The 263,496-nt window shown below is 48.7% G+C and overlaps 4 protein-coding genes, 1 long non-coding RNA gene and 1 pseudogene across 27 annotated transcripts; 2 read left to right on the top strand and 4 right to left on the bottom strand.

Annotated features, from left to right (window-relative positions):
- Positions 1-2,059: 2,059 nt before the first annotated feature.
- Positions 2,060-28,764, bottom strand: TTC4 (tetratricopeptide repeat domain 4). 3 transcript variants are annotated; one of them, XM_055349777.2, is made up of 10 exons: positions 28,676-28,764; positions 27,568-27,685; positions 26,633-26,794; positions 23,046-23,123; positions 21,488-21,612; positions 15,853-15,939; positions 12,589-12,803; positions 10,607-10,688; positions 6,712-6,794; positions 2,060-2,956 (listed from the first exon to the last, which is right to left on the bottom strand). In XM_055349777.2, exons 2-10 carry the CDS (start codon positions 27,659-27,661, stop codon positions 2,854-2,856), a joined length of 1,029 nt encoding a protein of 342 aa, XP_055205752.2. In that variant the 5' UTR covers positions 27,662-27,685; positions 28,676-28,764; the 3' UTR covers positions 2,060-2,853. The 3 variants fall into 3 exon arrangements, with proteins under 3 accessions (XP_055205752.2, XP_004025900.5, XP_055205751.2); XM_004025851.5 differs by lacking the exon at positions 28,676-28,764 and adding an exon at positions 28,267-28,521; XM_055349776.2 differs by lacking the exons at positions 2,060-2,956; positions 28,676-28,764 and adding exons at positions 4,913-5,092; positions 28,267-28,447.
- A 3,454-nt stretch (positions 28,765-32,218) lies between these two features.
- On the bottom strand, positions 32,219-112,226 carry MROH7 (maestro heat like repeat family member 7). Of its 14 annotated transcripts, XR_010130899.1 has the most exons (26): positions 105,432-112,226; positions 95,418-95,452; positions 93,245-94,549; positions 79,659-79,732; positions 75,969-76,052; positions 74,323-74,402; positions 73,970-74,099; positions 71,384-71,479; positions 70,765-70,869; positions 70,419-70,554; positions 65,684-65,796; positions 65,099-65,275; positions 64,493-64,647; positions 62,628-62,708; positions 61,750-61,888; positions 58,089-58,279; positions 52,000-52,137; positions 48,764-48,878; positions 43,808-43,948; positions 42,947-43,126; positions 42,022-42,177; positions 41,522-41,644; positions 37,732-37,834; positions 36,214-36,398; positions 35,184-35,246; positions 34,264-34,316 (listed from the first exon to the last, which is right to left on the bottom strand). XR_010130899.1 is itself a non-coding variant. In XM_055349744.2 (25 exons), exons 3-25 carry the CDS (start codon positions 94,473-94,475, stop codon positions 34,075-34,077), a joined length of 4,053 nt encoding a protein of 1,350 aa, XP_055205719.2. In that variant the 5' UTR covers positions 94,476-94,549; positions 95,418-95,452; positions 105,530-112,226; the 3' UTR covers positions 32,219-34,074. The 14 variants fall into 14 exon arrangements, 12 of the variants coding, with proteins under 12 accessions (XP_055205719.2, XP_063554428.1, XP_063554429.1 ...); XM_055349744.2 differs by lacking the exon at positions 36,214-36,398 and having other exon boundaries at positions 32,219-34,316; positions 105,530-112,226; XM_063698358.1 differs by lacking the exon at positions 36,214-36,398 and having other exon boundaries at positions 32,219-34,316.
- Positions 112,227-112,306: 80 nt separating this feature from the next.
- Positions 112,307-204,044, bottom strand: ACOT11 (acyl-CoA thioesterase 11). 8 transcript variants are annotated; one of them, XM_063698371.1, is made up of 17 exons: positions 203,749-204,024; positions 162,478-162,685; positions 161,440-161,509; positions 154,728-154,788; positions 153,297-153,395; positions 152,644-152,779; positions 149,919-150,075; positions 147,913-148,032; positions 145,912-146,056; positions 144,601-144,656; positions 143,382-143,448; positions 142,890-142,973; positions 142,110-142,243; positions 140,053-140,184; positions 139,250-139,376; positions 116,510-116,662; positions 112,307-112,736 (listed from the first exon to the last, which is right to left on the bottom strand). In XM_063698371.1, the coding sequence occupies exons 2-17, from the start codon at positions 162,614-162,616 to the stop codon at positions 112,659-112,661; spliced, it is 1,758 nt and encodes a 585-aa protein (XP_063554441.1). In that variant the 5' UTR covers positions 162,617-162,685; positions 203,749-204,024; the 3' UTR covers positions 112,307-112,658. The 8 variants fall into 8 exon arrangements, with proteins under 8 accessions (XP_063554441.1, XP_063554442.1, XP_030864372.3 ...); XM_063698372.1 differs by having other exon boundaries at positions 112,307-112,713; positions 203,749-204,022; XM_031008512.3 differs by lacking the exon at positions 203,749-204,024 and adding an exon at positions 196,878-197,025 and having other exon boundaries at positions 112,307-112,713.
- On the top strand, positions 123,899-138,133 carry FAM151A (family with sequence similarity 151 member A). Its single transcript, XM_004025850.5, has 8 exons — positions 123,899-124,146; positions 127,283-127,426; positions 131,110-131,262; positions 132,459-132,618; positions 134,612-134,836; positions 135,577-135,716; positions 136,761-136,904; positions 137,377-138,133. The coding sequence occupies exons 1-8, from the start codon at positions 124,029-124,031 to the stop codon at positions 138,048-138,050; spliced, it is 1,758 nt and encodes a 585-aa protein (XP_004025899.4). The 5' UTR covers positions 123,899-124,028; the 3' UTR covers positions 138,051-138,133.
- A 4,370-nt stretch (positions 204,045-208,414) lies between the features above and the next one.
- Positions 208,415-209,377, bottom strand: LOC101128275 (heterogeneous nuclear ribonucleoprotein A1-like; annotated as a pseudogene).
- Positions 209,378-217,377: 8,000 nt separating this feature from the next.
- On the top strand, positions 217,378-229,717 carry LOC129524343 (uncharacterized). Its single transcript, XR_008668131.1, has 3 exons — positions 217,378-217,623; positions 228,798-228,849; positions 229,015-229,717. It is a non-coding gene; the product is annotated as an uncharacterized lncRNA (long non-coding RNA).
- Positions 229,718-263,496: the final 33,779 nt, after the last annotated feature.

The following is a 263,496-nucleotide window of genomic DNA, read 5'->3' on the forward strand; positions in this document are numbered from 1 at the left end:
CTGGGGCTCAGAGAGGTTACAAAACTCACCTGAGGTGCCTGTCATGGTGGGAGACCATAGCAGGAGGGTCGTGCCCTAACCTTTTCTCTCCTGTCATGCTTTCGCCGATCATCTTGTGTGTGTGTGTGTGTGTGTGTGTGGCCATGGCCATGTTGAATGCCCAGTGGTTTGGGCAGATAACATTGGACATCATGGGTGACATGCATCTCAATGAATAGAGCTGTGGCCTAGGCCACAACATCGGCCCCTTCTCCAGGAAGTCCTACACTCATTACCAAGTCTTGCTACCAGGAACTCTGCAGCTAGCTCCCACTACCATCGCCTCTCACCTCTGCAACCTGGGCTGCACCTGCAATGGCCTGAGCCTGTACTACCTGGCCATGCACCTCTCCACACTCTGGTCCCACGTGGCTTTCTCCCAAGTGAGCCTCTGGCCCTGCTGGGGGAGGGGCTCCCTTGGCAAGCCTCCTGTGCTGAAAAGGTCCCAAATCCACATTCAAGGTTCCTAAACCCAGAATGTAGAACTGCAGGAGGTCTTAGGGATCTCTCCAACCCTCTCTATAACACATAGCAAGTAGATGCGCATGTGACAGAGCTTGCTCCAGGCCACACAGCTGGGCCATGTAAACTGCTTCTGTCTACTTGAGGTCAGTGAGGAGGCTGACATCCACTTTCCCAATTGACCTAGGGTTCACGGTAGGCCCATTTCTAGCCACAAAGGCTTCTCCCCAGCTGCAGACACACCATGGACCTTACATGTCCACAACACAGTGGTGTCCCGGGCCCCATTCCCTCTGGCTTTTCTGCAAGGACTGCCCACTAGGTTTTGGCCATAAGGGGCCAGGCTCTGTTTCCCGTGTCAGGGATGGGGATGAAAAAGGGCTGCAGAAAGAACACAGCAAACATTCAGTCCTTCATTTCCCCTCTCCATTTGACAGATGTTCAGAGAGAAGGAATGTCATGTGACCCACATGATGGGTCAGGGCAGGGTCAAGACTCCAGCTTCCCATGTGGCTAATAGTACTTGAATACAGGATCAGGTCTCAGCAGGGGCAGAGCTCTCTCCTTTTCCCATCCCTATGTGCTAACAATCCCTAAAGTTACTTTCTCAGTCTCTCCTAGGTGTAACAGCAGAGAGTGCACAAAGGACCTCATGTCCATCAGCCTCCTGGTCCTCAGGCCCTTAAGTTACCAAAACCAGGCCCCCAAGTGGTCCTCAGGTCCTTAAGTGGCCAAAACCAGGAGTAGGAAGGAGGCTGAACTTCAGCTTCCTGGCCACAAGCCACAGACAGGGACCGGCACCTGGAAGCTGCATGGTTCTTTGTAAATATTCCACAGCCAATTTCCTTTCAAAGACAGTGAGGCACAGTACACAAAACTCTAAATTAGTCTACTTTTTTTTTGGTTTGTGTTTGAGACAGAGTTTTGCTCTTGTTGCCCAGGCTGGAGTGCAATGGCACGATCTTGGCTCACTGCAACCTCCGCCTCCCGGGTTCAAGTGATTCTCCTGCCTCAGCCTCCCGAGTAGCTGGGATTACAGATGCCTGCCACCACGCCTGGCTAATTTTTGTATTTTTAGTAGACACGGGGTTTGCTATGTTGGTCAGGCTGGTCTCGAACTCCTGACCTCAGGTGATCCACCCACCTCCGCCTCCCAAAGTGTCGGGATTACAGGCATGAGCCACCACACCCAGCCTCAAATTAGTCCACTTTTAAGGACAGCAGCTGGCTTCAGTTTACTGATGTATTAGCTCTGCTATAGTAACAACCAACCCCTAAATCTCACTGCTTACTACAGCAAACATTGCTCTCTCATTGCTGTGACACTCAGTGGCTGCAGGCCAGCTGCTGTAGCTCGGCTCCATGGAACGGCTCCTCTGTGGGAAATGTGTTCTCACAGCAGAGGGAAGAGCACAGGCCAACCACACATGACTCTTCAGGCTTCTGTCAGACGCAGGACAGCTCATGCCTGCGCATATCCCTCTGCATCGGGAGCAGGGAAGTACACTCTCCCGGGGGGATGGGGTGGGGGCACTGCAAGAAGTCACACAGCTACAGGTCAGGATGGATAAACTCCTCTTAGGAACGGGGTAACAAACAGCTGCAGACAAAAATATACTCTATAACAACCCAACATGCTAGAAGATTTTCCAGTTTAAAAGACACAAAATCCTAAATGTCAAAACTGCAGAGGAACTCAAGAGGCCACTGTCCAAGTCTGTCACAGTCTTCCATATGGCAAAGATGAAGAAAATTGGCAATCTTTTTAGGGGTACCAAGGATCTCAGTTTGTACGGTCTTTATAAATGCAGAGCAAGATGTGGCTTTCCTGCCCCCATTTCACCTCAAGGCATCTGCAGCAACCCCACATGGCTTCCCTCTGTGCGCATGAAATAACTTGAGGCCAGGGTCTCTCAGCTTTAAAGCCTTGGAATCCTATGCATTGTTTGTTTGTGTGTAGATGTGCAGTTTGAGGGGTAGCTTCTCTAAGGTGTCAAACTCCACAGAAGTTCAGAATCATGTCACTGGATCCTGAGTCCATCTCCACAGACCAGGGTGCCGCTCAGGTCAGTTGCTGTGGTAACTGCAGCAGATGGTCCCTTTAGCAATGGAGTCCAAGGACATCATGGCCAAGGCCCAGAGTTTTATATCAACTGAGGAAAGTGAAGACCAGCCAGAGAGGCTGCAGTTTAGGGAAGCCAGAGGCTCCTCCCCAACCACGAAGCCAGGAAGGACTATCCCCAGGGTGACGGAAAGAAAGCACTGGACTCCAGCAGTATGTCCAGCTGATTCAGGTGTGCTAGGTTCCCAGCAGAGGAGGGTGAGGGAGGAGATCCAGGGGCCCTGGCTTAGTCATCGTATCTGGTACACCTTTCTCCCCTGGAGATAATTCTTGCAAAAAGGAGAGGATCCTACACAGACCAAAAATGCTGGTGTCAGGGCTTTTACAAAGTACCTGCCGTGAATACAACAAAAGAGAGGGTGTTAATTTAATTACAATCTTAACCATCCATGCACCTTCCTAACAACATGCAAGGTGAGCCTCTGGATGGGAGTCAACATGAAAATGCAGGTTTAGCACAGTTATGTGGTTGTTCATAAATCTGGCAAATTAGCATGACATTCTCATCCTTACAACCTAGCCAGAACCTTTAGGCCAGTCCTCTGGCATCATGCATGTCTGTGGCTAAATATGAAATAAAAATATAAAGCATGGTTTTATTCATTCATTCAACATTCAGTGGTAAGCGAGGCCCTGTGCTGAAAACACAGAGATTAAAAAACCAACACCCCCACACCATCATCTTTGTTCTCAAATTCAGTCCTGGAGGGGAGGGAGATGAGGAACCAATTAATGACAGCAAGGCACAACTGCAGAAGCATCTGTGAGGCGCAGCATTATCCCAAGGAGGCACGATTCCCTCTATGAGGAAGGGAATCAAAAAAGGCTTCCTGGAAGATGCCATGTCTGAACTTGGCTTTAATTTGGGGAAGGGGTGGTGATGGGGGTTGGGGAGCAAAAGCCAGGAGGTGCAAGTAACCAGAACGTTTGCTGTGGCTAGGGCACAAAGCAAAAGGAGTCAGGCAGGCTAGAGAGGCAGGGAGGGCTTTGGCCTCCCAGGGATAGGGGTGTTGTATTACTCAGTGGGCCTGCTTTGGGACAGAGGGCCTATTTCGTGGCTCCACCCAGTTTAGGGTCTGAAGTTGCCAGAAACCAGTCCTGGGTAGGCTCTTGCCTATGGTAATAATTTTAACGGTAGTAACTTCCAACAGCATTTACATTTTCTGAGAAGCATGAAACTGGTTTCCTCCAAGCATCGGTCTGCTTTCTATTTAGATTTCTCCTCTGGGGTAGGGCAGAACTCAGGCCTTTAAAGAATTCTGGGTAATTTGCTAACAACTGAGAAAATGAGCAGCTAAAAATGTGTCCAAAAACTAGAAGAAGCGAGATTTGGGACCAGAGCAAAACACCACCAAAGGTATCAGTCAGATCTGGAAAAACCTTTCCTTCCTGCCTACCAAGCCAAAGCATTAAGCCTAGCTGGACACCCCTATCACATCACTCAACACTACACCAGCTCCCATCCAATCTACCTCCTAAACCTCTAATCCACCTCCTCCTACTTCAGGCCTCGCCACTGAACAGTACACTTCAAATCTTTACATACTCTGTAATTTTTTTGGGTGGTGGGAGGATGGGGTCTCACTCTCACCTAGGCTGGAGTGCAGTGGTGTGATCATAGCTCACTGCAGCCTTGAAATGCTGGGCTCAAGCAATCTTCCTGCCTCAGCCTCCCAAATAGCGAGGACTACAGGTGCACAATACCATAAAAAAAATTTCTGTAGAGACGGGATCTCGCTGTGTTTCTCAGGATGATCTCTAACTTCTGAGCTCAGGTGATCCTCATGCCTTAGCCTCCCAAAATGCTGGAATTATAGGTATGAGCCACTGTACCCGGCCTATTCTGTACATCTTTTAAAATCTTTTTAATTTTTAAAAATCAACCCTGGTGTACACCACAATCAGGATAAAGTTTACGCTCCTTAGCAGGGCATTCAGGCCTTCCTGTATGGCCCTAACTTAGCTTTCTAGCCTCATTTCCTACCACATCCAACCACTCTCTTTACACTAATACATTGGGCTCTTTTAGCTTAAGTGCAAAAGCATCTGCTTTTCTCTTCTTTGCTTTGCTCAAAGCTTAAGGAAAAGTAGTCCAAGAATCAATTTGCAAATCTGCTGAGGGCTTTCCCTTATAGTCCAAGAACACCTCACAGCTTCTCTGAGACAACTGCCAAATCCAACTTGCTGCCACTGCTAATGACAAAGATGCCCTCCTACAGCAGGACTGCCCTGTGCAGTTTACAACAGCACTTCAACTCCTATCCTGTCATTGGCTCTCAAATACCTGAGAAATGTGTAGGCATGTATTACTCCCGTTCCAGAGATGAGGCGGCAGTCCCAGAGAGGCAGCGTGTGCTTAGAGTCACACAGCCAGTAAATGATGATGGGTCTGACTTCAAGAGCCAATGCTTTCTTCATATGACAGTATCAGGAGCCGGGTCACTGGCATGCACTTGATATTCCAGCTACCTGGGAGGGTGAGGCAGGAGGACTGCTTGAGCCCAGTTCAAGACCAGCCTGGAGAAGATACCCTGTCTCTATTATAAAAATAATTTTTAAAAAAATTTTAGGGGCTGGGTGTGGTGGCTCACATCTATAATCTCAGCACTTTCGGAGGCTGAGGTGGGTGGATTGCTTGAGCCCAGGAGTTCAAGACCAGCCTGGCCAACATGGTAAAACCCCGTCTCTATTTAAAAAAAAAAAAAAATTCAAAATAAGAAAAAGCAAACAAAAGAAAGAGCATCAGGAGACAGAGGTATAGGTACGATTAGGAAAAGGAAGGCTGGCCGGGTGCAGTGGCTCGCCTGTAATCCCAGCACTTTGGAAGACCGAGGTGAGTGGATCACCTGAGGTCAGGAGTTTGAGACCAGCCTGGACAACATGGTGAAACCCCATCTCTATTAAAAATACAAAAATTAGCCAGGCATGGTGGCAGGCGCCTGTAATCCCAGCTACTCAGGAAGCTGAGGCAGGAGAATCACTTCAACCTGGGGGGTGAGGTAGAGGTTGCAGTGAGCCAAGATCGCACCACTGCACTCCAGCCTGGGTGACAGAGCGAGATGTCGTCTCAAAAAAAAAAAAAAAAAAAAAAGGCCATCCTAGCAGCCTTCATGTACAAAAAGCCAGGCAGCTTTTCCCTTCTCAGACCAGTCCTATTTATCTCCCCTGGTCTGGAGTGTTATGGCTGTAGTGCAGTGGGCTATCATCACACTACAGCCTGTTTGACCAATGGCTAAGTTTAATGGGCCCGGCCAGTCTCCATGGCTGCTGTCTCACACAGCTCTGTGCTCAGGGCAGAAGGGAGGGGAGTATGAGGCAATCAATCAGCAGTGGAATGAGAACCTGGCTCTACTCCTCGGATGGTGCCTGAGTGATATGGTTTGGCTCTGTATCCCCAACCAAATCTCATCTTGTAGCTCCCATGATTCCCATGTGTTGTGGGAGGGACCCGGTGGGAGATGACTGAATCATGGGGGTATGTCTTGCCTGTGCTGTTCTCGTGATAGCGACTAAGTCTCACGAGATCTGATGCTTTTAAAAATGGGAGTTTTTGACCGGGAGTGGTGGCTCATGCCTGTAATCCCAGCACTTTGGAAGGCCAAGGCAGGTGGATTACCTGAGGTCAGGAGTTCAAGACCAGCCTGGTCAACATGGTGAAACCCCGTCTCTACTAAAAATACAAAAGTTAGCCGGGCGTGGTGGCAGGTGCCTATAATCCCAACTATTCAGGAGGCTGAGGCAGGAGAATTGCTTGAACCTGGGAGGTGGAGGTTGCAGTGAGCCGAGATCACACCATTGCACTCCAGCCTGGGCAACAAGAGCAAAACTCCATCTCAAAAAAAAAGGGAGTTTTCCTGCACAAGCTCTCTCTTTTTGCCTTCCGCCATCCACATAAGAGGTGACTTGCTCCTCCTTGCCTTCTGCCATGATTGTGAGGCTTCCCCAGCCACGTGGAACTGTGAGTTCTCCACTAAACCTCTTTTCTTTATAAACTGCCCAGTCTCAGGTATGTCTTTATCAGCAGTGTGAAAATGGACTAATACACTGAGCATCTTCCCCAATCTACTCAGCGCCATGAGATGACTCACCTCTGGTGCTGTAGAACCTGTAGCAAGGTGCTCTTGGCAGGCACCTGGTATAGTTCTGCCCTGTCCTCATCCTCAAAGTAGACCTGCAAGATTAACAGAAGGGCAAGAGTCAGAGATAAAGCACTTCGGCAGCCTTAGTTGAGGCTAAGCCCAGGGAAAATTAAAAAGATGGCAACGGTTAGCAGTTGAATGCCTCCTTTATATGGTTGTGTAGCTGGGTGCTTTGCATTTAGTACCCCCCCATGCCACTGTAAAAGAGGCTATTATCAGTTCCATCTTCCAAAGACAGAATCAAGGCTCAGAGAAGGAGAACAACTTGCCAACATTACCCTGCTGGTAAACAGAAGAGTCAAGACTCAAGGCCAGGCCTATGTAGCCCTCCTTTCCCTAACAATTCAGACTAAAGCCATCAGGTATGTGGAGGAGAAAGCTATGGTGGCTCAGAGAAGGAAAGAGCCTGAGGAAGGAGAGAAGGATGTCTGTGCAGGGTGTCAAAGCCCAAGCAGGGTGAGGAAGACGCCTGCACAGGAAGCTGCCGGGGGTGTCAGAGCAGGACCAGTGAAGAAGGGCATCCATGCTGGGGGCCAGCAGGCCTGAGCAGGGGAAGAAGTGCTCCCTTGTAAGATGGCTGTCCAAGGTGGGGTGTCAGAGGCCATGTGGGGTGAAAAGGGTATCCATGCATGGGGACAACTAATATGGAGTTTACAGGCCCAACTAGGGTGAGGAGGGTGACCACTCATGGCAGGGGGTGGCCTGCTGTAGGGTGTCAGAGCCCAAGCAGGATGAGGAGGACGTCCATGTAGGGTCGTTGAGCAGTGTGGGGTGTCAGAGTCTGTGCGGGGTGAGGAAGACGCCCACGCTGGGGCAGCAGCGTAACATGTGGAGTCAAGAGTCCAAGTAGGGTGAGGAAGGCTCCACATAGGAGAGGGGCCAGTGGTGATGACAGGAAGGGAACTGATCAAACAAATAACTATATTAAGAATAATAGAGTCAGGCCAGGCATGGTGGCTTATGCCTGTAATCTGAACACTTGGGAGGCTGAGGCAGGTGGATCACTTGAGTCCAGGAGTTCAAGACCAGCCTGGGCAACATGGTGAAACCCCATCTCTACTAAAAATACAAAAATTAGTTGGGCACGGTGGCAAACGCCTATGGTCCCAGCTACTTGGGAGACTGAGGTGGGAGGATCATTTGAGCCCAGGAGGTTGATCTTGGCAGTGAGCCAAGATCTCCCCACCGCACTCCAGCCTGGGCAACACAGCCAGACTCTGTCTCAAAAAAAACAAAAACAAAAAAAGAACAAGAAGAAAGTCATTGTTACAAATATAGAAAGGGAGAAAAAATCCTGTGGATGTTGAATTAGAGTTGGAGATACCTATGAGACTTCATGGTTTTACACACACACACACACACACACACACACACACACACATTCTCTCTCTCTCTCTCTCTCTCCCCCAAGCTGTGGCACTGAGAAGGCATTGAGGCAGTAAGCTTGCCTCTCTACCCCCATTGTATTAATCAATACACTTATACACTTATTGCACAGAGATCTCGGCTTCTAAATACCATTCTTCACTAGAAAGAACCAGGGCTTCTTGGGAAAAAATAGCTAATTCCAGAGCTGGGGCAAGGAAAGCACAATCTGAACCTAGAACATCCTATGTAAGAAAGCAACCACTTAAAAAATAGACACAAGTCAAAAGGACACAGAAACAAATTTGAAGAGATTCCCACTGGCCAAATCTGGGATATTCTAAGCATAAAAGAAACAATCATAGTAACAGATTAAAACTCATTAAATGAAACAGGAAACTATAAATCCACCAATATAAATAAATATGTTGAATATCTGATGAGCAATGGGATATTTACATCATTTCAAAGCATCTCCCTATAAAACACTTATTAATCATAAAGAAAAAGTAACTGTACAGTGGAGAAGGCTGGCAGACCCCACCTCAATCAGGTGATCAGAGTGAACATCACGAGTAATGGGACAAATGGAGATCATGTACCATCTGATAGGTGCAATGAGAATACAGCATCACTTCTGTAATATTCCAGCCAAATATGCATAATCCAGGCCGGGCATGGTGGCTCACGCCTGTAATCCTAGCACTCTGGGAGGCCAAATCGGGCAGATCATTTGAGGTCAGGAGTTTGAGGACCAGCCTGGCCAACATGGCAAAACCCCATCTCTATTAAAAATACAAAAAATTAGCTGGGCGTGGTAGCTGAGTAGCTGTAATCCCAGCTACTCAGGAGGCTGAGGCAGGAGAATCGCTTGGACCTTGGAGGCAGAGGCTGCAGTGAGCCGAGATCACACCATTGCACTTCAGCCTGGGCAACAAGAGCAAAACTCCATCTCAAAACAAACAAACAAGTATGTATAATCCAAATCTAGTCAGAAGGAAACATGAGACAAACCCATACTGACAGACATTCTACAAAATAAGTGGTCTGTAATCTTCAAAGTGTACTGCAGTTGAGTCACATGATCACAAAAATATGAATAAAAATTTTTTAAGTAAAAAAAAAAAAAAAGTGGAGGAAAGACTGAGGAGCTCTTCCATACTGAAGGAGACTAAGGGGACATGATCACTAAATACAGTATGTGATTCTGAACAAAACCCTTTTGCTATAAAGAATTTGTGAAACCTGAATGGAGTCTGAGGGTTAGATGGTAACAGTGAATTAATGTAAATTTCCTGCTTTGATAGCTATATGGGTATTATAAAGAAAAATGTCCTTTTATGTAGGAAATACACAGTAAAGTATTCAGGGGTAATGGGACATCAGTTAGCATCCTATTCTCAAATGTTAGAAAAAGGTAATTCTTTATACTGGATATTGTGATTTTTTATTTAAAAAATCCCAACAATGGAATGTTATTCAGCCTTAAAAAGGAAAGAAATTCTGGCGGGCACGGTAGCTCACACCTGTAATCCCAGCACTTTTGGAGGCCAAGGAGGGCGGATCACTTGAGGCCAGAAGTTCAAGACTAGCCTGGCCAACAGAGCAACTGTACAGTGCCATCTCTACTAAAAATATAAACAAAATTAGCCAGGCGTGGTGGCGCATGCCTGTAATCCCAGCTACCTGGGAACCGGAGGCATGAAAATCACTTGAACCAAGAGGCAAGGTTGCAATGATCTGAGATTGCACCACAGCACTCCAGCCTAGGTGACAGAGCAAGATTCTGTCTCAAAAAATAAAAATAAATAGAAAGGAAAACAATTCTGGTTGGGCGTGGTGGCTCACACCTGTAATCCCAGCACTTTGAAAGGCGGAGGTGAGTGGATCACTTGAGGTCAGGAGTTCGAGACCAGCCTGGCCAACATGGTGAAACCCCATCTCTACTAAAAATACAAAACTTAGCTAGGTGTGGTGGCACGCGTCTGTAATCCCAGCTACTCAGGAGGCTGAGGCAGAAGAATCGCTTGAACCTGGGAGGCGGAGGTTGCAGTAAGCCAAGATCGCACCACTGCACTCCAGCCTGGGTGAAACAGCGAGACTCCATCTCAAAAATTTAAAAAAAAAAGGAAATTCTGACACATGCTACAATATGTAATGAACCTTGAAGACATTATGCTAAGTGAAATAAGCCAGACATAAAAGGACAAATACTGTATGATTCCACTTATATGAAGTACTTAGAGTTTCAATTTGGGAAGATGAAAAAGTTTTGGAGATGGCTGGTGGTGATAGTTGCACAACAATGTGAATGTACTTAATGCCACTGACCTATATACCTAAAAATGGTTAAAATGGTAAATATTATGTCATGTATATTTTACTATAATTTTCAAAAAAATAAAGCAGACTGCTTCCCCTGCCGCAAAAAAAAAAAAAAAATTAATTCCATAGAGGAACGAAATAAAACTTCTCTTACCTCCAAATTATCAGGGCAATATTTTTGCTCTAGGTCCCAAGAGGGTGTTTCACCAAACATCAGCATTAGATGATCAATAAACCTAAGGATAAAACATGTACTTTCTGGGTATCAATAACTCATGATCTATTTTCCCACATCGGTCCCCAGACACTAATTCAAAGTTATCTAGAATGTATAAAACATGAAATGCAGGCTTAACCCATTTGACAGCAGTACCCCAAATGTGTATATGTATCACTTGTCCTATTATGACATAATTTTATTTCTTTTTTTTGAGACAGGGTCTCGCTCTGTCACCCTGGCTAGAGTACAGTGGCATGATAACAGCTCACTGTAGCCTCAACTTCCGGGCTTAAGCAATTCCTCTACCTTAGCCTCCTGCATAGCTGAGACTACAGGCACATGCCACCATGCCTCGCTAATTTTTTTCTTTTTTTGTAGAGACGGGGGTCTCCCTATATTGCCCAGGCTGGTCTCAAACTCCTGGGCTCAAATTATCCTCCTGCCTCAGCCTCCCAAAGTATTGGGATTACAGGTGTGAGCCCTGCACCTGACTCACAGGATTTTCTTTTTTTCTTTTCTTTTCTTTTTTTTTTTTTGAGACAAAGTCTTGCTCTGTCACCAAGGCTGGAGTGTGGAGTACAGTGGAACAATCTCTGCTCACTGCAACCTTCACCTCCTGGGTTCAAGTGATTCTCGTGCCCCAGGCTCCCAGACAGCTGGGACTACAGGCATGCACCACCATGCCCGGCTAATTTTTTATATTTTTATTAGGCACAGGATTTTGCCATGTTTGCCAGGCTGGTCTTGAACTCCTGGCCTCTAGTGATCCTCCTGTCTTGGCCTCCCAAAGTGTTGGGATTACAGGCATGAGCCATCGTGCCCAGCTGACATAATTTTCTTTAAACAGCTTCAGGGTTAAAAACATTTCTGGTAGGGTGCAGTGGCTCATGCCTGTAATTCCAGCACTTTGGGAGGCCGAGGTGGGAGGAACATTTGAGCCCAGGAGTTCAAGACAAGCCTGGGCAACATAGAGAGACTCTGTGTCTACCAAAGAATTAAAAAATTACCCAGATGTGCTGATGTTCACCTGTAGTCCCAGCTACTTGAGAGGCTGAGGCAGGAGGATCACCTGAGCTTGGGGGCTGGAGGCTGTGATGAACCATAATCATGCCACTGCACTCCAGCCTGGGCGACAGAGCGAGACTTGGTCTCCAAAAAAAAAAAAAAAATTACAAAAAAACTTTTCTTACACTCTTACACTTAGACTCATTCTACACATTAACCCTATGAAATCACAGGTTAAGTTTGATATATATACATATCTATCAAAGACATACATATATCTCTTTTTTTTTTGAGACAGAGTCTTGCTTTGTCACCCAGGCTGGAGTGTAGTGGCATGATCTCGGCTCACTGCACCCTCCACCTCCCAGGTTCAAGTGATTCTCATGCCTCAGCCTCCTGAGTAGCTGATATTACAGATGCCCAGCTAATTTTTTGTATTTTTAGTAGAGACTGGGTTTCACCATGTTGGCCAGGCTGGTCTCGAACTCCTGGCCTCAAGTAATCTGCCTGACTCAGCCTCCCAAAGTGCTGGGATTACAGGCATAAGCCACAGCGCCCAGCCTCTATATATTTTTTTCTAATTAATATTCACTTAAATTGCTATGCATGTATTACCTAAAATGACTTCCTATTTCACCAGTGATGTGTACCACTCTTTGGCAAACACAATACTGTGGTGTTGCACGTACTAGCCCAGTTAGTATGACGATGAGACTTTTGTCTGTCATTGCAAACCTAGTTAGTCAAGGTTCAGTCAGCTACAGGATAGAGAGGTTATTATCAAACCAGATGGTGTGAAACCCTCTAAACCATTATCTTCCCTTCTCAACCAAAAATCCACTTGTCCCTCCTGCCACAAAAACAGAGACAGCATGCAAGCAAAAGCAGAGGGCTCCTGGGCAAGTCAGTACCTGGAGTCCTCATGAAAAGCAGAGATGAAGTCCGACTGGGCATACTCTGGGTACAGAAAGAGCACAGGCCAGCTCAGCCTGCCCTGGTCATCTAGACTCAGCCTGGCTCCATGGGGGTTCTCAGTGCTGAGTCCATCCAGGAAAAGCTCACCTAGACCTTCTGAGGCTGAATCTTCATCCTCACAGGCAGCTTCTGAGAGCCTGATATTCCTAGCCTGGGTTAAAGACAGAAACACACACACATAATGCACATCTTATTGTGTGGGAGGATGCAAACCCATTTTACTGAAATAAAGAAACCATAATGCCTGGCTAATTTTTTTATTTTTTATTTATTTTTATTTTTTGAAGAGACGGAGTTTCACTATATTGTCCAGGCTGCACGACTAACTTTATTTTTAATTTAATTTTCTTCATCTGTACCCTGAATGAACATGGACAACTAACTTTAATACATCAAAAAACAAACAAACAAAAAAAAACACCATAACAATGGGAGCTCCCTGAGGAACAGCTCTACACACAATCCATCTTCATTATTCCTGAGGCCTGGCACATAGTAGGTACCACTTAACTCACCTTCATTGGGCATCTATCTTGTGCTGGACCCTGTGTCACAGAGAACTAGACATGGTTACCTGCCCTCAAGCCTCTGCTCAATATCAAGTGGTGAGACAGCTATGGAAATAATGATGATATAAGGTAAGAAGTGGAGTTGTAGTACCATAGACGATGGAATAATTAATTCAGCCCTGGGGGCTGGAGGTGACTGAGATATGCTAGGCCTTGAACAATGACTTTGAAAAGCAGAGAAGTTGGAAGGGAGGGGCACTTAGAAGGGAGGAAGAGCCTTCCACTCCAACGAGCAGCAAGTGCAAAAGGACAGAAAAGATTAAAAAAAAAAAAAAGAAATGTCAAATGTTTCAGTTTAGTTGGGACATGGAATACTAAAAAGAGTGTGCATTGACTTAATCTTGACTGTCTCCTAGACATGGGCATAAATTAAGGGTCTGAAATAGTAGGGTCACCTCTTATGTAGGTGTGCAGGAGTTCCTAAGGTTAGCACATGAGGGGAAATGACATGCAATCAAAATTAGATTTGATGATATCCCCTAAATTGGAGGTTAGCAAACTTTTTCTTAAAGCATTAGATATGAAATATTTTAAGAGTTCTGGACAATGGTCTCTGTCAAAATTAACTACTCAACTCTGCCACTGTAGTGTGAAAACAGCCATAAGTAGTACATAAACAAATAGGCAGGGCTGTGTTCCAATGGCTGCAGTTTGCTGACTCCTCCCTTAAACCGTTAGTAAAATACAGCATGCATGGCTTCGTGTACTGTTGAGAGTAATTCTTATGTATGCTAAGTTTGAGATGAAGGGTTACACTAAAGAAGAGAACCAAAAAAAAAAAAAAGGATTTATGCAAATGTCTGGGTGTCTGGGCATCCCATATTCTACATTTAAGAAAACGAACAAATCCCTCACTGTGAATGAGAATTAGATGGAAAATCTGGAGTATTCTAATCTGTTTAACGTGTTAATACATGTAAACAGATTGTTGTGGGGAGGGAATAGTGGAGTAAGTTTTAGCAGTGTTAAGTTTCTTACAGTCAACAAGTAACATAAATGGTGCATAATTTAACTGAACAAATAATAAAACAAAAAACCTATGCCGGTTGGGCACCGTGGCTCACGCCTATAATCCCAGCACTATAGGAGGCCAAGGCAGGTGGATCGCCTGAGGTCAAGAGTTCAAGACCAGCCTGACCAATATGGTGAAACCCCATCTCTACTAAAAACACAAAAATTAGCTGGGCATGGTGGTGTGCACCTGTAGTCCCAGCTACTCGAGAGGCTGAAGCAGAATTGCTTGAACCCAGGAAGTGGAGGCTGCAGTGAGCCGAGATTGCACCACTGCACTCCAGCCTGGGTGACAGAGCGACATTCCATCTCAAAAAAAAAAAAACCTATCCCATAATCTCCCAGCAGATATTCTCTCCTTTGTTAAGACCAAACAAGCTCAAACAGGTGACTCCCTAGGTATCAAGGTTAAAGCAAGATTTGGGTCAGACTATATATATTTCAAAATACAGAAAAGAGAAAGACAGGGTGGCATTTTGTTATTGTTGTTGTTGTTATAAGAGCAACATCCTAAAATGTCAGACTTTCTCAGGATGCCGTACAACCCAGTGGTTAAGAGCAAGGACCCGGCTCTAACACATGTTAGCTGTGTAAGGTGTCTTCACCTCTCTGAAACTATTATCCAAAAAAACAGAAGCAAGACAACCTATTTCAGAAGGCCACTGTGAAGCTTAAATAACACTTAACCCAAAGCAGGTATTCAGTACAGTAGTGTCCCCTTATCCACGGTTTTGCTTTCCACAGTTTCAGTTACCAGTGGTCAACCATGGTCTGAAAATATTAAATGAAAAATTCCAGAAATAAACAACCTGTAAGTTTTAAATTATGCACTGAGTAGCAGATGATGAAATCACAGGCTCTGCTCTTTGGCCAGCACATCCACGCTGTAGATGATACCCACCTGTGAGTTAGCACCCATCTCAATGATCAGATTGACTGTCATGGTATCACAGTCCCTGTATTAAGTAACACTCATTTTACTTAATAAGGACCCCAAAGCACAAGAGTACTGATGCTGGCAATTCGGATATGCCATATAGAAGCTATAAACTACCTCCTTTAAGTAAAAAGGTGAAACTTGTCCACTTAATTAGAAGAAAAATTGTATGCTGAGGTTGCTAAGATCTATGGTAAGAGCAACCTTCTATCTGTGAAATTACAAAGAAGGAAAAAGAAATTCATGCTAGTTTTGCTGTTGCTGATGTACCTCAAACTGCAAAAATTATGGCCACAGTGTGTGATAAGTGCTTTAGCTAAGATAGAAAAGGCATTATATTTGTGGGTGGAAGACACAAACAGAAATGTGTTCTGACTGATGACAATCGGGTTTGGAACTATTTGAGATTTCAAGCATCCACTGTGGATCCTGGAATACATCTGCTTCAGGTAAGTGGAGACAACTGTATATGTTACTGAGACCAACACATGCACATGAGAGAGCTGACTGAACTGGGGTGGCCTGACTCCAGAGCCTGGTCTCCTCTGTCACACTGCTTTACCAAAGTTGAAAGAAAATGAACAAATTCCTTCAGGTAAAGCATCCCAAGAAAGGTTCCCAACGAGCTTCACAGGATTAGTGGATTTAGCAGGACCATAAAAACCTAAGGTTTAAGAACTCACCTTGATGGCCTGGAGTAAAGCCTCATTCTGATTCCTCTCCTTCTTTTCTTTCAAGTTGGCTTTCCTCACATCCCTCTGTTCAATTCGCTAAAAATGAAATTTAGATGCATCAGCTCTAGAGACCTGGCTTCCTCTTCTATTGCACTAGCCTGCTCCTAAATTATTATCTCTGGCCTCTATCCAACCCAAGCTCCTGTGTTAAGGAATACCAGTGGTCAGATTCAGTTCAATAAACATTTACAAAGTACATGCCTAGATGTCAGACCCAGTGGCAGCAGCAGTTTAAATTTACTTCCTGTATGTACCCAAGGAACTCACAGTCTACTGAGGGGTTGAGGGGTACAGACAAGTAAAGAGCCAGTATAACAGGTGGATTATGTACTACTCTGGTGGTGTGATCCGAGTGCTATGAAACACAGCCTGGGTGACAGAAACCCTGTCTCTATAGATTTTTTTTAAAAAGTATAACCACCCTAGTGGGTATGCAATGGTATCTTACTATGGTTTTGATTTGCATTTCCTAATTATTAATGATGTTGAACATCTTTTCATGTGCTTTTTGGCCATTTGTGTGTCTTTGGAGAAGTGTCTATTCAAATCCTTTCCTCATTTAAAAAACTGAGTTACTTGTCTTATTGAGATGATAACAGTTGTTTATATGTTGTAGATAAAAGTCCCTTATGACTTACAAATATTGTCTTCCATTCTGTGGGCTTTTTCACTTTTTTTTTTTTTTTTTTTTTTGTAGAGATGAGGTCTCACTTTGTTGCCCAGGTTGGTCTCGAATTCCTGGCCTCAAGTGGTCCTCCTGCCCTGGCCTCCCAAAATGCTAGGATTACAGGTGTGAGCCACTGCATCTGGCCCCTTTTCACTTTTTTCTTCACATTTATCTTAACTTTTCATTTTTTTGATGGTATCCTTTGAAGCAAAAAGTTTTTACTTTTGATGAAGTGCAATCAATCTACTTTTCCTTTTGTTGCTTGTGCTTTGTGTCATATCCAAGTTCATGAAGATTCATATCTATGTTTTCTTTTAAGAGTTGTATAGTCTTAGCTCTTACATTTGGGTATTTGATCTACTTTGGGTAACTTTTTTATATAGTATGAGGTAAAGTTCTAGCTTCATTCTCCCACACGTGAATATCCAGTTGTCCCACTATCCTTTGTTGAAAAGATTACCTCCCTATTGAATGGTCTTGGCACACTTGTTGAAAATAAATTCCCCATAAATGTGAGGGCTTATTTCTGAGCTCTAAATTTTATTACATTGACCTATATGTCTATTCTTATGCCAGTACCACAATGCCTTGATTACTGTAGCTCTGTCATATGTTTTGAAACTGGGAAGTGTGAGTCTTCCAATTCTGTATTTTTTTTTTTGTCTTTCATGATTGTTGGTCATTCAGAGTCCCTTGAATTTCTATGTGAATATTATGATCAGCCTGTCCATTTCTGCAGAGAAGCCAATTGGACTTTTGATACAGATTGCACTGAAATTAGCCAGATGTGGCATCACATGCCTATAGTCCCAGTTGCTTGGGAGACTGAGGCAGGAGGGCTGCTTGAGCCCAGGAGTTTGAGGTTGCAGCGAGCCATGATCATGTCACTGCACTCCAGCCTGAATATTAGAGCAAGTTCATGTCTCAAAAAAGAAAATTACACTGAATTGATACACTAATTTTGGGAGTATTGCCATCTAACAATATTAAGATCTAATCTATGAACATGGGATGTCTTCCTATTTACTTAGGTCTTCTTTAATTTCTTTCAACAATGTTTTTTGTATTTTTAGAGTATAAGTTTTAGCTACTTTTGTTAAATGTACTCCTAAGTGTTTTTTGATGCTATTTAAAATGGAATTGTTTTCTTAAGTTCATTTTCAGAGTGTTCATTAAAAATCTATAGAATACAAATGATTTTTGTGTACTGGTGATGTTGTTTCCAACAAGCTTGCTGAACTTAGTTCCAAGAGTTTTTTAGTGGATCCCTTAGGATTTTCTATATACACAGTCAAGTTGTCTGCATATAGATGGTTTTACTACTATTTCTCTTCCACTCTTTCATTTTTGAAGAATAGATTTGCTAGATATAGAATTCTTACAGTCTTCTTCTTTTAGCTCTTTGAATATGTCATTTACCTGCCTTTTGGCCTTCATGGCTTCTGATGAGAAAGCTGTTAATTTTCCTTAGGATTTTTTGTACATGAAGAGTCATTTTCCTCTTGCTGCTTTTAAGGTTCTCTTCTTTGTTTTTCAACAGTTTAATTATAATGTGTTTAGGTAGAGATCACTTTAAGTTTATCCCACTTATAGTTTGTTAAACTTTTTGGATGTATACATCAGTGTTTTTCACCAAATTTGGGAAGTTTTTGGCCAATATTTCCCCAAGTATTCTTTTGCCCATTCTCTCTCTTCTCTCCTTCTAGGACCCCCACTATGCCTTTGTTGGTATGCTTGATGGCATTGTACAAGTCTCTCTTCATCCTTATTCTTTTCTCATTCTGTTCTTCAGACTGGATAATCTCAACTGACACATCTTAAGTGTGATGATTCTCATTACTGCCTGCTCACATGCGCTGTTGAGCCCCTCTAGTGAATTTTTCATTTCAGTTATTGTACTTTTCAACTACACAACTTCTGTTAAGTTCTTTTTAGTAACTTCTCTTTGTTGATATTCTCTATTTGGAAAGACATCATTCTCATACTTTTTTTAGTTCTTTAGACACTATTTCCTTTCATTCTGAGAAGATATTTAAATTAGCTGGTTTAAAGTCTTTGTCTAGTAAGTCCCACATCTAGGCTTCCTCTAGCTAATGACGAGACAGTAAGTCTTCCAATCTTTGTCAAGAGGCTTTGTGTACATGTTGAAGCACATTTTTAGCATTCACCCAAGCAGTTTACAATTCTACCTTAGCCTTCACTTCCTTCTTGCAGAGACTCTGAGAGCTTAGGGTCTTCTCAGGTCTTTCCTGAGCACATGTATAGCCCTGGGCACACGTGTGACCATCTAGATCTTCAGGAATACTGGAGCTTTTCGGAGCCCCCACAGAATTTCATTCCCCAGTTTTTCCTTTTAAGCTTTATGATGCACCTATTGTTTGCTCCAGTGTTATCCACTGCTTCAGCTCCTACAATCTTTAACAATTGCCTCTAATTGTTTTTTGACAAATTCTCTCCCACATTTTCATTCCCCCTATTTTCTGGCCCTGTGTAAAAAAGCTTTTTATACTGGGTAAGCTCCAAGTCAGGTCATATAAAAATAGCCCTGTGAGCGGGGTCTTCCAGGGATCTACCAGATTGTCAAATCATGACAGTTCTCCGGGGAAAAGGCTTTGAAAGAGCTCCAACCCTGTTCTGCCTCGTCTGGTGGCTGCAGGCTGCTCATTTTCACCATGACTGTGGGCTACTGGCTTTCAAGGCTACTGCGGAACTGGGGAGGAGGGAGATGAGAATAGAGCAAGTTAAAATGTCACAAAGCTTGCTGTTCTTACTGAGGTTCCATCATTTTTCTTGAATAAACATGCTCCAGATTGCTGCAAACCTCTGGTTCATTTCCAGAGTCCTAGAAAAGTTAATTCTGATCATTTTTGCCAGTTTCCTCATTGATTTTATGGAGGAGAAAAATTTTAAACATCTTTAGTCCACCACTGTGATTGACACTACCCCTCTCTATTTTTTAAATACTGGTTTTATTAATTACTGAGATAGTTGATATTTCCACCTATTTGTGGATTTGTCTCTTCCTTCTTTGAGTTGTCAAGTTTTGCATCATGCATTTTGAAGCTGTTAGTAGGTGCCTACACATTTAGAATTGTTAAATATTCTTATAAGCTGGTCCTTTCATCATTTAAAAAAATGCTTCAATGGCTGGGCACAGTGGCTCATGCCTGTAATTCTAGCACTTTGGAAGGCTAAGGCAGGAGGATTAAAGCCCAGGAGTTTGAGACCAGCCTGGGCAACATAGTGAAACCCCAACTCTACAAATTTACAAATTAAAAAAAAAAAATTAGCCTGGCATGGTGGTGCACGCCTGTAGTTCCAGCTACTCAGGAGATTGAGGCAGGAGGATCAGTTGATCCCAGGAGGTCAAGGCTGCAGTTAGCCATGATCATGCCACTGCACTCCAGCCTGGGCAACAGAGCAAGACTCTGTCTCATGAAAAAAAAAAAGAAAAAAGCTTCACTTCATCTCTGGTAACACTTGCTGCCTTCAAGTCTACTCTGTCTGATATTAACATAGCCACGAGTCTGTTGGCTATATGCCAAGCACATAGGAACCCAGAATCAGCTTGTACTCAGACACAGGAGAATAATTCAGCTATTCAGCAAGCAATGTCACCTAGACCTAATATCAGGCTTCTGGGCCTTGAAATCTCCCTTTAATTGTGACTGTCCCCAGTAGCCCTCTAGACATTCATTCCTGTATATACCACTTTCAGAAATTCTGGCCATACCCAATTACCTAGGCTCAGAATTCTGTTATTGAGCCATGTGGGTCCATAGAGATCTACCTTTTCTACCATTTCATATGACCAGAATGACCTCTGGTCATTGCTGATGATTTATGACATTTCTGGCACATAATAGCTAAAATGATGATTAAAAACAGTAATAATAACAGAATACCATCACTACCCAAAATAATATCCAACATTTAAATAGCACTACTGTGTGTATGCTCCAGGTGTTATTTAAAAACATTATTTACGTTAAACCATCTAAACTATATAATAGCCCTATAAGGTAGGAAATATTTTAATTCTCCTTCTACTAGTGAGGTAGCTAAAGCACAAAGAGATCAGCAAGTTGTCCAAGTCACATAACTGTCATGAAGGGAGTCTTCAAATTCAGGCAGTGGCTCCAGAGTCTAAGCTCTTAGCCACTGTGCAATACTGTCTTACATGCCTGTTAATAGAAAGCCAGAACTAGTCTTAAGGTCTCTTAATTCCTGGTTTAGGTCTCTCTTCATGGCTTATACTACGGAATGGGAGTATATAATATACACTGGGAGTCTTTAGCTGGCCCTGAACACGTGACATTGTTATGTGACTGTATATAGTAATGGTATCTAATTTTGCCCTGGACAAGACGTGTCTCCATTCAGATTGATGGGGATACATTCTGAAAAATGCACAATCATTGTTGTACAAGCATCATGGAATGTACTTACACAAACTGAGATGGTATAGCCTGCTACATACCTAGATTATATGGTACAGCCTATTGCACCCAGGCTACAAACCTGTAAAGCACATAACTACACTGAATACTGTAGGCAACTGTAACACAATGGTAAGTATCTGTGTAGCTAAACACATCTAAACACAGAAAAAGTACAGTTAAAATATGGCATCATAATCTTATGGGACCACTGTAATATATACGGAGTTCCATCATTGAATGAAACACTGTTATGTGGCACATGACTGTACTACCACTATACACACCATCTATCCTTGCTTACCTCTATATCACACTATAACTCTTTACTTGTCTGTGTGCTCCACAGAGTTCCAGGAGTAGGGACTAGTTTTGGGTTTTGTTTTTAAAAAGTTTACAATGACTTGAGAGACACAATCTTGGGAATGCTAATTACTGCTAATTAGCAAATGCTAATTGGTTGCTGACAGTCACCAACCTTCAGCTTGTCTGCTTTAGCCCTCATTTCCAGAAGCTTCTTCTCTTTGGCATCTATTTGCAGTCCCTCATCACACCAGTTCACGGCCTCAGCAAAGTGTTTCAGTTCCAGATGGCATAAAGCACCTGCAGAACCCAGAACCCTTAGGATTCAAGAAAAACATGCACGGAAAGAGCCTGCTTTGGGCAAGATCTCCCATCCCCACCAACTACCAGCCAGTACCCTGAAGGCAAAATGGAGGATAATGCCCCTTATACTGCAGTCCCCAGACAAGGGAGAATATTTTTTGTGTCCTAAATCAGAAAAATCCCTAAGGTCCATTTAGTTCAAAACTCTTGTAAGTCTCCCTGGTATTAAGGGCTCTTAAAGTAGGAAAAGCTATAACTTAGTGGCAAACCAGATAGATCAAGGCTAGAAATCTGGCTGTGTCATTTACCAGCTAGACCTTAGACAAAGGACCAAGCATATCCAAGCTTTAGGTTCCTCATCTGCAAACAGGAAGAATAAAGTCCATCCCAGATGATTTTTTCAATGGAGGGAAAAAGCAGACTTTGCTTCAGCTATTCATCAAGGCAGTGGCAAGGCCAAAAACATTAGGTGTCTCCTAATTTTGTTCTTTATGGCTATCAGTTTAAGCTGCCTCTCCCCCACCAAAAAAAAAAAAAAAAATTTCATGTTATCATGTACATTTTTCTCCAGTTAGCCTCTTTAGGTTTGCCACAGAATTTCAAAATATAAGCACTGTAAGGGCTTAGATGCCAACAGATTCTAACCCCATCTTCTAGAGATGAGCAAACTGATATTCAAAGTGGGTGTCTTGCCAAGGTCACATTGTAAGTTAAACCAACAACTGAATCAAGGATTACACACTTCTAGCCTGAGGCAAATTCCACAGGATTACCTAGATTCAATTTATCAGCCAATCTTTGTTCAGTACCTTCTTTTCCTACAGCTGAGGGACATGGATCTGCCTACTGCCCTTAACCATGAACATTTAAAGAGGCATAATTTTGAAAAAGCATTTTAAGCTGGTCCATGGGGATGCAGGGAAGATTAATATGTGATGAATAAATTAAAGTTTGCAAAGCACCTATGAGCTTCTCAAAGAAAAGGTGAAGTATAAAAGTAATAAAAGCACTGTTATTACATAGAAAGGTCAGACTACAAGAGAAAACATAATCTGAGAACATCTCAGCACCAGAGTCATCAGCAAAGGTCCCATAACTTATCTTTTAATTAACATTAACATGGCATTTGAAGACCTTGCCTTTCAATCAGCTAATTTGGAAAAAAAATCAGAATATGGCTTTGTAACTGCTTTGTTTTAATTAATTTTATTTTTTATTAATTTAAAATGAGGGGCTTCTAGTTCTCTACAAATTCTTATTACATAAAGGGTTAAGTCACTCTCTGAGGAATTCTTTTAAAAGTGGCATGTTGCTGTTGATAAGGAACAGGAACTTAATACCCAGACTGCAAAAATAAGATGACTTTATTAGTATCCTAGCACCTTCATATCAAAGCTTTAAATGTCATACTGTAGTTCTACAAGACTTACCTCTTATTATTGCTTTGAGGTGGCAGGGTTTTAGCTTTCTGGCAGCTGTCACATCATTGAGAGCAGAACGAAAATTGCCTAACAAAACACCGTTTAGTAAAAGAGAGAAGTTTTGAGATCAAAATGTTTCCAAAATTTTATATGTAGTGACAAAGACACTCTTGTACAATCCTGGGGAAACACAAATGAGAGCAACTGTTTTTTTGAAAAAATATGGTTGTACTTGTCAAGAGCCTTAGAAATGTCTATAACAGGCAATCTACAGAACTGTAAATGGCTAGTAAGCACATGAAAAGATGTTCAACATCGCTAATGATTAGGAAATTAAAATTAAGAAATTGCTAAAAGTTAGACAAATAATATCTAGTATTAGAAAAGATACGGAAAAGAGGTACTCTCAGGGTAAATTAGAAAGCAAATTAGCATGTATTTTGTACATATACTTTGACACAACAATTTTCTTCTGGAAAATTATCAAAAATACTTGAACAAATGTGCAGGGATAAATGTAAAAGCATGTTAACTACAGCATTACTTTAATTGTGAAAAGCTGGAGATAACTCAAATATCCTCAATTTGGTAATGATTACATGAATTATGGTAAATCCATACTATTGAATACTCTGCAGCCATTAAAAAGAATGAGATAGATCCTCATGTAAGAAACATGGTAGGATGTCTGTTCTATATTGTTTTAAGTGGTGGTTCTATGAGTATAGAGGAAGCCTATTTAAAAAAAAAAAAAACTAAATATCTAGACACACATGTATATATTTGTAAGTGCATTTAAAAAAAAAAAAAGTATGCAGTCACACACATACCAGTTATCCAAACTAGCAAGCCATGAGGTATACTTTAACTTTCTAGAGTATACTGTAATTATTACTTAATGGTTTAGTATTTACCTAAATCTCTAGCCCAGGGGTCAGCAAAATATTTTGTAAAGGGCCAGATAAATATTTTAGGTGTTGCAGGCCACATGTGGTCTACTGCACATTCTTCTTCATTTTATTACAATTCTTGAAAAATGTAAGAAACCTCTGGGGAGGTGGCTCACTCCTGCAATCCCAGCACTATGGGAGACCAAGGAGAGAGGATTGCTTAAGACCAGGAGTTCAAGACCAGCCTGGGCAATATAGCAAGACTCTCTCTCTACAAAAAAATTTTTAAAAATTAGCTGGGCATGGTGGTACATGCCTATAGTTCTACCTACTCGGGAGGCAGAAGTGGGAGAATTGCTTGAGCCCAGGAGTCTAAGATTGCACTAAGCTATGATCACGGCTAGTACACTCCAGCCTGAACAGAGTAAGACCCTGTCACTTTAAAAAAAAAAAAAAAAAAAGTATGGAACATTTTTAGTTCATGGCAAGCCAAGGGGCCAGGGGTGGACTCTGAGTCCTAGTTTGCCAAATCGTGCTTTAGCCTAATGAATAATCAGAATTATTAGAAAAATATTATGACTTTATTTATTTTTGCATTATTTATAAAAACCAAAAAACAGTCTATATACTCAACAATAGCAGACAATAAAGCAAACAGTATAAATAGTGGCATGTCCATATGATGCAACTTTAGCTATTGAAATAACATTCAAAAATGATTTTTAATGACGGTGAAATTGTTTGTTATAAAATTAAGTGAAAAAACTGAATATCAAACTGGAAGAACAGCAGGATCTCATCCATGGAAAAAAATGCACATGAAAGTGATCCAAGGACTTTTAGTTAAAGGAGGCAGATTGAACACATACATTTAACTCAATCCCCACTCTCTCTCCCATAAAGACAAAGAGAATGAGAAGAACACAGAACACATTGTGAAAGCTGGAAAACAAAGGGACAAGTAACTGATGTATCAGGCTTAAGGAAACTGAATTCTAAACCAGCAGAGGGAAAGCACAAAAGCTACCAAGCTGCACTGCAGAAACTACGAAGTACTCAGGACTCAGGAACTGATGGCACCAGGTACCTCTGGAAGTAGGGGTGAAGGTGGGTTGAAAATCTACTTAAGAAGCAGTCAGAGTCCCATATTCCTTACCCCTCTGCTGCACCAGTGACCTACTCCTCCCCTGTTCCTCCAGGTGGAGGACTGGAGGTTTACCCTAGCAGACAATAAAACAGTGGGTCTCTGGACTGGAACCCCCAGGCACAAAGGTGATTCAGTAAAGGAAATATTAAAGATTGAGCCCTTGGTCCTCTTCTCCTACTTGGTTCCCAAAGTACCAGCAGCCAGGATTTCCAAAAAGAGAAAAAAGAGTAAAAAAGAAAAAGAAAAGTATCAAAGAATTCAGGAAAATGTCCTAGAAACATAAGTTTCCAGACTGAAAAGGTCCACTGAGTACCCAGCACATTGGGAGATCAAGGCAGGTGGATCACTTGAGCTCAGGAGATCAAGGCCAGCCTGGGCAACATAGCGAGACCCCTGTCTCAATTAAAAAAATAAATTATTAAAAAAAAAAAAAAACCCACAGGTCTAACATAACCAAGACTAGTCACCAGCAATACTACTTATATAATCATTTCCCAAATTTACGACTACAGAACCTGCATGATGTTGGTGTTACCTGAAGAGGAGGCTTACAAAATTTGAGAAACCCAGGATAAATTTATTTTCTTGCAGGCTATCTCAGTGTCTTTAACATGTTAACATGTACTGTAAATCTCTAAGAAGCAGCATTTTCCAAACTTCCTCAATCTCCTGGGTGCGGTGGCTCACACCTGTAATTCCAATACTTTGGGAGGCTGAGGCGGATAGATCACTTGAGCCCAATTTCGAGACCAGCCCAGGCAACATGGCAAAACCCTGTCTCTACAAAAAAATGTAATAAAGTAAAAAATATGAATAAATAAATGAGTTAAAATTCCTCATCCAAGCAACTTTTTAGAAACAGGTCTCACTTTGTCACCCAGGCTGGAGTGCAGTGGTGTGATTATGGCTCCCTGTAGCCTTGAGCGATCCTCCTGCCTCAGCCTCCCAAGTAGCTAGGACTGCAGGCAGGCACCACCATGCCCAGCTAAATTTTTGGAGAGACAGGGTCTCACTATGTTGCCCAGGTTGGTCTTGAACTCCTGGCCTCAGGCGATCCTCCTGTCTCAGCCTCCCAAAGTGCTTGGATTACAGGTGTGAGCCACTGCACCCAACCAAAAAATATTTTTACTTCAAAGGTCCCACAGAACGCTTTGAGATATTCTCCCTTAGATTAAAATAGTTTATCTCACCTAAAGATCTCTACTGCCTTAATCCTGCTAGCATCCTTGAAAAGAGGATAAAAGGCCAGAAAAACACATTTTTTGAGAGAGTAGAAGCCCTTGGGCTCAAAAATCTCAGAACATACTGCCTCATACATCAAACACCTTACTTGAGTGACCAAGTCACTTTTTGGGTTCAGACAGTAAGAATTACACAATCCATCCTGTTTCTCTTTTCATCATGTCAACTTGGAAGACCAGAGTTCAATCAGAGTAAACTATCCTTAGTCTGGGTTTCTGGGATAACAGCCCCTCATCCTCTGATGTTCTCAAACCTCCACTAACCATCATAATGGCTTGTATCATAAGTTTATTCTTCAGAAAGCACTTATAAATTACCCAGATAGTACTGTGCTGCTGCCCGGTTGGTATAAAGGACAGCATTCAAATCAGGATCTGCACATTTCTTCTTTAAGCCTTCAGTGTATGAAATTACAGCTTTCTTGTAGTCTTTTTCTTTAAAGTAATCATTGCCCTCATCTTTATAGGTCTTGGCCTGTTCTGCAAAGAAGAGGAAAAATAATCACTATTGCCTACTTTTTAAAAGGCTCATTAAAAATAGATTCTAAATCATGTAATAATGTACTATATGACACACCAAAGCGAAGAAACCAATAGGGAAAGGAAACTCGATGTTATGATAAAAGTGGGTATCAACATGGACAAAGTCGCACAAATGTAATGCTAATTCCAAATATCTTACAAGGTAGATTACTAAGTGCTTTCCAAAAAAAGAAGTATAAAGGAAAAAAGTACACTCATCCTAGCTATTGAAGAAAAGAATTTTTTTTAATCACTGAAGAAATCAGTGAGGGGCAGGGGGATTGATTATACTTCTGCTTTTGCTTATGTTGTTTATTCTGTGGAGTGCAAATTCCCCTCCTCACCCTAGTAAAAGCCTACAAAATTACAAAGATTCAGCTCAAATTTCCTATCTATTGTGAATCCACTCCTGCTCCTTAAAGTGTTCCAACAGGACCCACTACAGCTGTAGTATACACCTACATGTTGACACTTATAGCATAAGTTTGTCTTGATTCTTTAAGACAAAAGGCTTCTCACTGAACCTGACCTTGGAGGGTGGAATTGTGTCTTATTCACCCCTGTATCCCCAATCCTTACCACTTAGTAGGTATACAAAGAAGTATGTTGGAATTAATAATAACAAGTTAGCTCAGGCTAACTACTTCTTGTTATCAATCAGAACCCTTCTAACCCACACTTAATTTCAGTTCAATGGAAACACAAAACAAATATTAGTCATGTTAAGATACCTTCTGGAGAACGCTCCTCATCAAAAATAATTGACTGGAGACAAGCCAAGTCAGGATTGTCCCTGGGATCAATTTCTGATGGCGCTCTCGTCATAAATAGGGGGACCTTTTCAAATTCCTGTAAATGGTTAAGAATGAACTACATGAATAAGCTTTTCTACTGAGCAGATCCAATTCCATGACTCATTACCAAAGTTTTTTTACTCATCATGATTTGCAAATCATCACAGCTAGCTGTATCCATTCAGGCCTCCGCTTCCCTTCTGTAAAATGGGAGTGTGGTGTAATGGTCTCTAATGATTGTTTTAGTTCTCACATTCTACAAGAGCGGCAGGAATTACCATTAATTGAGCGCCCTTATGTTCTTGGCACTTTACCAACTGTCTCATTTCATCTTTGCTATTGGTGATATAGTTCGCGCAGTTTTACAGATGAGGAAACGGACTCTGAGAAGTTAAGTAACTGACTCATATCAGAGCCAGTTAAGTGGTGGAGTCACAGGCCTGACTCCAAAACCTAGGTTCTCAGCTTAAGAAGCGACTCAAAACCTCGAGGCCGATTTTCAATACTCAACTAGAAACCAGCGATCGGCTGGCAGCGCCAGGGATCTGGGATTGAGGGTGGCGCCCCAGAGCCCGGGTGCCCCACGAGTCCGGACGACGCCCCTACACACGTGGGGGAGACCCCAGGACCGCCCACCTTCTCCCACTGGTCCTCATGAAAGCCGCCACGGTAAGGCTGGCTCTGGAACTTTTCCAGGAACGAGTCCATGACGTCGTCTGAGGTGGGATCCTGCCCAGGTTGTTCCATAGCTGATACCCTGCCTTCCAGCCCGGGTCCCAGGGCCGTGAAACAAGCGGCTCCTTCCGGCGGCGCGGGTGCCCTTCCCTCAATCCTCCCGGCAGCGCAGGCCCGCGCGCCTTGGGTTCCGCCGGCCTGGGGGCGTGGCCGGGCGTGGCCAATACGCTCCTCCCCCGGCCCGCCCTCCTCGGCAGTGCCTGGCCTCGCCCGGCCTTCGAATGCTTTTGGTGTGGTGCGTAAACCCGAATCCCCAAAGCCCCCATCTCACTTCATTCATTTGTTCGTCAGTCAGTCAACACATACTTACTTAGCTCTTTCTGCGCTTCCGGCCTGTTCTAGTGGCTGGCTATATAGTGGTGGGCAGAGCAGATGAAATCTCTGCCCTCTAGGAGTTGCTAAGGCAGCGGGGAGGAAAGGACAATAGTTGAGATGTAAGAGTTTGTCAGGGGTAGCAAGAGCTATTGGGGAAAAGTTTTAAACAGGATGGGTAGACATTCTGCCAGAGGCCTGGGAGTGACCAGGAGGGGTCTGGGAAAGGCATTCCCATGGAAGGAACAGGGAACAGTCCGGAAGCCTGATGCGGGAGAGTCTTCTGTGCTTGGCGAACAGCAAGGAGGCCAGTGGGGCTGAAGCAGAGTGAGGAAGGGGGCAAGGAGATGATGAGGTGGGAGGACAAAAGGGCTGTGACTATGAGGATTTGGCTATTTCCTCAGTGGTATGGGACCTTTTGGAGAGTTTCGAGGAAAGGAGAGACTGATCAGACCTCTGTCTCTGAGCTTAGCCACCCCTAACTCCCACAGTTCAGATGGAAAAGGGTCTTCGGTCCAGGTGCTGCAGGCCTGGTTAGGCAGCCGCTGTGGCTTCCTGCAGCCTCTCTACCGGCCAGCAAATGGCTGCAGGTCCCTGCACCGGGGCTACAGCCTTGGGGAGCTCCTAGCCTGGTCTGGAATGAAAAGCAGACAGGAAGCACACCAATCTAAACTGGCATTGGGTCACAGGTCTGCTCAGTGAAGGCTCAGAGGGGTGGGATTCAAGGTGATGCAGAGCTGAGATCAGAGCTGAGGAAGGTCTCTGCAGATGGATAGAGGACTCGGCGTTTTAGGCAGTGGGAGCTCATATGTGGAGAGAGGCATGGAGGTGTGCACAGGCCCGCCATGCTGGGTACTGCAAGTGTTAAGAGGTGTGTCCAGGGCCGGGCACGGTGGCTCACGCCTGTAATCCCAGCACTTTGGGGGGCTGAGGCGGGCAGTTCATGAGGTCAGGAGTTCGAGACCATCCTGGCTAACACAGTGAAACCCCGTCTCCACTAAAAATACAAAAAATTAGCCAGGCGTGGTGGCACGCACCTGTAGTCCCAGCTACTGGGGAGGCTGGGACAGGAGAATCGCTTGAATCCGGGAGTTGGAGGTTGCAGTGAGCCGAGATTGCGCCACTGCACTCCAGCCTGGGCGACAGAGCAAGACTCCACCTCAAAAAAAAAAAAAAAAAAAAAAGAGGTGTGGCCGGCAAGTGGGTAGGGGCCAGAAGGCCTGCCTGCCTCACTGACCTTGGTCCTGCAGAGGATAATGAGCCACTGAAAAGACCTAAGAGGAGCAATGGCCGTGAGCACATTTGTCTTAGGAAGGCCTGGGCTGCCAGGTGAAGCATTGATGGGGGGAGGTTGGTTAAGAGATTGACAAGGAGGATGCTGATAAGAGACCAAGGTAAGAGAGAGATCTGAAGCCCAGCAGTGGAGCTGGCAGGGTGGTCATTCTTTGATATGGGGATGGAGACAGCATGGCTAAGGATGGCGCATGGGGACCATGAGCCTTCCAGTGCCAGGACTTTATCTTTTCCCTTCTGATTCTCCCACACCCAGCAGAACACCTGGTCCTAGCGCTCCCTTCCCTCCAAATCCAAACCTCCTTTTCCACACTTCCTCCTCCAGCCCTGCTCCCTAATCCTGGTTCCCTCCCTTATTCTCCTCTTCATCATCTTTTCCTTTACTGAGTCCAGAGCCTACAGAGTCTTTTTGCTTTCTTTTTTTTTTTCATTTGATTCCCGTAAGAACACTGTGAAGTATGAACCCATTTTATAGGTAACAATAGGGGAAGCTAAGAGAAGCAAAGTGACTTGCCCAGCACACTCTGAACCTTCCAACTCAAAACTACTTAGTGGTCTTGGCCGATAACTGAGTCGATCAGCCTTTGCTGTGCTTAGGGGCCACCCAGACCCAAAATATAGCAGCTGTCATCTGTCAAGGCCACCCTAGACCTGGGTCCTAGCCCATGAAAGCAGAAGTGGTTCTGGGTGGAAAGGGTTCAGGTATAGGAGTCTGGAGATCTTCGGGACCTACACTTCCATTAGTTCCCTTGCATGACCTTGGGCAAGGCCCATCCCTCATTAAGCTGTGTCCTCATCTGTGGAATGTGGGCAATAAAGCCAGTCTGCCTTCCCCATAATCCAGTCTGCCTTCCCCATAATCCACTCTGCCTTCTGCATAATCCACGGGGCTACTGTAAGACTCCAAGGAGGCAATGTTTGTGAACATTCTCAGTGATGGAAAGGATTGTGCAAATGAATCTCCCCATTTCCTACTCTCTCTCTCAGGCCCAGAATACCAATGGCCTGGGCTACCATTTATTAGAAGATGATTGTGTGGTCAACATCATGGGTTCCTCACCCCCAACAGGAGCTTAAGTTAGGTGCTCCACAGGCTGATGTCTCTGCCCACTCGACATACTCTCCCAGGGAAATCGTACCCCAGCCCCTACACACAGATGAATCCCAAATCTGCTTCCTTCTCAGGTCCCTCGGCTGAGCTCCACCTGTGTCCCTTTGTGGCCGCCATAGTCTATTCAGGCTGCTGTAATGGAATACCATCAACTCTGTGGTGTGTAAACAGCAAACATTTATTTCTCACAGTTGTGGAAGCTGGGAAGTCCGAGATCAAGGCCTGGCAGATTCGGTGTCTGGGGAGGGCCTGCTTTCTGGTTCACAGATGCCATCTTCTCAGTGTCCTCCCATGGTGTGAGTAGTGAGGGAGCTCTCTGAAGGCTCTTTTTTATAAGGGCACTAATCCCATTCACTAATCCCTAATCACCTCTCAAAGGCCCCCACCTCCTAATATAATGACCTTGGGGGTTCGGATTTCATATGAATTTGGGGGGACACAGCATTCAGACCACAGCGGCAGCCAACTGCCCTGTGAATATCTCCACTAGCATGCTGCACAGTCCCTCAAGCTTACCATGCCCATATTGAACTCATCCCCTGCCCCACAGCCTGCTCCTGGTCCTGGGTTCACCACTCAATGTGGGCTCCATTGGCTTAGTCATCCACCCAGAAATCTGGGTGCCAAACTCAGCGCCTCCCTCTCCTTCCTCCCTCCTCCATTCTATCAACCACTAGGCTCTGAAAATCCCCTTCCTCAGTCTCCTGCAGGCCTGGCCATCCTCTCCATTTTGTGCTGCAAGGTCTGGTCACTGTTCTCTCAGCAGTTTCTGGCTAAGTCTCCCTGATGGTGCTCTTGTCCACCCTGCCATCCAGCCCTTTCACTCCATGACATAGTGAGCTTCTTCTGCTTCCTTTTTTATTTACTCCCTTTTATACCCCAAAGCCCTCCTCCTTACCCTAATCAATCATTCTAGCACGTTTTGTTAGCATTTTTTTGTTTTGTTTTATAGAGATGGAGGTCTCACTATGTTGCCCAGGCTGGTCTTGAACTCCTGGCCTCAAGTGATCCTCCCACCTTGGCCTCTTAAAGTGTTGGGATTACAGGCATGAGCCACCACACCTGGCCTCTAGTGTGTTTACTGTGTCTTCTCAGTTTCTAAGTGTTCTTCCAAAATGTGAATTCTTTTGTGTGTACATTCTTTTTTTTTTTTTTTTTTTTTTTTTTTGAGATGGAGTTTCACTCTTATTGCCTAGGCAGGAGTGCAATGGCGCGATCTTGGCTCATTGCAACCTCTGCCTCCCAGGTTCAAGCGATTCTCCTGCCTCAGCCTCCTGAGTAGCTGGGATTACAGGTATGCACCACCACGCCTGGCTAATTTTGTATTTCTAATAGAGACAGGGTTTAACCATGTTTGTCAGGCTGGTCTCGAACTCCTGACTCAGGTGATCCACCTGCTTCAGGCTCCCAAAGTGCTGGCATTACAGGAGTAAGCCACCGTGCCTGGCCAACTTTTGTGTATACATTCTTGATACACTTTTTCCCCTCAGCACTGGGTTTTAGGTCCCATCTAGCAGCCCCGAACTGCTGTGCAGGGCTCCACGGCACACATCCTCTCCCAAGGGATGGATACCCAGGCTGCCTCCTCTCCCCATCACCACAAAGAACACTGATCAACTTCCTCATGCATCTCTCTTTATGGACCTGTGGAATATTCCCCCGAGCTATGTATCCATGAGTGGAACTGCTCAGTCGTGGGTGTGCATGAACTTAATAAGACTGAAGTGACCGAATAACGACAGATTTCTACAGATTCCAGAAGAGCGGCGCCAATTTACCATCTTACCAGCAGTGCCTGAGGGTTCCTGTATCCCCAGGAGGAGGTGCCTTCTAAAGCAGGCATCTGTCTACATCCCTCCCCTGCTTAGCATCCCACAATGCCTTACCACTCCTAACTGGATGAAGTCTCCCTCCTTAACACAGCCTCCAAGGCTTCCATGGCTCTAGCCTGGAACTCCTCTCCCCTCTCTCTCTGGGCTGTGTGCACTGAAGGACTGCAGTTGTTCCTTGGTCCCATGTGTCCTGCTCCCTTCCATATCTGTTCTTTCCAAACCCCCTGCAGGGGAGTTTCTTCCCTCAGAAGCCTTATCTGACACCTCACCGCCTGCTGGTCTATGTACCTCCTCTGGACGCTGAAGCCCGCATGCTGACCTGCTGTGCTGTTGGTGTCTGTATATGTTTCTGACACTTTCATTAGACCAAAGTTTCTCAACCGTGGCACTTTTGACAATTGGGATGGGGAACTCCTTGTTGAAGGACTGTCCTGAGCAGAGTAGGATGTTTAGCAGCATCCCTGGCCACTACCCGTTAGACGATAATAGCATACCTCCCAGCCCCCACAAGTGTAACAGCCAGAAACATCTCCAGACATTGTTAAATATTACCTGGGGATCAAAATCACCCCTGGCTGAGAACCACTGTATCAGACTATGAACTGCTAGGGCCTGGTCTGGGGCTGGGTCTTGTTCATGTGTGTGTCATTGCACCCAGAGGAGGGCTGGCCCAGATTAGATGCTCAGTAAATGCTGCTAGAATCTGTGGTGGCCAATTACTGGGCAAAGACCCAAGGGCGGGACTCCGAATTCAGGGTTTTGGGATATGCATGTTGTCGTGGGGGTGGGGCTGTCTCTTCTTTCCCTTTTTTCCCTTTCCCCGATGGCCACCCAAATCATCATCTCCTTTTGTTCTTCTAATATGGGGCAGGGGAAACTGAGACATCCAGCAGACTTACTGTGTGGCCCTGGGGAAGCCACTTCATCCCTCTGGGCCTCACTTCCTCACTTATACAATATGGGCAAAACAGACTACGTCAGTCAATAGTTATTGACTGAGCCAACAAACCAAGGCAAACTCCTCTCAAAGTGATGGCTGCTCCAGAGCCTGGGGGATGTCCCAGGAGGAAACAATCAAGATGGAGAGGTAAGCCACATGACATTTATAGGGAGCATGGCTGGAACTCAACCACCCTGAGGAGGGTTTGGGGCTCAGGGACGTCACTTCTTCAAGGACATCTTCCAGGAGCCCAGTGCCTGCATGATCCAGGAGCGCCGCTGGTGGGAAGTGGGCAGGTTCTCACAGCTGGGGCTCCAGCGGTGCGTGGTGGCTGAGTAACACACCCATGAGTTCCCGTGCGGCAGCCAGGAGTTCTGCCAGCAGCTGGCCAGGATGTGGTCCTGGACCTGGGCTGCGTAGATGCACACTGATGCTTCTGGGTCATGTCTCAAGTTATCCAGAGCTGCGTCATGGGGAAGGGAGAAGCCTCCTATTAAGACCCAGGGCCCTATGTGGGTCTCATACCTAATCCTTCCCATCTCCATGCCTTGGCTTAGGCACCCTCTGCTTGGCATCCCCTCATCTCACTTTCCCCCTGGCAATTCAAATTATTCACATTTTTCAGAGCCTGAATCAAAACCTGCCTCCTCCAGGAAGCCTTCCTGGACTGTCCCAGCCTACCTTAATGCTTTCATCATATTCCTTGGTTACAAAGTGAGTCAGTCCCCACTTAAGAGTCACCCTGCACCAAATGGCTTTTGGTCTCACTTTGGAGCCTCATTTCCTTAATGAGATTGTGAGCTCCCCTTGGGTGGGGCTGTGTGTTCTGTCTCTTGGTAACCCAGTGGTACTTAATGCTATATACTAAACCTGGATTAAAAACTAGTAAAATTGGTCAGGCGCAGTGGCTCATGCCTGTAATCCCAGCACTTTGGGAGGCAGAAGCAGGCGGATCACTTGAGGTCAGGAGTTTGAGACCAGCCTGGCCAACATGGTGAAACCCTGTCTCTACTGAAGATACAAAAATTAGCAGGCGCAGTGGCATCTGCCTGTAGTCTCAGCTACTTGCGAGGCTGAAACAGGAGAATCACTTGAACCAGGAGCGAGAGGTTGCAGTGAGCTGAGATTGTGCCACTGCACTCCAGCCTGGGCAATAGAGTGAGACTCCGTCTCAAAATAAACAAACAAACAAACAAAAAACTAGTACAACTGAACTGAGTTGAAGACCCTTGTCTTGGGACACATCTCTTCCCTTTCCCTATTACCTACTGTGATTCTACTCACTGTCTCACTGTCCCCTGAAATTTCACCAATGCGGGGCATGACTTACCAGCTTTCACTTCATTCAGACGATCTTCTGTCATTATGCTCTCCATGCAGGGGACCAGGGACCCTTGAGCGTAATCCAAGAAGTGAGGGCATTTGTCTTCCAACGTCGACCCCACCCCAACCCACCCTTAGACCAGAGTTCCTCAGAGATGCTTTTCCCATTATCCTCCAGCCCCACACATGAGAACACAAAACTTCATTTGGACCCTGGGACAGATTCCCCAAGAGGGTTCCTGGGAAGGATGACTGGTCCAATGGGCAGGATGGCACCAGGATCGGGGCAGTATCTGGGCTGCAGCTGACCCTGACAGTGCAGCCTGAGGCTAGCCCAGTACCCAGGCTGGGGCTCAGTTTCCTCATCTGTGACACAAGGAAGTGCTGTCTCTGCTGTCCACTTCTATGGGGAGTTTGAGCAGTAATGTGAGACACTGAGCACCTTGCATACCTGTCAGGCAAGGCTATAGCAGGGCCCTAGAGGGCTGAGACTCAGTTATGCTGGGTCAAGGATATGTTTCTGATGACTCCTCTGATGCATTGCTCATCCCTCCCTTGCTGCCAGCCTGTGAGCCTGGCTCCTGCAGTATTTGCAGGTCCTTAAATGGGCTGTACCTCTCAGAAGCTCCTTCCCTCACTATTGTTTTTTTGTTTGTTTGTTTGTTTGTTTGTTTTTAGACAGTGTTGCCCAGACTGGAGTGCAGTGGCATGATCATAGCACACTGCAGCCTCAAACTCCTGGGCTCAAGCAGTCCTCCTGCCTCAGCCTCCTGAGTAGCTAGGACTATAAGCATTTGCCACTATGTCCAGCTAACTTTTTTAAGTATCTGTTTTTTGTAGAGATGGGGTCTTGCTATATTGCTTAGGCTACTCTCAAATTCCTGCCCTTAAATGATACTCTCACCTTGACTCCCCAAAGGATTAGGATCACAGGAGTAAGCCACCCTGCCTGGCGCCTCACTTCTTTCCCTGGCAATTCCTGTTTGTCCTTGAATATTCAATTTAACAAGTGGTTCCTCCAGGAAGTCCTTCCTCACCTTGCTCCGGATAAGTTAGATCCTTCTCTTGGTTTCTTGAGTATCTGCGAGCTTTTCTCTATCTGTTTATACCACATTGTATTTTACTTGTGATTTACGAGTGTTATCTCCCACCAGACCAGAAGTTACTTAATCTTAGATCCACTGAGGGGTGAGAGTGGGAGGGCAAGGATCTGAGGATCCATCTGAGGATGCAAAATTGTATACATATATGCATTTTTTTCAGGAAAGTATTCATAATTTTCTTCAGAGTCTCACAAAAATCCATAACCCAAAAAAGGTTAATAATCATTGCACTGCTCTGGGAGCTATCTATGGGCAGATCCAGGCTCTACTCACTATGTTTCCCCAGCACAGGCCCTGACATACAGATGATTCCCAGGGTGTTAGACACTCCATTTTAGAAGTGATTAATTTAGAGCAAGATTTAAAGAAATCAGCACATAGGAAGTAGATGTCTCTGAGCAGCCCCCACATTCTAAGGGATTCCTCCAGTCCTGAGCATTTTTCTTCTGCACCAGCATTGATCATGTTAACAGCCACCCCCTATCACCACACCTTCATCAGCATCACCTCCTGAAGGGCTCTTTGTTGTTCTAGCCTAAGCATCACACCTCTCACAGAGTACGGAATCAACGTTTGCTAAATAAACCAGCAGACGGGTGGATGAATGATCGGATGGAAGAAAACAGCAAATTAACTTGGGAAAGGTACTAAAAAATATCACTTCACAAATGGCATCATTTCCAAGCCTCTTTGCAACAAGGTCTCCTGGCCCTTGGTGAAGGGCATGTGGTTATTTGGAGGGAGGGGTGAGTAACTGGGAGGAGACACACCCACTTGCCATCAGAAGGGTCCTGTCGGGGGCTCTGGTCAAGGGGAATGTGCTGTTTGTTTTTGGTGTTTTCTGTTTGTTTGTTTGTTTGTTTTTTCCAAAAAGAAAGAGTTTGGGATTATGGGAAATGGAAGAATGAAGACTGCTAACATTGAGCACCTGTATGTGCCATCCCTCCCCTTTTAAAAAATATTCTCATTCAGTCTGTGAAACAGGAGGTGATCCCTATCTTACAGATGAGGAAACTGAGGCTCAGTGGGAGTAAATAATCCAGTTAGGGTGACACAGGAAGGGAACCATGGAACTGAGATTCTACTTGACTCTTTTCACCATGCTGCTTGGCCCCTCCTGCTGCTGTCAATGGGGAATTTGCCCAGGCTCCTGCTAGGCTTGTACCCATGCTGTACTCCAGAGAAAAGCAGCAGTTCTGCCATATACAGTTGCCAAGGTTGTGACCTGCACAAAGACTTCAGACTGAATCCAGCCTGTGGCTCACTTCCTAAGCCATGATCTTAGAGTGGGGAAAACCATTCTAACTTGCACCATGGCTGTCTGGTGGCCAAGCCTTGCACCCAAAGGGAGGCATCCACCCAGGTGCTGAAAGGGCTAGCAGCCTGGGAGGAAACAAACTGGAGAGCAGGCAGAGCCCTGGCAGCAGGATGACTTATGCCAGGGCAGGTTACCTATGAACATGACTGAGCACTTCCGGAGGGAGGCCCGTGAGTTCTTGGCATACTCCAGGCTCTGGCTGAGGAATATGAAGGCGCTGTCTCGGTGGGTGTTCACCTAGGACAAAGAGAAACCCCAAAAGTGCTGGCCTCTCAGAGGAACCAATTGCCCATCCACCCTTCTTGAAGCTAGGAATGGTGACCCTCACCCCCTGCCTCCTAAATACATCTGCTCCCTCTGCATGAGTCCCCCACAGGCCAGGGCTTATCTCCTCTTAGCTGATTACAACCATCACTTTGATGATGTTCCTGCCTTGGGTGTCTCCTCTTCCAATTTACCCCCCTGCTGCAGTCAGAGGGAAAGTTCTAAAATGCAGATCCAGCCAGTGATGGGAATGGACACGGCATGTGAGGGACATAGGTAAGGAGACAGTTTGACCAGGGTGAAGGATTCAAGGTATAGAGCAATGGGGATAAACTGGAGAGTCAGGGGGTTTTAAAAGCCAGACAGAAATAGGGCTTACTCGTACATTAGGAAAGAAGAAGGCAACATTGATTTATTCTTAATAGGACAGTGAGAAAGCCACGTTTTGGGTAAAATAGTCTGACAGAGGTAGTCACGATGGCTTTGACAGGTAGAAAGTGGGAGACAGTTGTCCAGCTAAGGAGCTTGTCCAGCTAAGGAGCTGCTGAGGGAGAAGATGAGAAATCTGATCTGATCACTCTCCTGTTGACGACCTATGTGTATCAAGGCCTAAGCTCCTAGGCCTGGCATGCAAAGCTTCATGATCATGTTCTGGGTCTGACCTTCCTTCCAAGTCTCAGCTCCTTCCACTGACTCCACCTGTCATGCCCACCATGCTGCACTCCGAGGACATGACCAGTTATCCCCAGATCTGCACCTTCTACAAGAAATTGCTCCTATTTGGAGTGCCCTTCCCACTCTTCTTCACCTCATAAATTCCCTCTCATCCTTTAAGCCTCAGCTCAGATGCCACCTCCTTCCTGAAGCCTTCCACAGCCCTTAGGCAGAGCTCCATCCCACCACCCTTGATGTTTCTAGCAGATCTTGCTCATCCTTTGTCATGACACCTATGACACTGTGTTGTAATTATTTATACTGATCTCCCCCCACTGTATCTCAGGCTCCCCCAAGAGAAGAGGCCATTTCACTCAGCTAAGAGTCTCAGCACCCTGGACAGGGCGTGGCTTGCAGCAGGTGCCCAAAAAGTGTCAGATGAATGAATGAACAAATGACTGAATAGGTTACCAGCCCCTTCTTAAAGCTAAGCCTGGAGGTTGACCTTTAAATGAGCAAAGCTCTTGATGGCCTGAAGAGCAAAGAAGAAACTGAGGACCCAGAGGGGTCTAATGTAGAGGTCAGAAGCTGGCAGCCATGGGCCTCAGTAGCCTGCAGAGCAATGACAAGCACAGTGTTTAAAACGTGCTACATTCAGCCGGGTGCAGTGGCTCACACCTGTAATCCCAGCATTTTGGGAGGTTGAGGCGGCAGATCACCTGAGGTCAGGAGTTCGAGACCAGTCTGACCAACATGGAGAAACTCCGTCTCTACTAAAAATACAAAATTAGCCAGGTGTGGTGGCATATGCCTGTAATCCCAGCTACTCAGGAGGTTGAGGCAGGAGAATCACTTGAACTTGGGAGGCGAGGGTTGCGATGAGCGGAGATCACACCATTGCACTCCAGCCTGGGGAACAAGAGCGAAACTCCATCTCAAAAAAAAAAAAAAGAAAGAGCTACATTGAATGATAATTCATGTCCTATAAAAATGTAGGGTTTCTGACCAGGCGCAGTGGTTCACGCCTGTAATCCCAGCACTTTGGGAGGCAGAGGCGGGCAGATCACCTGAGGTCAGGAGTTCGAGACCACCAGTCTGGCCAACATGGTGAAACCCCATCTCTACTAAAAATACAAAAAAAAAAAATAGCTGGGTGTGGAGGTGCATGCCTATAATTCCAGCTACTTGGGAGGCCAATGCAGGAGAATCTCTTGAACCCCCTAAGGTGGAGGTTGCAGTGAGCCGAGATCGCACCACTCACTGCACTCCAGCCTGAGTGACAGAGTGAGACTCTGTCTCAAAAAAAAAAAAAAAAAATAGGTTTCTAGCTTTTCTCATGAAACCAGAGGACCTGGCAAGAGAAGGGCCTGCACGGTGAGCTTGAGCTCTTCACCCCCACCTTCAGCGGGGCCTGGGCTCTCCAGGGTGCTCAGGGACCACCACTTCCACACCACTCATGATTATCTGCCTGGTCACTGGCCACTGTAAGCATTTGAATTAGTGACCCTGGCCAAGCACTTCCTCCAGACCTCTATTTCCCACTGGAATGTGATGGTAGTATCATTAGACCCTCAACTGCAGAGGCTGTGAGCATTACTGATAATGGTGGTGGCCAAAGAGCTTTTCTCAGTCCAGTAACAATTTGTGGCTTTGTATATTTATGTTAGATTGGTGTGGGGAGTGATGGACTCCCCACTCAGATGTCCCTTCACACGGGAGGGATTAATTCCCCCAACTCTGGGCATTGCCTGGGCTGAGAACTGCCTGGCCCAAGGTCAAGCCCTTCCCAGGGTGACTGGCATCCAGTGACAGACGAACACAGGAGTGTACAGACCTGACCACCAGGCCAAATTTGGGAATCTCGTGGCAGTGTTGGCTGAGGCCTGTGCTGAAGCTACATTGCAACTTGACTTCTCCGTTTGTTATTCCTGTTTCTTCTGCTCCCTTCCATGGGTGTTGGTCCCAGGGGCACTCCCTCATATGCTCACTGCTGCCCACAACAACAGGGAAGGTAGATTGAGACCACGGGCAAAGCTTCCCAAATGACATGTGGAGGACTAGGCTGTATCCTGCAGAGTTGTGCTTGTGTGTGTGTGTGTGTGTGTGCGTGCACGCGCACATGCACGCGGCTTGCTCCTACCTCATGATGTTCACAGGTATCACCGAGAAAGGAAGCTCTGTGGTTAAATAAGTTTGGGAAACTATTATATGAACAACCATGAACACATTTCCTCAGCACAAAACATCTCAGAGCCTTTAGTATCCTGATGTCATTGCAAATCTCCAAGAGGAGAATGTCAGTGCAGTATTTCCCAAACTTACTTGTCTTCAAACTTCTTTTCCTCCCTCTGGGGCATATTTTGTGAGACTGGTGTTGCAGGTAATACACTCTGGGAATTGATGTTGTAGAAAAGGAGCCAGTGTGGCCCTTGAGGCAGGGATCTAATACAAGCAGGCTGTGTTTTAACAAGACCATTCTGGTGGCCTGGGTGGGAAATGGATTGGAGGGGATGGAGTTAAAGGCTGGGAGACCCCTTGGGTGGCTGGGCCAATAGCCTAACTGAGGGGTGTTGGTGCCCTGAATTAAGGGCAACGACGGCGGCAGGGTGGGGAGGGAAAAGCAGATTCCAAGATACTCGGGATATTTAAGATTGATCAAATGTGGAGGGTGAGGGAGATGAAGGAGCCCAAGATGATTCTAGGTTTCTGTTTGGGGGCTCTAGAGGGAAAAGGAGGAATTGAAAGGAAAAGGCACAGGCTCAAAAGAGACAAGCTGAGCTTGAAGTGCCAGTGATCATCGTAGGAGGTATGCAGGAAGCCACTGAACAGAGAACACAATAGAAGTCAGGAGAGAAGCCAGAGGTGGAGAGGAACGTTCCAGAACCAACAACTTGTAGTTGGTCATGGAAATAGGATGCTGGTGGGAAAAGAAGGAAGAGAGAGACACAGAATTCGCCACCTCCGACGCGCTTGTAAGGAACCACTCTACTCTCTGGGAGCACTCACAAGGCACTTGCAAATTTTGGCCACCGTCTGCTGTTGGTTGTCCCAGGGCTTCCGGCTATAAGCTCTTTTTGGCAACTCCCAAGCCATGAAGTAAGAACAGCGTAACAGGGTCTTCACACATTTCTGGGAACCAATAGGAAGAAAATATCAGAACTGTGGACAGCCAGACTATGGTCCAGAGAAAGGGATTTTGAAAACTCAGTTTCTATTTGAAATTGTACAAGTGAAGCTGACCATTTTTAATTTTTTTAATTACTATTATTTTATTTTTATTTTGCCCATGATTTAGGACCTTTTTCTTTTTTTATACATCAGCTATGACCAGAAGCTGGCCATGTTGAGGAAGAATCCTGATGTGGGCACCTTTAGAAAACAGATATGGCTGGACATACATAACTGCCCCCAGGATTGCTTGCGACTCTGGCTTGGTTAACGTAAAAAGAGGTGCGCCCACAGGACCCGAGGGAGGGGTAGAGGGTGCAGGGCCCACGCACACTCACCTGGCTTACCTTGGAGTTGCCCTCCTGCATGGTCAGCAGTAGGGGCACCAAGGTGCTGACCAGCTGCTCCTCCACGGCCTGAGTGCGTGGTGCCTGAAGCTTCTGGACCACCTTCCCATACAGGTTGATGCAAGAGGAGCGCACGTCCTCTCGTGCCTGGGGAAGACCAAAGGCTCAGAGGGGGTCCCTCCTCTGGGACGCCACTCACTGCGGCTGATTCAGAGCCATTGTTCCCCTCACTCAAGCCTAGGTCTGGAACTCTCCCGACTCTTCCCAGCCAGACCCCCACTAACCTAAAAGGCACCTGAGTGCTAAGTAGGAAAATGCCTCCCTCTCCTCCTCTGCTAGGAGCAGTTTAAAGAAAAAAAAAAAAAACTGGCCAGGTGCTGCGGCTCATGCCTGTGATCCCAGCACTTTGGGAGGCTGAGGTGGGGGTGGATCACGTGAGTCCAGGAGTTCAAGACCAGCCTGGGCAACATAGGGAGACCCCCATCTCTACAAAAAATGCAAAATTAGCTGGGCATAGTGGTGCATGCCCATAGTCCCAGCTATCAGGAGGCTGAGGTGGGAGAACTGCTTGAGCCAGGAAGGTCGAGCTGAGATCTTGCCACTGCACTCCAGCCTGGGTGCCAGAGCAAGATCCTGTCTTTAAAAAGAAAGTACCCCCTCTATATGAACCAGTCACAATAGATGACCCTTTCTGGGGAGACTCGATTGTGAAAGAAGAGCTTCCTCTGACAGAACGAGTTAGAATAAGGAACCTTTACAAAAAGATGTGGACCAGCTGGGACAAAGTTCCTCTCCCAGTAGGCTGACCCAACCCTGCCCAGGTCCTGATGGGGGCATAGGAGGAAATGCAGCCACCAAGGTAGTAAAAGACCCCCTTCTCGATCCCTCCTGCCCCTTCGCTCTGTGGGGTCCTCACGTCGCTGAAGTGCGGCAGCAGGATCTGCAGCATCTCCACATAGACCGCACTGTCCATCAGCTTCCGGTCCCGCCCCTTGAAGACAGCCTTGAGGTTGTGGACCGCTTCCACCACCAGCATCCCATCCATGTTCTTCAGGCCCTTCACCATGGAGGGCAGGAGGGCCTTCACCTTGGCAGTCTGTGGGGCAGGAGCATTTGGGATGAGGGCTCCTATCTGAGCTAGCAAGTAGGAAGAGACCCAGCCTCTGATTCACTGAAATGAACTTGGTGGCCCAATCCCCACTTCCAGGCCTTGGCCTATGCCATCCCACCTGCCTGGAATACCCTCACCCAACCTCTTGCTGCTCCTCAAAGCCCTCTTTGGCCTCACTGACTCGTTGGCCAGGACCCCTGAGGCCCTTTGCTGTCTACCCCCTTCCTTGGCTCTAGGTAGATGACACGCTGTGTTGTTAGTTAGCTTTCTGAGTCTATGTCCTGTCCTTTCATAGCAGCTACATCATGAGCTGCAACAGTGCCTGGTAGAGAAAAACAAAGCACTTTTAAAAATGCTAATGATGCAGCAACAATCTGGGCTCAGTTTCCTTATCTGTAAAATAGGAATACTTGTGCCACCCTTTGCCCTTCCTATACACACTGCCTTTAGAATCATTGTGAAAAACCTAGATTAGAAACTATTCAAAAGGAATAAAATATATAGATTTTTAAAGGATATCTATTTTACAGATGGGACAACTGAGGCTGAGATAGAAATGATGTCTCATTCCAGCTGTGGGCTTCTGAGGTACTATAATGGTGAATCTCTGTCCTTCCTCCAGTCTGGGGCCTGGCTGGGCCAGGCTTTCCTCTGCCTCCCACTCACCTTCTCAGACCTGCGGGCCAGGATGACCAGGCCTCGAATGGACAGCACCTTCATGATGGGGTCGTGGTGGCTCAGGCCTTCTACCATCCGCCCCAGAGAGTATTCCTCGGGGATCCGGCGCACCTGCTCCATCTGGAGGAGCTGAGGGAGCAAAGGGTCATTACTTCCCAGGCTGAGGGGGGCAGGGCAGCCCCCTGGCCTCCCATGCACTGGGATTGCACATTGGATACCAGGCTCAGCTCTGCCCGGAGCTTCAGACTTGCAAAACTAACAGATTGCTGGAAGTCTCCGTCTGATGTCCATCAGCACCATGTGGCAAAGCTCAGTGTGTCACTCTCCAGCTCCGAGCCCCTGTGACTGCTTGTTGTTGCCTTTCCCATGAGATCCTGTGGCCTCATTAACAGCAGCGTGCCCACCCTCCAGCCCACACCCTCACCACCAGCCAGCCAGCTTCCAACCAAGCTGTCTCCTGTTCTCTGAACTACCCAGGCTGTTCCACCCTTTCTGTGCTGGCAAAATGCCCTTCTCCTGGGATGCCCACCTCCACCCTGACCCCTGCCAACTCGCAGGGCTCCATCCAAAACTCAGAGCCTTAAAGCTAGGCTTGACACTGCCCCTGGCCTCATTTAGGCTGACTGTCTCCTTCCCTGGGCCCTTGGGTGCCCTGGACTTCCTCCTGAGGCGACAGCTGGAAACCTTCAGTGCCTCCATCTGCCTCCCCTATCCAACAGGGGATTTCCCTGAGGACAAAACCCGAGTTGTTCCTCCATGGGCCCCTGTTAGCTAACATCAACTCTGGTGCGGAATATGTGCTCAGGGACTGCTTGCTGCACGAGTTCAGGTCCAACATGAATCTTGGCTTGGGCTGGGCACGGTGGCTCATGCCTGTAATCCCAGCTACTCAGGAGGCCAAGGTGGGTGGGTCACCTGAGGTATGGAGTTCAAGACCAGCCTGGGCAACATGGTGAAACCCCCGTCTCTACTAAAAATACAAAAAATTAGCCGGGCATGGTGGCACACGCCCCAGCTACTCGGGAGGCTGAGGCAGGAGAATCGCTTGAACCTAGGAGGCGGAGGTTGCAGTGAGCCAAGATCACACCACTGCACTCTAGCCTGGGTGACAAGAGCGAGACTCCACCTTGAAAAGAGAAGGAAATAAAGAAAGAAATAAAGAGAGAGAAGGAGGGAGGGAAGGAGGGAGGAAGGAAGGAAGGAAAGGGGAAAGAAGAAAGGAAGAAAGGAGAAAGAAAGAAAGAGAGGGAAAGAAAGAAAGAAAGAAAGAAAGAAAGAAAGAAAGAAAGAAAGAAAAAGAAAGAAAGAAAGAAAGAAAGAAAGAGAGAGAAAGAAAGAAAAGCAGGCCAGGCAAGGTGGCTCACACCTATAATCCCAGCACTTTGAGAGACTGAGGCGGGTAAATCACCTGAGGTCAGGAGTTTGAGACTAGCCTGGCCAACATGGGGAAACCCCGTCTCTACTAAAAATACAAAAATTAGCTGGGCGTGGTGGCAGGTGCCTGTAATCCCAGCCACTCAGGAGGATGAGGCATCAGAATCACTTGAACCTGGGAGGAGGAGGTTGCAGTGAGCCAAGATGGCGCCATTGCACTCCAGCCTGGGAGACGAGAATGAAACTCCATCTAAAAAAAAAAAAAAAAGAAAGAAAGAAACTTGGCTCCTTTCCTCCTTAGGCATGCTCTCCTCTTGCACTCCCTGTGGCAGGGTTAGCACTACCAGCCCCCCATCGTCCAAGCTGCGCACCAGCCTCACCCTTATCCCCCTCCTCTCCCCCACTGGCCTCCCCACCCACGGCAGCCAACAGGACTTCGATGCCTGCTGCGTCACTCTCACAAACGCTTCTCCCCTCCATGCCCTTGCCTGACATCTCCTGTGACTGTTGAGCCCGTGTGTCTGCATTGTGGGAGGAAAGAGCTGGGGAGGCAGAGCTGGAGGAGGGGGCAGGACAGGTCACCGGGGGAGGAGGCAGAAAAGGAGGGGCTCCACCTATCACCCGCCCTCCACCAATTCACACCACCAATATTCAGGCCTGCTGTGCACAGCTTCTGGGCTGGGCACTGGAGACACGGAAAAGAGTCATGAGAACCCTAAAAGCAATTTAACTGACTCACAGAGAGCACTTCCTATGTGCCAGGCACTGTTCTAAGTGCTTTATGTAAACCTGACCACTCTAGGCGGTGGTCAAGTCATCATCCCCATACTACAGGTGAGGAAACAGAGGCACAGGCAGGTTAAGTGACTTGTCCAAGATGGCACAGCTCCCTTAAGGAGTTCACCTGCCACTAGGAGAAGCAAGCACACACACCATCACAGCAGAGAGGGCGACAGGAAGCCGGGGCAGAGGGGACGAGGGTGAAAGGGGTGTCTGAGCTACATCAAAGTGCCACGGCTTTAGTGGTGGGGCTGACTGGCCAGGAGCAGACACCTCTTCTGGGGAGGTGGAAAAGACTGAACCTGGGCGAAGACCCTAGCTGCAGGGCGGAAGGGCTCCTGGTCAGGAGTCCAGGGAATGTTGGGGAGAAGTTAAACCTAGAGTCCCTGACTTTGTGGTGGACACAGGAATGCCCCATAAGGTCTGGCAAGATCCACCCTCCCTCCTCTCCTGCAAGAACCCATGTGGTAGACACTAACAGACTTAGAAGTGCCTCTCCCAAGAGGCTGACCAAAGTAGAGGACCATGTCAGGCAGGCCTGTTCTGAATCTCTCTGGACTCTCTGAGCTCTGTGACCTTAAAAAATTCCCCTTAACTCACCTAAGCATGAGTATCACAACTCCTTCTTCGCAGGGTTGCTGTGCAGATTAGTGAAATAACATTTGAAAGAGGTCAATACAAGTGTTTGGCACATAGTAGGCCTGTAAGTAATGGTAGTTTCCCTTTTTCTTTCCCTCACCATGGTCAGGGAAATTGGAGTTAGAACTGGATGGAGCTGGGGCTGGAACCCAGGACTCCCGACCCCAAGGCCAGGTTTGCTCTCCCTGGAGGTGACACATTCTGCTGGTACCTGCAGTATTTGTTCAGGCACTCCTTCATCCATCCCATCCCCACTTCTTGGGGCCCTCCTAAAGCTGGACCTGGGGGTGCAATACCAATGTGACATGGTCCCTTCTCCCAACTCATAGCCCACCTGCAGTGGCAGAAAAGATGACAAAAGTACCTAGGATGCCCATGCTGCCTCTTGTTCATTTGGCAAACTTTAAGGTTCAGTTTAAATGTCATCTCCTCCAGGAAGCCTTCCTTAACCTTCACACTATCCAAGCAGACAACGAGCCTCTTGCCTCTGAGCCTCACTATACAGATCCTAGTTTAGCCTAGACCTGCCTCATGACAACCATCAGGTCACAAGAACTAGGCAAGCGTGGTGGTTAAAAGAGTGGGTTTTACACTGTCAGTCAACAGACAAATGGATAAACAAAATGTGGTATGTACATGCAATGAAATATTATTCAGTCTTAAAAAGTAAGGAAATTTTGACTAGGCGTGGTGGCTCACACCTGTAATTCCAGCACTTTGGGAGGCTGAGGTGGGAGGGTCATTTGAGGTCAGGAGTTCGAGACCAGCCTGGCCAACATGGGGAAACCCAGTCTCTACTAAAAATACAAAAATTAGCTGGACATGGTGGTGCTTGCCTATAATCCCAGCTACTCGGGAGGCTGAGACGGAAGAATTGCTTGAATCTGGGAGGCGGAATTTGCAGTGAGCCAAAATCACGCCACTGCACTCCAACCTGGGCAACAGAGCAAGACTCCATCTCAAAAAAAAAAAAAAAAAAAAAAGTAAGGAAATTCTGATGCATGCAACAACGTAGATAAATCTTGAAGACATTATGTTTAGGGAAACAGCCAGGCACAAAAGGACAAATATTGTATGATTCCACTTACATAAGATACCTAGAATAGGCAAATTCATAGAGATAGAGAGTAGAATAGAGGTTACTAGGGGCTGAGGGAATGGAACGGGGAGTTTGTGTTTAGTGGGTGTTGAGTTTCAGTAGTGAAAGATACGAAAGTTCTGGCGATGAATGGTGGTGATGGTTGCATAACAATATGAATGTATTAATGTCATTGGACTGTACACCTAAAATGGTTAAAATGGCAAATTTTATGTTACGTATATTTTACCACAATTTTTTAAAAACTAAAAGGAAAGGGGAGGGTTTTAGAGCCCAAATGTCTTTATTTGAATCCTGGATCTGCCACTTACAAGCTGTGCGGTCTTGGGAAAGTTTCTTAAATTGATGCCTCAGGGTTTTTTTCCTCTAAAATGGGGCATGGAATAGTATCTGCGTCATAAGATTAGTATGAGACCAAATGAATCAATGTGTGTCAAGCTCTTAGAACATGCTTGGAAGATATTAAGTGCTCAATAAATATTAGCTGTTATTATTAGCAAGTCTCTCTCTTCTGGGTCTGTCCCCACCAACTTCTCCTGACTCACCTCTCCCTAGCACCTCCCCAACACACACTCAGCTTAGATGTCACCTCCTCCAGGAAGCCCTCCCTCCCTGATGCCTCCCTCCCTCAAGTCTCTTGTTTCCCCACCACAGCCTGGATGGCCCCATCATAGCACAAATCACTCACTGGTATCACCCCCTGTTATAACTGGGGTGTCCTCTGTGTCCTCTGCCACACCAAAAATTCCTTGAGGGCAGGGTAGAGTCAAATTCACATTTATATGTCTCGTGCCTGACACACAGAGGTGCCCAGCAAAGGTTGGTGGTTCCCTGGGCACTAGGGGAGTCTGGTTAAGAGTGGATGGGGTAAAGGGTGGAGAGACAGGGAGGGGAGGGAGGGAGACCAACAAGATCATCATAGTCAAGAGAAGTCATGCCCATGGGAAGGCTTTGTAAACTATAAAGTACTGTTTACATAGGAGAAATGACCAGTGACGTGAACCGAGGCCCGGGAAGAGCTCCCGCTGTGTACCCGCTGCCCCCGTTGGTACCTCCACGAAGAAGGCGGTGGCCGTGATCCTGTGCTTCTCGTCGCCTCGCTCCAGGAGCGGGATGAGCAGGTAGAGGATGCGGCACAGCTCCTGGCAGGAGTACTGCACCATGGCCCTGGGGGTGGGAAGGGGGAGTAGTCCCCTCAGGTATCCAGCCCCAGGGGGACCTGTTGGGGGGATTTGCTTGTGACACTGGAAATCCTGGGTAAGCCAGGATCACCTGGATTCCTGCGTTCCCAGGATTTTCCACCTGGGTGGGATCTCAGAGGTCATCTGGTTTCACTGCTTCATTTTACAGATGAAGAAACTGAAGCCCAGAATGGGAAAGAGACTTGCCTGAGGGCACAGCACAAATCAGTAAGAGAGCCAGGCTGAAGACCCTCAGCTGCACAGGACCACGTCAGGCAGCAGAGAGAGGAAGGAGAGGATGTGAAGGCCCACTCACCAAGCACCAGGCAGCAGGCACATGCTTTCACATTGTTACTCCATCTGATCCTTCGAAGCAGGTTGCTGTTATTATCCCCATTTCATAGATGAGGAAACAGAGGCTCTAAGTGTGAACCGCCCACGGTCACAGAGCTAGAAAATGGCCGAGCTGGAGCCCCAACCGAGGGCTTGCATTCCAGCTGCCTCGTTCATTCTACTAAGCCAGTGGTCCTCTAAGTGCCACCCCCACTCAACCAGAGTATTAGCATCAGCTGGGAGCTTGTTAGAAGTGAACCATCCCAAGCCAGGCGCGGTGGCTCAGGCCTGACCACTTTGGGAGGCTGAGACGGGCAGATCATTTGAGGCCGGGAGTTCGAGACCAGCCTGGTCAACATGGTAAAACCCCGTCTCTACTAACAATACAAAAAAAGGCTGGGCGCAGTGGCTCACGCCTGTAATCCCAGCACTTTGGGAGGCCGAGGCAGGTGAATCACGAGGTCAGGAGATCGAGACCATCCTGGCTAACACGGTGAAACCCTGTCTCTACTAAAAATACAAAAATTAGCCGGGCGTGGTGGCGGGCGCCTGTAGTCCCAGCTGCTAGGGAGGCTGAGGCAGGAGAATTGCTTGAACCCGGGAGGCGGAGCTTGCAGTGAGCCGAGATCGTGCCACTGCACTCCAGCCTGGGCGACAGAGTGAGACTCGTCTCAAAAAAAAAAAAAAAAATACAAAAAAAATTGACTGGGTGTGGTGGCGCATGCCTGAAATCCTAGCTACTTGGGAGGTTGAGGCAGGAGAATCACTTAAACCCAGGAGGCAGAGGTTGCAGTGAGCCAACACCGTGCCACTGCACTCCAGCCTGGGCAACAGAGTGAGACTCCATCTCAAAAAAGAAGTGCACCATCCCAGACCTACTAAGCAGGAACTCTTAGGGTACGGGGCACAGCAACCAGTGTTTTAACAGGCCTGGCAGTTAATTCCGTTGCACACTCAAGTCTGAGGAGCACTGCATTATGCTCCACCATCAGTGAATCCAGTGCAGTCTGGCAATCATGCATGGAGTGCAGAATGAGACAGCTGGGTTCAAATCCTGGCCCCAGCACTAGCTGTGTGACTTGGGGAAAGATGCTTAACTTCTCTGGGCTTCCATTTCCTCATGTATAATGCTGGGATAATAACAGTGCTATTTCACCAAGGGACGTGGCTCACGCCTGTAATCCGAACACTTTGGGAGGCCAAGGCGGGCAGATCACCTGATTTCAGGAGTTTGAGACCAGCCTGGCCAACACAGTGAAACCCCGTCTCTACTAAAAACACAAAAATTAGCCAGGCGTGGTGGTGCATGCCTGTGATCCCAGCTACTCTGGAGGCTGAGGCAGGAGAATCGCTTGAACCCAGGAGGCAGAGGTTGCAATGAGCAGAGATCACACCACTGCACTCCAGCGTGGGCGATAGAGCAAGACTCTGTCTCAAAATAAATAAATAAATAAAAGTGCTATTTCATCAGTCATGGTGAGGATTAAATGGGATCATGCATGTGACAGATCTCTGCATGGTGCCTAGAGCATAGTAAGTGCTCAACAAATGTGACTGTATCCTGAGACCCTGGGGAAAGCACCACCCGGGGCACTCAGGGTACAGGGCTAAGATGCAGGCTCTCCTGCAGGAGTCACAGCATTGGAATCAAGGTGCTCCCTCTTGACCCCGTGGGAAGCTGTGTATGGCCTGGGGAAGAGCTTTAGTCTGGGTCAGCAGGTCACTTCCCACCTCTGCCATGTCCTGCCTGTGTGACTTTGGGCACATGACAATTCCTCTCCAGACTTGGCATGTTTCTGTGCAAAATATGTGTTAATCACCCCTGCCCCACCAGTGACTATAACTATAGTAAAAATTAGCCTGTGTAGAGCTCTTACCATATGCCAGGGGCTATTCAAAGTACATTTTTTCTGGCTGGAGTACGTGGTGCCATCTCGGCTCACAGCAACCTCCACCTCCTGGGTTCAAGCAATTCTCATGCCTCAGCCTCCCGAGTGGCTGGGACTACAGGCACATGCCACCACACCCAGCTAATTTTTGTATTTTCGGTAGAGATGGGGTTTCACTATGTTGCCTCTGCAGACCCAGCTGACACTTACCATCATGTACTATACATTGAAATGGGAAAGAACAAAAGAACTGACACAAAATATCAGAAATGCATTGTTGATAACTGTGTCTAAAAGGCAGGTTCAAGCTGTTCTTGAACTCCTAACCTCAGATGATCCACTCGCCTCAAACACCCAAAGCACTGGGATTACAGGCATGAGCCACCATGCCTGGCCTGTTCAAAGTACTTAAATTAATCCTCACCCCAACCCTCAGAGGCGGGTCTGACTATTATTTCCATGCTATTGAAGGAAAGTGGAGACTCAGAGGGAAGTAACTTGTCCCAGGTCACACAGGTGGCAAGTGGTAAGCTGGGATTCAGATGCAGTCAGGCCATCTCCAAGGCCACACCTCAACAACTTGGTTATACCACCGTTTCTGTATTGGCATGGGAACTAAATTCATAATGCACTAAGGAATGGTGCTTTGTGGATAGTCTAAGTGCTCCACAATTGCCAGGAACCTCTGAAGAGTGAGTGCCATCTTTAACATTTGTATTGTCTACCTGCCAAGGAAGACAGCACCCTCCCAGTTGTAGAGAAGAGGTGACAGACTGAGCAAAGGGTCTTGCCCAGGGAGAGATGCAGACCAAGTCCGTCTGAAGATCCTGAGGTTCCCCCTCTTTCTCCCTCCCACCCCAACCCCAAGGTGGTCCTGGGACTCACCTTGCCAGCAGGGCCACTCCGCGGTGGTGGCTCTCCACCTGCTCCATGAGCTCCCAGCCACCCTGGTCCTCCAGAAACGTGGTCTCATAAGAGCAGCCCATCCTCAGTATCAGGGTTTTCACCACTTTCACCACCCAGCTGCCAAGACAAGGCAATTAAGACCTCATGCCTACCTGGGCCCTAGCAGGCCAAGCCTCCCTCCACCCCGGCCTCTCCTGCCATCTGACCCGACGAACTTCTCTTCACCATTTTAGGTAGGGGTATTCAGTGTATCCACAAAGGGTGGCTTTTTACAAATAATCATTAGCTTTTAGAACAAGAGAGGAAACAGAAGCAAAGTCCACCTCCCTATGAAGGCTGTGCTTTTACCTCTGGGACCAGCCTCTCTCTCACCCTCCACTCCGCATCAGCCATGGGCTGGGCAGGCAGCCTCTCTGCTCACTCACAGTCTCCTATGTGGGCCGAGTCCTTCTCCAACTCGGGACACTTAAGGAGTGATTCTCAAACTGGATGCCCAGCAGCAGCCCTTGGGGAGCTTTTATGACCTACCAACTGATGAGACTGGGGCTCTGGCCAGTGCTTGTCAAGCTCCAGAATGAGCCTAAGCCCTGGGAGGGCACTGACATCCTACTGTATGCCTGGCACTGCACTGCGTGTTCATACATGGGGGGTACGGGGGGCAGAGAGAGAGAGATCAGACAGAGGTTTCTAGATACACACACACACACACACACACACACACTTTTTTTTTTTTTTTTGTCGCCAGGCTGGAGTGCAATGGTGCGATCTCGGCTCACTGCAATCTCCGCCTCCTGGGTTAAAGCAATTCTCGTGCCTCAGCCTCCCGAGTAGCTGGGATTACAGGCATGCGCCACCACACCCGGCTAATTTTTGTATTTTTAGTAGAGGCGGGGTTTCCCCATGTTGGCCAGGCTGGTCTTGAACTCCTGATCTCAAGTGATCTGCCTGCCTCAGCTTCCCAAAGTGCTGGGATTAGAGGCATGAGCCACAGCACCCAGCCTATATACACTTTTATTAAAATAAAAACTGACACTGTATAGAATAAAGCTTACATTTAAACAAAGTTTTCCAGAAACATAAACATTTGCTGAAAGAGTTTATGGTGCACTTTGTGGACATACCTCAGCTGATACTGAGAGCTGGTGGCTCTCATGATTCAAAAGAAAGGACTTAAGTAATTAGGTAATCCTCAGAAATTTGCCCTTCATTTTCATGTTTTTGCTTTTGTAATGATCCAGTGTGAAAATAAAAGCTTCTCCTGAGGCCAGAATTTTGGAATCATTCAACCTCTGTGCTTATTCTTTGAAATGTGTGCTATCAATGATAGTCCCTACTGGCAATGCCTCTAGCATTCAGAGTTACAGACAAAAGGGAGGGAGAAAGACAGGAAGGCTCAGAGTGTTGTCCTATTCTCCCATCACCATTCTCTTCCCTTTGCAAGTACTGGCTGAATGGCTAAGCTGAGACGTACAGGTTTTTGTTTGGAGAAGAAAGGTTATTCTCTTAAAGTTCAGACACTAGCACCTTTACCTAAGACAGAATGAGCCTCCTGCATATGCTCCTCCGGTGACTGGACCACCCTCCCCTCCCTGTGTGTCCCTATCTCCAGGGTCATCGTTTTGGACACCTTCTTACAAACTGGCTTGGGCACAGATTGAGCTCCGGAGCTCAAAAGGGAATGACCTGACTTAGAGGTTCCAGATAGCCATGGCTTGGCCAGTCCTCCCAGTCCTCATTTGTGCTGCCTGATGAGTATGCATTTAGGCCAAAACTTCTGAATTCGCCAGGTGCTGTGGCTCACGCCTGTAATCCCAGCACTTTGGGTGGCCGAGGAGGGTGGATCACGAGGTCAGGAGATCGAGACCATCCTGGCTAACATGGCGAAATCCTGTCTCTACTAAAAATACAAAAAATTAGCCGGGCGTGGTGGCGGGCGCCTGTAGTCCCAACTACTCGGAGGCTGAGGCAGGAGAATGGCGTGAACCCGGGAGGCGGAGTTTGCAGTGAGCTGAGGTAGTGCCACTGCACTCTAGCCTGGGCGACAGTGAGACTCCGTCTAAAAACAAAAAAGGAAAAAAAAAAAAAACTTCTGAACTTCTGAACTCAGAACTGCATCATTCGTAGTTGATCCTCTCTGTCATTTCACCTCACTCCCTCAATCAGGCTTCATATTTTCACAAAAGTGACCCTGGGTTTCCCCTCCCCCTCCCTCCCACCCTGACCCCAAGGTGGTCCCAGGCCTCACTTCCCTCCCTTCTCACCCCACTCCCAAAATTATACTTGCAACAGCCCAAACGGCGCCCGTGCTGCTTCGTGAAAAAATAGAGTTGAAACTCTTGGGAGGAGGGCTGTGCTGTGGGTGGTGGGGTGGCTCTTGTGTCCCCAAACACTCACTCTGCAAGTTTTACCCTTCTAAAAGGCTTTCTCTGCAAAGTAGATCAAGGGACACCTTGAAATATTTATTCTCTGTCCCTGCACTGGGACACCAGAGCCAATGATTGATCTGACATGGAGTTGCTTTCTTTTTTTGAGATAGGGTCTAGCTCTGTCACCCAGGCTGGAGTGTAGTGGCAAGAACATGGTTCACTGCAGCCTTGATCTCTTGGACTCACGCGACCCTCCTGCCTTATTCTTCCAAGTAGCTGGGACCACACACCTGGCTAATTTTTTATTTTTTTGGAGTGATGGGGTTTCGCCATGTTGCCTAGGCTGGTCTCAAATCCCTGGCCTCAAGCGATTCTCCTGCCTCAGCCTCCCAGAGTGCTGGGGTTACAGGCGTGGGCCACTGCACCCAGCTGGAGCTGCTTTAAAGCCCAGGGCTGCTGAAAGTTTCACCTTCCTGGAAGGCACAGAAACTGGGCTTCACAGGACAAGCTCTCAGGCCACTCCCTCCTCCTCCTTCAAACCCAAGCTGTTTGCAGGGGTAATTGTTGCACTCATTACCAGAGCCTGCCTCTCCTCTCAGGAGGATGTGACCGCCTTGTGTGCTGATGCCCCATGGAGCTATTCCACCTCATCACTGCAGTCTGGAGCACAGACAATTTGCTCTGGTGCCATACCCCAGAGGATTCATCTCCTGTACAAATCACCACAACCTGGGTGGCTCAAGACAACAGAAACATATTTTTTCGCAGTTCTAGAGGCCAGATATCCAAAATCAAGGTGTCAGCAGGGCCGCAGCCCTCTGAAGAGTCCAGGGGAGAATGCTTCCTTGCCTATTCTGGCTTCTGGTGGCTTCCAGCACTCCTTAGCTTGTGACCACATCACTCACTCTCTGTCTTCATCAGCCTTCTCCCCTGTGTCTGGGCCTCTCTTCTCCTTATAAGGCCCCTTGGCGCTGGATTCAGTGCCCACATGGTTCATCCAGGAGGACCTCATCTTGAGATCCTTAACTATACCTGCAAAGACCCTTTTTCCAAATAAGGCCACATCATGGGTTCTGGGCAGACATGTCTTTCGGGGGCCACCATTTACACCACTACATCTCATGACTTTTCTGGCCCCCCTGCAGCCTGGCACATGCCTGCCTCTGCTTTTTCTGCCTCTCAGGCTGCTTCTGAGACGCTGAGGTGAGGTGGATACTCGGGCACTCCTCCAGCTTCTCCTTGATGTCCTCAGTTGAGCCATGCCCTCTGCATTGGCAGGTCATACCTTTCATCACTCCAAGGTCAAGAATTTTTTCCCATATGTGTTCCTCCTCCCCTTCCAGAGCCTCCTTTTTTTCCCCTTGTGTTTTCCCCAGAGCCCGTTAGCCTTCTGGGCAATGCTCTCAGGGCGGCACCTACGAGCATGAGCAGGAGGGGAATGGGAACTGGCCGCACTGCGGGCAAATGGTGTCTTGCTGGGATGCGACCCTATCTGGTCCTCACAGCACACCTATGGGGCAGGAATCATTTATCCATTTCACAGGCAAGGAAACCAACCGCCAAGAGGTAAAATTCATTTACCCAAAATACAACATTTTAGGTGATGAAGCCACGATTTGAATCCAAGACCTTCAGACTCAAGCCCACTACACAACTGTTTGCCCTCTGCCTCTCTAAATGCACCTTTCTGTGCATAACACAGAAAGTGTTAGGCACACTCCTATCATAACAATAGGAGTCACAGAAGAAAAAACTGATAAACTTGGCTACATAAAAAACATTTCTGGCCTGGACATGGCGGCTTACACCTATAATCCTAGCACTTTGGGAGGCCAAGGTTGGAGGATCACTTGAGCCTAGGAGTTCGAGACCAGCCTGGGCAACATGGCAACACTTCCATCTCTAACAAAAAAAAAAAAAAAATTTCTTTTTTTTTTTTTTTTGAGACGGAGCCTCGCTGTGACGCCCAGGCTGGAGTGCAGCGGCGCAATCTTGGCTCACTGTAACCTCTGCCTCCCAGGTTCAAGCAATTATCCTGCCTCAGCCTCCTGAGAACCTGGGATTATAGGCACCCACCACCACACCTGGCTAATTTTTGTATTTTTAGTAGAGACGGGGTTTCACCATATTGGCCAGGCTGGTCTTGCACTCCTGACTTCAAGCGATGAAGTCAGGCTCAAGAGAGAGGATTGCTTGAGTCTGGGAGGTCAAGGCTGCAGTGAGCCATGTTTGCACCACTGCACTCCAGCCTGGGCAACAGAGTGAGACCCTGTCTCAAAAAAAAAAAAAAAAAAGAAAGAAAGAAAAAAAGCAAACCCAATGTCATTCATAAGAGAAACGCATACTAAAACTACAGCAAAATTCCAATTTTTTAACTCTAATATTGGCAAAGATAAAAATGTTTTATAACACATTGTGTTGGCGAGGGTTTAGGGAAATAGATACTCATACACTGCTGGTGGCAGTGCTCTCTGTGGGAGGCAATTTGGCAAACTGGATGTTTTAGGAGTCACTCCATTTTATCCTTTATCATGCAATGGTCAGGAGCTTTTTCTATCACCTTAACATGTAATGCAGAAGCCCTTTGATGTGCCCATTCTACTTTCAGGAATTGTCCTACATATAAAATCACATGTAACCATAAAGACATATAAACAAGCAAACTCACTGCAGCCTTGTAACTGCCAATGGCTGGAAAGCCCTGAAATCCAGAGAAGCCTGGTTAAATACATTATGGTGCACTGGGATCCTATACATAGAGATACTATGCAGCTGTTAAAAATAAAGAGACAGCTCGGCCGGGTGCAGTGGCTCACGCCTATAATCCCAACATTTTGGGAGGCTGAGGCGGGTGGATAGCCTGAGGTCAGGAGTTCAAGACCAGCCTGGCCAACGTGGTGAAACCCCATCTCTACTAAAAATGCAAACAATTAACTGGGCATGGTGGCAGACGCTGGTAATCCCAGCTACTCGGGAGGCTGAGGTAGGAGAATTGTTTGAACCCAGGAGACGGAGGTTGCAGTGAGCTGAGATTGCGCCACTGCACTCCAGCCTGGGCGACAGAGCGAGACTCCATCTCAAATAAATAAATAAATAAATACATAAGGAGACAGCTCTACAATACAATGGTCTCTAAGATATAGAATGTAATGAAGGCAAAAAATGTGTAGCAGTGTGAGGTGCTGTCATTGGTGTAAAAATACAGAATATAAGCAAATGTGTTTATCCCTGAATAATCCTCCTCTGGGAGGGCATGAAGAACTTGGTTGTCTTTGGGAACATAACTGGGGTAAGGACACGGAAGGAAGCTTCCTTTTAATGTCTTTTGAGTATTTTACCCATGTGCCTATATTATCTACTCCAATTAATAATTAAAAATAAAGTATTTGGGACTTGGATACAAACTTAATACAAATAATACCTCTAGGGAGGAAGGAAGAAAAAGTAAAGAGTGAACTCCTTGGGGAAAGCTGATTCTTTCCTGTGATCTAGACTAAACACAGTGTGTAATGCACAGAGCAGGTGCTCAAAAACAGTTGTTGAATGAATTATTGGCTCTAATAAAATTGTGCTTCTGTTTTCTCTTCTAGTTCCAAAGCTAATTTCTATTGATTGATTGCCCTGGAGACTTTTGGAGGCTCTGACTGGATGGCCCTTCCCACCACCGGGGACAGCAGGGTCAAGAGAGACGGCAGAGCATACCGCACAGGTATGAAGGGAGAGGGCTGTGCACCCTTCTTGGTGTCCTTGGGAGGATCCACGCAGCCAGGCAGGTTGAGGCCGATGTGGTAATGGACCTGAATGAGCAGGGCCAGGAGCAGCTGGGGGTAGATGCGCCTCACATGGCCCATGCAGCTGTTGACGGACAGGAGCTCGCACAGGCCGCTGGCTGCCTATGGGGCAGAGGGGAGGCTGCTGGGATGTCGTGGCCCATCTTCCCAGCACTCCTGGCTGGGGCCTGGACTGCCTCTCTGGGAGGTAGGATCTGGGTCTTTGCTGTCCTCTGGCCCAGCCTGGGGAAGCTGGGATTCCCCACCCCCCAGCCCCAGACCTCTGGCTCTCTGGCCAGAGGCCCTGTCCCAGAGCAAGGACAACAATCCACCCCTTAGTTTTGGTCCAGGGCTTTGATGTTTATGCAACCTTGGAAGAATCATGGTGGAAGAATCCCTTCTACCTCTTGAGAGGTAAAGAGTCTTGATCTCATTTTGCAGATGAGGAGGTGGACTCAGAGGGGTGAAGCTGCTAGCTCAAGGTCACCAGCCCCTTGGGGGCAGAGCTGGAACTTGAACCCAGGTTTTCTGATACCAACTATAGCATGCTGTGCCTCTTCCTCATTCACAACACAGGCACACAGAATGTAAGGGGCACCAGGCTGGCCTCTTCACCCTGGACCATTAAACTAGGCTGTCCTCACTCCCATCCCCATGAGGCCAGCAGCCAAGAGAAACAACACCAGCCTTGAGCAAGAGCATGGCTCAAGTGCCAGCTCTGCCCCCAAGGGCTGGTGACCTGGGGCAACTTCTCCACCTGCCAATCCAGCTCTGGACCTGGCCTGGGCCCACCCTCATACTTGGCCCACCAAGTCCTCTCTAACTGGCAGAAGGGCAATACTAGGGGGTGGGGAGTGGGTGATGGGCTGGTGTCACAAGACTCATGGCTCATTCTGGCTCTACCACTCCCTGGCGCCTCTGGGCCTCAGATCTCTGAAAAGTGGAGTCACTGATCATCATCCGGCCAGCCCCACAGGAGTGTTAGAGCCTGAATGAGAGGGCGAAGGTAAGCATGCTTTATACATAAACGGTTTGAGCTGTGCCATTAGGACTCCATGCAGGCCAGGCACAGTGGTTCATGCCTGTAATCCCAGCACTTTGGGAGGCCAAGGTGGGCAGATCACTTGAGGTCAGGCAGGAGTTTGAGACCAGCCTGGCCAACATGGGGAAACCCCGTCTCTACTAAAAATACAAAAATTAGCCAGGTGTGGTGGCGGGTGCCTGTAGTCCCAGCTGCTCGGGAAGCTGAGGCATGAGAATCACTGCAACCCGGGAGGTGGAGGGGTTGTGGTGAACCAAGAGCATGCCACTGCACTCCAACAACCTGGGTGATAGAGCAAGACTCAGTCTCAAAAAAAAAAAAAGAGAGAGAGAAAAAAAGACTCCATGCATCTGGGCCAAGAGGAAAGCATTTAATTGCAAAGTGAAAGAACCCCTGACATGTTCCCTTGGAGAAAAGTGACCTAACATGGGCTGGATGAGAACAATAAATGGCAGTTAATTTGCACTTTACAGCTTAAGAAGTTCTTCCACATAGACTATCTCCCCTTTCTCAACAGGTAAGATAGACAATGCAGGAGTTATCATAGCCCGTTTTACAGATATAAGCACCAAGGCTAGAGAGGGGAAGTGATTGGCCACTGTTATATAGGGAGGCAGTGGCAGAGCTAAGACAAGTCTCTTGGACTCAAAGCCCTTGTACTTTTCCAGCAGCCCAAAGCTAATGATTACATCCAAAGAACACAGTCTGTGGTGTAAGGGAAAAGTCTCTAGTGATGTGCCACAGGGCTTTGCTTTCGGCTCTATCTTGCTCAAACGATTTATCAGTGCCATAAGATAAGAATGAGTTCAGGCTGTATCCATGCTTAAACTATGCTTGCTGGACAAGAAGCACAAATGAGTGACTAAAGAATACACTAACATACACCAATTGTAGAAGAGGATGAATGCCCAAATTGCAAGGGAAGGAGTGCTGGTGCCTTAGGCACAGAACTCAGTGCTGGAGGACAAAGGCAGAGAGATATGGGAGTGAAGCGCAGGATTTGGAAGCATAAGATCTGCTGGGTTTGAGTCCTAGCACCACCATTGCTAGCTAGGTGACCTGGGGGGAGACATGGAATGTCTCTAAGCAGGAGCATCCTCCTCTGTAATGGGATAATACTACCCTCCCCTTCATCTACTGTACCTTTATTTACTTCCCTTCACCAGAATGTGTCGCTTCTGAATCCCCAGAACCTATAAGTGTGCTTGGCACATAGTATAGGAGGTGCTCACTAAACACTTATTGAAAAAATAAATCAGCCCAACAAAAACATTTCTGAGTGCTTACTATGCGCCAGGTGTATGCAAGATGTTGGGGATATGATGGTGAACGCAGCAGGACAGCAATGTCTTCATGTGTCTCACAGATTAACCAAAGGATCCCCTGTGGTGTTGTCAAATGACAACTGGTGTAAACTCTTTTCATACAAAGTATGTGACGCAAAATATACTATGTACAGATTTGACCAGGTCAGGGAGATCAGGGAGGGCTTCCCTAAGGAAGTGATGTTGGAGTTGACAGCTGAAGGATGAGTAGAAGTTAGCTCGGTGGAGAGCATTCTAGGTAGAGGAAACAGCATGTGCAAAGGCCCTGTGACAAGATAGCATGGCTGGATGAAGTTCTGACAAAGACCCGTGAGGCTGGAGCAAAGCAAGCAGGAGGACCATGGAGCGTGGGGAGGCCGGCCAGGGATGCAGGGCCTTCGCCACAGGTAGGAGCACTGTCACTCTCAGGGGCTATGAAAAACCATCAAGGGGGCTGAGAAGAGGAGATGTGCATTTCTCAAAGACTTTTTGGCTGCAGTACAGATTGGAGGGGCAGGAGCAGAATCAGGAAGGTGGGCAGGGGTATGGACCAGGGGTATGGACCAACTGGCATGGACCAGGGTGGTGATAGAGACAGAGACAAATCCGTCTCTTCAGCCCAGCCAGCTTCCTGAGTCAGAGCTGCCTTTCCCTCTGTGTTCCCAGGGTCAAGCTTGGAGTGTGGCAGCAAGAAGTGTTTAAACATTTTGTGTCACCTAAATGAATGAATGTGTTATCTCATATAATCTTCACAGCCGCCATATGAGAAAGATATTATTTCTATTCACATATGTAGAAACTGAGCCTCATAGAGGTGGAAGTGACTTACCTAGGCCACAAAATGGTAATGTAGGATTTTTTTAAAAAAATAGAGAAGAGGTCTTGCTATAGTGCCCAGGCTGGCCTCAAACTCCTAGCCTCAAGTGATCCTCTGCCTCCGTCTCCCAAAGTGCTGGGATTATAGGCATGTGCCACCATGCCTGGCCAGAACCAGGATTTAGACTGTCTGTGACTCCAAGTCATTCTTTTTCCCATATCCCAGGCTGCTGTTGTCACCATAGACAACACTACTGTTATTGTCCAGTGAACCATAGACAAGAGCCAGAGCCAGAGACCTGCCCAAGACCACACAACTAGTTACTGGCAGAGTGCGGTACTCGAGGCCGGGTGTGCTTAGCTCAGCAGGAGGGAAGGAGAGAGGAAGGGCAGGACAGGCAGCAATAGGGGCTGGCTGACTGGGTGCTCACCGCCAGGGGCACAATGGAAGCCCGGCCCTCCTTGGTGACGGGCTTCTCCTTCAGGCTGCCCAGGAGCAGATCCAGGAGGTCTCGGACATCACAGCTGGGCTTACACAGTATCAGCTGCCTCCACATCTCTGCTCCATTGCTGAGAGGTCAGGGATGTGGGCAATTAGTGGTGGCCAAGGCACTGGGGCTCACCCAGCCTCCAAATGGTTTTGGGAGGGGGAAGGTAAGATGCCAATGAAATGGCATCCATGGGCACACCTGCAAGGAATAGTCCAGAAAACACTCCCAAAGAGTCAGGGGCTAGAAGGACAAGAAACCCTATTTCCTTGGTGGGCATGGTGGCTCACACCTGTAATCCCAGCACTTTGGGAGGCCAAAGTGGGTGGATCACCTGAGGTCAGGAGTTCGAGACCAGCCTGGCCAATATGGTGAAACCCCGTCTCTACCAATAATACAAAAAAAATTAGCTGGGCATGGTGGTGCATGCCTGTAATCACAGCTACTCAGGAGGCTGAGGCAGGAGAATCGCTTGAACCCGGGAGGCAGAGGTTGCAGTGAACCAAGATCACGCCAGCAGTGCACTCCAGCCTGGGAGACAAAAGCGAAACTCCATCTTCAAAAAAAAAAAAAAAGAAAGAAAGAAACCCTATTTCCCAGGTATCATGCCAAATGTTTTACGTTTTACATGCAATGTATTACTTCGGCAGATATTAGCTGAGCATTTACTGTACACCAGGCCCTAGGCAAATCTGGGGAATACAGACATGAACAAGAATTCAAGACACTCAAGATCACTGAATTCTCACAATAACCCTAAGGTGAGTGTTGTTATTCCCATTTTACAAATGAGGAATTGAGGCTCAGAAAGGTGAAATTACCAGTCCAAGATTACACAGCTAATGAGCTGCAGAGTCCAGATATGGCCAGGTCTGATGTCTTCAAAGCCTGTGCTCATTCCTCTAACCAAGGAGCAAGAGTGGAGGCAGTTGAGCAGCCTGGGGCTAGGATCCTGCACTTGTCACGTAATATCAGGGAGCCTCTGTTCCCATCCCTTAAAAGGCAGTACACCAGGCAAGGAAAAGCATCTGCACCCAACCAAACTCCTATCATGGGGTGTTGAAAGCACTGGCAGGCCAGTGTACTAAAGGGTTAACAAAAACCTTTCCCCTTCTACAAGAGGGTTTCAACCCTCCATTCACTTTCTAGCTCTGTTCCCCTGGCAACCTGATACAGTATGTCAACTATGTTGCTAGGCAACATTACTTATGGTAATAATGACTCCACTGGTAAATTGCATCTGGACAGGGAGGAACTATAAATTAACTATAAGAACTGATGGGGACACTATAGCATTGAGCTTCCCAGGATGCAGTGACCCTTGTAACTTGGTTTGTCCCTGTGGGGACCCTGGAAGCAAAGCCAAGATGTAAAAGATACTGGTCTCTGTGAGGCCTGTGCCATTTAAGCCAGGGCAGCTCCTATATCCACTCTATAGGTCTCCTTTCGTCACGCCTGAACTTTCACCTGAGAGGCCCAAGAGACCAGCTCCTAGACTCAGGGCCAAGACTAGGATAAGGAAAGTGAGACATCCAGGGTGCCAACTTTAAGGAAGCCCTCATTCTCAGGCTCACACAAGTGCAGATTTGGCACCCGAGACTATGTCCTTAAATGTTGTGCCCTGGGTGCCTCTGCCTGGCCTGCTGTGGGGGCTGCTGCAAGGACCCCCGCAAGGAGGAGCTCCTGACACTGCCCTGTCCTGTATCCTGTGTGACGGATGTCAGGTGAGGCCCCCAGTAGTCTTGTGAGTCTGACTGTTTAGTGGACCCAAGAAAAAAAAAAACCCTGGTGGGGAATACAGCCAGAAAGGGTTTAATTCTTCCAAGTGGGAGACTGGGATGTGCCAGCTGGGCCCTCACCATCCTGACTGATCTTCTTGGTTCCTATGAATGACATCAACTGCCCTTATTGGAGCACACCCCATTTGCACAGCTCTGCACAGTTCTTTGGCTCTCAAACAACCACCCGAAGGTGTGGATCACTCACTGCCTTGTTTTACTCATTCAAAGAAAGCATGGGAGCATTTCCTGGGTGGGAGGCTGAGGCCAGACTGACCTCTCCTGCCCACGAGCTCACCATCTGACCACAGTCCCCTCTGCCCATCAGATCACGAGCTCCCTGAAGACAGTGAGCTTGGAGCACCCTTCCGCACGGGCCCAGGCCTGAGCAGGCACTCAGCACCGCTGGCTGCATTACTGTCATGACCACCCACCTGGGGTGGGATTGCAGGGATCATTTCCTTCTTTTGCCTAAGGGGGAAAGAGAGGACAAATGGGCTACCCAAGACCCACACAGCAGCTGGAGGCAGAGTCAGGACGGACACGCAGACCTCCTTTCAATGGCATTGTTAAAGAGCTCTGGGCTGGTGGTTAGTTAGACCTGAGTTTAGGTCCTCCGTTCTATTGCTTGCTCAGTGAGTACCTAAGGCAAGAAACTTCCCTAAGCCTCGGTTTCTTCATCTGCAGAATGGGATTGTTGTGAGAATTAGAGACTATTGTAATGCTCAGCGCTGACAGCAGCAGTGCTCAGGAAGTGCTTAATGGTTGTCATAAACACCCCAGATCACAGAAGGGGGGCCATCTGGGAGGGCGAGGGGCTTATCTGGGCAGAAGGGGGTCCCCAACTTGGGGTGGGGGCTGCTTGAACCCTGTAAGATGCAGTGGCTGGGAACCCCTTCACTTGGTACCTGTTCAGTGGGAGGGGGCACATGAGCAGGGCCACCACAACCTCGGTCATGAAGGAGCTAGCCAGGAGGGAGACGGGCAGCAGGGCCACCTGGCGGGCCCGAGGCTCCTGGATGTGGCTCAGCTGCATGTAGATGCCTTGCATGATTTCTGGGATCTGGGGCACAGCCAGGGCAGCCATGAGCAAGGGGACTGCCAAGGGAAGCACGGGGGCAGCAGGAAGGTGGAAGGAGAGGGAAGGGGGTGACAGGCTAGAGGACAGGGGAGAAGGCCCAAAGGAGAGAGAGAGGAAGAGGCAAGCAGAGCGCCTGCCCCTCCCTGGGAGTGAGCCAGTTTCTCTTTACTATGCTCCCTACACCTGCTTCCACCGCCAAACCCACCTCTACCCACCACCAAGTCAGTTGAGCTCCTTCAGGGGTGGTAAGAGAAAACCTTCAAGGTGGGAGCACCTAGAACTCAGCCACCAGCACCCCTTCCCTGCCCCATGGCTTAGGGGGTTCAGGTATACCCCACCCTGCCCACTGTCTGGCCGGCCAGTGATAAGCAGGCCATGGGGGGAGTTCCCGAGCCCCAGTGACAGTTCAGTCCCTGCCCCCAGGAGGCCTTACCACCTCCAGCGCCCTGTGGCGGTACCACTCCAGCACCGAGCTGAGCATGACCTCCGAGGCCAGCTGCATCATCTCCCTGGAGTCCTTCCCTGGAGCCTCTGAGCTGCCTTTCAGCCCTTCCAGGGCGGCCAGCAGCAGGTCCTTTATCTGCTGGGGCCCCAGGAAGTCTCCAAATTCCTGAAACAAAGGTGCTGAGATCATGACACACTGATGGGTAGCCCGAGCTTTGAGCTTCGAGCTTTGTGCACAGAGGCACAAACACTGCCTGACGCCCACATGCAGAGGTCAGCAGGGAGGGCCAGGAATATTCAGTTAACACATAAGTGTTGAACCTTTAGGGGAGGAGCTACAAAAGTAAGAGCAACATGTCCCTGCACTCAGCACAGGGTGACATGCATAAGGGAGAAGGAAGTCCATGCACTGTGGCACAGACTGGAGGAGGAGGGCACTCAGGACAGGCGTGGGTGGCTGGGAAGGCGTCCTGCAAAGCCTGGAAAGCTGGAAGGGAAGAAAGCTTTGGGGCTAGGTGGCACTGCCCCTCCTCACCCCCCACCCTCCGCTCCTGGATGGGCACCAGGCAGTCACCTCGATCACCCGCAGAATGTTCTGGCACGGGCTCACAGGGTTGTAGGGCCCCAGGAAATGCTTGTTGCTCTCATATAGCTCCTTCTTGTTGGTCTCTTCCTTATCTCTGGCTCCTGCAAGATGAGAACCTTCTCAGTGAGGCCGGATCTCCCTATTTTTGTTAAACATACATGTAGGAAGTCCCTACATCATAAGGAACTAACTTGATACATTTTCACATAGTGAACACACCATTGTAGCCGGCCCCCAAGTCAAGAAGCAGAACGTGATCAGCACCCCAGAAGCCCCTCTTGTGCACCCCTTTCCATCGATAGCACTCTCCCTGACCCTGGCTAAATACTATTCTAATTTCTCAACCCTTAGAGAGATGTCTTTGCTTTTGAACTTTAGATAAATGGACACATGTTATCCTTGATGTCTGTCTCCTTCCGCTCAACATTATATGGTTGAGATTCATCCACACAGTTGCATCAGCATTAGTTCTTTCATTCATTCTCAGTGCTGTATAATTTCCCACAGTATGAAAGACTATGATTAGTTATCAGTTCTATTTTTGATGGACATTTGGGTTATTGCCAGCTACTAAGCATCGTGCTGCTAAGAACATTGTAGTGTGTCTTTTGATGAGTATATCTACACAGTTTTTAGTTGTATACCTAGGAATGGATTGCTGGGTCATAGTCTAAGCGTAGGTTCAGCTACAGAAGATATTGCCAAACAGTTTTCTATGATGGGAAATCAACGGTAACCCCACCAGCAGTGCACGAGAGTTCCCATTGCGCCACATCTTGCCAGCACATGTCATTGTCTGTCTGTTTCATTTATGCCATTCTGGTGGATGTGTGGCCATACCTCTTTTAAACTGCAATCCCCTACCCCTGGTGGTACCAATCCTTATCTACTTTTCTTTAGTTTTTGTCATCATCTGACTTGCTATATGTGTTACTTGTTTATTTTGTTCACTATCTTATCTCCCGACAACGAGAAGGTACTCTCACCAAAGGAGGATTATTTAATCTCTTTTCCCCACTCCTGTATCCCCATATCCTAGAATAGTACCCGGCACATAGTGGCTTCGTATTTTCAGTTGAAGGGAGCACATTTCAGGCGCACTTCCTGAGCCCTTATTTCAGCCCACCTTGGGTCCTACCCGGATCTCCTCAAGGAATACAGGACTTGGGCACAAGAAAGGGCCACCAAGGCAGAGTGATCACATAGACCAAGTGTGTGTGCTGTTTGTAAAGGAGAGGAGCTGGATACCTGCAGTCAGGCCGACTCAGGTTCAAATCCTAGCTGTGCTGCTTCCTACAGTCAGGGGGCCTGGACAGACCACTTCACTCATTGAGATTAAATCTTGAGAGTGGCCGTGTGCAGTGGCTCACGCCTATAGTCCCCACACTTCGGGTTTTTTGTTTGTTTTTGTTTTTGTTTTGTTTTTTTGTTTTGTTTTGTTTTGTTTGTTTGTTTGTTTTGAGACACAGCCTCACTCTGTCACCCAGGCTGGAGTGCAGTGGTGTGATCTCGGCTCACTGCGACCTCCGCCTCCCGGGTTCAAGTGATTCTCCTGCCTCAGCCTCTCAAGTAGTGGGGACTACAGGCATGCGCCACCACACGTGGCTTATTTTTGTATTTTTAGTAGAGACAGGGTGTCACCTTGTTGGCCAGGCTGGTCATGAACTCCGGACCTCAGCTGATCCACCTGTCTTGGCCTCCCAAAGTGCTGGAATTACAGGCGTGAACCACCGCACCCGGCCTGTAATCCCAGCACTTTGGAGGCCGAGGCAGATGGTTCACTTGCGCCCAGGAGTTCCAGATCAGCCTGGGCAACATGGAGAAACTCTGTCTGTACAAAAAATAAATTAGCGGCTGGGCACAGTGGCTCATGCCTGTAATCCTAACACTTTGGGAGGTCGAGGGGGATGGATCATGAAGTCAGGAGTTCGAGACCAGCCTGACCAACATGGTGAAACCCCATCTGTATTAAAAATATAAAAATTAGCCAGACACGGTAGTGCACGCCTGTAATCCCAGCTACTCAGGAGGCTAAGGCAGGAGAATCTCTCGAACCCGGGAGGTGGAGTTTGCAGTGAGCTATCGCACCACTGCACTCCAGCCTGGGCGACAAAGCAAGACTCCAGAAAAAAAAAAAGAAAAGAAAAATTAAATTAGCTGGGCCAGGCACAGTGGCTCACACCTGTAATCCCAGCACTTTGGGAGGCCAAGGCAGGCAGATCACTTGAGATCAGGAGTCCGAGACCAGCCTAGCCAAAATGGCAAAACTCTGACTCTATTAAAAAACACAAAAATTAGCCACCTGTAGTCCCAGCTACTCAGGAGGCTGAGGCAGGAGAATCGCTTGAACCTGGGAGGCAGAGGTTGCAATGAGCCAAGATCGTGCCACTGCAATCCAGCCTGGGCAACAGAGCTACACTCCATCTCAAAAAATAATAGTAATAAATAAATAAGCTGGGCATGGTGGCACGTGCCTGTAGTCCCAGCTACTCTGGAGGCTGAGGTGGGAGGATCACCTGAGCCCGGGAGGTTGAGGCTGCAATGAGCCATGATTGAGCCACTGCACTCCAGCCTGGATGACAGAGCAAGACTCTATCTCAAAAAATAAATAAATCTAAGAGTATGGTTCTTGCCTGCTAAAAAAAGAAAAAAATAAATAAAATCTAAGAGTATAAGTTTGGCCTAGGGTTGCCAAATAACATACAGGATAACCAGTTAAATTTGAATTTCAGATAAACAAATCATTTTTAGTGAAAGTACATCTCAAATATACTAAAAATTACCCATTGTTTACCTGAAATTCAAATTTTACTGGGTATCCTGTATTTTTTATTTGCTAAATCTGGCAACCCTAATTGAGTCTATAATTTCTACTCATTTTCCTTTCTTTCTTTCTTTCTTTCTTTCTTTCTTTTTTAAATGAGCTGCCTCGGCGGGGTGCGGTGGTGCACGCCTGTAATCCCAGCACTTTGGGAGGTCAAGGCGAGCAGATCACTTGAGCCCAGAAGTTCGAGACCAGCCTGGTCTTGAAACCCCAGTATTTTTTTTTGTATTTTTGGTAGATATGGTGAAACCCCATCTCTACCAAAAATACAAAAAAAATTTAGCCAGGCATGGTAGCATTCTCCTGTAGTCCCACTTACTCAGGAGGCTGAGGTGGGAGGATTGCTTGAGCCTGAAAGATTGAGGCTGCAGTGAGCCGAGATCATGCCACCACACTCTAGCCTGGGCAACAGAGCAAGACTCTGTCTCAAAAAAAAAAAAAAAAGGCAGCGTCCCGAGCCAGAATAGGCTCACAGAGGCTCCTACTCCTACCCCTAAAGCTGGTTATTAACATGGCTTATACCACCTTCACCCATCCTCCAGAGATGTGAGTGGCTCCTGGTCAACAGGGTAAATCTCCCAGGGACCAAATCTTTGTCCCAAATGCTAGAGATCAAGAAGAGTGAGGATACCAGATAAATCCCAAAAGCCTGAAGGGATAGGAAAAAGTGAACTATATGACAAGTGCCTATAATGTGTGGCACTGAGCTAGTACCTTCACATATGCTCTTACAAAATATCTCACTTAATCTTTCAAAAAGCATGAATTTAGGCTAGGCATGGTGGCTCCTGCCTATAATCCCAGCACTTTAAGAGGCTGAGGCAGATGGGTCACTTGAGGTCAGGAGTTTGAGACCAGCCTGGCCAACATGGTGAAATCCCATCTCTACTAAAAATACGAAAATTAGCTAGGTGTGGTGATGTGTGCCTGTAATCCCAGCTACTGGGGAGGCTGAGGCAGGAGAATCATTTGAACCCAGGTGGCAGAGATTGCAGTGAGCCAAGATTGTGCCACTGCACTCCAGCCTGGGCAACAGAGCCAGACTCTGTCAAAAAAAAAAAAGGCATGAATTATGAATTATATCTGAGTATACCATTTTCACAGATGAGGAAATCTAGGCCTACACAAAGTGATTACCTGAGGTCACATCACTAAGCAGGGATGGAACCAGCTCTTATGCACAGGTCACTCTACCCCCAGAGCCAGGAGAGTTTAAACCACATGCCAAGGTCCCCTGGTTTAGGGCGGAGCTAGGATGATGGAGAAAGGAAGGAGGCAAGTGACAGCTGATACTGTGCACCTCTAGGTACAATGCCTTTTGGATACCTGTGTCAGCCCATACCACATCACTAAGTGCTCCCTGAAGCTGAATCAAGGAAAGTTCTCCCAACTACAAGCTTTAGCTGCTCTGGATTCTAAGACAGAAGCTGTTCTTTGTTCATTCATTCAATAGATATTCACTGAGCACCCACCATGTGCCAAGCCCAGAGATGGTGCTCTTGGGAATACAGGGGTGACCAAGATACAGCCCTGCCCTTCCCTCATAGGATTATAGTCTCTAGTGGGGAAAACAGACAGGAAAACAAGGTATTAGGGGAATTATCCTTAGGTATACATAGTATTAAGGGAATATGAAAATGACAGTCACAAACTAAGCTTGGAAGGATGAGAAAAAGCAAGATTGCTTAAATCAAAATAGTTTTGTTTGTAGCCTTTGTCCCCTGGTTCTCTGGGGTCTTGGGCTTCACACCAGTTTCCACAGTCCCCATCTGGCCCTGTGCTGGTTTCCCCCATCTCCCACCAGTGCCTTAATGCCAAGGCTCCAGCTGATTCTTTATTGAATCCAGACTGAGCAACAACTCAGAAGACTTCCTTCAGAAGCACTCTGATAGGGCTTACGTTTTTGAAGCTCCAGAATAGTGTAGAGGATGATGATGCCGTCCAGAGCCTCACAGCCAATCTCCTCATCAGGATCCCCAATGCGAAGGATGAGTCTCCCCAGCAGAAGCCCCAGCGCCGGGAACCCCAAGGGCATCTGTTTGTATTGCAATCTTAGGGATTGAGTGTTATAGGTTCAATAATGCTATACATTAAATGGTGAACACAGGTGGATAGTCTGGCCCAGATAGGACAGCCCTCTGAAGATGGCAAGAGCCACCTGGGAATCCCTGAACAGAGGTACAGGCTCCTTCAGAAGTGGGAAGATTTTCCCTAAGAGTGTCCACCCCTCCCAGGGGCCACTCACAAAGAAAGGCAGAGTTAGAAGCATGTGGTTCAACACAGAGACATTGCTGTTCACAGCCCGTGCTCGCTCATGGGCCTTCCCAGAGTTCATCCAAGGCCCCAGGGCCTGTGGGATCAAAAGCAAGACTCAGAACTACAGGTTAGATGACAGCCCCTGCTGCTGGGTGGACAGGCCAGCCTTCACCCATCAGCAGGAAGCTTCCAGAGAGGGTATAAAGGTCACCACAGCCCTCCTCCTCTTCTTGGGGTATAGGCAGAGATGGAGTTCAGAATAGGACTGACAGACTATAGGGAAGAAGGAAGTCAATGAGGAGAGAGATGAAAAGTGAAGAGTCATGAAGACAGAAGAGAGACGCAGGGACAAGCATGGGAAGAGCACAGAGATGGTGGCAGCTATAACCATGGGCAGCCATTTAGAGAGTGGGGGGATGGGGAGAGAGTGGGGAGAGGCAGGAGTCTGGGACAGGGTCTGTGAGACAGACAGGGAGGCAGAACACTCACACAAGATGACATCCTGAAGCCAAATCACTCCTAGGTCTGGCCTCCACTGCTCCTGCACCAATTTCTCTCTTCCCTCCACCCTTCCTCTCCTCCCTCCCTTGCCGCTCCCATTTCCGCACCTCCAAGATGCTCTTCAGCCCAGCAGGAGTGGGGTCCTCGATAAAGAGGGCTTTGAGCAGTGTCTGCAGGGCCTCCAGGGTCTGATGGTAAAGAGTCTGTGGATGGGAGGAGGACCAAGCCACTAAGGCACCTCTGGAGTGGACATCAACCCCAGGCGGCCCCTGGTGTAGGTCAGGGGAGGAGGGGGAATTAAGACCCAGGAAAGCTGCTTTCTGGTCCCACCTCTGAGACTAACTTGATGTGTAATGTTGGGCAAATTACTTCCCCTCATGGGTTACAGTTTCCTTCTCAACAAATTGCTAATTATTATCTCTGCACTTTCTACCTTAAAGAGGGGGGAAGCGGAGATCCAGCATATACTGAGAATCTACCGTGGACCAGGTGGCTACCTGGTGATTTGCCACCTTGTCCACAAATTGTTTTTCTCATTTTACAAATGAAGGGACAGGGACACTTGTCCAAGATCACAGAACAAGAAGTTTCAAGTCATGAGGAGCAAATGAGAGGATGGATGAGAAAATGCTCTGGAACCGCAAGAGCTGGATCAATGAAAGAGCCAATCTTACTTTCATCATCTCCGGGGAAATGCTCTGATTCTTTTTTGAATTGCTTCTCCTAGGCCCAAATACGTTTTCCAAGTTGCCCCTTAAGGAAGCCATCTCTTTCCTGCCTAGGTTTCTCATCCCTTACCCACACCACCATCCCAGAATTGTCTTATGGTTACCAGCATTACATGTACACGAGGCTGGGCAGTGGGTTTGAGTTACTCTGAGAAGACCCTCTCTTTTTTGCCTCCCCTCGTCCTGCCAGCTCCCTAAGTGTGCCTCCTAGGTTGTTATTGTCTAGACTTCCTGAGTCTGCACACACCTTGAAGCCAGTGGTCCTTGGGGTTATACCACAACCACCAAGAAAGCCTGGCTCACCACCTGCCTCCTCCTTCCTGCCCATCTCTGCAGATTACTATGCAGCACTGTCCTCTGCTGGCTAAATCTGGTACTACAAGAGGGCTGCCTCCTTTTTTCAGTCACCCCCGCAACCCCAGTCTTCTCCAAGGGCACCACCTCCGGGTCGCTGGCATTCCAGCCTCACTTCCCAGAACTCTCACCTCACCCTCTGGGCTCCAGTCACACTGCCACTTTGTCATCCTCTGCCTGGAATGCTATTCCTTCTGCCACCGTCTGTAGCTAATTAGCTCTTCTTTAACCTGTCAGCTTCACAATCACAACCCCTGACCCCCATCTAGGCCTTCCCCTCCCCTCTGCCCCACCATTGCAGGCTCTTTATAGCACCAAGTACTTCTGGCTTGCAGCATTTATGATTGGTGTAATTTTGCACTTATTCGTATTTATTTATTTGATACCATCCATCTCCCCCACACTCACCTCACCTGTAAGGCTCCTGTGCTGAGTTCAGCATGGAGTAGGTACTGAGTTACTATTTGCTAAATGAAGTGATGAATGAATGTGCTGCACCCTGCGCTAAAACCCTTTGCCTTAACCTTCCCCACTGACCCTCACTCCCCCTCATCCTACCCTGAGGGTCACCTCCACCCCTCCTCCCAGGAACGCCTGGAGAGGTTTGAAGATGCTCACAAGAGCCCCCTGAGGTTCTGCTTCTCCAGGCCTCAGCCCCAGTTCCCCCAGTCTGTCTTCATTATAGCCTAAGCCTCAGCCCTGCCCCTCCCAATCCTGGCCGCTTCCCCTGGCCATGCCGTCATCTGCCCACATCCCTCCCATAGGGCAGGGCCCAGAAGTGGACAGGATGGGTGTTTTGTTTCATTTTGGTTTTTTTGTTTTTGTTTTTGTTTGTTTTTTTTGAGACGGAGTCTTGCTCTGTTGCCCAGGCTGGAGTGCAGTGGCGCGATCTCGGCTCACTGCAAGCTCTGCCTCCCGGGTTCACGCCATTCTCCTGCCTCAGCCTCCCAAGTAGCTGGGACTACAGGTGCCCGCTACCACACCCGGCTAATTTTTTGTATTTTTAGTAGAGACGGGGTTTCACCGTGTTAGCCAGGATGGTCTCGATCTCCTGACCTCGTGATCCGCCTGCCTCGGCTTCCCAAAGTGCTGGGAATACAGGCGTGAGCCACCGCGCCCGGCCTTCATTTTGTTTTGAGACGGAGTCTCGCTCTGTAGCCCGGGCTGGAGTGCAGTGGCGCAATCTCGGCTCACTGCAAGCTCTGCCTCCCGGGTTCCAGCCATTCTCATGCCTCAGCCTCCTGAGTTGCTGGGCCTACAGGCGCCTGCCCCCACGCCCGGCTAATTTTTTTTTTTTTTTTTTTTTTTTGTATTTTCAGTAGAGATGGGGATTCATCATGTTAGCCAGGATGGTCTCAGTCTCCTGACCTCGTGATCCACCCGGCTCAGCTTCCCAAAGTGCTGGGATTACAGGTGTGAGCCACCGTGCCTAGCTGGGTGTCTTTATTTGAATGATTCATCCCTTCACCATTTATCAAGTACCTACTCAGACCAACAGAAGTCAGTTGAATTGCCCAAGGCCACAGACCAATGAGCCAGAGGATGCAGCTCCATATCTCCTCCCAGAACATGGGCCAGCCCTGAGGCCCTGCTGGGAAGGCCCCGCCTCACCTGGATGGTCTCAGCCTTGGCCTCGTCCTTCTCCTGCATCGCCTGCACGGAGGGCAGGGAGAACACGCTGTGCACACACACGTTCACCAGCTCCGACCTCTCCCGCATGCCCAGGGTGGGCTGGGTGTGGCTGGAGAAGAGGCGGAAAGCAAAGAAATGGAGTGAGAGAGGGGCCCTATGGCTATAGACGGGGGCTGAGCTGAGGAGCGCAGGGACTGGGTAAGGGGAGGGGAAAAGGCACCGGGCAAGGGGTGGGGGCGGGTTGGGGGAGGGTACAGCGAAGAGATGGAGGGAGGCAGAAGTGGAGGAAGAGAGGAGAGGGGCTGTGGGAACAGGGAGAGGGCCATGGACACCTCAGCTGGGTCAGGATCTCCATGGCCTGCTTGCGGACGGAGCTTGAGAGAGAATCCAGTGGCTCCTCCTGGATCTGCCTCTGAACAGGGGGCCACAGAAGGGCCGATGAGGACAGGGCTACTGCAGGCCACCAGGGCCAAGGCTGCCCCCGTCACAAGGAGCAGGTCACAGCAGCCAGCATCCCCTCAAGTGCTCCTCCCGCCTCAGCTTCCCAAGTAACTGGGATTATAGGCTCATGCCACCACACTTGGCTAAGTATTTTTATTTTTTGTAGAGACAGAGTCTTGCTATGTTGCCCAGGCTGGTCTCAAACTCCTGAGCTCAAGCCATCCTCCTGCCTTGGCCTCCCAAAATGCTGGGATTAAAGACATGAGCCACCATGCCTGGCCTCCAAGAGGCATATTCAAACTATGGAACTGCTCCAAAGCAAAAACCACTATGTGTGGCCCTTGAAAACTGCCCAGTTGCATTCCTTTAAAATGTTTTTTTGTTTTTTTGGTTTTTTTTCTTCTTTTTAAGATGAGACCTTATGATGTTGGCCAGGTTCATCTTGAACTCTTTTTTTTTTTTTTTTTTTTTGACACGAAGTCTTGCTCTGTTACCCAGATTGGAGTGTAATGGCACAATCTCGGCTCACTGCAACCTCTGCCTCCCTAGCTCAAGCGATTATCCTGCCTCAGCCTTCTGAGTAGCTGGGACCACAGACACGTGCCACCATGTCCGGCTAAGCTTTTTTTATATTTTTAGTAGAGATGGGGTTTCACCATTTTGGTCAGGCTTGTCTCGAACTCCTGACCTCAAGGGATCCACCTGCCTTGGCCTCCCAAAATGCTGGGATTACAGACGTGAGCCACCACACGTGGCCAAATATCCATTTCTTTAAGATACAAAATTAGTTGGGTGTGGTGGCACACACCTGTGGTCCCAAATCTCGAGAGGCTAAGGCGGGAGGATCCCATGAGCCCAGGAGTTTGATGCTGCAGTGGGCCATGATGGCGCCACTGCACTCCAGCCTGGGTGACAGAGCATGACCCTGTCTCAGAATAAAGTATGTCCTTCTAATTGCTTCTCATTTTTGATCTAGCACCTACACACAGCAGATGCTCAATTAATGTTAGTTAAATGAAGGTATGGAGGGCAAGGACTTTTTTGGTTGTCTCTGTAAAGTACACAAACACAAATATAATTTTGGAAGCTTCAGTGGTTATTCAGTGGTTATTCCTGCCCAGTCCATTCTGGTGGAGTGACTGTATTTATCAAAATGATGAGGAAACTGCCTAAAGTTGCCCACCAGAAGGAATTGCTGGGAAAAGAATGTATTAAGTAATAAGAACTGCTTCTGGGTGTGCAAGCCTTTACTGTAGACTAAGCATTGGGTTGTGTCCTCCCAACAAGCCAATGGCACAGGTATTATCACACCCATCTGTGAGATGAAAAGAGTGAGGCTCAGAACTTGCCTGAGCTCCCTCTGTGTAGGTGGAGGGCAGTTCGAGGTGGAGCTGAGACTCAATTCCCGATGTCCTGCCTCCTCATCCCGTCCTCTTCCTACCTCAACCTCCCACCCCTGCGGTCTCATCAGTGGGTGGACTCAGGAATTCTGCCCCCTCCCACCCCAATGCCACAGACCCGCCTGTGGCTCCCCCACCATAATCTTCTTTATCATGGTCTTCTTTTCTCCTTCTGCCTCCAGCAGATTCTGGCTCTTCTGAAGGGTGGTGACATTCTCAACCTAGGGGACAGCAGAGGGCAAAACCTCAGAGTGAGAGCCCCACTGAGCGCAGTCCTCAGGGGTTGCCCATACAGCACTGTTAACCACCCGACACCTACAGGCAAGCCAGCATTGGTGCAAGAGAAATGAGAGGTCCCCACAAGGGGAACTTGGGGTGGGGTAAAGATTGGAGAATATTGAGGGGTTGGAGGAGTTAATCCTGAATGCCAGCATTTGGAAGAGGACCAGATATGAGGGACTGCAAAGTACTCCCCCCTTCTCCAGTCAACTAAGGAGGGGACAGAAAGGGCCCCAATCCCTCAACCTGAAATTGCACCATTAGTAACACTTCATATGGGTCTCCCAGTACATACAAGTCAGATTGAGGCATTCTGCTACCTGAGAGAGAGAACACATTAACCAATATCCAACTAATCTCTCCATTCTCATCATGTTAAGGGAGAAGAAGGAAAATAAACAATGACCATGAAATAAGAAAACTAGCTTCATATAGTAAAGAAGAAAATACAAGTTAATTTGATGAGGTGTGTGGCACATTGAAAATGGCTGCAAGTTCTTTTCTGCTCCTCCTATCCAAAGGACAGATTCCTCTTGAATCTTGGCTCATTTTACAACTTGCTTTGACCAGCAGAATAATGTAGAAGTGATGCTGGGCCAGTTCCTGGACTAGTCCTTAAGGAAACTGGAAGCTTCCACTTTTTCCCTCTGGAACTCAGCCACTGTGCTGCAAGGAAGCCCAGGCTAAAAGACAATGATTACAGACCATGCGAAGAGAGGCCCTGGAAAATGAGAGGGTCATCTTGAATATTCCAGTCCCACTGAGTGATCTCAGTCTATACTGTGGAGCAGAAGAACCACCCAGCTAAGCCCAGTCAAACTTCAGAATCATGAGAAATTGGGCCTTTCCAATTCTAATGCCCCTGGCACCCAGGCTGGAATGCAGTGATGCAGTCACAGCTTGCTATAATCTCGAATTCCTGGGCTCAAGCAATCCTTCAGTCTCAGCCTTCTGAGTAGCTAGGACTACATGGACTACATAGGACTACTGGGCCACCATGCCAAGCTGATTTTTTTTTTTTTTTTTTTTTTTTGTAAATTTTTGTAGCTGGGCATAGTGGCTCATGCCTGTAATCCCAGCAACTTGGGAGGCCGAGGTGGGCAGATCACCTGAGGTCAGGAGTTCAAGACCAGTCTGATCAATATGATGAAACCCTGTCTGTACTAAAAATACAAAAATTAGCCGGGCATGGTGGCATGTGCCTGTAATCCCAGCTACTTGGGAGGCTGAGACAGGAGAATTGTTTGAACCCAGGAGGCAAAAGTTGCAGTGAGCCGAGATCACACCATTGCATTCCAGCCTGGGCAACAAGAGCTAAAACTCTGACTTAAAAAAAAAATTGTAAACACTGGGTCTCACAATGTTGCCCAGGTTGGTCTCAAACTCCTGGCCTCAAGTGATCCTCCCACCTCAGCCTCCCAAAGTACTGGGATTACAGGTGTGAGCCACCATCCCTATCCCAGAGTGAACTTTTAAACCACTAAATTCTGGGGTGGTTTGTTAAATAGCAATAGGTAACTTAAACTGTAAGAGTGATGATAGATGGATGGCTAATTTAATCCAAACAGTCAGAGAAGACCACTCAGAGGAGTTAACACCTGGGCTGAGTCCTAAATGACAAGAGCTAGCTATGCAAAGAACTAGGGGGAAGGCCTGTGTGTCTCCCCAAACTAGAATGTCAGGTCACATCATTGTTGTATTCCTAGTGCCTGAAACAGTGCCTGGCACATAGTAGAGGCTCAATTAAATGTGTTGAATGACAGTGTTAGGGCTCAGAAACTGATACCCCACAATATGGTGTTTGGACATGCTGAATTGAAGAAGCTTCCAGGTCTCTCTGATCTCTCCCAAAGTACAAGATGAAGTCGAAGTTCCTTATCTGCCTAAGATCCAGATCTACCAAGGAGATCAACTGTTGTTCCTTCCCTTCCCTGTAAGACCAAGAATGTAACCACATCTGAACAGACCCTTTCACAAGATAATCTCTGTTCCTGATCCATTAATTCTTGCTACTAATCCCTTATTGCTCCTCAACAGAATTCCTCTTCTCTTGCTGGGTGTGGTGGCTCACTGCTATAATCCCAGCACTTTGGAAGGCTTAGGCAGGAGGATGGCTTGAGCTCAGGGGTTCAAGACCAGCCTGGGCAACATAATGAGACCTCACCTCTAGGCAAAAAATTAAAAAAAAAATAGCCCAGGGCCAGGCACAGAGGCTCATGCCTGTAATCCCAGCTACTCAGGAGGCTGAGATGGGAGGATCACTTAAGCCTGGGAAGTTAAGGCTGCAGCAAGCTAAGATTGCACCACTGCACTCCAGCCTGAGTGACAGAGCGAGACCCTGCCTTAAAAAAAAAAAAAAAAAAATTCCTCTTCTCCCGCCTCCTATAACCTGTTTTGCCAGGATCCAAGCCCTCATTTTTTCTGTAACCTCGAAATGGTATATACGTTTCTGAGCCCTCATTGGGGGGCAGGTAATCACTCTGTGCTTCTCTCCATGTACTCATTAATAAATGTGTGTACATTTTCTCCAATTAATCTGCCTTTGTGAGTTGATTTTTTTCAGCAAACCTTCAGAGGATGAAGGGGACGTTTTCCCTTGGCCCCTATGACATCAATAAAAAGTCTTCTTTTTGCAGGCGCCATGGTAGGTGCTGTGCATATCATCTGGCATGGGCCTCACTTCAGCTTTGTTGTGCCCATTTTATAGAACTTTCCTGGCAGAAGAAACACGTGCAAAGGCCCTGAGGCAGGAATGAGTTTGGTGTGTGTGAGAAACAGAAAAAGGCCAGCATGGCAGGAACACAGTGGACAACTAGAAGGACGCCATGGGATGAGGATAAATGCTACCTGAATGCAGGGCCTCCTCTTAGTCCAGTCACTTCTCCCCATCTCCGCCCTGCACTGCCCCAGGGACTGAAGCTTGGCCCTGAACAGCCTGAAGGTAGGGCCTGCCTCCTGCATGTCTGGGCCTGGATGGATCCCCCACCTCCTCCACATTGTGTCCATCAAGCAGCCTTGTCCACACTCCCTGTGTCGCACTCACGTCCACTGGTTTGTCTAGTCTTCCCCACTGGCCATCTCCAAGTCCTGCAGATGCAAGTGTGCCTCACCTGCTGGACTGGTCTTCTTGGGCCTCCTGAGCCTGCCACATGGCCCAGACCTGGGTTGGGCCTGACTGTCCTGAAAAAAGGCCACTTCTAGACTTTCTGCCCCTTTCAGAGCCCCTCTCACAATTCATTCAATTGTTTAAAAATATTTTATGGAGCATCTATTATGTGCCAGGCACTGTTCTAGATGCTGAAGTTATAGCTGTGAATAACAGACAAAAATGCCCGAGTAATGGAGGATATGTCCTTGTAGGGGAGATGAACAAGAAAGAAGATGAATAAACAAAGCATATGGCACATCAGACGGCAATGAATGCTAAGGAGAAAAGGAGAGCTGGGCAGAGGCACAGGGAATGCGGAGGCTGCTGGGCTGGGGGGTAGGGGGTTGGCAGGATGGAAGTATCCCAGGACAGTCAGCTAGGGGTTGGGCAGGAGGCATACCAGAGCCATGTTGTTGCCACCTTCTGTCTTCTCTGGCACCTTCACCAGGCATGAGGTCACTTCATCAAAGGCTCCTGCAGGGCACGATTTCAATGAGAAGGTGGATAAAGCTGTGATGTACCTAGGATGCCATCATGCCATCTCTCTCCTCCCCCTCTAGGCACCTCCAATCCTTACCCCACCCCAGCAGCCACACTGAGCTTTCTTTTCTTTTCTTTTCCTTTTTTTTGAGACAGAGTCTCACTCTTATTGCCCAGGCTAGAGTGCAAGTGCAATGGCGCTATCTCGGCTCACTGCAACCTTCACCTTCCGGGTTCAAGTGATTCTCTTGCCTCAGCCTCCCAAGTAGCTGGGATTACAGGCACCCGCCATCACACCCGGCTAATTTTTGTATTTTTAGTAGAGATGGGGTTTCACCATGTTGGCCAGGCTAGTCTCGAACTCCTGCCTCCAGTGATCCACTCGTCTCGGCCTCCCAAAGTGCTAGGATTACAAGTGTGAGCCACTGCGCCCAGGCTACACTGAGCTTTTCAGTGTACGTCAGTTCATGTCGCCCCCTCCCTAAAATCCTTCAGTGACACTGCATTTCATTGAGCACAAAGCCAGCATCCTTGCCAAGGCCCTCAATGCCCTGCCTGGTCGGCTGTGCCCTGCCCTCCTCTGCAGCCTTATCTCCCACCACTTGCCTGCTTCACTATGCTTTGGCCACACCAGCCTCCTTCCAGAACTGGGCACATTTCCCCTCAGGGCCTTTGCACGGTGGTTCCCTCTACCCGGGCCACTGCTCGCCATACCTCCTTGCCCCACTAAGGCTCTCCTTCAGGCCTAGGCTTGCCTGCCAGTCCTGAGAAAGGCCACCCCCACCCTGGGGCTCTGCAAAGGCCACTATGGTCTTGTCGTGCATTGTCCGAATCTCTTCTTTCAGCAGGTATCACAATTCATAGCTAAACACCTACTTGTTATGAGAGGCATCTGCTGTTCTGTCAGCCCCAATCTCTTCACTTTCTTTTGGTGAAAGAGCCTCATCTTTCCTGGGTGCACCCTATTCCATGTAGCTAGGTGAAGCTGGATTCCTCAAGACATACCCAGCACCCACTCTTCAGACAGGTGTGGGCCTGGGACCCAAGCTCCACTCCTAAGAGTGTCCCATGCCTCCAGCCACAGCGATTGGTCCAGGGATGAAAACTTACTGGGCAGGACCAATAGAGTCGTTTATTTAAGGGAGTTGAGGGGAACACCAAAGGAGAGAGGATCTTTCTCCTTCTGAGGACAAGGTCACTGGGGCCTATGAAAACCTGGAACTTCAGATTCTCGACCACCAGAGGACGCTGGAGGATGGAGAAGTAGAGATACCCCAATTGTAGTGAACACAGCTGACACCAAGATCTTAGCTTCTAAATACCTTTCCCCACTAAAAGGAACAAGGCTCCTTGGAGAAAAGGTTGATTCCAGGACTCAAGCAGGGAAAGTCCAGGATGAACCTGAGACACCTGAATGATAAAGACATGTCAAATGTCAAAGGGACAGAAAAGCATGCTTTTTTTTTTTTTTTTTTTTTTTTTTTTTTTAAGAGCTGATGAGCCGGGCGCGGTGGCTCACGCCTGTAATCCCAGCACTTTGGGAGGCCGAGGCGGGCGGATCACGAGGTCAGGAGATCGAGACCATCCTGGCTAACATGGTGAAACCCCGTCTCTACTAAAAATACAAAAAAATTAGCCGGGCGTGGTGGCGGGCGCCTGTAGTCCCAGCTACTCGGGAGGCTGAGGCAGGAGAATGGCGTGAACCCGGGAGGCGGAGCTTGCAGTGAGCGGAGATCGCGCCACTGCACTCCAGGCTGGGTGACAGAGCCAGACTCCGTCTCAAAAAAAAAAAAAAAAAAAAAAAAAAAAAAGAGCTGATGGGGGCCGGGCACGGTGGCTCACGCCAGTAATCCCAGCACTTTGGGAGGCCAAAGCGGGTGGATCATCTGAGGTCAGGAGTTTGAGACCAGCCTGGACAACATGGTGAAACCCCACCTCTACTAAAAATACAAAAATTAGCTGGGCAATGATGGTGCACACCTATAATCACAGCTACTAGGTAGGCTGAGGCAGGAGAATTGCTTGAACCCAGAAGGCAGAGGTCTCAGTGAGCCAAGATTGCGCCACTGCATTCCAGCTGGGGCAACAGAGCAATATTTCATCTCAAAAAAAAAGAAAAAAGAGCTCGGGGCTGTCGCCATGTTGGCCAGGCTGGTCTCTACAAAAGTTTGCTTGAAGGGGAGTCCACTGATCAAATTGAGAAAAAGTTGAGTATCACAATAAATTGTGAAAAAAACGGATTATAGCCCATTGAATAAACTAACAAACCTTGAGTCCATACTATACAAATAAATAAATTGAAAGTTTGATGAGAAATGGGATATTCACATAGTCTCAAAGTACCTGACCACACGATACTTACTACAAAAGGGTAAATATTGACTTCACACTGGAAAACCTTGGCAGCAACCATCCTACTCAAGTGATGAAAGCAAACAGCATCAGTAACAAACAAATCAAAATTATGAGGCACCAGACAGGATGCAATGAGAAAAACCCAGCGTCACTTCTGTGCTATTCCTGCCAAAAATGCATGGCCTGAATCTAATCATGAGCAAGCATCAGACAAATCGAAACTGAGGCACATCCTACAAAAATAGCTTGCCTGTCATCTTCAAATGTATCAAGGACAGGAAAGTCAAAGAAAGGCTGAGGACTGCAGGAGACAGATCAGACTAGAAAAAACGTACAATGAGTGGTTCTGAACTGGATCCTCTTGCTGTAGAGAACATTACTGGGAAAATTGGTGACTTTTGAATAGGGCCTGAGGATTATATGGTAGCTGTGTATCAGTATTAATTACTCGATTGTGATAGTTATATTTTATCCTTTTTTGTAAGAAGTACACTCTGAAGTTCAGGGGTGATGGGGCATCATTTGGAAACTTATTCTGAAATGATTCAGGGAAAAAAATTTATAGTACGTTTTCAACTTTTTTTTTTTCTTTGAGATGGAGTCTCACTCTGTCGCTTAGGCTGGAGTGCAGTGGCGCCAATCTCGGCTCACTTCAACATCCACCTCCTGGGTTCAAGCAGTTCTCCCACCTCAACCTGCTGAGAAGCTGGGTTTACAGGTGTGTGCCACCATGCCCGGCTAATTTTTGTATTTTTAGTAGAGACAGGGTTTCACCATGTTGGTCAGGCTGGCCTTGAACTGCTGGCTTCAAGTGATCTGCCCGCCTCAGCCTCCAAAAGTACTGGGATTACAGGCATGAGCCACCACATCCAGCTCAACTTTTCTCTAAGTTTTGTTTTGTTTTGTTTTGTTTGCAGACAGGGTCTTGCTCTGCCATCCAGGCTGGAGTGCAGTGATGCAATCATGGCTGACTGCAGCCTCGCCCTCCTGGGCTCAAGTGATCCTCCTACCTCAGCCTCCCAACTAGTTGGCACTACAGGCCCACGCCACCACATTTGGCTAATTTTTACATTTTTTGTAGAGATGGGAGTCTCACTATGTTGCCCAGGCTCGTTGCAAACTCCTGGGTTCAAGCAATATTCCTGCCTTGGCCTCCCAAAGTGCTATGTATTACAGGTGTGAGCCACCATGCCCAGCCCTAGGTTGGTTTTTTAAAATCATTTAAAAAATACTTTTAAGGCCGGGGGCAGTGGCTCACACCTGTAATACTGGCACTTTGGGAGACCAAGGCAGGTGGGTCACCTGAGATCAGGAGTTTGAGAGCAGCCTAGCCAATGTGGTGAAACTCTGTCTCTACTAAAAGTACAAAAATTAGCTGGGCATGGTGGTGGGCGCCTGTAATCCCAGCTACTCAACAGGCTGAGGCAGGAAAATCACTTGAACCCAGGAGGCAGAGGTTATAGTAAGCCAAGATTGCTCCACTGCACTCCAGCCTGGGCAAGAAGAGCGAAACTCTGTCTCAAAATAAATAAATAAATAAATAAATAAACAAACAAATAAATACTATTTTTAAGTACCTACTATATGACCAGTACTGTTCTAAGCACAGTTAATAAAAGTGAACAGGGCCGGACGTGGTAGTTCATGCCTGTAATACCAGCACTTTGGGAGGCTGAGGTGTGCAGATCACCAAAAACACTTGAACACCAAAAAACAATCTACTATTGAAATACACAATATGGATGAATCCAACAGACATAATGTTGCACTAAAGAAGCCAGAGTCAAAACAGTAAATACAGCCGGGCGCAGTGGCTCACGCTTGTAATCCTGGCACTTTGGGAGGCTGAGGCAGGTGGATCACCTGAGGCTGGGAGTTCAAGACCAGCCTGACCAACATCAGAAACCTTGTCTCTACTAAAAATACAAAATTAGCCAGGCATGGTGGCTAACGCCTGTAACTCCAGCTACTCACGAGGCTAAGGCAGGAGAATTGCTTGAACCCGGAGGCAGAGGTTGTGGTGAGCCGAGATCATGCCATTGCACCCCAGCCTGGGCAACAAGAGTGAAACTCCATCTCAAAAAAAAAAAAAAAAAATACAAAAATTAGCCAGAAGTGGTAAGAGACACCTGTAATCCCAGCTACTCAGGAGGCTGAGGCAGGAGAATTGCTTGAACCCCGAAGGTGAAGGCTGCAGTGAGCCAAGATTGCACCATTACACTCCAGCCTGGGCAACAGAGTGAGACTCCATCTCAAAAAATAAATAAATAAATAAAAATTAAAAAACAAAAAATTAGCTAAGCATGGTGGTGCATGCCTGTAATCCCAGCTACTCAGGAGGCTGAGGCAGGAGAATCACTTGAACCTGGGAGGCAGAGGTTGCAGTAAGCCGAGATCGCACCATTGCACTCCAGCCTGGGCAATAAGAGCGAAACTCCATCTAAAAAAACAAACAAACAAACAAACAAACAAAAAAACCACACACAGTAAATATAGTATTATTCTATTGGCAATAAGTTTAAGAATAAGCAAAACTAGTCTATGGTGATGGAAATCGGAATTGTCACCTCCAGGGCAGTGATTATCAACCAAGAGCAGTTGTCCCCCCAACCCCCATGGAACATTCAGCAATGTCTGGAAACCATTTTGGTTTTTACAACTTGAGGGTGGCAATGGGAGGTTGCTACTAGCATCTACGAAGTAGAGTCTAGGGATGGGTGCATTTCATAATGCATAGAACAGCACCCCCAACCCCACCACCAACATAGACACACACACACACCAAAGAATTTCCCAACACAAAATATCAATAGTGCCGAAGTTGAGAAATCTTGCCCCAGAAGAAGGGATAATGATTGGAAAGGGACACAAGGGAAGCTTCTGGGCTTCTGGGACTTGATCTGAGTGGTAGCTACCACAGTGTATACTTCTATAAATTTTCATTAAGCTGTATAATTGAGATGACTAGCACACTTTACATATTTTACTGATCCATCTTATACCCCAAAAAAGTTTTTAAAAGGCTACTATAATTTGAAAATACATTGTTTTAAACATGCAAGTGGACAAAACGCTCCTATTAAAAAAGCAAAGAGTGGCCCTGATAGCCAAAACAAACTTGAAAGAAGAACAAAGCTGAAGAACTCATACTTCCTGATTTCAAAACATACCACAAAGCTATAATAATCAAAACAGCATGGTACTGGCATAAGGACAGACATATAGACCGATGAAACAAAATAGAGTACCCAGAAATAAACACATTTATGGTCAGTCTATTTTTGACAAGAATACTAAGAACATTCACTGGGGAAAGGACGGTTTTTTCAACAAATAGAGCAAGAAAAACCAGATATCCACATGCAAAAGAATGAAGTTGTTATATGAGGTACCTAGAGTAGTGAAAATCATAGAAACAGTAGAATGGTGGTGGCTAGGGGCTGGGGGACTGGAAAATGGGAAGCTATTGTTTAATGCATATGGAATTTGAGGTTCACAAGATGAAGAGTTATGGAGAGGAAATGGTGCCAATAGTTGCACAACATTATGAATATATTTAATACCACTGTATTAAACTGTTCACTTAAAAATGGCTGGCCAGTCATGGTGGCTCACACCTGTAATCCCAGCACTTTGGGAGACCTAGGCAGGTGGATCACCTGAGGTCAGGAGTTTGAGAGTAACCTGGCCAACAAGGTAAAACCCCATCTCTACTAAAACTACCAAAATAAACCGGGCATGGTGGCACACACCTGTAGTCCCAGCTACTGAGGCTGAGGCAGGAGAATTGTTTGAACCTGGGAGGCAGAGGTTGCAGTGAGCTAGGATCGCACCACTGCACTCGAGACTCCATCTCAAAAAAAAAAAAAAAAAAAAAAAAGGTTAAGATAGGGCCAGGTGTGGTGGATTATGCCTGAAATCCCAGCACTTGGGGAACCCAAGGCAGGAGGATTATTTGAGCCAGGAGTTCAAGACCAGCCTGGGCAACATAGCGAGGTCTCTTCTCTACAAGATATTAAAATTAGCTAGATGTAGTGGTGTGTGCCTACAGTCGTAGCTATTTGGGAGGCTGAGGTGAAAGAATCACTTGATCCCAGCAGTTTGAGACTGCAGTGAGCTATCATCGCTCCACTGCACTCCAGCCTGTGTGACAGAGTGAGACCCTGACCCTAAAAAATAATAATAATTTTAAAATGTTTAAGATGGTAAGGTTTGGCTGGACATGGTGGCTCATGCTTGTAATCTCAGCACTTTGGGAGGCTGAGGCAGTGGATCACTTGAGCCCAGAAGTTCAAGACCAGCCTGGGTAACATGGTGAAATCCTGTCTCTACTAAAAATATAAAAAAATTAGCTGAGTGTGGTAGCACGTGCTTGTAATCCCAGCTACTTGGGAGGCTGAGGCAGGAAGATCACTTGAGCCCTGGAGGTGGAGGCTGCAGTGAGGCAAGATCATGACACTGTACTCCAGCCTGGGCAACAGACTAAGATCATATCTTAAAAAAAAAAAAAAAAAAAAGATGGTAAGAATTTTTTTGTTTTTTATACAGACAGAGTCTTGCTATGTTGCTCAAGCTGGTCCCAAACTCCTGACTTCACGTGATCTTCCTGCCTTGGCTTCTCAAAGCACTGGTATTACAGGCATGAGTCATTGTGCTGGCCTAGATGGTAAATTTTGTTATGTATATTTTACCACAATTTAAAAATTGGAAAAAAAGAAACTTTTTTATTTTTATTTTATTTATTTATTTATTTATTTTTGAGACAGAGTCCCGCTCTGTCACCCAGGCTGGAATGTAGTGGCACGATCTTGGCTTACTGCAACCTCCGCCTCCCGGGTTTAAGCGGGAGCCTCCCAAGTAGCTGGGATTACAGGCCCCAGCCACCACATCAGCTAATTTTTGTATTTTTAGTAGAGACAGGGTTTCACCATGTTGGCCAGGCTGGTCTCAAACTCCTGACCTCAGGTGATCCACCCACCTTGGCTTCCCAAAGTGCTGGGACTACAGGCGTGAGCCGCCGCTCCCAGCCTGAAAAAAAAGCTTTTTTTTTTTTTTTTTTTGAGATGGAGTCTTGCTCTGTCTCCCTGGCTGGAGTGCAGTGGCTCAATATCGGCTCACTGCAACCTCCATCTCCAGGGTTCAAGTGATTCTCCTGCCTCAGCCTCCCAAGTAGCTGAGATTACAGGAGTGTGCCACCACACCAGCAGATTTTGTATTTTTAGTAGAGAGGGGGATTTACCATGTTGGCCAGGCTGATCTGGAACTCCTGACCTCAGGTGATCTGCCCACCACAGCCTCCCAAAGTGCTGGGATTACAGGCGTGAGCCACCACACTCAGCCGAAAAAAAAACTTTTCAATTAAAAAAGAATACATTGGGACGGCTGTGGTGGCTCATGCCTGTAATCCCAGCACTTTGGGAGGCTGAGGCAGGCAGATTACTTGAGGTCAGGAATTCAAGACCAGCCTGGCCAGCATGGTGAAACCCCGTCTCTACTAAAACTACAAAAATTAGCCAGGCATGATGATGCATGCCTGTAGGCCCAGCTACTTGGGAGGCTGAGGCAGGAGAATGGCTTGAACCTGGGAAGCAGAGGTTGCAGTGAGCCGAGATCATGCCATTGCACTCCAGCCTGGATGACAGAGCAAGACTCCATCTCAATAAATAAATAAATAAATAAATAAATGGGCCAGACTCCATCTCAATAAATAAATAAATGGGCCAGGCGCTGTGGCTCAGGCCTGTAATCCCAGCACTTTGGGAAGCCAAGGTGGGCAGATCATGAGGTCAGGAGTTTGAGACCAGCCTGGCCAACATGGGGAAACCCTGTCTCTACTAAAAATACAAAAATTAGCTGGGTGTGGTGGTGGGTGCCTGTAGTCCCAGCTACTCAGGAGATTGAGGTAGGAGAATTGCTTGAACCTGGGAGGTGGAGGTTGCAGTGAGCAGAGACCATGCCATTGCACTCCAGCCTGGGCAACAGAACGAGACTCTGTCTCAAAAAAAATAAATAAATAAAATAAATAAAAAACAAGAATAAATTTGGACTCTTACCATATATATATATATACATATACAAAATTTAACTCAAAAAATTTAACTTAAGAGCTAAAACTAGGCCAGGCGCGGTGGCTTACGCCTGTAATCCCAGCACTTTGGGAGGCCGAGACGGGCGGATCATGAGGTCAGGAGATCGAGACCATCCTGGCTAACGTGGTGAAACCCCATCTCTACTAAAAATACAAAAAATTAGCTGGGCGTGGTGGCAGGCACCTGTAGTCCCAGCTACTCAGGAGGCTGAGGCAGGAAAATGGCCTGAACCTGGGAGGTGGAGCTTGCAGTGAGCCGAGATCGCGCCACTGCACTCCAGCCTGGGCAACAGAGCAAGACTCCGTCTCAAAAAAAAAAACAAAAAAAAACGAACAAGAGCTAAAACTATAAAACACAGGGAAAAATCTTCATGACACTGGATTTGGCAACAATTTCTTGGATATGGCACCAAAAACAGAAGCACTAAAAAATGGAATATAACCCAAACCATTGAATCACACTTATTTTTTTTTTTTTAAAGACAAGGTCTCACTCTGTTGCCCAACCTGAAGTACAGTGGCACGATCACAGCTCACTGTAGCCTCCACTATCTGGGCTCAAGCAATCCTCCCATCTCAGTTTCCGGAGTAGCTGGGACCATAGGCACACACCACCATGTCTGGCTAATTTATTTTTGTTTTTTTGTAGAGACAGGTTATTCCTATGTTGCCCAAGCTGGTCTTGAACTCCTGGGCTCAAGCAATCCTCTTGCCTCAGCCTCCCAAAGTGCTGGGATTATAGGCATGAGCCACTGCACTCCACAAATGACACATTTTATTTTTTATTTTATTTATTTATTTATTTAATTTATTTTTTGAGACAGAGTGTTACTCCATCATCCAGGCTGGAGTGCAGTGGTGTGATCTTGGCTCACTGAAACCTCTGCCTCCCAGTTTCAAGCCATTCCCAAATAGTTGGGATTATAGGCATGTGCCACCATAACCGGCTAATTTTTTTTTTTTTTTTTTTTTTTTTCAGATGGAGTCTCACTCTTGTTGCCCAGACTGGAGTGCAGTGGTGTAATCTTGGTTCACTGCAACCTCCACCTGCCAGGTTCAAGCAATTCTCCTGCCTCAGCCTCCTGAGTAGCTGGAATTATAGGTGCGCGCCACCATGCCTGGCTAATTTTTGTATTTTTAGTAGAGATGGGGTTTCACCATGTTGGTCATGTTTGTCTCGAACTCCTGACCTTGTGATCTGCTTGCCTCGGCCTCCCAAAATATTGGGATTACAGGCATGAGCCACGGCACCCGGCCCCAGCTACTTTTTTGTATTTTTAGTAGAGACAGAGTTTCACCATGTTGGCCAGGCTGGTCTTGAACCCCTGACCTCAAGTGATCTACCCGCCTCAGCCTCCCAAAGTGCTGGGATTACAGGCATGAGCCACCACACCTGGCTGACACATTTTAAATGGGTGAATTATATGGCTTGTGAATTATATGACAATAATAACTGAACATCCACATGCAAAATAATGAAGCTGAACCCCCACCTCACACCATAAACAAAAATTAACACAAATTGTACCAAAGACCTAAAAGTAAGAGCTAACATTATTAAACTCTTAGAAGAAAACATGGCATAAATCTTAATGACCTTAGACTAGGCAATGGTTTCTTTAAATATGACACCAAAAGCACAAACAATAAAAGAAAAATTAGACAAATTGGACAATGCCAAAATTTAAAACTTTTGTGTTTCAAAGGACACCATCAAGAAAATGAAAAGGCGACCAACAGAATAGAAGAAAAAATATTAGTAAATTGGCCAGGCATGGTGGCTCATGCCTGTAATGCCAGCACTTTGGGAAGCTGAGGAGGGAGGACTGCTTGATCCCAGGAGTTCAAGACCAGCCTGGTCAATATAGTGAGTCCCTGCCTCTACAAAATATACAAAAGTTAGCCAGGTGTGGTGGTGCATACCTGTGGTCCTAGCCACTTGGGAGGCTGTGGTGGGAGGATTGCTTGAGCCTGGGAGGTGGAGGTTGCAGTGAGCAGAGATCATGCCACTGCACTCCAGCCTGGGTGACAGAGTGAGACCCCATCTCAAAAAAATACAAAATAAAAATAAAATAGCCAAGGCCGGGCGTGGTGGCTCACACCTGTAATCCCAGCACTTTGGGAGGTTGAGGCGGGCAGATCATGAGGTTAGAAGATCGAGACCATCCTGGCTAACATGGTGAAACTCCGTCTCTACTAAAAATACAAAAAATTAGCCAGGCGTGGTGGTGGGCGCCTGTAGTCCCAGCTACTCAGGAGGCTGAGGCAGGAGAATGGTGTGAACCTGGGAGGCGGAGCTTGCAGTGAGCTGAGATGGTGCCACTGCATTCCAGCCTGGGAGACAGAGCGAGACTCCATCTAAAATAAAATAAAATAAAATAAAATAAATAAAATAAAATAATAAAATAAAATAAAATAAAATAAAATAAAATAAAATAAAATAAATAAAATAAAATTAAATAAAATAAAATAATAATAAAAAAAATAGCCAAAAGATAGAAACAACCCAAATGGCAATCAACTGACATAAACAAAATGTGGTGTGTCCATATATGGAATATTATGTAGCCAAAACAAGGAATGAAGTACTGATACATGCTACAAAGGGGATGAACCTTGAATACATTCTGCTAAGTGAAAGAAGCCAGTCACAAAGGATGACATATTACATGATTCTATTTATATAAAATGTCCAAAATAGGTGAACTATGGAGACAGAAAGTAGATTAGTGATTGCCCAGGTCTGGGTTGAGAGCTGGCATGGGTTGAGGGTGATGTCTAAGGGGTGCAACATTTCTTTTAGGGATGACGAAAATGTTCTAAAATTGATTGTGGCAATAGTTGCAAAATTCTGTGTATATAAAAAGCCATTAAATTACATACTTTAAAAGAGCAAATTGTGTTTACAGTTATATCTCCACAAAGTTTTTTTTTTTTCAAAAAAAGAAAAACTTGCAAAAACAAAGTTCCTCTAGATCATCAGCATCATCAATAACAAGTAGAAATTTTATTAGAAAATAAGATACTATAGGCTGGGCGCGATGGTTCACGCCTGTAATCCCAGCACTTTGGGAGGACAAGGTGGGCAGATCACAAGGTCAGGAGTTTGAGACCATCCTGGCCAACATGGTGAATCTCCGTCTCTACTAAAAATACAAAAAATTAGCCGGGCGTGGTGGCACATGCCTATAATCCCAGCTACTCGGGAGGCTGAGGCAGAAGAATCACTTAAACCCAGGGGGCGGAGGTTGTGGTGAGTGGAGATCATGCCATTACACTCCAGCCTTGGTGACGGAGCAAGACTCCATCTCAAAAAAAAAAAAAATACTAGAAAGTATCTATAATTAACCCAACCCAGGGTGCACTAGACTTCTATGAAGAATTTTTTAAATCCTAGTAAAGCATATATCCTATGTAAAGGAAAGTGTGAATAGGTGAATAAATTGATAACATTCTTTAAAAAATGCAGCAAGATTTTTTTGAGGCCCTAAAAAAATCCCTAAGAAACCCTAGAAATGCATTCTAAAATGTACAGAGGCTGGGCATGGTGGAACATGCCTGTAGTAGTCCCAGAGCTCTGGGAGGAAGAGGTGGGAGGATAGCTTGAGGCCAGGAGTTCAAGACCAGCCTGGGCAACATAGCAAGGCCCCATCTCTACAAAAAATAAAAAAATAAAATTACTCAGGTGTGGTGGTGTGGTGTGCACCTGTAGTCCTAGCTACTCGGGAGGCTGAGGCAGGAGGGTCTCTTGAGTCAAGGAATTCAAAGTTGCAAGGAGCTATGATCACACCACTGAACTCCAGCCTGGGCAACAGAGTGAGACTTTGTCTCAAAAAATAAAATAAAATAAAATGTTATCTACTAATAGCTAAGTTGATTTTCAGGACAATTTTAAAGGATTCTCGGTTGGGTGTGGTGGCTCAAGCCTGTAATCCCAGCACTTTGGGAGGCTGAGGCGGGCGGATCACCTGAGGTCGGGAGTTCAAGACCAGCCTGACCAACATGGTGAAACCTTGTCTCTACTAAAAATACAAAAATTAGCTGGGCGTGGTGGTGGGCACCTGTAATCCCTGCTACTCAAGAGGCTGAGGCAGGAGAATCACTTGAACCCAGGAGGCAGAGGTTACAGTGAGCCAAGATCAAGCCATTGTTCTCCAGCCTGGGCTGCAGAATGAGACTCCCACTCAAAAAAAAAAAAAAAAAATAGGATTCTCATCAGATATGAACACCTATTTACAAAACCATGGTCCTTTTTAAAAAATCTTAATATAGTATTGGCACATGGACAAATAAAAATTGATTAAGAAAAGATATTTACAGCATCAGAAACTGACAGGGGATTAACTTACAGAAATCCTACAAATCAGGAGGGAGGCACAGGTTCCAGACAGGACCCCAAGGCCTTGCTCAGACCTGAGAAGCCAGGTCTGAAATGTATCAAGGAAGAAAAAGATGTACATTTTGAATGGAAGGGATAGTTTGTTGATACAATAGACATAATTTGGACAGAATAGAAGTATTATACAGTGATTTTTTTTTTCTTTTTTGAGATGGAGTTTTGCTCTTGTTGCCCAGGCTAGAGTGCAATGGTAAGATCTCAGCTCACTGCAACCTCTGCCTCCCAGGTTCAAGCAATTCTCCCGCCTCAGCCTCCCGAGTAGCTGGGATTACAGGCATGCACCACCACGCCTGGCTAATTCTTTGTATTTTTAGTAGAGACGGGGTTTCACCATGTTGGCCAGGCTGGTCTCAAACTCCCAACCTCAGACGATCCACCTGCCTCAGCCTCCCAGAGTACTGGGATTACAGGCGTGAGCCACTGCGCCCGGCTATATACTGATATTACAGTCAACGAAGTTGAAGCTCAGGCAGATTAATTAGCTTGTCCCAAGTCACATTGCTAGCAGAGGCCGATTATTAGATGTCTAGTATAGAATTAATAAATCATATGTTATCAACTGCCTGCTGTCCCCTTCCTTCCTTCTCCTCTCCCTGCCCTAAGAGTCTGAAGACAGAATTCCTCCAGGACAGTGCTCTCTCTAGGGCTGCGGCCCTGGCCTTACCCTCAGGGATGCCTTGCAAGGTCACGGCGTCCTTGCCTGCGGGGTTGGAGGTGGGGAATCCCAGCGGGAACTGGCCCACCTTAATGCTGGCCATCTCACTCCAACTCTCCAGATTCTCCTCCAGCGGCACAGTGTGGATGCTGTTGTCCTTGGCATCATCCTGCTGACTGCTCAGCGTCAAGGTGGAGGTGTCGCTGAACAGGAGGCTGGAGTCCAGGCTCAGAGTCTCATTGGAACCCAGGATTAGAGTCATGCATGAGGGTGGAGAGATGGTGGAGTTGGGCCCATGGGTGCTGGAATGCAGGCTGAAACCATCGCTGGAGCCAGGAATCAGGGTCACATACGAGGCTTGAGTGATGGTCACGTTCAAATCAGATCTGGGGTGGCCGTTGGAAGCCACATTCATGGTTTCCTTTGAACTTGTGCTCCAGGTGGTACTAAAGGCTCCTTTTGAAACAGACTCAGAGATATTATGTGAAGCCAAAGTGATGGTCTCATTTGTGTCTGGGATTAGGGTCCCATGAGAATCTGGAGCTACATTCAGGTTCAGCATGGAGGTGTTTCTTGAGCCCATGTTGAGCAACGGATTGGAGTCAAGGTCCAGAGAAGAGTTTGAGGTTGGAATAAGGAGTGCTTTTGAGCTTGGCCTAGAGATGCAGTGGCCCGGAACCAGACCTTCTCTGGAATGGTGCCTTATAAATGGGTTTAATTCATGCCTAGAAGGGTTGGAGTTTCTCTGACCCAACTCGAAAATCTTACTTGAGAGGCACTTGAAGGCATCTTCAGAATTTGACTGAGGGTGGTTCCCAGAGCTCAGACGAGGGGCCTCAGTAGAGCTAGGGCTCAGAATGGGGTTTGAGGCTGGACAGAGGCGCCCCTGTGAGTCAGGCCTGGAGACATCCTTGGAATCCAGGTCCAGGGCTTCACCAGAACAAGAACGGGTGATCTGGAGGGAGGCTGGAGCGATGGCTCTGCTGTCATCAGGTCTGGGGGTGTTTTCAGACACCAGGCCTGAGGCCTCACCTGAGACTGGACTCAGAGAATCATTAAGATCTGGAATGAGAGCCAAGCCAGGACTTGGGAGCAGATTCAACATAGGCACATGAGCCGTGTCTGGGTGGGGCCAAGGGATGGTACCAGACCCTAATCCCGGGGCCCCACAGGAGGGGAGACTTGGTGTCATCTTTGGGTCTTCATGGAAGACCAGGTTAGCCCCTGGACTCAGGGCCATGTCCAGTCTGGAGGTCTCTCAATGCCAGTGCCCCCTTCTCTCCAACAGCCAACTGTCACATTCCCAGCAGCGGTCTTGAGAGAGAGAAAAGACAAATGCAGCCATGCCACACCTGTTAAGGCTTTTCCAGGGCTCCCACTATTCTTAAGATGAAAGCCCCTTGCTGTGACTTACAAGGCCCTGGTGACTGTGCCCAGCCCACCTTTCCAGCCCATCACTTGCCACTTGCCTCCACAGTCTCTCAGTTCTGTTCTTTGACCACAACCTGCTCCCTCCTGGCTCATGACCCTGAACAAACTCAATCCCCTTGGCTTGTAGGATTGCCTGGGGGTAATTCTCATTATCCTTTGCTTAAACCCACTTCTAGCAAAATACTCAGCACATTTCATTCCAGTGAATTCATTTAGTGTTCTAGCTCTTGCTAGAGATGAGCTTTGCAATGACAAAACTGTGTATACCTTGGCCCCTGGGGCAACCCCAGCTCCTAGCCCAGTGCCAGTTACACAGTTGGAAGCTTACAAATAGACAAATGAGGAGTCTCTTCTACTTTAAGGCAGAAAAAGGGAAGGAGGAGCCTCCTTATGAGTTACCCCACTTCCAGCTGGCCACGTGTGACAGGGTAACCTAAGTGCACCAACAAGGAGCCCTGAGCCTTGCAAGACTGGGGTGCTCCAAACCAGAGACAAACTCCTAAGTTGCTAGAACTACTTTGCCAGTACCCATGGCACTAGATTCTCAGAGCAACCCTGGCAAAGCTGCCTATAGCCTTAACAGTTTGCTTGTTCCAGGTGAAGTGGGCTATGTGGAGGAGACCATAGGGCAGCTGTCAAACACCTGCCTTAACGCAGCAATCTAACTGCTGGATGAACTCCCCAGTCCTCCCAGCACCCCTACCCTCAATCTGGGGCTACCCTCCCTGTGGGAATCATAGGGACAGCTCACCTGCATGCATGGTGTTTTTAAGCAGGAGTGGGCCCCTGGGAGGAGAGGCAGAAAGAAATCAAGTCAGGGAAGAGTGCCTTTTTTCAACACTTACTGCACAGTCCACAGGCCAGGCATGCACGTCTGTTAACAAGCTCCGCACTACACACACACACACACACACACACACACACAGAGAGAGAGAGAGAGAGAGTAAGTTTAATATTTATACATAAGGAAGTGAAGGTCAAAGAGAGGAAGGTCACTCACCCCACTGGCCTTCTGGGCAGCCAACACCATCTCTAAGCCATCCCCTTGCCTAAACCCCTCCATGGCTTCCTGTTATCTTTAGGATAGAGTCCTCCAGTTGTTAGCAGACCCAAAAGGCCCTCTGTATCTGGTCCCAGTCCCCTTTTCACCCTTTTTGCCCCTCCATATGTCCCTTTCCTTTTCCGTTCCACCCTTGCAGAGTTCTTTTGACTTCCTCCAAAGAGGCAGGCTCTCCCAGTTAGGTCTGGGTCTTCCACAGGCTGGGCATCCATCTCCACTCCCCTTCCCCAGCTAATGACTGCTGCTTCACCCTTTCAGGTTTCAGCTCAAATGCTAAGAGCCTTCCAGGTCCCCTAGACAGGTGGGGGCCACCTGAAAGTTCTCAGGCCACCTTGTTCCTTCCCGTCTCTTGGCTCACAGTATCTGGCTTCCCCACTAGCCAATGAGCTCCACTGATGCAGAGACTGCATCTGCCTTGTTCTCTGCCAATTTCTAATGTCTAGTATAGCACCTGGCACACAGCAAATGTCCAAAGCCCGTTTGTGTTATTTCATTATTTTTCTCTCTTCTTTGTTTGTAGTTTTTGTTTTGTTTTTAATTTCTTTTGGCAAGGGGTGAGGACAGAACCACACAGTGGTGGTGGGGGAAGGGCCAGGGAGATGAGAGAGCTGGGGAAGAGAAAAGAAAATGCAAGAAACAGGGAATGCAGCTGGGTGCAGGGGCTCACGCCTGTAATCCCAGGACTTTGGAAGGCGGAGGCAGGAGGATTGTTTGAGTCCAGGAGTTTGAGACCAGCCTGGACAACATAATGAGACTCTGTCCCTACAAAAAAATACAAAAATTAGCTGGGTGTGGTAGCATGTGCCTGCTGTCTCAACTACTCAGGAGGCTGAGGTGGGAGGATCACTTGAGCCCAGGAGGTTGAGGCTACAATGAGCTGTGATCACACCACTGCATTCCAGCCTGAGTGACAAAGTGACACCCTGTCTCAAAAAAAAAAAAAAAAAAAAATCGGGATGGCGATCAACATGCATAGGGAGAAATACTAAACATTGGTAAGGAAAGTAGGGAGATAAGAGAGGAACAAGGAAGGAAGGGAGGAGACGAGAAAGGCAAGAGGGAAGAGAAGAAGGAAGAAAGGAGAGGTAAGAGAAGAAAAGGGAGGGATAAGGGAGAAGAAAAGAGGCAGTAAAGAGGAGAGGGAAGAGGAAGGCCAGAGGGAAGGGAGGAAGAAATAAGAGAAGGGCAATGGGTGGCAAGGGGAGACTCTTCTTCATTTGATGAGGTATACTTTCACTAACTCATTTCATCACTTCTTCATTTATCATTCATTCATGTGCTAACTCATTCAGTGAATCATTTACTCACTCCACAAATTTTGCTGTGTATCTTTATAGCGTGGCTTTGGAAACACCATATATTTCTTCATGTAGTCCTGAGTTTAAAGCCCAGCTCAACCTCTTGCTAGTCTGGGTGAACATGGGCAAGAGACTTTTCCCCTCTGGCCCTTGTCCTCCCCATCTCTAAGATAGGGAACACATAAAGCCTTCCACAGGGGTGATTGTAGTTACAGTGCCTGGCATGGAGTACATGGCCCACCAAAGCCCTTAACTAAATGGTAGCTACTTGTTTTATTCCTCTCTGCCAGGCACTGTGGGCAGAAAGGAATAAGGCACTCAGCACCCAGTGGAAGCTGCCTTCATTTCAAGCAAGTTCCTGCATAGCTTTGCATCTGCCTTGGAAGCAAGTTCCAAGCAAGCGGTTCCTGCACAGCTTTGCATCTGCCTTGGAAGCAAGAAATGTTCACTTACCATCAGCACCAGAGGCAATTTTACCCTGAATGTAAAATTTGATTGCTCCTTGATTTCACAGTCCCTTTCCAAAGCCCTGTACTTAATTTCATGTCCATAATTTTGTCTCTTCTTACTTAAGGAGGAGCGTGAATCTTCCCTTAATGATTTCTGCCACCCACGTGTAAACGTGCCACATGCACACACACGGACCATAGTCACCAAAGGGAGGCATTTTTAACCTGGAAAATATGGCTTGTTGCAGCCTAGGAGGCAGTGAGCAAGATCTTCAAAGACCTAACATGTTTGGGCTGAGGAAAAAAGACTTCATCTCTACCCCAGCAGATGCACCATACCAGGTCACTGGGCAGAAGGCCACAGATCTCAACCCCAGATGACCTACCCCCAATCCTCCTCCTCCATCCTGCAACAGACAGGCAAGGCTTCAGAGCTGCCTGGCAGTGACTGGGGTAGCCCATGGCTTGCCCTCTACCAAACAGACACTGTGCATTAGGAGGAGCCGTGGCTGTTGAGGGGCTTGGGTGGGATCTACAGGAGCTAAAGGAGCTCACTACTTCCTGCTGACAGCCACAAAATGCCTATTGGCCTTTGCCCTACAATCCTGGAGCCCCAGATGGAAAGGTCAGAGCACAGCCATAAAACAACTAGTGCTGTCTAAGACAGAGAGAATCATTGACCAATTGCCATCCTCCCTTCTCCACCTCAATTAACCCTTCCAGGCCCTGGACAAGGGTTGCTAGAGGCTTCAGGGCGTGGAACTATCAATAGATTGTCCAGTTCATCATTGAGAACACACTGTTATCAGATGTAAGGGCCTGGAATGTGTTAGACACTTGTACAAGTACCTATACACTCACACACATTTGCACACACAGAACAGCTGAGATTGGGGCACCTCAGACCCAGAGCATCCAAAACAGACTCTTCATTTTTCCCCTAAATAGGACTCTTCTATTCTCCTCCATTGCAAGGAACTGGCACCATCTATCATCCAAGCCAGAAACAACATCCTCCTTGAGTGCTCTCTTTCTCAGTTGCTGCACCAACTTTTGGCCAAGTTCTGCTCATTCTGGCTCCAGAACAGCTCTCAAATCTCTCCCCATTTCTTCATCACCACTACCAGACCCTAGTCCAGTTCCCATTGTTTTGAGGCTGGATCTTGGAACTGCTTGCTCAACAGGGGTCCCTTTATCTAGACCAGCTTCCAACAAACCATTTTCCAAAGCAAGCCATAGAGATCTTCCTTTAAAATTGCATGCAGACCAGGCACAGTGGCTCACACCTGTAATCCCAGCACTCTGGGAGGCCGAGCTGGGTGGATCACCTGAGGTCAGGAGTTCAAGACCAGCCTGGCCAACATGGAGAAATCCTGTCTTTACTAAAATACAAAAAATTAGCCAGGCATGGCGGCACCCGTCTGTAATCCCAGCTACTTAGGAGGCTGAGGCAGGAGGGTCGCTTGAACCTGGGAGGCAGAGGTTGCAGTGAGCCGAGATTGCGCCACTGCACTCCAGCCTGGGCAACAGGAGTGAAACTCCGTCTCAAAAAAATAAAATAAAATAAATAAATAAATAAATAAATAAAAATTGCATGCAACAGTGTGGTACTTACATAAGGATAAATATATAGACTAATGGGATAGAATTGCAAGTCCAGAAATAAATCCATGCCTATATGGTCAAATGATTTTTGACAAGGGTGGTAACTCCTCCATTAATAGGGAAAGAATAGTGTCTTCAGCAGGGCATGGCGGCTCACGTCTATAATCTCAGCACTTTGGGAGGCCGAAGTGGGAGGATCACTTGAGCCCAGGAGTTCGAGACCAGCCTGGGCAACATAATGAGACTCTATCTCAAAAATAATAATAATAAAATAATTAAATAAATTGTATGTTTAAAAATAATAGTCTTTTCAACAAATGTTTCAACAAATGGCAGTGGAACAGCTGGATATTGACATGCAAAAGAATGAAGTTGAACTCCTATCCCACATTCTTTTTTTTTTTTTTTGAGATGGAGTCTCACTCTGTCACACAGGCTAGAGTGCAATGGCACAATTTCGGCTCACTGCAACCTCCACCTCCCAGGTTCAAGCGATTCTCCTGCTTCAGCCTTTCAAGTAGCTAGGGCTACAGGTGCCCACCACCAAACCCAGCTAATTTTTTTTTTTTTCAATACAGAGTTTCACCCTTGTTGCCCAGGCTGGAGTGCAATGGCAAGATCTCAGCTCACTGCAACCTCCGCCTCCTGGGTTCAAGTGATTCTCCTGTTTCAGCCTCCCAAGTAGCTGGGATTACAGGTGCATGCCACCACACCCAGCTAATATTTGTATTTTTAGTAGCGACGGGGTTTCATCATATTGGTCAGGCTGGTCTCGAACTCCTGACCTCAGGTGATCCACCCACCTTGGCCTGCGAAGGTGCTGAGATTACAGGCGTGAGCCACCGTGCCCAGCCTTTTTTTTAAGTAGAGACGGGGTTTCACCATGTTGACCAAGCTGGTCTCAAACTCCTGACCTCAAGTGATCCTCCTGCCTCAGCCTCTCCAAAGTGCTGGGATTACAGGCAAGATCCACTGCACCCAGCCTCCTATCCCACATTGTATACAAAAATTAACTCAAAATGCATTAAAGACCTACATGTAAGAGCTAAAACTATAAAACTCTTGGAAGAAAACATAGGAGTAAACCTTCATGATCTTGGATTTGGCAATGGTTTCTTAGACATGACACCAAAAACATAAGCAACAAAGAAAAATATAGATAAATTGGACATCAGCAATATTTAAAACTTTTTTGCTTCAAAAGACACTGTCAGCCAGGAGCTGGGGCTTATGAGAGCCAAAGGTGGAAACAACCCAAATAGCCACATACTGATTAATGGATAAACAATATATGGTATGTCCATACAGTGGATTATTCAGCCACTAAAAGGAATGAAGTACTCATGCATGCGAAACATGGATAAACTTTGAAAACATTATGCTAGGTGAAAGTAGCTGGTCACAAAAGACCACATATTATACGACTCCCTTTATATAAAATATCCAGAATAGTCAAATCTACAGAGACAGTAGATTAAAGCAGGACAGAGAGAGGTTGCCAGGGGAAGGGGAAAGCAGGATAGGTAAGTGACTGCTTAATGGGTATAGGGTTTCCTTTTGGACCAGAAAAATGTTCTGATAGTAATGATGGTTACACAACCTTATGAACACAGTAATTGTCACTAATGGTCAATTTTATGCTGGGTGCCTTATACCACATTTTTTTTTAATGCATGTGATAGACAAGGTTGTCAATTCACTTTTCTCTGTTCTTCCCTTCTAAAAATAACTAAATATTTTGGAAATAGTTCAACAGACAACCATAAAAGGATTTTTATGGCTGGAAAGAAGGCAGTGACTGACTATGCATCTCAGGCCTTGAAGGCTGACACTATGGTGAGTTCCCTGGAGTTTTCTTTTTATCACTCACGTAACCCAAACTGGGCACCAAAGAAGCCTGACACACAGATCTGCCGACAGCATAAACACACACTCAAAAGCAGAAGAAAAACTTGCTTTCTCCAGCCAAAAGACCCGGAAAGAGGAAGCCCAACAGAGAGGGTCTCCCAGTGGGGAGCCCCAATCCCTTCTCCATACCTGGAGCGGTGACAGACCAATCCAACCTGCGGTGGCAATGCCAGCAGAACCCTGGATCTCTGGGCCCTCCACCCAGCATCAGACATTTTACCAGACCCTACATCTTCCGGCCTCCCCCACCCACTCCAGTGATAACAAGTGGCCCAGGGAAATGCCTTCTACCCCTGTAGGCAGCACCAGCAGGAATAAACAGGAGCCCCGGCAATACCAGAAAAATGAAGCAAATGAGGAGTCATAAATATCACTGGAGACCGGGCCTGTGCCAGGACTGTCAGAGTACGGAACAGTGCCAAGAACTTCTCTACTTTAAAATAACTTTTGGCTGCATGTGGTGGCTCATGCCTGTATCCCAGCACTTTGGGAAGCAGAGGTGGGTGGATCATTTGAGCTCAGGAGTTCGAGACCAGCCTGGGCAACATAGCAAAATCCCATCCCTACAGAAAATACAAAAATTAGCCAGGTGTGGTGGTGTGCGCCTGTAGTCCCACCTTACTCTGGAGGCTGAGGCAGGAGAATTGCTTGAGCCCGGGAGGCAAGCCTGCGGTGAGCCAAGATTTTGCTGTTGCACTCCAGCCTGGACAACAGAGAGTTTGTCTCAAAAAAAAAAAGAAAGAAAGAAAGAAAAGAAAAGAAATATCATTGGAGCTACAGTCCACAAAAGTAGGCCAGAACCTACAAACTAAACCTTAACACAGTGGCTCACACCTGTAATCCCAGCACTTTGGGAAGCCAAGGCAGGCAGATCACTTGAGGTCAGAAGTTCAAGACCAGCCTGGCCAACATGGTGAAACCCTGTCTCTACTAAAAATACAAAAAATTGGCTGGACATGGTGGTGCATACCTGTAATCCCAGCTACTCAGGAGGCTTGGGCAGGAGAATCACTTGAACCTGGGAGGTGGAGGTTGCAGTGAGCCAAGATTGCACCACTACCACTGCACTCCAGTTTGGGTGACAGAGCAAGACTGTCTCAGAAAAAAGAAAAAAAAAATCTTAATGTAATACCTAAAATCTCAAAGATGCAGTAAAAATCACTCATCATACCAAAAACTAGGAAAATCTCATCTTAAGACAACCAACCAACATTAACACTGAGATGAATCAGATGTTGGAATTTTTGACAAGGATTTCAAAGCAGTCATCATAAAAATGCTTTGGCTGGGCATGGTGGCTCATGCATGTAATCTCAGCACTTTGGGAGGCCGAAGCAAGCAGATCTTTTGATGCCAGGAGTTCCAGACCAGCTTGGCCAACATGGTGAAACCCCATCTCTACTAAAAATTCAAAAATTAGCCAGGTATGGTGGCAGGTGCCTGTAGTCCCAGCTACTAGGGAGGCTGAGGCATGAGAATTGCTTGAATCTGGGAGGCAAAGGTTGCAGTGAGCTGAGATTGCACCACCGTACTCCAGGCACCAGCCTGGATGACAGAGTGCAACTCCATCTCAGAGAAAAAACAAAAGTTATTTGGCTGGACATGGTGGCTGATGCCTGTAAGCCCAGCACTTTGGGAGGCCGAGGATCACTTGAGCCCAGGAGCTCTAGACCAGCCTGGGCAACACAGTGGGACCTCATTTCTATTTTTTTTTTTTTACATTAAAAAATAGAAGAAAGAAAAATCGGCCAGGCACAGTGGCTCATGTATGTAATCCCAGCACTTTGGGAGGCTGAGTCAGGCAGATCACCTGAGGTTAGGAGCTTGAGACCAGCCTGGCCAACATGGTGAAACCCTATCTCTACTAAAAATACAAAAATTATCCAGGCATGGTGGTGGGCACCTGTAATCCCAGCTACTCAGGAGGCTGAAGCCAGAGAATTGCTTGAACCCAGGAGGTGGAGGTTGCAGTGAGCCAAAATCATGCCACTACACTCCAGGCTTGGTGACAGAGCAAGACAGGAAAGAAAGAAAGGGAAGGGAAGGGAAGGGAAGGGAAGAGAAGGGGAAGAGAAGAGAAAGAAAGAGAGGGAGAGCAGGGGAGGGAGGGAGGGAAGGAAGGAAGGAAGGTCTAAACAACAAAGAGAAAATAGACCCCCTCCCCCCCAAAAAAAAACCAGAACCTCAGGAATCTGTGGAACAATAACAAAATAATGTTTATATCATCAGAGTTCCACAAGAAGAAAAGAAAGAGTGCTGAAAAAGCATTACAAGCAAGTCATGACTGAAAACTCCCCAAATTTAGTAAAAAACATAAATATACAGATCCAGAAAACTGCTGAAACTTCAAATGGGATAAATCTAAAGGAATCCATGCCAAAACACATCATGATTAAACTTCTGAAGAATAAAGACTTTAAAAAAAATCTTAAAAGCAACCTGAGAGCCTTACCTATAGGGGAACACCAATTTGAATGACAGCATATTTCTCATCTGAAACTGTGGAGGCCAAAAGGAAGTGGCACATATTTTTCAAGAGTTGAAAGAAAAGAATTCTCAACCACACACTCTATATTAGGCAAAATTATACTTGAGGAATGAAAGGGAAATAAAGACATTCTCAGATGAAATAAAAATGCATGCAAGTCTAACCATGACATTCACCTCTTGTAACCCCTATGTGACTTCTTGTAGGTTTTCAAATGGTGGGGTGTGGGTGTAGCTTATATTTGTTAAAAGATAGATTCCCAAGCCTCACTCTCAGAGACTCTGCTTTGTAGTTCTGAAGGGATCCAGGAATCACTCTTTCTTGAAGCTTTCCCCTACCTCCCCTCTCCTAAGCGACTTTTGCATGACTGGTGGACAGGCCAGGAGTGAAGACACCCTAATCTGAAGTCTGATATCTGTGTTTCTTCTGTCAGAGTCCTCAGCCCACAGGCCTAGCCCCTCCATCTCTCCAGCTAGATTCATTCCCTTCCCTGGCCTTGCACCACGTTTGAACCACTCTCAACTTCTTCCAGGATCCTCAATGTTTTGGCCTCCCTCTTGCCTTGGGACCTTTGCAAATACTCTTTCCTCTTCCTATAAACTTCCCCAAGACTACTCACCTAAACTTCAATTGCTCCCTCTGGCTAACATCTAGTCTAGTCACATTTCAGACACCAGCTTAGATTAGATGTCCCTTCCCCCAGCAAGTCTTCCTGGAATCCCCAAATGTGGGTGAGGCACCCTCCTCATGTGATCACTCTGTATCAGAGGATCAGTCTGTTTACTTATATGCATCTACTCTGAAAATGAGTTTGGTGAGTGTCTGGCTATCTTGTTACCCCTATTTTCCTAGCACATAGCACATGGCACACAGGGAAGGTTCAGAAAACATTCACGGAGTGAGGGAAGGATGAATGAATGAATGAATGAATGACAACTCTTCAAGAAAGATGTCATCATCTCATTCACTGGCATGTTAATTCAGACTGTGCAGGAATCTAAAGTTATTTCTGGCCAGGAACAATGGCTCACACCTATAATCCCAGCATTTTGGGAGGCTGAGGCTAGAGGATTCCTTGAGCTCAGGAGTTCAAGGCCAGCCTGAACAATGTGGCAAAACCCCGTCACTACAAAAAATACAAAAATTAGCCAGGCATGATGTGTGCACCTGTAGTCCCAGCTACTTGGGAGGCTGAGGTGGGAGGGTCACTGGAGCCGGGGAGGTTGAGGCTGCAGTGAGCTGTGTTCATGTCACTGCACTACAGTCTGGGTGACAGAGAGAGACTCTGTCTCAAAAAATAAAATAAATTGATTTCTACTAATTCCCAAGCAAGTGGTAGAGGCTGGATTCAAATCCATGTTCCTTCAACCCACAGTTTTCCCTATAATACCACAGAGATTCCCAAGACATGAATTACTCAGTGGAACCATGTCTTCCTGTTTCTTATTCCCCATTCCCTCTGCCACTTTTAGGTCCCTATCCTAAAGGAAAAGTTCAGTGAAAACAAGGCAACTTTCCTGATACCCAGCTATAATGCCAACATCCAAGGCTTTGGAGTCAGGCAGACCTGAATTCAAAACCTTCTCTCTCACCAGCTGTGTGAACCTGGACAGATGCCCTCATGACTCTAAGCCTCTATCTTAATATTCCAGATGAGATAGCCCACATAAAGTGATGATCGCAGGGCCTGGCCCACAGCAAGCCCTCAATAAATGTTCATCCCCACCATCCCTTCCTCCCCTGGGTGAGGGCAGGCTGGGGAGACTTGGAAAAAAGACAAAGTATGGTTTCCAGGCTCCAAGACTCTTCTTTCCCCAGATTTATGGCATTCCCTCCCTGCATCTTTTCACTCCCTTCCCCTCACCTCCCCCCAACTCCCAGCCACTACACTGTCAGGACCTGAGAGACTAAACTTTCTGTGAGCCTTGAGCTGCTCATGGAAAGTTCAGTGTGTTACCTCCAACTGGAGCATCCACATGGTAACAGAAAATTCAGCTCTAAGCCAAAGATATGAAGTTCTAACTGTGGAATACAGCCAGAGCAGAAGACTTGTACCTAGAGGTGAGGGAAGGTGGTAACTCCCTTGTGGAGGCTGTGGAGACTGCCCCCACCCCTAGGACTTTGTCAGAGCCACCCCTCAGCTTACCTAGGCTTCCCCAGCCCAGGCCAGTGTTACGGGCTTTATGAGGTCACCACGACCCAGAAGTCCCTCAGCCAATGAGACCCCTGCTCCCACCTACATAGTGGGGAGAAGAGATGGGGTCTTTTCAAAGAACTACCTGCCCTGAGACTCTCTTCAGCCTCCCGGAAAGGACTTCACTGCTAATAAACACTGAGTTTCTCATCCAGAATTCAAGTCTTCCCATAAAAACCCCTCACCATATGACCTTGGACCTCTGTGTATTTCAGGGTGACAAGGGCTTTGAAATCAGGGGGTCTGTGAAGAGGCAACTGAGACCCATAGTGAGAAAATATTGGCCCAAGGTCAGGAGCTAGGATGCCTGCCTGTCCTTGTGCACTCAAATCCTTGATCTTTTTCCTACTCCACCCTAACTCCTGCTCCAGGCACCGATAAGTGTGTGGAGCAGGGCAGGAATGAGGGTGGGGCAGGCCGGGGCATAGCAGTGTCATCTAGATCTTTTGATAAGAAAAACAAGACTCTACGGCTATCTTTCTAAAGAAAATCCTTTTGATGATGAGCAATAGCTCAGCTAATTAAGATGATTGGAGACTAGATACTAATAGAAACTTCACTGGGCACCATTTACAAAATGATAATGGAATCCTCCCGTCTTCCTGTTCCCCCAGGTCAGGATGTCCTTAGATACACTGCATAACCTGTTGTCAGACAAGCCGCCTAGAAGTCAGCCTCATCCGACTCAGTCCCCACACTTGACTGTGACTTCACATTAGCGAGCAGCTGATGGGCTCTCCTGAATTCCCTCCAGTCCACCTAGGATCTCGCTTTTTCTGCTCCTCTCCTCTCCCGTCCAAATCTGGACAGGGGGTCCCCTGCACCCCCAGTCTCCTTCTGCTGCTTCAGAGGCCTTGTGTCATCGAGGATTCCTCCTCCACTTGCTCCTTCCCCAGCAAAAATCCTTCCTTTGGCTGGGTGCAGTGGCTCATGCTGTAATCCCAGCAATTTGGGAGACCAAGGCAGGAGGATCACCTGAGCCCAGGATTTCAAGACCAGCCTGGGCAACATAGTGAGACTTCATCTCTACTAAAAATAAAAATTAAAAAATATCAACCAGGTATGGTGGCATGCGCCTGTAGTCCCAGCTACTTAGCAGGCTGAGGTGGGGGGAATCACCAGCATCTGAGAGGTCGAGCTACAGGGAGCCATGATGGTGCCACTGCACTACAGCCTGGGCAACAGAGCAAGACCCTGTTGAAGAAAAAAAAAACAAATTCTTCCCTCAAACTTACTTCTTTCCCCAGCGTCCCATCCCTCACTCTTTATCTCCAATGAAAAGCCTCTTCCAAGGAACGTTTTTGACTCCTCCCTCTTCCTCTCTGGCCTCCTGCATGTAAACTCCCAAGTCCTTCCAATTTTACCTCCAAATCCTTGGCCTCCAACCTCACACCCTCCATCCTAGCTCAGGTCTTCGTCATTGAAAGCCCAGATTCTGGCCAGTCCTGTAAATAATGTCCCACAGGGCAGGTGTTCCCCTCTCCTAGCCACCCGCATTAGGCAGAGAGGCAGCTTCCCTGACAACTCATTTCCCCTCTTAACACCTTCGGTGTCCTCCACTGCTGCCAGGGTCACGTCAAGCTCCTTAGTCTGGCATTGAGGCCCCTGCAGTCTGCCCTGCCTGCCTGTCCATCTTGTCTCTACTCCCTTTTGATTTTTAAGTTTGTACTGAAGCAAAAAATTGCATATGTCATGTCTATTTTTATGAATTTTCACCAAGTGAGCACACCCATGAAACCAGCACCCAGATCCAGAAATAGAGCATTACCAGGACCCCAGAAATCCTCATGTCCTCCTTCCAATCACTATCCTCCTCCTCGTCAGGGGAACAACTATCCTGACTTTTAATATGGTTTGCCTGTTTTCATACTTCATATAAATGGAATTATAAAACACAGACTCTTTTCTTCTGACTTCTTTGGTTCAATATCATGTTTGTGAGATTTTAAATATCCTTTGCACCCGGTAGCTATTTATTTTCTTGTAACTGTCAGTTTCCCTTTAGGTTCTCCCTGTTCTTGCTCTCTTTCCAGAGTCTTCAGGAGGTTTTTTGTGTGTTTTTGTTCAGAGCTCATAATTGTTACCGGTATGAAGGTTGATCTGATAGGAGCTACTTCGCCTCCTTTACAAGCAGAACCTCTCCTTTTTCATTTTTATTTTGTTTTTCTCTTTTCTCACTTTGTTTTGGATCACTGAATTTGCCTTTCTTCTCATACTCCTTTATTTCCCTTTCATTTGTTTGGAAGTTACATATTATATGTCTATTCTTTTTTATTTCTCTTTTGAGACAGGGTCTCACTCTGTCGCCCAGGTTGGAATGCGGCCTCAACTCCACCCCCTGCCAGGATCAAGGGATCATCCTGGGCTCAAGCAATTCTCCTGCCTCACCCTCCCAAGTAGTTGGGACCACAGGTGCATGCCACCATACTTAGCTAATTTTTAAAATTTTTTTGTGGAGACTAGGTCTCCATATGTTGCCCAAGTGAGTCTCATATATAACTACTTTTTTCTTTTTTTTTTTTTTTGAGACAGAGTATCACTCTGTCACCCAGGCTGGAGTGCAGTGGTGTGATCATGGCTCACTGCAGCCTCGACCTCCCTGGACTCAAGCAATCCTCCCACCTCAGCCTCCCAAGTAGCTGGGATTATAGGTGCATGCCATCACGTCTGGCTAATTTTTTACAATTTTTTTGTAGAGACAAGGTTTCACCATGTTGCCCAGGCTGGTCTCAAACTCTTGAGCCCAAGCGATCCTCCCACCTCAGCCTCCCAAAGTGCTAAAATTACAAGCATGCACCACTGCATCCAGACTGTATACATCTGTTCTTAACATTCAAACTTTAGTGAGCAAAGTCCAAAATTAATTAATACTGCTACCTTCCTTCAAGAAACAAATAAAAAATGGGCTGACCACAGTGGTTCACACCTCTAATCCCAGCACTTTGGGAGATCCAAGGCAGGAGGATCACTTGAGGCCAACAGACAGGCCTGGGCAACACAGTGAAAGTGTCTCTAAAAACAAACAAATAAAACCTCCAAAAACAAAAACACAGGGACTGGAGAGGCACGGTGGCTCATGCCTGTAATCCCAGCACTTTAGCAGGCCAAGGCGGGCAGATCACTTGAAGTCAGGAGTTTGAGACCAGCCTGGCCAACACGGTGAAACCCCATCTCCACTAAAAATATAAAAAGTAGCTGGGCTTGGTGGCGCACATCTGTAATCCCAGCTACTTGGAAGGCTGAGACACAAGAATTGCCTGAACCCGGGAGGCCGAGGTTGCAGTGAGCTGAGATTTCGTCACTGCACTCCAGCCTGGGCAACAGAGTGAGGCTGTCTCACAAAAAAGAGTTTCTTAGTTGTAAACTCCTTTAGTTTTGTTTGCCAAAAAATTATAATTCTCATTCTCAAAACATTTTCACTGTATGTAGGAGCCTAGAGTGGTATCTTATTTTAGTACATCAAAGCTAATGTTCCACTGCCTTCTGGCTTCTGTGGATTCTGTCGAGAAGTTAGTCTGCCACCTTTTTGGTGATCAATCTATTCATGCCCAGCCCAAATCTATTTTTTCTGGCCGCTTCTAAGATCTTTTACTTTGGGCCAGATGCAGCAGCTCATGCCTGTAATCCCAGCACTTTAGGATGCCATGGTGGGAGGATAGCTTGAAGCCAGGAGTTCAAGACCAGCCTGGGCAGCATAGTGAGACCCTGACTCTATTTTAATTTTTTTAATTTTAATAAAAAATAAGATCTTTTACTTTGGTGTTCTACAATCATATTATGCCACATATAGGTATGGATTTTTTTTTGTATTTTTCCTATTTGGAATATTTGGTGTTGATCAGAAAATTCGAAAAGTTTTCTAGAAATTGTTTTTTTCCCATTCTTTCTCTGCCCTGTGCAACTCTGATGAGTTGCACACTAAGCCTTTTTTTTTTTTTTTTTTGAGGCAGAGTCTCGCTTTCTTACCCAGGCTGGAATGCAGTAGCACGATCTCTGCTCACTGTAACCTCTGCCTCCTGGGTTCAACCAATTCTCCTGCCTCAGCCTCCCAAGCAGCTGTGATTACAGGCACCCACCACCACACCTGGCTAAATTTTGTATTTTTAGTAGACAGAGATGAGGTTTCGCCATGTTGGCCAGACTGGTCTCGAACTCCTGACCTCAGGTGATCTGCCTGCCTCAGCCTCCCAAAGTGCTGGGATTACAGGCGTGAGCCACCACACCTGGCCTAAAACTCTTTGTTTTGAGACAGAGTCTTACTCTATTGCCCGGGATGGAGTGCAGTGGCATGATCTCAGCTCACTGCAGCCTCCACCTCCCATGTTCAAGCAATTCTCGTGCCTCAGCTTCCTGAGTAGCTGAAAGTACAGAGGCATGCCACCATGCCCGGATAATTTTCATATTTTTAGTACAGAAGGGGTTTCACCATGTTGGCCAGGCTGCTCTCGAACTCCTGAACTCAAAAGACCCGCCCACCTCTGCTGAGACCAGCTCGGTCACTAACTCAGCAGTGCTAGAGGAATTAAAGACACACACACAAAAATATAGAGGTGTGAAGTAGAAAATCAGGGGTCTCACAGCCTTCAGAGCTGAGAGCCCCCAACAGAGATTGACCCACATATTTATTAACTGTGGGGAAAACAGAGATCAGATAGTTACTGTGTCTGTGTAGAAAGAAGTAGACATAGGAGACTCCATTTTGTTCTGTATTAAGAAAAATTCTTCTGCCTTGAGATGCCGTTAAGTCTGTAACCTTACCCCCAACCCTGTGCTCCCTGAAACATGTGCTGTGTCAACTCAGGGTTAAATGGATTAAGGGCTGTGCAAGATGTGCTTTGTTAAACAAATGCTTGAAGGCAGCATGCTCCTTAAGAGTCATCACCACTCCCTAATCTCAAACCACTCCCTAATCTCAAGTACCCAGAGACGCAAAATACTGCGAAGGCCGCAGGGACCTCTGCCTAGGAAAGCCAGGTATTGTCCAAGGTTTCTCCCCATGTGATAGTCTGAAATATGGCCTCGTGGGAAGGGAAAGACCTGACCATCCCCCAGCCCGACACCCATAAAGGGTCTGTGCTGAGGAGGATTAGTAAAAGAGGAAGGAACACCTCCTTGCAGTTGAGATAAGAGGAAGGCTTCTGTCTCCTGCTCGTCTCTGGGCAATGGAATGTCTGGGTGTAAAGCCGATTTACTTTACATGGAATATACTTCCATCTACTGAGATAGGGGAAAACCGCCTTAGGGCTGTAGGTATGACATGCGGGCAGCAATACTGCTCTGTAAGGTATTGAGATGTTTATGTGTATACATATCTAAAGCACAGCACTTAATTCTTTACCTTGCTTATGACGCAGAGACCTTTGTTCATGTGTTTACCTTCTGACCTTCTCTCCACTATTATCCTATTATCCTGCCATGCTCGATAATGATCAATAAATACTAAGGGAACTCAGAGGCCGGTGCCAGTGTGGATCCTCTGTACGCTGAACGCTGGTCCCCTGGGCCCACTTTTCTTTCTCTATACTTTGTCTCTGTGTCTCTTTTCCAACTCTCTCGTTCCACCTAACAAGAAACACCCACAGGTGTGGAGGGGCAACCCACCCCTTCAATTAACAGCAAACCAGTCATTAGCATTGTTTCTATAGATATTAAATTAACTAAAAGTATCCCTTATGGGAAACAAAGGGATGGGCTGAATTAATTGCAGCAGGAACACACCCTTAAAGACACAGATCGCTCATGCTTTTGTTTGTGGCTTAAGAATGCCTTTAAGCAGTTTTCCGCCCTGGGCGGGCCAGGTGTTCCTTGCTCTCATTCCCATAAACCCACAACCATCCAGATTGGGCGTTAGGGCCATTATGGACATGTTTTAGTGCTGCAGAGGTTTTGCTTATGGCCAGTTTTGGGGCCAGTTTATGGCCAGACTCTGGGGGGCTTGCTCCCAACACGTCTCCCTTCTTCAATTTGCAAAGAGACTCTCGCAGGAGTTGGGATCCGCATCTGCAGACTATACAAAGGCAAACAACAGATTAAGAAGCATAGTCATCATTGAAATCACAGAGCTTCCAAGTGTTTTTACCCATTTAAATGGGTTACTAGCTGCTAATTTGTCTGCAGCTCCTTTAAGCACTCCGGTTCCTGGCATTAAGGTCAGGTTGCCTGGGATGCTTTACATATTTGTTCTTTTAATTTTGCTATATCCAAAAACAAGTTTGTAGAGTGTCCTTCTAGATGCTCTTTTATTCTTTCCCAAATTTTGATCTTATTAAGAGCATTTAATAGTTTTTACAAATCCTTATGTTTAGCTCCTAGAGCGGTCCATATCATTTGAGGTTGAGGTGCCACTATACCGCCATGGTTCCAGATAATAGGAACTTTTGCCATATTTAACATTTCTACTACCATCTGACTGTTTTGTTCAGATCATCTGAACATAGTGTGACCGTGGCATGCAGACTGAGAGGTGCAATTCAAGCTAAACATCCCCTTGGGGGACCAATTAATAATGATTCCATAGGAATCGTTGTGCAGCATCTCTGCCTGTTCTGCAAAGCAATCTTCCTAAATAAGTACATTCATTTTTTCTAACTGGGTCCAATCCTGTTTACAAATAGGTTTTTGAGGGTGGTATGCCTCAATTATAGGAGCAGATTTATTATGGTAAATACTGAGATCAGAAAGCATGTGTAACTGTGTCATAGAATGATTGCATCCAGGCATTATTACCAGCCCTTATTGAAGGAATACTCATGGCAGTGGTGATAACTGCTATCATAGCTACCATTAAATTATTCATTGTGACTGGTTGTCCTGCTTTCCTCAGGTTTTCTTCCACCATCTGTGACAGCTTCTTGATCTGTTCTTAGGTGGGTGGCTGTGTTCGACGGGTGTTGCTCATGATAGTTGGAGTCCTCCTCAGCATCAGTCTCTACGTGGCTGCAACCGGGGGGTCCCCTGGATCCTCCCAGAGTCTCTTCCTTGGCATCTGGCTCATGATAAGGTTTCAGGTGTCTTGATGGTATCCAAATCGGCTGTTGATTTTGGCCTGTAGAAACACAAGCATAACCTCTACCCCAAGTTATTATTTTACCTATTTCCCAACTTTTTGTTATTGGATCTCTTCACCAAATAATGCTAGAGTCAATTGTGTATGGGCTGTTCTGTAATCCCTATGTTTCCACCTTTTTTGTTTTTATCATCAGTTGTTCATCTGTATGAAATCATAACTGAGCATTTTCAATTAACTGTGTGGAATGAGCCACATATGAAGAATCAGAAATCACATTAATAGGCATATCAAAAGCAGTCAATACCTCAATTACTGCTACAAGCTCCACTTTTTGAGTTGAGTATAGGATGTCTGAAAAACTTTACTTTTTGAGCCAGAATAAGAAGCTTTGCCATTACTAGACCCATCTGTAAAAACATTCTCAGCACCTTCAATTGGTTTAAATTTAGTTATTTTAGGGAGAATCCAATTAGTGAATTTTAAAAACTGAAATAGCTTCGTTTTAGGAAAATGATTATCGAGAATACCCACAAAGTCAGCTAAATGGGTTTGCCAAGTAAGACTATTTATAAAAGCTTGCTGTATTTGTGCCTTTGTGAGAGGGACAATAATTTTTCCAGGATCATATCCATATAATTTCACAACCCGAGTTCTCCCAATCCCTATCATAGTAGCGATTTGATCTAAATAAGGAGTTGGAGTCCGTGAATTAGTATGTGGAAGAAAAAACCACTCTACTAAGTCCTGTTCTTGGACAATAACACCAGTAGGTGAATGCTGAGTTGAAAAGATTAGCAAATCTAGAGTCTTCTCCGGATCTATTCTATTTATCTGAGCTTTATGGATTTGCTTCTCAATCAGTTGTAACTCTGCCTCAGCCTCTTTTGCTAATTGCTGAGGGCTAGTGAGACTAGGATTTCCTCTAAGGATAGAAAACAGATTACTCCTGGCATAGGTAGGAATGCCTAGAGCAGGTCATATCCAATTAATATCCCCTAGTAATTTTTGAAAATCATTTAATGTTTTTAGTTGACAGTGAATAATGTAACACTGTGGAAATTTTTTACGGGTAGGTTCAATTGCTTGCCCCACATATGTCTGGCAAATTGTTGGGCTGTTTGACATGCACTGTGGCGACACTTTTCAATGATAATGCTTAGCAGGCTGCAGGTTGTTTAATGCAGGAATTGTAAATGCAAACTGTTCGCAGTCTTGCTCAGCTAAAGGTATAGTAAAGAAACAGTCTTTTAAATCTATGACTACTAAAAGGCCAATTTTTTGGAATTATAGCAGGAGAAGGCAATCCTGGCTGTAATGCTCCCATAGGTTGTATAACTGAACTGATAGCTCTTAAGTCAGTTAACATTCTCCATTTACCTGATTTTTTCTTAATTACGAAAACTGGAGAATTCCAAGGAGAAAATACTGGAGTTATCTGCCCATTTTCTAATTGTTCAGCAACTAATTTCTCTAAAACCTCCAGTTTTTCTTTACTTAGTGGCCATTGTGCTATCCAAATTGGCTTATCTGTTAACCATTTTAAAGGTATAGGTTCTGGAGGCTTAACAATGGCTGCCATCAAAAATTTTTTCCTAATCTTTGGCAGGAACTTTGTTTTTCCGGGAAATTTGTTTTTCCACTTGAAGCGGTTCTTTCAAACCTTGCAAATCTTTTTCTAGTCCCATACCAGGGACATACCCCATTTCATGCATTGTATGTTGACTTTGAGGGCTATATGATTGTTGTGGAATTAGAACTTGTGCTCCCCACTGTTGTAATACATCTCTTCCCCATAAATTTATAGGTACAGAAGTTATAATTGGTTGCATAGTCCCAGGTTGTCCATCAGGCCCCTCACAATGCAATATATAACTACTTTGATATACTTCAGCAGCTTTACCAACTCTAACTATGTTAAATTGAGCGGGTTGAATTGGCCACGCAGACAGCCAGTGCTGTACAGAAATGAGTGAAATGTCCGCTCTTGTATCTACCAAATCTTTAAATTTCTTTTCTTGAATAGTTATTTCACAGGTAGGATGTTTATCAGTAATTTGATTTACCCAATAAGCTGCTTTGCCTTGTTTGTGCTTCCAAATCCTCCTGTTCGTTTAATTTCACTTTTTCCCATTCCCACATATGGCACAATCAGGAGCTGTGCTATGCGCTCTCCTGGCTCTGCTTTCCAGAGAACAGAAGTAGATATAACAATTTGGATTTCCCCACTGTAATCTGAATCAATGACTCCTGTATGTATTTGTATACCTTTTAAACTTACACTAGACCTTCCTAAAAGTAATCCTATTGTACCCGCTGGCAAGGGTCCACAGACTCCTGTTGGGACCCTTTGCCGGGGTTCCGCAGGCAGAAGGCTCACAGCTTTTGTGCAGCATAAATCTACTGCGGCACTACCGGCTGTGGCAGGGGACAGACATTGTACAGGGGTGAGGGAATGGCCTGAGCCAGAAACGCCCCAGTTTAGAACGGGGCCCGGGACGGGCCCCTCATGACGTTTCCTGAAATCGGGTTTCCTTCTTTATCCAACTTAGAGTGACACTGACTAGCCCAGTGTTTTCCTTTTTTACATTTTGGACATATTTCAGGATCAGCAGTTTTCTTTTTTCCCCTATCTGGCGCCCTGACTCGCTGATTTTTTCTACATTCTTTTTAGTATGACCACGCTTCCCACAGTTAAAACAAGCTCCAGGAAATGGAGTATTTCCTTTATCCACTCTCAGTCCTGCCATTGCCATTGCCAACAAGGTAGCTTTACGCAGATTACCTCCGATACCATCACAGGCCTTGATATAATAAACTAAATGTGCTTTCCCTCTGATAGGTCACAGAGCAGCCTGGCAATCGGGATTAGCATTGTCGAAAGCTAATAACTGCAACACTGTATCCTGAGCAGCCGAACCTGCAATCACCTTTCTAAGAGACTCCTGTAACCGAGCTATAAAGTCAACCTATGGTTCCCTTGATCCCTGCTCTATAGCACTAAAGGAAGGGTATCGTTCCCCACCGGAAGTGATTTTTTCCCAAGCTCTAATGCACACTCCTCTAAGCTGTTCTGTGGCATCATCCTGCATGACCACTTGTGCATCTAAACCAGCCCAGGCGCCAACCCCCGAAAGTTGGTCTGCAGTTATATTAATTTGAGGTTGGGCCTGGGCATTGCGAGCAGCCTGAATGGAAGCTTCATCTGCCCACCAAGTTTTAAATTGTAAGAACTGAGCAGGAGTTACACAAGCTCAAGTAAGAGTGTCCCAGTCAGTAGGAATCATCCGACTGGAAACAGTAACATTCTTTAACAGTCCAATTACAAAAGGAGAACCTGGTCCATACTCATTTATTGCTTGTTTTAATTCTCTGAGTAATTTAAAAGGAAAAGGCTCAAATGTAGCTGTAATATTTCCCTGTTGATCTGGGGGGTGTATTCTAACAGGGAACTGCCAAGCCTCTAAATCACCCTCTTGTCTAGCTTGCTGAATTCCTGCCTGAATAGAACTAAGAGCCGTCGCTCGAGGCGCTGCTCGAACAGTCAATGGGGCAACTACTTTTCGCCCAGTGTCCTCCGGAAAAGAAAGATCTGGGGAGTCATTTTCTTCAAAATAATAATGAGGGGATGCAGAAGGGTAGGGATGAAACTCTCCTTCCTTTGCCGCTTTAGCTTCAGCTGGCAAATAAACATGCTCTGTAACCTCTTCTGTTACTTCGCTATACTGTTGTTCCTCCTCGTTATCAGTGTGAAAAAGTTCTAAGGTGAAACGAACCAGACCCCATACCCATCCCATTGTTACCCTGATGCTTCCGAACTCCCCTTCTTACTCACCACGGGGATTGCTTTAAGAGTACTCAGGTGTCCTCCAGCTAGTTTTCCATTCCATCCGTCGCTCCGGCGACACTTTGACCTGGATTCGAGCCCCCACGAATGGAAGCCACTTGCCGAGACCAGCTCAGTCAGGGAGACCCTAACCCAGCAGCGCTAGAGGAATTAAAAGACACACACAGAGAAATATAGAGGTGTGAAGTGGGAAATCAGGGGTCTCACAGCCTTCAGAGCTGAGAGCCCGGAACAGAGATTTATCCACGTATTTATTAACAGCAAACCAGTCATTAGCATTGTTTCTATAGATGTTGAATTAACTAAAAGTATCCCTTATGGGAAACGAAGGGATGGGCCGAATTAATTGCAGCAGGAACACGCCCTTAAGACACAGATCGCTCATGCTTTTGTTTGTGGCTTAAGAATGCCTTTAAGCGGTTTTCCGCCCTGGGTGGGCCAGGTGTTCCTTGCCGTCATTCCCGTAAACCCACAACCTTCCAGCGTGGGCATTAGGGCCATTATGGACATGTTACAGTGCTGCAGAGATTTTGCTTATGGCCAGTTTTGGGGCCATTTATGGCCAGACTCTGGGGGGCTTGCTCCAAACACACCTAGGCCTCCCAAAGTGCTGGGATTACAGGTGTGAGCCATCACCACACCTGGCTTGTTTTTTTTATTTCTTTAAACATTAAACAGGCCAGGCGCAGTGGCTCACACCTGTAATCCCAGCACTTTGGGAGGCCGAGGCAGGTGGATCACGAGGTCAAGAGATCGAGACCATCCTGGTCAACATGGTGAAACCTCGTCTCTACTAAAAATACAAAAAAATAGCCAGGCATGTTGGCAGGTGCCTGTAGTCCCAGCTACTCAGGAGGTTGAGGCAGGAGAATGGCTGGAACCCGGGAGGCAGAGCTTGCAGTGAGCTGAGATGGTGCCACTGCACTCCAGCCTGGGCGACAGAGCAAGACTCCGTCTCAAACATAAAAATAAAAATAAAAATAAAAACATTAAACAGGCTGGGTATGGTAGTTCATGCCTTAATTCCAGCATTTGGGGAAGCCTAGGTAGGAAGATGGATTGAGTCCATGAGTTCAAGACCAGCCTGGCAACATAGTGACACCCTATCTCCACACACAAAAAAATTAGCTAGGCATGGTGGTGCACAGCTGTAGTCCTAGCTACTTGGGAGGCTGTGGTGGGAGAATAGCTTGAGCCCAGGAGGTCAAGGCTGCAATGAGACATGAACACATCATTGCACTCCAGCCTGGATGACAGAGCAAGACACTGTCTCAAAAAAATCAAAAAACAAGCCGGGCACGGGGGCTCGCACCTGTAATCCCAGCCCTTTAGGAGGCTGAGGCGGGCGTATCACGAGGTCAGGAGATTGAGACCACCCTGGCTAACACAGTGAAACCCCATCTCTGCTAAAAATACAAAAAATTAGCCGGGTGTGGTGGCATGTATCTGTAGTCCCAGCTACTCAGGAGGCCGAGGCAGGAGAATCGCTTGAACCCGGGAGGCAGAGGTTGCAGTGAGCCGAGATCGCGCCACTGCACTCCAGCCTGGGCAACAGAGTGAGACTCTATCTCAAAACAAAAAACAAAGAAGAAAAAAACCATGTTATTTTACTTTTGATAAGTTTGTATTCTGAACACGTTGTGGGTCTGATTCTGCTGTTAACATCGTCTCTTGGTTTTCACCCATGGTGCCTTATTTTCTTATGATTTTTGGGATTGTTGACAGGGAACTGCTTATTTTCCCTGAAACTTTGCCTCAGAATTCCTTGAGGCCTGGATTAAAGCTGTGTTCTTCTTTTTTTTTTTTTTTTTTGAGACAGAGTCTTGCTCTGTCGCCCAGGCTGGAGTGCGGCAGTACAATCTCGGCTCACTGCAACCTCTGCCTCCCCGGTTCAAGTGATTCTCCTCCCTCAGCCTCCCAAGTAGCTGCGATCACAGGCATGAGCCACCACACCCCGCTAATTTTGTATTTTCAGTAGAGACAGGATTTCGTCATGTTGGCCAGGCTGGTCTCGAATGCCTGATCTTGAGTGATCCGCCCACCTTAGCCTCCCAAAGTGTTGGGATTACAGGCATGAGACACCGCACCCAGCCTCTATCTTCCTCTTAAGAAAACATGTTTTTGCTTGTAGTAGTTATCTTGGGGCACTACCAACATGAAACTACTTTAAATAAAATTCCACCATTTAGAGGGCTGAGACCACCTAAGCAGTACAAATTCATGACAGTGTCAAAATAGGCAAATGGGTTTCTTTTTTCCTTTTTTTTTTTTTTTTTTTGGTGGGGGGGGATGGGGTCTTGCTCTGATGCCCAGGATAGAGTACAGTGGCACCATCCTCCCACCTCCTGGGTAGCTGGGACTATAGGCATGCACCACCATGTCTCGCTAATTTATTTTTTTATTTTGTAGAGATGAGATCCCCCTGCATTGCCCAGGCTGGTCTCGAGCTCCTGGGCTCAAGCAATCCTCCCACCTCAGCCCCGCAAAGTGCTGGGATCACAGGTGTGAGCCACCAGTTCTAAAAATGACAGCTCCATGTCTGAAATGTTGGAGCCTCTGAACCACCCCTGGTTTCATCTCCCCTGTAACATGCAATGGTATGGGAGTGGGGAGAGTATCAGAGTAACCCACATAACACAGCCTGAGGCACACACTTCCCTGGGCCATTTGCTGTTCTGAGCAATGCAGTGTGGGAAGTCCTGTGGCTCTGCGGGGGTGCAGGGGTGAGCAGTGCTGAAACAGGACAGCCTGGATGCAGAGGCAGTCAGGCCTCCAGAACCATTTCTCAACTCCAGCCTCCAGCCACCTCCCAAATGCAAGCTGAGTGTGGCGTTCCCTGCTTATCCCATGGGTAAGGGCTCCCCAACCCCTCCAGGTTGAAGCCAAATTCTTTATCAGGGTGACCCAGGCCTCCGGGGCTCCCCAGTCTCATTTCTCTCCCCCTCCGCCTCCCCACATTTCCCACCTGCTGCTCCAGCCACACCGCTCACGCTCCCAAACAGGCTCTTCTCCCTCATGCCTGGGCCCTCTCCCACACACACTGCACCCTTTGTCTGGCAGGTCTTCCCTAGCCCCCGTCCCTGATGGTTCTCCGAGTCAGCCAAGCCTCTTCTGAAAGCCTCCTGGCCCACCCAGGAGTTTGGGGTTTCTAACCTGTGTCTTCTCCATCCTGCATGCCCCAACCTGGGCCCACTGCCACTTTCCATGTCTGACGTCCTTACAGGCTATAAGCCTGCTCTGTGTTTTTGATGTGCACCAACTCTATTAATAAAATGGCTGTTTCACATCTGAAATGCTGGAGCCCCCTGACAGCCCCTGCTTTCTTCTCTCCCACAGTATGCCACGGGGTGGATCCCAGAGCCTAGCACAGTGCCTGGCACAGAATGCATGCTCAGTAACTTGTTTAGTAATTTATGCCCCAGGAGAAGTGTCACAGACAATGGAGGAGTCTTTGCAGCTTGGAGTCGGTTCCAGGGCTGTTCCTCCTGCCAAAAACCAGAGCCAGATGAAGTCTCTTTCCTCCCAGACATCCTGCAGAGCTCTTTGGAGCCAAGAGAGTGGCGAAGCTCTGTGCCTCAGAGCTCGGCTCACCGGCCTCTTTCCCAGGGAGGACAGGTGACACACGGCCCGCGGAGTCGGAATGACAGGGCATGGGCATCCCTTTCTGCTGCAAACTGACTCTGGCTCCCTTCTGTGAAAAAGGGGCATAAGAATGCCTTCCTCGGCCGGGTACAGTGACTCACACCTGTAATCCCAGCACTTTGGGAGGCTGAGGTGAGTGGATCATTTGAGGTCAGGAGTTCAAGACCAGCCTGGCCAACATGGTGAAACCCCGTCTTTACTAAAAATACAAAAATTAGCTGAGCATGGTGGTGCGCACCTGTAATCCCAGCTACTTGGAGACTGAGACAGGAAAATCACTTGAACCCAGGGGGCAGAGGTCACAGTGAGCCAAGATTGTGCCACTGCACTCCAGCCTGGGCAACAGAGCAAGACTCTGCCTCAAAAATAAATAAATAAATAAATAAATAAATAAAAGAATGCCTCCTTCATAAGAGTGTCACAAACACTAAATAAGCAGCAATTCCAAAATGAGAATGGTTTGTGCAGGGGGTGCCCTCGTGGACCGTAAGAACTAAGTTCTTGATTTTTCTTTCAAAAATAGATTTGTCCAGCATTGCTGTTAAATATTCTTGCCAAAATAAGTGACTGTCCCATTGTAAATGGGTGTGAATAAGAAGGGACAAGTACATGGATAAAATCAGGCAGATAGGCCCACAGTCAGCCTGACCTGCATTTGAACTTAACATAGAGGTGACTTGGGACAAGTCTCGACCTCTCCAAGCCTTGATTTCTTTGCCTGCAACATGGGGACATGAGAGTCATTTGGCAGTGTTGTGTGACAAGTGGATGAAATTAAAATGTGGGACACTTTGTAGGAAATCACAAATAATATTATTAATAAAAGCAGAAAAAATGCAAGCCAGACTAGGTGAGACTTATCAGTATGGGGCTTGGGGACAACCCTGGAGTCATATTGTATGATTCTAGTGGTTTGTTGTTCCTCTAGACTTCTTTTCTTTTCTTTTCTTTTCTTGTCTTTTCTCTTTTTTCTTTTCTTTTCTTTTTTTTGAAACAGGGTCTCACTCTGTCGCTCAGGCTGGTGGTCAATGGTGCAATCTCGGCTCACTGCAACCTCCACCTCCCAAGTTCAAGCGATTCTCCTGCATCAGCCTGTACTGTAATCTCGAGTAGCTGGGATTACAGGCTCATGCCACTATGCCCAGCTAATTTTTGTATTTTAGTAGAAACAGGGTCTCACTATGTTGGCCAAGCTAGTCATAAACTCCTGACCTCAAGTGATCCGCCTGCCTCGGCCTCCCAAAGTGCTGGGATTACAGGTGTGAGCCACCATGCTGGCCTTTTCTTTTCTTTTTTTCTTTCTTTCTTTCTTTTTTTTTTTTTTTTGAGACAGAGTTTCACTCTTGTTGCCCGGGCTGGAGTGCAATGGCGCAATCTCGGCTCACCGCAACCTCTGCCTCCCAGATTCAAGCCATCCTCCTACCTCAGCCTCCCAAGTAGCTGGGATTACAAACATGCGCCACTATGCCCAGCTAATTTTTGTATTTTTTAGTAGAGATGGGGTTTCTCCATGTTGGTCAGGCTGGTCTCGAACTCCCAACCTCAGGTGATCCGCCCACCTCAGCCTCCCAAAGTGCTGGGATTACAGGCGTGAGCCACCGCGCCCAGCTCGGCATTTTCTTTTCTTTTTTATGGCCAACTCTTAAACAGAAATTTCCTCTAGACTTTAACTGTAGAGTAAAGCATATGTGGTTGTTACTCGAGATGTAGCTTCTGTCATTCTGTTAACTTTTTGCGGCTATCATAATATCCCAGTTAACACACCCTTCCATGCCTTATTACAGAAGGGATCTGGGTGAGGCCCAATTAGCATTTGGATTCTGGAGTCCAGAGTGGGTGGCCTGAGAGAGCAGCCCCAATAAGAAAGGGGACTCACAAAAATGTTCCTGCTTGTCTACAGCCCCCTTACTGTCTCCTGAGCAGACCCCAGAGCACTGACCCTGCTCCATTCCAGCCAGCAGCCCTGACACCCCACCAGGGCCTGGCTCCTGGCAGCTGCTGAGTTTGTTGAGTTGATTTGGAGAATGAGCCAGAAGCCCAGACAGACTAGATCTCCCTCTCTCCAGAGGTTCCAAGAACTGAGAATTGAGCCTGGGCTCCAGGGCTGGCTCTGCCTCGGGTGGCCCATCACAGTCTCACATTTCCGGATATACACAGTGGTGGGGAGGGGGTGTTGAATGGGGTCCTGTCCATCTAGCAGCCCACAGCTTGGGTCTCGTTGGATCCCTGTAGGCATACCACACATGCCCCGACCGGCCAACAGAACCTCCCTGTCCTCAAACCTCTCCCTCATTGTCCCCCTTCACCACATCACCTCCCAACCAGCACCCCCAGACTCACCACTCACAATGCCCACCCTTCCCCACATCCTACAGAATAGCACCCCCTGAGCGCCAGGTCCTCCTGCTCCCATCCTCACTTTGTCCCAGTGCCTCTCCCTCCTGTACCTTCAGCCTCTCTGGTCTTTCCTGGCCCCTCTAAACAGGCTCTGATCTGACCTCTGCCCTCCCCACTGATCCAGGGAAACTGTCCTGGCCAGCATCGGGGGCTGTCCTTATTCGGCTCCATCTCCCGGCCTGGCTGACCACTCCTTTCTTCTTGACCTTCCCAATGACACCCCTCACCGCCCTCTGCTGTCCCCTCTCCTCCACTGATGCCTCTTCCTCCAACTCTCCGCCTGTCAGTGGTCCCCAGAAGTCAGCCTCCATCCCTTTCTCTCTTTGCTTTGGCCAGAAAATGATGCTCATGCCCTTGTCTTTGGCCCTGATCTCAGTCCTGAGCCCACAGCCTCTATATCCAGTTCCCTCCTCGGGGAGGCCAAGGCAGGAAAATCAACTCAGGAATGACCCACGACAAGCCCCATGACCAAAATCCCTCCCACCCTGCCCCTCCACCCCTCAGTCCCGGCCATCTGCCCACCTGGGCATCATTCTAGACACCCTTTCACACACACAGTCAAAGCCACCAAGTGCCCTGCTCTGCCTCGGGTGGCCTATCACAGCCTCACATTCCGGATCTCTCTGTGAGCCCCAATGTGTAGACGCTGAAGTCTCCGTGCACGTTACAGGTGATTCTCGGACTCGTTTAAATTCTGGGGTCCTCAGAATAGGGGCAGCCTCTAACTTGCTTCCCATACCAGGGCCCCCAGAACTCCCTCTGCATGAAGTGGTGACTCAGCCCCTTCCCCATGGACTCCCTGCCCCAGAACCGGCCTGCAGTAACCCATGCCAGCATGCCAGGACTATCCATTTCTATCCCAGGTAGATAATCTGTTAACCATAATCTCAGATGAAAGGAAGATTATTGCCCCTTACGCAGATCTAATCTGTCTTTGTCACCACCCTGGCCTGATAATGCAGGATTCCCTGAGGGCAGGGCAGAAAGCCTGGAGTTAGAAAGGGAAAGAACAGAATGTTCGGGATCACCCAGTCTAGTGCCTCCTTTTACACGGAAGGAAATGAAGCCCAGAGAGGGGCAGACACTTGCTCCAGGACTCCAGAAAAGCAACAGGGGCTGGGATTGGTCTCCTGACTCCCAGGCAGGGGCAGACAGCCAGGGGTCGGGGCTCGGTCCAACATTCTCTGCTGCCTCTTACTGTGCTCAAAGGTCATTTTAGGGATGGTAGATATTCTGGTTAGCCTGTTAAGATCCTGGGAGGGTGTGGGGAAGAGGATTGGGGCGGGGAGGGAGGAGGGGCTTCAGGGGTTATCTCCAGAGGGGATATTACAGGGCTGCAGAGCAGACCAGGCCTGGTGGAGAATTAGGTGCTGCTGGGAGCTCCTGCCTCCCACAGGATCCCAGCTGCAGGGAGCCTCAGGGACTCTGGGCCGCACGGAGTTGGGGGCATTCCCCAGAGAGCGTCGCCATGGTCTGCAGGGAGCAGTTATCAAAGAATCAGGTCAAGTGGGTGTTTGCCGGCATTACCTGTGTGTCTGTGGTGGTCATTGCCGCAACAGTCCTTGCCATCACCCTGCGGCAGCCAGGTAGGTGCCTCCCCCCATGTCATCCTGAGTGGCTTCCCTCATCGCTCGCTCCTTATCCCCACTTCCCACTTACAGCTCTGACCAGTCCCTTTTTTTTTTTTTTTTTAGATGGAGTTTTGCTCTTGTTGCCCAGGCTGGAGTACAATGGCACGATTCTCGGCTCACTGCAACCTCCGCCTCCCAGGTTCAAGCAATTCTCCTGCCTCAGCCTCCCGAGTAGCTGGGATTACAGGCACCCGCCACCACGCCCAGCTAATTTTTTGTAATTTTAGTAGAGATGGGGTTTCACCATGTTGGCCAGGCTGGTCTCGAACTCCTGACCTCAGGTGATCCACCCGCCTCAGCCTCTCAAAGTGCTGTGATTACAGGTGTGAGTCATCATGCCTGGCCAACCAGCTCTTCTTGAGCCCTTGTCCCCACCAAGCCTCATTCCCCATCCACAGCTCTTTCTCTCTTCCATCCCCCAAACCTACATGAGTTCATCCCCAGCAGAAAGTCCCGTTGACTTCCCCAGCAGAAAGTCCCGTTAACTATTTTTTTTTTGAGACGGAGTTTTCACTCTTGTCCCCCAGGCTGGAGTGCAATGGTGCAATCTCAACTCACTGCAGCCTCGGCCTCCTGGATCTAAGCGGTTCTCCTGCCTCAGGCCCACAGGTAGCTGGGATCACAGGCGTGTGCAAACCATACCCAGCTAATTTTTTGTGGTTTTTTTTTTTTTGAAACGGAGTCTCTCTCTGTCGCCAGGCTGGAGTGTGATCTTGGCTCACTGCAACCTCCGCCTCCCAGGTTCAAAAGATTCTCCTGCTTCAGCCTCCGGAGTAGCTGGGACTACAGGCGGGCGCCACCACACTCAGCTAATTTTTGTATTTTTAGTACAGACGGGTTTCACGATGTTTGCCAGGATGGTCTTGATCTCTTGACCTCCTGATCTGCCCATCTTGGCCTCCCAAAGTTCTGGGATTACAGGCATGAGCCACCATACCTGGCCTTTTTTTTTTTTTTTTTTTTTTTTTTTGAGACAGAGTCTCACTCTGTCACTCAGCCTAGAGTGCAGTGGCATGATATCAGCTCACTGCAACCTCCACCCCCTGGGTTCAAGCGATTCTTCCACCTCACCCTCCCAAGTAGCTGGGATTACAGGTGGGCATCACCACACCAAACTAATTTTTTTGTATTTTTACTAGAGACGGGGTTTCACCATGTTGGCCAGGATGGTCTTGAACTCCTGACCTCAGGTGATCTGCCCACCTTGGCCTCCCAAAGTGCTGGGATTACAGGCATGAGCCACTGTGCCTGGCCCCCTTTAACTTTTTTTCCTACTTCACTTGCCTGAACACCATCAGATCTTGGCTTTCAGCCCAGACCTTCCTCCTGTGCCCTTCCTGGGAGTCACACAAGCAATCTCAAACTCAGCAGACTAGGCTGAGCTCATCTCTTCCCTCCAACAGCTGCTCGCCCCTGCAGCCTCTCAGTGAAGGGCTCCTCCATTCACACAGGTACCTGGAGTAGCCACCATGCCCCCACCTCATGCCTGTGTTCCTCAGTCCTGAGCCTCAAGGGCTCTGCCTTTCTGCCCTCTGCCCTCCATCCCTCCAGCCCTGCCCTGTGAGAAGCTTCGAAGTCTCCTCCTGGACCCCTCTTACAAGGTCCCTCTGCCTGCTTTTGTCAGCTCATGTTAGCTCTGCAGCCCAGATCTTTCCAAGCAACCCTCGCTCGCTGCCCTCAGCACACACCAACTCCTTTGCTAAAGTTCAAGGCCATTCACAACCTGATCCCAACGTTCTTCCAATCTTTTATCTTTTTTTAAAATTTTATTTATTTATTTATTTATTTTGAGACAGAGTCTTGCTCTGTTGCCCAGGCTGGAGTGCAGTAGCATGGTCTGGGTTCAGTGCACCCTCCACCTCCCAGGTTCAAGCAATTCTTTTGCCTCAGCCTCCCCAGTAGCTGGGATTACAGGCATGGACCACCACGCCCAGCTAATTTTTCTATTTTTAGTAGAGATGGGGTTTCACCATGTTGGCCAGGCTGATCGTGAACTCCTGAACTCAGGTGATCCACCTGCCTCGGTCTCCCAAAGTGCTGGGATTACAGGCGTCAGCCACCGCGCACAGGTTTTTTTTTTTTTTTTTTTTTTTGAGACAGTGTCTCACTGTGTCACCCAGGATGGAGTGCAGTGGCATGATCTCTGGCTCACTGCAACCTCTGTCTCCCAGGTTCAAGTGATTCTCTGCTTTGGCCTCCCCAGTGGTTGGGATTACAGGTGCATGCCACTAAACCCAACTAATTTTTTGTATTTTTAGTAGAGATGGGGTTTCGCCATGTTGCCCAAGCTGGTCTTGAACTCCTGAGCTCAGGCAATCCACCCACCTCGGCCTCCCAAAGTGCTAGGATTACAGGTGTGAGCCACCAAACCCAGCCTTTTTATTTTTTTTGACAGAGTCTCTTTCTGTCATCCAGGCTGGAGTACAGTGGTGCAATCTCGGCTCACTGCAACCTCCACCTCTCGGGTTCAGGTGATTCTCCTGCTTCAGCCTCCCGAGTAGCTGGGATTACAGGCTCCTGCCACCACGTCCATCCAGCTAATTTTTGTATGTGTAGTAGAGACATGGTTTCACCATGTTGGCCAGGCTGGTCTCGAACTCCTGATCTCAGGTGATCCACCCACCTCGGCCTCCCAAAGTGCTGGGATTACAGGCATGAGCCACCATGCCTGGCCCCCTCTTCCAATCTTTCCACATTCCACTTTTATGTTCCATCTCTACCAGGCCAATTGCTCTTCAGGCAACTGCACTCTCCTGAAGCCAAGCCTTTGCTTTCTCTCTGTCTGGAATAACCTATTCTCCCTTTTCTGTGAAATTTACACCCATCCTTCAAGGTCTTCCTTAAGTGTTCCCTTCTCTGTGAACCTGCCCCCCTTTCCTGACTGCCTCAGGCTGGTAATGAGGCTTCCTTGGGCCCCAGGAGCCCATTCATTTCCCTCTGTTGTAGCACCAGTGAGTCTGAGCCTCACTGTCCCTCTGCCAGATGGGGTACTGGACACAGTGGGAGCCCAGGGAGGGTCATGGGATGAACGAACATGAGTCTTGGGCTGGGGCGAGGACAGACGCTAACAGCCCCTTGGGATTCCTTCCAGGCTGTGAGCTGGAGGCCTGCAGCCCTGATGCCGACATGCTGGACTACCTGCTGAGCCTGGGCCAGATCAGCCGGCGAGATGCCTTGGAGGTCACCTGGTACCACGCAGCCAACAGCAAGAAAGCCATGACAGCTGCCCTGAACAGTAAGTCCAGCTGCCAAGACTGAGGCAGACCAGGGCAGTGGATAGAGAAGACAGAGGGAGAGAAGTGAGGATCAGACACTGGTCACTGTGGTGGCATGATGGCTGTTTACATGTCTTTCAGCATGAGGAAATAGGGGCTCAGAGGGGTTAAGTGACCAGCTCAAGGTTGTGCAGCTGACAAACTCTGAGCTTAGATTTAAACCACATGTCTGACTCCAAAGTAATGACTATACTGTCCTCCCTCCCAGCTACCCCTTCCTCGACCTGTCAGGGACCAAACTGTAAGGAAGCCTTTACCTTCAAAGCCTCAAGAAGCCAGAAATCTGCACTTCAAAAATGGTTACAGTAACCAGTTGGCCAAGGCTCACTGGGCGCACATTACACACAGGTTCTCCTGGGACTACCATGCAACCTGTTTCATGGGTAACATTTCACAGGAGAAAAATAGAGGCTCAGAAAAGTTAGGTGACTTAGCCAAGGTTACACTGTCTGAAAGCAGTTAAGCCAACATTGGAGCCCAGAGTGGTCAGCCCCAGAGTGCACGCTCCAAGCCACTGCGTGACGCTTCACCCCCACCCTCTCCTTCAGGGCTATTGGGAAGCTCAGTAGATAATGTTCACGAACATGCTAGTGAACTTTAAAGCAGTAGCTATAAAAGATGAAGGGAACAGTCCTCAAACCCGGGCACGTTTCAGAAGACACAGGCTGCTGGCCCCACCCCCAAGTGATACTGAGGCTGCTGGCCCCAGGACCAACTTTGAGAACCACTGCTCAAGCAAACTCCTTCCATTTCAGACAAGGAAACTGGGGTCTGAGGGCTGGTAGAATGACCGAATCAACCAAAGCAGGGCTCTTTTGAGGTCATTATTAATAATTACGCTGAAGCAACAGAAATAAATCAGACGGCCCCTTACACTAGTTAAGCAATCAACTCCATATAAATAATTAACACTTAGTGAATGCCTAACCAGGGATATTTTATTATTTAATTCTTGCAGATGAGGAAACAGGCACAAAAAGATCAAATAACCTTCCCAAGATCACACAGCTGGAAAGTGTTAGGGTGGGGACTGGAAGCTAGCAGTGTCAATTCACGGTCTGCACACAGCCACCGCGAGCTCCTGCAGATGGGTAAAGCTGGCACAAGGAGGGCTAGTGACTGCATGTCCCCTTCCCTCCCGAATATGGCTTCCTGAGGACCAGGGCTACAGCTGTGGCCACAGGAAACAAATCCTTTCCTCTCATCTCTTTCTCCTCCTTCACTTCCCACCCCCAAGCAAGTCAGCCCCCAGGTTCAGCCTCTGGAAGGCAAGTCACAATTTTTAAGGTGAAAAGAGTTTTTGTTTGTTTGTTTGTTTTGAGACAGGATCTCGCTCTGTTGCCCAGGCTGGAGTGCACTGGTGTGATCTTGGCTCACTGCAACCTCCACCTCCCAGGTTCAAGTGATTCTTCCTGCCTCAGCCTCCCGAGTAGCTGGGATTACAGGAACCCACCATCATGCCTGGCTAATTTTTGTATTTTTAGTAGAGATGGGGTTTCACCATGTTGACCAGGCTAGTCTCGAACTCCTAAACTCAAGAGATCCGCTCGGGCTCCCAAAGTGCTAGGATTACAGGTATGAGCCACCGCACCCGGCTGAGGAAGTGATTTTTTTTAAGCCAACACTAAAGGATGAGCAGGAGGTGCCATAGTAAAGTTGAGAGAAGAGTGTTGCCAGGCAACAGCCCAGAGATGGGGAGGACAAAACAAATTAAAGCCTTGCTACCCAACGTGTGGCCCATGGACCAGCAGCAGGCGCATCCCTGGGGAGTGTGTTAAAAATGCAGAATCTCGGGCCAGGCCTGGTGGCTCATGCCTGTAATTCCAGCAGTTTGGGAGGCTGAAGCGGGTGGATCACCTGAGGTCAGGAGTTCGAGACAAGCCTGACTGATATGGTGAAACCGCGTCTCCACTAAAAGTACAAAAATTAGCCGTGCATGGTGGTGGTGCATACCTGTAGTCCCAGCTACTCAGGAGGCTGAGGCAGGAGAATCGCTTGAACCCAGCAGGCAGAGGTTGCAGTAAGCCGTGATCACGCCACGGCACTCCAGCCTGGGCAACAGAGCGAGACTTCATAAAAAAAAAAAAAAAAAAAAAAAACAGAATCTCAGGCCCTGCCGCAGACCTAGTGATCAGAACACGCATTTTTACAGTTCCTGGGGGATTTGTGTGCATGTTAAAGTTGGAGAAGCTGGGTGCCTGGAACTCAGAGAATGAAGGAGAGTGGAACATGAGATGAAATTGGAAAATCTGGCAGGCCCTGATTGTACAGACCACGAAGACTATGATAAAGAGTTTGGGTTTCATGTTTAGAGCAATGGGTAGGTTTTCTGGCCTTTTTTTTTAACAGAAAGTGACATGATCAGGTACATATTTAGGACACTCACTTTGCTGGCTCTATAGAGAACAGACTTGCAGGGAAGCAGTGCTAGAGGTGAGAAGAATGGTCAGGAGTCAGGGAGAAAGCAGGAGAAAAGGCCCCTTCTCGCATCACTCGTTTGTGATGCTGCAAGGGCCAAAAGCGGCCCCTCTCCCCTCCACTACACTCTTCAAGTGTGAGTGCCCCTTGCATGATTTTCTAGAGACAGCTTCCCATTAGAAAGGTCTGAGCTCCCTACTAGACTGAATTCTTGAAGGCAGGAATCCGAAGATGTCCACCTGATTGAGTTAACTATGTGAAGCTAAAAGATAACTCAGTGTCGGTGATGATGCGGTGAGATGGGCAACCTTGTGCAGGAACAAGAATCAGAACAACTCTTCCGGAAAGCAGTTTGATAAAATGGGCTTTAAAAATGACCCTGTGGGCTGGGCACTGAGACTCACACCTGTAATCTCAACACTTTGAGAGGCCAAAGTGGGAGGATTGCTTGAGCCCAGGAGTTCAAGACCAGACAGGGCAACATAGCAAGACTAATAGCAAAAATCAGAAACTTACCAAAGCATCTCAGGGATGGGGGATGATCAACTACATGGTAGTGAACACCCTCAACCAGGGCTTTTGAAGCTTTTTGTTTTTTTGCCTTGTTTGCTCTAAAGAGATGCATAAAAAAAGATCGTGGAAATGTGTCATAATGTTGAAAAAACATAAAAAATTATAAATGCAGTGGAGTCTCAACTGTGTAAAAACTATGCATAGGGCCGGGCGCGGTGGCTCACGCCTATAATCCCAGCACTTTGGGAGGCTGAGGTGGGCGGATCACTTGAGGTCAGGAGTTCTGAGAGCAGCCTGGCCAATATGGTGAAACCCCGTCTCCACTAAATACAAAAATTAGCTAGGCATGGTGGCACACGCCTGTAAATTCCAGCTACTTGGGAGGCTGAGGCAGAATTTCAAGAATTGCTTGAAACTGGGAGGTGGAGGTTGTAGTGAGCCAAGATCACACCACTGCACTCCAGCCTGGGCGATAGAGCAAGACTCCGTCTCCAGAAGAAAAAAAAAAAAAAAAAAAAAACCCATGCATGGAAGAAAATGGAAGAAAAAATCCATCAGAATGTGAAACTATGATGGAAGTGTGGGTGAATATTTTCCTCTTCCACTTTTCTGTATTTCTCAAATGTTCTGTAATTTGTAATGCTTTTATGATGAGAAAGAAGTTTTCCTTTTTTAAAAAAAGGAACTCACTGAGTTGTTGCCCCTTCCACAGGCAACATCACAGTCCTGGAGGCTGACGTCAATGTAGAAGGGCTCGGCACAGCCAATGAGACAGGAGTTCCCATCATGGCACACCCCCCGGCTATCTACAGTGACAACACACTGGAGCAGTGGCTGGACGCTGTGCTGGGCTCTTCCCAAAAGGGTAAGGGCCTCTCTGGAAACCCTCTCCGGCCCCCAGCCCTCTGGCCCTGGGGCAGCATGTGCAGAGATCCCTCACTGGGAAGCAAGTCCAGCCCTGACATGAGGTGCTCATTGCCTTGGCTTTCTCATCACAATGTTATAGATGCCCAGGCTCAGTGAGGACTAGGCGAGATGGGGAGCATGTCAGTGCAGGTCCTGGTGTTTTCTCCTAGACACACAGGGGAGACAGCCGGCAGTACAGTGTGAACTGCAAAGTGCCACGCATGCTCAGAGTGCTTCCTCCTGTATCCACAGAACTGGACGTAACGTGTTCAAAGCCCAGCCCCACCCTTCCCCTCTGCACCCCTTCACCAGTCACAGTCAGAATCCAGGCGTCACCATAATGCCTCCCTCTCCCTCATCCTCACGGCAACTCAGTTGCTGCATCCACCAATCCTAACCCATAACCCTGCCCCCATCTAGTCGCAGCCACATTGTATCTCTCCAGGACCTCCCTCCTCACTGGCTTCCTGCCCCACATTCAGCCCTTCCAGGCTTCCCTTGACTACCATGACCACACACACACACCTGAGGGATCTTTTCAAAACACTAGTTTTGTCATGCCACGCCTCTCTTTTGACCCTCCGTGGCTCCCCATTGTCCTCAGGAAAAAGTGTGATCTTGGCCTGGCTTTCAACATCCCTCTATATCTTCCTAGCCTCATCTCCTCACCACCCTGAAAAGTACCAAGTCCTTTCTCTGCAGAGATCTCCTCCTCTACTCAAATGCACCTTCTTGGAGGCTGAGTAACCTCCCTACAGGCTCTGGTGGTTTAGGACCCTCCGAGTCTGCCCTGCTCAGGAACCACAGCCCCTTTTCAGCAGAGACTTGATTCCCAGCTGCAGCAGCCACAAGCCCAAGTCCTTACCTGGCCTCTGTTTCCTCCCCGCAGGAGATGGGAACTCCTCTAGAGGCAGGCCCTTCTTCTCTGAGTTAGTTCTGTCTCTTCGAAAGGCCTTCCTCACACCCTGCAGGGATGTGGTGCTGGTCCTTCCGCCCTCCCCTGACTCCACTGTGCACGCACACGCGCGCGTGCACACACACACACACACACACACACCCGCTCTGCTTTCTGCCCAGGGAGTCATGTACTCCTAGTTCCTTCGCCATTTCCCCAAGCCCCGCCATTTCCCCAAGCCCTTGTTCCTTTCCCCACAGGCATCAAACTGGACTTCAAGAACATCAAGGCCGTGGGCCCCTCCCTGGACCTCCTGCGGCGGCTGACAGAGGAAGGCAAAGTCCGGCGGCCCATGTGGATCAACGCTGACATCTTAAAGGGCCCCAACATGCTCATCTCAACTGAGGTCAATGCCACACAGTGAGTGTTCGCCTCTCTGTCCCAGCTGTGTCCAGCCCTCTTCTGTCAACACCTACCACAGGATGGGGATCTTAGGGGACCTCTGAGTTTGTCTCCAATCATACTATATATAGCCTCACCTCTGAGCCTTTGCACATGCTGTTCCCTCTTCCTCCAATGCCTTTCCCCCCTTTTCTGACAAACCACCGGCCAGTCATTATCTCCTAGAAACTTCCGTGACATCTTGGGCCACTGCAGCACTTCCTCTGGGCCCCTCAACCCCTACACTTCCTTCTAACACAGCCCTGACTTCATGGGGCTGTCACTGGGTGTTCACAGATTTGTCACCCCTACTACATTGAACTCCTGGAGAGCAGACAGGGCCAAGTGCCCCCTTGTATTCCCCAGTGACCAGCACAGGATTTGGCCTGCTAGAGAGGTCTAAAACCTTGATTCCTTCCCCAGCTGGAATTCCCCTCATGAATTCCAGCACCGCTGCTCACAGCCCTCACATACAGTAGTTGCACAGTGCTCTACAGTTTACAAAGAGAGAGAATGTCTTTGATCTCATCCTTACCTAGCACTGCCAGGTTAGGGCTTTCTCCCCATATTGCAGATGATAAAGCTGACAATAGTGGAAGCTCAATTTGTTCGAAGTTTATTATGTGTCCCAGAACTGTTTTAAGCACTTGACTTGCAGAACACCGTTTAACTCTTATGAGAATGAGGTAGGTAGTGTTATTTTCATTTTATTAATGCAGGAACTATATTATAGAAGTTAAAAGACCTGCCTAAGTCTGGTAAGTGGCAGAGCAAAGATTCAAACCCAGGCCTTTCTGATTCTAAGCTCCAGGCTCTTTCCCATCCATCTCTTCCTCCATCCATCCAATTTATTATTGTGCTTCTCAAGCTGAGGTGCCTTCCAAAAGTAGCAGTTTGGAAAATGTAATCAATGGCCCAAGATAAATATGACCTGTCTTCTCAGAGTGCTAATTTTACTCAGTAGGGTTTTTTTGGGTGGGCAGTGGGTGGCAACATAATTTGCCTATTAAAATTTGCATCTTTTGAAGAAGAAAAGTACAAAGAAAAAAACTAAAATATTTTCATCAAGGCAAAGTTCAAATAAAATTTTAGGCTGGGCACAGTGGCTCACACCTATAATCCCAGTACTTTGGGAGGCCGAGGTGAGCAGATCCCTTGAGCTCGGGAGTTTGAGACCAGCCTGGGCAACACAGCGAGACCACGTATAGAAAGAAAAGAGAGAAAGATATGAAGGGAAGAAAAGAAGGGAGGGAGGGAGGGAGGAAGGAAAGCAGGAAGACAGGAAAAAAAGTTGTTTTTTTTTTTGAGATGGAGTCTCACTCTGTTGCCCAAGTTGGAATGCAATGGCACGATCTCAGCTCACCACAACCTCCGCCTCCTGGGTTCAAGAGATTTTCCTGCCTCAGCCTCCCAAGTAGCTGGGATTATAGCCATGTGCCACCACGTTCAGCTAATTTTGTATTTTTAGTAGAGACAGGGTTTCTCCATGTTAGTCAGGCTGGTCTCGAACTCCCAACCTCAGGTGATTCACCTGCCTCAGCCTCCCAAAGTGCTGGGATTACAGGTGTGAGCCACCACACCTGACAGGAGGGAGATTTTTAAAGAAAACCTGAGAAACTTCAGAGACTCCCAGCTGGCAGAGCTCAGATTCCCACACGCTGGGGCTCTGAGTCAGTTTCCTGTCTATATGGGGATGTTTAAGAAGCCTGCCCTGCTGGAAGGGATGCTGTCTATGAGGTTGAGTTACCTGCCCAAGACCAGAATCAGGATCTGAACCCAGACTTCCCTGACTCCAAAGTCCACGCCCAATTTATGGGACCTGAAACAAGCCATTCTGTCCTTTGGGACTCTGCTTCTGACCTTATCATAGATCCAATAGGCTCTGCCACTCCCTAGCACTGTGATGAGACCCCAGAGGAGAGGAAGGGGCCGCTGTAGCTCCGTGAGACCAACATCTCTGATTTTTTTGCAGGTTCCTGGCCCTGGTCCAGGAGAAGTATCCCAAGGCTACCCTGTCTCCAGGCTGGACCACCTTCTACGTGTCCACGTCCCCAAACAGGACGTACACCCAAGCCATGGTGGAGAAGATGCACGAGCTGGTGGGAGGGGTGCCCCAGAGGGTCACCTTCCCTGTGCGGTCTTCCATGGTGCGGCCCGCCTGGCCCCACTTCAGCTGGCTGCTGAGCCAATCTGAGAGGTGAAAACCACCAAACCCACCCCCACCCTCCTGGAGGCACTGATGCCCCCAGGAAGATCCCAGAAGCTCATGGCTGGAAGGGTCTTAAAGGTCATTTCGTCCAACCCCTGCCGGTGCTCATGCCCTCTACAGAGTCCCTGCTTTCTGTCTGCATACCTCTGGTGACAGGCTACTCACTACCTCCCGAGAGAGCCCTTTCATTGGTGGGTAATTCTCTGCCCTCTGGAAAATATTTATACCAAGACACAATTTGTCTCCCCACAGCTTCCTCCAATAGGAGCCAGCTGTACCCCTGGGGCTACGCAGATTGTGCCTTCAACCCCTGCCCTAGGATAACCCTATAGGAATTTAGAGACTCCCCTGCCCCCACTATCCCCCCTACCTTCCACAGGACTCCCAAAGCTGCCCCCTCCCCCTCTTGATGCCTGACCCACCCTTCCACACCCTCCCCCATCTGTCCTGCCCCTTTCCTAAGACAGGACTCAGAAATAGACACTGCAAGTGAGGAGGCAGCACAGGCTCCCCCTCCCTCCTGGGCCTCTGCTTTCAGTCATCTTTCCTGAATTCCCTCTGGCTCCTGTCCTTGGGAAGGGGTAGGACTCAGGGAGAAGTGGCAGGTGGGCGACTGGAGGACAGATGCTCTACCCTGGGCCCAGCTGACATCCAGTTCTGAGCACAGGAGTGGGGCTGAGGGTCTTGCTGGGCCCAGACAGGCACCGAGCCAGCTCTCGTGTCCCCAGGTACAGCCTGACGCTGTGGCAGGCTGCCTCGGACCCCATGTCGGTGGAAGATCTGCTCTACGTCCGGGATAACACTGCTGTCCACCAAGTCTACTATGACATCTTTGAGCCTCTCCTGTCACAGTTCAAGCAGCTGGCCTGTAAGGAGAGGAATTGGGAAGGGTGGTGTGGGCTGGATTCTGCATGGAGCAGCACCTGGTGGGCACTGGAGCAGAGCTGGGTGGAAGGGATATCAGAAGGGGGAAGGCCGGGGTGGGACAGGAGGCGGCTGCATTTTGTGTGCCAGGCCCTGGGATGGTATGCTAAGCTTCAAACATCCATTTTATTTTTATTTATTTATTTTTTTGAGATGTAGTCTGACTCTGTCACCCAGGCTGGAGTGCAGCGGCGCAATCTCGGCTCCCTGCAACCTCCGCCTCCTGGGTTCAAGCGATTCTCCTGCGCCACAATGCCCAGCTAATTTTTGTATTTTTAATAGAGATGGGGTTTCACCATGTTGGGCCAGGCTGGTCTCGAACTTCTGCCCTCAAGTGATCCACCCGCCTTGGCCTCCCAAAGTACTGGGATTACAGGCATGAGCCACCTGCCTGACCCACACATTCATTTTATAGAGAAACTGAGGGATTCCATTTTATAGAGAAACAGCAGCTCAAAACAGTTCAGGAATTTATACAGTCACTCAGCTTGTATGTGGCCCAGCAGGTAGGAAACCAGCAAATTCCAAACCCCCCATTATTTCCCTTGGTGCACAGCTCCACTGCTGGTAATGTTTCAGAGGCCTCCACTGTATTCGTGAAGCAGTGATCAGATGCCACCATCCAAACCCCTCATTCCCTTGACCCCAAACCCAGAAGGGCTGCAGTTAAGCCATCTCAAAGGGGCCCCATCAGACTCAGCATTCCTGCCATGGGAGCCACCTAAGCGAGCAGGAAGGATACCAGCTCTGGGGCCAGGCAGACCTGGTCCCATCAGGTTCCACTTCCAGCAACTTTGCTTACTGCTTATAAGACCTTGGGCAAGTCACTTCTTCTAGTCTACAAAGCAAGGAAATGAGAGCTACTTGGCAGGGTGCAATGAGGCTTAGAGAGGATGCCCGTAGAGCTGTGGCCTATGGGACCCTAGCAACCAGGTAAGGTGTTCCGTGAATGGCAGCCACTTCACGTTGGCGATTTGGGTCCCCACAGTGAATGCCACACGGAAACCAATGTACTACACGGGAGGCAGCCTGATCCCTCTTCTCCAGCTGCCCGGGGATGACGGTCTGAATGTGCAGTGGCTAGTTCCTGACGTCCAGGGCAGCGGTAAAACAGCAACAATGACCCTCCCAGGTAAGGTCTACCCTTCAGCCCTGGTGCTCCCAGCTCATCTGCAGGGGTGTCCTTTGCTTGGGGCAGGTACCGTGGGTCTCTGTTGCCATGGCAACACGGGTTTATTTACACCATACCCTGGATGCAAGGTGGGGCAGGGTTGCGGGGAGGGAGAGAGGGAGTACAGTGATGTCAAGAGCACAGGGCTCCTGGCCTTCAGACCAGTCCTCAGTCACATTGCTGCAGGCAAGGCTGGCACCGGCCCCCAGGCTGAGTCATGGGTAAAGCCCAAGAGCTGAAACAAGAGTTTCTCATGCACCAGGCACATTTATAAAGCAACCCATCCACCTGGAGCCCAAAACTGGGTTGACAGATTCCAGAGAGGCAAGGTCCTTGATGACCCCATAACTCCCACTGCCCCTTTAACAAGGGACTCTTAACACCTTATGATAACCCAAATCCTAAACACTGTTGCCTCTGCCGCCTCTTCCAGACACAGAAGGCATGATCCTGCTGAACACTGGCCTCGAGGGAACTGTGGCTGAAAACCCCGTGCCCATTGTTCATACTCCAAGTGGCAGCATCCTGACGCTAGAGTCCTGCCTGCAGCAGCTGGCCACACATTCCGGACACTGGGGCATCCATTTGCAAATAGCAGAGCCCGCAGCCCTCTGGCCATCCCTGGCCTTGCTGGCACGCCTCTCCAGCTTTGGCCTCTTGCATTGGCCTGTGTGGGTTGGGGCCAAAATCTCCCACGGGAGTTTTTCGGTCCCTGGCCATGTGGCTGGCAGAGAGCTGCTTACAGCTGTGGCTGAGGTCTTCCCCCACGTGACTGTGGCACCAGGCTGGCCTGAGGAGGTGCTGGGCAGTGGCTACAGGGAACAGCTGCTCACAGATATGCTAGAGTTGTGCCAGGGGCTCTGGCAACCTGTGTCCTTCCAGATGCAGGCCATGCTGCTGGGCCACAGCACAGCTGGAGCCATAGCCAGGCTGCTGGCATCCTCCCCCCGGGCCACCGTCACAGTGGAGCACAACCCAGCTGGGGGCGACTATGCCTCTGTGAGGACAGCATTGCTGGCAGCTAGGGCTGTGGACAGGACCCGAGTCTACTACAGGCTACCCCAGGGGTACCACAAGGACTTGCTGGCTGATGTTGGCAGAAACTGAGCACCCAGGGGTGGTGGGCCAGCGGACCTCAGGGCGGAGGCTTCCCACGGGGAGGCAGGAAGAAATAAAGGTCTTTGGCTTTCTCCAGGCACTGTATGTGAGTCCTTGGGGACAGGATGGAGTGGGAGTGGGCATGATGTGGCCACTGAGGGCATCTAGAGGGTCTGGAGGCTGGGGGCCAGATCATTCCGGTTGTCCAAGAGAAACTGCTCACAAGCCTTGAAGGTGGTGTAGAACTCAGAGGAGAGGCCGGCCACGTTGGTGGTCACATAGTTGAGAACACCTGGGGTGGCCTGGTTGTAGTAGGATACCTGCAGGGTGGGAAGCCAAGCTCAGGGGGACCGAGCTAGGGGAGGGTCCTGGGAAGGGGTGGGAGCCCAGTGGGCACGAGGCTGGTGGTGAGTCAGCCTTGCTGGCCTTCTGGGAGGGCAGAATATTCAACCCAACTCCCCAGGGTCTTAGATTACACAGTTGCCCGGCATGACCTCCTCCAGCTGATCTCCCCCAACCCTTCCTCGGGCGCTGACAACCCTGGCTTCCCACACCACACACCACATTGTCATCATGCATCTTCCCCGCCAGCCAGAGGCCCTGGAGGGCAGGGGCTGCGTCTCCAGGGCCCAGCTCTGAATCTCGGCCATAGAGACACATTAGACATTAGCCCAGGGATGGTTCTGAGGCGCTCATGGGTTCAAGCATATGAATTCAGCAAACACCGGCTGAGTCTCTGCTGGGTGAGTCTCAAGGCCAGACCCAGGCTGCAGGGCCCTAATAGAAGCTGTGAGTGGGGAGGCTGCAGTACCCCACCCCCGCTTTCCCTCAGCCTTCTCCCCATGTTTTCCATCAACACGGACTGCGCTGCTGGGTTTTATGGGCCCTCAGAGTCATATAAAGCCTTCCTAGATGAGGAGGGCTATCCAAGTGAATGATGAGTGAGATGGAATTTCAGTTCAGAACCCAGGCCTTCTGCCTTCAGCACCCAGAGCTTTTTCCAAGACCATGCAGTGGCCTCTGACTTACCTATACACAGATTAGATCATTTTCAGCCCCTGACACTCTCAGGCTTCCCCAGGCTGGAAGGGGGAGCCTGCTGGGGGGCCAGCTCTGAGACTATCCTAGCCCAGCAGTGCTGAGCTCAATACACATGTGGTGTTGGGGTGGAGCCAGGCTGGGGGCGTGGTTGGGGGGACCGGCCTCACCTTGGTCAGCTGGTCCCCCTCGCGCCAGAGGCAGAAGCCTGAGCAGAGGGTCTCTCCGCGTCTGTACTCTGGCGTCTCTCGGTGTGTGGGCAGCGTGACCGACCTCAGCGCGATGACATAGGGGTCCCTGAGTGAAGGAAGGGTAGCAAGGGGACAGGGGTCAGCCACAGAAGACAGTGGGGGCCTGTTCTGCCCAACCAAGGCCCAGACCCTGCCCCCTCTAGCACAGATTCCTCACCAGGGGGATGCAAGGTACATCGACTCTTAAAGCCCCAATGCGGGGCTCAGGGCCAGGCTGGAGGGAGGAGGTACCTGTGGGTTAGCACTGAATTCACCAGGAGCCAACCTGACTTCACTGTGGACTTTCTGGAAAAGCCAGTCCACTTCAGCGCTCAGGGGAAGACTCATGGGCTTTGGGATTTTTTTTCTGTCCCTGTCTCTCCAGCAAAAGAGATGTTTAGGCCCTCCAGCCCACACAGGGCTGTCAGAGGGAGGAGGCCAAGGAGGTGGCCACATGAGAAATATCCTGCCCAAGGCCTGCATCGAGGCAGCCTGAGCCACCCTGGGTAAGGGTGGCCCTGCTCTAGGGAATGCGACAAGAGGGGAAGTGTGTGCCCCTATCCCTCATTTTACCCATAGTAAAGCCACAGCAGCCCAGAAAAGTCTAGTGGTGCTTGGGGCCCCACAGCCAACGGGAAGCAGAGCTCTGGCTCCAGGCTGAAGCCCTTCCCTGGGAGGGAGATGCGGCCACCCTACCACCCTGTCCAGTTGTGTCCCCCACCCCACAGCAGATAGGCACACACCCATTGTCACAAGGCTTCCGCCTCGAGGCCAGGATCACGAAGTCCTGGGGCTTTGTGTGACCTCCAAGGGCAGGGCTGGTGACGTGGTAGATGGCGTCGTCCTCGTCTACCTGCTGCACTAGCTCCACGCTCCTGTGGGGAGGCCGGGATCTCAGGGCCCCAGGAAGCTTCCAGCTCCCATGCAAGCAGCGGGTCTGCCCGGGCCCTGCCACGCTGCAGTGCCTGAGCAGCTTCTGTGGTGGGATGTCACCCCCTGTACTGCTCAGCAAGGGCCAGCAGGAAGGCAGCAAAGCCCAGCCAAGATGGACACACATGTGTGTGTGCACACACAGGCACATGTAGACATGCATGCAAGTAAATGAACACATACACACAGACATGGGAACAAAGATGTGCACATACATGCACACATGTGGTCATATGTGCACAGGCACATGGACAGACATCAGTGTACACAGAGACCCACGTGTGTCTATACATGTCTGCGCAGGTGCAGACACCACAAGGACGTGTGATGATTTAGCAGTTGTTCTTAATATTTACTGAGCGCCCACTGAGTGCCAGGTGCTGTTCTAAATGCTTTACATGTGTCACTTAATCTCCATAACAGCCCCATGCTGTAGACGCTTTTAGTATTCCCATCTCATAGATGAGGAAGATAACCTGCCCACGGCCACAGAGCTAATAAGGAAGCAGGGCTGGGGTGTGTCCAGGCTATCAGGTGGCAGAGATGTATCCCCAGGCCCAGGCACCTGACACATACATGCATGGGCATACACAGGTTCATACCAACACGTGCACCCACACAAGGACACCCACACAGAGGCAGACATGGCCATGTCCAGACCCACCGCCTCCTCCCCACTCCCCTGCCTGCACTCAGCAGTAGGCAGGGTATGGGGAAGAAACTAGGGGCTCTCTTTCCCCTCAGGCCACTCCCCCACAAATCCCATCAAGTATCAAGATTTGGTCTGGCCTTCAAGGCCCACTCCAGCCTCCCTCCAAGAAGCCCACCTACCACATGCACAACCGCCCTCCCCCTACACGACATCCACCACCAAATCACCTCTCTGCCTTCTGGAAGGGGACAACCAGCAGGCCTGAGTCAGCTGGGCCAGGGCTTTTTAAGGCAACATGGCCCTTTTTGCAAAGACACCTTCAGCAGGAAGCCCATGTATAAAGAGCTACAAGCCTGCTCTGGAGAAAATAGATGGGGTGGGGAGGCGAAAGCCAGTTTGTCAAAATACAATTCACCAAGTGACCAGCGGACTGAATTTCCAAACACACAGAACCTCCTTACAGAAATCCTCCAGAATGTAGGCTCCTCATAACAAGCAATTATCAAAGAACCCCCCCCGAGCCCCGGTGATGGCAGAACAGAAAATGACTTTAAGGGGACTTGAAAAACACAAATTTTGCTATTTTCCTAAGAACATATTTATCTTCCTTGACTAAATTCGAGAAGAAGATAGTCATGCGAACAATCAATAAATTTGGAGGAACAAATGTATGTAAAGGAATAACATATTTCTATTCATAATCATTCATTATATTCAAAAATAATATATTTGTGAGAAAAATCAGCAAACTTGGTAAGTTCAACAAACTGGCCATGCTATGTCCCGCTCACCCTTCATCCTTCCGACTCCACCCCCAGCAGTTCCGGAAGCCCCTTTGGGAACACAGAACTCCACAGCACATGGTTTGAAAATCAGTATCTCTGAGTGTAAATCCATGACCCGCCATCCAAGCATGCATTTTAAGAAGAGAGAAACTGAGGCCAGAAAGGAAGTGACTTTGACTTATCCAACGTCACACAGCTGGTTGGGACAGAAGCAGGACTTCAACTCAAGCCTCCAGCTCTAGTTCCATGCTCAGTCTCTTCCCTAAGGGCTCAAAATACCCATGACCCTGACCCCCCACCCAGCATGGAACTCCAACCCACCCCCAGCCCCAGCAGGGCAGAGCATCATGGAGGATGACCCGCAGAAGGAGACACTCTCTCCCTCATCAGGCCGGAGAAGGGACACTGCCCTGCCCTCACCCTGGCCCCTCACCGGTAGTGCTTGTCCCACTCTGGCCTCTGACGCAGGTCCGAGAGCAGCAGGAAGGCCTGGGCTGCATCCACATGCACCACCATCTCCATGTGGAAGGAAAGGAACTTGTCATCCTCCAGAGTGTACAGGCGGACCTGCATGGGACAGAGGGCAGCCTCATTTGCTGGGTGGTGGAGTGGACTGATGGGGATGCTGGAGGCTGAGACTGGAAGCTCAGGGCTACAGCTGACTTGCTGTGTGACTGTGAACACGCAGCTCAACCTCTCTGAGTCTCAGCTGCATCCCCACGAATTATGAATTCAGCACAAATGGACAGGAAGGTGGCTTAAGACAACAGTGACTAAGGCAACATCCGGTGGTTCCTGACAGCCAGGTGCCCATCCAAGCCCCAGTGGCACAGGCAGGAAGTGGCTTGTCTAAGGGAACAGGCAGCTGGCAGAGCTTAGGTCTCCTGTAAGCCCGTGCCTGCTGGCTGCCCCGATCCCTGCAGTGATCACTGCAGAAGAACAGAGAGGGAGGAAGTGCCTGGTCAGACAGCAGCAGACCTGAGTGGTTGAGAACAGGAAGCGGGGCAGGCAGGAGAGAAGAATCTAGGGGTTCTCGACTCCAGGCCCTGCAGGGGCGGGTACGTTTCCATAACTGGACTGGTTTCTTGATCTCACCCAATTCTTTGAAGAGATCTTTTTTTGACATAAGTGGTGTGGGAGAGTTCTTGTTGCTTGCCATTAGCCATCTCTGGCTCAGAAGAGAAAGGAAAATTGGGTGGGTGGGGTCAGCTACCTGACTGATCTCCGAGGACAGCACCCAGTTGTCCTTGGCCACAAGCATCTTCAAGGAGGAGACGTTATTGTAGCTCAGGTACACCTGGAAGAGTACACAGGTGCTACCACTACCCCGCCCCCTTCCTCCAGGGCCCCTGAGCCAAGGCCAAGGGTGTGCCAGAGAGGAACCTGGGCCAGGAATGGGTTGGGCGGTGGGGGGGTGGTGCGGCAGGTGCTGTGGAAAGAGTCCTGGGCATTGAGGAGGGAGGTCCAGGCTTGGGCTTGGCTAGACCCACTGTGTGACCCTGGACAAGCTACTCTGCCTCTCAGGGTCTCCGTTTCCACCTACCAAACAGGGACGCAGGCCAGCTCCTTGCTAATGGTAGCAATCATGAGGCGTGTCATTCATATCCTGCTCTCCCCGGCTTTCCTCCAAACCTGTTCTGACAAGCAGGGAAGGGTGGGGGCCCGGTGGGTCTGAAGACTGTCCTCTCAGAGCAGAGAGCCTTACCTGGTTGCTAGGGTCCCAGGGGACGGAGAGGGGCACCTCTGTCTGCTTACAGGACACGATGTACTTCCTAGGAAGGAGAGAAGATGACAACCTGGGTCCCCTGGAAGTTCAGCACTTTCCACAGACTCTACTGCAGGCCTACTCTGTGCTAGGCCCTGTGCTGATCCCAGCAAAGTGGGAGACTCCTGTCTGGGTAGGGAGGCTGGATGGTCACACAGGACACAGCAGCTGAGGGCACACCAGCTCGGCCCCTACACCAGGGAAAGCTCAGAGGTGGGAGCGAGCCAGCAAGGAAGGGTATGGCGTCTAAGGCTCAATCCCCACACCCCATACCCCTGCTGAGTGACCTCACCGTGGTGCTGCTGTGTCCTCATCTGTGAAATGGGATCAGCAGTCACCCCTGCCTCATGGGGACATCACAATAACAGTGCTTGGCACACGGTAAATGCTCAGCAAATGCCATAGATGCACACTTTCTTACTAACAACAGCTTGTGATCCCTGCTGTGCTTACAGCCTCTAAAGTCCATAAATGCTTTCACAGCAGAGTCAGACACACCTGGCTTCATTTTTATTTATTTATTTATTTTGAGACAGAGTCTTGCTCTGTTGCCCAGGCTGGAGTGCAATGGCACAATCTCGGCTTACTACAACCTGCAACTCCCGGTTCAAGCGATTCTCTTGCCTCAGCCTCAGCCTCAGCCTCCTGACTGTAGGCGCACTGGGACTACAGGCGAGAGCCACCACGCCCAGCTAATTTTTGTATTTTTAGTAGAGACGGGGTTTTGCCATGTTGGCCAGGCTGGTCTCAAACTCCTGAACTCAGGGGATCTGCCTGCCTCGGCCTCCCAAAGTGGCTTTACCTCTTGAACAACTGCATCTCCTCTCTGAACGTTTCTTCATCTGCCAAATGGGCATCAGAATCAATGGCAAGAACACAGGATTTAAAATCGGCTGGACTCAGCCAGCTTCAAATTCTGACTCTGCTGATGATATTTGTGTGTCCCTGGGCAAGCCACCTAACCCCTCTGTCCCCAGCGTCCTCGTGTGTACAACAGGCCAGAAGACCGCTGTGTAATAAGACCAAAACGAGAGGATGTAAAGGGCCCGGCCCAGGGCCCAACGCACGGGCAGCTCTGAAGAAAAGCGAGTGCCCTGGGGTCAGCGGAGCGTGAACAGCCCCGAATCCACATTCTGCCCACCACTCAGCCCCTACTCACCTGTCCAGGCGGATCTTCTTTCTGGCACTGGCCTCTCGGTACCGCCGCTCACCATCCTGGGGAGGAAGTCGGGATAGGCAACCAGCTACCCCCACCCTCCATCCTGCCCCCTCTCCATCCCCCAGGGCCCAAGGAGATCCTGCAGCCCTAATGTGGAGTTCAGGTGTCTCTGGGGCAGCTGGAATCAAAACATCCTGGCCAGGAAAGTGGGAAACTAAGCTGTAGCCCCAGCTCCCCTCAAACTCTCTGAGCGACCTGGGAACACCACCTCCCCTGGCCAGACCTCAGTTTCCTCCTCTGTAAAATGGGGATCCTTACAGGCCACTCACAATGGTAATGAGAGTCCACATTTACTGAGCACTCACTACACACCAGCCACTCTTCTCAAGGGCTTTCCACGTGGAATTGCACCAAATCCTTACAACAACCCTCTGAGGCTGGGGCTGGTGCTGTATCCATTCTACAGAGGAGGAACCTGAGACAAGGAAGGGTGAGGGCTTGCCAAGGCCACAGGGGTAAGGGCCGAGGCCAGGATCAGCACCCCAATGGCCTGCCTCAAGCCCACCCTCTTTACCACCACGTCTAACGTCCTCCAGCCCCAAGTACAAGAAAAATGCCTGGGAAGCGGCTGTGGCTGTGACCCCCAGCTCCCGGTCCCGAGGCTCCACCCAACTCCACAGCCCACGCTAGCCTCTGGAAGGCCAGCAGGAAGGGCAGGGGACCTCCCCCAAGGGAGGGAGCGGCCTCTCCAAGGCCTGGCCCACAGGAGGCACAGAGAGTATTTTGTAAGAGAGGACCTTGCACCAGGCTCCTGACTGTCTTCCCGTGCCCCTTGCGTTGCTTTCACCATCCTCCTGACCGCTCCCAGGGTGCAGCCACGCATGGAGTCAGTACTGCATCTATCGCCCCACAGTCCTGTGAGGTAGGGACTGCAGATATGCCCATTTTACACATGGAGACTGAAAGCTCGAGGGGGCATCACTTGAATGTAGTAGAGGCGAGGTTCCAACCCACATCTGACTCCAAAGCCAGTACTCTTCCAACCCTGCAGGCTCATGACAGCCCATTAACCCCCAGCTCCGAGCCAGACCCACACATATTCCGAGTTCTGTCAGGCAGAACAAGCCCGCCCTGCACAAGGGGCATCCCGGGGCTCACAGCCAGGACACTCAGCTGGCTGTGCCCCAGCACAGGGGTAGGGTGGACCCCTCATGCCTCTAGGCCTGTAGGGGGCTGGCAGTCTCCACCATGCCAGGGCAGAGAGGGAGGGGAGGGGAGCTGCTGGTGGGGCAGGGCGCTGGTCCCACTTACTCCGGGCTGGGGCCGAATCCAGGGCAGCAACTGGGGCTGGTCATCTGCGTCCAGGACCACAAAGGTCATAAAGGCACTGTTGATGTGGCGCCGGTGGGTCTCAGCCTCCTGGCGATAGGCCTCCACGCACACGCCCACCTCCATGCTGAGGGGAGGGAGTGTGGCTTCCAACCTGGACAGACCTTCCTGTCCAGGTCATGTCCAAGGGCCATGCCTCCTCCCCAACACACACACTCACACACACACATGCACACATGCGCCCACACACATGCATGCACACACATACACACACGTATGCACACACATACACACACATGTATGCACACACACACTCACATACACTCCTGCAGTTCTTCCAGCAACGTGGATCGGAGTCCCAGTGACAGGACACCTGGGACCGCTCCCTCCACCAGTGTTTACAGAGCACCTCCTGTGTGTGTCCGGCCCTGTGAGGACGCGGGAGTGAATAAACCTGTCCAGTCTATGCCTCATGGGCTAACAGTCGGGGGCGGAGGCAACCAACAGGAAAGCAAAGGTATAATATGCCATCAAAAACTGCAAAGGGATATAAGGACATAAACCAGGAGGTGGAGGTGGACGGCCTAATTAGAAAATGTTCATTATGTGCATATTTACAAGTGCTGTGGCAGCCTTGCTTCAAACAGCTCAGTTGCTGCTATTCATGTATCTTACTGTCTTTATTTCTTTATTCCTTTATTTATTTTTTGAAACAGTCTCATTCTGTCGCCCAGGCTGGAGTACAGTGGTACAATCTCGGCTCACTGCAACCTCCGCCTCTTGGATTCAAGGGATTCTCGTGCCTCAGCCTCCTGAGTAGCTGGGATTACAGGTGTGTGCACCATGCCTGGCTCATTTTTTGTTTATTTCATAGAGACAGGGTTTCGCCATGTTGGCCAGGATAGTCTTGAACTCCGAGCCGTAAGTGATCTTCCTGCCTCGGCCTCCCAAAGTGCTGGGATTACAGGCGTAAGCCACTGCGCTCAGCCACTTACCATCTTTATTAATTATAAAATAGCAGCCACCACCATTCCCCCTCACTTTGGAAGTTCTATGATTGCAGAATGTGGATATTATATAGATGGGGAAACCAAGGCCTAGAACTGGGCAATAATTTTTCCAAGGATTCCAGATTCCTGGAATCTGGACTAAAATCCAGGCTTCACAGCTCCTACAAAAGGGCTTTTCCCCTGCACCGTGGCAGAACATGTGCAAGTCAGACTGCATATAACAACAATAACAGTAAGAGCAGCCACAATGGCTGACCTTTACCGGACATTTTCTCTGGCGTTCTACTACTAACGGCTCATTGAATCCTCATAACTCTGAGGTAGTTGTGATGAGCCCCATTTTATAGGTGAAAGAACTGACACTCAGAGGGGTTAAGTTACTTCCAAGGTCACAGAGCCAGTAAGAGGTGGAGCCAAACTTGAACCCGGCAGCCTGGCTCCTGATCCCTCACTTTTAATAATTAAATAATGACCTCTCAAATTCTCAAAAAATTTACTTATTTAAAGTCAGCTTTCATGGGAGTAGGTTTCAGAATTCATTGCAAAGGCAAAGACTCTGTGGACTAATTATTTTAGGAAATGTGTGGGAAAGGGTTTGATAAATAACCAAACACTGGCAAGAAGTGGCCCTGTGATCTGAGCATCTACAGCGGTCCAGGCATGGAGCCAGGAGCCAAGGAGGGAGACAGAGACACTGATCTGAGACAGCGGGAGACAGGGGCTGGGGGATCCCAGAGAAGGGGTCCCTGACCCAGCCAGGGTTGGGCAGGACTGGGAGCCAGGGAAGGCTCCCAAGAAGGGAAAATCAGAGCTGAATTTCAGAGACAGTGAAGGAACCCATCAGCCAGGCAGGGATTTAGACCCTGTCTGCAGGGCAAACGGCTCCTGGACAGTTTGAAGTAGGGTCCTTTCTAGGGTCAGGAAGAGCCCTCAGCCCTGAATGGCCCTGGCTGCACCCATCCCAGACCCTCACCTATGTTTGAAGGCATTGTTCACGATGGCTTTGAGCACCAGACGGTCGCCGACCTGGGACGGGCCTCGGAAGTGGAACATTTCAATGGCCTTCAGCGTAGGGTGGGCACGGCAGAGCCGGCTGAGGAGGCAGGGGTGGGGGGAGACAGAAGGAATGCCCCTGGTGCTTCAGCCACTAGTTTGGGCCAGATTTATATTTATATATGTGTATATATATATATATATATATATATATATATATATTTTTTTTTTTTTTTTTTTTTTTTTTTTTTTTTTGAGACAGAGTTTCACTCTTGTTGCCCAGGCTGGAGTGCAATGGCGGGATCTCAGCTCACTGTAACTTCTGCCTCCTAGGTTCAAGCAATTCTCCTGCCTCAGCCTCCTGAGTAGCTGGGATTACAGGTGTCCGCCACCATGCCCGGCTAATTTTTTGTATTTTTAGTAGAGACGGGGTTTCACCATGTTGGCCAGCATGGTTGCGAACTCCTGACCTCAGGTGATCCACCCCCCTCGGCCTCCCAAAGTGCTGGGATTACAGGCATGAGCCACCACGCCTGGCCTCTCTTTTTTTTTTTTTTTTTTTGAGACAGGGTTTCACTCTGTTGCCCAGGCTGGAACGCAGTGGTGCAATCTCGGCTCACTGCAACCTCCTCCTCCCAGGTTCAAGTGACTCTCCTGCCTCAGCCTCCCAAGTAGCTGAGACTACAGGCATGCACCACCACACCCGGCTAATTTTTGTGTTTTTAGTAGAGATGAGGTTTTACCTTGTTCCCAGGCTGGTCTTGAACTCCTGGCCTAAGTGGCCTCAGCCTCCCAAAGTGCTGGGATTACAGGTGTGAGCCACCACGCTAGGCCAGCTTGGGCCGGCCTTCTACCCTGGTCCCATCCCCAGACGCAGCCTGGAACTACACATTCTGACCCACCCACTGCCACCCAACCCAGTGGCAGTTCTGCTCAGAGGCACAGAACTAAAGTCCCATTTCATAGCTTAGAATACTGAGGTCTATGCATGGCTGGAAAGAAGCCAAGTTTGAGGGGACAGAAGAAAGCAGGGCTTTGGGTAAACCCCTTTCCCATTTTCCTTCCAACTTTTACACCTTGGTAGCTGCTGTTCCCACTATCCAGAAGCCTTCCCCTTACCCAAAGCTACTTGGCATTCAAGTCCCAGCTGAAGTGCTCTTCCTTCAGGCAGGCTTCCCTGACCATCAGGCTCCTCCAGGATCTTACTGCACTCATAGCCAGGCCTGCCCAAAACAGCATTGCTTATGTACTGTCTCCCACAGGTTAAACTGGAGGAGGGGCCATTTAAGCCAGGCTCTAAAGAATAAGGAGGAATCCACCTGGCTGGGAAGGGCATGGGTTGGGAAAGGCACTCCTGGTAGAGGGAACAGCAAGAGCAAAGTCTTGGAGGTGTGAGAGTGTCAATTAGTGAAGGTCAGTTACCATAACTATAAAAAATACCCTGATATTTAGGGTAGAACAAGCCCCGGACAGAAACAGATGTTAGAGGAGAGAAAACAATTTCACCCCTTAGAAGAAGGGAACAGTCAGAGATGGCTTTATGGAGGAAGTGGGCAGGATATTAGCAGACAAAGAAGAGTAGGGGAAGCACAGCAAGAGGCTACATCAGGAGCAAACGCAGGGGCTGGGAAAGTGGAGGATGGGAACAGAGAACGGCAAATGGTTTGATGTGAAGGGAACATAGATACTAGAAGGCTTGATGTGAAGGGAACATAGATACTAGAAGGAGTGCAGGTAGGGCCAGATCAAGGGGAGGATCTAGCGCCAGGCCAAGAGACCTGGTGTTTCCCATGTAAAAGATGCTAGCTTTTTTAGTAGAACAAGGAATGGTCAGTTCACAAAAATTCATTTCTCTGATTCAGAACAGCCAAGCTTCTGAAGCCTTGAATGCCAACCCCAAGCTGGGGTTTCCCCTCCAGAGGGAGGTGGCCAAGGGGAGGAGGAGGAGAAAGGAGGGGAGGCAGAGGCAGCACACTCTGCCCTTACCTGGCTGCAATGGTGGCCACATTCTCCATCCAGGCCATGATCTGGCCCCCAAAGGTGTTGCCCTGGTGATTGGCATGGGGAGGCAGGACCAGCTCCACACTCTCCACACAGGTCTTCTCAGCCGGCACCATGCGGCTACAGTCTCTGCTCTCCAGATCTGACCAAGGATGGGATAAGGGAGGGAAGCGGGGAGGTGAGAACATTCCCAAGGGCAGCCCCTCCCCACAGGCAGCCCCGGGACCGCCACCACTCTACCCCACTCAGGTTCTTTTATTTACTCAGCACAGAGTGCACGTGAGGCAGAGGGTGGCCCTGGGTGAGAGGGATGAGCCTGTCCAGTACAGTGGACGCAGCACCAGCTCTGAGACAAGACAGCAGGTCTGAGCCTCAGCTCCACTCCAGACTGCCTGTATGGCCTTGGGCAAATAAAGTAATCCCTCTGAGCCTCGGTTGCCTCATCTGTAAAAGCAGGCATGAAATCCAACCCGACAGGACTGTTTGAAGATGAAATGTGATTATTGTCACAAAGTGCTTGACTCAAGGCCAGGCATAATGGCTCATGCCCATAATCTCAGCACTTTGGGAGGCCAAGGAGGGTAGATCCCTTGAGGCCAGGAGTTCAAGACCAGCCTGGCCAACATGGTGAAACTTTGTCTCTAGTAAAATACAAAAAAGTTAGCTGGGCATGGTGGCGAGCGCCTGTAATCCCAGCTACTCAGGAGGCTGAGCCACGAGAATCACTTGCACCTGGGAGGCAGAGGTTGCAGTGAGCCGAGATCACACCACTATATTCCAGCCTGGGCAACAGAGTGAGACTCTGTCTCAAAAAAAATAATAATCACAAAGTACTTGACTCCAGTAAATATGCTCTCAAAAAGGATGGTTTTTCCCTGCCTTCTGCCCTGGTGATTCCCTTATCCTTGGCAGCAATAGTGTTAGAATATCCTTAGTAGGAGAGGCCAGGCAGTGCATGGGGCCTTGGGCTTCAGGGCAGCAGATGCTGGCATGCCCCACCAAACCCAAGGTGGTGTCATTTGTCTCCTATCTCCCATGGAGAGACTTCTTCAGGGAGCGTCCATCAAAGAGCTGGCATTGCCCTTGGCTTGGCTTGCAGGCTTTCAGAGAGACCACAGACAGGGTGGGGGCAGACATGAGGGGAAGTTGAGGGTGGCCTCAGCCAAGGTCTGGAGACAGGACGGGGAGGGTATTCACGGGGCAGTGGGGCCTGTGGCTTAACAGGAGCTGCAGCAGGTCAAGAGACAGTACCCAGTGAAGCTGAGTGGCCAGCCAGAAGGCCCAGTGCCAGGCAAAGGCACTTGAGCTGATTCTTAGGCGGGAAGGCTGTTAGGACAGAAGAGATTTAGGAGGGCTGCAAGGGGATGGATGGATCAAAGGGGCCTTGACGACTGTAGGAAGAGCTGGGCCTCCCCAGCTCCAGCCTCCAAGCCCAGTAGAACCAGGGCACATGGAAGTCAGGGCATAGCTTGAGGCTTCCTCTGGGCTTGGCGAGTTCTGCCTGCTCTCTCCCCACTCCAGGGAGATTTTCTCCTAAGATCGCCTCCTTTTGGTTTCGAGAAAGACTCAAATTTGAACATTCTGGAGATAAGTAAACAAGTCCAAGGTCTCCCTTCTGGGCCTTTGCCCAGGCTGTGCCCTCTGTCAGGAGCCCTTCCTTATCTCCCATCTGTCAAAATCCCACCCAGTCCAAAGTAGATCTTTCTGTACTGGTATAGAACAACCCCCAGGATATATTTTTAAGGGGAAACTGCAAGATACAAAACAGTATGTACTGAATGCCCCTTTTCAGGAGCTAAATAATACATGCTATGCTTAGATATACAGGGAATACTTCTGGAAAGATACCCTAAAACGGGTAATAGTAGATGCTTCTGGGGAGACGACCTGGATTCTGGGATAGAAAGGAGTCTTGCTTTTTATTTTATCTTTTGAGGGGTGGGAATATATATACGTGTGTGTGAGTGTATGCATATATACACACACATACACATAAGCATATATATATGCTTTTTACATGTTTTATATATGCTATATACTTATTTATTTATTTTGAGATGGAGTTTCGCTCTTTTTGCCTAGGCTGGAGTGCAATGGTGTGATCTCGGCTCACTGCAATCTCCGCCTCCCAGGTCCAAGCGATTCTCCTGCCTGAGCCCCCAGAGTAGCTAGGATTACAGGTGCACGCCACTACACCCAGCTAATTTTGTATTTTTAGTAGAGATGGGGTTTCACCATGTTGGCCAGGCTGGTCTTGAACTCCTGGCCTCAGGTGATCCACCCGCCTCGGCCTCCCAAAGTGCTGGGATTACAGGTATGAGCCACCACGCCCGGCCTATATATGCTTTTTATAGATGCATACATATATATATATGCTTTTTAAAAAATTCTACAGTCTTCAAGTTATAGCTCAATACTATCTTCCCAAACACCTTGGCTTCTGGAGACCCAAATGCGTTTTGTGGCCAACAAAGGGATTTCCACATGACCTAACGGCAGCTTCATGGTTCCTGGGAGCTGGTAGAGAGGCCCAAACACTCCCTTTCCCTGGAGGAGACCTCGGAGCCAAGAGGGCTAGAGAGGCCCAGGGCCACCAGTGGATGGAAGTCCCCGGAGCCTCCCTTCCTGCCTCTGCCCAGTGGGAGCCCGGGGCAGAGGGGCCATGCAGGACGCCAGCTACCCTCCCCATGCACAGCTGGCAGCTACTCACCGTCCTGAATGGCGCAGTTGGCCAGGAGGTCCTTGATGGTGTCCGCATAGACAAGGCGCATGCGCCGGCGCTCAGCCGCCACACTGTGCTCCATCTTCTCCTCTTCCGTCCGCGGCGTGATCTGCTTCAGCTTCACCTGTCGGCCAGGGGACAGGGTGGGGGACACTCAGGGCAAGTCTCCTGAAATAGCAGAAGGGCCTGTCCCCAGCACCATCCCATGCCCGAGGCTAACACACAGCAGGCGTGGGCTGCTGCTCAGTTCCAAGGCTTCCTCCCTCTTTGCCCTATCTTCCTGCCTCCACGATGACCTGATACAGATTCATCCTCCAGCTCCCACCCAGGTCCCTTCCTTGGGCAAAGGCTCAGAGGATGGGAGGTGTCACTGTAGGTGACAGAATGGTGAGACCAGAATGGTGAGACCAGAAGAATCTTCGCTGGAGAAGCACAGGGAGAGGTGGGGGAAAGGAGGGGAGAGATGGCTGGGGGATTCCAGTGCAATGAGGGGTGGGCCTTCCTCAGGGAGCTGTGGATTCCTGCTGTGTCCCTCCCCATCCCCTCTGCCAACCCCTAACCTCACTCCCCTGAGCCAGACTCGCCATGGCAGGTGCCCAGGTCACTGAGCAGCGTTCCAGCAGCCAGGTGCACCCAGTTACCTTGGTGATCTCTCGGCGGGCCACAAAGGTGGCCAAGGCCTTGCACACATTCCACTGCTTCTCAGAGCACAGGTCCTCCGAGGCCACCTGGATGCCCACCTGGAGAGGAACAGTAAGGGCGAAGGAATGAGGAACAACATTGCACTCACCAGTTAGAAGCCCCGCAGCTGCACCAGACAGCAAGTTCCAGCCCAGGCCAGGCCTCCAGAGTTTCTGCACCACCTACCAGGTCTGGAAGGCCAGAGATCTGAGGGGGGGTTTGACTCTGCCCTTGGGTCCCCGGGAAACCTTGGGCAAGTCACTTCCCTTCTCTGGGTCTCAGTTTCCTCATCTACAAAGTGGGAGTGATCAGACCTACCCTTGAGGGATTGTTGAGAGGATTAAAATGAGACTGTCTACAGCAGGGCTTCATACAGGCAGAATGTTGGCTAAATTTAAAGGATAGGCCAGGCTCAATGGCTTGTAATCCTAGAATTTTGGGAGGCTGCAGCAGGAGGATCACTTGAGGCCAGGAGTTCAAAACAAGCCAGGGCAACACAGTGAGACCCCTGTCTCTGCAAAAAAAAAAAAAAAAAAAAACCACACACACACAAAAATTAGCTGTGTGGTGGCACATGCCTGTAGTCCCAGCTACTCAGGAGGCTGAGGCAGGAATATTGCTAAAGCCCAGGAGTTTGAGGTTACAGTGAGCTATGATGGCACCACTGCACTCCAGCTTGGGTGACAGAGTAAGACCTCATCTCAAAAAAATAATAAAAATAAAAATAAAAAATCAAGAACAGGCACCTGGGGGTACCTGAGCATTCATGGGGTGCCCAGAGGCATAGTCAGGACTATGTCACCCCGCCTCAGTGCTCCCTCAGGAACCACTGGCCCAGCTGGTGAAGTTGCCTGGGCCTGAAGTCCATAGGTGGGAAATAGAGCCCTCCCCCACAGCTCACAGAACCCTGGGCATCACCAGCAGTCCTCCAACCCTGCCACATAGGAATCATGTTCCCTTTTGCAGATGAGGAGACGGGCTGTGGGAGGCAAGCTCATGGGCTGGAACCCAGCACTCTCCCTGCCCCAGCTCCTCCTCCAAGATCAGGCGCTCATGCTGCCTTCCCTCCATTCCCACAAAAACCTGGCTGCTGAGGCTGGATGTGAGACTCAGGGGCCTGGAAGTCAAGTCCCACACTGGAATCTATGTAGCTCAGTGACCTGGGGCAAGTCCCTTCCCCTCCTGGGCCTCGATTTTCCTGTCTGTGTTATGGGATTTGGGACAGGAAGATCCTTGGGATTCCCCTTGCTCTGCCAACCATTACAGAACTCTGCTGCTCTAATCAGGGCCCTGCGAGTGTGAGTGACCCTGGGCTGCAGGGAGAAGAATGGAGAGAAGAGGTAGAGGACCCACCCACGCACCCACTTCCAAGCAGTGCCCACCCCACACACCTCCATGCTGGAGTTGAAGGCCCGGTTCACCTTGGCCTTGATATTCACCACTTGTCCAACACTGGGGAGAGGAAAGTAGGAGATGAGCCTTCCAGAGGGGCCAGAGGGAGGAACAGGGGCCTCAGATACTTGCAGAGCCTCTCTTGCGGGGAGCTGGCAGGAGAACTTCATGGCTTGCAGGGCATATTCACATCTGCGATATCACCAAGTCCTCAAAGCCAGCTAGCAAGATAGTGTCAGCACCCCACTTTACAGATGGTTAAGCTGAGGCTGAGAGAAGTAGCATGATTGCACTCATCTGCTCCCCCGTTCCCTGATCCCCGTTGTCCAATTAATGCCTGTGCTTCTTTTTGCTCTCGGCTCAATGGTCCCCTCCTCAGGGGAGCCCTCGCTGCCCTGCAGTGGCCCACCCACCAACAGAGGCCCTGCAGAGGCTCACCCTGCAGCACTCTCCTGGCAGAGTGACCTCTGTCTCCCACAGTTCTTAAGCTCTACTAGGGTAAGGGCCATGGTTTTGCTCCCCATTGACTCTCCAAGGCCTAGCACATGGCACAGGGTGGGTCTCCCATAAAGGGTAGCTGACTGAATTAATGCATTCTACATGTATTGAATGCCTAGTAAGGGCAAGATGAGAAACAAAGGCAAAGAAGGCAAGAAGGGCAAGAAGAGAAAAGGAAATGTTTAAAGAATGCCTGCTAGGTGCCAGGCACTGTGCACTGCCCCATTGGAACCTCAGAATAAGCTTGGCAGGTAGGTTTAGGAGAAACTGAGCATCAGAGAGGTTAAGTCATTTGCCCAAGGTCACCAAGCTAAAAAGTGGCAGAGCCAGACTTCTAGACTGACTCTGTTGACTGCACCAGCCCCTCTTTTCCCAGCTGCAGCCTGTCCTCCTGGAATGATTCCCACATCCATATGAATCCCCAGGGGAGCCACCTAGCCTGGGCTGTGCCTAATGGAGGGGGGAGAGGGTGCCCAGCTGATGGACTGTGGGGAGGAGGGGCAGGAGGCTAAAGGCCGGCCCTGTTCAATTGCTGTGTGATCTCCAGCAGGTCCTTTCACTTCTGTGGGCCTTGGCTCATGAACATGGAGAGTGCCATGCCAACTTCTTTCTCAAATGACACAGTCTCCTGGCCAAGCCTAGGAAGGGTCCATTCCAAGGGGCCTGCTGGTCAAGGGGCCACCGTGAACACAGTGGGAATGGCCACACAGGCCTGGGTTCCAGTCAAGCTCCACCTTGACCATCACACTACAGAGCTGTGTGACCTTGGGTGAGTCACTTTGCCTCTCTGAGTCCATTTCCTTCTGTGTAAAGTACTGCCTGTGGTTCTGAGGGTCAAGTGAGAGAGAATGGGACTGAGCCAAGCGCCAGGCCTGGCCCACAGCCGGAGCTCAATAAATACCACAAGCTCACATTTGCCAGACATTTGTTGATTCCTGTTCATTTTTTTAGTAATACTAATGGTCACGGAGGGGAGGGTCATTTTTAGGAGATTCATGCTGACATAGTGACGGATGAAGCATCACGATGTCTGCAACTCACTTTCAAATCGTTTAGCAGAGAGAGAGAGAGAAAGTGTATATATTATGTCTGTAATCCCAGCATTTAGGGAGGCCAAGGCAGGCAGATCACCTGAGCTCATATGTTCGAGACCTGGCCTGGCCAACATGGTGAAACTCTACTAAAAATACAATAAATAAATAAATAAGCTGAGCATGGTAGGGCACACCAGCTACTTGGGAGGCTGAGTCACAAGAATCGCTTGAACCCAGGAGGCGGAGGTTGCCGTGAGCCAAGATCGCACCACTGCATCCCAGGCTGGGTGATGGAGTGAGACTTTGTCTCTTAACAAGAAAAAAAGTATATGTATTTATCTATTTGTCCATACATAGATACAGCAAATTTAGAAAAGTGTTAATTATTGGGTCTCAGTGGTGGTGACCATTGTACTATTCAACTTTTCTATATGTTTGAAAGTTTTCATGATCAAAAATTACAGCAAAAAACTTCTATGGTCCCCCAGATAAAAATAAAAGTCTATTTTCTGTGGTGCTGAGAGGAATTTGTGATTTTTCCTCCTCTCCCTCCTTCTCTCTCTACCTTCCCCGCAAAGCCAAGCAGACACCCATCTGGGTTTCTAAGCTCCTCCTCCTTCCTGACTGCCCTCTGCCCCCACAGCTCTGGCCCAAACTGGATCCTTCCCCAGGGCCACTGCCCAGCCTCCTCAGGGGCCCCGGAGCTCCCGGACACCCTTCCAGGTGTTCTTCACAACGCAGACAAGCAACCCCCCATAAACAAATCTGACCCCCATCGAGACCTTCCCTACACCAATTTACTCTCAGGAGACAGAGGAACATGTTAATTGCACCACAGAAATTCAAATAGCAAACCCAGGTGATGAAGGACTCTAGAGGGCAAATGGCCAGCTTTCCTCAACAAATATATTTTGAGAGAGAGAGACAGTGCCAGAGAGCTGGTGGAGGATTGGTGGGTATCTATAGAGTTTTTGGGTTTTTTTTTTTTTTTTTTTTTTTATTGAGACAGAGTCTCGCTCTATTGCCCAGGCTGGAGTGCTATGGCACTATCTCGGCTCACTGCAAGCTCTGCCTCCTGGGTTCATGCCATTCTCCTGCCTTAGCCTCCCGAGTAGCAGGGACTACAGGCGTTTGCCACCATGCCCGGCGAATTTTTTGTATTTTTATTAGAGATGGGGTTTCACCGTGTTAGCCAGGATGGTCTGGATCTTATGATCTCATGATCTGCCCACCTTGGCCTCCCTATAGAGAAGCAACCAATTACAATTATTTGCATCCTGACTTGAATAACAAAATAACTGCAGGCTGGGTGTGGTGGCTCATGCCTGTTATCTTAATGCTTTAGAAGGCAGAGGTGGGAAGATCACTTGAAGCTAGGAATTTGAGACCAGCCTGGTCAACATAGCAAGACCTCATCTCTACAAAAAAAATAATAATAATAATACAAAATTTAATTAGCCAGGTATGGTGCCACATGCCTGTAGTCCCAGCTACTAGGGAGGCTAAGGTGGAAGGATCGCTTGAGCCCATAAGTTCAGGGCTGCAGTGAGCTATGATGGTGCCACTGTACCCCAGCCTGGGCAACAGAGCAAGACTCCATCTTGAAAAAATAAATAACTGCAAAGCAAACAAAATAAAAACAAATTCATGAGACAGTTTGGGCATTTGAACACTGACTAGTGATGTTAGTGAAAAATTATTGTTAATTTTTTAGATGTGGTAATGATGTTGTGTTTAAAAAGAATCCTTCTCTCAAAAAAAAAAAAAAAAAAAAAGGGCCAGGCATGGTGGCTCACACCTGTAATCCCATCACTTTGGGAGGCCAAGGTAAGCGGATCACCTGAGGTCAGGAATTCAAGACCAGCCTGACCAATATGGTGAAACCCCATCTCTAATAAAAATACAAAAATTAGCCCAGCTTGGTTGCCGGCACCTGTAATCCCACCTACTCGGGAGGCTTAGACAGGAGAATTGCTTGAACCTGGGAGGCAGAGGTTGCAGTGAGCCAAAATTGCGCCACTGCACTCCAGCCTGGGAGACAGAGCAAGACTCCATCTCAATAAATAAATATAAAAAGAGTTATTAGCCCTTAGAGATACATTTGGGAATATTTTTAAGTGGCAAAAGCAGAAATAAACAACAAAAAAACTTCTTAATCTTTCCTCAGGTGTGTCCAGGCCTTCGCTGGCCACCAACCATGCTCCAGGCCCCTTCCCAGCTTGTCCTCCTTCCCGGTATCCTCTCTGGCTTTCCCTTCCACCCACGGCCTCCTCCACCCAGATTCACCTTCACTCTGCTGAGCCCTGCAGCAGGTCCAGCCATCATGCATGTACCCCTAACCCTCTCTATTCCTTGCTCCCCTAAGTAAAAGAACTTGTGTTGGCTACAGGGACCTGGAGCTGGCCCAGACACAGCTCCACTGGCTTCAAAGTATCACTATATACAGAGCTGACAGTACTGGCAGCTCAAATGCGTCCTCCAGGAAGTCCCCCCTTGACTACCCTCAGTGCCATGACACCTACCCCCAGACATACAGGAAATACAGCCCATTGGTTAAGAGCAAGGGCTCTGGGGCCGGATTGCCTGCCTGGTAGTACATCCTGGGTCCTCCATTAGCTGTACCACCTTCAACAAGATACTTCATTTCTCTGTGCCTCAGTTTCCTCATTTGTAAAATGAGGATACTAATAGCTATGACCACATAGTATTGTTTTGAGGATCAAATAAGTTAACGTAGTTAAAAAGGCATCAAAATAATGTATCAGTATTGGTGCACTAATTGTGACAAAGGTACCCTACAAATGTAAGATGTTAATCATGGGGCACCTGGGTGTGGGGTATATGGGAACTCTCTGTACTATCTTTATTTTTATTTTTTTATTTATCCTGAGACGGGATCTCTCTGTGTCACCCAGGTTGGAGTGCAGTGGTGTGATCTTGGCTCACTGCAACCTCCACCTCCCAGGCTCAAGTGATCCTCCCACCTCAGCCTCCCAAGTAGCTGGGACCACAGGCGTATATCACCATGCCTAGCTAATTTTTGGTAGAGACAGGGTTTTGCCATGTTGCCCAGCTAGTCTCAAACTCCTGAGCTCAAGTAATCTGCCTGCCTTGGCCTCCCAAAGTTCTGGAATTACAGACACAAGCCACTGCGCCCGGCCTTGTACTATCTTTAGAGATACAATGTTTTTATAAATTTAAAACTATTCTAAAATAAAAGGTATTACAAAGCAGCTGGGCAGGGTGGCTCACGCCTGTAATCCCAGCACTTTGGGAGGCCAAGGCAGGCAGATCACTTGAGGCCAGGAGTTCAAGACCAGCTTGGCCAACATGGTGAAACCCCGTCTCTACTAAAAATACAAAAATTAGCTGGGTGTGGTGTCACGCACCTGTAATCCCAGCTACTCAAGAGGCTGAGGTAGGAGAATCACTTGAACCCGGGAGGTGGAGGTTGCAGTGAGCCAAGATCACATCATCGCACTCTAGCCTGGGCGACAGAGCAAGACTCTGTCTCCAAAAAAAAAAAAAAAAAAAAAAAAAGGGATTACGAACCAGAGCCTTTTTCTTTTTTGAGATGGAGGCTCGCTCTCTTGCCCAGGTTGGCAGGCTGAAGTGCAGTGGTGCGACCTCAGCTCACCACAACCTCTGCTTCCCAGGTTCAAGCAATTCTCTGCCTCAGCCTCCCGAGTAGCTGGGATTACAGGTGCTCCCCACCACGCCCAGCTATTTTTTTGTATTTTCAGTAGAGACAGGGTTTCACCATGTTGGCCAGGCTGGTCTTGAACTCCTGACCTCGTGATCCACCCGCGTAGGCCCCCCAAAGTGCTGAGATTACAGGCATGAGCCACCATGCCTGGCCCAGAGCCCATTATTGCACAGAACTTCTCACTGCGAATTGAATGACGTTCCTACATCTGCCTCCCCTGAAGACTGGGAGGTCCAGGGAAGAGGCTGTGCTCCAGTGGACTTTGCATGCCCAGTCTCAGCAAGGCCCCTGGTCTGGAAAAGGTGCTCATCTAATATTAAGTGTGTGGTGAGGGAATGACTGATGACTGAATGAGTGAGTACAGGGACTGGCCAATCTTCTTCCTTAATGGTGACACACTGAGCACCCAGTGAGTCCTGAATAAGCCCTTGGCACTTGATGTCCTAGCTAGTGCTGGTGAGTTTAGGATCAGGCCCAGAGACAAGAGCTCTGTGTGTGGCCCTGCAGCCTGTCCTGGGCTGAGGGTTCAGCCTGCTCCTTGGATCCCAGAAGCAGGATCTATGGGCAAAGCTATGGGGAGGCAAAGCCCGGTGCGTGTGATGAATATTCTTCTATTCTGTACAGCCATTAAAAAAAAGAAAAGAAAAGAAAAGGCCAGGTGTGGTGGCTCACACCCGTAATCCCAGCGCTTTGGGAGGCCAGGGTGGGTGGATCACCTAAGATCAGGAGATCGAGACCAGCCTGGCCAACATGGCGAAACCCCGTCTCTACTAACAATACAAAAAAATTAGCCGGGCCTTGTGGCGGGCACCTGTAATCCCAGCTACTTGTGAGGCTGAGGCACAAGAATTGCTTAAACTCAGGAGGCAGAGATTGTAGTGAACCAAGATCGTGTCATTGTACTCCAGCCTGGGTGACAGAGGGAGACTCCATCTCCAAAAAAAAAGAAAAAAAAAAAAGTCTACTTTAGTAATGAGGTAACGAGCTCCTCATCCCCGGAAGGATGTGAGCAGAGGTTGAATGGCCCAAGCTTCTGGCTCAGACTTTGCCAAGGCACCTTGTCTAGGGGCCTCCCTACAGCCCAATGACCAAGGACCCAAAGAGAACGTCCAAGCTCAAAAAGGCATTCACTGATTAAGTCTAACCCCGTCCATTCTGCAGATGAGAAAACTGAGGCTCAGAGAGAGAGACTGACTTCCCCAAAGTCACGCAGCACCCCACTATGCTATCTCGGCCACACCCTGGCTGAGGGAACACCCACCCACCCACTGCACGGAACAGCAGGTCAACTCCTAGCCACCAGAAACACTGCAGAGGGGTTCACACTTCCCCAGAGGCTGCCCCCACCTCATTTTCAGTCAGTTGAGTCAGGCGTAGGCAGCACACAGGCTGACCAGGCAGGGAGTCAGGAGGACAGGCCCCAGGCTGATGGGAGGGAGACCAGAGAACCTTGAGGCAGGAGGGGCCACTTACCTAATGGTGTGCTCAAAATAGATGTCATCCATGGAAGCTGTGACACAGGGGCAGCCAGCGTGCCTCTCCGCTGGTGTCAGCAGAAGAAAGCCAGACATTAGCAGCCTCCCCCGATCACAGGCCTCTGCTCAGATGGCACCTCCTCAGGAGGCTTCTCCAGCCGCCCAAGCCAAGGCCACAACTCCCGCCACACCCTGCTGCCACCCTTCCTTACACCCCTCACCGTGGGCACCACCCCGACCCTCTTCTGTATATCTGCTTTTCATCTGTCTACTGTCTCTCCCTCCCACTAGATTGTAAATTACTTGAGGACAAGGATTTTTGCCTGTCTTGTTCATTGCTGTACCCCAGTCCTGGAACAGTGCCTGGCACATAGTGCACACTCAGTAAGTAGCTGTTGAATGAGTGATCACGCCACACTGGCCTGCTTCCCGGCCTTCTGGAGCCCCCGTCCCTTCAACCACCTGTTCCCTGCCTGAGTCATTCTCACCCTCAGGACTCCACTCAGGTGCCTTAGCCCCTCAGGCATCCCTTCCCTGCCCCCAGGCCTGGGTCAGGGCCTCTGAAACAGTGCTGGGGAACAGTCGGGTCACCTGTCTATCCCCCATCCCCACCCCACCAGGCTGTGAGCACTGTAGGTTGGAGAACACCAGTGCAACAAAAGGAATGAAATGGGCTCAGTCCAGCGCACCTCAACTCAAGGGAAGGAGCGCTGCAGGGCAGGCAGTCAGGGGCTTTGCTCAACAGCATCTCCGAGCCAATCTGAAGCAGCCATGTGGAAGGCTGCATTGTGTTGAGGCAGGGACTTAGGGCCTGGGACCAACACTCAGGGCTGAAGGGGTCTGAGTGAGAGAGAAGAGGGCTGTGCTGAGCATTGAGACATCAGGAAGGGCATTTCAGACAGAAAGACCAGCATGAGCAAAGACCAAGATGAGAAACAAGTGTGGCACTTAGGGTGGACAGTGACCATCTCTGAAAGCACGGCCCCTGCTCTGGGCTTGTGGGGCAGGTAGGGAACCATGGGGAGCGCAGCCTTACCGGACAGGCAAGCCGTGGTGTCAATCCACTTGAGCAGCTGCCCAACGCTCAGCTCACCACGTTGGTTGGTGTGGCAGGGCAGCACCAGCTGGCTCATCTGCACCTCCGTGGGGTTCCGGTATCCCTCGCCGTCTGCCATGGCACTGTCGTTCCCCGCACGTAAGGCTGACTTCCGGGATGTGCGGTTGGAGAACACAGAGGCCAAGCCCTGGGGTACAGGTGGGGACAGGTGGGGACAGAGAGGTCTACTTGCTGCAGGGTCTCCCAGGTCTGTCCAGCCCTAAGAACTTAGGGTCTGGGGGAGAGAGAGTACCTAGGGCCACCTCCCACCAGACCTCAACCCGAGAGTGGTCACCACTCTCCAACCCGTGGTCTCGGACCCCAGGATATCTGTGATTGCTGCTTCTGCCCAGTTTCCTTTTGGCCAAGAACCGCACATGAACACGGCCTTGCACCCGAGTGGGCCAGTGGAGACAAAACCATGCAGAGAAGTCAGTCCTCCTTGCTTCAGCTCCTGGGCCAACTTTTTAAAGTGTTGCCTTAGATTTACGTTCATTCTGGAAAGAGTCCCCTCTCTATGCAGGGAGGCCTAGAGAGCTCCATAGCAGTCAAGCCCAGGGAACTATTCCTAATACAGTGTTTCAAGAAGCCGCTCTGATTTCATCCCCAAAGGGCTCCTTTCTTGGGCTCCCTCCATCTTCAGAGGCCATCAGGACAGCCTCTGTGGCCTGCTAATGTCTAGCACTTGGATCTATTGACTGGGAGGGCTGTGGGCAGTCACAGACCAGCTGTCTGATCCAGGGCTGGGTACAACAGCTGCCAGCTGGAAAACTGGCTGAGAAAATTCTCCAACTAATGAATTACAGCTGGGATTTCTGCTTGGAACCAGCATGTCTTACTCTCCAAGCAGAAGAGGTGGGGTGTGCCCATCAGTCCTTTGGAAGGGAGGAAGAGGGAAGGGGCTAGCAGCCTGCCATCCCTAAGCAGACCATGAGCTCAAGAGCTGGGCACACCTGCATGTGTGAGAAAAATGAGGAGGGACAGGCATATGGGTTCCAATTCTCATGGCCAATGCCAATTGTGTGGTGGTGATGACAGTCGCCACTAATGTTTATATGGCACTTAGGTGTCACATAATTTTACAAGTACTTTATTTGTACTAATCCAATTTTATCCTCCCAACAAACCTATGAGACAGATGCCTTATTATCCTCATCCTACAGACGAGGAGCCCAAGTAAGTGACAAAGCTCAGGTGGGACCCCAGAGGTCTGCTGCAGCCTGAGCTCCTACCCCCGACACTACACTGCTTGCAGGGCCTCCTGGGGCTGAGATGAGGAGTCCACGGACCTGGGCTTGGCTGTAGTGGCAAAGAGCACCATGCCCCAGTGGTGAGCCTGCCACGGCTGCAGGATGATGGCAGTGGTAGCTCTTGCACCTGGTGTATACTCCTTAGATAATTCCCCCCAATGAGCCTCCCATAGCTAATTCAATTTCAAACACACCGAGGTGGCTTGTTCAAAGTCACTGACCCCCACGTGGTACAGCCAGGATTTGAACCAGGCCTGTCTGACCTAGAATGGCTTATGGGTTCCCAGAAACACGGCTTATTCCCAAGAGCCCCTGGGTAGGAGGCTGGGCACCAAGGGGAGGCAGGAAGACAGCCATCCCAGGAGCTCTCAGCCTGGGTGGAGGCTTGCAGCGTGCCAGGCTGCCTGGCTTGCGGGCTCTCACAGTTAGCTAGAAGGCCGATGTTGTCCAAGCAGCAGGACCCATCGCCATGGTAACCACTGCCAAGGCACTTCCCACTTGGTTGTGCGCTGGGGGCCTGCATGGATACGGGTGGCTGGCTTTCGGGGTGTGGGAGTGGGTAGAGGGAGGTGGTAGGCAAGACTCCATTCATCCACACTCTTCCCAAACCCCTCCCATAGCCAGGGGTATTGGGAAGAAATTCCGGAAAGAAGCCCTAGGGAGAGCTGAGGAAATGGGGAGACAATGCCCACTTGCAGAGGGCAACTGGGCAGAACAAAAGGGGCAGAACAAAAGGGGCAGACCGCCTGGGGTTTCTGGGCAGTCTGGACACACACACAGGGACGCTAACACACAGCGCCCACACTTTACCAGCCTGGGCACGTCCGCCACTTCTCTGAGTCCTCACGAGGACGAGGGCAAGAACTATTGACCCATTTCACCAACAAGGGAACACGGACACAGTCCTGGACCAGCAGTCATGATGCCTAAGCTCTGGTCCTCTCTCTGCTTCTCACCTGGTCAACCCCTCCTCCCATGCGCTCCCGTTTCCTGTTCTGTGAATCAGGAGTCCCTACCTTCCTGTTGGACCCTATGCCACGGGAGCCAGGACCTGTGCCCTGCTCACTGGTTCATTCGTTCATTTGTTCATTCACCAAACACTTCCTCTGTACGGGGCCCTGGGCCAAACATAGAGAATACAAAGACAAATTGGGCCTAGAGGGGCCTGGCACACAGGAGGACATCATCAAAGGTCTGTGGAGGGACAAACAGAGACGGACTTAAGTTCAAATTCTACCTGTGTCCCTCAAGTGCTGTGTGATCCTGAGCAGGGTCTCCCCCTTCCCAAGCCACATCTGTCACTCACCAAGTAGGACAGAGAATTGCCAGTCCCTAAGGTACCCCTGGTTCCAGGAGTCCAGGGCCTAATTCAGCCTGGGATTTGCATACCCAGCTGAGATTCCCAGGGAGGAAGCTCTAGAACCCTGTCAGAATGGAAATACTGTGCTCCTCTGAGCAGGGCCCCTGAAGCACACTGAGACAAGCCTCGCAGTTGCTGTCCCCACCACTCCCCTCAAAGAGAGGGGCGCAGAAGCCGTGGGCTGGAGCACAGGCAGCAGGGACAGAGCAGCAGGTGGCCTCAGGCATAGCCTTTCAGACTCCACTCCTTCCTTGGGCTCCAAGGCAGTCTGCCCACATTAGGGCATGCCAGGCCAGGCCTCCTAGTCCCAAGGTGGGCAGGCAGCCAGTCTGGGAGGCAGGGGTGTGTGCAGCCCAGGCAAGTTTTGGCCAATGGGGCTCCAGAGCTGGGCCACTCCTCCCAGGGCCAGTCATAGGGAGAGCAGAGGCCCTGGACGGAGTCAGGGCCTGGGCGGCCAGGCAGGCCGAGCCAAGAGAGCTACCAGGGTGGTGGGGGCTGAACCACCGCAAGGGTAGGAGGACACCCAGAGGTCGGAGATGTGCCCTCTCAGACAGCAGCTGTGCCAAGTGCTGGCCCCAGGCCCTGGCAGACCTGGCCAGACTTGATAATGCTAGACTAGGCCCCAGGTAGCCACACCATGGGCTCTGTGTCCCTCCTCCTGAGCCAGAGTCATGTCACAGACCTGCAGGGTCAGGGCAGGAGAGACCCCCTCACCCAATCCCTTCACAGCCTGGGGGACTAAGACACAGAGGGAAATGCTGGCCCAGGGCCACCCAGCTGCGGGGGCCAATATAAGCCCCGCTGGGCCATGGCTCCTTCTAGGCAAGTTGACAACAGACCCACAGGCTACTGGGCCCACAGGCTACTGGGGCTGGAAACAGGCCCAAGGCTTCACCTTGGATTCCTCCCTCTGCCCAGTATCCAAGTCCCAGTGATCTGACCTTAAACAGGCCTCTGATCTAACTCCTTCCATCCTCCACACAGCACCGGAGGGATCTTTCCAAAAAGCAAATCCAACTCAACAACTACCGCTTACCATGTCCTTCCTTTCGGGGAGACCTGGTCCTCATAACTCCACCCACCATGAGACTTTGCTCTGCCCCTTAGGAGCACATAGACCTTTCTAAAGAGCAAGCCTCACCAGGCACTTCCCCTGCTCAAGACTCTTCAATGGCTCCCCACTGCTCTCAGGATCAAGAACCAGCCACCGTAGCTCCTGCCACTCACCCCAGCAGCCACTCTCTCAGCTCCAGACCACATACGTTTCCTTAGAGCATCACTCTCACTCCCGCTGTCTTCCCTCAACATGAAGGTGCCGCTTCCATCTAGAATCCGTTTATCTGCGCCCGTCTGCTAGGTGAGCCCTTCCTCATCCTGCATCTCTCTTCCCCGTGGAGAGTTAGAATGCCCCTGCAGCCTCACCATCTCCATCACGGCACTGACCAAGCTGGGTAGTCACTGTCCTCACAGTTGCCACCCCCATCAGATAGATGCTTCCACGGGACAGGGCCACGTGCCTGGCACAGATTCGGGGCTAAATAAATGCCCATGGAAGAGAGAAAGGAAAAGACTAATGGCCTGAGAGCTGAGACTCACAGTGGGAGGAAGGTCTGAGGTACAGAGAGGCCATAAGGAACAGCAAAAAGGAGAAACAGAACGGCTGTGGTTCAGGTGATGGGAATGTCAGGGCAAAGGGTTCAGGTGATGTGAACACTGGGGCAAATGAGAGCAGGTGGGAAAATGCTCTACATACCTGGATGGGTGGAGACAGAGGAAGAGGGGCTTGGGGGCCAGGCCAAGAAGTCCCCAGAAACCATGGAAGACTTCTGAAGAAGGCATGACCTAAAGTGATAAGCCAGCTGAGATCACAGTGCCTGCAGACCCCAACTGGAGCAACAGGCCTGGTGCAAAGGAGACCTACCTGCCCTGAAGGGGAAGAGCACGCCTGGGTGACCTCTGGAGTAACCCACCCTGACACAGGCTGTGCACAGGCCTTGGGGGTCAGCCTAGCTTGGGTTCAAGTCCAATTCCACAACTAACTTTGATAACCTTGAGCAAGCTGCTACACCTCTATGGGTCTCGGTTTCCTGTCTATAAAAATGGGATTATTATACTCACTTCCAAGAATCATCATAGGGAGGAAATTAAACAACACCAAGTATATGAAGCTCCTGGCACACATATACCCTGTGGCTAACATGTATTGAGTGCTTACTATTAGCATTATAAAGTTGGTGCTTTCTACAGAAATACAGCTGGGAGGGACCCAAACGTAGTTCAAAGTGGACTGTTTCCACAGTGCTTTCTACCCATGAGCTCTCCAGAGTCTCACAGCAACCCTGTGCAGGGCAAGATTACGAGCTTGTTTGAGAGGTTCTGTGAGAATTCAAAAAGCCAGTGATTATGGAGCAGGGCTTCAAACCCAGGGTGCAAAACTGCAAAGCCCCTGTTCCTCCCACTCTCCCGCCCCTGCCTCTCACAAGGTACTGGAAGGTGGGCCCCAGGGGCAGGCAGGGAGAAGAGGCCTTGCACCCACTCCAGAGTTGTGGGCCAGGCCCCATGAAAGGCCCCATTGTCTGAACCAGGTCACTGTAAGCAGTGTGAGGGAGCTGACTAAATTCCATGCTCTGTCCCCACAAAGGTGGCCCCAGCCCCTTCCCTCTCCCCCAGCCTCTCAGAGAAACCCAAGGGCAGCCTCCTGGTGCTTTCCCCACCAGCAAGGCAGGAGTATTTGTCAACATTCCAAAGCTCCTCTTTTGGCCTATTCCCTGCCTTCTTCCCAAAAAAGGCTCTGAGGCAGCCTACACATATACCCGGGACACACACAGGATGCACGTGCACTAGGAACCAAAATGCAAACAAATAAAGTTAAGGAACCAAATGAGAGAGGAGAGGATTGTTAGGAATCCAGAAGCTGCCAAAGAGAGCTGCATGGGCCTTGAGGTTCCCAGCAGACAAGGCAAAAAAGGGTAGTAGTGGTGGGCAGCAAACTCATGGGTAAAAGAGGGAGCATACGTCCTCAAAGCTAGCCCCAGGGCTGGGAGGAAGGATACCAGGGGGCTGTTCCTCAGGCTTCTGATTGTCATACAATATCAGATCATATCTTCATTCTAGAAGACAAACGATGGTCCCAATGTCCTATCAAACATCTTAATTTTCCTTTAGCTACTAAGTGTGTTCACACTTGACATTCTTCAAGATTTGGGAGTTGGAAAGGTAGAGAATTGAAGCAATATTTTTATGAAGCATCTCCTATATGTATTCATTTGGTGAACAGTTATTGAACACCTACTAAGTCTCAGGTCCTATGCTAGCAGTTCTCATACGTATTACCCTAGCAATTCTTTTTTTTTTCAAGATCATAAATTAAATATTTTATTTTTACAAGTAAAAATAAAAATTGAAAAAATAAACATTCCTCTTTGGGCTTCCAAATGGTAGGTGCTTCTTTCACTAATACCACAATATGCTTGTTGTTCATTCTCCTTTCTATCACACTGATTTTGCATCCAAGGAAAGGAGGCCTGGATAGAGGTCATAATAAAAATAAAATAAAATAAAATAAACTTTCTCCTCCTAAATCTGAAGCCCTGGTAAGCATCCCAGAATGTGGAGCAGAATCTGAAAATCTTCACTAAGAGGTTATTCAGGTCATGGACTGTCATCTGCCTGTGAATCTGGATTTAGAAAGATGATCTCTTTTCCTGAGAATCTGTGACAGACAGGAGTCAACCTAAAAGGCTTGAGGTTTATCCATAGTGCTGGCGTGGTCAGTCAGTCAAGTAGTGTGATGCTTTTCAGGGGGTGGGGCCTGCACCGCCACGGGTGTCTCGGTTTGTCCAGGAGATGCAGGTCCTTTCACAAGGTTCCCATCAGCAATAAGAGACTGGAGACACTCATTCCAACATTGCATGGAGAGAGCTGTGTCTTGCTGACCCAGACCCTGCCATTGCTGTTTAGGGTCACCAGGCTGAGGCTGAGCCAGATTCTTAAAGGGCAGCACAGCCAGGCCAGTGTGTTTGTTCCCCTTGTCACTTTGGCATCTTCCTTGGTATGGCGGTCAGAAAGGAGTCTGCATATGTGACAGCCTCACTCATAGAACTGGTACTATTGACACAGGACTTCTAAGTGTCAAAGGAAGGTGAGAGCTCTCCCTGCACAGCCTGGGTAGGGGGAAGCATCAAGACCCCTGGTGCCTGGCTCATGCAGCCCCGAGAGGGATCCTAAGGAACCAAGGACATGTAGAATGGGAGAAAAGCCAGTACACAGGGCTGTTTGCTACTGAAAAACTTGGAAGGAGGAACAGGACCAGAGCTGCATGGGGCAGCGCACAGGCGGTTTTGCTCCAGCCTCACAGTCATGTGAGGTCTCTGGCCTGCGCCTGCTGCCAGGAAATTCACGGGACCCGTGTACATTACTGGTGGGAATGTAAAATGGTTGAGTCGCCATGAAAAACAGTTTAGCAGTTCTTCAAAAAGTTAAACATAGAAATACCATATGACCCAGCAATTCCACTCCTAGTTATATACCCAAAAGAACTAAAACAAGTACAAATACATGCACATACATGTTCATAGCAGCACTATTCACAGCAAGCAAAAGGTAGAAACAGCTCAAATATCCATTAATAAATGAATATATATCCATTAATAAATGAATACATTGTAATATATATGTACGTATATAGATATATATGTATATCTGTATATGTATCTTTATCAAATGAATGGTTATTCAGACATAAACATAAATGAAGTACTGATACATGCTAAAACATAGATGAATTTCAAAAAGATATACTAAGTGAAACATACCAGACACAAAAAGTCACATATTGTATGTATCCATATTAGCGGATAAATCTATAGAAACAAAAAGCTGATCGGTGGTTGCCGGGGCTGGGGGCAGAGGGAATGGGGAAAAACTACCTAATGAGTAAGGGATTGTAGTACTTTAGTGTGATGGAAATTTTCAGAGCTAGACAGAGGCGGTGGTTGTACAACACCGTGAATGTGCCAAATACCATGGAACTGGTCACTTTAAAATGGTTAAGTTTACATTATGTGAATTTTACTTCAATAATTAATTTTTTTTAATTATTGAGAGAAAACATTTTTGGCAAAAATCAAGTCAGTCTGCTAATTTAAATTAAATAAGATGTGAAATGCCAGCTATATTTTAAGGGGAAGATATGGTGAAAGCAGAAAGCAGAGTGTATAGCCTGATCTCTGGCACATGGTAAGTGATTATAAAAAGGTGAGTTTTATTATTAGATGTCTGGGCCTTAGTTTCCTCATCTGTCAAATGGGGCATTTAACCAGAGAGTCTCCAAGATTCTTTCCAATCCTGAAAGGGTTTGGCTTATAGGAAGAACTCCTTAACAAGGTCTCTGAGGCCCTTCATGGGCCACCCCTGCCCACACCTCCAGTCTCGCTCACACTGAAGCCATCCTCACAAAATTAATCAAGCTAAATTGCTAAGTTTTTAACAAAAGCATAAGCTGTAAGTAAAAGCATAGCTAAGCATTAACCGGCTTGCCCTATAGCCCACTTTCTTATAGCTGCTTATTGCTTAAAATTCACACAGCCCCTGCCACAAGGTCCTAACTTTTCCAGATAACATCTTTAACATTAAAAAAACCTCAAGGTTTCTATTTTGAGATATTTACAAAATTCTGCTTTGCTTTTTTTTTTTTTTAGATCTTGCTCTGTCACCTAGGCTGGAGTGCAGTGGGGTGACCTCAGCTCACTGCAGCCTCCACCTCCCAGGCTCCAGTGATCCTCCCACCTCAGCCTCCAGAGTTGCTGGGACCACAGGCACGTGCCACCCAGCTAATTTTTTGTTGCCCAGGCTGGTCTGGAGCTCCTGAGCTCAAGCCATCTGCCCACCTCAGCCTCCCAAAGTGCTGGGATTATAGGCGTGAGCCACTGCACCCGGCCCCAAATCCTGCATTTCAATGGGTCCACTGACACCTGTCAGTCTAAAGCCTCCTTCCAAAGAGGCAACTCAACACAAGAATGTAGTTTCTTCCTCTCCCTGTCCCATGACTCCACCCCTCACTCCTCGGCCAATCAGCAACCCCCAGCTCCTTCAAATTCCCTTAAAAACCCCAGTCTGAGAAACTCCCTAGGGAGGTGGATTTGAGGTTCTCTCCCACCTGCTTGTTTGGCTGCCTTTTGATTATGAAACTTTCTCTGCCTCAGTTCCTGCTGTTTTGGTGCATTGCTCCATTACTGCACACACAACAGACATGAACCTTGTGGTCCTATATAGCACCATGGCGTGACCCAGTCACACTGGCTTTCTTTCAGGTCCTCATGTGCAGCTTGCCATCTCCCAGCACTGGGCCTTTGCCCGTGCCACTCCCTCTGCCTGGAACACTTGTCCTGCTCCGCCATCTCTGTAATGCTCCTTATCCTTCAGCACCCCGGGCACCCGTGTACCTCGCTTCTGCAGTGCTCTCCATTGTGACAAGGTTCAATTAATTGTGGGAGAATTTGATTGACACCAGACCATGAAGATCTACAATGCAGAAACTCTCTCTTTCTCTCTTTCTACTTCTGGTATCTCCAGGGCCCAGAGGGGACAGAGCCTGGCTCACTGTGGACCAAATGCATGAGATTTTTTCAGTGCATTCCCAATTCTCCCTAGTGTCACCCCACACAGGCAGGGAGAATATGGACCTTGAGGTCAGACAAGGTTCTCTGCTAGAGGCCCTGCTCCCATCCCTGCCCCCTCACCCCATTCTAGAACTGTGAGTCCAAATGTCACCTGCCTCCCTCCACCCCCAAGGGTAAAAATAACCTTGTCTGAAATCTGACACCTACCCTCTGCGGGTCATCTTGAGAATTGCCCCTGTCCCAGAGGTGACCACCAGGGGCCTGGGGGAGTAGGGAGGGCATTTCCTGAATGCTTTCCCATTCACATCTCATTTGACCCATAAGCAAATATGTGAGGTGCTATCACTGGTGAGGTACATAGGGATCCCGCACTCAGAGACATCTCAAGTCCTGCCTAAGGTGCCCAGCCAGAGCTCGAGCACAGCCCTTTCCTCGGCACCACGAGGTGAGTAGGGCTTTGAAGACTGATTACACCTGCTTGGTTGTATGGGTGGAGAAACTGAGCCCCAGGGGGCTCTCTGTCTAAGGTCTTCAGTCAAAGGGCTTAGTTAGGCAGACTTTGGGCAAGTTATTGAGAAGCTGTTTCCTCCTTGGTTAAAGAAAGACAAGCACTCCCACCCAGCTCCATGAATTGCTGCACGCGGATGAAAGGAGAGAACCTAAAGGCACCTGGCTAACTGTGCAGTTCTGTGCACATGTGAGGGAGCGGTGTCAAGGAGGCTGGAGAAGATGCAGCAGCTGGACTGGATGGGGACTTGTCTTTCCTAAACAACCAGACTCTAGCAGCGTTTGTTCTCACTTTGGGAAACAGAAATGTGGAAAGAGGGTTTGCTGGTGGACAGTGGGTTCTTGAGACAGGTAGATTGCATTTGAATCCCGGCCCCACCCTCAGTACAGGGAGCGGGGTGGGGATGATGGGGAGGTCTCTGGACAACTTGCTTCCCCTCTCTCCATTCATTCATTCAACAGGTGAGCACCCCCCACAGACCGGTTTCCTCATCTGTAAAACGGGAATCCCAAATACTTTGTAGATTGTCGTGAGGTGCAAAGGAGGGAACACATGAACAGCTTTGTAAGTTGCCATGGTCCTGCCTTCCTTTTATGCCAGCACTTACTGAGAGACTGAGTCAGGCCTGCAGGGAGTGGGGAGCATGGGCAAGCCTGAGCTGCGCCCTCACAGAGCCAAGGTCTAGATAGGGAGACAGCCACTGAACATGAAGTTCCCTAGGAGATCTGCTACACCGAGGGGCAGCTGGGCTGCAGAGTGTGAGCAGAGTCTGACCCTGTGTGCAGATGGACAGGAACCTGCAGGACAGGGGCCAGGCTGGGTGGGCCGGGGTTCAGCTCCTCCATATTGTTTGGGCGCTGTCCCTGCCATATGCCCAAAACTAACAACCTAACAGGAGCAAGTGTTTCAACCTCTCCAGACTCAGCTTCCTCAGTTTATAAAACCGAAAGTGGTGGGTGTGGAAGTAAGATCGAGAACAATCATTCTTCCTTGTATAGTTAATTAATGTGGCCAAGCACTGTAATGAACTTTTTTTTTTTTTTTGAGATGGAGTTTCGCTCTTGTTGCCCAGGCTGGAGTGCAATGGCACAATCTTGGCTCACCACAACCTCCACCTCCTGGGTTCAAGCGATTCTCCTGCCACAGCCTCCTGAGTAGCTGGGATTACAGGCATGCGCCATCATGCCCGGCTAATTTTTTGTATTTAGTAGAGACGGGTTTTCACCATGTTCATCAGGCTGGTCTCAAACTCCTGACCTCAGGTAATCCACCTGCCTCGGCCTCCCAAAGTGCTGGGATTGCAGGTGTGAGTCACCGCCCAGCCACATTTTTTTTTCTTTTGAGAGAGTTTCACTCTGTCACCCAGGCTGGAATGCAGTGGCGTGATCTTGGCTCACTGCAACCTCCACCTCCGGGGTTCAAGCTATTCTCCTGCCTCTGCCTCCCAAGTAGCTGGGATTACAGGTGTGTGCCACCATGCCTGGATACTTTTTGTATTTTTAGTAGAGATGGGGTTTCACTATGTTGGCCAGGGTGATCTCGAACTCCTGGCCTCAAGTGATCCTCCTGCCTTGGCCTCCCAAAGTGCTGGGATTACAGGCGTGAGCCACTGTGCCCAGCCTGTACTGAATATTTTTATACATTATCTCTTTTAATCATCACACAGCCTTAATACATGAATGTTGTTATTATTCCCATTTTACAGATGGGGAAACAAAGTCTCAGAAAAGGTAACTTGCACATATACGCACACAAAATCACACAGCCAGGAAAGGGCAGAGCTGAGACATCAACCCAAGTCTGCTTACCGCAAAAGCTAAGACTGCTTGACCACTTTGTACAACTGCTTCTCTCTCATCTGGCAGGCAGGACAGTTGCTGCTGCATCCCAGGCATCTGTGACATCCACCGGCTCTTCCTTACCCAGACATGCCAGGCCAGGACCCATACCTGGAGCCAGGACTTCCAAGAAGCTCCCCTCCCTGTCTACCCTCATGTCCTCTGCAGGAGGCCATGATGGTGTCAGTACCCTTTTCCAGCATGGTCCAGGGTCAAGGCACTTTCCAGAACACTGTCCCACTGGGCCACTGTCAGTGAGGAAATTGCAAACTCTCAGGGAGCTGAAAACTGTACTTTATAAATCCTCAGCTCTCAGAGTGGGAGGAAACCTCAGGTTCAGCTAGACAGGCCTCTCTCAGGTGCAGAAATCTCAGCCCGCCACACTGCCTCTGGTGGCTGTCCAGCATGAGCTTGTTTGCTCCCAGAAGCAGAGGGCTCACTCCCTTCCAAGGGAGACCCTTCTGCTGAAGAGCAAATCTGCCTGTTCTTCCCTCTGTCCCACCCACTAGCTGCCTCCCTGTGGCTTCCTCCCTTGGGGCTATTTGCCACCTCCCACCCTCTACCTCCAGCAGACCACAAAAGTGGCCAGAAGTGATTAGAACACAGGCAGTCTGAGTCTGACCCCAAGTATGAATGACCCGCCCTTCCCGTGTGACCCCCCCTCAGGGGAGCTGCTTTGACAGCACCCAGTACAGAACCCATGTTCACAGGCAGTCACCCCCATGCCACAGGCCCTGACGGTGGGGTGGGCCATTCTGGGGCTGTGAAGGACAGACCCGGCCTCTCCCCTTCTCAGACCCCTGCCCTCCCTGCCAGACAGCCAAGGCTGCTGCCTGTGCTGCCTCTGGGTCACCATGGCAACAGGTGGCCAGGCAATGGACCCGGGCCCTACCATCCTGCAAGCAACTCTGTTTACCCCGGAGCTGGGCACAGCAGCTACAGGCATCACAATTCCCCTTCAGGAGAGCAAGAGAGAGAGAATGAGAGAGAGCAGAGGGAAGGGAGAAGAAACCAGAGTCAGAGAGAGAGAAAGGAAAGGCGTCAAAGACAGGAGGGAAGGAACAATGCAGAGGTCAGAGCGAGAGAAAAACAGAGGCTGGCAGGGAACAGAGCAAGTAGAAGAGAGGCGAGCAGGAAGGGAGGAGAGGCTCCAGACCTCCCCCACTGTGCACCTTCCTCCTGCCTGAGCTGCCCTCCCCTGGCCAAATTCTGGCTGCAGCCAGGACTTCCTGCCCCAGGAAACCAGCAGCCCAGTGGGCCCCTTCAAGGCCCCAGCGGCTGCTCCAGGGTCCTGCGGGCCCTTCCTGCTGGGGATGATGTCCTCCTCCTCCCCAGAAAGTGGGGCCCCTTCTCCCAGCCCCTCCAGCAGCACCTCCCCACTCAGCATCCCCCTCACTACCCCAAGGCCCCAGATGGTTCCCAGGGCCCTCCTGCCTGCCCAGGCCTGCTATCCTCTGGCTCTCTTCTTCCCACCTTACCCAGCTTCCCCTTGCACAACATAACAACATTTTCATTTTCCCAGGAGTGTTCAAGAAAACATTCCTGAGCGGAGCAGAGAGGTGGGAGAGGAGCTGTGATTTTACTCACTGAAGGCGTGCCCTTACACTGCAGGTGTTGCAGAGCAGGTCTCAGAACAAGGCTTAGCAGAGGAACACTGACCAGTGGGGCTGCTTCTAAGCCCCAAGCTGCCAAATCTGGGCATTAGGAGGTCCAGAGCTGAGCACAACCTAGTCTCTGGCAGAGGCAGCTGAGCTCAGCAGGTGTGCCAGCAACTCTCTACGCAGCACCATCCACACTCCAGATGCTACCTTCAGCCTCAAGCTCTCTGGCTGCAAAGTAGCCCTATCAGACCTGTCCCAATTCCACTCCCATCCCCATATTTTCCTACACTGTCTCAGAGGAATTTGAGCCTACAAGAAGGTTTATTGAAATCATCAGAAGGGTGAAGAGAAAGAGAGAAGAAAGAAAAAAACAGGAAGGCATGGGGACTGGCAAAGAGGACAGCAAGGCCCAAGGGCTTCAGACTGTCTGGCTAGATAACCCAAAGCCATTTTACTTGAGCCACTCTGAACCTCCATATCCACATCTGTCAAATGGGAATAAGAATATCATAGTTACCCAGCCTGGGTGACAGAGTGAGACCCTGTCTCTTTAAAAAAAAAAAAAAAAGAGAGAGAGAGAGAGAATATCATAATTGGGATTCAATGAGATTATACATGTAAAGTGCTTAGAACAGGATCTGACTCATAGGAAGTGCCTTCATGTTGTTAAAAAGCCAAGGCAGGCCTGCAATCCCAGCACTTTGGGAGGCCGAGGCAGGCAGATCACTTGAGGCCAGGAGTTTGAGACCAGCCTGGCCAACATGGTGAAACTCTGCCATTACTAAAAATACAAAAAAATTAGCTGGGTGTGGTGGCGGGTGCCTGTAATCCCAGCTACTCGGTAGGCTGAGGCAGGAGAGTCGCTTGAACCTGGGAGGTAGAGGTCACAATGAGCCAAGATCTTGCCGCTGTACTCCAACCTGGGCAACAGGGCGAGACTCTGTCTCAAAAAAAAAAAAGGCCAGGCACGGTGGCTCATGCCTGTAATCCCAGCCAGCACTTTGGGAGGCTGAGGCAGGAGAATCGCTTGAACCCAGGAGGTGGAGGTTGTAGTGAGCTGAGATCACTTCACTGCAGTCCAGCCTGGGTGACAGCGAGACTCTGTCTCAAAAAATAAAAAGGGCAAGGTGTTGTAGAAAGACCCAGAAAACCATTCTAGTGAGGAAGGGCCTAAACAGGTCCCAAGGGTAAGTGCTATGACTGGCCAGATGGCCTTTGCAGAGCAGTGGGGGTCAGATGGAGCCTTTCGGCCCTGGGCTATGACAATGGCATCTGCTTTCCCTCCTGGCACTGCCAGTTGAACACATCCTCTCTCTACCAAGACAGAATTCATTGGTTTGTGGTTCATTTCAACCAAGAATCAAGATGTGGAATAGGACAGAGTCTGTGGCACTCTACGAAGCCTCCCGCAGACGCCCACATATGGTCTAACCAGACTCCACAACTGCTGGGAAGCCTTTGCATTTTGTAGGCCCTCGAGAGGCTCAAGACACCCCATGAGGGAAATGGATTATTGGAATAGAAGGCAACAATCACTAGAAAGCAGCTCGGATTCACTGAGAGCAAGGCATGCTGGGCACACAGGAGCAGACCACTGGTTTAGGAATGGATATAATTTGCATTTGCATAGACCCAGAACATTGTAAGTGCTCAGTAAAAATGTGTTCAATGGAACCTGGGAGCTGTCTCCAATTAAGTACCACATGTACCTGCCCCATTCAACATGTGATCAAATGGCTTACCTGAAGAGACACCTGGTCCTGGATGACCACTTGAAAGGTTGTAACATATAAACTTAAAACCAAGCAGATGAAAATAAAAAAGACTCATTCTATCAACCTGCATTTAAGCTTTTCTGTTGCTATCACTTTTTTAAGTTGTATGCATGCTGGGGTGGCTCCAGCTTAATAGTTGTTTATGGGAAAACAGCCTTATTATTTCATCTGTCCACACACTCAACAATAACAATTCCTGCTGTAACCAAATGGGCACCCTGTGGCTGTTGAAGACTTCACCCTGTGGTGAGGGGTTGGGGGGTGAAGGGGGTGCATTTTGGGAAGGAATGACTCAGTGGCAGGGAGGATACAGCCCAAGACTGGCATTTGGCAGGCAGCATGAGGCCCAGTCCTGTGAAGGGGAAAACAGAGGGAACAAGGAGTGGCTCAGGATGACAACCAGGCTGTCGGAGGGACAGTGAGGGGGCCAGGCTGCGTGTGGCCTGGGTGTCAGGCCTCTGGCTGCAAATCCAAAGGCTGGCTGGATTAGAGGACAGAAAGAGGCCTAGTAAAGTGTAAAACCAAGACCCCAAAGGGGTGGACAAGGTTAGGAAGGCGCCGATTCTAGCTGGGAATCAACATAAATCTTTTTAAAAACTCCCACTGCCAGACACAGTGGCTCATGCCTGTAATCCCAGCACTTTGGGAGGCTGAGGCAGGAGGATTGCTTGAAGCCAGGCGTTCGAGACCAACTTGGGCAAGAGAGCAAGATCTCGTCTCTACAAAAAAAAAAAAAAATTCTTTTTTTTTTTTTCGAGACAGAGTCTTGCTCTGTCTATTGCCCAGGCTGGAATGCAGTGGCTTAATCATGGCTCACTGCAGCCTTGACCTCCCAGGCTCAAGTAATCCTCCCACCTCAGTGTCCCAAGTTGCTGGGACTACAGACGGGTGCCACCATGCCCAGCTAATTTTAATTTTTTATTTTTTGCACAGATAGGGTCTTGCCATGTTGCCCAGTCTGGTAAAAGAAAAAGTTTTTAGCCACACCCCAGCCACTCGGAAGGCTGAGGTGGGAGGATCACTTGAGCCAGGAGTTCAAGGTTACGGTGAGCTATGATCACATCACTGCACTCCAGGCTAGGCAATAGAGTGAGAACCTGTCTTTTAAAAAATAAAATAAAAATAAGAAATAAATCTAAAAACTCCCAGGAGGTTCAGTCCGCACTGGGCCCCCCAGCCTCGGCCAAAAGATAAAGGTGCTGGGGGCCGGGGGTGCGGTGGCTCACGCCTGTAATCCCAGGACTTTCAGAGGCCGAAGTGGGTGGATCACCTGAGGTTAGGAGCTGGAGACCAGTCTGACCAAAATGGAGAAACCCCGTCTCTACTAAAGATACAAAATTAGCCAGGCATGATGGTGCATTCCTGTAATCCCAGCTACTTGGGAGGCTGAGGCAGGAGAATTGCTTGAACCCAGGAGGTGGAGGTTGCAGTGAGCCGAGGTCGCACCATTGTACTCCAGCCTGGGCAACAAGAACAAAACTCCGTCTCAAAAAAAAAAAAAAAAAATGGTGCTGGGAACACCTTAAACAGACATAGTGTCTTCTCACATGAACAGACAATAAACAAAAGAGGAACAAGAAGAGGGAAAAGTGCTATGAGAAAGAAAAAACGGGATGTAACAGAAAGAAGGTGGTGGACAGGGAGGAGCTTCTTTAGGCTGTGTAATCAAGGAGGCTTCCTGGCTAGGATCTGAAGGAATGATGAGAAGGAGCAATTGCACAAGACTCTGTGCAGGGTTGCGGGCAAGAGAACAGAGAGTGCAAAAACCCCAAGGAAGCGCAGGGACCGGCTGTCAGAGGAAGAACAGGGAGGTGTTGGGACAGAAGCACCTAAGAAATGCAGAGAGCAGACAGTGCCCCATCCCCTAAGGTCTTGTAGGTCCCAGTGGAGCTTGGATTTTACTCCAAGTGTGAGGGGAAGAACTGGAGGCTGTAGGGGAGGGTGGTGGTCTGGCCTGCATTGTAAGATCACTCTGCTGCTGTGTGGAGGTGAACTTTAGGATGGAGAGAAGCAGCAGGCAGACTGCTCAGCGGGCCACTGCAGTCAGGGGAGAGGGCTGGCTGGGCAGAGAGGTGGAGCCAGGATGTATTTGGGAGGTAGAAGCAACAGGTCTTGCTGAAGGACTCCACGTGTGTGAGAAGGGACAGGGTGGTGCCAGTTGGAGAGGGTGGTCAAGGGAAGCAGCAGCTACAGCTGCGGGCAGTGTAGAGGGAGGGTTTGCGAGCGGCTAGGGGACTTGGTGGTGGAGATGATGGGAGGTGGTAGGCAGGATAAAAATTAGGGAAAAAAGGCCAGGCACAGTGGCTCACGCCTGTAATCCCAGCACTTTGGGAGGCTGAGGTGGGTGGATCACCTGAGGTCCGGAGTCCAAGACCAGCCTGGCCAACATGGTGAAACCCCGTCTCTACTAAAAATACAGAAATTAGCTGGGTGTGGTGGTAGGTGCCTGTAATCCCAGCTACTCCAGAGGCTGAGGCAGGAGAATCGCTTGAACCTGGGAGGCAGAGGTTGCAGTGAGCCTAGGTCGCGCCATTGCACTCCAGCCTGGGAGACAGAGTGAGACTGCATCTCAAAAAAAAAAAAAAAGGAAGAAAGTCAAAATAAATAAATAAGAAAGGAGGATCCAAGCTTAGAATGAGTGACTGGCAGATGGTGGTACTGGTTACTGAGTTGGGGGAGATCAGTGTAGAAATAAGTAGGGGACAAGAATTTGTGAGATCCTATTAAACATTTAAAGAGAGGAATCAAGGAACTCAGGCCTGGAGCTCACTGGAGAAGAGACTACACCTGGAGACACTAACACATATGGGTATTTAAGATCCACAGGATTTTGAGACCTTGTGGTAAATGAAAGAAGGCCGCCAATTTTTGCTACTCCTCCCATTCAAAGGTAGAGTCTAACCTCCTCCTCTTGAATCTGAGTCATTTTTAGTGACATTTCAACGGTGACTCTGAGACTAGATCATGACACACCTTGCAGCTTCCCCCCCCCACGCCCCCCGCCGGGCCTCTTAGAACTCTTGCTCTAGTGGAGCCAGCTGCCAGGTAGAAAATCTAACTATCCCAAGACTGTCATACTGAAGAGGCCACACGTGGGTGCTCCAAATGACAGTCCCAGCTAAACCCAATGTTCCAGCCCTCCCCACCGAGGTGCCAGTGAAGGCATCATGGAGCCCCCAGTTCAGCCCATCCACCACTAAGTTCCACTAAGCAGCCTCCATCAATGCCACATAGAGCAGACGAACCACCCAGCCCAGCCCTGCCAGAATTCCTGACCCATAGAATCACAAGATGAAAGAAACCAGTTGTTGCTTTAACCTACTAAGGTTCGGGGTAGTTTGTTACACAGCCACCGTAACTAGAACAGACATCATCCAAGAAGATGGGTTGACAGAGACATTCACACTCGGCTTTTTTTTTTTTTTTTTTTGAGACAGTCTTGCTCTGTCACCCAGGCTGGAGTGCAGTGGCACAGTCTCGGCTCACTGCAATCTCCACCTCCCGGGTTCTAGCGATTCTCGTGCCTCAGCCACCCAAGTAGCTGGGATTACAGGAACTCGCCACCATGCCCAGCTAATTTTTGTATTTTTAGTAGAGATGGGGTATCACCATGTTGGTCAGGCTGGTCTCGAACTCCTGACTTCAAGTGATCCGCCTGCCTCGGCCTCCCAAAATGCTGGGATTACAGGTGTGAGCCACCATGCCTGCCCTCACACTCAGCTATTTAGAAGTCACGTGGGGAGGAGGAATCTGCAAAGGAGTCTGCGAGCAAGCAGTCAGTGAGGTGGGAGGACCGCAGGAGAGTCTGGCTCTCCAGAGGGAAGGGGGCCCTGCTGGTGCGTGAGCTCTGAGTCAAGGCAGATGGGGAAACAAGCTATCACTGATTTTTGACAGGAAGGTAGGAAGGAGGGAGGGAGGGGGAAGAGAGGAGTCCAGTTAGAGTGAATTAGGGAAAGAATGAGAGGTAATACGGTGGGAACAGAGAAAACTCTTTCCAAAATGTGTGTGGGAAAAGGGAGCAAAGAAACAAGGTAGCAGTTGGAAGGGGCTTTGTTTGCCTAGAGTCTGGGAGATACTAAAGCTGGTTGGTTCATCTGGTCCTGGGACAGATCCAGTAGGAGGGATCCTACTGAGACAAGAGAGCTTTCTACAGGACAGGGGCTAAGAATTGCCTTTGCAGAAGCTCAAAGATCCCTTTTCAGAAATCTATGACTGCTACTTACCATGTACCTACTGTATGCCAGGTCTCGTTCTTGGGGGCCCTTTAATTCTCACTCTGAAGCAGGAATCCTCCTCATTCCTTATTTTACGGATAAGAGAAAGGAAATGGACAGGGAACAAGGAAAGGGCCACCCATGCACTCCTGGCCAGTAAAAGGCAAAGGGGAGACTGGACCTGGGTCCTTCTGACTCCAGAGCCTAGCAGGAGTGCAGCAGAGGGGACATCAGCTGGAGGGAGATCAGGTCACCCAACAACTGGAACTTCTGATACACAGCCTGGGACTTTGGACACCTTCTTATCAGTTGCCTCCCAGCACTCCTACCTTCTGCGTGATATGAGCCTACAGGAAAAGAGCTCACTGCAGAAGTGGTTTCCGACCTGTGGATCCCACCCAGGCAGTGGGATCTGCCGGGTAAAGAGTATCACTGCCTCGACTCCCCATCCAGAAGGCCTGCCTTCCTGTTTGCCCAGCTGAGAACCAGTCTGCACAGACACACCTTCTCCTTGCCTTGCTGCCTGGAAGCTCCAGTTCAGTCTTCAAAAGCAAGGGGAGGGTGGGGACCAAGTAAACTCAAAGGCCAAGGAGGGCCTGGGGTGGTGTGGGGGAAGACGGTGCTGAAATGCAAAGCTATGCTTTTCCCCTTGGACTCTCTTCAGAGAGGGCCCCTCCCTTGGCCCCAAAGTCACTTAATGCTTGGGCCCCTTCCTCTCCCATGTTCGCCCTGCTCTCAAAGCCTATAGGCACATGTACATCTGATCTCTTAACACCCCTTCTCTGTAAATACCTGCCATGGCATTAAGCTACCCGGCACGAAGCAGGCTCCAGTTGCAGGGACCATTATCACCCCGCCCCCCCACATCCCTATGTTATGAATGAGGAAGCTGAGGCTGGGGAAGAGAGCCGGTCAAGAACCAGCCAGAGTCTTCCGACTTCAGACCTCCCACTCGTCCCTCCCACCACTCACGGGGCTGTATCCCTGGAGAAGAAAAAGAGGAACTGGGTCTCTCCACACCCTCCCTAAGGGATCAAAAGAAAAGTCAGACCCACCTGCTTCAGCTCGGCCCAGGTGTGGTGCTGGAAACCAGAGGCTGCTGAAAGGAAGTCCCAAGGCCACTCCCCTTTCGACCTCTCACCGAGTCCACGTCTGGCACAGGGCCACACCTGGGCAGGGCCACACCCCAGGGCAGATCACAGCCTATTCTAGAGGTCGTAAATAAGACAATGCCAAGGAGTGGAGAGACCTGAGATTCCCCACCCCCAGCAAGCAACCTGAACCTGGTCCTCTCTGGGCCACAGCCCGCGTGCTGTTAGCCAAGCACTGACCTACCAGGCTTCTGAATAAAAGATGATGTAAAGCTGCACACAGCTTTCTTCCTTTTTTTCTTTTATTTTTTCTTTTTCTTCTGGAGACAGGGTCTTGCTCTGTCACCCAGGTTGGAGTACAGTGGCACCATCATGGCTCACTGCAGCCTCTACCTCCCAGGCTCAAGCAATCCTCCCACCTCAGCCCCTTGAGTAGCTGAGTAGCTGAGACTACAGGCATGCACCACCACACCTGGCTAATTTTTTTTTTTTTTTTTTGAGATGGAGTTTCGTTCTGTTGCCCAGGCTGGAGTGCAGTGGCACAATCTCGGCTCACTGCAACCTCCGCCTTCTGGGTTCAAGCGATTCTCCTGCCTCAGCCTCCCGAGTAGCTGGGATTACAGGCACAAGCCTCCACACCGAGCTAATTTTTATATTTTTAGTGGAGATGGGGTTTCACCATGTTGGCCAAGCTGGTCTTGAACTAATGATCTTAAGTGATCCACCCCACCCCTCCAGCCTCCGAAAGTGCTGGGATTACAGGCATGAGCCACGGCAACAAGCCTAATTTTTTAAATGTTATTTTTAGTAAGATGAGGTCTGTGTTGCCCAGGATGGTCTGGAACTCCTGGGCTCAAGGGATCCTCCTGCCTCTGCCTCCCAAAGTGCTGGGACTACAGGCATGAGCCACTGAGCCTGGCCCATAGAGCTTTCTAGGCTGTAAAAGAATACACACATGTGGTAATAAGAAACTCCTTGAAGACAGGGGCCACATCTCATGTGTCTCTGGAATCCTGGTGCATCCTTACTAAGCACCTACTAAGTTTCAGGCCTTTCTATACATTATATAAAATTGCTTTATATCCATAACACCATTCATCCTCACCAAAACCCTGTGAGGGACAATTATTCCTCCTGCACAGAAAAGGGAACTGAGGCTTGGGTTATAAAAGACTTGTCTAATGGCACTTTGCCAGTGAGCAATGGAGCTGAGATTTTGCTTTTCTCAATAGCAAAGCCATTTCTACTCACTGGGCTGCCTCTCCAAAAGTTGCTTAAGCTGGGTGCAGTGGCTGACACCTATAATCCCAGCACTTTCAGAGGCCAAGGCAGAAGGATCACTTGAGGCCAGGAGTTCAAGACCAGCCTTGGCAACATGGCGAAACCCCATCTCTAGAATACATTTTTAAAAAATTAGCCAAGCAGCTGGGCACGATGGCTCACACCTGTAATCCCAGCACTTTGGGAGGCCGAGGTGGGCAGATTGCCTAAGATCAGGAGTTCGAGACCAGCCTGGCCAACATGGTGAAACCCTGTCTCTACTAAAAATACAAACAATTAGCCGGGCATGGTGGCAGGTGCCTGTAATGCCAGCTACTCAGGAGGCTGACGAAGGGGAATTGCTTGAACCCAGGAGGCAGAGGTTGCAGTGAGCCAAGATCGTGCCATTGCACTCCAGCCTGGGCAACAGAGCAAAACTCTGTCTCAAAAAAAAAAAAAAATAGCCAAGCATAGTTGACACATTGTTCTTTTGGTTGCTAGGTCAGGTGTACCAGTTACTTGAGAGGCTGAGAGGGGAAGCTACAGCAGGAAGATCACCTGAGCCTAGGAATTCAAGGCTTCAGTGAGCTATGATCGCACCACTGCACTCCAGCCTGCACAACAGAGTGAGACCTTGTCTCGAGAAAACAAAAACAGATGCTTAATAATTCACGTCCACTGATATTAATTAGTTAATATATCATTTGCTGAGGACAAATTATTACTACTGAAGAAGCCCTAGGCAGGATATACATATTACATGGACAAGGGGGTCAAGGAGGGTGCCCTTAACTCCCTCATTTCTCTGTGGACCTGGCTCCTTCACATCTCTCACATACAGGTGCCTCTGCCTGGATCATTCTTCCTAACCCAGAAAAGCTTTTAGGGCCAACCTAACCCATCACCTCCTCCAGGGAGCCCACCCTGACCACTGGGCTGGTGAGGGGCTATCTTGGTGCTTCCCTCTGTCACATCCTGGCTGTGCTGTGCTGCCATAGTAGGTTTGTACCTCCCTCTGTCTCTCCATCAACCTGAGGGCATCTGAGGACAGGTCTAGTCTGGCTCATCCCTGTGTCCCCAAAGTGTCAGACTCTGGTCTGCCCCAGTCCGTCACTGCCCCAATGTCACCTCTAACCCGCAAGGCTGCCCCTGGGAATGGCAGGAGCACACAGGCCTGCAGCCAGGGAGCTAGCAGAGGACCCAGCCAGCAGCACCATCTGTCCCTGGAGCCACGGGACAGAGCAGGCATAAGGCAGAGGTGTCAGTTCCTTGGCTCAGCCAGGTCAGCCCAGGACAAGGAGAGGAGCTTCAGCACCCAGGGCCCCTGCCCAGCTGGAGCTTGGGGTCAGACGAGGCTTTGAATTCTCTAATTAGATCACAGTGGCTTCATACCAGAGCCTTGGTTTTCTAACTTGTAAAGCCAGATAAATACCAGAAGCCTTGCAAAGCTGTTGGGAAGTTTAAATATGCCCGACACTTAGTAGGTCCTCAACAGAAAAGTTTGCTTTCACCATCTCATCTGACCAACTGACCCTACCATTGAACCACTGAGAAAACTGAGGTTCACATGAGATGGAAAAAAAAAAAAGGAAAACTATTCACCATGGCCAATTATGTGCCGAGTTCTCCATTTTTTCAACATTTCGATTCCTGACAACAATTTGGCATGATCTGCAGGAAGAGAACTGGTTCATATTAGGAAACTGATGCCCACAGAGGTGAGGTGAGTGAGTGCCTCTAAGGCAGCACCCTTTTCGTCATCGGGCCGAGTGATGAGCAGCTCTCCAAAGGCTCCCGGGATGCCAGCTTGGCCCTGCTCCAGCCCAGGCACAGGTGAGGGGCAGTGGGCAGCCTCCCTCGACCCTGAGGTGTGTGGGGTGGGGTCAGCTCAGCCTGGGGCCCTGAATCTACACTGTCAGTGTGTGAGGGTGGGCAGAGGAGGCTGGGATGGGGTGGGTCCACATGTAACAGTGAGGCCACATTCTAGGTGCACGGAAGTTCCAGATGCCCCTCTAGCCAAGACAAGGGCTGGAAAGGGGAACCCAGTCTAGCAGATGAGAGCTGTGGGCCTCTTGCCAGGTGTGCAAGCCCAGGCACGTCACCTCACTTCTCTGTGCCTCGTCTCTCACGGGGGCTGAGCCTTTTACTGACCTCCCTGTTGTGAGGAGTCAGGGGGTGAATGGGGAGGCAGCTGAGACCTTCAAGGTGCTGCCCATACCGAGAAGGGGAACCATGATGATGTGTTTCCCTGGGTCGCTGAGCCCAGCGTGCAGGGACTGCATATCTTGGCACTAAGCCTGGGGACAAGGGAGCCCTCATGGCTCTCACAGGCAGGTAGGCAGGACAACATGACCCACAGCGCTCGAAAGCCCAAACTCAGCCTACAAGGCCTGGACCCCCAGCCTGCAGGTCCTGGAAGCCTGCCCTCAGCCTCTTCCAGCTGTTCCCTTTGCTCCCTCCACTCCAAGTGGAGTGAGGAGTGAGCAGCAGGGGCTGCTGGGCCCCTATTCAGCTGCTCAGATGCACCAAGCTCGCCCCAGCCTCGGAGCCTGCCAATGGATTCTGTTCCCCTTGCCTGGAATGCTCTTCCCCCAGATCTTCCCAAGGCTGCCTTCTCAGCTGCTAGCTTTCTGCTCAGCTGTCGTCTGCTCAGAGAGCTCTCCCCTGACCCCCTCATCATTCTCTCACAGTTCCCTGTTCTCCAGACAGTCTCAATTTAATCCTAGCAATGCTACTTACTAGCTGTGTTACCTCGGGCAACTTACTTAACCTGTCTGTCTCAGTTTCATCTTTAATACAGACATAATTATCTACTTCACAGAGTTGTTATAAGGAATAATGAGTTACTGCAGGCATGGCATACAGCTAGCACTTGTATGGCATTTACTGTTATTACTACTATTCATAGCACTTATTGCAGATTTTCATCATTGTTTATTTGAATACCTTCTCCCTATCTCTCCTGCACTAGCTGTCAGCTCCAGGAGACAGGCTATATCATTGGCCACAGCATACCCAGCACTGGCTACCTGTTAATTCCCCAGTACAGTAAGTACCCGTGGAGGGAACAAGTGAAGTGTATACAACATCCTGAGGAGACGTCATTAACTCTAGGGACAGACAAGATGAGGATTCAAAGGGGAAATGATAGCCCAGCTGGGTTTTGAAGGATGAAGAAGAGTCCTCCACTGAACAGGGAAAAGTTGAAAGCTTTTCATCTAAAATGTGGAATAAAACAAAGATGCCCACTTTTACCACTTATGTAATATTGGATATTACAATACTCCAATGTAATATTGGAAGTCCTAGCCAGAGCAATTAGGCAAGAGAGAGAAATAAAAGGCATCCAAATTGGAAAGAAGGAAGTTAAATTGTCCCTGTTTGCAGATGTCATAATCCTATATATAGAAAACCCTAAAGCCTCCACTAAAAAACTGGTAGGAATAATAAATTCAGTAAAGTTGCAGGATACAAAATCAACATACAAAAGTCAGTAGTCTTTCTACATACTAATAGCAAACTATCTAAAAAAGAAATCTAGAAAACAATCCCATTGACAATAGCTACGAAAAATAAAATAAAATAAAATACCTGAGAATAAATTTAACCAAGGAGGTAAAAACCAGGAGTGGTGGCTCATGCCTGTAATTCCAGCTACTCAGGAGGCTGAGGTGGGAGGATTGCTTGAGCCCAATAGTTTGAAACCAGCCTGGGCAACATAGCAAGACTCTATCTCTTAAAATGTTTTTTTCAGTGTACACAAGTGTAGATAAATAATTTAATTTTTTTCTTTTTTTTTTTTTGAGATGGAATCTTGCTCTGTCACCCAGGCTGGAGTGCAGTGGCATGATCTCGGCTCACTGCAACCTCCGCCTCCCGGGTTCAAGCAATTCTCCTGCCTCAGCCTCCTCAGTAGCTGGGATTACAGGTGCGCACCACCATGCCTGACTAATTTTTGTATTTTTAGTAGAGATGGGATTTCACCATGTTGACCAGGCTGGTCTCGAACTCCTGACCTTGTGATCTGCCTGCCTTGGCCTCCCAAAGTGTTGGGATTACAAGCGTGAGCCACCATGCCTGGCCTAAGTATAAAAATTTTTTTAAATTTTTTTAAATAAAAAATCTGCCAGGTGTGGTGGCACATGCCTGTAGTCTCAGCTACTTGGGAAGCTGAGGCAGGCGTATCATTTGAGCCCAGGAATTCATAGCCGCAGTGAGCTATGATCAGACCACTGCGCTCCAAGCTGGGCAACAGAGGGAAACACTGTCTCTTAAAAAATAAATAAAGGAGATGAAAGATCTCTACAGTGAAGACCAGATGCGATGGCTCACGTCTGTAATCCCAGCATTTTGGGAGGCCAAGGTGGGTGGATCACCCAAGGTCAGGAGTTCAAGACGAGCCTTGCCAACAATGGTGAAACCCTGTCTCTACTAAAAAATACAAAAATTAGCCAGGCATGGTGGCACACACCTGTAATCCCAGCTACTCGGGGGACTGAGGGAGAAGAATCACTTGAACCCAGGAGGCAGAGGTTGCAGTGAGCCAAGATCACGCCACTGCACTCCAGCCTGGGCTACACAGTGAGACTCTGTCTCAAAAAAAAACTCTACAATGAAAACTATGAAACGTTAATGAAAGAAATTGAAGAAGATATAAATGAAAAGATCCCATGTTCATGGATCAGAAGAATTATGGTGACAATGCCCATACTACTCAAAGTGATCTACAGATTCAATGCAATCCCTATCAAAGTGTCAATGACATTCTTCACAGAAACAGAAAAAACAAGCCTAAAATTCATATGGAACCACAAAAGACCCCAAATAGCCAAAGCAATCTTGAGCAAAAAGAACAGAGCCAAAGGCATCATACTGTACTACCTGATTTCGAAATATACTACAAAGCTACATTAACCAAAACAGTATGGTAGTGGTATAAAAACAGACAGACATATAGACCAATGGAACACAATAGAGAGCTCCAAAATAAATCTACACATTTACAGCCAAACTGATTTTCAACAAAGGTGCCAGAACACACATTGGGGAAGGGACAGTCTATTCAATAATTGATGTTGGGAAAACTGGATACCCACATGTAGAAAAATGAAATCAATCCCTTATCTCTCACTGTATAAAAAAATCAACTCAGGCCAGGTGCAGTGGCTCACACCTGTAATCTCAGCACTTTGGGAGACTGAGGCGGGTGGATCACCTGAGGTCAGGAGTTCGAGACTAAGCTGGCCAACATGGTAAAATCCCATCTCAACTAAAAATACAAAAGTTAGTTAGGCGTGGTGGCATGTGCCTGTCATCCCAGCTACTTGGGAGGCTGAGGCAGCAGGAGAATCACTTGAACCTGGGAGGCGGAGGTTGCAGTGAGCCAAGATCATGCCACTGCACTCCAACCTGGGCGACAGAGTAAGACTCCGTCTCAAAAAAAAATAAAAAATAAAAAATAAAAATGAGTTAAAAACTTAAATGTACGACCCCCAAACTACAAAATTACTAGAAGAAAACATAAGGGAAACACTTCATGACGTTGTGCTAGGTAAGAATTTTTTGGATAGGGTCTCAAAAGCACAGGCAACAAAAGCAAAAATAGACGTGATTTCTTTATACTAAAACACTTCTGCACAGCAAAGGAACCAATCAACAGAGTTAAGAGACAACCTACAGAATGGGAGAAAATATTTACAAACTATATATCTGACAAGGGGTTAACACCCAAAATATACAAAGAAGTAAAACAACTCAATAGAAAAAAAAAATTAAAATGGGCAAAAGACCTGAATAGGCATTTCTCAAAGGAAGCTATACAAATGTCCACCAGGTATATGAAAAAAATGCTCAACATCACTAATCATCATGGAAATGCAAATCAAAACCACAATGAAATAACATCTCATACCTGTCAGAATAGCTACTATCAAAAAATCAGAGCCGGACGTGGTGGCTCACGCCTGTAATCCCAGCACTTTGGGAGGCCAAGGCAGGTGGATCATGAGGTTATGAGTTTGAGACCAGGCTGACCAACATGGTGAAACCCCGTCTTTACTGAAAATACAAAAAATTAGCCAGGCGTGGTGTCGCAATGTCTGTAATCCTAGCTATTTGGGAGGCTGAGGCAGGAGAATCACTTGAACCCAGGAGGCGGAGGTTGCAGTGAGCCAAGATTGTGCCACTACACTCCAGCCTGGGCAACAGAGCGAGACTCCGTCTCAAAACAAACAAACAAACAAACAAAACCAGAAGACAATATGTGTTGGCAAGGATTTGGGGAAAAGGCAACCTTTTGACACTGTTCATGGGAATGTAAATTGGTACAGCCATTATGGAAAACAGTATGGAGGTTCCTCAAAAAATTAAAAATAGAATTACCATATGATCCAGCAGTCCCACTACTGGGTATACAGCCAAAGGAAATGAAATCAGTATATTGAAGAGATACCTCTACTCCCATGTTTATTGCAGCACTCTTCACAATAGCCAAGATATGGAACCAACTAAGTGTCCACCAGTGGATGAATGGATTTTTTTAATGTGGTATAAAGCTGGGTGTGGTGGCTCAAACCTGCAATCCCAACAGCCAAGGGGAGAGGATAGTTTGAGGCCAGGAGTTCAAGACCAGCCTGGTCAACATAGAGAGAACCCATCTCTACAAAAACTTAAAAAAAAAATTAGCTGGGCACAGTGGTGCCTACCTCTAATTCCCAGCTACTCATGTGGCTGAGGCAGGAGGCTTGCTTGAGCCCAGGAGCTCAAGGCTGCAGTAAGCCATAATTGCACCACTGTATTCCAGCCTGGGTGACAAAGCAGGACTCCACTAAAAAAAAAAAAAAAAAAATATATATATATATATATATATACATACACACACACACACACACACACACACACACACTATGGAATACTATTCAGCCATACAAATAAAATAAAATAAAATCCTGCCATTTGCAACTACATGGATGAACCTGGAGTATGTTATGGTGGAGTTTTTTTTGTTGTTTTCTTTTGTTTTGTTTTGTTTTTATTTTTGTGTGTGACAGGGTCTGGCTCTGTTGCCCAGGCTGAAATGCAATAACTTCAGCTCACAGCAACCTTCACCTCCCAGGCTCAAGCCATCCTCCCACCTCAGCCTCCCAACTAGCTGGGACTAGAGGCGCGTGCTACCACACCTGGCAATTTTTGTGGTTTTTGTAGAGATCGGGTTTTGCCATGTTGCCCAGGCTGGCCTCGAAGTCCTGAGCTCAAGCGATCCGCCCATCTCAGCCTCCTGAAGTACTGGGATTATGGGCACGAGCCACCTCCCCCAGAGTATGCTATATTAAGTGAAATAAGGGCCAGGCACAGAAAGACAAATACTACATGACCTCACTCAGACATGAATCTTAAAAAGTTGATTTCATGGAAATAGAGTATAATGCTGCTTATCAGAGGCAGGGGTTGTTAGGGGGGATGGAGAGATCTTGGTCAGAGGATGCATAATTACACTTAGGAGGAATAAATTTCAAGAGATCTATTATACAGTAAGGTGATACGGTTAATGACAATATATTGTATTCTTGAAAAATGCAGAGTAGATGTTCTGCACTATCACCAAAAAAATGAAAACTATGCTAGGTAATGTATCTGTTAATTAGATTTAGTCATAACATAATGTATACGTACTTCAAAACATCATTTGTACATGATAAAAACATAGAATGTTATCTGTCCATTTATTTTTTTTTGAGACAGAATCTTGTTCTGTCACCCAGGCTGGAGTGCAGTGGCGCGATCTCGGCTCACTGCAACCTCCACCTCCCAGGTTCAACTGAGCACATCCAGCTTATTTTTGTATTTTTAATAGAGACACAGTTTCTCCATGTTGGTCAGGCTGGTCTCAAACTCCTGACCTCAAGTAATCCACCGACCTCGGCCTCCCAAAGTGTTGGGATTATAGGTATGAGCCACCATGCCTGGCCCATTAAAAAAAATTTTTTTAATGACGTAATCATTCCCTTATGCTATGCATATTAAAATAAAAGTTTGGAGAGCAAAAAAAGAGTCCTCCAGATAAATTAAGAACACTGGCCGGGCATGGTGGTTCACGCCTGTAATCCCAGCACTTTGGGAGGCCTAGGCGGGTGGATCACCTGAGGTCGGAAGTTCGAGACCAGCCTGACCAACATGGAGAAACCCCATCTCTACTAAAAATGCAAAATTAGCCGGGCTTGGTGGCACATACCTGTAATCCCAGCTACTTGGGAGGCTGAGGCAGAAGAATCGCTAGAACCTGGGAGGCAGAGGTTGTGGTGAGCCAAAATTGCACCACTGGACTCCAGCCTGGGCAACAAGAGCGAAACTCCGTCTCAAAAAAAAAAACAAAACAAAAACAAACAACAACAACAACAAAAACACTAAGAGTGGGCCGGGCATGGTGGCTCATGCCTGTAATCCCAGCATTTTGGGAGGCCAAGGCAGGCAGATCACCTGAGGTCAGGAGTTCAAGACCAGCCTGGCCAACATGGTGAAACCCCGTCTCTACTAAAAATAGAAAAAATTAGTCGATGGCACGCACCTGTAGTCCCAGCTGCTCAGGAGGCCGAGAAACGAGAATCGCTTGAACCAGAGAGGTGGAGGCTGCAGTTAGCTGAGATGGCACCACTGTACTCCAGCACTCCAGCCTGGGAGACAGAGTGAGACTCTGCCTCAAAAACAAACAAACAAAAAACACTAAGAGTGTCTGCCCATGGCTGAGCCTGGGGGTTCACATATGGCTCCTGAACAGGCTGATGCTACATGTTCAAGTCTCACCTCTTCCTCCAGGAAGCCTTCTAGGACCACCTCAGCCTGCTTCTGAGCACCCGTGGTCACTCATTCATTCAGCAGTTTTGGGACTCCTCATATATGATAGGCCCATCATTTTATGTCTAAGGTCTCCCCACCTCCAACACAGAGTAGGGTCCTCAAGAGAGATGGGACCCTGCCTCTCACTGTCAGGATCAACTTCATGGTGGCAGACAAACCCTTCACAAACATTCAGAGCCCCAGGATGTCCAGGCTGGTGGGGACCTCAGGGATCACCCAGCACCCTAAGGCCTAGAGAGAGGAACCCCTGGTCAAAGGTCACACCATGAGCTGTGGGGTGAACATCCAACTGTTGTGCCTGAACCTCCCCACACTCTGGGTTAGACCCCTTATGAAGCTGAGGAGGTTGTGGGGAGCCCTCCAGCTGTCCTCAGGTTCAAGGTAAAACAGTAGGATTGCATTGTGTGGTTGGAGGCTAATACGAAAATTAGCTGGGTGTGGTGGTGGGCACCTGTAATCCCAGCTACTCCAGAGGCTGAGGCAGGAGAATTCCTTGAATCCAGGAGGCAGAGGCTGCAGTGAGCCAAGATTACACCACCGCACTCCTGGGTGACAGCGTGAGACTCCATCTCAAAACAAAAACAAAAACAAAAACAAAACAAAACAAAAACAGCCAGCCCCATCACCATTTCTGGAGTAAAAAAAGCTTCTGAGCCCCACTGAGAGCTGACCTGGGCCAGGCTAGACCTGAGGCTGGGCAGAGGTTCCCAGACTTCCCAGGAGCCTTGCCCACCTCCTACGAGGGCACCAGTGGGTCCCTGCTAGCCCAGAAATGTGAGACTCAGTGCCCAGTGTAGACTGACATCTTGGAAAGGGAAAGAAAAGCTCTCCACGGGGAGAGGCAAGGATTGAAGTGGGACAGGGAGATCTTTCCCGCACCACCACACTGCACTCAGCAGTTCTCCCAGCCCCGAGCGTGGCAGCAGGCTGACCACTTCATTCAGTCGCCCACTCACTTGCTGAGTACCCAGGGGCGAGTAGGGACCAGAGCCCTTGAACTCCAATGCTGACTCTGCTACAGTGCCACAGGACACTGAAAATGGCCCCCAACCATGCAAAGTGGGGCTTGTGGATTATCTGAGACCCCCTCTTCTGTTCCCAGTTTAGTCCCTATTAAAGACAATTTGGTGAGTTTTTTGTTGTTGCTGTTGCTGTTTTTTTTTTTTTTTTTTGAGACCACTCTGTCGCCCAGGCTGGAGTGCAGTGGTGTGATCTCAGCTCACTGCAACCTCTGCCTCCTGGGTTCAAGCAATTCTCCTGCCTCGGCATCCCAAGTAGCTGGGACTATAGGAGCATGCCACCATGCCCAGCTAATTTTTGTATTTTTGGTAGAGATGGGGTTTCACCATGTTGGCCAAGCTGGTCTCAAACTCCTGGCCTCAAGTGATCCACCCGTCTCGGCCTCCCAAAGTGCTGGAATTACAGGCATGGGTCACCACACCCAGCTTGGTGGGGTTTTTTGTTTGTTTTTGTTTTTGTTTTGAGACAGGATCTCACTCTGTCATCCAGGCTAGAGTACAGTAGCATGATCTTGGCTCACTGCAGCCTCTGCCTTGCAGGCAGGCTCAAGTGATCCTCCCACCTCAGCCTCCCGAGTAGCTGGGTCCACAGGTGCACACCACTATGCCCAGCTATTTTTTTTTTTCGTATTTTTGGTAGAGATGGGGTTTCACCATGTTGGCCTAGCTAGTCTCAAACTCCTGTGCTCAAGCAATTCACCTGCCTCAGCCTCCCAAAGTGCTAGGATGACAGGTGTGAGCCACCACAGCTGGCCAGGGATTGTTTGTTTATTTGTTTGCTTGTTTGCTTTTCATTAAAAACAGCTTTGGTACCAAGCCAGAAAATGTTCCCAAACCCTCTTGTATTCCAGAGGAACTAAGGGAATTCAAGAGAAATCCAAAGAGATCTGCCATCCAGACAATGGTGCAGAGGTGGCAATCAAGGCCAGAGTGTTCTTAGCTGACAGGAGGCCACCTGTGTCCTCAAGAGCCCAACTTCCACTCCCAACACCCACCTCCACCCCCAGACTCAACAAAGGTAGTGCAAGGAAGCTGAATGCCAGCTGGGCTCAGAGTCAGGACATGTGGGTTGGAATCCCACATCTGCGCCTTCATCTGGCTGAGCCTCAGGCTCCTTAAGAGCTCAGACTCTGGGGCCAAACTGCTGGGTTCTAATCCCAGCTCTGCCACTTCCTACCAGTGTGATCTTGGGCAAGTCACTTACCCTCTGTGAGGGTCCTTATCTGGGATACGGGGATGACAACTGTACCTACCTCATACAGAACTGAATGAGTTCATAAATGCAAAGAGCTATGTGAAGATTTGTTACTATTGTTATCTCTGTAAAACAGTGATAATGATATGCCTCTTCCCCAGTGCCTTGCCCCCAGTTACTGATGAAGGAAAAAGTCATAAAGGGTTAAATACAACAGGGCACAAGAGAAGATACGAGGAGCCCCTCCCACCTGGGAGACACTCTGCCCTGCACTCAGGTGACAAGAGCAAGCGGCCCTGCTACTCAGATCCCACCCTTAGCCTCGCTGCTGAAAAGCTGCCTGTCCCCATTCATTCATTAAGCATTCCCTGGCCTCTGGCCACACCCGTCCCTGTGCTGGGTATACCAAGAGCAGCCTCATGTTGCTCCCTGGCTGGTGGAAGGGATGTATGTGCCAGTCTAGCACACAATCCAGTGTGAAAAGGGGCTAACACAGAGGCTCATGGTGTCATGAGAAATCTGAGAAGGACTTCCAGAGGAGGCAGCACCTGAGCTGAGATCTGAGGGCTCAGAAGGAACTTGCCGGGGAGACAAGTTTGGGGAGATGCAGGAAGGCTGGGGGTAACTCCGGCAGAAGACATAGCAAGTACAACAGCCTGGAGGAGAGAACAAATGTGGGACACCGAAGCCGCGGAGAGCAGCTCACTATGGCTGAAGCAGAGACAGCAGAGGGGTGGGGATGGTGGAAGAAAAAGGGAGGCATGGGCAGGAGCCAGAGTGCCAACATCCCTTTGTCTCAAGTAAGGGATGTGAAAATCATCCTCGGGTAGCTGTCTGAGCAGGTGAGGAGTCAGCACATTTACTTTTTAGAAGCATCCCTCCAGTGTGGAGAGTGGACTGAAAGGGGCTGACATGGAACGGGGGAGCCAGGGGAGACAAGATGCACAGGGCCCAGTGAGGATGCTGAGTTGTGCAGTGGCTGTGCAGATGGAGGGAGAGGATAGATAAGACATTTAGTTGTTCCAGCCCCTTTAAAAAAAGGCTTTTCCTGAAAATATCCTCAGAGGTCAGCCACACTACACCCACTACAACCTCTGCCAGTCTGTCCTGAGCCCATCTCCATACACTCCATCCACTGCCAGGCGCTGCTGGGCACTTGGGCCTGCCGTGTGCCTCAGCACCTCATCTCAGCTCCAAAGCGCAGGGAGAAGTTCTCTTCAAGGTCACCTTGCAGGACAGCTTTCCGCAGCTGTCATGTGATCCTGTGCTCGCTCTCCCAAAGAGGTTCTGCTCCCCGAGAACGCCGACCTCACCCCACCACACATACTCACTCACACCCATACCTCACACCCTGTCACTCCCATCAGCTCTGTGGCTTTGGGGTCCTGAGCTCTGAGCATGAAGCACCACAAGGCCATGGAGCTCAGACATCCCCCCAGAAACATGCACAGAACTCTGCAGGGAGAAACATACACCCACCGAATAGAATTCCAGAGGCCAACACTTGCTGAAGGTGATTCCACTCTACACAGCCAGCCCGTGGGGGATCTGACAGCCCCTGGGGCTTGTTTGGAGATTGCTGCTGATAATAAACCAGCCCAGGGGTTCTGCGATTTCTCCTTCCAAAGAGAGCTAGAAAATGGCCCGTGGAGAGTGTGAGGAGATGCAGAGCGTCTGAGTTAAAATGGAAACGTCAATCTCTTTCTGGGTGCCCAGCTTCCAGAGCCCTCCCGCTGCCCCAGCCCACCCTCCATACCCGTCGCAGGTGATTTCCGACATTCTGGATCATCGCACCGGGTGGCCGGGGAAAGTAGCGCCCTCCCAGAGACACAAGCTGGTCACCTGAGCAACAGCCAGGCCTGACTCCAAATGAAGCCTGTGGGCCTCTCCTGCTCCTCCTCCCCAGCTCCCGCCCGCCCACCAGAGCCAGCTGTTATCACCCCGCGTCCCGCCTCTCTTCAGACTGCCCTCTACCCCCCTTCTCCTAGGAGCCCTGCACAGAAAGCTCCAGTGCCCGCCTAGCGGAGAGGAAGGATGAGGCTGCCAGCTAGGCCACAGCCACGTCAAGGGGCCTGTGCCCGCCCACTGGGCACCCAGCCCCAGCCAAACTCCAGGCACCCCCAGTCCCAGAGCCCATCATCCTGCCAACAGTGTCTCTTGGCTCTGTGATCACTCCCAGGGAAGGGGGCTGGTGGGGGTCCAGGTCCCTGATCCCAGCCAGCAGATGGGCAAAACAGCCATGAGGCTTCCATCCGTCCACAAGGGGTCAGGCTGGAAGGTGGCAGGAGGCCAAGGAGCTGCCAGCAACCTCCCGGAGAGATACCAGACCCACCTGCTAGGATTCTTCACCCCGGGAGCGCTGCCCACCAGCTCCTCAGCTCCAGGCCGCAGGCATCCAGCAGTTGCTGGTTGGGGACAGGACACACCCCTCACTTCCTTTAAATAGGCAGTGTGACTTTTCTAAAAGTGGCACCTGCCAAATACCACTCCGATGGCCACACAGGCTTCAGCCCCTTGGGGCACCCACTCCAGTTTCTCTCTAGCCACCACCAACTGAGAGACCACCAGGGTTTTCCCTTCTCCCTCTGACTTCTGCCCACAAGCTTGATCAGGAGGTCTTGACACTCACGTTGGACTAAGGACAGGACAATGAGTGCTTGGTGGCTAAGGGAAGTGGGGGGTGGGAAGTGGAGGGGCAGGGAAAGGATTCAGGCATGGGGGCTGGGATGGACAAGTAGATGGAAAACAATAGCATGCACCCTATAATAACCAAGCACCTGCCGTGTCACAGGCCTCGGGCTGGTCTTCCTCCAACCCCACTGGGAAGATTCCTTAGGAAGGGTACGTGACATGCCCCAGGTGGCACAGCCAGTGACAGCACAGACCAGCTGGGACAGACCAGCTGGATTCCGAGGCCACAGCCTTCCTTCCATCCTCAGGGCCTCTCGCTCATTCACCACAGATCTAATCATGCATCCTCCGGGCCTGTCTTGCCTAAGAAGCCTGAGTTCTCCTTCTTTCACTAATGTACCATGTGACTCTGGGCAAGTTCCCTCCTTTCTCTGGGCCTTCCTGCTCCACAAATCAAGGACTCTAATAATGTCCATCCCCACGAGCTCAGGCCTTGCCCTCAAACAGCTTGCTAGTGGTCAGCCATTCTGTGTCTACAAATGAGAAATTGAAGTCACACCTTAAAGACTGCAAGATGGCCCATGGATGGCCCTGAGGATTGGGGCAATCCTGGAGACTTCCTGGAGGAGATAGTGCTAGAGCTCGCCTGAAGACCGAATGGGCTTGGATAGGCTGAGAAGAGGGGTGAGGTGGAAGACCTGACAGGCGCAGAACAGGAGGCAGTCATAGGCCGTGAGGAGCATGACCTTGCAGGAAAGCTGGGAACCTGTCATGGAGGGCTCGAAAGCCAGACATTGGGCTTTAGGCATCAAGGAGCCTGTGAGAATGACAGAATGACGAGCACGCTCGACATGAGGAAAGCCACGTGAGGCAGACAGGACAGGTGTCATGAGACTTCCCTGGATGGTAAGGAAGTCAGCCCAAAGAGGGGATATCTCATCTTATGGGTCCCCAAGCTAACTTGACAGGCAGCCAGGGCAATTTCAGAATCCTCCCTCTGCAGAAGGAGGAATGAAAACCCAGAGAGCTCCTGGCTCCCAAGCCTACCCTCTCTCCAGACAACTGCAATGTCCCACACTCACTGGATTTGGCTCACCCCTGCATCTTACAGATGGCTAAACTGAGGCCCGGAGGAAAGTGAGGCTCCCAAAGACACACAGTGAGGAAGTTGGCTAGAATCACACTCCTGACCTCAAGTCCAGAGCCCTGTCCACCCCCCACACAGCAAGGCATGAAATGAGAGAGGCTTCAGTTAGACTTACGAGAGGACTTCCAGAAAGGCTGAATCAATCTTAGTGTTAGGAACAAGCAGCAGAGAGCTAGATCTTTCAACAGGTGCCCCTCCAACCCACAAAGGTCCCTCTCCTCCCTGCGCTGTCTATTACAGAGCTCACTCCTGTGTCGCCACAACAGCTCTGTGCAGTCTGTTACTCCAGTGAATGTTCCCATGGGTGTCTGTCTCCCCTTTCCAACTCACCCACGAGCTCCCTGAGGGCTTGGACCACATCTTACCTATCTCTGTGCCCCCTCCCCACCACGCTGCAGACTTGGACACTATGTGCAGGAGGCATGAAACACACATGGCTGGATCACAGCCCTGAACGGGGATCAAGAAGAGGTCTGCGGTTCTCAAACTCCAGCCTGCACCAGAATCACCTGGAGGGCTTGTCAAAATATAGATTGCTGGGCCCTGTCCCCACAGTTTTTGATTCCATAGAACTGAAGTAGCACCCAAGAATTTGCGTTTCTAACAAGACCCCAAAGGATACCGATGGTCCAGAGACCGTGCTTGGAGAACTGGTGAGCTGGGGTCAGCCCTCCCATTTTACACCCGGGGACAATGAGGCCCAGAGATTTTTTGTTCTTTTTTTTTTTTTTTTTGACAGAGTCTCACTCTGTCACCCAGGCTGGGTGCAGTGGCGCAATTTCGGCTCACTGCAACCTCCACCTCCTGGGTTCAAGCGATCCTCCTGACTCAGGCTCCTGAGTAGCTGGGGTTGCAGGCACGCGCCACCACGCCCAGCTAATTTTTTTTTTTTTTTTGAGACGGAGTCTTGCTCTGTCGCCCAGGCTGGAGCGCAGTGGTGCAATCTCGGCTCACTGCAAGTTCCGCCTCCCGGGTTCATGCCATTCTCCTGCCTCAGCCTCCCGAGTAGCTGGGACCACAGGCGCCCACCACCACACCCGGCTAATTTTTGTATTTTTAGTAAAGATGGGGTTTCACCGTGTTAGCCAGGATGGTCTTGATCTCCCGACCTCGTGATCGGCCCACCTCGACCTCCCAAAGTGCTGGGATTACAGGCGTGAGCCATCACACCCGGCCCTGTTTTTTAATATTTTTTAGCAGAGATGGGATTTCACCATGTTGGCCAGGCTGGTCTCGAACTCCTGACCTCAGTGATTTGCCCACCTCGGCCTCCCAAAGTGCTGGGATTACAGGCATGAGCCACTGCGCCCGGCCGAGGCCCAGAGATTTTAAAGGCAGCACTTGATAGTATGTCACTGTCATCATCATAGTCACTGTCATTATAACCCTATCATTGTAGCCCTTTTCAATGCCCAGCACTGTGCAAGCACATCGTGTATGTTATTGCCTTTAGGCCTCACCCTAAAAGGAAGATACTATGATTATTATTTTCCTGTAGAGGAAAAAATGGAGGCAAAGAGTATTAAGTCATTTGTCCAAAGTCACATCACTGGGAAGGGAACATCGGGATTTGAACCCTGATCTAAGTCCGAAGCCCACAAATTTAACCACCACCCTCCACAACCTGCTTACAGCTTATGCTGACCAGCCAGAAAATTCTCTAGGGGCTCCCAAATCCCACAGGTTCATCTCTAATGTGAGGGGAGTTTGTGGTGCCCTCAGCCCAAAGGCCCAGTCCCTAAGTGGGCCTCTGGGGAGTCTCACATTTAGAGAAAGCCTGCCTCTTCACACCTGTGAACCCAGAGGATTTTCTCTTTCAAACACTCATTTTCCCAAACTACAACCTTCTTCACCTGGCCCCATGGATCAGGCCTTTCTGGCTGGAGGCCAAACGTCTGCATTAATTCTTCTGGTCCATGTCTCAACTCTGCCTCCCCACTCAGTGACAAAACACAATGAAATTATCTCCATTTACATTCCACAGTGATTCTGGGTTCTCGCTGTCAGGCACGGGTCTGTCTCTCCCACCAGACTGGGAGCTCACATGAGCAGGGACCTCTTCTGAATCATCTGAGTCCCCAGCACAAGGCTTGCCCAGAGGAAGGGTTTGGTGACTAAGTGAAGAATGAATGAATGAGTGGGTTTAAGGGCAAAAGAGGAAATGAATGAGTGAATAAAATAACCAATCTCCCAGGAATTCCCTCTCCTGGCTTTTTGGCCTTTCCAGACAGGACCATGGACTCTCTGGAGAGGAGGGACCTCTGACACCATCTACACCAACTTCTGTAGGGGTGGGTTGCCCCTACACACCTGTGGGTCTTTCTCGTAAGGTGGAACGAGAGACTTAGGAAAGAAAAAGACACAGAGACAAAGTATAGAGAAAGAAATAAGGGGACCCGGGGGACCAGCGTTCAGCATATGGAGGATCCCGCCAGCCTCTGAGTTCCCTTAGTATTTATTGATCATTCGTGGGTGCTTCTCGAAAAGGGGGTTGTGTCAGGGTCACAAGACAATAGTGGGGAGAGGGTCAGCAGACAAACACGTGAACAAAGGTCTTTGCATCATAGACAATGTAAAGGATTAAGTGCTGTGCTTTTAGATATGCATACACATAAACATCTCAATGCTTTACAAAGCAGTATTGCTGCCCGCAGGTCCCACCTCCAGCCCTAAGGCGGTTTTTCCCTATCTCAGTAGATGGAGCATACAATCGGGTTTTATACCGAGACATTCCATTGCCCAGGGACAGGCAGGAGACAGATGCCTTCCTCTTGTCTCAACTGCAAGAGGCATGCCTTCCTCTTATACTAATCCTCCTCAGCACAGACCCTTTACGGGTGTCGGGCTGGGGGACGGTCAGGTCTTTCCCTTCCCACGAGGCCATACTTCAGACTATCACATGGGGAGAAACCTTGGACAATACCTGGCTTTCCTAGGCAGAGGTCCCTGCGGCCTTCCGCAGTTTTTGTGTCCCTGGGTACTTGAGATTAGGGAGTGGGGATGACTCTTAAGGAGCATGCTGCCTTCAAGCATCTGTTTAACAAAGCACATCTTGCACCGCCCTTAATCCATTTAACTCTGAGTTGACACAGCACATGTTTCAGAGAGCACGAGGTTGGGGGTAAGGTTATAGATTAACAGAATCTCAAGGCAGAAGAATTTTTCTTAGTACAGAACAAAATGGAGTCTCCTATGTCTACTTCTTTCTACACAGACACAGTAACAATCTGATCTCTCTTGCTTTTCCCCACAAACTTCCACTTTCAGTACTGTCCTAGCTGAACTCCTACAGCTTCTACCAGAACCAACAGCTCCACACACACACAAGAGCCAGAAGGGTCTTGCCATGACCGTGGCTCTGGGCTGCTCAGAACAAGGCTGCTCCTCTCTCCTGTCCTCCACTCAGCCCTGGCCTCCCTGTCCAGACTTCGTTCTTCTGATCCCCTCATGCCATGAATAGAACTGCCCACTGCTCCTTCACACCCCTGGTGTGTCCTTTGTTTCTGCTGTTCCCTCCACCCTGATGCCCGTTTAATAAGTCTACATCCAAACCGTGCCCGCCATCAAGGCCAGCTCAAATGTCACTGTCTCCAGGAAGCCTTCTTGGCCCCTCCTAAGTGGAATTACATTCTCCCCCTATGTGCCCCAACGCCTGTGCACACACAGACACACACACACACAACACACACACACTTCACAGCCCTTTCTCGGTGCATTTTCTCATAAATTGGACTGATTTGTGCTAATTCCCCCTTTTTGACCTTGAGCTAGCTGGCATCAGGGATGGGACTGGCCAATCAGAGTATCCTGGCCCCTCCCCTGAACACTCAGGGCCTTGAACATAGTAGATGCTCAGTAAGTGTCCAGAAAATGAATGAATGAGTAATTAACTGCAAAAGAATGAAGCAATGTATGAGTGAGTGAATGGAAGTAAACGCACGTGTAAATGCATGCTCGAATGAGTGGACGCAAGAACGTTCTCATTCCCTCCTGTTCTCCAAACTAAAAACTCCCAGTTGCTCCTGGCCCCTCCTAGGGGCCCCTTAGGCATGGCATGACAGAATAAAGGAAGTTGTGGGATAAATGCGGGGGAGAGGGACAAAGGAAGGAAGGACAGAGGAAGGGGTTAGTGATACCAGCACTAGAGGAAGCGGAGGTGACCTGGCTTCAAAACGTGGCGCTTCTCACAGCCACATTTCTTTATGGAGAAGGTGGGGCAAGGAAAACAGTGAGAAACCGGGGGAGGGGGAAAGAAGTGTCCAGAGGAAAGAAGACACAGCCCGGTGGGGACGGAGGGCGGGAACGCCAAGTCCCGAAGGCCAGATTCCGGATGGATGAGCAGGCTGTGGGGCCCAGCCCTGAACGCATCCTGCCTAGGGGCCTCAGATATGCCCTCCCTCTCCCTCTCTCACCACCTCCTCCTGTGGGGACTGGAATCCCCTCGCTGGCCCAGCTGGCCGTCTGGACCCAGATTTGGCCCTGGCTCTCAAATTGCTCACAACAGGGGCTAGCGCTCCTCCCAGCCGCCCCGTCCGCAAATGAGTCAGCAGTGGCTGCACCCTCTGGCCTCTGAGTCTTGCGCCCCCAGGTCTTCTCCGGAGCCAGCCTCTGCGGCGCGCCGGGCCGGGTGACCACAGCCCGCCCCAACCCTAGTGAGAGACCCAACCCAGCGTAAATACCAGGGTGCTTCATACCCCAGCCTGCAAGCAAGACCGTGCGAGGCAGCACCTGGCTGGCTGGAGGCCAGCGCCGGGGTACAGGCTGATCTCCCCAGGCAGCGTGCTGGAGCAGAGGAGGAGCCCAGGAAACGGGGCCCTTCCCCCGCGCGGGGCGGGGAAGGGGCTCTTACCCAAAGGATGGGAGGCTCCGCCCCGGCGGCGTGCAGGGCCGAGGCCAGAGGAGGCCGCTGGGGGCGTCGGGGGAGCGAGTCCGCGGGGAGGGGCTCAGAAACAGGCCTCCGAGGTCCCCGAGCCCAGCCGAAGGCGGGAAGCTGCGGGCAGGCTGAAGGGAGGCGCGGAGGCGGCGGCGCTGTAGAGTTCCTGGACGGCTCTGCCCTTCCCCGCCCTTCCGGCGCGGGTGCGGCACCCGGGGCTGCCCAGGCTGCATATCACACGGGCCTGGGCCCCGCCGGCGCCAGGCTCCCCGCCCGCAAGGCGTCAATCCCCGGGCGCTGGGCGCAGGCGGAAACGCGGGTGGCCGCACCAGGCAAAGTCCGGGTGGAGCGCCCCTGAGCCGCCTTCTGCGATGCGGAGCCGGCCGCTCAGCCTTCCAAAGGGATATTTGCTATTCGTTCACATCTTGACTGAGCACCTACTATGTGCCAGACCACGCACTGTGTCCTGGGATGAGTTTCTGAGCAGGATTCGCTGTGCTTGTCCTCATGGGTATTGATAGAAAAAAAAAAAAGTGGATAGTTTTGCACAGCACAAAGCAAATGCACACCACCCAAGATGTCTTTACTCAGAGAGAAGCTAGACTAGAGCTGGCAGATGCAGACGTGGTTGGTAAGATATGGTGGTACCACTCCCTCCCCACCCCCCGTATGTATTGTTATGTAAGAGATGATATGAAATCCACAATGTGTGATCACGGGCTCAGAAGAGTCGCTCAGAAAAACGTCCGTCAGGCCGGGCGTGGTGGCTCACGCCTGTAATCCCAGCACTTTGGGGGGCCTAGGCGGGTGGATCACCGGAGGTCAGGAGTTCGAGACCAGCCTGGCCAACATGGCGAAACCCCATTTCTACTAAACATACAAAAAATTAGCCGGGAGTGGTGGCGGGCGCCTGTAATCCCAGCTACTCGGGAGGCTGAGGCAGGAGAATTGCTTGAACCCGGGAGGCGGAGCTTGCCGTGAGCTGAGATCGCGCAGCGAAACTGTCTCAAAAAAAAGAAAAAGAAAAACATCCATTAGTGTCATGTTTGGGATCTAGGCTCAGCTGGCAAACTTAGAAGGGGCCTGACAAAACACAGTGGTGGTCCCTTCTAAGAAGGAAGTGAATCCCCGGAGGAGGAGGCACTTGGCAGGTGGAGTGCATTCCACACACCAGAACCAGGGATTCGGAGGGGGCTAGGCACTCCAGGCACCCACAGAGGCTGGCACCTGAACTCATCCTGCCCCCACAACTCTGGGGAGAAAAGGGCAATTTATGTACAAAGAGAGCAGCTGTGCTGAGCTTGGCCACCTGGGGCCCAAGCAGCCCTCCTGTGGAGGGCCTCTCGGTGTAACAAAAACGGGGGCCTTGGCTTTGTCACTTGCTTCCACCATCCTCTGAGAGCACGGTAAGGGTTCAATGTCATGGCAGAATGATGAACACCCCGTGCATGGGGCTTTGGCAGCAGCCTGGATGGCCACTCCAGCCATCTTTTGCTCAGCTGTCCTCATCAGTGTTGGAGCCTCAGCTCAGCAGAGGCCCCAGGTGTCAGCAACAGCAAAGTGCCGACGCTCCCGGCCGAATAAAAACCTCTTCCTTCTTTAATCCAGTGTCTAAGGAGTTTTGTCTGCAGCTCATCCTACTACAAAAGGACATCTTAGATCACTTTCCAAGTGCAAGTGAGGCATATGTGGGAACACCCAGAAACATATGGGGCAGGTGGACTGTGCTGAGAAGGGGAATTCCCACCCTGGCAAGATGAATCTGGTCTGTGTAAACCATGGTTTAATTTTAATGTGCCACTCTAATCAAGTGGTGAATCCTGAAAATACTCAGATTAACCATATTGGATATACTGTTTTGTAATCTGCTTTTTCTCTTAATTATCAAATATTAAACAATTATCTTTTCATGATTTTCTTTCTTTTTTTTTTTTTAATCGTAGAGATGGGATCTACCCATCTGTCCAGGCTGGACTTGAACTGCTGGCCTCAAGTGATCCTTCCTCTTCAGCCTCCTAAAGTGCTGGGATTACGGGCATGAACCATCGTGCTGAGCCTTTCCATGATTTGTATTGCTACACAGTATTTCTTTACAGTATTTCTTTATGTGGATCTACTTCAATTTATTTAGCCAATCTCTTTCCTTTTCTTTTTCTTTTTTTTTTTTTTTTTTTTTTTTGAAACATAGTATCGCTCTGTCCCCAGGCTGGAGTGCAGTGGCACAATCTCAGCTCACTGCAACCTCCGCCTCCCGGGTTCAGGCAATTCTCCTACCTCAGCCTCCTGAGAAGCTGGGACTACAGGTGCGCACCACCATGCCCAGCTAATTTTTGTATTTTTACTAGAGACAGGGTTTCACCATGATGGCCAGGATGGTCTCGATCTCCTGCCCTCGTGATCCACCCACCTCGGCCTCCCAAAGTGCTGGGATTACAGGCATGAGCCACCACTCCCAGCCTGTTTTGTTTTTAATAGCTTTACTGAGATACAGTTACTAAACAACTGCACATATTTAAAGTGTGCCATTTGATGAGTTTTGATATACATACATAATATATACATATGCATATAAATTACATATGTATATCAAAACACACACATATATACATATGTATATATATAGTATGCATATAAATTACATATGTATATCAAAACACACACACACTATATATGCACATATATATAGTGTGCATATGCATATATGCACACTATATATATGTGCATATATAGTGTGTGTGTGTGTATATATGTATATATGTATATATCTCCATCATCTCATTCGTCACCATGTCAAGATAATGAACATATTCATCACCCCCAAAGTTTCCTCATGGCCCTACACTGCCCACTTTCCCACATCCCCAAGCAAATAATAATCTGCTTCTGTCCCTAGATTAGTTTTCATTTTCTAAAATTCTATATAAGTGGAATCATACGGTATGTATTATTTTTCTCTGCCTTTGTTCACTCAGCATAATTATTTTGCAATTCATATGTTTTGTTGCATATATCAATAATTTGTTCTCTTTTATTATTGCTGAGCAGAATGCCATGGTATGAATAGAACAGAATTGGCTTATCCATTCACCTATTGATGATGGATTTTTGGTTGTTTCTAGTTACTGGCTATCATACAAATAAAGCTGGCATGCGCATTTGTGTTCAAATCTGTGTGTAGACATGTACTATTTTTTTTTTTTTTTTTTTTGCGATGGAGTTTCACTCTTGTGGCCCAGGCTGGGGTGCAGTGGCATGATCTCGGCTCACCGCAACCTCTGCCTCCCAGGTTCAAGTGCTTCTCCCACCTCAGCCTCCCAAGTAGCTGGGATTACAGGTATGCACCAGCACGGCTGGCTAATTTTGTATTTTTAGTAGAGATGGGGTTTCTCCATGTTGGTCAGGCTGGTCTCGAACTCCCGACCTCAGGTGATCCGCCTGCCTCAGCCTCTCAAAGTGCTGGGATTACAAGCATGAGCCACCACGCCCAGCCGACGTGTACTTTTATTTGTCTTAAATAAGTGCCTAACAGTGGCATGTAGTCCCAGCTGCTCAGGAGACTGAGGCACAAGGACTGCTTAAGCACAGGAGCTCAAGTCTTGAGTAATAGACTCAATTGCCTGGGTCTGTTTTTGGACTCTGTACTTTGGTTCTATTAATCTACATGTCTATTGTTTTGTTTTGTTTTGAGATGGAGTCTTGCTCTGTCACCCAGGCTGGCATGCAGTGGTGCAATCGCAGCTCACTGCAATCTCTGCCTCCTGGGTTCAAGCAATCCTGGTGCCTCAGCCTTCCACGTAGCTGGGACTTCAGGTGTGCACCACCATGCCTGGCTAATTTTTTTATATTTTTAGTAGTGACAGGGTTTTGCTATGTTGGCCAGGCTGGTCTCAAACTCCCAACCTCAGATGATCCACCTGCCTCAGCCTCCCAAACTATTGGGATTATAGGAGTAAGCCACCTCGCCTGGCCCTATATGTCTATGTTTAAGCCAATACTACATTTCCCCAATTACTGTACCATCTTGAAATCAGGTAGTGTAGGTCCTTCAACTTTGTTTTTCTTTTTCAAAGTTGTTTTGACTATTCTGAGTACTTTGCATTTTACTTAAATTTTAGAATCAGCTTATCCATTTCTTTTTTAAAAGCCTGCGTGGATTTTGGTTGGGATTATGTCGAATCTATAGGTTAATTTGGAGAGAACTGAGATTAATAATTTTGATTCATGAACATGGTATATCTCTCTATCTATTTAGATTTTCTTTAATTTCTCTTGGCAGTGTATTGTAATTTCAAGCTACAGGTCTTGCATATCTTTTTTTTAAGATGCATTTATTCAGCATCATAATCAGACTATTACATTTAGCAGTCAACAGTGTGGGTGCAAAAAAAAAATCTGCGTTAAAACCCTTTGTTGGAATGCTTTACACCTTCCACAGAACAGGAACAAAATAACCTGTTAACACAATTGGTGACAAATACAGTCCTCAAGTTTTTCGCCCATAGACATAAGTATGGTCTAAACAATGTCTTCTTTGTAACAGCTAGGCCCTGCTAGGCTGAGTTCACAAATCTGTTGTAACCCATAGCTTCCCTGTCCCTTCTCTGGCTCTCCTCTCCTGCTAAGCTTTCTTTCCTGTCAGTAATTAAAATCTTCTGCCACTGGCATAGCTACTGTTGCTACTGGAACTGTCATAGCCACCTTGGTTTTGTGGTTAGGCAAAGTATTGGCCTCCACCACCATAAGGGCCAGAGCTTCTGCCTCCAAAGTTTTCTCCCTTCTTGGGTCCAAAATCTGAAGACTGATTGCTGTAATTGCCAAAATCACTGTAGCTTCCACCACTTCCAAAATTGCTTCCATCATTACCAAATCCATTATAGCCATCCCCACTGCCACCATATCCACCACCACCCTGGCTGCCACCAAAGCCACCATGACCACTAAAGTTTCCTCCATGACCAAAGTTGTCATTCTCACCAAAACCACCTCTACAACCACCACCAAAATTTCCAGAACCTCTTCGACCTCTTTGGCTGGATGAAGCACTAGCCATCTCTTGCTTTGACAGGGCTTTCCTAACTTCACAGTTGTGGCCATTCACAATATGGTATTTCTGAATGACAGTCTTATCCACGGAGTCATGGTCATCAAAGGTTACAAAGGCAAAGTCCCTTTTCTTGCCACTGCCATGGTCAGTCATGATTTCAATCACTTCCATTTTTCCAAACTATTGAAAATAATCTCTTAGGTGATGTTCTTCAGTGTCTTCTTTAATACCACCAACAAATACCTTTTTCACAGTTAAGTGAGCACCTGGTCTTTGGGAATCTTCTCTTGAGACAGCTCTCTTTGTTTCCACAACTCTTCCATCCACCTTGTGTGGCCTTGCATTTGTGGCTGCATCCACCTCCTCCACAGTGGCATATGTGACAAACCCAAAGCCCCTGGAGCACTTAGTGTTTGGATCTCTCAGGACCACACAGTCCGTGAGTGTTCCCCATTGCTCAAAATGGCTCCTCAGGCTCTCATTGGTTGCTTCAATGCTCGACCCTCCAGTGAGGAGTTTCTGCAGCTGTTCGGGCTCTTTAGGAGACTCTGACTTAGACATGATGGCAGGGGGAAGAGAGACTTTAATGATCCAGGTCTTGCGTATCTTCTGGCAGATTTGTCACTAAGTATTTCCCATATTAATACTATCATAAATGTACTTTTAACATTTCAATTTCAAGCAGAAGGTTGTAAGCATGTAGAAATACAATTGATTTTGGTATGTTGAGTATGTGTCTTGAAACTTAACTAAACTCACATACTTTTAGCAGTATTTTGTAGATTCCTCAGAATTTTCTTTATAGATGACCATGTTGTCTGCAAATAGTTTTACCTCTTCATTTCCAGTCTGCATGTCTTTATTTTTATTCATTTATTTATTTTTAGATTTCTCCCAATTTAGGAATATTTTATTTATTGTGTAGAGATTAACTCCCTTCTTCTTTATTCTGGATAAAATCTTCTTTATTCTGGATTTCATTATCACGGTTCCATAGTATGATTACACAATCCAGCATGACATTGAACAGAAGTGGGAAAAACAGGACATCTTTGCATTGTTCCTGATCTAAGAGAGAAGGGCACTCACTCTTTCATAATTAAGCATAACATTAGAGATAGGTTTTTTTGTAGATGCGCTTTAACAGGTTGCAGAAGTTCCCTTCCTTCTATTCCTAATTTGCTGCAAGTTTTTGTCATGAACAGATGTTGGATTTCACCAAATGCTTCCCTGTATCTATTGAGATGATCACATGGTTTATCCCTTTTAGTAAATTAACATGGTAAATTACACTGAATAATTTTTAAATATTAAACTGATCTTTCACTCTTGAGATTATGCATTGTGTAATGATGTATCTTACTTTTTATATATTAGTGGTGTTGATTTGTTAAAATTTTTTGCATCTATTTAATTATGGATATTGTTCTGCAGATTTCTTTCTTTGTAATATTTTTACCTGGTTGTAATATCGGGGTAATGCTAACCTCATAGAATGAGTTGGGAAGTGTTCCCTTCTTTTCAGTTTCCCAAATGACTTTGTGAATTGCTATTATTTATTCCTTAAATGTTTGATAAAATTCACCAGCAAAGTCATCATTATGTGACGTAATCTTTGTGGGAAACTTTGTTTGTTTGAGACGGAGTCTCGCTCTTTCACCAGGCTGGAGTGCAGTAGCGTGATCTTGGCTCACTGCAACCTCCGCCTCCCAGGTTCAAGCAATTCTCCTGCCTCAGCCTCCCAGGTAGCTGGGATTACAGGCACGCACCACCACACCCAGCTAATTTTTGTATTTTTAGTAGAGACAGGGTTTCACCACGTTGGCCAGGATGGTCTCAATCTCTGACCTCGCCATCTGCCCTCCTTGGCCTCCCAAATTCCTGGGATTACAGGTGTGAGCCATTGTGCCCAGCCTTGTGGGAAATTTTTATACTACACATTCAATTTCTTATAGAGCTATATAAGTGACCTATTTCTTCTTGAATGAGCTTTGGTGCTTTGTATCTTTCTGTACTTCATCAAAAATTTCAAATTTATTGGCATAAAGTTATTCACAATATTTCCTTATTACCTAGTTAATGTCCATCAAATCTGTAGAAATCTATCATTTCTGAGATTGACAATTTATGTCTTCTTTCTTTTTCCTAATCAGCCATTTGCTCAATTTCATTAATCTTCTCAAAGTACCAAATTTTTGTTTCATTGATTTTTCCTATTGCCTTTTGTCTTATGTTTATTAATTTCTACATTTATCTTTATTATATCCTCTCTTCTGTCACTTTCTGGTTTTGTAAAGACGGAAGCTTAGGTAATTTATAAGAGACCTTTCCTTTTTTCTAATTTAAGTGTTTAATGCTATATAATTTCCTCAAACACTGCCTTAGCTAAATTCCAAAGGAGTTAACTTTTTTCTTCTTCTTTTTTTTTTTTTTTTTTTTTTGAGACAGGATTGGCTCTGTTGCCAGGCTGGAGTGCAGTGGTGCAATCTTGGCTCACTGCAACCTCCACCTCCGAGGCTCAAGTGATCCACCTCAGCCTCCTGAGTAGTTGGGACTTCAGAGGTATGCCACCAGGCCCAGGTAATTTTTGTATTTTTTGTAGATATGGGGTTTTGCCATGTTGCCCAGGCTGGTCTCGAACTCCTGAGCTTAAGTGGTCTGCCTACCTCGGCCTTCCAAAGTGCTGGGATTACAGGTGTGAGCCACTGCATCTGGCCAACATTGTGTTTTCACTTAGATTGAAACAATTTCTTATCTCTCTTATGACTTCTTGACCCATGCGTTATTTAGAACTGCGTTATTTTATTTTAAGAATAAATTTAACCAATGAGGTGAAAGAGCTATACACTGAAAACTCTAAAAACATTGATGAAAGAAATTGAAGAAGACACAAATAAATTGAAAGATATCCCATGTTCATGAACTGGAAGAATTAATATTATTAAAGTGTCCATACTACTCAAAGCAATCTACAGATTCAATGCAATCCCTATCAAAATACCAATAACACATGTTCTCAGTACAAATACATAAATATGTGAGGTAATATGTGTGTTAATTAGCTTGATTTGGCCATTCCACAATGTATATATATTTCAAAATATCATGTAGTATACCATAAATACATACGGTTTTTTTTTGTTTTTGTTTTTTTTGAGATGGAGTCTTGCTCTGTTGCCAAGCTGGAGTGCAGTGGCACAATCTTGGCTCACTGCAACCTCCGACTCCCTGGTTCAAGCGATTTTCCTGCCTCAGCCCCCCGAGTAGCTGGGATTACAGGCACATGCCACCACGCCCAGCTAATTTTTGTATTTTTAGTAGGGACAGGGTTTCACCATGTTAGCCAGGATAGTCTCGATCTCCTGACCTCGTGATCCGCCTGCCTTGGTCTCCTAAAGTGCTGGGATTACAGGCGTGAGCCACCACACCAGGCCACATATGATTTTTATGTGTCAATTAAAAAAAAAAACTAGGGCCGGGCGCGGTGATCACAGGAGATCGAGACCATCCTGGCTAACACGGTGAAACCCAGTCTCTACTAAAAATACAAAAAATTAGCCGGGCATGGTGGCGGGCACCTGTAGTCCCAGCTACTCGGGAGGCTGAGGCAGGAGAATGGCGTGAACCTGGGAGGCAGAGCTTGCAGTGAGCCGAGATCGCGCCACTGCACTCCAGTCTGGGTGACTGAGCCAGACTCCATCACCAAAAAAAAAAAAAAAAAAAAAAAAAAATAGGCTCTAGACTGTGTGCAATCTATGAACAATACAAGAGGACTTATTCATCTTGGCCCTAGCACCTGGCACCATATCCAGACCAAAGTATGTGCTCAATAAATGTTTATTGAGTAGCTTGTGGAGCAAGCGAGTCGAGCCCTAGACTGAAAGTCAAAAGACCTGTGTTTGAATCCAGTTCTGCCACTAACCAGCTCACTATGCTTGAGCCTACGAGTTTGAGACCAGCCTGAGCAACATGGCAAAACCTCGTCTCTACAAAAAAATCAAAAAAGTAGCCGGGCGTGGTGGCACCAACCCGTAGTCCCAGCTACTTGAGAAGCTGAGGTAGAAGGATCACCTGAACCCAGGGAGATCAAGGCTGCAGTAAGCTATGATCACACCCCAGGTGACAGAGCGAGACCCTGTTTCTTTTTTCTTCTTCTTCTTCTTATTTTCCTTTTATTTATTACATATACATACATTATAATCTCAACAATATAATTAAGAAAATTATTATTTTTTAAAAATTATTATTATACTTTAAGTTTTAGGGTACATGTGCACAATGTGCCGGTTAGTTACATATGTATACATGTGCCATGCTGGTGTGCTGCACCCATTAACTCGTCATTTAGCATTAGGTATGTCTCCTAATGCTATCCCTCCCCCCTCCCCCAAGAGACCCTCTTTCAAAAAAAAAAAATTGTACGCTACTTTTTTTTTTTTTGAGACAGGGTCTAGCTCCGTCGCCCGGGCTGGAGTGCAATGGCACAATCTTGGCTTACTACAACCTCCACCTCCTGGGTTCAAGCAATTCTCTTGCCTCAGCCTCCCGAGTAGCTGGGATTACAGGTGTGAGCCACCATGCCCAGCTAATTTTTTTTTTTTCTTTTTTTTGAGACAGAGTCTTGCTCCGTCGCCCAGGCTGGAGTGCAGTGGCGCAATCTTGGCTCACTGCAAGCTCCACCTCCCGAGTTCACACCATTCTTCTGCCTCAGCCTCCTGAGTAGCTGGGACTACAGGCGCCCACCACCACGCCTGGCTAATTTTTCGTATTTTTTTAGTAGAGACGGGGTTTCACGTGTTAGCCAGGATGGTCTCGATCTCCTGACCTCATGATCCGCCCACCTCGGCCTCCCAAAGTGCTGGGATTACAGGCGTGAGCCACCACGCCTGGCCAGATTTTTGTATTTGTATTTTAAATGGCTTTTTAACCTAAGAAATATAAGCACATGATTTTCAAATTAAATATTATTGACAGATTCATAGTAAAAAGCAGTTCATCTGTACCTCTCTCCCCTGAATGCTAGTCCTGCTCCTAAGACACAACCATTTTTTAGTTCTTTTAGCTATTTTTTCTAGTTGCCATTTCCATTTTTCAAAATAATGTGCTTACGCAGCAATTCCTTGCTTTATCAATTTTAGACATTATCTGTAGATGATCATCCATAATAGATAATAAATTAACACATACCAGCACCATAACTCTTCTCTCTCCCAACCCCAACAATGCTCCATCAGTGTTTTTCACTCCCTACCTTTGCAAATAAACTCTTTTCCATTGTTCCATAATCTTAGATAATAGTGTGTGACTTCCCATTTTGTAAAATGAGGACATTAGGCCCCTTTCTTTCCCCTTTAACTTTCCTCTCCCCTTTCTACCCCTCTTACTTTGTTTGAACTTTCAAATTTTCAAAGTTGTTAACATTAAATTCTGTTCTATAACCATAATTACATCTGCAAACCTTACTACAGATTGACCCTAATATACAGCATTTAATTTTTTTTTTTTTTTTTTTTTTGAGACCGAGTCGCACTGTGTCGCCCAGAGCTAGAATCTCGCCCAGAGTGGTGCAGTCTCGGCTCATTGCAACCTTCACCTCCCGAGTTCCAAGTGATTCTCCCGCGTCAGCCTCCTGAGTAGCTGGGATTACAAGTGTGTGCCACGACGTCCAGCTAATTTTTGTATTTTTAGTAGAGACGGGGTTTCACCATGTTGGCCAGGCTGGTCTCGAACTCCTGGCCTCAAGTGATCAGCCCACCTCAGCCTCCCAAAGTGCTAGGATTACAGGCGTGAGCTACCTCGCCTGGCAGCATTTACATTATTATCAGCTATGAGAATAGCTGATAAATAACTAATTTATTTCAGAGACAAATTAGGTACTATCATTTCCCTTCCTTTCTTATAGAACAGTTTGTTTTTCCCAGAGTTTCTACTTTCTTTTCTCTTGTACTGTTTTCCTTAAGTTATTCTCATTCATTAGGTCTGGACAGTTGCACCTCTCTGTGCTCTATCATGTCAGATGGTCTAATGGATCCCCTTTTTATCTTCTCAGACGCCTCCATCCTCCTAATCAATCTGGCCTGGTTGCTCTCTAAGCTTACTGGTATGGTGGTCATCAGTGCTGTTCTCAAATACTCTCATTCATTAGGTCTCATTCATTACCACCTTTGTTGGTGGTAAAGCATTGAGATTGTGGGGGTGTTTGTTAACTCTTCATAACCTAGCTTCTCCCAACTGATGTGGAAATTGGTACCAGAAGTGGAGTGGCACTGTAACCAAATCTGAAATATGGCCAGGCGTGGTGGCTCACGCCTGTAATCTCAACACTTTGGGAGGCCGAGGCAGGTGGATTGTTTGAGGTCAGGAGTTCGAGACCAGCCTGGCCAACATGGTGAAACGCTGTCTCTACTAAAAATATGAAAATTAGCCAAGCGATGGTGGTGCACGCCTATAGTCCCAGCTACTCGGGGGCTGAGACGGGAGAATCGCTTGAGCCCAGAGGGCGGAGGTTGCAGTGAGCCGAGATTATGCCACTGCACTCCAGCCTGGGCAACAGAGGGAGACTCCATCTCAAAAAAAAAAAAAAAAAGAGGTTAGCAACAGAACATTAGTAGTGTGTATTGGTTGCTGTTGGCTATATTTGACAAGGTACTCCAAAAATTATTAGCCTCAGAAAATAATTGGCCAGTTTACCAGCAAGAATGAAATCAAACAGAAAGAATCCAGTCATCAGGATTTACAGGATTACTTCTCAATCTCAATCTATAGCTGATGAAAGTGAGGAGATTTTTGAGTGAAAAAGCCTAGACAGAAGCAGAAGTATTGCTGTCACCCTCTTGTTAAAACCTCTAAGTGCGGCCAGACACTGGATCAAGCCTATAATCCCAGCACTTTGGGAGGCCACGGCAGGAGAATCACTTAAGCCCAGGAGTTCAAGACCAGTCTGGGCAACATCATGAGACCCCCATCTCAACAAAAAAATTTTTTAATTAGTTATGCATGGTGGCACACCTGTGGTCCCAGCTACTCAGGAAGCTGAGGTGGGAGGACCCCTTGAGCCTAGGAGTTTGAGCCTACAGTGAACCATGATCTGGGCAACAGAACCTGTCTCAAAAAAATAAAATAAAACCTCTAAATGCATTACAGTGTCTCACAGTAAAGGCCCAGTTAAGAGCATAGCACCCAGTAAATCTTTCAACTAGACAAAATAATTCAGAGAAAGGGAGCTAAAGAGGTGGCTTCCCCACTCTATCAGGTCCAGGAAAACAGAAACTAAGGAATCTCAGACACAGGTAATTTAATGTAGGGAACTGGTGTTACACAGATATTGGGAGTTTGCAAAAACAAAAAGGGGATATTGATATCACCCAGATATTAGTAACTACAAAAAGCAGCTGCCACTCCTGGGAAAGAAGTAATCAGATACTAGTAAATGCCAAATCGGGAATAAAAGGGAAGAGGCATGGCTACTAGAACCTGACTGCTTGGAGGGGAGGCCCCACATGGCTGCTACAGACTTTCGAGGGGCATCACCCTGCTGGTGTGTGGATATCTGAGTAGCTGGGAATGGGACCTCTGGGGGACTGGTCTTCACACCGCTAAGAAATGTGGCCAGATGGCACTGAAACTTCTGAGGGGACTGGATATGGGTGGTGCTGAGACAGCCAAAGGAAGCCAGGGGCTGAAGCCATTGCTGTCCCTTGCTGCTGGAAGGAAGTCCTGTTTCTCCTCTTACCTCGAGATCATCTGCCAGTTCCTCCCAGCAGAAGAACCTAACAGGAAGCCAACTGGCAAGGACACCTGGGAAACGGTGGTTTGCTGAGTTTTGGTCAAAACAGACCATAATGCACAAGGGCGAGCTTAGAGCTGGGAGACTATAAGAAAACAACCAGCACACCCAACAAAGGCTGCTGGCCCAAGATACACACATTTAAATCAAGGAGGGGCCAAATGCGGTGGCCCACGTCTGTAATCTCAGCACTTTGGGAGGCCAAGGCAGGAGAATCGCTTGAGCCCAGGAGTTCGAGACCAGCCTGGGCAACATAGGGAGACTCCATCTGTACAAAAATTTTTTTTGTTAATTAGCCAGTCATAATGGTGCACACCTGTGGTCCCAGCTACTTGAGAGGCTGGGGCAGGAGGATTGCTTGAGCCTGGGAGGTCAAGGCTGCAGTGAGTTGTTATCACATCACTGCACTCCAGCCTGGGTGACAGAGTGAGATCCTGCCTCTAAAAACAAAATCCATTCTGACTATTTTCCTTTGTAAATGTGACACAGAGACTTCTGATCATCCCCTAATATCTATTGTTTTTCTTCCTCAGTATTAGAATCCTGAATTTTAACCGTGCACATGCCACTCAAAATAAAGACTGCATGTGCCTGCCTTCCCTGCATCTAAGTGTGACCAGTAGATAAGCAGACAACCAACATCTGACCAGTAGGATGTAAGTGAAAGTGGTGTATACAACTTCTGGGATGCATTCTTAAAGCAGGAAGGGACATGCCTTTCTCCCCTGCTGCCTCCTTCTTGCTACCTGGAACATAAACATGTTGGCAGGTGCCCAAGCAGCCATCTTGGACCATAGGTGAAAGCAGCATTTTGGGGATGGTGGAAACTCAAGAAAGAGGCAGCCAGGTTTTTGGTAGTCATGGAGATGTCTTACCAGCCTGAATTGCCTGTGTTTATTGCATGTGAGAAAGAGAAAGACTTTTACCTTATTTGCCTTATTATTACCTAAACATTTGCCTTACTTAAGCCATTGATATTTGAGGAAGTCTGTCCCTTGCAACTGAAACTAATCCTAACACAGTAAGTAATCTGGAATATTTTTTTCTCTCTAGAAGCCTTTAGGGGTTTCTCTTTATCCTAGGTTTTCTGAAGTCTTGATGATGTTTCTAGATGTGATTCTCATTTTATTCATTTTTCTGGGCACTTGGTAGGCCCTTTCCATCTATAGACTTATGCCCAGGAAATTCTTTTATATTATTTCTTTGATAAGTTCCTCTGCTCTATCCCTGAATACCTATTAGTTTGTTATTGAATTGATCCTGTGTCTCTTATCTTTCCACTGCTATTTCCATTGTTTCGTCTCATTTTAATTTATGGAATATTTGATTTTAATTACTCGATGATTTTACTTTTCTATTTTAGCAGTCATATTTTTTACTTTTCAAGGACACTTTCTTTTTGTTGCCATTATTGTTTAGTTTGTTCTTGTTTCTATCTTTTTTTTAACCCCTGAAACAGAGTCTTGCTCTGTCGTCCAGGCTGAAGTCCAGTAGTGCAATCTCGGCTCACTGCAACCTCTGCCTCTTAGGTTCAAGCGACTCTTCTGCCTCAGCCTCCCGAGTAGCTGGGATTACAAGCACACACCACCACACCAGGCTAATTTTTGTATTTTTAGTACAGATGGGGTTTCACTGTGTTGGCCAGGCTGGCCTCAAACTCCTGACCTCAGGTGATCCACCCACCTTGGCCTCCCATAGTGCTGGGATTACAGGTGTGAGCCACCATGCCTGGCCAGTCTGTTCCTTTTTCTTTTGTTTTTTGTTTTTTGTTTTTTTGAGACGGAGTCTCCCTCTGTTGCCCAGGCTGGAGTGCAGTGGCGTGATCTCTGCTCACTGCAACCTCGCCTCTCCTGGGTTCAAGCGATTCTCCTGCCTCAGCCTCCTGAGTAGCTGGGATTACAGGCGAGCACCACCATGCTCAGCTACATTTTTTTGAATTTTTAGTAGAGACAGGGTTTCACCATGTTGGTCAGGCTGGTCTCGAACTCCTGATCTCATGATCCGCCCGCCTCAGCCTCCCAAAGTGCTGGGATTACAGGTGTAAGCCACCAGGCCCGGCCAGTCTGTTCCTTTTTCAAAGCATCTACTCATGTTGTATGAACCTTAGATGGCTTTGAATCTCCAATTTTAGTATATGTGCTGCCAAAGCAAGCATGACTTTGAATCTCTCTGAAGACATAAAGTATTTTAGAGTTCTCTTCTGTCTCCTGAATGAGTTCTGTTTCCTCTAGGGTTGTTTCTGACCTTTGCTTTGTGCAGACTTTTCTCAAATGTGTGCTGATAAGCTGTCAGTTCATGTTTCAGAATGAGACAATAGATTGGGAGCTCTGTGTGAACAGGGTGAGGCTTACTAGTAGGCAAATTCAGGATCTGGGGTAGGAAACAGGTCATGATGCTGGGAGACCCCAGAGGGCTTTTTGCAAAGGTCTTTTCTCTGGGACCATCCAATTTCTTTGGAGAAGAGTCTTCAAATGGTATTCCTGTGTGGTAGATGCCAAGTTTCTGGGCATTCAGATGCAACAGGACCTTCATTTAATCCCTAACTCTCTGCCCAAGTCTTATCCTCACCTTTAGTCCTGCGACTATTGGTATATTAGTCCGTTTCTACACTGCTGTAAAGATACTACCTGAGACTGGGTAATTTATGAAGAAAAGGGATTTAATTGACTCACAGTTCCTCATGGCTGGGGAGGCCTCAGGAAACTTACAGTCATGGAGGAAGGCAAAGGGGAAGGAAGGCACAACTTACATGGTGGCAGGAGAGAGAAAGTAAAGGGAGAACTGCCAAACACTTATCAAACAACCAGATCTCGTGAGAACTCCCTCACTGTCATGAGAACAGCATGGAGGAAATCACCCCCCTCATCCAATCACCTCCCACCAGGCCCCTCCTCCAACATGCCAGGATTACAATTCGAGATGAGATTTGGGTGGGGACACAAAGCCAAACCATATCAGTCAGTTCTGCAAGACATACCACCTTCCTCCTTAGCTACATCCACCTCCATAGTACGCTAGGCTACTCCTCCATCTCTTTTATGTCTTTTTTATTGGCTAACTGCTACAATTTGTTGAAATTTCTTATTTGCTGATATCTCTCCCTTCCAGCCTCTTCATTATTGTGGATTTGTACCTTTTTATTTTCTTTGCTGTCATTTTAGTGCAGTCTTGTTAAGGAGGGGAAATTTTAAAAATAAATAAATATTGTCAGCCAGGCACAGTGACTCTCATCTGTAATCCCAGCACTTTGGGAGGCCGAGGTGGGTGGATCACCTGAGGTAAGGAGTTCGAGACCAGCCTGGCCAACATGGTGAAACCCTGTCCTACTAAAAATATAAAAAATTAGCCAAGCATGGTGGTGGGCGCCTGTAATCCCAGCTACTCAGGAGGCTGAGGCAGGAGAATTGCTTGAACCTGGGAAGTAGAGATTGCAATGAGCTGATATCACACCGTTACACTCCAGCCTGGGCAACAAGAGTGAAACTCCGTCTCAAAAAATAATAATAATAAATAAATAAATATTGTCAGAACACCATTTTAAACTCAATTAGTAATAATATTCAAAAAGCCTGAGACTATATTTTTGTCATCTTTAAAAACAACAGGCCAGGCACAGCGGCTCACACCTGTAATCCCAGCACTTTGGGAGGCCACGGCAGGTGGATCACTTGAGCTCAGGGGTTCAAGACCAGCCTGGGCAACATAGTAAGACCCCATCTCTACAAAAAATACAAAAATTAGCCAGGCATGGTGGCACCCACCTGTGGTCTCAGCTACTCAGGAGGCTGAGATGAGAGAATCACCTGAGCCTGGGAGGCAGAGTTTGCAGTGAACAGAGATCATGCCACTGCACTCCAGCCCGGGTGACAGCACAAGACCCTGTCTCAAATAAAAATATCAATTAAAAAAAAAAAAGATCATTGCATTATCAATGAAAACTTCTAGAACTCTTCCTATATGAATCCCTGTTAATCTCCGCATTCTGTTTAGATAATTGATATCTGAGTGCAAAGCATGGCTCTTACTTTTATTTCATAATGTTAGATTTTTCTTGGTTCCAGTCTGGGAATCTGTTTGTCTTTGATTTACTTGTTTGTTTTTAATAACTCTCAGATGCATAGAACTGGATTAATCATAATCCTTGGCTCAACACACTCATAGCTGTCTTTTATATTTATTTATTCTTCATTTGTTTGTCCACTTTTTAATTTATTTAATTAATAGACTATTTTTTAGCAGTTTCAGGTTTACAGAAAAATTGAGTGAAAAGCACAGAGAGTTCCGATATATCCTTATTTCCCACTCCAATTTCCCTTATTATTAAAATCTTGAATTAGTAGGGGGCATTTGTTTCAACTGATGAGCCAATACTGATATACTATTAATTAAAATCCATAGCTTACATTAGGGTTCATTCTTATACATTCTATGGGTTTTAACAAACATCCATTTTTTTTTAAGTGACTGCTTTAATGTATTAGGCAAAATTTTACATAAAATCAGAAATCTATGATCTGTCCCTGCTCGGATTTGTAAAAAACGCAAGATTCATCAGAAGCCATGTGCAGTCAGACCCCAGCTGGCCGGCAGTGCAGATCTGGAGTCCAGCCTCATGGCTGCACTACTTTCCATTCTCTGCATTGAACATTCATTCTGTCAGCATCCACTCCAGCTTCACTGAGTCAGCAGCAGACTTGCGGATCCCATCAGAGAGCTTCTCCACAGCCATCTGCATCCATTTATTTTTCATTTTTATTTTATTTATTTATTTTTTGAGACAAGGTCTCACTCTGTTGTCCTAGCTGGAGGGCAGTTCACTGTAGACTCAATCTCCCAGCCTCAAGTGATTTTCCTACCTCAGCCTCCCGAGCAGCTGAGACTACAGGCACACACCACCACACCCAGCTAATTTTTTATTTTTTATAAAGACAGGGTCTCACTATGTTGTCCAGGCTGATCTCAAACTCCTGGCTTCAAGTGATCCTCCCACCTGGGCCTCCCAAAATGCTGGAATTACAGGCATAAACCACCACACCCAGCCCCATTTATTTTTAATAATGTAATGAAGATCTGTGAACCTACCACCAAAATTGTATAGCATCAGTGACAAATTTAATCTACCGATATTCTTCTCCCCATCTCATCCCCAGGGAATCACTATCCTGAATTCGTATTTCTTATTCTCTCTCCCTGATGGAGTTAGGGGTTTTGTTATTGCTGTTTTGCTACCGCAGACTGCTGTAAGGAATATCCTTATACATGACTCCTGGTGTTATACAAGAGTTTCTCTTGAGTATATCTAGAGTGGAGTTCCTGGGATATATAAAAATGTCCAGTGTTACAAAATAATAATAATAAATTGGTTTTCAAAGCAGTTGTACCAATTTATACTCCAACCAGCAATGTATAAGCAGTCCCATTGATCCACAGCCTCTTTAATTGTCAGACTTTTCAATTTTGGCCATTCAGATGCAGAATGGGATTTAATTGTCTTGAATTCCATTTCCCTGATTACTAGTAAAATGAGCATCTCTTCAGAAGTTTATTGACTATACATGTTCACATTTTCTCTTCTAGGAACTGTTTGGTCATGTTTCCCCCCCAACCCCGCCTTTTTATTTATTTATTTATTTTGACTGGGCTAGTTGTTCTTTCTTACTAATTTTACATAGTCTTTTTTTTTCTTTTCTTTTCTTTTCTTTTTTTTTTTTTTGAGACAAGAGTCTCGCTCTGTCGCCCAGGTTGGAGTGCAGTGGTGCCATCTTGGCTCACTGCAACCTCCACTTCCTGAGTTCAAGCGATTCTTCTGCCTCAGCCTCCCAAGTAGTTGGGACTACAGGCACACACCACCATGCCTGGCTAATTTTTCTTTTTTTTTTGTATTTTTAGTAGAGATGGGGTTTCACCATGTTGCCCAGGATGGTCTCGATCTCTTGACCTCATGATCCACCTGCCTCAGCCTCCCAAAGTGCTGGGATTACAGGTGTGAGTCACCTCACCCGGCCAGTCTTTTTTTTTCTTTTTTAAGGCTAGACATAATTTTACATATTCTTGACACCTATCTGTTATTGGTTATCTGCATTACAAATATCTTCTTTGTAGTGTTTGTTTGTTTGTTTGTTTGTTTGAAGACGGGGTCTGTCTCTGTCTCCCAGGCTGGAGTGCAGTAGCAATAACACAGCGCACTACAGCCTGGAACTCCCAAGCTCAAGAGATCCTCCCACGTCAATCTCCTGAGTAGCTGGGACTACAGGCACACACCACCACGTCTGGCTACATTTTTTTTTTTTTTTTTTTTGTAGAGACAGAGTCTCACTATGTTGTCCAGGCTGTTCTCAAACTCCTGGGCTCAAGCAATCCTCCCACCCCAGCCTCCTAGAATACTGGGATTATAGGCGTAAGCCACCTCACCCAGCCCTCTGGAGTATTTTTACTTTAAGATTCCTTTTCAGAAAAAGAAGTTCTGGGTTTTAATGTAGTCAACTATATCAATCTTCTATTTATGTATATATATATATGTATGTGTGTATGTATTTTTAGAGACGAGGTCTTGCTCTGTCACCCAGGCTGGAGTGCAGTGGCACTATCATAATTCACTGTTCACTGTAACCTTGAACTCCCAGCCTCAGCCTCCCAAAGGGCTGAGATTACAGGCATGAGCCATCATGCCTGGCCTATATCAGTCATTTATGGTTAGCACTGGGTTTTTTTTGTTGTTGTTGTTTGTTTGTTTTCAGACAGAGTCTTGCTCTGTCACCCAGGCTGGAGTGCAATGGTACAGTCTCAGCTCACTGCAACCTCTGCCTCCTGGGTTCAAGCGAGTCTCGTGCCTCAGCCTCCCGAGTAGCTGGGATTACAGGCGTGTGCCACGCACCTAACTAATTTTTTTGTATTTTTAGTAGAGACGGGGTTTCACCATGTTCCCCAGGCTGGTCTTGAACTCCTGACCTGAGGTGTTCTGCCCGCCTCAGCCTCCCAAAGTACTGGGATTACAGGCGTCAGCCACCATGCCCATCCTATGGTTAGCACTTTTAAGGCCTTTTTAAAGAATTGCCCCAAAGTCAAAAAGATTTTCACTTACACTTTCTCCTCGAATTTTCAAAGTGCTATTGTTGATATGGACTTTTGGTTAAAAAGTTGGGTACAAATCCAATTTCATTTTTCCATGTCTATAACTATGTTTTCCACTTCCATTTATTGAATAGTTTCCCTTTCCCCACCAGGGAGACTGAGGCCAGAGAGATTCAGCAACTTGTCAAAGATCACACAGCTAATAAGTGTCAAACCTAGGCAGTCTCCCTCCAGAATCTGCCATAGTTTTCATCTCTGCAATACTGTCTTTTGCTTCTATTATGTAAATTAAATGCAAATCTCTGGCAGGCTTTCAATTCTATTCCACTCATCATTTTGTCCATTCCTGCATCAACTCCACACTGTTTTAATTTTTAGGGCCTTTTCATAAATCTTGATATCTGGTTGGGCAAGTCATATGGTTTGGATCCGTGTCCCTACCCAAATCTCATGTTGAAATGTAACCCTCAATGCTGGAGATGCGGCCTGGTGAGAGGTGATTAGATCATGGGGGCAGTTTCTCGTGGTTTAACACTATTCCCCCTTGATGCTGTCATGGCAATAGTGAGTTCTCATGAGATCTGGTTGTTTAAAAGTGTGTGGCACCTCCCCACTCTTGCTCCTGCTCCTGCCCCTGCCGTGTAAGATATATCTGCTTCCCTTTCATCTTCCGCCATGATTGGAAGCTTCCAGAGGCCTCCCCAGAAGCAGATGCTGCCATGCTTCCTGTACAGGCTGCAGAACTGTGAGCCAATTAAACCTCTTTTCTTTATAAATTACCCAGTCTCAGCTGGGCGCAGTGGCTCACACCTGTAATCCCAGCATTTTGGGAGTCTGAGGTTGGTGGATCATTTGAGCTCAGGAGTTCAAGACCAGCCTGGGCAACGTGGGGATACCCCATCTCTATTAAAAAAATACAAAAAATTAGCTGGGCATGGTGGCATGTGCCTGTAGTCCCAGCTACTGGGGAAGCTGAGGTGGGAAGATCACTTGAGCCTGAGAGGCAGAAGTTGCAGTGAACTGAGATCATGCCACTGCACTCCAGCCTGGGTGACAGAGTGAGACCCCACCTCAAAAAATAAAAATAAAAAATAAATTATCCAGTCTCAGGTATTTCTTTATAGCAATGCAAGAGCAGATTAATACAGCATGTCTAACCACCTTATTCTTTAGAAATGCCTTAGCTATTTTTTTTATCTTTATTCTTATACACATATTTCAGAATCAGTATGTCAAGCTCCTTAGAAATCCCTGTTGGAATATCAGATTGGAGTTGCATTAAATTTATTTATTTATTTATTTATTTATTTATTTATTTATTTTTTAGTTGGAGTTTTGCTCTTGTTGTATTTTTGGTAGAGACAGGGTTTCTTCATGTTGGTCAGGCTGGTCTCGAACTCCTGACCTCAGGTGATCCACCCACCTCGGCCTCCTAAAGTGCTGGGATTACAGGCATGAGCCACCGCCCCCGGCTATCTATTCATTTAAGGAGAATTTATACCTTTATCATTGTTAAGTCTTTCTCACCATTTATTTAAGTCTTTTTAATGCCCTTCAGTTAAGTATTAACTTTTTTCCATGCTGGTTTTGCAGTTTTTACTCCTTAGACATTTTATAATGTTCCTTAGATACTTCTTTTAGTGCATTATAAATAGGTCTTTCTCATTACATTCTCTTCACCTGGGGCCCATGTTTCCCAAGGCATCACGGCTGGGCTGCAGGGGTTCTGTGAACCTTCTGAGACCCTATGTGCATTTTGTTGGGGAGTTCTGTACTCCTGCCAGATTCCCAAATAGCAACTGCCACCAGTACTAAATGTTTCTCATGTGACAGGTATTCCCCTGAGCACTTTACAAGCCCCACAACCACCCCGAAACATAAAGGCAGTTATTCTCCTCATTTTCTGGATGAGGACACTCATGCTCACACAGATTAAGTACTTTGCCTGAAGTCACACAGCTGAGAAATTAACAGCCAGCATTCAAACCAGTCTGTCTGACCCCAGAGCTGTACACTTAACCTCTGTACTTGGTAGCCTTCAGAGAGATTGATGGGCCCTGCTCTAAGCCTAGGCACTTGGCCTCTCTGGGCTCCTGTTTGCTTATCTGTAAAATGGGGAAAAGAATTACCTCTTCACCTCCATCTCAGGGCTTTTTGGAGAGTTGCTGAGGCCACAGATGGAAAAGAGGCTCTATAAGCTCTAAAGTGCTGCCACGAGGCAGGTGAGGTAGCGGAGAAGGCAGGGGCCCGGGGTTGCAGAGCTGGCAAAGGCCCAGCCCTCTGTCCCATCATCACTGCTAGCTTCCCAGGCAGCCTCTTCCCAGGAGATGGAGGACCCCCAGGCCGAGCTGGGGAGAGGCTGTGTCCCCTTAACACTGCTCTGCACCAGGGCCTGGGCTGAGCGAGGTGGAGACACAGAATCAGACATGGCCACGTTGGGGAAGGCCCATATCTGGTGGGTCTGACCTTAATAGATGGTGACAGCAAGGGGTGAAAGTGCCATGACACAGTCAGGCCTGGGGGTGGCAGGAGCACAGAGAGGAGACTGGTCCAGCCCGGGGAAGCCAGGGAAAGCTTCCAGGTAGAGGTGTTGTGGTATCTTTTTTTTTTTTTTTTGAAACAAATCCAACGAAGTTTTTTTGTTTTGTTTTGTTTTGTTTTTTGAGACAGAGTCTTGCTCTGTCACCCAGGCTGGAGTGCAGTGGCACGATCTCGGCTCACTGCAACCTCTGCCTCCTGGGTTCAAGTGATTCTCCCATCTCAACCTCCTGAGTAGTTGAGATCACAGGTGTGTGCCACCACGCCCAACTAATTTTTTTGTATTTTTAGTAGAGACAGGGTTTCACTATGTAGGCCAGACTGGTCTCGAACTCCTGACCTCAAGTGATCCACCCACCTCGGCCTCCCAAAATGCTGGGATTACAGGTGTGAACCACCACACCTGGCCCCTGTAGTGGCATCTTGTACCACCCTGGCCAGTTCCCCTTCCCTAGACGACCATCACCCACCTTCACTTAGGGCTTCCTCCAACCCAGCCCTAGGAAGCAGCCAGGTCAACTTCTGAAGATGTGCCCCTGTCTAGAACACTTTAGTGACCTCTGCTGCCCTTACAACAAAATCCATAGTCCTCCCTATGGTCTTTCATCTGGCCCCTGCCCCTCCTTTCCTGGTCTTGCCCCACACTCATTACACTCCAACCCCACTGATTTCCTCAGACTCACCCAGCTCTCTCCTGCCTCCACCGCAGCACTGCTGGGCCCTCTGCCTAGAGCAGCCCCTGCACCCCCCAACATAAACACACACACTCTCCCTGGAAAGCTCCTTCTCACCCCTGGATCTCAGCTTACATGGCTCCTCCTCAGACCTCAGAGACACCTTTCCTGACCACCCCATCTAAAGAAGGCTGCCATCTCAAAAAAAAAAAAAAAAAGAAGAAGAAGAAGAAGGCTGCCCCAGGCTTTCTATTCTGTCTCAGCCCCTTGTTTCTTTCCTAGCTTCTATTATAACTTCCAATTATTTTATCTAGTTCTTGTTCTCTCTCCTGTCTCTCCTATCCCTTCCCATACAAATGCTTCATGAGGGCAAGGGTCATGCCTGCTTATTCTCAATAGTCTCCCCAGTGCCTGGCCACAGCAGATACTCAAAAAATATTTGTTGGATGAATGAATGAATTAGCAAATGAATGAATGAATGAATGAATGAATGAATGGACTGGATCTTAAAGGAGCTCGAGCTGCACTGCCCAATACAATAGCCACTAGCCACATGTGGCTAAATTTAAATGAATTAAAAGTAAATAAGTTAAAAATTCAGCCCTTCAGTTGTACTAGTCATATTTCAAGGACCCAACAGCTACATGTGGCTCATGGCTACCATATGGGATAGTAGGGATATAGAACATGTCCGTCATTCAGGACATTCTACTGGACAGCGCTGCTCTGCATGATCTTAAAGGCAGAGAAGGTGGACCGGGCATTAGGAGCAGGGGCACAGCATGTACCAAAACCTACAAGTGGGAAAGCATAGTAATGGTGTGCCCTGGAATAAAGAAGGGGGGCACTTCGCCCCATCTCTACACAGCCCTGTTTCTTATTAGAAACTTTGGCTTAAGGCAAGGGAGGATATTGGAGCAGGGAGAGTTCTGAGACAAGCTGGTTCCATCCATCCCCATCAGAAGCGGAAACTGTGACCCAGACCGGGAAGGGATTTACTCAAGGTCATAGAGAAAGTCGCATAAATGGGGCCAGAACCTGAGGCTCCTGATTCCTGGTGAATGGAGTCAGTTTCCCCCTACCAGGCTCATAAGCACCTCCTCCCTCCTTCCTGGGTCCCGTCCCCCGACAGCCAGGCCATCAAGTTCACAGAGCCCCCCAGGTACTTACACTGGCCACTCTTATCTCTTATTTACTCACTAAAGTAACCCTCCCAGCATCTGACCCTTAGAATTTTAGACATCCCAAGGAGAATAGCTGCTTATAACCATTTGCTAATTACACGTATGGATGTCAATTAATTCATTTAGCTAATTAGCCACTCGATGAGCACCACGCACCAAAGAACTGTAAAAGACAGGCATATGGTGAGAGAGCGGGATGGCTGGGTGCTCATGCAGCATGCAGGGATGGGGAGGGCAGGCAGTGGCTCCAGCTCCCCACCTCCAGATGAGTGGAGGGAGGCAGCTTAATGGCTGGGGGAACAGAGCTGCCACCGCCACTGCTGTTGCCGCTGCTGCTGCCATAAAGCATAATTACAGCTTCCTACTAATAGTGCTGGGAAAACACACACGCACACACATAATCATGTGCACAGACAAGCACACATATGAACGCATGTGTCTATTTACACATACCCACACTCAGATGCACACAAACATAGCACGCACATATCCATAGGTACAATGTACATGCACACACATGGACACACACAGGTAATGGACATGTGGGATCATGTGAGATCAATCCGCAGAAGTGTTCTTAATCCAGTGCTATGCTTGGTGGAGGCTAGAAGGGAATTCTCTTTTATTGCACCCAACTTTGTGCCAAGCACTGTGTTCAGCCCTTCCACATACAGTATTACTTAATCCTCACATAATCTCACAAATAATGAATTATCTTCACTCTGCAGAAAGGAAACAGAGGCTCAGAAAAGCTAAGACATTTGCACAGGACCACAGCTGGTAAGTGGCAGAGGAAGGGGTGATTTCTTTGCCTCCATGACCACAGGCTGCAGAAGCAGGGGGAGGGAAAGGGGATTTTCATCTGCTTTAGAGAAAATAATCTTTTTGTGGGGGACCAACTGCTTCAGAAGTGAAAATGGGCTGTTCACAGGCTTCATTCCACAGGGCTGAGAAGAAAAATTGAATACTGATGAGAAAGAAGACGGATAGAAGAGAGAGACATGCAATTGGGACTCTAACACAAATGCCATTCTCCCTGGGAAGGGACTAGCCCAGTCAGCAGCCACCTCACTCCATGAGTTGGTTCTGAGGCCCCCTCTGTGCCAGGCAGCTCGGGACACAAGGTGAATTAGATCCAACCTCACAGCCATGTGAGGCAGACAGAGTGACACAGACTCTGTCACCAGAAGAGCAAGCATTTGAACGGGCTGTCAGATGGAGAGCCCAAGCTCTTTCTGCTCTAGGTTCCCTCCCTCTGCTGCAGTTGGGAGAGGCTGGGCTGGGAAGCCCACATGAGCCGTTGCAGCTCCCTGCAAGGGACTCTCACCTCCTCTCTCAGGCCTCCTCTCCCTGGGCTCCTGGCCTGGCCCTTCACACCTTTCTCCAGCTCCATCATGACTGCAGGCTTTGGCCTTCCCTCAGGAAAAGAACGAATTTTTCTCCACAAAATTCTACAATCTCTTCCAGCCTCTCCTTTTAGCTACTGTCATATCCATTCACCAAAGTGATAACAGAAGACCACAAGTCAGATGACTCATATATTCACCTATTCAATAAACACTCCAGAGCATTCCTCTGGCCTAGGACTGATGAGTCTCACAATCTTCTAAGCAAAAAATAGAACAAAAAACAAAAAAACCTGCCAGACACAATGGCTCCCACCTGTAATTCCAGCACTTTGGGAGGCCAAAGTGGGAGGATCACTTGAGCTCAGGAGTCCAAGACCAGCCTGGGCAACATGGAGAAACCCTATCTCTACAAAAAATACAAAAATTAGGCAGGTGTGGTGGCATGCACCTCTAGTCCCAGCTACTCAGGAGGCTGAGAGAGGAGAATTGCTTGAGTCCAGGAGGTTGAGGCTATAGTGAGCTGTGATCGCACCACCTCACTCCAGCCTGGGCAACAGAATGAGATCCTGTCTCAACAGAAAAGAAAAGCCCTGTAGTTCAAGTCTTAGCTCACATCAACATGGCTGGGGGAGGTAGCTCACACCTGTAATCCCAGCACTTTGGGAGGCTAAGGCAGGCAGATCGCTTGAGCCCAGGAGTTCAAAACCAGCCTGGGCAACATAGTGAGACCCCCATCTCTACAAATAATAATAATAATAATAATAATAATAATACAAAAATTAGCCAGGTATGGTGGCACACACCTGTAGCCCTAGCTACTCAGGAGAGGTTAAGGTTGAAGTGAGCTATGATCGTGCCACTATACTCCAGCCTGGGCAACAGAATAAGACTCCATCTCTCTCTCCTTCTCTTTCTCTCTGTCTCTCTCTCTCTCTGTGACAAGGCCTGGCTCTGTCACCCAGGCTAGAGTGCAGTGGCACCATCTCAGCTCACTGCAAACTCTGCCTCCCAGGCTCAGGTGATTCTCCCACCTCAGCCTCCTGAGTAGCTGAGACTACAGATATGCGCCACCACACCCAGCTAACTTTTGTATTTTTTATAGAGTTTTAAAGTACTAAATTTTAAAGTTCTAAGTTTCACCGTGTTGCCCAGGTTGGTCTCGAACTCCTGACCTCAAGTGATCCGCCCACCTCAGCCTCTCAAAGTGCTGGGATTACAGGTGTGCGAGCCCATCTCTCTCTCTCTCTCCCTTTTTTTTTTTTTTTTTTTCCTTCTGAGATGGAGTTTCACTCTTGTTGCCCAGGCTGGAGTGCAATGGTGCCATCTTGGCTGACTGCAACCTCTGTCACCTGGGTTCAAGCGATTCTCCTGCCTCAGCCTCCCGAGTAGCTGGGCTTACAGGCGTGTGCCACCACGCCCAGCTAATTTTTTTCTATTTTTAGTAGAAACAGCGTTTCACCATTTTGGCCAGGCTGGTCTCGAACTCCTGACTTCAGGTGATCCGCCCGCCTCGGCCTCCCAAAGTGCTGGGATTACAGGCTTGAGCCACCGCGCCCGGCCAATCCCATCTCTTAAAAAACAAAAACAAAGAAACATGGCATCCAGTACTACCAGTTAAAAATCTTTCTGTTGTAAGTGACAGAAAATCCAACACAAGCAAGCCTCAACAAAGAGGAAATTCGCTGGCCCACATAACTGAGAAGCCTAGGGGTGTTGTGCTGCTTCAGGCATGGCTGATCCAGGGGCTCCAGCAAAGTCACCAAGCCGTCTTTCTCCACCCCTTCTCTTACTGGCCCCTGTGTGTTGGCTTCACTCTAAGGATCTACATAACGATGACAGGGCAGCAGCGGCTCCAGCTTCACATCACCTCAGTCAAGTCCACCTGGAAAGAGGGGCTTTTCTTTTTTTTTCTTTTGAGACGGAGTCTTACTCTGTCGCCCAGGCTGGAGTGCAGTGGCGTGATCTCAGCTCACTGCAACCTCCGCCTCCCGGATTCAAGCGATTCTCCTGCCCCAGGCTCCCGAATAGCTGGGATTACAGGCGCCAGCCACCGGGCCCGGCTAATTTTTGTATTTTTAGTAGAGACGGGATTTCACCATATTGGCCAGGCTGGTCTCAAACTCCTGACCTCGTGATCCACCCGCCTCAGCCTCCCACCGTGCTGGGATTACAGATGTGAGCCACGGAGCCCAGCCTGGGGCTTTTCCAAGATCTCCTATGGCCGCACTTGGACTCACTCTGATTGGATGCACTCAGGTCACATGCCTACCTCTGAGCCAATCACCACAGGCAGCGGAATGGTATGTTCAGATTGGCTGGATCCAGGGGTGGAGTCCCGCCCAAAGCACTTGGACCGGGAATAGGGAGGGGCGACCCCCAAATGTCAGAAGGAGGACTGGATAAGGACCAGGAGGCAAACTACCAATATCCACTACAGTGTTCTAAGGTTTCTTTTTTTTTCTTGTTTTGTTTTGTTTTTGAGACAGAGTCTCGCTCTCTCGCCAGGCTGGAGCGTAGTAGGGCGATCTCAGCTCACTGCAACCTCCGCCTCCCGGGTTCAAGTGATTCCCGCACCTCAGCCTCTCGAGTAGCTGGGACTACAAGCCCCCGCCACCATGCCCGGCTAATTTTTGTACTTTTAGTAGAGACGGGGTTTCGCCATGTTGGCCAGGATGGTCTTGAACTCCTGACTTCAAGTAATCTGCTCGCCTCGGCCTCCCAAAGTGCTGGGATTACTGTGAGCCACCATGAGCAGCCAAGTGTTCTAAGTTTTAAAGGCAAGCAGGGTAGGGATTATCAACCCCATTTTGCAGCTAAGGCTGAGAAAGGAGATATGCCCAATAAAAATTATAGAGGAAGGAATTGAGTCAGGGTTTGAGCCAATTTGACTTAACTTCCACCTTCAGCCCTTTCCCGCAGCAAGCATCCAGCAGCAGTACTCACCAGGCATCCAATCTTGGACACACCACCTTTGTCAGGCTTTGCTTTCTGCAGCCAAGGATATGGGCCTACCGACTGCGTGAGAAAGGCCTCCAAGGCTGAGCACTCGGATATGAGCCAGCTTGCTGAACAAAGCATCAGGACCCCAGCTTGTCCTCACTCCAGGACAAGCTGAAAGCCTGCAACTCAAATCTCCCCGGGGACTTTCTCTCTGCCCCAGGTATGCTGCAGGGCAGGCCAGAAGGGTCCAGAATCAGCTCTCAGCAATGACCAGTGGCAGTTGGAGGATACATACCCCAGCTTCTTTGCCTCTTGAGTAGGATTACAAGGTGGGGTCTGTTTTACCCAGAGCCCCAACGTGGTGACGAGCCTGATCACACACCCTTCATCACTGTCTTCCCTTCATCTCATTTGCCCATCTCTCTCCCAAACAAGCTTTCATTCTAATCCTTGTAGTGGGATCTGTGTATGGGAAAACACAACTTAAGGCACCCCGCCTTCTTCTACAAAATCAGGGTAGGGGAAGCCTGAAGGGATTCATCTAGATAGCTGATTTTCAAGTATGTTTCTAGTAGAACCCTTTTTTCAAATGCCTTTCTTCCCTGTCTCTTTTGTTTTTACTCCTCCCCACTCCTGCACTCCAGCACTCTTCCCTTCCTCTCCTTTGCTCCCATTAAGTCCCAAATGTCCCAGATCGCCTGTTGAGTCTTGTGAATTCACAGTCCCTGGCATGTTCTAAGTCAAAGGCATTTTCTTCTCTGCCAGGTTGTCTACTGAGGGGAGGCAGAAGCTTTGGGTCCTGTGGGTGGTGATGGAGGAGGCCATGGAGTATGAGTTGCCGTTTGCTCTCTCTGCTTGCATCTAAGAAATCAGACACATCCCACATCTCAGAAGCTAGTTTCCTGTTGAAAACCCTCACTGTGTCTACATATTGTCTCTGATAATGTAACTTTGGCCTAATTATGCTGCAGGAATTCTTCACCCTCTCTCACCCTAGGAAACTTTACAGAACCCTCTTACATGAACCCAACATTGGAGAGGACCGTGCCAAAGGGGTCCAGGCTGATTGAGTACTGGGTTTCTCCCCCAGCTTCATAGGGGATATGGGAACTCTATCTTTCTATACCTTCCATCTGCTTCCCCACCCTCTCCCTCTCAAGGGTCATCTTCCTCTAGGGTATTTGGAAACAGGGGTGCTATGGTTTGAATGTTTGTCCTCTCCCAAAATTCATATGTTAAAACGTAATCCTTAATATTGTGTGATAACATTAAGAGGTGGAGCATTTAGGAGGTGATTAGGTCATGAGGGTTCTACCCTCATAAATGGGATTAGTGCCCTTATAAAAGAGGCCCCAGACAGTTAGCTTGCCCCTTCAACCAAGTAAGGATATAGCAGGAAGGCACCGTCTTTAAAGCAGAGAGCTGGGCCGGGCACAGTGGCTTATGCCTGTAATTCCAGCACTTTGGGAGTCCGAGGCAGGCGGATCACAAAGTCAGCAGATCAAGACCATCCTGGCCAACATGGTGAAACCCCGTCTCTACTAAAAATACAAAAATTAGCTGGGTGTGGTGGCGTGCGCCTGTCATCCCAGCTATTCGGGAGGCTGAGGCAGGAGACTCGCTTGAACCCGGGAGGCAGAGGTTGCAGTGAGCCGAAATCACACCACTTTACTCCAGCCTGGCAACAGAGCAAGACTCTTTCTCAAAAAAAAAAAAAAAAAAAAATTGCTGAGAGCCTTCACCAGATGCTAAATCAGCTGGTCCCTTGATCTTGGACCTCCCAGCCTCCAGAACTTTGAGCAATAAATTTCTATTGTTTATATATTACCCTACTCTAAGGTATTTTGTTATAGCAGCTTGAACTAAGGGAGTATGTAGTTATCACATGCTGTGCAACAAATAAATACCAAATTTTAGTGATATAACACAACTGTTTATTATGCTTACAAATTTTATGGGTCAGAACTTCAGGAAGCTGGGCAGTTCTCATTTGGGACCTCTCATGCGGCTGCAGGCAGATGTCAGCCAGGTCTGCAGTTATCTAAAGGCTTGAACAGACCCAGAGGTGCACTTCTAAAGTGACCCATTCACATGGCTGGCAGGCAGGTGCCAGCTGCTGGCCAAGGGCCTCAGCTCCTCTCCCCATGGGCTTCTCCACAGGGTTGCTTGAGTGTTCTCACAGCATGGCGGCTGGTTTCCCCCAGAGCAAGAGAGCCAAGGATCCAAAGAAGAAGCCACAATGCCTTTTATGACCCAGTCTTGGGAGTCACATCTTCACTTTCATCTTATGCTATTGGTCCCACAGGGCCAGCCCTGATTCAGTGTTGGACAGAACTACACAATGATGTGTGGGTCACTGGGGCCATCCTGGAGGCTGGCTACCACAGGAAGTGTAATTTGAGTCCTCAGGATTGCTGTGTGTAGTCATGTATTCTGAGAATTCAGGGCAGTAGAAGCACACAGGTCCACAGCAGGAAATGTCTCCAAAGCCCTTGTCAGATGTCACTGTCAGGAACATTAATCAGCCATCCCCTCACAGTGTCCCTCTCTCAGGCCATGTTCCTCTCACAAGCTCACAGGACTCTCCTAACCCATCCCTCCCCACCCATGTTGTCCATAGGGAAGCCCCATCACCTACCTGCTGCCCATGGGCCTCTGGAGCCCTGGGAAGGTTGCAGGGAAGAATCGGCTGTATTACTAATCAGGCTAGGTTGGTCAATGGGGGGCCTTCTACCTATCCCCAGCTATTGGCACAGACTGCAGGACAACAGTCCTCTAACCCCAAGAACAGTCAAAAAAGGACAGAATCTGCCCCCCAGAGGCTGCCTGCACTTCACCTGAAGGCCTCTAAGTCAAAGAGAGAGACTCCCAAGTAAGAACTGCCCAGCTAGCAGTTCCACATAATCTGCGAGCACAATGCTTGATTGTTTTATGCCACTAAGTTTTGGGCTAACTTGATACAAAGCACAAAATAACCAGACACCCGTTCTCTCCAAATACACTGCATTTTGTTTTGTTTGTTTTTGTGGGGTTTTTTAGTTTTTCGGGTTTTTTTGTTTTGGTTTGGTTTGGTTTGGTTTGGTTTAGTTTGGTTTTTTTGAGGAAAGGTCTCACTCTCACCCAGGCTGGAGTGCAGTGGTACAATCTCGGCTCCCTGCAGCCTTGACCTCCCAGGTTCCAGTGATCCTCCCACCTCAGTAGCTGGGATTACAGGTGCACGCCACCATGCCCAGCTAATTTTTGTATTTTTTGTAGAGACAGGGTTTCCCCATGTTGCCTGGCTGGTCTCAAACTCCTGACCTCCAGTGATTCGCCCACCTCAGCCTCCCAAAGTGCTGGGTTTGCAGTCGTAGTCACCGCGCCTGGCCCCAAATACACCACATTTTAAAGCAGTGATTCTACCCCAAGCTCACCTGCCTCCCTGTGGTTTTATCAATGAAATGTGGAATAAACAAGAGGAGTGGAGAGAGAAGCCGAGAATGTTCATTCCAACATATCTTCAATTATGGGCCGAGAAGGGAAAACAGAGGCAGGAGGAGACACCTCTGCAACACACACCTACATACCTATGCCTTTTTTCTTTCTACCCTCTGCCCAGCTGGGTACAGCTCCCCATTTCCTGCTGCTTTTTTATTTTGAGACAGAGTCTCGCTCTGTTGCCAGGCTGGAGTGCAGTGGTGCGATCTCGGCTCATTGCAACCTCCGCCTCCCAGGTTCAAGCAATTCTCCTGCCTCAGCCTCCCAAGTAGCTGGGACTACAGGCACAAGCCACCATGCCCAGCTAATTTTTGTATTTTTAGTAGAGACGAGGTTTCACCCTGTTGGCCAGGATGATCTCGATCTCCTGACCTCATGATCTGCCCACCTTGGCCTCCCAAAGGACTGGGATTACAGGCATGAGCCACTGCACTCGGCCTTCCTGCTGCTTCTTTATGCAGTTTAGATCTTTCTCCTTCCTCCCCACCACCCAAGAAATCAAGCCAGGAACCTCGAGAAACAGAGCCTTCTTGTCCAGCCTCCACTTTTGGCAACACCAAGAACCAGCAGAAGCTGGGACATTACAGCTTGTTCCTGAGCTTATCTTGAATGAAAATGGCAGGCTACGACCTATGCAACCAGCCTCAGGTGGGTAGGGTAGAAGTGGGTAGATTGCAGGTGGAGGGAAAAATCTCCTATTTCTTGAGTTTGACCACACCTGGAAGGAAAAGCATCAACTATTTTTAACGAAACAGGGAGATTTCTTGCGAGGTTTCTGAGATAGCCTACAGAACAGCAGGGATCTTGGCATGAATTTGGATGGTAGTTCTGAGAACCCTTGGAACTGGGACATTAACAAAACTTTCAACGATGGTTATGGCTAGGGAATGGGATCATAGAGGACTTATGCTTCCTTCATAGTGTCTGGAGTTCTTTCTCAATAATTATGTATAATCAACAAGGATGACATTTCCATTTAGAAACAGAAAAGAGGAGGCTGGGTGTGGTGGCTCACGTCTGTAATCCCAGCACTTTGGGATTACAGTGAGGGTGGATCACTTGAGGTCAGGAGTTTGAGACCAGCCTGGCCAACAAGGTGAAACCCCATCTCTACCAAAAATACAAAAATTAGCCAGGCATGGTGGTACGCACCTGTAGGCCCAGCTACTCAGGAGGATGAGGCATAAGAATCGCTTGAACCCGGAAGGCAGATGTTGCAGTGAGCTGAGATCATGCCACTGCGCTCCAGCCTGGGCTACAGAGCAAGACTCTGCACCCCCCAACAACAACAACAAAAAAAAATAGAGAAAGAAAAAAGAGGTGTGGGCCAGGCGTGGTGGCTCACCCCTGTAATCCCAGCACTTTGGGAGGCCAAGGCGGCTAGATCATTTGAGATCAGGAGTTCAAGACCAGCCTGGCCGACATGGTGAAACCTTGTCTCTACTAAAAATACCAAAAAAAAAAAAAAGACCTGGCGAGGTGGCTCACGCCTGTAATCGCAGCACTTTGGGGGGCTGAGGTGGGAGGATCACCTGAGGTCAGGAGTTCGAGACCAGCCTCAACATGGAGAAACCCCGTCTCTACTAAAAATACAAAATTAGCCGGGCATGGTGGTGCATGCCTGTAATCCCAGCTACTTGGGAGGCTGAGGCAGGAGAATTGCTTGAACCTGGGAGGTGGAGGTTGCGGTGAGCCGAGATCGCGCCATTGCACTCCAGCCTGGGCAAAAAGAGTGAAACTCTGCCTCAAAAAAAAAAAAAAAGTGCCAGGTGCAGTGGCTCACACCTGTAATCCCAGCACTTTGGGAGGCCAAGGCGGGCGGATCGCCTGAGGTCAGGAGTTCAAGACCAGCCTGACCAACATGGTGAAACCCTGTCTCAACTAAAAAATTAGCTGAGTGTAGCATTGGGTGCCTATAATCCCAGCTACTTGGGAGGCTGAAGCAGGAGAATCGTTTGACCCTGGGAGGCAGAAGTTGCAGTGAGCCGAGATCGTGCCTTTGCACCCCAGCCTAGGTGACAGAGTGAGACTCTGTCACACACACACACACACACACACACACACACACACACACACAAAATTAGCCAGGTGGTAGTGGTGTGCACCTGTAATCCCAGCTACTTGAGAGGCTGAAGCAGGAGAATCGCTTGAGTCTGGGAGGCAGAGGTTACGGTAAGCCAAGATCACACCACTGTACTCCAGTCTGGGCAACAGAGTAAGACCCTGTCTCAAAAAAAAAGAAAAAAGAATTCTAAGAGGTCTGAAGCAAGGGGGCATGCCTGGAGCCCCAAGACCTCTGCCCTCCCTTCACCCCCACCCAGGACACCCCTACTACATGATTTCTCGAAATCATCCAGCCCAGACTTACTATCAGACACTATGGAGTCTAGACCTGTAGAGGGTGCACCTCAGGGCCCACCAGCGCCCCCATAAAGAGAGACCTGGTCCCCACTGCTGGTCTGCCTGCTGACAAATGATGTTGACTGTCCCCCGCCCCCAGCTGTGACTCCCAGGCCCATCTATCAGCCACCCAGCCAGTGCGATTGGAGTTTAATTATGTCATGACAGGAGTGATTACAATTGTTAATTACCTTCCAGCCATCAGCAGCTTCTGCGGGTCCTCTGCCATATGACAGCTGCCACAGCCACCCTGTGCCTGCATATACTACTCCTGGCCTCGTCAACCACCCAGCCGTGCTGCCAAATGCCCTGGGACACAGCAATGGGCATTTCTGTGGGCATCTCCCCAAGACCCTGGCACTCTGAAGGCCTGAGTGTTCTCCCCCTGGTTTAATGTATAGAACCCATGCCATCAGCGTCCTGAAGGGAAACACCGACCACATCACTTTCTGCTCACAGTCAGTGGCTCCCCACTGCCACAGCATAGGCCAGACGTGGTGGTGCACACCTGTAGTCCCAGCTACTCAGGAGACTGAGGTGGGAGAATTCTGAACTTCAAGACTATACTGCACTATGATTGTGCCTATGAATAGCCACTGCAGTCTAGCCTGGGCAATGTAGTGAGACCCCATCTCTCAAAAATAAAATAATGTTCCATGAGGAGCATCCACAGAGGAAGGTCCCTACCTTCCTCCAGTCTTGTCTCCATCGCTCCACTCCACACACCCCGCAATAGAACTGCCTGCGTCCCCAGCCGTGCCTCAAATGTTCCCAGCTCCGTTCCTTGGCCTGTGCCATTCCTCCACCTGGAAAGCCCTTCACCCCAGTTCCATGCTTTCAACTTCTACCTGTTCTTCCAGGCCTGCATCAAAACTCTGTGGAATATGGCCCAGACCCTCGGTCCCACCCCTGACTGACTTTGGCCCCCTTGGGTCTCTTGTGGCGCTTCCTCTGACCCTCCTTTCTCTCACACCAACCCTGTCCTGTCTCCCCCACGGCAGTGAGCTCCTGGGCTGAAGCCCCAGCCCAGGGCCTGGTGTGCAGAAAGTGCTCAGAATGAGTGGATGAATGAGTCAGAGCAGGCCCGGGTGGGGGAAGCAAAAATGTCCCAGAATGGAGGCAGGGTGGCCACTGCTTCCTCCTCAGGGGAACTCTGTGCCCCCAAACACCATGTTACACAGGAGGAGCAGCTTTCTTGCTGTGTCCCCACTGGCCCCTCCAGCCCTCCTTCACCCTAACTGAGCCATCAAAACTGCAAACTAGCAAAACTGCAAGCTGAATTCTGCTACTCCTTGGCTTAAAACTCTCCTCACCTCAGAAATTCCTTAGTTTGGTGCTCAGGGTCTTCATGCCCATGGTGGGTACTTGCAGAACTGCCTGATCAGCTCACCACCACCCCTCTCCTGTGTACCCCACATACCCTCCCCCATCACAGAGGATTCAGATGGACCCTGGTCCACACTCTGCCAATCAGACTATCTCTCTTACCCTGGGAATAAAGCTTCCAAGATGTGGAATGTGTGTAAATGCTGTAGGGGAGATTATGGTCCCCTCGGAGCCCAGAAAATACAGAGGAAACTGGGCTGCAGAGAGGCAAATAAAAGGGCCGAGCATGAAGAAGGGAAAGAAAGAGGGGCACCAGCTGGCCTCAGTGGCTCATGCCTGTAATCCCAGCGCTTTGGGAGGCTGAAGCAGCCGGATCATGAGGTCAGGAGTTCGAGACCAGCCTGGCCAATATGGTGAAACCCCATCTCTACTAAAAATACAAAAATTAGCTGGGCATGGTGGCAGGCACCTGTAGTCCCAGCTACTCAGGAGGCTGAGGCAGGAAAATCGCTTGAACCCGGACGCGGAGGTTGCAGTGAGCCGAGATCACGCCACTGCACTCTAGTCTGGGCAACAGAGCGAGACCCCGTCTCAAAATAAAGAAAGAAAGAAAAGAAAGAGGGGCACCGAGAGACAAAACACGTTCAGGTGGCTCTGCCAGCCTACCCCATGCCTTCTCCAGACCTGGTTCCCCTGGATCCGGGAGGCTCTTGTCTCCTTTAAACATTGTTTGTTTGTTTGTTTGTTTGTTTCTCCCTCTTTCTTTCTCTCTCTCTCTCTTTCTTTCTTTCTTTCTTTCTCTTTCTTTCACAGAGTCTCACTCTGTCACCCAGGCTGGAGTACAGTGGCGCAATCTTGGCTCACTGCAATCTCCGCCTTGCAGGTTCAATTGATTATCCTGCCTCAGACTCCTGAGTAGCTGGGACTACAGGCATGTGCCACCACGGCTGGCAACTTTTTTTGTTTTTTTTTTTTTTTAGACGGAGTTTCTCTCATCACCCAGGCTGGAGTCCAGTGGTGTGATCTTAGCTCACTGCACCCTCCGCCTCCTGGGTTCAAGCGATTCTCCTGCCTCGGCCTCCCAAAGTAGCTGGGACTGCAGATACCTGCCACCATGCTCAGCTAATTTTTTGTACTTTTAGTAGAGATGAGGTTTCGCCATGTTGACCAGGCTGGTCTCAAACTCCTGACCTCAGGTGATCCACCCGCCTCGGCCTCCCAAAGTGCTGGGATTACAGGTGTGAGCCACTGTGCCCGGCTTTCTTTCTTTCTATTTTTATTTCCCCCCAAGACGGAGTCTTGCTCTGTCACCCAGGCTGGAGTGCAGTAGCACGATCTCAGCTCACTGCAACCTCTGCCTCCTGGGTTCAAGGAATTCTCCTGCCTCACCTTCCTAAGTAGCCGGGACTACAGGCGTGTGCCACCATGGCTGGCAATTTTTTTTTTTTTTAGACGGAGTTTCTCTCTTGTCACCCAGACTGGAGTGCAGTGGCGTGATTTCAGCTCACTGCACGCTCCGCCTCCCGGGTTCAAGCCATTCTCCTGCCTCAGCCTCCCAGAGTAGCTGGGACTACAGGTGCCTGCCACCACGCTCAGCTAATTTTTTTGTATTTTTAGTAGAGATGAGGTTCCACCATGTTGACCAGGCTGGTCTCAAACTCCTGGCCTCAGGTGATCCACCCGCCTCAGCCTCCCAAAGTGCTGGAATTACAGGCATGAGCCACCGTGCCCAGCTTTCTTTCTTTTTTTTTTTTCCCAAGAAAAGAGTCTTGCTCTGTCGCCCAGGCTGGGGTGCAGTGGCGTGATCTTGGCTCACTGCAACCTCCACCTCCCGGGTTCAAGCAATTCTCCTGCCTCACCCTCCCAAGTAGCTGGGATTACAGGCACCCGCCACCATGCTCGGCTAATTTTTGTATTCTTAGTAGAGACAGGGGTTTCACCATGTTGGCCAGGCTGGTCTCGAACTCTTCACCTCGTAATCCGCCCACCTCAGCCTCCCAAAGTGCTGGAATTACAGGTGTGAGCCACCGTGCCCAGCTTGGCTTTCTGGTTTTTTGGTGGTTTTTTTTTTTCAGATGGAGTTTTGCTCTGTAGCCAGGCTGGAGTGCAGTGGCGCAATCTCGGCTCACTGCAACCTCTGCCTCCCGGGTTTGAGCGATTCTCCTGTCTCAGCCTCCCGAGTAGCTGGGACTACAGGCGTGCGCTACCGCGCCCAGCTAATTTTTGTATTTTTAGTAGAGACGGGCTTTCGCCATGTTAGCCAGAATGTTCTTGGTCTCTTGACCTCGTGATCCACCCGCCTCGGCCTCCCAAAGTGCTGGGATTACAGGTGTGAGCCACCACACCCGGCCTCTTTTTTTTTTTTTTTAAACAGAGTCTAGCTCTGTCACCCAGGCTGGAGTGCAGTGGTGTGATCTCGGCTCACTGCAACCTTCGCCTCCCTGGTTCAAGTGATTCTCCTGCCTCGACAGGGTTTTGTCATGTTGGTCAGACTGGCCTCAAACTCCTGGCCTCAAGTGATCAGCCCACCTGGGCCTCCCAAAGTGCTGGGATTACAGGCATGAGCCACAGCACCTAGCCTTTCTTTCTTTTTTTCTTTCTTTCTTCCTTTCTTCCCTCCTCCCTTCTCCCTTCCTTCTCCCTCCCTCCTTCCTTCCTTCCTTCCTTTTGTTACAGGAAAGGAGCCCCCATCCAGACCCCAGTAGAGGGTTCTTGGATCTCGTGCAAGAAATTATTCGGGGCAAGTCCTCAGTGCAAAGTGAAAGCAAGTTTATTAAGAAAGTAAAGGAATAAAAGAATGGCAGCCGGGTGTGGTGGCTCATGCCTGTAATGCCAGCACTTTGGGAGACCGAAGCTGGCAGATCACCTGAGGTTGAGAGTTCAAGACCAGCCTGACCAACAGGGAGAAACCCTGTCTCTACTAAAAATACAAAATTAGCCGTGTGTGGTGGTGCATGCCTGTAATCCCAGCTACTTGTGAAGCTGAGGCAGGAGAAATCGCTTGAACCCAGTAGGCGGAGGTTGTGGTGAGCCAAGATCACGCTATTGCACTCCATCCTGGGCAACAAGAGTAAAATTCTGTCTCAAAAAAAAAAAAAAAAAAAGACTACTCCACAGACAGAGCAGCCCAGAGGGCTGCTAGTTGCCCATTTTTATGGTTATTTCTTGATGATATGCTAAAAAGGGGTGGATTATTCATGCCTCCCCTTTTTAGACCATATAGGGTAACTTCCTGACGTTGCCATTGCATCTGTAAACTGTCATGGCGCTGGTGGGAATGTAGCAGTGAAGATGACCAGAGGTCAGTCTCATGGCCATTTTGGTTTTGCTGAGTTTTGGCTGGCTCCTTTACTGCAACCTGTTTTATCAGCAAGGTCTTTATGACCTGTATTTTGTGCTGACCTCCTGTTTCATCCTGTGACTTACAATGCCTTAACCGTCTGGGAATGCAGCCCAGTAGGTTTCAGCCTCATTTTACCCAGCTCCTGTTTAAGACAGAGTTGCTCTGGTTCACACGCCTCTGACACTTTCTTCCTTCCTTTCTTTTCTTTCCTTTTCTTTCCTTTTCTTTCTTAGACAAGGTTTTGCTCTCACGCAAGCTGGAGTGCAATGGCACAATCATAGCTCCCTGCAGCCTGGAATTCCTGGGCTCAAGCAAGCCTCAGTCACCTGTAGTCTCTGGGACTAGAGGGGTGAGCCACCATGCCTGGCCAGTTAAGCCGGTTTCTGTTAAATGTGTAACAAAATGGAGGAAATTTTGTTCTCCCAAACATGTCTAGTTTGGAAGAAACACCGTATGTATCTGGAAGAAATACTTTGAAAAGCCATTTGGAGTGTGGTGGGGATGTGGGGGAACAAGTTCCAAGGTCTTGTCCACATTCCACAAAGTGGGGAGGCTGCCTTCTGAGAGGCAGACGGGAGCACCATGCTGCTTCTAACAATAGTCTGGAGTGGGGGCTCCTGAAAACCAACATCTCAGTTTCAGCCACACCCCTGCCACTTATTGACTGTGCTTGGAGACTGGGCTGGTTATTTCTGGTGTTGGTTTCCTCATCTGTAAAGTGGGGATGATGATAATTGTACCCACCTCACGGGGCTGTGGTAAGGATTCACTTGAGTTAATGTAAGGGAAGTACTTAGTGCATGTTAACTAGCAAACATCCAAGTGTTAGCAACGTCAGAAAACGACGCTGTTGACATAAAATCCCTGTTAACTGGAGTGCTGGGGGAAACTGAGGCATGCAAGTCTGAAGCGAGGAGCTGAGGCATAGGTGAAGTTGAGAAAAAAGATATCGAAAGCAGAATATTCCCCCTACTATGTTTCAGGGCACGTTCTGGGTACCAGGCAGCAGAGTTTCAATCCTAGAGGGAAACAGGCAATAAATAAGGAATCTTCAGACAATGCCACAAAGATAGCAGATGCTGGTAATGTGATGGAGGCTGGCTGGAGGCTTTTCTGGATCAGGCGGTCAGGGAAGGCCTCCCGGAGGAGGTGGCTAAGAGAGGACTAAATGCCTAAAGGCACCAGCCATGCAGAGGGAAGCCACGAGGAGGGACCAAAGGCTGGTGAGGGAGGCAGGAGAGAAAGGGCCCAGCAAGGCAGGGAGTGGTGTGTGAAGTCGGGGGAGCCACCCCAGGACAGGCAGCTGAGCAGGGGAATGGGAGAACAAAAAAACAAAGGTGGCTCTTTTTAGGTTCTTTGCTGTAGGGCATGAACAGAAATGGCCTTGTCCATCTTTGCTTTAATCTTCAGTTCATCCCACTTGCTCATTAATGTTTTTGGGTGGCTCAGTTCTCTTGTGGGAAAGGAGTCAGGGAAGTTCAGTGAGGAATAAAAACCAAAGAACAGACGTGGGTACACAGTGGGGTCCCGGGCAGGTCCCTGCAAGCCCATCTGACTCCAATCTTAGCCCTTCCTGAAAAGATTCCACAAAAGTCCATATTCATCCAGGGGGCAAGACTGGTTAGCCCTCTGCAAGGAAGAAGCTGAGAGAAGTCACTTTTGTCCTGAGGGCCTGCTGAAAGCCAGGAGTCTCCCTCAGTGGCCTCCAGTGAGGAGTCGGGGGAGCACTGGTTTGGGAGTCAGTTGAGCAGACAGTGTTTCAGTCTTGCTCTGCCGCTTATATCGTGGGTGCTTGGGCAAGGCACTCAACCACCCTGCCCTATACCATAGAGTGACAGTTCCTGGGTAGGGTGAGTGGACCTTGGCACTGTGTAATGGGGTATGAATCCCAAGAGGCCCATAGTCAACCTACTGTCCTTCCTGGGGGATGGGGTCAGTGGGACGGTCGGTATCTTCTCCATTGAGAAAAGCAGTGACAGCTACCCCTTGCTGAGCACCTTCTAGGTGTCAGCCACGTGCTAAAGAAAACGCAGGAATGAAGACTAGAAAACACAGGCCGGGCACAGTGGCTCTCACCTGTAATCCCAGCACTTTGGGAGGCCAAGGCAGGTGGATCACCTGAGGTCAGGAGTTCAAGACCAGTCTGACCAATATGGAAACCTGTCTCTACTAAAAATATAAAAATTAGCCGGGCATGGTGGCATGCGCCTGTAGTCCCAGCTACTTGGGATACTGAGACAGGAGAATTGCTTGAACCCGGGAGGCGGAGGCCGCAGTGAGCCGAGATCGTACCACTGCACTCCAGCCTGGGCGACAGAGCCAGACTCGTTTCAAAAAAAAAAAAAAAAAAATTACTAAAAACACAAGAAAGAGCACTGGCCGGGCGTGGTGGTTCAGTGCCTATAATCCCAGCACTTTGGGAGGCCGAGTCGGGCGGTCACCTGAGGTCAGGAGTTCAAGACTAGCCTGGCCAACACGATGAAACCCTGTCTCTACTAAAAATACAAAAAATTACCGGGCATGGTGGTGTGCACTTGTAATCCCAGCTACTCAGGAGGCTGAGGAAGGAGAATCGCTTGAACCCAGGAGGCGGAGGTTGCAGTGAGCCGAGAATCACGCCATTGCATTCTAGCCTGGGGAAAAAAAACTAAACTCCGTCTCAAAAAAAAAAAAAAAGAACGAGCACCAAGCGCAATAGTTCTACTACCGAGCAGGTCCCCCAATCCACCAGCAAGTCCAGGCTCTGGGGGATGTGAATTTGTTGAGGAAAAATGAAGTTAGTCTTTTAAAGCCCAAATACCACGTACTGTCCCTGCCCGGCGTGAAAAAAGCAAAGCCTCTGAAGTGGGGGTTGTCAACAGGTAAGGGCTGTAGGCGCAGGCTGCCTGTGTCGGGATATTATGGTGCCCAGGTGTCCCTGCTGTGCACACCGCTCCCCCGCCCCCGCTCCCCGAGCCAGGGCGGAGTTATGCACCCAGCAGGTTCACCCCAACCAACATGAACAGGGTTATCACTGTGCAGAACACCACATACATTATCACAGATCCTCACAACAACCCCACCAAATGGGAAACTGAGGCCCAGAGATTCCCCAGAGGTCACAGTTACAGGTTCCCCGGAGCTCACAGGTGGCTGGGCTCGGATTGGAACCTAGATCTGTCTGGCTGCAAAGGACCTAACTGACGCCTGAAGCCACAGAAATGCCAGCTCTGGGGAGATAACAAGCAGGCGGCAGGCAGGCTGAGCTCGGCATCCTCACAAGCTGAGGGGTCGGGGAGCAGGGGAGGAGGGGGGCGGAAAGGACCAGGCCAGGATGCCGGCGAGGTCCCTCTCAGGTCCCCTGAGGTTGGTAGGAAGCTGGCAGGATGGCACAGGGGTAAGTGTGGGGTTCGCTCCTAGGCTGTAGCGCGGAGGGACAAGCCTCCCGCCTCCCCTCACAAGCTCCCCACCAGGGGTGATTTTTCTACCCAGACCTTGCAACCCCAACCCTCCCCGGGCGACCAGACGCCCCCAGCCTCCCGCAGACGCCCACCCGCCGACCCTGCTCCCTCCTGAAGCAGCCGGAAGCCGCAGTCGCTCTGCAGACACCTCCTGGTGGAAACAGCTCATTACGGGATGGAGAAATGTGCTAGAACATTAGCTTAATAAATCAAGCGCTCCCGGAGCCCGGCAGCCGCCGCCGCTCGGCGAGGCGGGACCGCGGCGCCCAACCCCGCTGGGCCTGTGGCAGGGGCGGGGGCGGGGTTGGGGGTGCAGGTCCAGAACGCCTGCCTCCCTCTTACCCTGCGGAGCCACGCTTTGCACCCCCATCGCGCCGCCGCCTTCTTCTCCCACCTCCTCGATCCGAGCCGAGTTGCCCGTATGGAGAGAGGCCTTGGGAGCCCCAGGACGCCAGAGGTTTGAATCCTGGCATTGCCACTTGCTAGATTGCGACCTAGAACCGGGGTCTCCTCGGAGCCTCGGTATCTTCATCTCCACGATGAACCAATAACACACACTGTTGACTGAGGGCCAACTAAGTGCCGGTGCCCTCCCTGACTCATTGCAGCCCGGTAAGATCCAAAGTGCCATCTCCATTTTTCACAATGATGAGTCTTGGAGCCTGTGGCCAATTATTTTTCAGTCCTGGTACCCTCTGCCCATGGTCAGTACCAAGCTGGCTGCCCCCACCTGTGCCCCTAGAGGGTGTTCTGTGAGAAAAAAAGACCTGTTCACAGCCAGGTCCTGCAGGGCAGCTGGATGTGCAAAGCAACAGGCTGGCCCCTTCCAACTCCACTGGCTCCTAGCCAAGGAAACCCCAACCAACTGCTGTGGCAAAAGGGCTGCCTTCTGCACAGGACTCAGGAGCCCCAGGTTCTCTGTCACTGGCCAGACCTTGTGTCTCTGCAGGACACTGAACGCTTCCCAGTCCCTGCTCCCTGACTTCCTGGGGCAGTGCAAGAGCTGGCCTAGGTGGCCTTTCCCTTCTAGTCCGAAACAAATTCTAACCTCCTGAGTGCCTGATGCAAGTCTCGCTCCTCCCTAGGCCTCAGTTTCCTCCTCTGTTCAAGGCTTAGCCCTGGAGGAGCCTAAGGAGGCTCTTGCCTGCCGTTCTACTCTCCTTCCTGCTGGTCTAGGTGGGGGAGGGGGTGCAACCACCAGAGCTCCTTAAGCAGGGAAAACCACTGTCTAGAGAGCTAATTCTTCCTGCTCTCTGGGGGGTGGAGAGAAGGTGAGAGAGAAAAAAAAATTCAATTACTGGACGTCTATTTGTCAACTCCTCCCTCCCCATTGACTTAATTTTCTCTAGCCAGACCCAGAGTCAGAGGAGGCAGGAGGAGTGAGCTGCAGGCCCAGAGAGGAAGGGAGAAAAGAGAGCAGGAGAAGGAACAGGGAGGGAGAGCCCCCAATGGACATGGGGACATGGGGACATGGGGACCAGCCTGTTGGACACACACCACGCTGGGAAGTGTCATGTGGGCCATAAACAAACAAGCAGCACCTAGAGAACAGGAACAGATATTCCTGTGTGCTTCTCCTATCCAGGACTTGGAGCAGCACCACTTTCTCCAGGAAGCCTCCCTGGATCTTTCCAGCAAGTTGGGAGCCCCCTCTGGCTCCCACAGCCCCCTTGGTTCCCCCTAACACCATATGATATAGTCTGTTCACTTTCGTTCATTTATACAACACATATTTGTGGAGCACCTAGTATGTTTCAAACTAAGTGCTAGAAATAGAGTGGAAAACAGTAACCGGAGTCTACCAGGAAAGGCTGATAACAGAATAAATATAAACATATTTGGATTATCTACTGCTGTGTAACAAATATCCCGAAATTTTGTGGCTTAAAATAACCAGTCATTTTTGAATCCCTCATAATTTCTGTGGATTAGGAATTGGGAAAGGGCATGGCTGGGCAGCCCTAGCTTGGGGTCTCCCATGCACTGCAGTCAGACAGTGACTGGAGGCGGCACAGCAGAGGCCAGGGCAGCTGGAGATGGCTGGGTACTGTCTCTTCGGTTAGCTTCTGGGCTTCTCCGTGTGATCTCTCTAAACTCCTTTGGGCTTCCTCACAGCATGGCGGTTCCAGGGCGGTCAAAGTGCTTCCCTGGCAGCTGGCTTCCTCCACAGTGAATTTCCCAAAAGAACAAAGCAGAAGTACAGAGCGTTTTTATGACCTAGCCGCAGTCATAAAAATAGTACCACTTCTGCCACACTCTGTTGGTCAAGGCAATCTTAAAGTTCCACCCAGTTTCAAAGGGAGGAGATATAGCCCCAGCCTCTTGATTTGATGGTGGTGTCAAAGTCACATTGAAAGAGGAGCCATGTGAGATGAGAGATATTATTGTGACCATTTTTGGAAAATACAATTTGCTACAAAACCCGCTTAGATCTAAATAAGACCACCTCAAACCCTCCCTTCACCTTTGCAAGTTAACGCCTCCCCATTTCTGCAAATCCCTCAGGGGCTGACTTACATTTCCATGATCACCTCTGATTCCAAATTCCTGCTTCTGCTGTATTTCATCAATTTTTGGACTCTCTCACCATCCTGTGGGGGCTGACTCTGTCACAAGCCACATGATCTCCACAGAAACTCAGTCCTTTCCTCAGTTTCCACAAAATGCTCACCTAAGGCAAATGAGGGCATGTGGGCTCTGCTAAGGACTTAAGGAGACAGAGGACCGTCTCAAGTGACTTGAATGGAATATTAGACATCCCTGTTCATGGCTGAGGTTTATGCCTGGGCCTCTTCACTCTGCATACCTCACCCTATCTCTTATCTCCTCTCTCTACATCTTCCTCCCAACTCCACCCCCAATTCAAATCATTGTCAGCTAAGCTGAGCAGTTCTCTAGGGTTCCTTGCCTTGAGTTCAGCCCCAGGCACCCTTCAGGATGCTCAATATAAACCAAGCGTCTTCCAAGTTCAGAGCTGCCTTCTTAGTCTCCTTAGTAGGTTGGTGTGGACTCCCTGGTGCAGTGATACACGTTTTTGTCCATTTCCCAAGCCGGGACCATCTAGTAGGACAGGGTCTCTAGTGGGGAAGTGCTTTGTATCCATCATCTCATTTAACCTTTAGAATAACTCTATTCTGTCCAGTCTGTCTGCCTCACTGCACTATGAATTCTTAGCAGCAGGGCAGTCTGACTTATTTGGGTCTTGGGGGCCTACACAGGGCCCACCATAGAGTAAGCACTCAGGAAAGGTTTATGAAATGACAGCAATTCAAATCGCAGATGCCATTTGGATCAAGGTGGATCATTTGCCAGACCTCAGGCCCATGAAGCCAACCTGACCACCCTGTGGCTAGAGGACTGACCTGCTCTGAGGCAGCTGCCAGAGGCTGCCTTCAATGGCAATTGTTTGTGGAGCACCCGACAGGAAAACATGATGAAACCCAACAGAAGGTGGGCAAAGGACATCAAAGTAATTCACAGAATAACAAGCAATTTCTGGATTATTAGTGAATGTAAGTACCTCTTCATACACTTGTTGGGCAACACTCAGTAATAAACCGAGAAACACAAAATTCATATATTAGCACTTTATACCCATCACAGTGGCAGAAATTAGAGTGGTGGATAATACTAAGTGCTGGCAGGCATGTGGGGTGGTGGGAACCCTTATGTACCGCTGGTGGGGTGCAATATAATTCCGTCATTCTCGAAGCAGCCTAACAATATTGAGCAAAATTAAGTATGTGCATGTCCCACACGTAGCAATTGCGCCCCTGCATATCCCAGGGCAGTTCTCACACAGGTCCGCAGGGGACACATCCAAGGGTGTTTTGCCAAGTACTCGTTTGTGAGATGAGGAAATTGGAGGCAACAGAGATGTCCATCTTTTTTTTTTTTTTTTTTTTTTTTTGAGACAGAGGCTCCCTCTGTCGCCCAAGCTGGAGTGCAGTGGCGTGATCTCAGCTCACTGCAACCTCCACCTCCGGGGTTCAAGCAATTCTCCTATCTCAACTTCCTGAGTAGCTGGGATTACAGGTGCGCACCACCACGCCCGGCTCATTTTTGTATTTTGCTAGAGATGGGGTTTCGCGGTGTTGGCCAGGCTGCTCTTGAACTCCCGACCTCAAGTGATCTGCCCACCTCGGCCTCCCAGAGTGCTGGGATAACAGGCTAAGCCACTGCAACCTACCGAGATGTCCATCACCTGGAGACTGGATGAGTAAAATGCAGTGAATGTGCAAGCGGGAAACTCTATGGCAACTGGAAGCAACACCGAGATCTTCAAACACACAGAGCTGAGTCGGGGGGAAAATGCTAGAGGAGACCTATAGCACCCAAAACAGCACATCTTTTACCAAGACACATGCATATTTAAGGTCATAAGTGAGATTCGCTGGAGTGAACGCTCATGGAAAGAGGAGATTAGGGATGGGAGGGGGTGAGAAGAAGGTAAAAACCCAACATGTGTTCATTTTCTATGAGGCTGGCATAGCACTTAGAGATCTGTATCAGCTCATTTAATCTTTGGAATAATTCTATGATGTGGGTACTATTAGTATGTCCACTTTTTCAGAGAAAACATGCTTGTATTGTCCAAGGTCACACAGCTATGGAAGTGAGCAGAAGGGCCAGATGTTGACCTGGGTCTTGGCCACCGTGTTGGCCTCCTCCCTACCTGAGTTCACCCCAATACCATCTCTGCTGAATGCCGAATTCGGCTGCACCAGCCAGCCTTGCTACTCCATCTGATGCTGTGGCCTCGGGTATCCTCCAGCCCTGCTGGGACTCCGACCCCAGCCTTTGCCGCAGCCTTCACCTTTCCTCTGTGAGCCCCTGTGCCCTGGCTGCCCCCACCTTCAGCTCTGGCCCCTCCAAATCCAGACCAACAAATACTGGCCAGCAACCAGCACCCTCCACCCCCAAAGCACCAATTCCTCTAAAACCAGCTCAGGTCAGTGCTCTATGGAAGCCATTGGCTCTGGACACTAATTCCAACTCTATCTGAGCGTTCAGTGCCCTCCACAACTGGACTCAGCTAATCTGGGCAGTCTCACCTCACCACTATTCCCCTTCATGCTTCTAACGATGACACCATGTCAGACTAAGCTTCTGGCCTTGACATGCCATGGACTTTCACACCTTCCTTGAATGCCTTCTCTCAGCATGATGGCCCCCCACATCCTGTAAGGACCACATTTCCTTGGGAAGCCTCCTTGGGCCCTCCAGATGGCACAGGGGACTAGAATCAGGTCTGGCCAACAAGGGCTTTAGAGACAGGCTACATGTGTCAAGTTCTGGCCTGCCACTCACCAACTGTGCTTCTTTTTTTTTTTGGTTTGTAATAACAAAATAACTATTTCTCAGCGTTTTTTCAGACATAAGGAATATTATACACTTCAGTTGCTCTCTTGGCTTTTTTTCTTTTTAAAAATTGAGGTGTAATTTACATCCATAGATCTTAACTTCAGATAATTCAATGAGTTTTGACAAATACCTTTGTCATTTTGACAGTCATTTTCCCTGTCTTAGTTGCAGTTTCCCCATCTACAAAATGGGATATTATCAACCATATAGGGTTGTTGTAAAAGAGGAAAACCAGCTGGGCACAATGGCTCATGCCTGTAATCCCACCACTTTGGGAGGCCAAGTCAGGAGGATTACTTGAGCTCAGGAGTTAGAGACCAGCCTGGCAACACAGCGAGACCTCATCTCTAAAAAAAATAAGGAGGAAAAACAACATATGACAAGTGGCTAGCACAGTGCCTGGCACACAGCAAGCAGTAAATAAATGTCTGTTACTATTATTATTATTACTATTCGCAGCAGCTTATGCACAGTTTTCAACAACAACAAAAAAACTGAGCATCTACTCTGAGCCCAGGCGTGTATGATCTGCAGGAGACCCAGGGTGAGTCAGAGACGGAGGTTGCCAATCTCCTGAGGATGATTAAACTATGTTAGGATGGGTGCTATGATCAAAGGAAGCACAAGGGACAAAGGCAGTTCAAAGGAGGAACCAAACCCAAATTTGGGCATCAAGGAGGGCTTCCTGAAGGCAGCGATGCCTTGAGTGTCACCTTGAAAGAGCCACAGTTGAATGAAGAAAGGGCAAGAGGCCTGGAGAACAGAATCCAAGGCAAAGCAAACAATATTGGCCACAGACCTGCTGGGTAGAGGGAATGTGGTATATTGGGGGAACTGCAAATAACTCAATTGGCTGGAGTAAAGGGAATGAGAGGGGTGCAACTGAGAGGAGATGGAACAGCCGCTGGAGCAGACAGGAGCCAAAGAAGATTTTTTTTTCTTTTTTTTTTTTTTTTTTGAGACAGTCTTACTCTGTCCCCCAGGCTGGAGTACAGTGGTGCAATCTCAGCTCACTGCAACCTCTGCCTCCCAGGTTCAAGCAGTTCTCCTGCTTCAGCCTCCCAAGTGCTGGGATTACAAGCGTGCACCACCATGCCTGGCAAATTTCTGTATTTTTAGTAGAGACAAGGTTTCATCATGTTGGCCAGGCTGATCTCAAACTCCTGATCTCAGGTGATCCACCCACCTCAGCCTCCCAAAGTGTTGGGATTACAGGTGTGAGCCACTGCACTCGTCCCAAAGAAGAGATTTAAAGGAGGGATTAACAGGGCTTCCAGGTATGTCTTCTATTTTCTTTTTTATTTTTACTGTTGTAGAGACAACGTTTCACTATGTTGCCCAGGCTGGTCTCAAAATCCTGGCCTCAAGTAATCCTCCCACCTCAGCCTCCCAAAGTGCTGGGATTACCAGCATGCGCCACCAAGCCCTACCCGGGTACGTCTTTTAGAAAGTTTTCTCTGTGCTTTCTTCATTTTGCCTTGAGCCACTTTATTCTTTACCTACCCCCGTCTGCGAGCTCCTTGAAGGCAAGAACCAGATCTGATTCTTCTTTGGTGCCCTTTTAGCTCCTTTCTGGAATGAGGCAGGAAATAAGAAGGTAGGCTGGGATCATTTCTGGGTGGGGCGTGGTGGCTCATACCTATAATCCCAGCATTTTGGGAGGCCGAGGCGAGCGGATTGCTCGCGGTCAGGAGTTCAAGACCAGCCTGGGCAACATGGTGAAACCCTGTCTCCACTAAAAATACAAAAATTAAAGGCCCAGCACGGTGGCTCACGCCTGTAATCCCAGCACTTTGGGAGGCCAAGGCGGGTGGATCACCTGAGGTCGGGAGTTCAAGACCAGCCTGACCAACAGGGAGAAACCCCATCTCTACTAAAGATACAAAATTAGCTGGGCGTGGTGGCACATGCCTGTAATCCCAGCTACTCAGGATGCTGAGGCAGGAGAATCGCTTGAACCCGGGAGGTGGAGGTTGTGATGAGCTGAGATCGTGCCATTGCACTCCAGCCTGGGCAACAAGAGTGAAATTCTGTCTCAAAAAAAAAAAATATGTATATATATACAGGCCAGGCGCAGTGGCTCACGCCTATAATCCCAGCATTTTGGGAGGTCGAGGTGGGCAGATCACGAGGTCAGGAGACTAGACCTTCCTGGCCAACATGGTGAAACCCTGTCTCTACTAAAAATACAAAAATTAGCTGGGCGTGGTGGCGTGTGCCTGTAGTCCCAGCTACTTGGGAGGCTGAGGCAGGAGAATCGCTTGAACCTGGGAGGCAGAGGCTGCAGTGACCTGCGACCACGCCACTGCACTCCAGCCTGCTAACAGAGTGAAACTCTGTCTCAAAAAAAAAAAAAAAAAATTAGCTAGGTGTGGTGGCACTGCCTGTAATCCCAGCTAGTTGGGAGGCTAAGGCAGGAGAATCACTTGAACCCGGGAGGCGGAGGTTGCAGTGAGCCAAGATCGTGCCACTGCACTCCAGCCTGGGCAACAAGAGTGAAACACCATCTCCAAAAAAAAAAAAATTAGCCAGGCATGGTGGCGGGCACCTTTGTCCCAGCTACTCAGGAGGCTGAGGCAGGAGAATCGCTTGAACCCAGGAGGCAGAGGTTACAGTGAGCTGAAATCATCGTGCCAGTGCACTCCAGCCTGTGCAACAGAGCAAGACTCCATCTCAAAAAAAAAAAAAAAAAAAAAGTCACTTCTGCATCCCCAGGGCCTGGTTTCAAGAGGGAGAGTGTTCCCAACATGCAGTCCAGCCCAGGGCTCAGGGCCCTCTGTGGCTCCCGGTGACCTGCACATGGAAGTCCCAGTGCTCTAAGCCAACACACAGGGACCACCTGGACCTGCCTCCCTCCAGCTTCATCTCTCTCTACACCTCAGCTACACTGTCTTATCACTGCCCTAGGAGTCATGCTGTCTCAGGACTGTGCCTACCCACCAAGCTACCTCTCCCTGGAGTCTTCCCCATTTGCCTCTACTCCTCTCTCTGCACTCAGCACAAGCCCCCTCTCCTGCAGGAAGTCTTCCTTGATTTCCCCCCAGGGTGGGTAAGAGTCCTCTTAAAACCCCATTCTGCCAATAATCATTCCGTGACCAGGCTAAGGATCTCCCCGACAGGTCTGTGGGCTGTTTGCAGAGAAGGGCTGGAGTTATCCACCTCAGTCTCCCCAAAGCTGGGCAGGACCTGACCGATGACCTGTGTGAGCCCAGGGAGCGTGGCAGGCTCCAGAAGTACATGCAATGTCACCAAGACAGAAAATCTGTGTCAGGGAGAGACTCCAAATGAGGCTGCAGAGGCAGGCAGGTCCAGGTGCCAGAGGGTTGGCCATGAGGGCAGCAGGAGGCAGGGCCAGGCCGGGCTTCACAGGAGAGGTTCCCAGACAGTGTTGGAGAAAGGCCTTGAGGGGAGAGTTTAGAGTCCCTGGGAGATCAGGGGACAGTGGCTGAGGAAACGGGATGAGAGATATTTAAGGGGAGAAAGGCCCAGACTTGGTGCCTGAGTGCTCGTGGGCAGTGAGGGAGAGGGAGGACTCCAGATGACTCCCAGAGCAGTTCCCCTGGTCTCTAGGGACAGGGAGGATGCTAGCAGCAAGCTCGGACACCAGTTACCTTGGACACAAATAACCCCTAGGGACTCTGCCCCTGCCAGCGCAGAGCTGCAGCCTCTGACAGCGCCTCAGCAGCAGCCAGCAGCGCCCCAACCCCGTCTTCCCCAGGGGTTGACTTGACGCTCTGCTGGCTCCGTGCCCATGGCTCCCTCCCGCAGTCAGCTCAGCGCCTGCCAGGAGGGGAGGGGAGGGGAGGGGAGGGAGGGAGGGAGGGGCGGCTGCAGGAGCCCTGCAGGGAGGGAGGAAGGGAAGGCGGGAGGAAGCCAGCCTGCAGACCCCAACCTAGAAGGGAAGGAGAGGAGAGGGCGTGGCAGACCAGGAAGGCGGGGCCGTACTGTGTCACCACCCACTGGGAGTTGCCAGACGCCTTCTCCATCCTCTTGCTACCAACTATTCTAGAAATGGGGAAACTGAGGCCCGGAGATGGCAGCTGTTTAGAAGCCAAGAGCCCAGATTTCAGCAAACTCAACCCTGCTGCTGGATTACCCCTGCCCCGCCACCAGCCTGGAGCAGCCACCTCAACCCGGCTCTGGCAGGGATGACTGTAGAATACCACAGGGCCCCAGAGCAGAAAGCTGGCCTGCTAATTGACCCTAAGGTTCAAGTCCCCCAAGTCCCTGTGGTCTAGAGGGCTGGGGAAAAAAAAGGGCTGACTGAGCAAGTCCAGACCTCTCTGATTTCTCGTTTGTAAAATGAGAGCGGTGATGCCTGACAGGGAGGCATCAGTGTCAGAGGAATCAAAGAGGACTCCGTGAGCCCAAAAAAGCCACGGGGCCCCAGATGACAACCAGGAGGACTAGATTCAAATCTCATATCCCTGAGAAAATCATTCCCCTCTCTGAGCCTCAGTTTCCCCAACTGCACAGTGAGGGGACTCAGTCAATGATCTTAAGTTCCCATCCATCACTGAGAGCCTATGGGAAACTTTCTGCAGAAGTTTTAAATTCTAGAGCAAAAATACAAACCCTATTACTATATCTCCCCAGCTCCCTAAACTGGCACTTGAAGGCTCTCCTCTGGCCTGTCACTGGTCTGCCAGGGGGTTACGGTAGCCCTGCCCAGGTACTCCCCGGCTCCGCTGGCCGGTGAAACACTGAGGGCCAAAGTAAAGAGCCTGGTCCCAGGGCTAGACCCAAACCTCCAGACCCCTCGCCGCCCCAGCTGCAAACCTCCGGCGGCGGCCCCTAGGGGGCAGTGTTGCCCCGAACTTGGGCCGCGGCCGCCACTGCCCCCGCCCGGCCCAGCGCCGGGAGAATACTTGAGTTCTGGGAATGTTGGACACCCCCCCGCACACACACCGCCCCCCGCTGCCGGCCCCAGCCCGGGGGCTCCCGCGCTGCGCGCAGCCGGCTCGGTGCGGACTTGCTGCTGGCTCCCCACCTCTCCCAGCCGAATGCAATTCTGGGGACAGGGTTTTTGTTTGGGGTTGGATTTTTTTTTTTTTTTGGCCGGGGTTGGGAGCAGGCATTCGGCTCGGGCTGCCTGCGCGGACTAGGATGTCTGAGCTCAGAGACCCGTGGGAGAAATTCGAGGGGCGAGGGGGCTTGTTCTTCCAATAACCTGTCAGCTGCTTCCCCCGTCTCCCCTTTATCCCCGTCACCCCTCCCCGATATTTGATGGGCATCCACCCCGTACCACCTACCCCAGATCCATCTCCGGGGATCCCCCAACCTCGCCAGGAAGCGCCCCGGGGTGGGGGGTACTGCAGTGCGTGATGTTTCCACCCCACCACCAGCCTCGCTTCCCCGGCTCAAACCCAGGCCCAGGGGCCAGGACACAACCACGATCTGAAGGGTAGCGTTTGAGGGGGGCGACTCCTGCTGCGAATTTCCCCCACCCCCAGCCGTGAGCCGTAAAGTCAGGGGCTGGAGCATAGACGGTAAAGGGGAAAAGAAGGAAACCCCCATTCAAGTTTGGTCCAACGGTTTCATGGGGAGGGGGGCAAGTAGGAAGAATTTTTAAGCCCTGAACCCACAAAGCAGACTTTTTAAAAAATTGTAATTGAAAACATCTCGAAGTAAGGGCCGCCAGAAGCGGGCCCACTCCCCGCCCCCCCGCCCCAACCCCCTTTCCCGCTCCCCGGAGTCCGATGAAGTCATGATAAGTAGGCTGCAAAAAGAAAAAAAAAAAGTGGGGGGTAGGCTGGGGGGGTGAGGGCACAGGGGTCCCAGGCTGGGGCCCCGCGCGGACACAGTTTGGATACTATGGTTACGCGATCCGACCCAAACAGCGAAGGTGGACAACAATAGCGGCCGCCAGAGGAGGAAATTCCTTCCGGGGTGGACGGCGCGGGGGGAGGGGCGCCTGGCTGGAACGCCGAGGCGGCGGCTCGGCCAATCAGCGCGCGGCCGCCGGCGGTTTCAAGGTGCCCCGCGCCGCGCGCCCCCACCCCCCCGCGCGCTCCGCTCGGGCGCTGGAATTGCTGAGACGTTTCCCTGCACGCGCCCGGGTAACCCTGCGGAGGCTGCTGCCCCGGCCGACGCCGCCCCCCCAGCGCCGCCCCCGGCGCCGAGCCTACAGCCCGGGGAAGGCCGAGAGTGGCGCTGCAAGAGTTGCTTACCCTCGAGGGAGGTGGGGGGAAAAATCCCTACAAACCACCCCCTGTCTATGTGTTTGGTTCCTGCACAAGCCTGTCTTCTATTTTAAAGCATGTCTCAAGAAAAATCGGAGGGAGAGAGACAAGGAGAGAGAAGGTCCACCGACAGCTCTAGAAGCTTGGGAGGACCTGACCCCTGCTTCCCGGTCTCCGAGGCTGTTATATAATAAGTTGGGTTATTGATATTGGCGGTCTTGCCCGGGCATCCGGGATGCAGAGGTCCAAGGGCAAAGCTGCTATCTAAAACCCCCTCACCACCAAGTTCATGTGATCTGGCTTGCAGTGGGCTCATCGAAACCAGGGGCTCCCCTTCGCCGGCATCTGGGTTATTCATGCGAAGTGGGGTGACGGTAGCCGTTTCTCCCCCACCTGCCAGAGATTCTGTGCCCCAAGTCCCTCTCTTTTGGAAACCCCGGACTGGCTCTCAATCCTCTTTCCTAGCGGCCAAACCCTCAACCGCGCCTCCTCTCTCTCTTGCTCTCCTGCCAACTACCCAACGCCGGCATGCTGGGCACTGCGAGCGCCACATCGATCCCGTTCCTTTTTTAAGCCCCTGAACCAGGTTTCTGCTTTCTGATGCCTTCTGGGCACAGGGCACCACTTCGATGAGGAGTACAGGCCGTTTTATTCACTGCATATTAAGAGACACTTCTCTGAAAGGATCTAATGTTCAAAAAGTATTTTTGCCTCTCCACTCTCTCTCCCTCTCTTCATATATAATGGGGATAGCCCTAATTCTCCCGTTCCTCGTGTGTCTCTTTATAAATAAATAATGCGATTTTATTAATTATGCACGTACACTATCTCCAAGCAGATTGCTGTGTCTCTTGATGCTTAATAAAAAAAAAAAAAAAAAAAGGAAAAACCCTCTACACTTAAAGCTGTTTTTCCCCTATTGCAAGCAAACAAAAACTTCAAGGGGCCATATGTCCTCAAAACGGGGAGAGGAAGACAGAACTTGGGGAGAGCGTGGGCAGGGAGAATCTAAAGGGGGTCCTGTGCAGGTTTTCAAGGCAGCTAAAGATGGATTTCAATTCGCCTGCTTCATGCTTGTGATTGAGCTGCGGGTCTGAAAACATACCAAGGTTCACTTGGGCATTTGTGCGCTAAGGAGGGATGGGCAGCCGCTAATGGTAAACAGGAAACCAGTGAGAAGAGAGCTGGCGGCAGCCCAGTCCCTCTCTCAATTCGGTGCCCCTCCTCAGAGCCCCTGAACCCCTGAGCTCTCAAAACACACTTGGTTTCTGTGCATTTGTGCATCAACAATCTGAATGCCAAACATAATTCCTGGCACATAGTAAGGGCTCAACAAATATTTGCACATTCAATGAATGGAGTGTGGAAAACATAAAGGGGTTAGGAATAGGCTAGGTCTTGGGACCCAGGCCTAGGAGGGGCAGAAGCTGGGGCTTTTTATCCCTCAGACAGTTTGGGGAGTGGGGGACCTGAAGCTTTCTGGCCAAAGAAGTGACAGAACAGAGCTGAGTGTTAAAAAGCAAAGAGACCAGAGGGCAGAGAGAGGTGCAGTAATACCAGCAACGTTAAGCAGAGTTAGTGTGGCCAGGGAGGAATGGACACAGAGATGGTGAGGTGGGGTGTGGTGGGGTGGGGGCTCCTCAGTCCCTTTAGTACATGCAGATGAGGGAGTGGGAGGGGATCAGAAGTGAGCTTTGTTTTGAAACATTGTGGTTGCCAGGCGGGTGCAGTGGCTCACACCTATAATCCCAGCACTTTGGGAGGCTGAGGCGGGGGGATCACCTGAGGTCAGAAGTTATAGACCAGCCTGGCCAACATGGTGAAACCCTGTCTCTACTAAAAATACAAAAAAAAAAAAAAAATTAGCTGGGCGTGGTGGGGGCACCTGTAATCCCAGCTACTTGGGAGGCTGAGGCAGGAGAATCGCTTGAACCCGGGAGGCGGAGGTTGCAGTGAGCAGAGACTGTGCCACTGCACTCCAGCCTGGGCGACAGAGCCAGACTCTGTCAAAAAAAAAAAAAAGAGAGAGAGAGAGAGAGAAAGAAACATACATTGTGGTTCCAGTTATGAATAGCAAGGCTGTGTGGGAATAGGGATTAAGGGGTGCAGAGATGCAATGCAGAATCTCCTATAGAACAGGCACTCAGGCACCGGAGGCTGACTTTTTTTTTTTTTTTTTTTGAGACAGAGTCTCACTGTGTCACCCAGGCTGGGGTGCCAGTGGTGCAACTGAGGCTGAAATTTTAAAAGCAGAAAAAAATAGAGACCCCAGAGGAGGCACATAAAACTGCCCATAGAGTGATTTGTCCAGTGAAGACCCAGAGGGTGCAGAGGCTCGGGGGCAGCCACGGGTCCCAGGTCAAGGCAGTGCCCAAGCTGGCACACGTTTTTTGTACTACTCCCACCGCACAGAGCAGAAACAGTTTTCTCACACCGCCTGGGGCAGACCAAGCTTCCTGACAAAAGGGTTAATTAAACTGGGCGTGTGTTGCGCAAGTTCAAAAATAATTTTTTTTTAAAGGGAGAAGTTCTGGATGCCATTTCTCCTGCCTGTGAGAGGTCTATATATCACTGAGGAGTTAAAACATAAAATAAAATTGTGCTGGCTGTGGTTACCACAAAGCTGTCAAGCTGGGTCTTGTTGCTGGAGCCCTGGCATCTGCTGTGTAATTTGGGGAGCACTTAGTCTCCCAACCGTGGGTGGGGGCAGTCTCCTGACTTCTCCCTTTGTATCCTCCTAATTAAAAAGAATTAAGATCTCTTTCCATGTGTGTTAAAGAACATCTCTTGTGCTAAGGAAAGGCAAGGAGAGGCAGACACTAGAGGTCCCTGGGGTGTGAGGATGGTACCAGGATCTAGCATGAACCCACCTCTCAGAGAAGCCATGCCCTGTTCTGTGACCTTGAGCAAGGACCTCAGTCTGCCCACAAATCAAACTGGGGTGGAGGAAGGCTGGGCGCAGTGGCTCACGCCTGTAATCCCAGCACTTTGGGAGGCCAAGGTGGGCGGATCATGAGGTCAGGAGATCGAGACCATCCTGGCTAACATGGTGAAACACCGTCTCTACTAAAAATACAAAAAATTAGCCGGGCATGGTGGCGGGCGCCTGTAGTCCCAGCAACTTGGGAGGCTGAGAATGGCGTGAACCCAGGAGGCGGAGCTTGCAGTGAGCCAAGATTGCGCCACTGCACTCCAGCCTGGGCCACAGAGTGAGACTCCGTCTCAAAAAAAAAAAAAAAAAAAAAAAATGGGGTGGAGGAAGGCTATTTGAAGATCAAGGATCTCTCATGTTCTGTGGTTCTTAGATATGTGTCCAACAGGACCGTGGGGCGATTGTGCCTTGTGGCCGGTTGAGGTGGAGCCTCTGCCCCCATGCAGCCGTCATGCCTGTAATCCTGCCCCAGTTCCAATTGTGAGCTAAGGTCCAAAAAAACAAACCACCTCTAGACCACAGAGGTCTCCAAATTATAGACATGCTCAAGCTCTGATAGAGAGCATCCCACACACACATGCAGCAAAACCCTAGGGTCAGAAACTGTCCAGGCTGAGAAATCACGGGGCCCAGCTCATCTGAGATACACAAAGGCCCTCTACAACATCCCAGGCTAGTGTGTGTCCAGCCCCTGCTTGAATACCACAAGTGACAGAGAGCTCACTTACCGTCTATGAACTCTAGCACAGTCTATCCTAACCACTGCTGCTGGTATCCACCAAGATGTCTTGCTAATATCTCAAAGTCGGCATTTACCAAGATGGAACTCTTCATGTCCTCATCAGACCTGCTCCTCCTCCCCTTCCTCCTATGTGTCCTGGCTCGGAAAACTGGCACCACGAGCTAGAAACTTGGGAGTTATTCTTGACTTCCCACTCCACCTCCAGGCAGCCAGTCTCCAAGTCCTGAGGTTCTGCCTTCTTACTCCCTCTCCAGGCATTCCCTGCTGCCTCATCACTCCTCACCTACGTATATTGTTGCATCAGCTTTCTAGCTGGTCTCCTTGCCTCCTCACTATCCCTTCCAAATTACCCTCCAGGCTGCCTACCAGAAGTCTCTTTCTGAAGCCTTAACCTGAATGCAACATGCCTCTGCTTATAAATAAACGATGACCTGAGTTGCCCACATAACCGAAGTCCGAATTCCTTTGGCCTTTCTTCACCTGGCTCCAGGCACATATGCAGCCCCACAGCTCACTTCTCCCCACTGATTTACCTTACACGCCGGCCACACCAAACAGCGTGTTGTTCCCTGAATATTCTCTGTTCTTTCATGCCTCTGTATCTGCAAATGCTGTGTCCTCTACCTAGGACACCCTTCTAGCCACTAAAGAGAGAGATGAAAAATAGAGTCCCTGACCAAGAAGAGCCCATTTTCTAGAGCTGCACTATCCAGTATGGCAACCACTTGCCACATGTGGCCAATGAGCCCACAACATGCAGCCAATCCAAATTGAGGTGCTATGAGTGTAAACTACGCGCCAGAGTTTGAAAGACTTAGTACCAAAAAATGTAAATTAATTTGTTCATAGTTTCCTTTTTTTTCTTTTCTCTTCTTTTTTTTTTTGAGACGGAATTTTGCTCGTTTCCCAGGCTGAAGTGCAGTGGCGCAATCTCGACTCACTGCAACCTCCACCTCCTGGGTTCAAGTGATTCTCCTGCCTCGGCCTCCCGAGTAGCTGGGATTACAGGCATGTGCCACCACACCTGGCTAATTTTGTATTTTTAGTAGAGATGGGGTTTCTCCATGTTGGCCAGGCTGGTGTCGAACTCCCAACCTCAGATGATCCACCCGCCTCGGCCTCCCAAAGTGTTGGTATTACAGGCATGAGCCACCGCACCTGGCCCATAGTTTCTTTATATTAGGCCGGGCATGGTGGCTGACACCCATTATCCCAGCACTTTGGGAGGCCAAGGTGGGAGAGTGGCTTGAGGCCAGGAGTTCAAGACCATCCTGGGCAACATAGTGAGACTCTATCTCTACAAAAAATAAAAAATTACCCAGGTGTGGTGGTGCACACCTGTTGTCCCAGCTACTCGGGAGGCTGAGGCGAGAGGGTTGCTAGGAGGATGAGGCTGCAGTGAGCTGTGATCATGCCACTGTACTCCAGCCTCAGTGACCTTGTCTCAAAAATGTAAAGAAGTTATTATTGATTACATGTTTATGATATTTTGGATATATTGAGTTTAATATAACTTACTAAAAGTAATTTCAAGGGCTGGACATGGTGGCTCACACCTATAACCTCAGCACTTTGGGAGGCTGAGGCAAGTGGATCTCTTGAAGTTCAGAAGTTCGAGATCAGGCTGGGCAACTGGGCAAAACCCCATCTTTATACACAATATAAAAATTGGCTGGGCCTGAGGCCGGGCATGATGGCTCACACCTGTAATCCCAGCACTTTGGGAGGCCAAGGCGGGTGGATCACGAGGTCAGGAGTTCGGACCAGCCTGACCAACATGGTGAAACCCTGTCTCTACTAAAAGTATGAGGAGAATCGCTTGAACCCTGGAGGCAGAGGTTGCAGTGAGCCTAGATCATGCCACTGCACTCCAGCCTGGGCGACAGAGCAAGACTCCGTCTCAAAAAAAAAAAAAAATTAGCTGGGCCTGGT

This window comes from Gorilla gorilla, chromosome 1 (assembly GCF_029281585.2).
Source record: "Gorilla gorilla gorilla isolate KB3781 chromosome 1, NHGRI_mGorGor1-v2.1_pri, whole genome shotgun sequence".
Classification (NCBI taxonomy): Eukaryota; Metazoa; Chordata; class Mammalia; order Primates; family Hominidae; genus Gorilla; species Gorilla gorilla.

What these genes read in the sequence shown, in the direction of transcription:
- TTC4 (XM_004025851.5), bottom strand. Translation starts at nt 28,377, where the DNA reads ATGGAACAACCTGGGCAGGATCCCACCTCAGACGACGTCATGGACTCG. An exon ending in CCTCAAAGCAATAATAAGAG is followed by an intron (nt 21,613 to 23,045) that starts GTAAGTCTTGTA and finishes TGGGTTCTGCAG; the next exon opens with GTGCTTTATGCCATCTGGAA. An exon ending in CTTTACTCCAGGCCATCAAG is followed by an intron (nt 12,804 to 15,852) that starts GTGAGTTCTTAA and finishes TCTTTAACCCAG; the next exon opens with GCTAGGAATATCAGGCTCTC.
- MROH7 (XM_055349744.2), bottom strand. Translation starts at nt 94,475, where the DNA reads ATGGCCCTGAGTCCAGGGGCTAACCTGGTCTTCCATGAAGACCCAAAG. An exon ending in GTGGCAACAACATGGCTCTG is followed by an intron (nt 76,053 to 79,658) that starts GTATGCCTCCTG and finishes GCTGTCCCCTAG; the next exon opens with GTTGAGAATGTCACCACCCT. An exon ending in GTGCTCAGTCATGTTCATAG is followed by an intron (nt 35,247 to 37,731) that starts GTAACCTGCCCT and finishes ATTACGCTCAAG; the next exon opens with GGTCCCTGGTCCCCTGCATG.
- FAM151A (XM_004025850.5), top strand. Translation starts at nt 124,029, where the DNA reads ATGGTCTGCAGGGAGCAGTTATCAAAGAATCAGGTCAAGTGGGTGTTT. An exon ending in CATGACAGCTGCCCTGAACA is followed by an intron (nt 127,427 to 131,109) that starts GTAAGTCCAGCT and finishes CCCCTTCCACAG; the next exon opens with GCAACATCACAGTCCTGGAG. An exon ending in CTGCTGAGCCAATCTGAGAG is followed by an intron (nt 134,837 to 135,576) that starts GTGAAAACCACC and finishes TCGTGTCCCCAG; the next exon opens with GTACAGCCTGACGCTGTGGC.
- ACOT11 (XM_031008512.3), bottom strand. Translation starts at nt 196,910, where the DNA reads ATGATCCAGAATGTCGGAAATCACCTGCGACGG. An exon ending in GGATTCGGCCCCAGCCCGGA is followed by an intron (nt 144,657 to 145,911) that starts GTAAGTGGGACC and finishes CTTCCTCCCCAG; the next exon opens with GATGGTGAGCGGCGGTACCG. An exon ending in CGGAAGCCTTGTGACAATGG is followed by an intron (nt 139,377 to 140,052) that starts GTGTGTGCCTAT and finishes TCCTTCACTCAG; the next exon opens with GGACCCCTATGTCATCGCGC.